The 243,793-nt window shown below is 33.5% G+C and overlaps 3 protein-coding genes, 1 long non-coding RNA gene and 1 other non-coding gene across 14 annotated transcripts; 2 read left to right on the top strand and 3 right to left on the bottom strand.

Moving 5' to 3' along the window:
- Positions 1 to 5,824: 5,824 nt before the first annotated feature.
- ARID4A (AT-rich interaction domain 4A) lies at positions 5,825 to 87,917 on the bottom strand. Of its 3 annotated transcripts, XM_031952642.1 has the most exons (24): positions 87,753 to 87,916; positions 86,593 to 86,649; positions 84,512 to 84,622; positions 82,125 to 82,190; positions 80,715 to 80,805; positions 61,939 to 62,018; positions 61,763 to 61,857; positions 60,280 to 60,412; positions 54,997 to 55,076; positions 54,068 to 54,144; positions 53,614 to 53,780; positions 36,088 to 36,160; positions 34,301 to 34,395; positions 34,050 to 34,147; positions 31,978 to 32,209; positions 27,472 to 27,722; positions 24,480 to 24,677; positions 21,473 to 21,557; positions 16,720 to 16,921; positions 14,581 to 15,720; positions 14,255 to 14,359; positions 12,786 to 12,995; positions 11,817 to 11,963; positions 5,825 to 6,904 (listed from the first exon to the last, which is right to left on the bottom strand). In XM_031952642.1, exons 2-24 carry the CDS (start codon positions 86,596 to 86,598, stop codon positions 6,801 to 6,803), a joined length of 3,846 nt encoding a protein of 1,281 aa, XP_031808502.1. In that variant the 5' UTR covers positions 86,599 to 86,649; positions 87,753 to 87,916; the 3' UTR covers positions 5,825 to 6,800. The 3 variants fall into 3 exon arrangements, with proteins under 3 accessions (XP_031808502.1, XP_031808504.1, XP_031808503.1); XM_031952644.1 differs by lacking the exon at positions 12,786 to 12,995 and having other exon boundaries at positions 87,753 to 87,917; XM_031952643.1 differs by lacking the exon at positions 24,480 to 24,677.
- Positions 87,918 to 88,307: 390 nt separating this feature from the next.
- Positions 88,308 to 135,683, top strand: LOC105750391. 7 transcript variants are annotated; one of them, XR_004232026.1, is made up of 7 exons: positions 88,308 to 88,464; positions 89,526 to 89,584; positions 92,127 to 92,362; positions 95,288 to 95,519; positions 98,556 to 98,647; positions 116,871 to 116,965; positions 135,534 to 135,683. It is a non-coding gene; the product is annotated as an uncharacterized LOC105750391 (long non-coding RNA). The 7 variants fall into 7 exon arrangements; XR_004232024.1 differs by lacking the exon at positions 135,534 to 135,683 and having other exon boundaries at positions 88,311 to 88,464; positions 116,871 to 116,984; XR_004232022.1 differs by lacking the exons at positions 116,871 to 116,965; positions 135,534 to 135,683 and adding an exon at positions 106,950 to 107,835 and having other exon boundaries at positions 88,313 to 88,475.
- Positions 118,717 to 146,384, bottom strand: PSMA3 (proteasome 20S subunit alpha 3). Of its 2 annotated transcripts, none has more exons than XM_031952646.1 (11): positions 146,238 to 146,384; positions 140,057 to 140,139; positions 133,386 to 133,509; positions 130,745 to 130,846; positions 130,589 to 130,662; positions 128,534 to 128,606; positions 127,363 to 127,428; positions 121,065 to 121,111; positions 119,864 to 119,931; positions 119,242 to 119,306; positions 118,717 to 118,890 (listed from the first exon to the last, which is right to left on the bottom strand). In XM_031952646.1, the coding sequence occupies exons 2-11, from the start codon at positions 140,077 to 140,079 to the stop codon at positions 118,846 to 118,848; spliced, it is 687 nt and encodes a 228-aa protein (XP_031808506.1). In that variant the 5' UTR covers positions 140,080 to 140,139; positions 146,238 to 146,384; the 3' UTR covers positions 118,717 to 118,845. The 2 variants fall into 2 exon arrangements, with proteins under 2 accessions (XP_031808506.1, XP_003756356.1); XM_003756308.4 differs by lacking the exon at positions 146,238 to 146,384 and adding an exon at positions 145,744 to 145,954.
- Positions 146,385 to 159,774: 13,390 nt separating this feature from the next.
- TRNAK-CUU lies at positions 159,775 to 159,847 on the top strand. Its single transcript has one exon. It is a non-coding gene; the product is annotated as a tRNA-Lys (tRNA).
- An 8,057-nt stretch (positions 159,848 to 167,904) lies between these two features.
- Positions 167,905 to 204,364, bottom strand: ACTR10 (actin related protein 10). The gene is made up of 13 exons (XM_003756307.3): positions 204,130 to 204,364; positions 199,180 to 199,252; positions 198,500 to 198,582; positions 195,209 to 195,317; positions 189,331 to 189,438; positions 188,302 to 188,369; positions 187,922 to 188,001; positions 187,266 to 187,301; positions 185,403 to 185,482; positions 185,249 to 185,322; positions 175,514 to 175,595; positions 174,264 to 174,465; positions 167,905 to 168,842 (listed from the first exon to the last, which is right to left on the bottom strand). Exons 1-13 carry the CDS (start codon positions 204,204 to 204,206, stop codon positions 168,661 to 168,663), a joined length of 1,254 nt encoding a protein of 417 aa, XP_003756355.1. The 5' UTR covers positions 204,207 to 204,364; the 3' UTR covers positions 167,905 to 168,660.
- Positions 204,365 to 243,793: the final 39,429 nt, after the last annotated feature.

Genomic DNA, 243,793 nt, shown 5'->3' with positions numbered 1-243,793 from the left:
CCTTTCTTTTATGGGTAACTAGATGGCACAATGGATAGTGTTGAACTTAAGAGTCAGGAGATTCTTTGTGACCTTTTTTAACCTCTCAGCCTCTGTAAAATGGGGATAATCATAGCATTTACCTCAGTAGGTTATTGTAAGGATCAAATGAGATAATGTGTGTAAAAAGCTTTGCAAAGCACTAACACTTGGGGAAAATAGAAAATGTTCCTTTTTGGGGGTGGCACTTCAGCTGCCCTTTAAATACCTCTAGGAATTCTAAGAGGTAGGGAGAAAGAGGGAGAACATTGTTCAAAAGTTGGAGATGTAACATGGTGTAAACATGTTGTCAAAGACAACAGTTGGCAATGTAGCAATGTGAAAACAGTGTACAAAAGTTAAAAATGTAAATAAGAACAGTAAAGTGAAGTTGAAGACTAATAGTGTCCAGGATTATGACTAATCGAGACTGAGAAAAAAAAGATAAGACAAAGTAGACTTACCTCCTTTTGTTGGAGGGACGAATGGATGGAAAATATTGTCAGACAAGGCCAATGTATTGTTTTTTGATGTGGCATTTGGGGTTAAGTGACTTGTCCAGGGTCACATAGCTAGTTAAGTGTTAAGTATTTGAAGCTGGATTTGAACTAAGATCCTCCTTCTTTAGGGGCAGTTGCCTCTATCCACTGGGCTATCTAGTTGATCCCTTAACAGTTTTTTCTTTGTTAAAAGGGAAGATTCGTTGGAGATGAGAGTGTGATGTGAGGGATATATCTGAAAATGACTATGATATAAAAATAAAAATATCAATGAAAACTTTTAAGAAATTAAAGTTTTCATGTCCAGAGGGCTACAAAACTGTACATACACTTTGTTACAGCAGTGTGTCTCTACTGAGTCTGTGTCCCACAGAAATCATAAAAGAACCCACATGTGCAAAGGTGTTTATAGCTGCCCTTTTTGTAATGGCAAAGAACTAGAAACTGAGTGGATGCCCATCAGTTGGAGAATGGCTGAGTAGGTTATGGTGGGTGAAGGTAATTATTATTCTGTAAGAAATGATGAGCAGATTGATTTCAAAAGTCTGGAAAGATTTACATGAACTGATGCTCAGTGAAATAAGCAGAGAACATGCTACACAGCAACAAGATCATGTGATGATCAACTTTGATGAATTTGGCTCTTTTCAACAATGAAATAATAAAAGACAATTCTAATAGACTTGTCATGGCAAGTGCCATCTGCATCTAGAGAGAGAACTAGGAAGACTAAATGTGGATCAAAGCATAGTATTTTTACCTTTTTCTGTTTGCTGTTTGTTTTTTCTTTATTTTTTTCCAACTTTTGGATCAGATTCTTTTTGTACATCATGACATATATGGAAATATGTTTAGAAGAATTGCACATGTTTAACCTATATTGGATTGCTTGCTTGTCTAGGGGACAGAGAGGGGAGAGGGGGAAAAATTTGGAACAGAAAGTTTTCCAAAGGTATATGATGAAAAGTAAATTTACACGTATTTGGAAAAATAAAACACTATTAGAAAAAAAAAATATTTTTTAAAGAAAAAGGTTGGAATCAGATTGTGAAAGGCTTTTAAAGTCCAAGGAGTTTGTATTTTATCCCAGAGGTAACAGGACACCATTCAAGCTCTTTGAATAGGTAACATGAGTATACTTATTCAAAGTCTACATAAAAATATATTCCCTTACTGAAGATGCAGGTGATATTGAAGCTCCTGATAAATGTACGAACAGAATCTATAGTTGAGACTAAAACATTAACATTTAGAACTTCTAGATTCTATTTTGTAACAAAATTTATGCATCCTCACCAGTGGGGCTCATTCTCTTTGATGCCCTTTTTTGGTCATCATTCTTAATCTTTCTGCATTTCATAAGCCAAGAAAAGAGCAATGGATGTGACGTTAGAGAAAACAGCTCTATTTATTATTGCCTGTGTATCTTAGGCTTGGGATAGCCTCTGAGATCTCTTCTAGCTCTAAATTTATGAACCTATGATTACTCCTCTCCTGTATTCTCCCTCCACAATCTGTTGCATCTGACCTTTCTCCCCACTTGTGGGGCCACAACCTTCATTCATTGAGGCTCTCCTAACTACTTACCCAGATGCTGGCAGAGACTCTCTATTGGGTTTTCTTTTTCCAGTCTCTCTTCCTTCCAATCCATCCTTTATACTTGCCAAACTAATATTCCTAAAGCTCAAGCTTGACCACACTACTCTCCTGCTCAAGAATCTTTGTGGCTCCCTGGTAGCCTTGGAATCAAATATAAACTCCTCTGTTTGGCATGTAATCTTTGCACCACCTGGCTGGTCTTACCTTTCTATTTTGAGTACATCCTTTCAGGCACTCTATTCTAGCCAAAGGGTCTGTCTTGTTCTCCAAACACCTACTGGCTCCTTGTTGTTCTCCACACTTGGAGAGAATGTACTCCCCTCCTCACTTCTCCCTCTTCAATTCCTTTCTTAAAAAGATTCAGCTCAGATGCCCTTCCTGATCCCTCCATTAGAAGTTAACTCCTCCTCCTGAAATTATTTGTATCTTCTTATCCATGAACATTGTGTATTTGTCTTACCCACCAAGAATTACATTCCATAAGAATAAGGACCATTTATTTATTTTTTGTCTTTGAATCTCCACTGCCTAGCATAGTGCCAATGCCTCGGCTCTTAACATGGAAGAAGTGTCACCTGTTAATGAGGGAGAAATGAGACTCCCCTTATTTACTGTTCAAACAGCATTGTCTAAAGCAGTGTTACCAAATTCAAAATAGAATCTGGGAGCCATTTAACTGGAGGTAAGGATCCCTGCAGGTTTCATATTGTCTTAGAAAATCATATATTAACATTGTCAATATTTTTATTTTGTTATTTTTCGATTACATTTTGATCTGGTTCTGGCCACATTTGTTAGTGTTGTGATTGCATTGGACACTTCAGGTTTAAAGGCATGAAAAGTTGGGACTCTTGACCAAATTACACGGGCCTGAAAACAGACAGTGGAAGGGGAGGGAAGTAAATGAATGAGCAATGGTAGAAAGAACAAGGGTCTAAAAGTCAAAAGATCTGTAGGATCTGGTCTCAGAATAACCACATCATTTTTTTTTTGCAGCTGGTTTTCTGCATTTTTATGATGATGATATTTGCAATGTCTTCCACACAATGGAGTTTGTCATGCAGAAAACACTAAGCAAACAATTTGCCATATAAATTATTTTAATTTGAGGAAATTGGAATAGGTGAACTCTTAAAACCTTTTTAATTCAACAATTTTGACTTTTTTTTTTTGATTATGATTTCACAAAGGCTTTCAAAATTGGTTCAACTTTTGGTCTAATACAGGTGCAAGAATGGACAGAAATGAGCCAAAGAACAGGAAAATTCAGGACCAAAAAATGCCAACACTTTGTAGGTTTCCTTAATAGCCTTTCCCATGAAAGATGTGACATCAAAATAGTAGTGCTATGGCACAGCAAGAAGGGAGATGGCCTTGAAGTCACAAAGATCTGGCTTTAGTATTCTCCTTAGACACATCCTAGGAAGGATGACATTGGAAAGGTCAATCCTCAGTGCCCCAGCCAGTATTTTATGACTCTAAGTTAAAAAACAGTTGCTAATCTTCATTAGTAGAAGAGCTTCTACCACTAATGATATCATAAGTCCAAGAAAACATTCCCCAAACCTAGAGTTCCTTAATAGCCATCCCTATTAAATATGTGGCAAAAGAAAAAATTTTAATTATTCAAGCAGTTACATAAGCATTGTGTGTATGTAAATATGCATATGTGTAGCAAGAGATATATAGACATGTCCTATTATGTTGGTATTCATTATTCCCAGAACTACGAGGTTATACTCTGTTTGGCTTTGGTTTGATTATGATTTCACTTCTGGTGAAGGTTTACCAATGCAGATCAACAATAATCCTGCAACTTATATTAAGGAGCTACCTGGGAGTTAGGCTCCTCGTTATAAGTGGCATCAAACTCACAGCCAAAACTCTTTAGGGGGAACCATATTAAAAAGTAATTAATTGGTAAATATTTGGCAAGTCAAAAATGAGAAGTGTGTTGTTAATTTATGGTTTTCTAAGTCAATATGTAGCCTGTATTTCTATTTGAATTTAACATTTTTGATGCAAAAAAATAAAAGCTACTATTCACTAATAACATTCACTAAGGAGAAGACCCACTCATAAAATTAGATTCCCCGGGATCCCTGTGCATGATGAATGTTAATATCTGTCCCCATTTATCTCTTCACTATTAAAAGCTCCAAAAGAAAGTACTAAAAGACCTTTCAGTAAACTGTTTAAATTTTTGCAATTTTTAATGATCTCTTCACCCTAAAAAATATCACGTATACCATTATGCCCCAAAATTTAATTCCTGATTAATTCTTTGCTTCATTTTTCAAGATAAGTCCCAATTAAATTCCAAAACCCCACCCTATTCATTTTTCCTATGAAATACATTTTGTTTCCCATTTTAAATTTATTCACTTTAATCTTTTACTGGTACCAATCATTATTAAATAACAGCTTTCTATATTAAAAAAATTCAAACTGACTCATTTTTGTTGAGTGCTATGAAATTGATGGGTGGGGTATTTAATAGACCCATTCCTGGAATAGTTGAACAAAAATAAGAGTGATTTTCAGTAAAGAACAATGATTATGTAACTGCTTAAATACTTTTAAATATTTCTATTTTTTCAGAAATTTAGAATTTATGTTTATATATTTATACATATATATATATATATACACACTATCAATCTTATTAGTGAATAAGACTGACAAAGTATTTTGCAAACTATATATTAGCTTCTAATTCCCAACTGATATGATCTATACTTCCTTTTTACACATAAAATATAAATGTTTTTATTTATTTTAAGGATGACTATAAAGTAATATTGAAAACTTTGACTTTCTAAATTTTGATTTCTCAAATGTAAATTACTGGCACTTAAAAGAGTAATTAATCATTTAATGAAAACTGAGAATGTAAAGCCTATGTTTAAAACATAGCCTTTATTAATACTGCCCACTGAGCTTCATTTTTATTTTACATTGAAATACTTCTGCTTTGCTAAATAAAGACAGAAAAGTGCATTTTACAAGAGTATTTTTTTGTTTTTAATTCTCTGCGAAAATGGAATCTGAATCACAAGTTCACAATGTGGTAAGATGAAAGAAATTTCAAGAAACAACGATTTTAGTAATGCTACCCCATCACTAGTGTTTAGCTCTGACTTTTTGTTGTTGTGAATCATAATATCCTGATATACAGTCTAGAGCATCTATGTTATTACTCTACAGCATATTAAACACAGAAAAGGGGGTTAAAAAACCCCCTTTCAATGTACAAACATGAATAAAAAATTGATAAAAAAATCACTTTTATACATAATGTATAAGCAAACTTTTAAATACATGGTTTTGGAAGTATTATTTACAAAATGTATCAGTTTGTGGGACAATCCACAAACAGAGCATACATAGTTGCTTTACTTTATTGTTGCATCTCAACTTTGGGAGATATAAATTCATTCGGCAGTATAGCAAACATAAAAACTGTGACATAGAATCTTAAGGGCAACCAAAAAAAATTGATCCTCAAAACAGTTTAAGTACTAGGACTGCCAAAGTTTCAAAACAAGGACATATTTTAATAATCCAGATGCCTGATTACAGTTCTATACTGATGAAGATTTAAGAGACAGACCCACTTCATATACAGGCAAGGCTATTGGATACAACCTCCTGTAAGAGTTACAGCTGAGAGTTATGTTTAATCGAAAGAGCGAACTAACCTAGAATTTTATTTTTTTCAATTTTATTAATATTTTAAAAAATACATAAAAATACAACATCCAATGTCTGAATAAATATATTTAACAAGTTGCAAGATAATACCTTATTTTACACAAAAATTTCAGCTTTAGAAATCTTGTTAAATAACTTCATTGTTGTTATATATTTCATTTTTGTCTTTTTGTAACAAAATAAAAACTCTGAAATTACATAGAAAAAAGACAAAATATTTTTGTCAAGGAATAAGATAGTCCACTGAAAACTTATTCACAATTCCACTGTAAACATTAATAAACATTAAAATATTTGCATAATTGTGTGCTCAAAAATCCTATAAAAAGTGGAAGACTTATTACAACGGTAGTTTTCAGTCAACTACACTTCCTTTCACAATTTATTTTGTCCCATTTACACCTTTAAAACTGGGCACACTGCTGAACACATACTTTGGCAGTTCTGTATAGCAAGTGCTTCCACACAAAAGAACCAAAAAACAAAAACAAAAACAAAACAAAAAACTACTCACCAAGAATTAAATATATCTTGGTGAAAGTGCAGCAGTAACTATTCAGCTGGATAGTATTTTGATGTTTGTGTGCACTTGCTTGTCTATGATTTCTATAAAACACCTGAAAACTTTGTTAGACAATTTAAATTTGCTAAGTGCCCTTTCTCTGTATCAACAAAAACATAAACAAATATTAAGGGGAAAAATGACGACAAATATGGCAGATTGCCTAACCTTCAATTATCAATCAGCTTATTTTTCTTTTTTTGCAACAGAAAGGAAAAAAAACAAAAACAAAAAAAAAAAAGGTTGGAGGGAGAGGAAGGGGAAAACGATACAATCCAGCAGTGGAAAAGTGTACAGGATATACTTGGCAATGTTAAACCAGTTGAGTGCTTTCTGTGGTTGTATTTCAGGGTTTAAGGATTTATGTCCATGGCAGCAAACTGCTGGGAAGGCAGAGAAAGTATTTATCACCTGCATTCTACAGCAAGCACGTTTTGTGGGGGAGATGATGATGATGGACTCATTCCAGTGTCTGATGAAGCAGATGACATTGAGGCCCCTGCATGAGACACTGTGGAATAAAAACGAGAAACTTAAAACAACAAAGAAAATTTTTAATGTTAAATTAAAATAAAATTTCTAAACATGTAAAATACTTCAACCAATAAGAACTTTTTAAAAATGTTGCATATGAAATGATTTTGCTTAAATTTTCAGAGAATTTTGCAAGGGGGTGGTGGTACTTGGATTTTGGTTGAGAAAAATCTTATATAAAAAAATCACAAGATGTTACAGGAAAATAGTAAAAGTGCTGAGAAAATAGTTTATTTGGTGCTATTCAATGACACTTGTTGCATTTAGGAATGGTGCAAGTTAGTTAAAAATTATACATAGATCCAAAAAGGTACTAAGAAATGCTACATAATGTTATTCTTCCTTTTTACCACACTATTCCTTTTACATTCCTTTTTTTCCTTCCTTTTTGCTGTTATGCTATTTCTTCAGCCTGTTGAATTTCTATAACTCCTTTGCAGCCCACTTCAAAAGTTTCACCTTCCTAAGAAGAAAGTCAGAACTAACTTTCCCTCATCTTAACTCTTGCTTTCTATCACTCATGGTACTAATCACTATTCATATGATAGCTGTGTAATTAACTGTACACCAAGCAAGCCTGTGGTCTCATAAATGTGAATATATATATATTAGTATGCATGAATACATCATCTATCAATTCTCTCTCATACCTATTATGTTATCATTCCATTTTCTTTCCCTTCTGCATATATGTCCTGTGATGATATTCTTACATTATCTCTATGGCATAATTCATTATGTGGAACATTTTAGCATCACTATGATGACTATTCCCTCTTCATTGCCCTTTGGGTAAAATTTCATATCTTTGAAGACTGTGGCATTTCATGGTTTGTAGCCATACAAAATGACTAGCATAATTAAAAAAAAAAATTTTTTTTAAATAGAACTTTCTTATTATGAGAAATAGGGAGTAATTAAAGGAACTGTTCAATTTTCCAAAAAGTAGTATTGGTCATTCTCATTCAAATGTTGAATTCTGAACTTAGATCGCTATTCATTTGTAATGTTTGTCCACAATGCAAAACAAAAGAAGAGCTCTTTAGCTCTATGGATAGTCCACCCAAATGTATACTGTGGTCTAGAAAATGTTTTACATACACTTAGAATTCTTGGATGTCAACGAGAAGGTTCAACAGTGTTCTCGGACTTGATGCAAGTATCACAATACTATTAAAAAACATGAGTAGAGGGGGACCTCAACCTTCTATGAGGAATCCAGTTTTCATTTAAATGCTGTGCTGGATAGCCTCTATAATAGTGACAATAATCACATATCTCCCTGTTTTATGGCTCATTTCATATTAGTGATCTAAAGGTAAATTATTTCTGTTCTTTGATCTTCAGAATCCTGAGCGATTCTAATATATGCACAGAAGACAATTGGAGAAAAGTCCATAAAGAAGGACACCGCTCTACTCAATCAAACAAAAAGTGCTATCTTGTATGTTCTACACCTTTCACTCTAGCTCTAAATGTAGAGCTAGAAGAGATCTCAGAGGCTATCCCAAGCCTAAGGTACACAGGCAATAATAAATAGAGCTATTTTCTCTAATGTCACATCCATTGCTCTTTTCTTGGCTTATGAAATGCAGAAAGATTAAGAATGATGACCAAAAAAGGGCATCAAAGAGAATGAGCCACTGGTGAGGATGCATAAATTTTGTTACAAAATAGAATCTAGAAGTTCTAATGAGCTACCAATGAGCATGGCTTTTATGCGAGGGATAGGAAAATAGGCATATGGGTTGACAGTTATATTATTAGTTGCTTCTTTTCTGATTTTTCTTCTGCCTGATAATTCCTTTTCATTCTACATGGTTGACTCTTCAGCCAAGAAATGCCTGTTAACCAGGGGTGTCACCCAAGGTTCTGCATTTGGTCTCTATACTATCTCATTTAATCATTATCGTTAATGCTCATGAATTCAATTATTATCTCTTTGAAGATGATTCTCAGATCTATTTGTCCAGTCCTAATCTGTCTCCAGACTTCTAGTCTCACTTCTCCAACAGAAAACTGATGTTCCATAAATATTTCAAAATCAGCATATCCAAAAGCGGAACCTCACCCCCACCCATAACTTAACTTCTTTATTACTGCTGAGGTATTACTCCTAGTTAACTAGGCTCACAATCTAGGTGTCACCCTTAACTTTTCACTTTTTCTAATCTCTCATATGTAATTACTTTCCAAGTTCTAACAATTCTATCTTTGTAATATATATGTATGTGTGTGTGTGTGTGTGTGTGTGTGTATGTATGTATGTATGTATTTTCTCTATTTTGATATTGCCACCAACCTGGTATCAGCCTTTATACTTGGACTATTAAAATAGCCTTCCTAGTTACTCACTACTTTAATTTTTTCTTCTGATACAGTTCACCCTTCCACTTAACATCAAACTGACCTTAATGTGCAATTCGAAGCATGTCACTGCCTTACTCCATAAACTCCACTGGCTCCCTATTACCTCCAACTTTATATTTCCTTTTTTCCTTTCCATCCCTCAAAAGTCCTCAAAATTATATCACTTCTAGGATGATCTCCCTTTGAATATTTAAAAAAAATTTCATTTCCATTTTCTTCTAATTTGGAAACCTTGGAACTCTGATATTGAAATTAAATGCTGTCCTTGAAGGTAATAGAAAAGCAGATCATAAAATCTTCATAGATCTTTTCCTTTACCATCATTCTCCTTCTAGATAAACTCTGAAATATTTTCAGGATGACTCTGCTTAATTGGGTCTGTTATTAATCTATTTTTAAACTTCTTTTGGTTTCCAATGCAGCTTAATGTTTTATGAAATGATAATCCTCATGATTTTCCACTATTCCAATTCAGTAAAATTTAACAAACTAAGTTCATATTCTAAAGTGGTATTGCCTTCGTTGGCATCTGTCTCAGCAGATAAGATTTTGCTGGCAATTGAATTATAGTGTTTAAACTTCTTTAAAAAATTTTTAATCATGCAGTGTCCATAACTATTCCTTCATCCAACTCAGATTATTTACTATTAAAAGTTTTTAAAATAAGTCAAATTAGGAATATTTTAATAGTGTGCTATATCTCTTTCTTGTTTTAATTCTTCTAGTTTTTCAAATTAATTTTGATCTGCGCTCTAAGAAGTTGGTTGTATTATAAATAGATAACTGATTTAGGAATGACTCCTACATCGGTAATGACTAATTTCCTGTCAGTTAAAATAAAATTTTACTTTTTGTGATACTATTTGGTGTTCACTGTTGTCTTGACTTTCTTTTTGAAAAAAGTATTCTTAATATATGGGTAGGAAGACTACTTAGTAGTCTACAAATCTTTGGTCTCACCTGTTTCTCATTGATGAACTTCATCTTTCAATCACCTATCTCCCTGTTTTATGGCTAATTTTATATTAGTGAGCTGAAGGTAAAAGTTATTTCTGTTCTTTGACCTTCAGAATCCTGAACAATTCAAACATATGCACAAAAGACAATTAATTGAAGAAAAATTTTTAAAGGAGGACACTGCTCTATTGAATCAAACAAAAAGTGTTATTTTGTATGTTCTACACCTTTCAGTCAACTGTGAACCAACTAGGATGGCAAAAAGAGCTTGAGTCCAAGCTATATAAACATTGGTTGAATCTCTCAATGTAATTTTGCTTCCCTAACTGCATTAGGGACATCAAAGTCACTGAGCAGGCAAAATATATGTTTTTTGAATCTAAAGAATTTTATTTAATTCTGCATAGAATTTCTCTAACTCATTCCTGCAAAAGATGTTGATATAGAAGTTACATTAAATTCATAATGATTTTTTTTGCAATTAGTTATCACAAACAAGCCTTACAATATGATAAGACCAAATGTCCGATGAAATGATATTTCTTCTTGTCTTTGAATGCATAATAAGGTCAATTCCTTTATCTCCTTTTCCAAGGGAAGCCTGTTGCCATCCTTCAATTTATATTAAACTTCCTTTTGCTTTCTAGCTTTGTTGATAAATAAAGTAATCCATTTTTTCCAAATGTGCCTAAAGCCTTGGTCATCATATGCATACACATAGGATAGCAACAGATCTATCAAATTTTATAGTTTAAAATTTCCATTCTTTGGTTTGCCCCTTTTCTGACACTGCTAATCACCAAAAAAATGGATATGAACATCAAAGGACCAGGGTCACTTTGTATTCTTGCTTCTTGGGCTGATTGATAATCAAAGAAATCTGCCACTTTAACGGCCAAGTAACTAGTCAGTGATTTTTATGTTCTAAGACTGGTCCTTGGAAAGCAGACATGTTGCTAGAATTTATAATTATGCTATGATTAATATCTGTAAAAGTGTACATGCTTATCTGTGTACATACTGTATCCATGTCAGACCACAGGTTTCTTGAGCGCAAAGGCTTTTCCTTATTTTGTTATTATAACCCTAGGGGCTTAGTGGTGTCTAACACGGAATAGATGCTTATTAGTAAATGCTTGCTGCATTAGATTATGTTATTACTTGCAGGGATTTGTTCTTTTATTCTGTAGTGGGCTTCCACAAGGCAAAAGACTATTTTATTTGTGTTTTTACCCACCATAAATAAATCTTGACAAAATATTTGATCAATGAATTTTGAAGCAAGTTCTTTTCATAATGAGTTAACTTGCCTTCATGAAAACATTTAAATATTTAAAATTCAGTGTTTACCCAATGTGTTGCTTTTAAGTGACTTATTCCGCTGAATCCAAAATTATGACCCATTTCCATCAACAATCACAACACAATGGCTAAAACTAAAATGACCAAAAGGCAAGCTATTTCAAGCTTACTAATTTCCTAAAACCACCATCCAAAATTATTTTACAAATACAAAATGAATTAGAAGGGCAATAAAAGGAGGAACTCTGGATAACAATTACCTTCTCTATCTTTCTTTTTTAATCTTTTTCTCCTTCTGTCTATAGTTGCCACTTCTGACTTCAATGACATATAATATTTTCTTATTTCCTGCAATTTTTCTTGTAGAAAAGAGATCCTTTCTGTACTGTTCATATTGTCTAGTTCATCTAGAAAAAAAAAAAAGAAAGAAAAATTTCTTGAGATGAAAAACAGTTTACAAAAGAAGACACTTCTATTAGTAATTCAATTCAGCAGTTGAAATAAATACTATGTTAGTTACTACAAATTATTATACCAAACTTAAGCCAATCATCATGAACACAGAATAATTAACAAATGCATGAATTTTCTTTTCTCAGATTATCACTGTTATGTATTTTTTAGTATAAATACTATGTTAGTTACTACAAATTATTATACCAAACTTAAGCCAATCATCATGAACACAGAATAATTAACAAATGTATGAATTTTCTTTTCTCAGATTATCACTGTTATGTATTTTTTAGTATAGAAATGTGATTTCATCAATATACAGGTCTTACAAGGAAGGAAATCTTCTGCCAAAATAGATAAGCAATTTAAAGTCTTAGTATTGCCTAAGATATGAAGAATAACTCCCCAGGCTTTAGATACTCAGTATTTATCAGTAGCAGGAATTGAACCTAGCTCTCCTTGTTTGTTGTTAACTGACCATTCACCACATTACACTGCCTCTTTTGGTCTATTATAATTGCCCAGTCCACAAAAATGGCATGCTTGGACTTTTCAGCTATATATGCAATGAATGTCTCATTCTCTAGCTAGGGTTCACCTTTAAGTCACCATTAAAAAAAAAAAAAAAACAAATATATATATATATATATATATAATAAAGCACATACAGGAAGCACAAGCTTTTAGATTCAAAAATAATGATTATTCACAAGAAAACTATAATACTGAATTTGCTAAGATTCTTGGATGAATGTTTTTTAAATGTTTCTTACTAAGTTGAAAACTCCACTTATATGCTCTAGGGGATGAATTTTGATGCTTGTCTCGGTGTTTGTCCTTGTCTCCATCTTTAATGTGAGGCGACATCATTCTTGCTGGAGATCGAGCAAGCTTTGGGGGCTTTGCCACATGTATGTGTTTTACTGGTGTACATTTACTTGTACTGTCTGGGACGGGAAGATCTTCACTATCACTGCTTTGTCCTATAACAAGAGAAAGAATCCCATGAGAGGCTGTTGACAATATCTCATGTGTTCAAAGCAGAGATAGGAAAAATGGACAGTGAATTAACAAGATCACTGAATAAAGGCCAAAGGTAGCTCTTTCCTCAAGTAACAAAAATAAAGTAAGAGTCTGAATTATGATATTTATTTTTAAAATGACATAGCATTAAATTGGCAAGGAGATAGTGCTTTGCATCATACAGTTTTGAATGCTAATAAAAGCACTCAATGTGGTTTTCATTATATTTATTAATCTATGTTATCAATAGTAACAATAGTATTCATTTAGCCCCTTTTGTAAAGTCTTTCTGAAGGACCAAATTAAACTTTCCCAATAACATTAAAAACCACTTATATTTAACTATGTATATGTGAATAAATAAAATATTTATGTTCTCTGAAAAAAATATGTTCTTTTCTCAAGTGTACTTCCTGGAAGTAAAATTAGCTACCAAAGAGGTACCCTAAATCATCACAAACGTTAAAATAGCCTACTCTCCCCAGCTCCTACCACATAATGAAATACAATAATATTGCAAAGATTTCTTAATGGCTAGAAATAAATGAAAGATGTCATAATAGGTAAATATCTTTGCCTTTAAGGTACTATAGATCGAATGCAATTAAAACCTCTGTATATCAGATTTAAAGCTATAGTCAGTAACACTCATTTTAATCATTAATATAAAAATCCCCCAAAGTGCTAAGCTCTAAAGCAAAAAAGGAAAAAAATTAAAACTCTAAAGTTATGACTCTTCATATAAAAAATATTTTCAAGAATTTTAAGTTTTTATATTTCTATAAAATATTTCAACATATTTAAAAAATGTTATCTACTTGCCACTATAATCAAATATCTACATTTCAACATATTTTTTAATGTTATCGAATTACCTCTATAACCAAATGTAAAATACATCTAAATTATCCTTTCTCCAAACTACAACTCCAGAGAGAGTATAAATATATTCTGCTCACATAAAAAGTTTAATATCAGAAAAAAGTGGAAAGAGGAAGCTGACAATATAATTTCAGAGACTTTAATATTTTCCAAATGTGAACTACAGAGCTAAATTAAAAATAAAAGGAAAAACTAAACATAAGCACACAACAATGACAAATTAATCATCCTGAAAATGTGACATCTACATAAAGGAAGAAACTACAAGTAGGAAGAATAAATGAAAAGGTCAGTGTATTGTATTTTACACTAAGACAAACAGTAAGAGAGTTCCTACCTGCTCCATTCTTTTCATTTTTGATGGTAGCACTTGTTCGCTTTGGTGGACGTTTTTGTTTTTTTGCTAATGATCCACCATTTCCATCACTTTGCCTTTTCTGGCCTAAAGTAAGGAGATTAAAAAAAAAAAAATACACCTATTAAGCATCAATCTTTATTCTATTATACAGTTGTTAATCACCACATGTCTTTGAAATTGTGTTTAGAAAACCAAATGCCAATGAAAGGAACAGATTTTATTTTAAAATATTCTCACACGTCACAGATGAAAAAGTCAAGAGAATTGTCTAGCACATAGATCACACATCCCCAGAAAACACCCACCTTTGTCTCTGATCTCTCTTTCTTGGACAGTCACGCTACAAGTGCTTGATGTAGTGCTGGCTTCAAATCCATTGGCTGACTCGCTCTCACAGAGGCCTTCTTGAGACTCTTCAGCCACACTGTCAACTTCGATTGTTATATCACTTTCACTCTTGATACTTCGAGACTCCTCCTGACTGAGAGCAAGTGGGGAAGCAGCAGAAAAGCCAGATGGTGCAGCAGGGGGCAAGGCAGGAGGATTGGGAACAGGGCTGACGGGGTCAGGTATATCTGTGCCTGCCTCATCAGCGCTATTCTTATCCTTCTCATCCAAGTCATCGAGGTCTACTTCATGACAAACCAAAGTTTCTGGTCCAATTAGGGGCATAATATCTTCTTCCTCTTCTTTCACTGCAACATTCTCGCTTTCTTTAGCATTTGGAAAGTCAAAATTTTCAGTGGCCAGGTCCTGAACTGGTGGCTCTGACTCTGCTATCAATGATGGCATTTCCTCATGTTCTATTTCAGGCTGTTCTTCAGAATTTAATTCCTTAAATTCCTCAGATATGATAGAGTCACTGGTTCGTTCTTCAGACACAAGGGCTGGCACGTCCATTTCAGTCTCAATTCGAATTTTTTTCTCTGGTGATGACTGTCCTGGTATTTTCCTCTTTAATTTTTTTTCTTTTGAGCATGAGTCCATTTCATCTTCGGTAGTAGAGGAAAAATCTTTACTTTCTAAAGAAGAAACTTCTAGACTAAGAGGTTCTATGTAAGATTCACTTCTTGCTTCATCCTGGCTCAGTGGAGAAATCTTTATAGTCTCCAAAGAAAGATCTTTTATCTTGTTTTTTCTCCCTTTAGCTTTAGGAGATTTTTCTGTTTCTTTCTTAATTTCTTCTACTTGCTCCGTTTTGTTTCCAAAAATTTGCACTATTTGTTCACTTTCTTCAACTTCCAACTTCAGGGTTTCTAAAGACTGTACTTGAGTCCTATCATTTTCTTTTAACACACATGGAAATTTTGGATTTTCTTCTTCTATCTTATCATCAATAAATTTTTCACTCTTTTCGAGTTCTTCTAAAATCTCTGGAGAAAATTCTTCATTCACCAAATTTTTATCTGAAGTATCTTCAATTTCACTATCAGAAGAAGCAGAGTCTATGGAAGAAAGATAATGTTATAAAAAAGGCTGGAAATTTCTGTAAAGGAGAATTTTCAACACAAACTTCATATTAACATACAAACTTCTAACATATTAACAATATAAACTTCAATTAAATGTAGTAGTATAAAATCAATGCATATGCAGTAGTTACTTAGTTGTGGAGGGCTTTTGTCTTGTTTTGTGTTGTTTTTAAAAAAACCTGATTTAGGATGTAATATTACTCATCATATCCAAAGACATAATTAACATTGGGCTGTTTACTCCTCAGCATATTAGCAAGATGTTCTGAATCTAATCCAATAGATACTGAACAACATTTATTAGTTATGGTTTTTCAGTGTTTTAATATCTGATTGATAATAGCTCTTTATTTTGAATCAAAGGAATCATTTTTTTATATTAAGCAAAGCTAATCAAAGTTAGTTATCAAATTTAAAATGTAGCTTTTTAGTCAGCAGGTTAAAAAAACTGGCCATCTTTTCTCTTGCTGATTAAGTGGTTCTTTTTAGAACAGAGTCAAAATAAACTGGTAGAGTCAGTGATGATAAATCTTCAGTGACAAAGTAATATACTAGTTAATTTACAATGTAAAACATTTTTAAAAGAACCATGACATCAAGGAGCATAAACTCTGCTGAAATTTAAATAAACAGATTAAAAATACACAAAAACTACTACATCCTTTTCTTAGAAATCTGTTTTAAAGGAAAAAGTTTAAAGAGTTAGTTTCCCCCCTCCTCTTGCTTATGTATCTAAACTAATATTATCCATTTGGATGAAGTAAAGAAGAAAATATATGAGCAGTTTATTAGAAAGAAGCAAAAGAATCACTCAGTTTTTATAAGCTTAAAAGTTACAATAAAACAAGCATCTTTTTTTAGATTTTGCTCTTTAAAATTGAGATTTACAGTTTTAAAAAAATCTGGATTCACTGAGATTTTACTATTTATATAATTGACTGGAAAAAGAATTGCATAATTAAAATACTGTACCTTCCATTCCATTTGCCAGAGGTGAGCTGTCTGGTAAACTGCTTCGTGCAGTTCGGGCACTCGCTTTCCCTTCAATATTTGGAGACTTAGACACACTGTAAGACATATTTGATGGAAGGGTGGACTTTAGAGGAGGACGTCCACGTTTTGACTTTTGTCTCTCTTCATCTTTTTTATCATCCTTTTCACTGTCTTCTTTATTCTATGTAACAATAAAAAAGTTCTATTAGGATAACATTTTGAAATTGGCACTTTTCATGCAAATTTTATCCTATTAGTCCCTATGGAAAATAGACACAGAAAAAGACTATAAAAGAAAATATTTTACAAGGAATACTGTTTTGGCTTAACAGTTTGTAAAGATTCCAACAGAATACTATATAAAAGTCTATTTCCAACTATCTAAAGCAACCTAAGGCAATACTAGTGTGGGGGGAAAAAAATCACTTAAAGACTATTTTAAACTTGAAAATATCTTTTTCAGACTAATGTTAAATATTATCCTAAAGTATATCAAGTTTATCTCATTGATCATGATTTGGCAATCATGAAGTAACATATATTTTAGTTATAACATTCTTTTTAAGCTCCTCTTCAATTCCAGTCAAAAGATATTTATGTCAGAAGAGTTATGTGGGCAATCAATATGTACTAACTTGACTATGAGCCAGGTTCTGTACTAGGAACTGAACAAAAATGAACTATTCCCGATCTCAATAACTTATAAATACAGAGTGAGTCAGGGGAAGTCATTATAGCTAGGGAAGGGAAGGCAAAGAAGGGAGAAGGAATGAGAAAACTCTTATAACCTTGAAACAAATTAGGAATTTTGAAAATTGATGAGAACTCACTGTAAGCATGGAGATAATCATGTACAAAAGTCAAGAGACAGAAAATAAGATTATCATTTAAGTAGTTATCAGTTTTATTGGTTTGCAATGGTTTACTACAAAACTAGAAGGACAGGTTGGGGCCAACTTGTGAGAAACTTTAAGTGCAACAAACAGATTTACAGTTTACTCCAGAGATAAAAAAATAAGGACCAATTAGAGTTTACTAGGTAACTGGAATGATGTTATCAGACTTGTGCTTAGGAAAATCACTTTAACAGTAATATGAATTAGAAAGGGGAGAGATTTGAGTTAACTGACCAATTAGAAGAACTGTTAACAATCTAGGGAAAAGGTGATAAGATCTTGAATAAGTTTGGTGACCATCTGAATTAAGAGAAGGGGACCAATTCAAGAGAGGTCATTGAAGTAAATTACAAGAAAATTTCCTAACTTGATATATAGAGTAAGACTGAAAAGATAATAATCTCATTAAAATAATCAGCCTGCATGACTGAAAGGATAGTGGTACTCTCTAGAGCAAAATTCTTAAACGGTGGATGGAAATTTTAAAGGAGGTTGTGTTAGTGAATGTGGGGGAATGGGAAATTATAATTTATTATCAGTAAATATCTGCTCTGAAAACCTATTTTATATGCCTATACACCAAGGATCACATAAAAATTTCTTAGGAAAAAAGAGATTGTAAGTGGAAAAAGTTTAAGAAGCTGTGGTCTAGAGAAATGACAAAGTTCGGAGCAAGAGTGGATTTAGGGGAAAAGATGATGAGTTTTGTTTGGGACATACAGAGATTGAGATAGATATAAGCTCTCTAACTCAATTTCCCAGGAGGCAATTGGTGACAAGGAATTGTGCCTTGCAAAAATGACTTGAATATATAGATCTGGGAGCTATTGGCATAGAGATAAGGATCAAACATATGTTTGATAAAGTAGATGAGCTCATCAAAAGAGAATATTTAGAGAGAAGATGGTACAGAATGGAACCTTGGGGAATACCTTCAGTCAGGAAGTTTGTTATGGATGATGATTGTAAAGAAAAATGACAAAAAGTAGATCAAAACTGAGGGAAACAGACAAAAATAGGAGTTAATAATATTAAATGCTGAAAAGAGGTTAAGAAGAATAATAACTAAGAAAATGTCATGAGATTTTGCAATTAAGTAGTTTTGCTAAACGGTGACTTTGGAAAGGACAATTTTAGTTCAGTGATGAAGTTGGAGAGTAGACTGTAATGTATTTAGAAAAATAAGGAGGAACTAAAAGCAATGAGTATAAACAGATTTCTCCAAGGAATTTGTCTGAGAAGGGAGGAAGAGTTATATAGGACAATGGCTTGTTGGGTTAGTGGGTACAATAAAGGATTTTTTTTAAGATTAGGGAAGACTTGTCCATTTATAGACAATGAGAGCAAAAATGAAGGAACCAAAAGGAAGGGGCTGAAGATTAGATAGTGGCGATAATAGTGGGATGAACCTACTGTAAGACTGAAGAGTAAATATAGAAACTGGCCTTATCAAGGAAAGGGCTATCTCTTCACCAGACTCTTTTGAGTAAAGAAAAAAAAAAAAAAAAAAAAAGGATTTTATAATAGGGTTGTCAGATGAAGATAGGAGGAAGAAGCTCACAGCAAATGGGCATTATTTTCTCAGAAAGTATGAGGCAAAATCTCAGGTAAAATGGCATGAGGACTGAGTAGCCACAAGAAGTTACTAGAAAGAAGTTTGAAATAGCTGTTGTGTGAAAAGGGACAAAGAATCTATATGGAAGGAATAATAGGACTGCCTTGAGTCTGTATGAGTCTAGTTGAGATCAGAAAACACAGAAATGTAATAGCCCTGGTTCACTGTTTAACTACCTGCACCTTAGTTTATTAGCATATAAAAGCAGAGAAGGGACATAGTAAGAATAATCCAGGGTGAATGTCTGGAAAGGCATGAATAGCAATAGGACAAAAAAGAAAGACTCAATAGTAGAGGATGCAATACAGAGTTAAATTAGTCAAGTGGAAGGTAAAAAATGGGAAGGAAAAGAGTAAAGTATATCCAGAACAGGGGTGATGGCCTAGGGAAGAATTGAGGTGTGAAGGAAACCTGATGAGGACCAAAAAAAAAAAGATAAGGAAAGCATAAAGAAAGGTAAACTAATAAAAGGTGATGAAAAGAAAAAATGTTTTAGAATTTTCAATCATAAAATCAAAAATTTTCAATCATAGAAACGATTAAAGAGAGAAGTATTTCTGTGTTTGAGACAGAGAGTAGGAGTGAGAACTGAAGTAACTGAAAAAATGGGAAATAAGAGTGTCTGAAGGATGTAATGGGCTAGAATTCTGGAAAAACATACTTGAAACAAAGTGTTAACTCAGAGGAATTGGTAAGACAATGGTTATCTAGTTTAGCATGGTGATTAATAGTTCTCTAGTTCAGTGTATGTACTTAGTACTTAATAGAGTTCTACAAGATTGACACCTACAATGATGTAATTATTATAGAGTATATAAGAGCCAACAAGGACTGGCTGAGAGACATTCCATCTTTGAGTTGACTCCTGTTGGCTCTCCTTCTGCTTCCCCCACTCAGACCAAAGCCTGTCTGAACGGCCTCCAGAAAGGTAGCCTGGGTTCCAGGCAAGGAAACAGACTGTGAAGGAGACAATAAAGAATTTAGACTTTATCCCTGGCTATTCTCATGGTGATTACTCAGATGAAACGAAGGCTGGTCAAAAGACCTCCAGAAAGCTAACCAGAACATTACAGAAGGAAGGCTGGATTTCCTTATATAAGGTAGGACTTTGGAACAGGAACAGTATTAACCAGGTCTTTCAGATTGTGTGATAAATGTGTATACAGTGAACTTCAGAAAAGAGATGATGGCAACAGAATCTAGAAATGATCGTCTCTCTTGTGTTTTTTACATGATTTATGTGTTACATATTTTATATAACTATGTTTTTATATATTTACACACACATTTGGATGGAGGCACTAGCAGTTGGAGGTGTCATAGAGAAAATAATGTTTGAATTTAGTTTTCAAGGAAACTAGAGATTCTAAGAAGCAGGTGTATATTTCAGTTATAAGGGAAAGAATGTACAAAGCCATACAATGTTTTATGCAAAGAACAGCAAGAAACCTTGTTTAGTGAGTGAAAGAGAGAGATAGAAGAGAAGTCTGGAAATCATGAAGGCATTTTCAAGTCAGAGAAGTTTTAATTTGATCATCAAGATACAAAGGTGCTTACTGAGCATGTGAATAACAATGTTTAGAGTTCTGCTTTAGAAAAAATCAGTTTGGTAATCTGGATGGGAAATAGACTAGAAGAGGATATATTTGAGGCTGGGGGACCAATTAGAAGGTTACTGCAATAGAATAGATGAAGGTTGTGATCTAATAGAATAGATGAAGAATGTGATCTAAGATAGCTGTATTAGAGAAAAAAGAATGAATGAGAAGGCCTTGGTGGTAAATTCAACAAAATTTGTCAACTGACTTGATATATAGGGTGAGATAGAGAGTCGGGAAAAAGCCACAACTGTCAATTTAAATGACTGGAAAGATGGTGGTATTCTCAAAAGAGAAAATACAGAAAAAAGAGGGGGTTAACATGAGGGGATGACTCTAATACTAGTGACTCTAATCACTAGTGACAGTGATTTCATTTTTGGACCTACTGAACTTGAGATACCTATGGGAGATCCAGATTGATATGTCCATTAGGCAGATGAGAATTGAGTCAGGAGAATGTTAGAGCTGGATATATAATTTCTATACTGAAAATGTTTGCATAGTTGACAACTCTCAGTAAATATCTGAAAATAACATGTACTAAAGGATGAGCTACAAGTTTGTTAATACACCTTAATAAAAAGTTGATGTTATTACAGATACTAATCTATAGACATTACTTTAGTTTTTTTCTTCTGTTTTCTCTTTGGTCCACCTTTGTCCAAAGGCCAGATTATCCTGTCAGCCTTCACCCATTCATCATACCTTAAAATAAACAACACAGAGGTTTAATAATGACAAACCATCATAAATTGCAACTCTTCTCCAGATATAAAAGTATAGCTAACATCCAATAAAAGTTTTGTTATCCAGCATGCTGAGAATAAAACAAGATCTAGTTAACTAAGAGTTGGAATATTATCATAATATCTAGAGATTACCATGTGACAACTGGAAAGAATTTTTTTTTTTTAAGTTAAAATAAATAGTAATTTCAATTTTTAAGTTGTCCCTGTATCACTTAGTTTAGAGGAAGGGAAGACAGGACGAGCCTGGAATAAGAAGGGTGAGAGGGTGGAATTATTAATGGAGAAAAGAGGTCAAAGGTAAGGACAGCAAATATTAAGCCTTTAAAAGAATTTCTGAAGCTTCTTTCTACCTGTACTTTCAACATATGGAAATTGTAATTCTAACTCTGAGGGGTAGAGAAATATTTGTACCAAGTTTATTAAGTTAGTTAATAAATCTATAATTTCAGATTTAAAAAAAAATTCAATGCCCCTCAGCTTGATTCTTTTAATAAATTCCACTTCCACTAACTGCTTTAATGTTTTTCCAAATTACCTCTACCTAGCTTCTTATTTTATTAATAAAATTTTATACAGAGTATTGCAAAAGTCTCAATGGGATTTTAAAGATTAAAACTGCATACCCTGTATTTGGCATGTCTGTCATTTTAGAAAATATATGAAATTTGGGGGAAAGAATTTACTTTATTTATTTTTCAGTTAATTTTCCTTAGATGTCAAATTATGAGATGACAATAACTATTTCCTCCAGGCTTTTTCAAGATGTTTAAATAACATTGGTGTTGGTTATTAGATTGGAGCATATCAGAAATACCAGTTTCTAGAGTTTTCTGGTGCCAGATAACACAGCTTTTAGGATATATAATACACAAGCATATAAAACTTTAAATAATAATACCTTATATTTATATAGCACTTTTCACATATAGTATCTCATCTGATCCTCACAACAACCCTGTAAGGTAGTTTCTGAGAGGCAACGTGGTAGGTATAGTGGAAAGAGCACTGGATTTGGAGTTAGAAGGCCTGGGTTCGAATCCTGGCTCTGCTACTTACTACCTGTATGACTTTCCTGGGTCTGTTTCTTCATCTGTAAAATGAGCAAGTTGGATTAAATGACTTCTAAGGTCTCTTCTAGTTTTAAATTCTATGATCCATAAAAACTGAGGCTTAGAGATGTGACTTGCCTGAGGTCACACAGAATAGTTAAGTGGCAGAGCCTGTCACTCAAATACAGTTCTTCTGACTCCAAGTTCAGTGCTCTCTCCATCATAAAATACTGTTTAAAGCTGAAGTCAAAAGCATTCTCCATAATCTGAGACTATGTAATGTAGGAAATATGACTATTCTGACAGAAACAGAGATAAATCAAGAGTCTTTCTGCCTCCTCTATTTTTGGTTGGAACTGGTCTTGATTTCATTCCTAAATTCCTAGGGATCTCCACATGTTATCAGCAAGTAATGAAGCTGGAGCCCTGTCTAGTTTTTCTGCAAATTCTTGGGTTATAAATGGCATTATGATGTACTGAAAGAACAATCTTGGAATTAGAAGACTCCAAGTCTTGATTTAAGGCCCTGACTCTAACACTGTGACCATAGGCAAGGCACTTACCCTCTATGAGCCTCAGTTTCCTCACCTGTAAAATGGGAGTAATAATATTTTCACCAGATAGCTCACATAAAAAAGCTATATAAATGTGAGGTTTTTATTACTGTATTTCTGAGTAGTAACAGTGTCCCTCCCCTCCCCTCATACAGAGCATCTTAGTAACTTTCTAATGCCTTTAGCAATTTACATGTAATAATGTGCATTACAGTTATCTGTATAGACATCAAAACTTTGTATCTATTCCAGCATTTAGCACAGGGCCCACCCTTAAGTGGTAACTACTTAGTACAATGTTTGCTGCATTTTAAGTATAAAGTGAAAAGTTCCTAAGGGTTTACAACAACTGCAACGTCATAGATAGGTCCTACCTGGCCTCAGAGCCAAGGGACACCCAGAAAGTTGGGGACAATTCCAGGACTGACCTGGGGCTGACCATGGCTGTTTCCAGGGATTCAGAACCCTGGAAGCATCTCAGCCTTGTTAACCATTCTCTGAATCAGGGACAATCTTGAATCTGGGTAGATCCTATTGTAGCTGTATTGGTGGGACAGAATAAAATTAGCCTTTGTGGATTGAAGGCAAAACAAAGTTTACTACAGGATTTCATTAATAATCTGGTTATCACTTTATCACTTGGTTTATCATTTTAGAAGCTGGGCAGTGGCTGAGATAAATGACAAGGAAAGTTGGAAAACTTAAAAAAAAAAAAGAATGCAAGCAAGGATATATGATGAATGGTATAAATGTTTCAGAAAACCAAACAGACATACTGGTGATAAGCATAAAGAATATACAACAAGGCAAGATTTCAAAGGAATTAAAAAGCAGGAAATAATGAGACCCAGGGATAAGTTATAACTAAAATCAATATTCATAAAATCTGACTTTTCCTGAAGTCATCAATACAGTTTAATATTTAAAATGTATTAGACTACATATATGTAAAAATATTAGATGTTTAATTTCTTTTTATGCAGCAAGCACACAGCTTCTAATATTTGCTATGAAAGAACAGAAATCCTATACCTCTTGTTTGAGGAAGAAGTACACTGATATTTAAAATGTTATTTAAAACTAGTTCCAGGTGATTTATTTTAATACTGGGACAGTTTTTATCTTAGTTATATAACTAAATTGATCTAACTTTATATGCTATAAACCATTTCCTTTTTATGAAATCCAAATGATCATTTATTCCTAGTGGAAACAGTATGCTACCTATAATTGAGAATTAAGATCCATTTATAAGGAAATTTCTTTCCTTCTTACCTGACATTCCATCCATAGTAATGCACCAAGTATAAAACCTCTCCATCATCAATTTCAGTACTTTTAATACTGGCTTCATAAATTTTCTGAGTTTTTCCACGTCCATATTTTACTTTTACTTTGGTTCCTGTTAGGCAGGGCTCTATGTCCTCCTCATCTTCCTCCCCTTCAGATTCCTCTTTGTTTTCAATTTCCTCCCTGTAGCAAGTTATAATATTGATAATGCTACTAATTATGTAATGGTAAATAACAACAACAAACACAACTACATGGGCAAAGAAAAAAAAATGGTGCTGAATATTCACTACCTATTTAAACATTACCTTCATAACATGATGGAGGAGAAGGAGAAGAAGGAGGAGAAGGAGAAGATTATCATGGACTAGTAAGGGTTTAATTAAGTAAAGGTGCACTGTACCAAATGTCAACTCAGACACTTCTTAAAGGGAAAAAAACCAAAGATGAGAGAGGGACAAGAACAATTTTGGCAAATAAAATAAAACAAAACAAAACAAAACAAAATAAAATGCACTGAAGCATCACAACAAAGATGTTTTCAGGGTCTGTGCTATGGATGTCCTACATGAGAAATTGATCCACAGAGACTTTTTAAAAGACTTTTTAAACTAAACAACATAGGATGAAGCAATAATACCATCTTGTAATCAAACCTTCTTTGTGAAGAAAGTTAGATTGGGTTTATTTATTTTACACTGACAAGAATAAGGGCCTGTCTTTTTCTTGCATTAAGAAAATTTTTTTAAGCTTCATGATCCATCCTTAGAAGGAGCTCTGTACGTTAAATCATCCAATGATATTGAAAAGTGGCTTTGAGAAGTCAAAATATTATATATATTTATCTTAGTTTATTTTCAACCTAACATCTACCAGGAGCTTTTCTAGTATTAGAGAGTATGAGATTCTCATAAAGGTTATACCAAAATTAGTTAAGTTACAATATACTGGTTGGTTGGATTTTTTTTTTTAAATTGTTTTTGTTTGCAGGGGGTAGAAAGGGTCTAATTATGATTTCATTGATACAGGGAATTCTTTGCATAGAAATACCTTCCACTGATAAAGTTGTTGACTTTTTTATGTCCTGTGACCTCCTCTAATTTATAATCCTAGTGGATTACTTGGGGAGTACTGAGGAATTAACTGACTTATCCATGCCATATAGCTAGTATGTATTAGAGGCAGGATATAAACCCAATTTTCCTGCTCCCAAGGCCAGCCTGCTATCCACTTAGCCACATTGCCTCTTGAGATTCTGAATTAATCCTAAAAAAGTACACAAGTGCTAAATAATCATTGTAAATGCCATTTTGAAACTCCGGTGGCACTAATGTTTAACAATAAAAGTTAACTGAGACAAAGCTGATGAATTAGTACAATCAAATACTTTATTATACTGCACAGGTATAAAACATCAACATAGTGACCACTGGGTCATCCAATACAGAAGCTGTGATGGTCTAGTGACTATTACAGGATAAATTTTCCATTTTCTCCAATGACCATCTGCCATTACAAGACAACTTGAAGCTTGATATTTCTCTAAGACTTCTTCCTCACTATGATAAGACATCATCAGCCTGTCATTGATATTTCTAAATATTGTGGTTATCCTTGTCCATCATTCTAAAACTAGCTATGCTGTCCGCATGATACCATTTTGCATTTAAAACAGGGAAATCTGGACTCACAAAACAAAAGTCTTTCCCCTTTTTCTTTGTAAATTAAAAGTTTTTTAAGATTCAGAATTTTCACACAAATATTTACCTGAATGCATATTTTTAGAATTCTACACATAACTTAAAACTCTCAATTCTTACTATTAAGTGTCTATTTCTAAACCTAATTTTTTTTTTTTTTTTGCTTTTTTTCACTTTTCCTAATTCTCTCTCTAGGACTTCTCTCTAAATCTTGGTCACAACTGAAATGGAATTCTAGTTCACTGTTGCTACATTCCTTTCTTTATAAATTTTGCCATCAAATTAACTACACCTGAAAACGTCTCCCTCTCATATTCATAGTTCTTTTTTTCTTCCACATCCATGGCACATTTTCAGTAGAATGGTCACTAATTTCAGGAAAAATCTGTATATAAATGTCAAGTTTTCCCAAATATTGACTGAATACAAATTTCCACAAAGTTATCTTCAAGAATATAATAACCATAAAACCACTAACCTAATGGAGATGGCAAATTAAGAAATACTATTGTGTCTTACATTATTATATTTTATAAGCCTTGTATGACAATGCTTCTAGCGCTTGAAAATTATTCATCTATTTTGTGATCTTCATTTATAGCAGCAATGGTCATATAGTTTAGTAATACAATCAGAAGCTTTGTTCTAATTACCATTTTCAAATGGTAAGTGAACAACATAAAAAAATATGGCTTCTCTTAAGCCAAGATTAGGAAGGATATTAAAAAAGGAAACTTTATTGATAAGGCATGGGTTATATAAATTTAGCTTTGAGTTTCACTTTACAAAAAAAGGTCACTAGTGCATGCCACTTATTCTAATAAAGTAACTTGGCAAAGAAAAATGTCTGAGACAAAGCTAACACACACAAACACCTACTAGTACTGTGCACCCATGTGTTTGTTAGCTTCCCCACATTGTACCTTTTTTTAAATGGAATTTTTGCTGGCGCTGTTTCCTCTTGTCCACTTCCTCCATTTTTCTCCAGCTCCCTTCCCTGCTGTCAACTGCAGGACCTTTCTTTTGACTGGGTGGCGCAGCCTTCTTTGAGGCCACTGTCTAGGGCACAAGTGCTATTAAAATGGTGCGACCAGTTTATTCTCCAGTTCCGTAAGGCAATACACATCATCTTCACAATGTGTCTCGCCTTCACTAGACAAGAGGAATGAAGTCCCAATAAGAATATGTTCCCTCAAACCTGAGTCACTAACACAGGAACAAAGTGCTACGATAATAAGAGGCAAACATTTTCAAGGAGTAAACATTACTTATTGTACCTCTCTCGTCTTTTCTCTTCCTCTTCATCTGAGTCTTTGTCGGATTCCTCCTGCTTTCTAATTTTCTTCTCTTTTGGCTTTGGTGTGTTTTTTTTCCCCAGTAGTGCTTCATTTTCCTTTTTCTCTATAATGTCAGATTCTTCTTCTATATCTTTATTTTCTTTATTATTATCCCTTAATTTGTCTTCTGTTTTTTCTTCTTCATTTTCTTTTTTAGCAGGGGTTAGATCTCGAGCAATTCTCCTTCGACCCTAAAAAAGAGAAAAATACCTTGTAAAACAGCTATACCTGAAAAGGAAAAAAATAAGGAGAAATCATAATGCTAACTTATGACACCATTATCTGATATGGATATTAAATTTGTTTCCTTTTAAAATAATTATGCATACTCCTGAGTAGAAGACTGACTAAAATAGTTGTGATAAAGGTATTGCATTTGTTGGCTAGAAATTACACAAGAAACGAAAAGCTTTCTCCCCCCTCATAGAACATAGTATATGTTCTACTATATTATGAAGTGAATAAAAACAATACATTTTCCTTAAATGGATGACAAGGAAGCTTGCTGGATTGATAACAATTTACTTTATTTCTAGAAGATCCTTTTAACTTACTCTAACGTTCCAAACTGAATCTAAAAACACAACTTATTCCAATCGTAAGACTGGAGATGTAGGAATAAAAGATCTCAGAGGTCTTCTAGTCCAACCCCCTCAAGTTAAAGATAAACACATTGAGGCTCAGAGGATAAGTGACCTGTGGAGATCAGCAAAAAGGAAGAGATCATCCATTGAACTTTCAATCCACAGTGTCTTATAGTCAGTCAGTAAACATTTGTTAAGAGCCAATTAACTATATGGGAGGTACTGTGCTTACATTGAGGATATAAAAAAAGACAAAAGACAGTCCCTGCTGTCAAGGAGCTCATTGTCTAATGGAAGACACAATAGACAAATGACAATGAACAAAATAAATGAAAGATATAAATCAGAAATAATCACCAGAGGGAAGGTACTAGAATTAAGAATTTGGGAAAGACTTCCTTTAAAATGTGGGATTTAGAGGCTTGAAGGAAGAAGCCAAGAAAGCTAGGTAGTGAAAATAAGAAGGAATAGACATCAACCTGAAAAAAACGTCCAGAGCTGAGAGAAGCAGCATTTTGTTTGAGGAACAGCCAGGAAACCAGTGTCATTGGACTGAAGAATTGGTAGCTATTGGAAAGCAGGGAGGCATGTAAGAGTTAAAACCACTGGAAAGATGGGATGAGAACCAAGACATGAAGGGCTCTGAATATTAAAGAATTATATATTTGATTCTCAAGATGATAGAAAGAGTTTATTGAGTAGTGTGGGGTGACATGGTAAGATCTGAATGTTAGGATGATCACTTTCAACATCTAAATGAAGGATAGGCTCGGAACAAAAACCTAAGGTAGGGAAACCAACTAGAAGGCTATTTCAGTAGTCCAGATGAGTTGATAAAGGCCTGTACCAACATGGTAGTAGGTTCAGAGGACAAAAAGGGGAGTGTACAAGAGATGTTGCTATGGTGAAATCTATAGGATTTGGCAACAAATTGGATATGAAAATGAGAAAGATTAATGAAGAAAGACTCCTAGGTGATGAAGATAGATAACTAAAAAGATTATGGTACCCTCAATGATAATGGGGAAATGTGGAAAGGTCTAAGAGGAAAGATAATAAATCCAATTTTAGATATGCTAAATTTGATATGTCTAACAAGCAGCTGGAGATGCAAGCCTGGAGGTCCAAATTATAATCGACTGAAAATTTTTGCTAATTCAAAAGTCATAAGCAACCAAGCCCTAATTTGTTCAATGGCACAAAATATTATATATAATTTAATGAAAACAAAGGGAAAGCTACCTTGTATTTTTAAGTATTGTACTGAATTTTCCACTAAAAATAAAGTGATATAATAATCATTCCAATTTTGGATGTTATTTCCCCCAAATTCAAGGGGATGAGTATATTTATTATTTTGTACATTCAACAAACAGTAATTTCATTTCAGTTCTGCATGACTTAATTCTTCCTAAATTCAAACCATCATGAATTGAAAATTCATTTCTTAAAATGATCACAAAACAAAAACAAACAAAAAACCTTAATTATACAAAAATACGACTTATAAAGGATAGAGGAAGGCCAGAGCCTGCCCTCCCTACTTTCCCATGCCCCTATCTTTACACACATACACCCCTACCTTTCATTCTGATTATAAAGTTTCACATTTATTTTTGCATGCTAATTTGCTAGAGCCATTAATTTTATCTATTTCTTCTCCAAATTCTACTGTCTTGGAATGATTTTGAATACTATACTTATCTGGCATAAAAATACAACTATGCATAAAGATTTCTGGATATTTTTGGAATTCATTACAGCTCACAGCCTTTGACAAATGATTAGAAATCTTTTTTTGCAAATCTTTTATCCATTTTTTTCTCTTTTAAACTTATTCTAAATTTCCTCCTCAATGTCTTTCCTTCCATTTTTACAACTGTGAATTCTCTTCAAATCTATTTTTTCCAGTATTAATTTCATAATCCTGAAACTAAGTACTCCTCAATATTCATCTCCTCTTTTCACTCCTGACCAAATTTTTTCAGTTCAAATATTGTGTCCAAGTAATTTATGAATTAAGAAAACTTCTACAATATAACACCATTCACCACCTACAAAAAGTGAGTCAGAACATTCCATTTCAATGATTACTCTCAGGAATATTATTACATACTCACATAATACTTAGTCATAGAATTTAAGATCTCTTATATTATTGATATTTTATAATTCCTAGGATAAGTATATTAAAACAAACACAAGAGAACACTATTTTTTTTTTACCTTTCACAAAAATACCATACATTCTCCTAGCCATATCAGACCTAAAACTCTATTATGAAATGGCAGTCATCAAAATCATTTGGTACAGGCTAAGAAATAGACTAGTAGATCACTGGAATATGTTAGATTTACAAGACACAATAGTCAATAACTGTAGTAATCTAATATTTGATAAACCCAAAGACCTCAGCTTCTGGGATAAAAACCCACTATCTGATAAAATTTCTGGGAAAATTGGGAAACAGTATGGTATTGACCAACATCTAACACCCTATTTCAAGATAAAGTTGAAATGTAATCATGAGTTAGACATAAGGGATGATACTACACATGAATCAGGAGAGCAAGGGATAGTCTACTTCTAAGATTTTGGAGAAGGGAGGAATTTATGGCCAAAGAACAACTAGACAACATTATGAAATGCAAAATGGGGACTGTAGATTACATTAAATTAACAAGGTTTTGCACAAACAAAGCCAATGCAGCCAAGATTAGAAGAGAAGTAGAAAGCTGGGAAACAATTTTTATCGTCTTATAAAAACCTGATAAAGGCCTTATTTCTAAAGTACATAGAGAACTGACTCAAATTTATAAGAATAGAAGTCATTCCCCAATTAATAAATGGTCAAAGAATATGAACAATCAAATTTCAGAAGAAATTTAGTCAAAATTCAGAAGAATTTAATTTCTATTAAAGTCATTTCTAGTCATATAAAAAAATGCTCTAAATCACTATTGATTAGAGAAATGCAAATTAAGACAATTCTCAGGTACCATCTCACCTCTCAGTTTAGTTAACATGATAGGACAAGATAATGATAAATGTTGTAGGGAATGTGGGAAAACTAGAACACTAATACATTGCTGGTGAACCTGTGAAATGATCCAACAATTCTGGAGAGCAATTTGGTCCTCTGCCCAAAGGGCTACTAAACTGTGCATACCTTTTGATCCAGCAATTTCACTACTGGGTCTGTATCAAAGAGATCATAAAAAAGGGAAAAGGCTCCAACATGCCAAAATGTTTTTGAAATGATAAGGAACTAGAAATTGAATAAATGTCCATCAGTTGTAGAATGACTGAATATGTTATAGTATATGGATATAATGAAATATTATTGTTTTATAAGAAATTGATGCTGAGTGAAGTTAGCAGAATCAAGAGAATATTGTACACAACAACCACAAAATTATGAATTTCTGATCGAAGATGATCAACTGTAAAGAATTTGGCTCTTCTCAACAATGTGGTGATTCAAGGTAATTGCTACACTTGGGATGGAAAATGTTATCCACATCCAGAGAGAGAACTGAAGTTGCATGTAGATTGAAGCATATTGTTTTCACCTTTTTGCTTGTTTTTCTTTTGATTTTTCCCCCCTCTTTTTGGTCTTATTTGTCTTGCAAAACATGACAAATATGGAACTATATTTAGAATGATTATATATATATTATATCAGATTGCTTGCTGTCTTGGGGAGAGAAAAATTTAGTACACAAAAGTTTTACAAAAATGAATGTTGAAACTTATCTATACATGTATTTGGAAAAATTAGATACTATTTTAAAAAAATACTACATACATTCTTAATAATACTTAAAATAAAGCAAATAAAAATTAGTATTATTCACTTACTCTTGGAGATTTTAATTCTATTTCTTCTTTTTCACTTTCACTATTTGAATCAATGTTTTCTTCAGGTTCACTTTTTACTTCCACTAAAGGCATTTCTTGCTCCACTTTCACAGTTTCTTCCATTGATTCCTCTAGTTTTTTAATTTCTTCTATTACTTTTGGTTCATTGTGATGGATGGTCCTAAACTGAATATTTGCAGAACGGCAATATTCTTCAAAACCATAGAGATATCTAAACAAACAAAATTTCAAAGACTATAAATATTGCTGTTTAAAATTCTGAAGAAATAAGCAATGTTTGGGTAATACAACTTTAAAAAACTCTCAAACACATAATTTTTAACCTGAAGTCAGTGAATTTGTTTTCTTTTTACGTTAATATTTTTTAATTTGATAAACTGAAATTTATTATTTCAACATAACTGGTTTCTTTTATATTTTAAGAAACATTACATTATCACCACACTACCAAAAGAGTCTGTGACAGAAAAGGTAAAGAATTCCCATGTGATAGAAAAAAAAATTTTTTTAAACTAATAAATGGAAATACTAAATATAAATTTTTTTCCTTAAAAATGTCTTATTTCCAGTTATTCATAACTCATCCAGTTATTTATTAAAATATAAAAGGTTTATTTTAAGAAAAAACCATCAATATTTGACTCCCCTCAAACTCTATTAGTTATAGTCTCTCACTTGAATGAAGAGGATGTAGGGCTAGAAGGAACCAATTTTCCCAATATTTTAGGGAATATGGGACCTACCTTTAAAAATAAAACAATTTCCAAGATCTTAGGATAATCATTAGAAAACACATAATGACAAAAAGCTATTATCAATTCAGTTAACACTTATAAATAATTTTAGTATCAAGAATCTAAATATATTTTTTAAATTCTCAATAATTAAATGGATCTGTGATCTCACTGATTCTGTAGTTCCCGCCCATAAAGCAGATCACAGATACGCATCCATGCTTTTTCATCCTACATGATTTTTGTCATGTCTTCCCCAAAGTTCATCACAGGAGTCTATTGAATGTTCTTCCTCTATCTCTCCTGAAATCATGAGAGTACTGGTATATCACTCTGTCCATCTCCATCATTCTTTGCTTTTGTCTTGCTTTGACCAGCTCAACTTCTCTTTCTGGCATACAATTCTTGTATGACAGCCTTTACTCCTGTTCTTCTTCAAAGTTCCTTATTGATTATGTTGGACCTTGCTCACAACTAACATGTGATTTTCTATTGCCCTCTGGGTATTGCTCACATTTAGTTCTTAATAGGCAGTGATGTCTCACATCTTGCTGCTATCCAGGCAACAACAGTAAAATGTATTGAAAAGATCTGTTATGAGAAACTTGGGGTGAGTATAAGTTCCCTGAAATTTCCTTAAAGCAATTCAGCATGCTCTCTTCCTTCTTCCAACTTTGGGTCTAATTTTTTGTCCATCTGTATTGTCAGCCCCAAATATACATAGTATTGGACAATCTTTATAAGGTACAAGCCTTATTATTTATTTGGTCTACAGAGAAATATTTACTTTAAATAGTAAATAATAAAAATGACAATGCTGAGGATACAAATGGATTCAGAGGCCTTTCAACCACAGCTTGGAAACCACTAATACAATCTAATCTTTGCATTTTACAAATGAAGAAACCAAAACCAGAGATGGGGAGACACCTGGCCAAAGTTATAAAGAGAGTAAAAGAGCAGAGATGGAATTCATACTCAGATTTACAGACTGAAAATCCATGGCTCTTTCCATTGGATCATTTACTTCCTTCTCATTTAAAGAGATGAGGCTACATATCTTATCTTAAAACTTCAGATTAAAAATATTGGCCAGATCCTTAGAACTTGAAAAGAAAGTAAATTAAAACAACATAGTTCAAACCGAAGGGAAAAGAGTAACATTCTATAAGCTTCAGTTTTAATTATTTAAAAAAGTCATCTAAAAAGACCCTAATTGTAAGCAATGCCTTCTTGTAATATAAAACAAATTTAACAGTTCTTTATAGAAATAATTCCTTTAAGTATTTATTCTGCATACATAACCATACTACTTACTTTCTATAGGCAGTTTTTACATTGTACGAAGCTGCAGAATTCAAAATAGGAATGCCAAGGTCCATATAAATTTGCTTCCATACAGCACCACTATCAATCTGTTAAAAGTAAATTTCATTTGTTAATAATTGGGCAGGAAAACAATCACTATACCACTCTTTATGTAAGCCAAGCAAACACACAATGATAATGTTAAGTTTCCTCTTTCAACCAGATGAATACACATTCAAAGTAAACATTATTACACTTACATTGTCACAGCCACCTTGATGATAAACCAGTCGGAAGAGTTTGAAGAGATTTAGATCTTTATAGCCCAAAACAGGTGGTTTATTGATGGGAGTACCTTTTCAATATAAAAAAAAATTTTTTTGAATAAAAATTTTATTAAAATATAAAAGGTTTATTTCAAAAAAAAACTATCAATATTTAACTCCCCCCAAACTCTATTAGTTATAGTCTCTCACTTGAAACAATCAGTCAGCATCTTTGCTCTAATATCCAGCAAATACTGGAAAGGATCTTCAACTGGTATGAACAATCTAGAATTCAATTTGAGTCAATTCAGCAAACATTTATTAAGCGCTTCCTATGACAGGCACTGGGAATACAAAGACAAAAAAGAAATCCCTGCTCATGAGGAGCTTACATTCTCCTGGGGGAAACAACATGTAAACAGACAAGTAAACACAAGATAACTTAAGAAAGAATTACAGTACTATCAACTAAGTAGGGGAATTAGGGAAAACTTTTAGTAGACTGTACATTTAACAAAAATTAAAGCTCTTAAGAGATAGTTGAGTAGAAAAGGCATTCTAGGCACTTTAGTGTGTTGTGAAACATCTTTGCAAAGAGGGAGATAGGGTAGTGAGTTCTAAAAACAGCAAGTGGAACAATTTGGCTACAATGGAAAATATTCTAATTATATCCCAGGTACTTTGGAAGTTGGTGGGAAAATTGTTATTATTTATCTACTTCTGGCTAAATTTAACTAAAAAAACCAAAAAGTACTCTAATAACTAACTGTAATCAAGTTTCATTAGCAAAAATACTGTCCTAGTGCTAATGAAATAGGTCTGGTTAATTGTAGTCACTATTATTTCTGTTCCAAAACTATGAAGCAGAGTACTGACAGTAACACAAAAGAGGGTTTGGCTACTAATCCAGTTTTTTACATTACAACTGCTAGGAACAATTCAACACATCTGGTATAACTACTGAGAGTACAATTATATATGGCTACTTCTGAAGATCAGAAATGATTATATGACCAGATGAACATCTCCCAAGATACTTTTTAACACAAGTCAGGTGAAGTATTGAGTAGTTCAAAGAATGTATACTTCTACTTCAAGGTCCACTCTTATTGGACTTGACTATTAAAAAAAAAAAAAAAAGCTAGCAATAACAAAGGGAATTAATTAAGAGGGTGGATGAGGAGAAATTTATGTAAACATTTATGACATACTAGAAAAATAACTAACTAATTCAAACTGGAAACTAGGGGGTCTTATGAGCTACAACTGAGTAGATCACGTCTTGCTTAAAGAAAAAATATTTTAACATTAACTGATACTTATTTTATAAAATTCTGAAATAAAAGCTCACATAATTTTAAAAATATATATTTCCATAAAAAATATATTTTACATTTCCCTTTAAAAGTGTTAGCTATCATTGTTAGCTTTAATTTGGGGGAAAGGAGGAAAAGAACTAAATTTGTGATTTCTTTGGTATTACAGAACTGCTAGTATGTTAACTTTCTCCACAAATGTGGATTTGCCCAAGGTCACAGAGCCAGTATTTATCAGAAATAGACCTTAAACATAGGTCTTCTTGATTCTGACTGGCTATTTACTATAATATATTATCTCTATATTTAAATCCTAATGACAACAAAGATTTTTATCCTTTATAATGGATAATTGGACATCACTGGGAAATTATTCAAATGATATGTAATTAAAACATTCAAATTAAAACCAAGTAATTTTCAATAAATCATTTTCTTGTTTTAAAGATTATAGTGGTAGATTACCTCTGTCTTCCATAAACTTGTAAAGCTGTTGGAGGAAGTTGTCCCTCTCTTCAGGATCAAGCTCTTCTTCAGGCTGCAAAGATAAATGTTGAGTGAATTGCTGGGAAAGGGGCACAATATTCTCTTATGAAACTTTATTTTTTAAGACTGGGAATAAGAAGAAAATCTTCAAGATAAAAAAGACATCAAAAAAGACATTAAACTTAATATGTAAAATCTGCATACATACAAGGTCAACATGACTAACAATAACTATGAAAGCCAAAAGACTGAAAAATTCAAAGAACACTTAAGGAATCAGCTAATAAAAAACCCTAACAGGGAGCCTAGAAAACAGGTCAAAAAGATATAATTTAAGGATCCTTAGACTCCCTGAAAAATCCTGACTAAATAAAGAAAACCTCGATAAAATAATTCAAGAAATCATCAAAGAAAATTGACTATTAGAACCAAAGGGGAAACATGAAAGTAGAATAAAAGTACATTTACTCTCTGTGACATGTCACAGAAAGTAAAGAAAGATAATGGAGGATTATGAACATGTTTTAATTAGTTTTTTGAAGAAAAAAAGAGTAACACTAGGGAAGAATTGAGGAATAAAAGAGAAAAGCTTTCTATTTTTCATAATTGGAGTATACCAGAATAGTATACAAATATGTAGATGAGGGAGGCGTTATCTTGTGAACCTTCCTTTGATAAGAACCAAAATTACACACACACTCTCTCTTTCTCACATACACACACACACACAAACACACACACACTTCTCATCCAGCTATATCTTTGGACTTCTCCATCATGCCATTAGGAACCTCAAATTGGCTTTGAAACTCAGCTCTCATCAGTGTTCTCTACACCTAAGGCCTCTCTTATTTGTAGGTGGAAAAAACAACTCCTCTCAAAAACTGCAGTTGAGGAGAGATCCCACGTAAATGAAATCTTTTCATTTCCCATTTGGATTTTTCCATCATTCCCTCCCCACCCCCTGAGGGTATCATCTCTTCTTCAACCCTCACTCTTTTTCAGCTTCCTTTTGGGTTTTGTCTCCCTATTAAGATTGTAAGTTCTTTGAGGGCAGATGTCTTCATGTTTGTATCCCCAGCACTTAATACAGAACCTGGCACAGAAAAAGTACTTTAATTGCAAATTAAAACAATATGTTTAATGACAAACACCAACCCAAATATCCTAGCATTTATACTTTGGGAAAAATTTTACTAATCTAGTAGAAAATATCCCTGAGATTTTGTCCTAAGTCTACCTGTAAATCCAACCTGTTACCTAAGAAGTTCTTGTTTTGATTAAACTTCTCCTTAGTTGGTAATCTAAAAACTCAATTCAACAAATACTTGTTTTGTGTTGTTGCTATTCAGTTATGTCCAATTCTCTATAACTTCAGAGCACAGCAGGATCTTCTATCTTCCCAAAGTCTGCTCAGGCTTTTACTTGTCTCTCCCATGACAATATCTACCCATCCCATCCTCTGCTGTTCCTTTTTCCTTTTTCCTTCAATCTTTTCCAACATCAGGGTCTTTTCTAATCAATTCTATTTTTTCATTGTAACCACATAATTTAGGCTTCATCTTCAGTATTTGACCTTCCAATAAATAGCCTAGATTAATTTAAGTATTGACTGATTTGACTTCTTTGCTGACCAATGATCTCTCAAGTCTTCTCTAACACCACAAATCAAAAGTGCCTATTCTACATCCTAGCTTTACTTATAGTCCAATTTTCTCAGCCACATATTGCTACCGAAAAAAACAAAACAAAACAATTTTGACAATAGCGTAGCGACCTTTGTCAGCAAGATGATGTCTTTTTTTTTTTTTTTAAGCATACTGTCCAAGCTTTGCTATAGCTTTCCTTCCAAGGAGCAGGTGTCTTTTAATTTCATGACTGCAGTCACTGTCTGCAGTGATCTTTGAAGTACAAGAATATAAAATCTAACATTGCTTTCATTTCTTCTCCCTTTACTTGCCAGGAAGTAATGGGAACAGTTGCCATGATTTTAGGTTTAATTGTTTTTTTGTAAAGTTTCAAGTCAGCTTTTACACTTTCCTCTTTCATTCTCATTAGGAGGCTTAATTCCTCTTCCTTTTTTGTCATCAGTGGTACTGCTGCATATCTAAGATTGTGAATATTTCTCTTTGCGACCTTAATTCCAGCTTTTGATTCATTCAGTCTGATATTTTCACATATTTCTGCATAAATTAAATAAATAAAGTGGACAATACACAGCCCTGTTGTACTCCCTTTCCAATCTGAAACCAATACAGTCTTTCCGTGTTTGGTTCTAAGTATTGTTGCTTCTTTACCTATACATGTTGCTTCTTGGCATATAAGTTCCTGAAGAGACAACTAAGATGACCTGATAAGGGTCTATTATGTCCAAAGTATTGTACTTGGTGATAGGCACACAAAGACAGGAATTAAAAATCCTACCAAAAGAGATTATAGCCTATTGCTGGGAGGAAAAAAACCTTAAGAATTTGAGGAGGAGGAGGAGGAGGAGAATACTTTCAATAGGGATTTCAAAAAATTTTCTGTTAAGAAGTGACACCTTGGTAGGGTCATGACAGAAATTAAAGATCCAATTCCATTTGATGAACATTTATTAATCACCTACTATGTGCTAGGCACAATGCTAGAAGTAAAATTAAAACCCTGAAAGTTTCTCCTGTTTTACTTAAGTTTTAGGTGTGTTATATGTAAGGGGGGTGGGGAGGCAATACACAGGAGAAGAGAAACAAATTATGCACTGATAAGCCAATATAAAATACATGCAAAGTATTAAGTCACTATAGTGGCAGAGAACTGGAAACTGAGGGATCACTTCTCAGCTGGAGAATGCTGAATAAATTATGATATATGAATGTGAGTAGTAATTTGCTCCAAGAAATGAAGGGGACAGTTTTCAGATAAATTTAGAAAGACTTGCAGGAACTGATAGAGAATAAAGTGAGAACCAGAACAACAATAACAACTTTGAAAACTATAGAATTCTGATCATTGCAATAATCAACTATAATTCCAAAGGATTTACAACAAAACATGTGATCCAAATCTCAAGGGGTAATAAACTCAAGTGTGCAGACTGAGATGTTTTGGGAAAGGTCAGTGGGGGAATTTGTTTTGTTTAACTATACATATCTATTATCAAAAAAGGTAATAAACCACTGAAACTTAATAAAATCTATAAAGGAAATGTTTCTAGAAGATAATATTTTGTTAAAATTAAAGAGGATAGGTCAAATATAGGCTCAGTCAGTTTATTAAAGATATACTCTCGTGTGTGAAGAAATTCTGAAATGACAGAGAAGAAATAATGGGTTAAGTATTTGGGTTAAAATTAGTGGAAAAGAGAAAAAGAAGAGATTTTATTATGTAATTTCATATCACATGGATAAAAAAGAAAAAGATATCATAGTTCTGGCCCATGAGAATAAGACAGAAGTAATAGGAGCTTTCAATTATGGGGATATCTCTGAGACTTCTGCCAGAAACATCAACTAAAAATTCCCGAGGTAACTTACTGATAATCCTTCAATGGGTAAAGGACTAACAAAAGAAATTTCATTATGGATCTGACTCTCACCAATAGGGAGGAACTAATTGGTGGGATAAAGAACATCATCATTCCACTTTAGAATTTGTGACAGCAAAGAGAAAAACCAAGTGTAATTACAGGTGTCCTGAATGTAGGAAAAGCATATTCCAAATGGTTCAAACAAAGCAAAAAATTCATGGATTAAAATTCAATATGGTAAGTCAGTTCAAGATAAAGTTCAAGAGTAAAATCCTAATGACAAGAAAAACAATTTCATTGGCTAGGAAAAGGGGGGAGTTGGTTGGAGTGACTGATAAAAATGCACAGGAAACTCAGAAACTAACTTAGCTAAGAAAATATGTACACAACATAAAAGAAAAGGCAGGTAAGAAGTCTAGGAAAACACTGTGAGAAATACAAAATCTTAGAATGAGTTTAGATGAATAATAAAAATTTAAAACAACAAAAAGGCCTTGCAAAATATATTTGGGAAAGAGGAAGAACAACTCTAAGGTATTACCTCACATCAATCAAATTTGCAAAAGTGATAGAATAAAAGACAGAAAGTACAGGAGTTGTGAAAAGAAAAGCATGATAATATTTAATACTTAATGAACATCAAAGCAAGCATTGAGAACCTAGGGATGTATATTAAATATGGAAATTATGATAAAAATAAAACACATGTAAAGTGCTTTGCAAATCTTAAAATGTTATATAGATGTTAGATGGTATTATTAAATTTTTTTTGAAGTCCCTATATGGAAGATTCTAATAACAACAACAACAAAAAAGTCACTAACCTTTATGTGATAAACATTGTCTCATTTGATTCTCACAATTATTACCATAGTGCCTTGCATAAAGTAAGCACTTAATAAATATTTTATCTATCTTTTTTTATTACCATTCTAAAGATGACAAAACTTATAAGAATTCATAAAAGTAATCTGCTTCTGGGCACATAACTAAAAACTGTCATAAGTAGAATACAAAGTGAGGTTTTCCTGACTATCCCACTAAATTCTGGGTTGTTTGTTTTTTTTAAAAACATCATTTCATATACAATTGATTAATAGATTTATACATACCTTAACTTATTTTACTTAAAGCTATTATAGTCAAAAAGATAAGGCCCAAATTTATTATTTTGTAATAACAAACATAGTTAAATACATATGAATTTAAATGGTATAGAAACTGTTAGTATGCTATACTTTTTTAGGTCAATAAGATCATTCCTCTTTCTAGCCTCACTTCCTCCTTCTCCTTCCTCTACATTCCCCATTCAGAAAATAAATGAATAAAAATGACTGTGTCCTGCAGAACAGTATCATTAGGTGTGAGCTTTAGTTCCCGTCAGCTCCCAAAGACACTGTAGCAGAGGTTTCTAGTCTCAGCATGCAAAGTCTTTTTTTTTTTTTTTTTGGCTACTATCAAGCAACCTACTGCCTTTTGGGGGAGGAGTAAAGGGGTGAGAGAAGTTTGGAGAAAGGAAATACATTCTAAGGATAGGCAACAACTTTTACAAAGACAAGAATTAGAATGTTAATCTGGTTGGCATATATACCATATGAAGGAAAATAATGTAAACAGAAAGACAGATAGAAGCTATGAGATAGGCTTTGAATAATAGATTGAGAATTTGTCCTCTTGCTCTCAAACATACTCTCCTTGTAAACAAAAAATCTTTCTAAAACATCTAAATCTGTTTCTCTCCATTGCTTGAGTAAGCTCCCTATCTTCTTCATGCACTTTATGTTCAAGTGAAACTATCATACTGCCTTCATGTCTGTGTTTCCTTATCTCTACTTCTTAGATTCCCTGACCTTCATTAGAAGTCTTGCTCAATTATCAATTCTTATAGGAAATCTTCCCTGGTCCCTTCAATCAATCAATTCACAAATACTTATTAATCACCTCCTAATATGTTAGATACTTGGTTCAGAAAAATGAAAGTGAGTTAATATATGTCCTCAAGGAACATATATAATATTTATTGTACTAAACAGCAAAATGTCATATTATATTTTCTTCCTCATATAATCATGTACAAACATCCATATATATATATTACAAAATATATGTTGAATATCTAAAGAAGAATATTAACTCCTTGGATCTGTTTTTCTTTTTTTATATTTGTGTTCCTAATGTCATAGAAAGTTTTTTGAAATTAGAAAATTTTTAATAAATTAAAATGACCATTAGATTGAATTGGAATTACTGAATACGTTTTAAGCAAAGACCTGTACTTTAGGAAGATTACATTGACAACCATGTGGAGAATAGACTGGAAAAAGGAAAGATTGGAAGAAGAAAATTAATTAGGAAGCTACTGAAATAATTCAGATCAATGTGATAAGGGATTTAATTAGAGTGGTAGTTGAAAAAATTAAGAAAAAAGTAAAGCATCAAGAGAAATTCATCTCAGACAGAAACAGGAAAATATTGTAATCTTTTGGATGTGGTAGTTGGATAGAGTAGAATGAGGGTTCTCATATTAGATAAGGAACCAGCTGAGGTGACTTATGATTGTGAATCTAAATATTAAGATAATGGTGGTCTTAACTTAAGTCTAGAAAATATAGTATAGGGAAGAAGATAAAAAAACTATTTTTTTGGATATTATCAAGGTCGAGATGCTGAAGTGATGATACTGAATGTCTAAAAGCAAAAGCCTGGAGATTAAAATGAAGAGATACAGGTTCATCATATAGTTCTGAGAGTCATCTGCAAATCAGGAGAACATTCTACACAGTAAGAACAACATTATGGAATGATCAACTTTTTACTTGGCTCTTTTCAACAATGCAATGATTCAAAGCAATTCCAATTAACTTGGAACAGAAAGAGCCATTCACATCTAGAGAGAACTATGAAGACTAAATGTGGAACAAAGCATAGTGTTTTCCCCTTTTTGTTTGTTTGCTTGCTTTTTTTCCCTTTGTAGTTTTTTTTTTTCCTTTTTTGGACTGACTTTTTGTTATACAATATGACAAATATGGAAATCTTTAAAAGGATAACCTACTTAACCTATATCAGATTGCTTACTATCTTGAAGAAGGAGGAGGTAAAAGAGGGAAGGAGAAAAATTTGGAACATAATTTTACAAAAATGAATGTTGATGTGATGGAGATGACTCTTTTCAACAATGTGGTGATTCAAGGCAATTCCAATAAACTTGGGATGGAAAATGTCATCTTTATCCAGAGAGAAACTGTTTTTTTTTTTCTTTCTTTGGTTTTTCCCTTTTGTTCTGATTTTTCTAGCACAATGTGGAAAATATGGGAATATGTTTAAAAGAATTGCACATATTTAATTTATATCAGACTGCTGTCTTGAGGAGAGAGGAGATATGAGAGAGTCTCAGAAAAATTTAAAACACAGTTTTACAAAAATGAATGTGGAGACAGCTAGGGGGCCAGCCTTTAAGTGAGGAGGACCCGAGTTCAAATCTGATGTGAGACATTTAACATTTCTTAACTGTGTGACCCTGGGCAAGTCACTTAATCCAAATTCCCTCAGGGGGAATAATATACTATTGAAAAAAAAAGTCATCTGCATAGAAATGTACTATTGATGGAGTTATGGGCTAATCTGGAAAAGAATTTGGAACTATGCCCAAAGGTTTATAAAACTGTATTCCTTTTGACCCAATAATATCATTATTAGGTCTGTATTTTTTTCTGAGATTTTTTTTAAAGGGAAAAAGAAAAAAGGCCTATATCTACAAAAGTATAGTGGCTCCTTTTGTGATGGTAAAAACTGGAAACTGAGAGGATACTTACCAAATGGGGAACAGTTAAACAAGTTGTGGTATATGATTGTGATAGAATACTATTGTGCTATAAGAAATGATAAGCAGGATGCTTTCAGAAAAACCTGGAAAGATTTACATGCAATGATGCAAAGTGAAATAAGCAAAACTAGGAGAACACTGTACATAGTAATGGCAATATACTAATAACCATTCATTGTGACTGCCTTAGCTATTCTCAGTAATAGAAAGCTCCAAGACAATTGTCAGACTTATGATGAAAAAAAAAAAAAAATGGTATCCACTTCCAGAGAAAATAACTGATGTAGTCTGAATATAGATAGAAGGATACTGTTTTTTACTTTATTTTTTTCTCTGTATTTTTTGGGGGGATTAGGGGAGGTCTATGTTTTCTTTCACTATATGACAAATATGGAAATGTTTTGCTTTAGTACACATGTATAATGTATATAAAATTGCTTGCCTTTTTAATGAGGGAGGAGAGTAAGGAAGGATGTTAAATACTGGAGGAATATTAAAAATTGTTCGATTAAAAATGAATGTAGACTGAGGGCCTAGGGCAAAGCCTTGGGGTCCACCTTCCTTGGAAAACTAGCCATAAATAATGATTCCACAAAGGAGACTGAAAAACATTAGGCAGGTAGGTGAGAATTCAGAAGAATACTGTCAAAAAATTCTAAGGAAAAAATAAGCATCCACACAAGTAGTATAAAACAGTAGTTTCAAAAGCTGCCAAAAAAAACTTGTGCAACGAGGACTCTGAAGAGGCCATTAAATTTAACTGTTAAATAAATTGATGGAAATCTTAGAAAAATGGTTCCAGGCAACTGGTGGAGTCAAAAGCCAGATTATAAGGGATTCACAATTTATCAGAAGGTTAAAGAAATGTACACAATAATTATGGGCTGATTTTTCTGAGTTTGTCTAATGAAAGGATAAAGATGTAGACTGAGGGGATGGCAGAATAAACTTAGGCAAAATTTTCTCCTTCCCTCCTGAAGATAGTAAATGCACATTTGTAGATACCTGGAAAAGAGAGCACTGATAAAGGTCAAAGATAAGAGTGAAAGGAATTACCTAAAGACCCAAAGGATAAAGATAATTTGTAAAGAATTCAAAGTAACTTAATATTTACAAACTATTACCTAATATAATTATTTGATAAAATTTATGTGTAAAAATGTTCAGCTGTCCATGTAGAATGAAATTTTTTTGTAGGTTCTCTTTATATCTTTGATGTGATGGATATAAAATAATTATTTAATTTTAAATAACTCAAAACCTCTAAATCATTGGAATAGAATCTCTATGAATCCCAAATTACAATTTCTTATCATATGGTCAGAACTGAGGCATCTAGGTTGAATCAGTTTAAATTTTAACCTGATATTTCTTTAAAATAAATTTTAAAATGAGAATGTAAATATATTATTGATTTTAAAATACATACTAGTAAATCTTCAAATAATGTATCATACTGCTTTATTGAGATATACACATTATTTAGTGCTATACCAATCAAACTCTCAAGAAATTATTTTACTGACTTAGAAAAAAATAACAATAAAATTCACCTGGAAAAACAAATGGTCAAGATTTTCAAGGGAACTAATGAAAAAAAAAATCAAATAAAAGTAGCCTAGCTGTACCAGATCTAAAATTATATTATAAAGTAGTGGTCATCAAAACCATTTGGTATTGGCTAAGAAATAGACTAGTTGATCAGTGGAATAGGTTAGGCTCACAGAACAAAACAATTAATAACTATAGCAATCTAGTGTTTGACAAACTCAAAGACCCCAACTTCTGGCATAAGAATTCACTATTTGACAAAAACTGCTGGGAAAATTGGAAACTAGTATGCAGAAACTAGACATTGACCCAAACTTAACACTGTATACCAAAATAAGGTCAAAATGGGTTCATGATCTAGGCATAAAGAACATTATTATAAATAAGTTAGAAGACCATGGGATAGTTAACCTTTCAGACCTGTGGAGGAGGAAGGAATTTGTGAACAAAAAAGAACTAGAGATCATTATTGATCACAAAATAGATAATTCTGATTATATTAAGTTAAAAAGTTTTTGTACAAACAAAATGAATATAGATAAGATTAGAAGGGAAGCAATAAACTGGAAAAATATTTTTACATTCAATAATTCTGATAAAGGTCTCATTTCCAAAATATGTAGAGTATTGACTCAAATTTATAAGAAATCAAGCCATTCTCCAATTGATAAATAGTCAAGGAATCAGAGAAATGAAAATTTAGACAACTCAGAGATACTACTACATATCTCTCAGATTGACTAAGATGACAGGAAAAGATGATGAATGTTGGAGGGGATGTGGGAAAACTGGGACACTGATACATTGTTGATGCAACTGTAAACAAATACAACCATTCTGGAGAGCAATTTGGAACTATGCTTAAAAAGTTATCAAACTGTGCATACTCTTTGATCCACCAGTGTTACTCCTGGGCTTATATCCCAGAGAGATCTTAAAGAAGGGAAAGGGACCTACAAGTGCAAAAATAAAACTGAACGAATGCTCATCAATTGGAGAATGGCTGAATAAATTATAGTATAAGAATAAATAATGGTATATGAGATATAAATACATGGTAACATTAAGCCAAATAATACTACATACTCACTAAATACTTCTTGTAAATGGGTTAAGTAAATTTTATTTAAATGACAACAACCCTAGCTAAACACTCAGTAAGTTACACAAGCAACTCTGTCCGCATATTTTTGTGATACTATTGGCAACTGACAATCTTAAATTAGGACAAACAAAAATAACTATTTTTAAATGTCTACTTTCAGAAATAATTCCTCATAAAAAAACAATAACCCAGAAAACAATTTGAGACCTTCTGTTTAGTATGTCAAAAATTGTTTTAAGTATATGGGGAGATACTACCAAAAGTTACTGATTTGTAAATTTTGAATGGAGGAAAATACTACATAATCCTTCAGAACAGTTAGAAAAATATATTCATGTTGTTGCACAAAAGTCCTATACTCAATATGACCCAGTAATAACTGATTTCTTGAAGACTATACCAGCACATCATAAATTCTGGCACATTTCAGCAAACTGGAAATCTTTGTGCCTGGGTTCCAACACTAGATGACTGGCCACCAAATAATGAAGCAAATATAATTTATAATTCTTAATAACAATCAGTCTCATATCAAAAAACAAATACCGTAAGATCAAAATTGGATAGATCTATGATTTCATAAGTGTGTTCTTCTACACAGATGCTTATTTTTAACTATTCCATGCTTTTTCATTTTGTAATTCTTGCTTGAGTCTTTCAGTAAGTATTAGGGGGAAAAAAATCTATCTAATGTACTAAATAAAGACTTTCTTATTCTATGAACATTTCAAGGACACCAATATGTCACTTTGAGTTGTCAATCCTATCATCTTCCATTCTCATTACATGTTTTTTATGATGCCTTTTACATTGGTTCTTGCACTGTTAACATGCTAAAATCTACTTCTTTTTTTTTTAATTACTTGAAGTTACTTGTAATTTTATTTCTCTGGAGACTATGGTATTCCATGATTCTCTGTCATACTGAATCACAAGGAGTTATTAAAGAGATGAGCAGCAGGGAGCAATTTGGGATAATTGAAAAAGTATAATACAGATTGCAAAATGGGAATCCACTTGATCCTCTCAAGTTTTAACTTAGTTGTTTTTTTATTTAAATCAGCAGACTGTAAAACCATTCTGAACAATAGCAGACAATTAGAGTATCCATTAGGCTATCTCAAATAATTTCTAAAATAGGCACGCACATCTCAATATTAATCATACTTGTCAAAATGTATAGCCAAGTTAAATATACTTAAATATAAATATATTTAATACAAATTTATATATTTATATTAAATAAATAAAATTAATAAATATAAAATTAAGTACAAATATAAATTATATAACTATAAAATGGTATAAATAAAAGCTTTATACATTTATGTATATAAACATATCCAAGACAACCACTCAATCACTATCAATTATTTAGCTTTAAAAAAAAAAAAGCCAGTTTCCTGGCTTTAAAAAGCAAAATAATTGATATAAAATTAATTTGTTTCATAAGAGAACTTCATATCTATCATTAACACTGGTTCCAAAAACTCACGGTTGCCAAATACAGATCAGTTTGGCTCCAGATATACTACTACAGCTAGCTGAGAAAAAATGCTGTTTTTCTTTATGACTATTTTTAAAGTGTACAGATGTACACAAAGAGCCTAGTAATTCATGTTCGGGCCAAAAAATTTGTGAAATGAAATTGAGTTTCAGTTACTTCAGGAAAACATTGTTGTATAGCTAATACAGGTACACAATCATAGTATAAAATTTCCATTTTCCCCCTATTTAAAAATTATGTAAATTCTCTCTTCCATCCAAATATGTATATTTGCTACTCACAGAAAGAAGAATTTCTCCTGATTATTATACTCAGTTAATTTAAGATTCAAGATTTTAAAATAGCTTATGAGAGATTTAGTACAGGAAGGGAACTTAGAGATCATCTTAAGCAACAACTCACAGCAGAAAAGAAATAAGAGATCTAAAGAAGTTAAACAATTTGCCCATGATTATACTGGCAGCCACCCAGAACTTGACTCCAAATACCACTTTCTTTCTATTAAAACTAAACTATGTTGTCACTAGCTTTTTCCTTTCAGAAAAGTTTAACTTAACTAGATTAAAAAACAATAACAAAACATACACACTAAAATATTTAGAGGCAACATGGTGTAACACAGGGGTCCTCAAACTATGGCCCGCGGGCCAAATGCAGCAGCTGAGGACATTTATCCCCCTCACCCAGGGCTATGAAGTTTCTTTATTTAAAGGCCCACAAAACAAAGTTTTTGTTTTTACTATTGTCCGGCCCTTCAACAACAGTCTGAGGGACAGTGAACTGGTCCCCTATTTAAAAAGTTTGAAGACCCCTGGACTGTAACAGAATCTGCCCCAGACTCTGTTAGGAAGTTAGGAAGGCCTACCTACAAGTTCTGAAGAGGTGTTTGTAGGACACTTTCAAATGATTTATCCTCTCAAAAGCTCTAATACTGAGCTACAGAACAGTTGGTAGAAGATATTTCCTTGCTGAAGAACTACTTTCACCAATGCAAAGATCTAGATGCATTAAAATGTATTCTGTATAGATCTTGTATAGATGAATTCAGACTGTGTCTTCCCCTGTCCCCACCTCTTGCATGAACATCCATTAATATACTGGCTCTATTAGCAAATGTCTTGTGGTTATAATCTTAACTAATTAGTTCTTAAAGTTGGTTTAGTTACTCTTATGTCAATACTACAATGATAAAAATTCTTCACTCTAAAAAGCAAATGGACATATTAATAAGTGTACGCATGGGACATTTTTGTAAAGCTCTCCCATTATTGTTAATGCTAAATATGGACAGAAAGTATAAACACATGGATGTATACATGTGTGAAAGTGCTTGCATATGCAAAAACTCAAATCTTTTCATTTGTACTGTGATCTGACTTAAAGCTGAATGTAATCTTTATAGCATGAATAAAAGGCTTGCTATTTTATAGGACATTTGTCTAACATATTTATAAAAACAAATTTTAAAGAATTCTGACCCTTCTAAGTTTGGTGTCTAAATTAATGCTAATTATTAGTCATATTATTGTAATTAACTGGCCATATTTATTTATTAGAGGGTAGAATTTAAAAAGTTTTTAGCAGTAGGTCTACATCATTAGGTGATATGAAAATTTCACTTAGTTGCAATTAGCTTTGCTTAAGATTAGTGTTTCCAATAAATTGTTATAATAATAAAATTTAGTTATATAAGCAAACATGTAAATAAGCCAATTTTACCCAAAGTGTACATGAACTAGTCATCCACAAATGTTTCTTCACTTCTGATAAGATAATTACTTATTAAAATTTCCAAAAAAAAAAAAAAAATCATGCACATTAAAAAAAAAAACAGTTTAGGATATTTGGATTAAAATCTATATACAGAATAAGTAGAAAAAAAATATCAAAGTAGCTAAATACAAATAATTATTTGTTCCCTTCTTCCTACTCAAAAATAAAGCAAAATTAAAGCATTTTAGGAACTAGATATCCTTAACAACTATCTTTGTCTCCAATATGCTCTATTCTCCTCAAACAAAAATAAGTCAAAAGTAAATGAAAAGTTGATAACACTGATTGCTTGAAGCTATACTTCTAGAAATCCTTATATTACATTCTAGAGTACAATAAACCTGTCAAATAGAAATATTCTAAATTGATCTTAGTCTGCTTACTTTAATAATAAAATAAATGTTTTTAAATTCAAAATTAGTTTGCTTTCAAGTCACCTCCATCAATAGAACAAAATCTTAAACTTATTCAGTTAGAAATACTCCAACCAATACATTTCTGGTGCAATTCTCTGAAGTCTAAACTACTTTAGGTGCTCAAAATAACAATTACCCTAAATCCCCCCTCCCCCCCAAAGTGGGGAGAGTTTAAAACTAAAGTTCCTCTAGGATATAGCTATGATCATACATTTAAATAAAAGATGTTATCAAAATACTTACATACCAGTCTATTAAGACTTTGTCAATATGAACCTGACCCTGAAATCTAAAATTTTCAATCCAATAAAAAAACTTAAGCATCAAATGTCTATATGATTTCATTGTATAAAATTTGGTTGTCCCATAAATACCAAGGCCAACTATTATACAGCATTTGTTAGATTATTTGTTTGACCAGTAAGCACATTATACTTCATCAGAAGAAAAGCCTTTGAATTATCTTATTAAATCTCACGGTAGTTTTGGCTATTCATAAAATTATCTGACCTTGTTTATTTATTAAGGGCCTATAATGATAAAGTCATATAGGCCTATGCTATATTATCATCAGATTTAAATTCATATTTTAAGTGCCTTTCCCTATCTTTGAATTGATAAAGACAGATGGAAGTACCTTATACTTTATCAAAGCAAAGCAAACTAGGAAATGAAAAATGAAAAAGTAGGTAGGTGTCATATATCAGTTGGAATGATTCAGCAATTGAATCCTTAGAACTAGCTGCCCAAAATGCAGTTTATTTTTTTAAGCAAGCAAATAATTCAGTCAAAAAAATCTACTTGTTTAGCCTGAAAACAAACAATAAATAAAACCAGTTCTAATCAAATAGTTCAACAAAGTATGTATTCAAGGCTTATAATCTTGTGAAATATAATTAAATCCAATAAATCATACAAATCAATATTTCTATTTGGGACAGAGAAAGAGTGTGTATGTATTTCCCTCCCTATTTTCTTTACTATTTTATTAACCAATATCTATGAACATCTATCTAAGAGATAGATGCCTGTCTCAGGGTTCTCACCTTATTTAATGCCCTTAAGTGTCATCTGCAAACAATAGATACCTATAGTTCTTTTTTATACCTTTATACAGCACTTTTAATTTTCTCAGAGAACAGATGATAATGTTTATCAGTTGTAGGAAAAAAAGGCTAATTGCTTATTCATATTTGTATATACATTTAAAAACAGAGCTCTCTTTTCCTTTGTTTAAAAATTCACAGGGTTTCTAGACAGAATGTAGATTAAGAAAGAAGGAAAATTGTAACAAGAACAGAATACACTTATAAAATTTAGTATTTAGCATTTACAATACAGAATTCTAACAGATCTTAATAAAAGGTTATAAAACAGACTGCATCAGCTCACACCCTGCAAAATGTGGCCTGTTCACTCTGAAAACACATTACCCCCCCCCAAAACAAATAAATAAATAAATAATTCGAAACTACAAAGACAAAATTAACATTCTCTGTATATATTGCAAATGGTTTTGCTAAAGTATCATGTTAACATATTGGTTTTCAAATCTACTTTATATTTCGGGAAAATAATTATTCGTTCTGATTTTCTAAAAATAGATTCCAACTGTCTTCTTACCAGAAAACATTTATTTATCCCAAGAAACTACCACATCCTCCACAGCATTTCAGTCTACAATTTTCATTTAAGTTCATATTTTTAGTAAATAAAATGGTATCCAATATATTAAACATACGAAAAAATTCTTACCTATATGATGCATTTTCTTTCAAATGTAAACTGGTAAGATTCCTCTTCTACTCAGACAAGACAGTGTTTAGGCATTTTTTTTTTAGTCTAACTTGCAAATATCTGGTTTCTTACTTATGGCAAAACATCCACACAGTTATACTGCATTACTTACATTCTCTTCCACATAAAAATCAGACATTACATGAAAGGAAAAGAAAGACAGTCCATTTCAAAGCATCTGGCAAACCTCCACTGGCAACCTGCCAAGCCTCTGCTAAACCTTCCTGTCTCTCTGAGCATGCTCACATAAAACTAACAGCATGTTACTATAGCAACACCGTAGGTATCCTATAAGTATGAACAGCCATTCTGATTTCAGTAACAAAACCAAATATTGCCAGAGAAGTATAAGGAAAGAAATACCTGACCTTCTTTATCTCCTCCCCACCCTCCAAAGTAAACATTTTATTTTCAAAGAAGCTGATATCTGTTCACACAATAAAGAAAGATATTATACTTTTCTAAACAAATACCCAGAATATACAAATATCCCTACTTTTTAATATCTTTATTCTCTATTAACTCCATCCAAAAGCAAGGTAAAGATCCGATATATAATATGAAGCAATTTCATTTCATTTTACACATAAAATCAATTATTTAAGATGAAATATGAATAGCATACGGTATTTAAGGGAGTATTTAATATGATTTTGTAGTACCATGTTTGCTTAAAAATAGAGATATGCATATGTGGAATATTTAGCAGTGAAATATGGTTAATTTGCAGAATTTAAATGTCTCTTTGTATTGCAAACCAACAAATGAGAACCTGGAGAATGACAAATGATAACATACAAATATGTTATATATTCCCTTATACCTTTTAATATTTGGGGGTTTTTTTCTGGAAAAATCTTTAATGAAAATAAAGAAGTTGCATGTTATTATTTTAATTTGGAATTATCTTTTTCTAATTTCCTTCTCCTTTCCCAATACCCAACATCTAAGAGGACCATTTCTATTTTGAAGTTTTAAGGTGTTACAGACCCATGATTTCATTAAAGGGAAATCTTGGCTTTGGGAAAGGCAAAACTAGGGTTTTAAATAAGAATTGTAGCCTGATAATGTGAAGAATTCACAACAAAGGAAAACTTTTTTTTTTTTTACAAAGATATACTGGATATCACTTTTTAGAAAAATCAGAAGTTGGAGATCATATTTTCTGAAATGAAAACAGATTTATCAGCTCACTTTGAAATAAATGAAAGCACTATTAACTCCATCATCTTTTATGGAGAGCTGCTAGAAGGACCAAAGTTTTAGTGACTAGAACATCTGGTCTATGTCAGAGGCAGAACTTGAATCCAGGTGTACTCCAAGTCTGGTATCTACTACTATACGAGGCTACCTCTCCTGATAAGCTTAACAGTCTATGAACATAAATGACCTGACGTTTACTTTATCTTTTCCATACCCCAAAGATCTATGATTTTATTGGTGTGGGTACTTCCTCCATCTAGGCAGATAGGCAGATAAAAAAACTTACTAAGCAGAGTGTCCTCAAGGACTTTCTACAGCTCAAAAATGCTTGCCTTTTCAAGCAACTTAGTGATTAATTTCCCTAAAGTCCTTGGATAACAATCCATTTTAGGGCTCACTTGAAGCCTTTGTAAGTTTGAAGGATATAGCAGAAGTTACATTTAATTTGAAAGCCAGAGTCTCATTCATACCATGAGGTAGCATAAAAAAAAGACGAGTGTGGCAGCCTTCATTTAGCAAATAAAATAAAACCTCCAATTTTAACTAGGAGAGGGAAGTGAGCTATCAAAGGAAAGCCAAAACTTAATTTTGCTTTTTGATAATGTGGAAGAAACCACAACAAAGAGTAATTGTTATAAAAATAACTTTTTTTTTTTTTTTTGGAAAAATTAAGAGGTGGAAGGTCATATTTTTCTGAAATCAAAGCATATTTGATAACTCATTTAGAAAAAAAAAAAAAAGAAAGCATTCCTTTACCAAAAAGAGTCTTAAATGCTATTACACATTTAAATTATAAGTTTAGCACCATTAAATTTTACTTACTGTCTCTTCTTCTTCTTTTGCATTCTCTTTATCTTTTTCTTCATCACTTTCCTCATTTGCTCCATCTTCATCATCACTACTGGATGACTCAAGGATCTCACTTATGTCCATTTTCCAATTATCAGGAACAACTTTGGTTTTTAAGAAGGTGCTTGCTTTTTGGAGGCCTAGAAAAGGATAGTATCTACTTACTATAAGCCAAGTCATATTTTTAATAAAAGCATATAAAAGTGAAATTAAAAAAAAATACCAACTTAGAATCTCAATGAAGTATCCAATCAGCTTATCAAGTTTTACTGAAAATAGCAACAATGAATGAATACCCAATTTTGTTTCATTCACTGACCTCCAAAGTAGGCACAACTTTAACAGAGAGTATTTCATATAAACAATGAAGCAACAAAGTAATCATTTAAAGCTGAAATATGAAATAATGGATTTTCTTATATTTTACCTGGTTTAGTAGAGAGCTCAGATTCAGGTAGACTAAGAATATCTACTTCCTTGATGTCCTTTCTTGCTATTGAATAACTGATTTGGAGGGGAAAAGGCAAGGGCAAAAGGGAAAAAAGAACCAATTTATTATAAGTAATCTACCTAAGATCAACTAGTACCAAGTAGTACATTAAAAAAAAAATTTGAACTATCACTTTTAAAATTATTTTGCTTATAATATGTGGAACACAAAAAAAAGGTATATATCATCTGAAAATTTACTCATCAACAGAAAGAAAAGTATAAACATAAAATTGTTTTATTTTATGGAAAAGATGTACTTGTTAAAAACAATTTAGTACAATAAGAAATGTTTTTAATAGAAACTAGGCATTTTAACATTTATTGGGAGGGGGGGTTCTCCCAGTTTTATGTTAATGAAAAACTTAGATACAGTATAGAAGTATTTAAATGATTCTGAAGGATTAGGGTCAAATTCTAAAATCCAAAAGTATATATTTAGAAGAAAAAGATTATTTTTTGTAGGAAGCAAAATAAAAGAGTTTAGATGAGAGGAAAAGCTTCTGGAAAAAAAGTGGTTCTCAAAGAGAGTATATCAAAGTAACTATCAGCAACAAAAAATTTTTTGAGGATAATTAAAGTTATCTAATTATATGAAATACTTATATTTTCAATTAAATATAAAATTTCCAGGTTAGAAGTAAATATACAACCTTAAATGTAATCATTGCAAAAGAAAATGTTTGTAGAAAAATTTACAAATTTATAGAGAAGTTTTTTGGGAAAAAAAAAAGCATCCTAAATGTTTCTTCCACATACTTCAAAAGATAATTAATATGCATTGAAAAGCAAAACTTTTCATACTAAGTTACATTTTCCCTCTTTCCCCATGCATTTGACTTTATTAGCAAATATTACATTACTCACAATTTGGAATCTGTAAAAGATCTAACTAAACATTGGTCTTTTTTCACCATGATGTCGTCATTACAGCTGGGAGAGATAACCTAAAGTTTCAAATAAAAGCAAATTAATTCAAACTTTTCTTGTTCCAGAAAGATATTTTAATTTCAACTTAAAACAGAATGCATGGTAAAGAGAATAGCTTAAATATTAATGAATAGGTTATTTATTCTCCAAATAAAGCAATTTACAAAGTAGTTTACTACTTACATCACAGAACTGTTGAGAAATTGCTTTATAAAAATATTCATGTTTATACAAATAGTCAACTGTTAAAAAAGTATTTAAAGCATCTGCATCCCAGATTAAAATATACTTAGTGTATCTATATTCACTAAATAAACCACAAATTATAACAGCATTTATGTTCTCATGATCCAATTTATTATTCAGACTTTGTCTTAAATCTAAAGATTTAAATATTTTGCACATAAACTAAAGCAATGGTATCAAACCCAAATAGAAATGGATCCCTGAAAGTCACAAATTGAACTAGAAACCACAATTTAACATTATCTGTGTTGCACTGTACTGTTATTTATTTTGTTAAATATTTTCCAATTACATCTGAATATGCCCAGTGGCAAGTTTTGCTAGCTATACTCAGGCTGCAGCCTCAACTTGCAGCTAAAGTATATATATAGCAAGAAATGATATTAATTTAACAGAGATCCAATTTGCTTCCCAAGTACTTAACAGCTTCAGTTTCAGAGGTAGTTGATAGAACACTGAATAGTGTTAGGCCTAGAGTCAAGAGCTGAATTCAAATTTAGCTTCAACTATTTACTAGCTGTGTGTCCCTAGGCAAATCATTTACCCTTTTTGGTCTCAGTTTCCTCAACTGTAAAATGAGGATTATAATAGCACCAATCTTGCCAGGTTATTATAAGGATCAAATGGGATATTTGTAAAGGCATTTAGTACAGTTTTGGAACATAATAGATAGTATAGAAGTGGTTATTCTCTTCTTCAGCTGAATGTTTATATAGCTTTTTAAAAAACTAATTTAAATATTAAAATTATAAAAATCTGGGGAAAAGATTTTATCAACTTAACTTTTGAAAATATATAAAAATCCCTTTTCCTGTTATTAACACATTGAAAAATTAAATTGTGACTTTTTTTGCATGAATTATGAGGGCTCCAAATTTTAAAAATATCAACACAGAGAGAAAGCCAATAATTCGCTGATAAATTTTCTTGTTTTCTCCTAGGAAAGGCCAAGTATATATTTCTAAAATTATTAGCAATAACAATCATCTAAAAGATCTGATTTTTACCCTTACCATAGAAAAGATTAAATATTTTTGACTAGAAAAGAATGTAAACATTTCTAATTTGTATAATGGTCAAAAAAACTTTCAGCAAAATGCAACCTAATAATCCTGGACTTAAAATCCAGTTGTCTTTCTACAAAAGTGCAAGGGTCCACAATTATCTTGGATCCACTGCACCAGAAAAATAAATCCAAAAACTAGAGAAATGTAAAATAATGTTTAGCTATCAACAATTATGAGGTATCAACCATCTATCTAGGACTAAGTTGAAGAAAACACACACAAAAAAACAGGTTCTATAATCTAGATCCAATTTTGATCTTACTGAGGAAAAAGAGATGAAATAAATCAAATAATAGGCCAGTTTAAAAGTGGTAAGAGTTCAATGAGGAAATGAATATAATTCAACTAAGTAACAAAGGCTCTTGAAGGTATAACTCAATTAGGCCCCTAAAAATCAGGTAAAATGTCAAAAGGTAACAGTGAAGGAGAAAGACATATCCAATCAGTAAATTTTATTGATTCTTCCTGTGTAAATGTTTCCAGTCTCCCATTCTTCTTTGTGGTCACATTTCTAACCCAAGTCCTATTTACCTGAATTTTAGTTTACTTTAACAACCTTCTAAGGACTTGTCCCTGCTTATGGATTCTCTACACCCCACCCCCATTGAAACCCTTCACCTTTCCTGATATCCCTTCCCATTCCAATTTGGGAAAGTCATCTAATTATTTTACTATGTAGCTTGTTTGTTCTTTACCTATTTTCTTTTAGTTACTTGGTCCCTGATGCCCAATCCCTTTCTTTCCTCTGGCCTGATCTTTAAAAGCCACTTTTCCCACCAACTGATTGACTACTCTAAACTTCATTAATCTTCCCCTCCAATTAAGGAATACTGCACAAATTATTTGTCCAACACTATTTACTATTTACATATATGTATGTGTATATATCTTGCCTGACAATCTAAACTATAAACTTAAAATACTATATTTCATGATTCAAGTCAACATTTATAAAATGCCTAATCTGTATAGATTGTGCTGCATACTGGGAAAGATATAAGATTTAGCTCAACTATGGTTTTTACAAGGAACTTCCAAAGCCCAACATAGAGATAAAACACATGCAAATATTTAAAAAATAATACATGCATCAGACATCCAGCTTATCATCTCTTCTTCCTAGCTTTTTTTCCCCTAAAAAGATCAAAATCTATAACTTAATTTTTAAAACTCATGAAAATTAGGCACTCTAATAAACCATTGGTGAAGCTGTGATCTATTTGGAAAGATGCTTTTTTGGTTATTTTTTGGAGAGTAATTTGAAATTGTTTCTTTAAAAAACTAATCCTGATAAGCCTCTGTAAAGTATATATCCCAATGAGGTCAAAGAAAGACAAGTCCAACATATACCGAAGTACAAATAAATCAATCTTTGTGTGAGCAAAATGTGTAATACTTTTTTTGTGTATGTGGTAAAAAGCACTAGATGGAAAGTATATCTGCTCATCAAGGAAATGTAGCTCATGTATGTCAAAAGTATCACTCCAACTGCGTGACAAAAAAAGTCCAAGCCACATCTCTCTTTATATAACTTGTATGTAGCACAGTGTTAAATATTTTTGCTGACTTTTAAAAACTGAATTAAGAAAGTTTAAACAAGTGTGATATAACATCTGTAGGAAGAAAAGATTTTTCTTTATAAAAAAACTGAATGTAAGAGATAGAATTTCAGTTAGGTTTTAAAGAATGAGAATTCTAAAACAAAAGAGACATTCCAGATAATATGGTAAAGCACAGTCAAAGGTACAAGGTTAAAAAAAAAAAAAAAAAAAAAAGCTGAAAAAATATGTGAGTGACAAATAATTAATTAAGTTGAGGCATGGAACATATAGAATAGTATTCCCGGATAAGACTATAAAGAGAATTGTCACCAAATTTTGGAGAGCCTGGAATTCCATTCCAAAGAATTTAAACTTTAGTCAGGTAATAAAATTACTGAAGATTGAATGGAAGTAACATGGTAACCTGATGGAAGAAAGGATGGATTGGAAAGAAAAAAAAGTAGAGGCTGGAAAACCTATTACGATGATAAAATGATGGCTCAAGTAGATAGGAATGAAAGAAAAGAATAGATAAAATAAAGACTGAAGGTACAGTCATTAAGATTTGTTTAGCTACTGGATTTGAAAATGAAGAAGAGAGAAGAGTCCAAGATAATATATCAAAATTTTGAAATATAGGAGATTGGTATTGCTAATGATAGAAATACTGAAAATACAACAAGAAAGATTTAGGGGGAAAAGATATGTTCAAATTTAGACATATCTATTTCTAAAGGTATCAGCAGGACATTCAAGTAAAGGTATGCTATAAGCAGTTATAGATGGAAGTCTGGACCTGACAGAAGTGACAGTTGAAGCAGTGGAAGTAAATGAGATTAAGGCAGAAAGAGGAGAAAAGACCAAACCTTAGGGAACACTCAACTTAATTAGTTCAGAAGACAAAGAGAAGCCAGTTAAGCAGAACAGAGAAAAGTAGGAAGAAATTCAATTTAAAAACTAACTTAAAAAAGTAGTAAGAACAGTGTCTCTAAAACTAAGTAAAGAAGGAAAAGGTAGCCGGAGTGTATTCAACATCAAATGCTACTAATGAGAGATTAGACAAGATGACAACTGAAAAAAAGGCCACGTGATTTGTTGCTTAGGAAATCACTAATGCTTAGACAACTAGATTTAAAGGACTTAATTAGGAAAGAGAGTTATCACATATAAATAAAAATAAGATTAAAAATGGATGGTCAGAAAAGTCAGGAGAGGCTTTTTCACAAATTAAACAGGTGGCAAAAAGATGGGGAAGAGGGAAAAGAAATAGAGACAAAAGATGCATGAAACAGAGAAAATTGCTTGAACAAGGCTCTGGAAGAAGGTAAGGTGGGGGGTAGGGGACAAATAGATCAAGGATGTAGGTAAAGGAATAATTAGTTTGGTGAAAATACTTTATCTAGAGAGAAAGAGAATGGAAAAAGATGAGGAAGATAGAGTTGAGGTAATTCCTATCTGATGATTTTTTATTCAAAGAGTCTTTTCAATGAATTAGGAGATTAGGTACTTTGTCAGAAGTGTAAGGGTCTGTGGTCATTTTTTGTGATGTCATAAGACAGTAGTACTGGACATATGACAGCTATCCAAATTTTTGGTGGGTGATATTACGAGAAGCAGCATGGTGTAAATTTCTAAGTGCTAGGCTGAGTGTCAAGGAAACTTGGGTATGAATCCTATAGGAATTTGGAGAAAGTCCTTATCGCACTGAGAAAATAGAGATAAGATCTGTAGTACTTACTTCATAGGGATATTGTGAGGCTCAAATAAGAATGTATGAGATGTGCTTAGCAAACTTTAAAGTACTATATAAACTATATAAAAACTATTATATGATCAACTAATCACAAAAATATAATAGAAAGAATAGGGATGGGACATGCATTATTTAGAGAACCACCTAGCATAACCAGAGGGCTCATGTTGCTGCCCAAATTATAAGGAGCCTTAAAAGACAAGCTGAGGAATTTAAACCTTATCCTGGAAGCAAAGGAAGTCATCTGAAGTTTTTGAGAAGAGCATCACAATGAAATCAGCATTTTACAAAGACAACCTATATGGTTGAAAGCAGAAAGACAATAGAAGCAAGGGGAAACCAAATAAAATACTGTTGGAGTACTGTGAAGTGGGAATACAAGAAATATTGGGAAAGAATAACTTAATAACTTATTAGATAAAGGGCAAAGAAAAGTCAAAAAATAGTAAAAAAAAAAAAAATCATTTGAATATGCTATTCTGAAAGTGTAATTCTTCATAGATAAGAAAAAACTGTCAAAATATTAATGGTTCTATGTTTTCTCCTCCAGGAACATAAATGTAGAACAAATATCTTAATTGTTTTACCAAGTGGACAAAGTACACTAACTTACCAAGGCAGGGTACCACTCAGTTTTCTCAGAAGAAGAACTCACACTCACAACTTTTCCTAATAATTCATCATTAAGACGTCTCTTATCTTCATCTTCTTCTTCACTACTTTCCTCTTCTTTTTCATCTTCTGTCCTACAGTATAAAGGCAGCAACACAATTTAAATAACTAAAACAAAACTGCAATGTAAACAACAACAACATAACTAGGGTGGTGGGATTATAGCAAATATAGTTCAGAATGAAGAGAACATTCTCCCACATAAGCAAATTTTCCAGGTAAAAGAAACTTATCCAAATACCAATTGGTTTTCTTTTTTAAAATATGTTAATGGAAATATTTCAAGAATTTAATGTCTATTTCACTATCTTTTAAACAAAACACAATGAACATCATCTAATGTTTTCTTGAGGCTCAAGGGCATCATTATGAACTATTTATTTTGTAACATGTAATAACAATGTCCTCAGGGCAATAATCACTACAAAGATGCAAAGTTGTTTTTTTTTTTTTTTTAATTAAAGGTATACCTCAGAATATTTATGTTTTTTCAATTCTTAAGACTGCACTGTAATTTTTCTGTCACTTCCTTGACTGTCAGAATTTCATTTCTTTTTTTTGGGGGGGGAGGGAAGGTGGTGATATTACTTCTTCAGATCTACTCTTTGAAACACCTGATGACTAACTTTATCAAAATGGCATTTGAAATAAAAGTAAACAGGCTTCAAAATGGATCTATAATTGCAATTAGATGATATTTAATATAAAAACGTTTTAACATCGAGGTTTTTGTTGTTGTTGCTCTTCAGTTGGATTCCCAGGAGTTAAAACTGGTGAAAGCTGGGCTTAATAGACAATTAACCTCCAAATAAATGAGTTATTGCTATACTGTATGCTACTTTATTTTACAGACTTTTGTTTGTTCATCACTCATAAATATTCCCAACAGTAATACTAAAAAACAATTTTACCTTTAATTAGAATGGGAATTTACATAACAAAATAAGGCAGTTACAAGGGATCTTTTTTTTTTCTTTTTATATTCTAATACCGTAAATATTTAACAGTAAGAAAATAGTCTACAGCAGAGGTATCAAATAGGTGGCCTACAGTGCGCAAGGAGTTCACAAATACTCTCCAGTGTGGCCTGAATCAGATTAAAATGTAATTAGGAAATATTTAACATAAATTAACTAAATTAATTAAATAAATACAATTTGAAATTTAATTCTGGAGCCTGAATATCAGCCAAAAAAATGGGGGAAGAGTAGGGATGGTTCAAAATAAGGCTCATGGTGAAATATCTAGCAAAAACATTCACTCTGCATTGAATGAGAGTTAATTAGTCAAATTTTGATTCAATCTGAAATAGTAAAAAAAAAAAAATTTAGACTGAATTGGACTAATAAAATTGATTTAGTCACTCAATCATTTTTCTTTTTAATAGTGACAAAACTCAGGAAAAATAACATGGAAAAACTCACACAGGAAGAGAAGATCTCCTTCCTCTGTTGGATTTCTTTCCAATTACTGGAGTGCCAAAGTGCTCTGGATTTGTTAGTGGAAGTTGGTCAAGTGTCTAGAGAAGAATATATAAATTATCTTAATGGTTTTCCACTACAGGAACTTGTAACTTTTAAGATTAAAATTGGATCCTTACTTCACTCTCTGCAAAATGTCTCTCTCCTTTGAGGCACAGGGAGGTTCGTCTTAATGTCCTCTCATCACCATCATCAAACACTGCAATGAACCAAAAAGTAGCAGGGATTTTATTCAATATTCCATTACAAAATAGAAAATAAATTTCATAACAAATATTCAACAAAAAACTTTTTTAACCAAACCTATGATTTAACTGTTGAAGGGAAACTCACTTTACCAATGCATATTACACTTATGTGCAATTTAAAGAAGGGACGTGAATTTAGTGAGGTGTTCCTGATTGGCTGTTTACTATCCATACAGCCTTTCAACATGATATCATTATAATTATCTAGTATTAAGTATTTACAAACTGATTAAGACTGTATGACTTGTATGGGAAAATCATTATTTGTTTCCTTTTACAATGCAAAATGACACAAATTAAAGGTTTAATCTGATTAAATCATCTCTCTTTTCCCATTCAAACTATAGCTCCAGCCAAGAAGTCTTGTGGAGCAAAGATACTATTATAGCAAAGCTATACATTTATTTAAAGCAAAAATAATAGAAAATTATGTCTTGATTCATTCCCTCCTTTCCCTAAAAGTAGTTTTTAACAACTTAAAGCTGGTTCTTAGAAGCATGACTTTTCCCCACCACTTCTAAAAATGCCACCAATACATGGAATGGTCGAATATCCATCTGCAAAATGTTATTTTAACCTAAAAACCCATCTTTTGGAAGAGAGGGACATTAATACACTAGAAATCAAAAAGAATTTTTTTTTTAAATGAAAGTAATGTCAGAAAAAAAATCAAATGAGTAAGAACAAAAAATAATAATTTAATTAGAACAGGAATTTTCATAACAAATAAGTCAGTTACAATGGATCCTTTTTTTTTCTTTTCATGTTCTAATACTGTAAATATTTAACGTTAAGAAAATATTCTACAGCAGATAAAATAGTTGGCCTACAGTAAGCATGGAGTTCACAAATACTCTACAGTGTGGCCTGAACCAGACTAAAATGTAAGTAGCAAATACTTAACATAGATAGATAATATGTGGCTTTCTAAGTTAATATGTGGCCCGCAAGGATACTTCTATAAGGTATAGAAGTCCTGTTTCTATTGAAGTTTGACACCACTAGTCTACACTTTAGTCATTAAAAACAGCTAAGGCCTATTAATAAAATCAGTGTACCAGTAATTGAATGACTAGTATTAGAAGCATGTGGCTGATTTTGGAGCACATGGCGCTATGAAATTATAGTTCCAACTAAAGACATGTGGAGGCGATATTATAAATCAAAATTACTACTATATTAATATCAAAATCAATATTCATTTAATTTAGGAAAATTTAAAAACAACTCAAACTTAGTTATCAATTTTTAAAATTAATTACTATAAGGATCATGAAGAAATATGAAAAATGCACCAAAATAACCATGGTATCATTCCGAAGCAATGCTTTATAACAAACTAAAAATTGATTATCAAGATTATTCATAAGAAATTATAAATTTTCTTCTAAAGAAATATGTAGTCAACACCTTTAAAAATTAAGCAATTCTAAAATTTTATCTTTTGAAGATTAACTTTTATTGAAATAATTCACTTATTTTTCAATTAAAAAGACTCTTGCTCATCTCCTTTGAAGCTAGTCTTTTCCATCTAGCAGAATCTAGAGAGACTAATCTATCAAAATACCATTTCTATTGCATACTTTACTTGCTCGAAAGCATTCAAAGACTGGTTTCCTAATGGGGTCATCCCTTCTGCTAAGGTTTCAGATCCTCTATATAGTAGTCCCACTATACATAAACAATCTATTTTCCACTTCTTCCCAAGATTTACCTACCTCTTTAATCAGACTAGTTGTACTAATCCAAGAAAACGCCAAACACCATGCATAATTTCAATTGTTTCCTCTCATATGGAAATGTGCTTTTCCCTTTTCTTATAAATGTGACTCATCTTTCAAGAGCTCATTTCAAGTCCTACCTCCTACATGAAGCCTTTTCTGACTATTCCAGCTCCTTTTGATTTTCTTTACTTACTGAGGTCATCACCAAGAAAAGGATGATAACAAAAAAGGATCTTAAAAACTCCTGGTTTGTTCATTTCTGTATGTAATGATCTTTTCAGATGAAAAACACCTTAAAAGGAAAAGCTTTCAATGACACAAAAATGTTAAATGTTTTTTTTTTGACAAAACAGATGTTAACATAAAATAAATAGTAACATAAATTATATATACCTAAGAACAATTCTACTCTTTTGAAGGCTATCATTAAAAAAAAACCCAAATCTTTCATTTCTAAAAATAAGAATAATTAATATAAAATTTGGGGAAAATTCCTACCTTCTAAAATTTATATAACAAATTAGCTCCATAACCCACATTTTAAAAAGTATTTTAAAGTATTCAAAGAATTTTATATTATTTCACCTGATAGAAATTCTATATACAAAGTCTATCACCTTCAGACGTTTACTGTCAAAATGTTCAGATTGTCAAAGACTTCCACCTCAAAGTCTATGATATAATAATTATTCACTGTTGATTCTTAAACTCAAGATTTTAATAGTAGATGAGTTTCAGATTTATACTGACAATGTTCAATCTTGCCTTCCCCTTTCTACCTTTCTTTATGATATTTTTACGATATATAAATGATATATACATCTATATATGTATATAAAATCATTTGAGGAATATTTATCTACAAAGAACTAGATTTGTGCCTATGCTGATACTAGTGCTGAGCTTAAAAACAGATTAACAGAGAGCTACTGTTTTCATTAGTGATGATCACATCAGGACAATAGTTAGTTTAGTAAAGTAGCCAAGTGCCCGAGTTTCATTGAGTTCACTGCTTTGTTCCCAAAACAATTTGTTGCTTCTCTTTTAATATACCAAAGGCCCTTGAAATTTACCAGCACTAATTATCTAAATTTTTAAAATGGTAAAATTCTTAAAATTTAGTAATCATTGCTAGGAGGGAAAAATTCAACTGATGAACTTTAGCATACATACATATATATGCACATATAACCTTCAAAATGTTAATAACTAAAAACTCAATTTCAGATTGAATCACAGATGTGAATTAGGCTATGGAAAATAAACAGAATGCTGGTGGTTTTCAAGTGAAAAATAATTAGCATCAACCAAAATAATTTAAAAATACATTTGTAGTAAACTGATATGAAATGGTTGGAACAGAGGAAGATTTTCAGTTGGTGAGGTTTTCTCTCAGAAATCTGAGCATAACAGATTTACACAATTTAATATACACAGTTTAATTTTAAAAGCTGAGTAAAAATTATTTTTTATCAACTCTATCTTGCTCTAAGCAAATAAAGTATGTTAAAATAATTTTTATAAAATTTTATTAAAAGCCTGTTACATGAAAGGAACTATAGTAGAGTGTGGAGATAGGCTCTAATATATTCTCTTAGGGGTATACAACATGTACATAGATAGAATAAAGGTAACAGAAGAGGAAGAGAATACTATCAACTGTGGTGGGAAAGATCATGAAAGCTTTATGGAAAAAAGGACATTTGAGGAGAAGACAAGGATTTGGGGAAGAGATATGAATACAGAGTGTGTAGAGTTTGGGGATTAACTACCAGGAAAGAACACACAGAGAATCTCTTCTTTTACTGTGTCATACTTGACTGTCAAGTGTAAATTTTAAAACATGGTGACATCATTTCTTATTCTCTTCATTATTTGTATTTGTATCCTACTTCAGTATATATCATGGTATCTAACACATGGAAGACATCTAACAAATACTTGTTGATTAAATAAATGATTCCTTTCTGTCTCTTTTGACAGTTCCCCCAATAAGACTCTCTTCTATTGCCTCAATTCTTGACTAGTATAAACATGCCTGTCTTTCTAACCCCCTATTTTATTAAGTTTTATAAAACACCTAACAGACATTGTCATCATCTCAAACTATAGCATGCACTATGTGCATACTTGTATGTGTGTTTTCATGTGCAAGCAATCTTGTCCTCCCCCTCGCCCCCTCCATTCTTCTCTTCTTCCATCATTACCCTGCTTTCTTTGACAACCAAACTCCAGGAAAAGCTTGTGTAATTTCCATGCCTCCCTACTAAATTCTCAACTTTTTCCAATATGGCTTCTATTTTCATCAATAACTGAAACTGCAATGTCCAATGTTAACTAATTCTTCATAATCACTTTGCAGCATTTGACAATGTTTCAACAATACTTTCTCCTTCCTGGATTTCTCTAACATTGTCTCTTGGCTCTCATTATCTGACCAATCTCTCTCAATTTCCTTTGACAGATTATCCATACCATGCTCCCTAATAACGGGTACAACCCAAGGCTGTTCTAAGCCTCCTCTTCTCTCACTAACTCCCACATTATCATTTATGCAGATGACTTTCTAACCTAACTCTAGTCTCTTTCCTGACCATTAGTCTCAAATCATCAAATGCCTATTGTAAATTTTCAACTGGACATAGCACAGACATTTCAAACACAAACTTACTATCTTTTTTTTTTTTTTTTAAATAAACTCTTCCCTTTTCTGAATTTCCTTGTTTTTGTTGAAGGTACTACCTTCCTTCTAATCACTCAGATTTACAGCCCAAATCATGCTTGACTCTTCAGTCTAACTTACCTTACACACCCAATCAATTGCCAGTTTTTGCCAATTCTATGTCCATGTCATATTTCACATATTTCTCCATTTAATTCACACAGCCAACATTCTACAACAGGCTTTCATCATCTTTTCCCTGAATTACCTGAGGAAAATTTTTGGTTAATCTCTTGGCATCTCCCCTCTTTAATTCATTCTCCACATTGCTGCCAGGGATTTTCATAAAATATAGATATGACCATGTCATTCTCAAAGTTAACTCCCAATAAACTTCCAGTTAACTCTACAATGTAACAAACTCTCCTGGCTCCAACACACCTTTTCAAGTTTATTATACAAAAGTCTATAGCAGAAAAGAATGTATTTTATATTAAATTACAATTTAGGAAATGCCAAGCAATTTCAATCTGAGAAATCATAAGGTACTAGTGGCCCATAACTAGTTTTCATCAACTTGGTAGATATTTAAATTAGTTAGAATTATTATCATTTGAAAATAAGGCAAAATAAGAAAAGAAAGAAGAGAGGAAACATACTAATTTTGTGATTATAACAGCTATATTTTCAATAACAAATAAATATAATGATATATAATTTCATTGTTTATTTAAATACTTAAATGACCCATAAGTTCATCACTGTGATAGTTCAAGACACATTAGTAGATAATCTTTATGAATTATTGTACTCCCTATCCCACTTTAAAATCCTCACCTGATACCCAATCCTCCTATATTCTTTGTACCTAGTCAAGCCGATTCTCAGATGACAGACTAAAGTAACACAGGCCTGTCCCTAAACCCATGCTCAAAGCCTTTTCAACTTCTTAGGGTCTGAAAACTATGCCATGAAAAGGCAAGTTCTGGTAAGATCATGACATGGGAAGGCAAGTAGGACTAGAGAAGCTATAATATTATCATATTTCATAAAGAGATAAACCATGTAAATTAATGTTTAAAATTTTTAATGCTGAAAAATGACTATCATAAGTTTATAATTATGAATTATTATGAAGGCCTTTACATGTTTTTTTTAAGTTAGAAAAATATTTATAGCCATTATCTTAAGCCTCAGCACTGTATTATCAATATTATAGGTTTTTCAGATGAGAAAGCTAAGAATTAGAAAATTTAAGGGGCATTCTCACAGTCATAACTAGTGAACACAGTGGCATTTGAATCCAGTTTTTCCCTGGCTCCAAGACAAGCACAATATAGACAATTCCTACTTTACATACAGACCCATGCTGCAAAAGATCTTTGTAAAGGTCCATTTCCATTAAATAAAAACTGGCTATATCCATGATGACCAGAATGTAATGTTACATTATTTTTATGAGAAAATTTTAAAGATTTTACTACTCAAAATAATCCCTCAATTTACGGCGTTTAAATTTTAACATTCTTTTTCTCACAGAAATTACTATCTCTCATTGTAGCTGAGATCAAAGGGTACCATATTTAATTAATTCAGGTGTCCTATTTTGAATCACAATGGGACAAAAACAGTTCATTTAAAAAGATGCAAGGTTCTCAGAAGATACCTAATTATCCAGTATTAGAACATTATAAAAGGGAAGGGGGGATGTTTTTCTTTACTACAGATAATAAATATGCATAATTATTCAAGCATTGGTCAACTGCTGAACTACATAATAAAACAGGTAAATGAAAGCTTCTGATTATCTTAACATCTAAAACTATTTATGGGATCACTGATTTAAAGCTGGAAAAGACATTCAGAGGTCTTTTAGTCTAATCTCAGTTTATAAATAATGAAACTAAGGCCCAGAGTGGTCTAGTGTTATCTGGTGGGTAGTGGCAGACCCAGAATTAAAACTTAAAATTTACCTCTGACAAAGTCCAATGCTCTTTCCATTATACCACAGTGCCTCTCTGTAACTGCTTTTCCATGATAGAATATATCATCTTTTCTCTTCAAGATGCACAATATACTGAACTTTGATTAGTTTATAGCCTACACCATTGGAAATTATTTATGTATATAGATGCCAAGTTAAAAAAAAAATTTCCTGCCAGCAAACCTTAAGATTCCTATAATTTTCATTACAGGAAAGTACCCAAGAGAACTGTTTCTTTAATATTTATCTTAATCATGTTTCCTTTTATTTTTTTAAACTAAACACATCTAAAACTTTTTTTTGGGGGGGGGAGAGCTACACTTCAAATGAAATAAACACTATGTTTAAATAAAACACAAGATTATCAGAGATCTTGTAAGGGACTGCAGAGGTCATCTGAAAAATGAGGGAGTGGGGCTAGACCATCTCTAGATCTTAATGAGGTAAAGTGATGATTTATCTAATATCACACAAGTAGTAAATGGTAGAACTGTATTTGAACCCAGGTGCACCTACTGCATTAAATACATCTTAACAGATTCAAAGGAAAATGTTTCTAGATGCATTGTCAATGAATTCAAAATTAAGTGTTCTCTAAATACTGACACAAGAAAAAGTATAAAACTTTTAAACTTAAGATTTCTCTAGTTTTTATTCTAGAAAAGTACCAAAGAAAATCCAATTTCTTTAATATTTATTTCGAACATGTTTCCTTATATTACTTATAAGGAAGTATATATAAGGAACTTATATTATTACGTTACTTATATTTTTAGGTCACTGATCCATGGATAATTAATAGCACTCTTATACAATTGTACTTTCAATGCAATAAATATCATAAGGAAATTTATGTTCTAAGAATGTGTGTGTGTGTTTAAGTAGTGACTGTGACTACATAAATCTTGAAAACTACATGTGAACCTATCAATTTATGTACTTCTCTGTACATACTAAAGAATAAATCATATATGTCTAGAGGAGTATATAAACTAATAGGTTCACATTCTCCATGACTGACACTCTTAGTAGGAGATCAGAGGGGATAGGAATACGGACAAGTCTAAATATCATTCTTTTTTTCCTCTATTAATTTCATTATTAATTCAATAAAGTCTCAAAAATCAAGATAACTGAAATTTCTTACCAAAACATCTATATACAAATATTATTTCAGTAACTCCTTAAACATCTATAACAAATATTTTAATGACAAACTGTCAGAAACATTGTTATTAGAGAGAGATGCAAAGGGATGCATTTCCAAGAATCTGAAATGGTGTTATAGTATAAAAAGGCTATTAAATGCTACTTAAAATTAACATAAAATGTACACCTGGCAGTATTATGCCAGAAGAAGAAGCCAATGGTTTGGGTTATAAGGGAACAGAATTTATGGTAAAACAGGGAGAGGGTTAAAAAAAAAAAAAGCATATAGAGGGAAGAAACAAAGAAAGGTTATCTGTATAATTTGTGTTCTGGCTCCCTGAAAAAGCCACTAGATCATTTATTATTTTTTTTATTTTACTCTTCCCCAACAGCATCAGAAAAAAGCAAAGCCCTAAAAGGTTTCTATTTCTCTTCCCAGTGCTAAATAACAGCATTGGACTCTATGTTTAGAAGGGGAAAAAGGAAGAAGGAAAGGAAGAGGAATGTCCATTTCTTCTGATCCCCCATTCCTTACTCTTTATTCATCTATCTTTAAAACATGAGTTTACTTTGCCTTCAAAGTTCCCTGTACATCCAAAAAACAAAATCTCTGACTCATTTACATTAAAATACAATGAATCAACTAGTAACAAAGGAGAAAATACCAGATTTATTCCTGTTTTCACCAAACTTAAGATCTGGGGGAAGCCCACATCATCATTTATTCCACCCTCTATTTTTGAAAGAATGTTTTGATAGGAAGATAAGAATAGAATCAGCAGAAGATCAGAAAGGCAGAAGGAAGTGATGGTGTTGGTGATACAAAGAAGGTTATTATCACTGATGAAAACAAACTTCATAGATTTCACAACTTGCCTGTCTATCCAACTGCAATCACACAAATGGTAGTTGTACAACAAAGTATTTTTGTCTTCTGAAGCTGTGCACACATGCAGCTTGGCAATAACACCGATGCTGAGTTATATGATTTATAAAGTTTATTCACACTGCTGACTTAACAGAATAACTTGTTTCCCAGAGAATTGGTACAAATCAGAATGATGCATTGGGAAGAAGCATGGAAAGTGGAGTTCAAATCAATGGCTTTTAGTTAACAGTTGGGTAGTGCCTACACATGTGACCCTGAGTAAATCACTTCACTGTGGCCCCAATTTTTTCATCGTAAGAGGATTGAGCTAGATTACCTCTAAGGTCTCTCTTCCCCCTCTAAATTCTAGGATCCTAAGCATTGAAAGCATGAGACTCAATGGCCAAGGATGAAAAATATCTTATTACTGAAGTTTATGTTACCTTTAATAAATACAAAATTTGTTAATATTAAGTAGGTCTCTAAATTTTGAAAAAACAAAGCTGAAATTTCCAGTCTTTGGAAATGTCTTACTAGAATCATAATCTTAACTAAATACATCTCTTCTCAAGAAAAAAAAGCTTTCAATAAATACTTGTTGAATAATAGATTTGAATAATGCTTTGCAACATTTTACATTTGCTAGAACTTTACTGAGTATGGCACTGAAGTGACCCTGGATTTCCAAAGACTGTCAGCCGACTATAGGCTATAAAAGGTCTTACTGTATTACAGGAAAAGCTCTGGTGTATGCTCCCAGCTTTTAACATATAACTTTTCTAAGGATCAAAACTAAATTCAGACTTACATGAACTGATGCTGAGTGAAATGAGCAGAACCAGGAGATCATTATATACCTCAACAACGATACCATATGAGGATGTATTCTGATGGAAGTGGATTTCTTCGACAAAGAGAAGATCTAACTCAGTTTCAATTGATTAAAGTTGGACAGAAGCAGCTACACCCAAAGAAAGAACACTGGGAAATGAATGTAAACTGCTTGCATTTTTGTTTTTCTTCCGGGGTTATTTATACCTTTTGAATCCAATTCTCCCTGAGCAACAAGAGAACTCTTTGGTTCTGCACACATATATTGTATCTAAGATATACTGTAACCTATTTAGCATGTATAGGACTGCTTGCCATCTGGGGGAGGGGGTGGGGGGAAGGAGGGGAAAAATCGGAACAGAAGTGAGTGCAAGGGATTGTTGTAAAAAATTACCCTGGCATGAGTTCTGTCAATACAAAGTTATTAAAAAAAATAATAATAAAATCTGTATCTATCTATCTACCTACTTACCTACCTACCTACAGCATATGCTTAAATAGTTACATTTTCTCTAGAATGGAAATTCTGTGATGGCAGGGTAAGCTTTACTTTTATTGTTGTATTCCTAGAACTTAGAAAATGCCTGGTACATGCTTAATAAATGCTTGCTGACTGCTAAAATAATCCATGACGTAGCTAGGTGGCTCAATAATAGAATGCTGGGCCTAGTTTCAAGAAGACCCGAGTTCAAATCGGACACTAGCTGTGTGACTCTGGGCAAGTCACTAAACACAGTCTACCTCAGTTCCTCATTCATAAAATAAGCTGGAAAAGAATATAGCAAACCTCTCCAGTATCTTTGCAAAGAAAACTCTAAATGGTGTCACAAAGAGTCAGGTACAACTGAAATGACTGACAACATGTCATGAAATGACAACAAAAATAATCTAAGTCAAAATTCTACAGGATTTATCAGTAGCCCCAATAAAAGAGTGCAGGTCCTAGAATTATATTTATCAACAACCAAAGGAACTAGGCCTGCAGCCAAAAATATTATATTCAGCAAAATTATCTATAAAAATGAATGAGAAAAAATGGGACATTCAACAAACTTGCAGATTTTCAGGACCAAACTCGAACTTAATAGAAAATCTGACCTATAAGAGCCAATTTCAAAGATCAATTTCAAAGAACTCAACATGGACAAATTGTGATTTTTTTTTAACATGGGAAATGTATACCTATGTTTAAGATTGACATCAACAATAGGATAAAACAAGAAAGATTGGGGCAGAGTTAAGGTAAAAATAGTAATTATATTATATAAATGAGGTGCAGAGGAAGAAAAGACACAGAGGCATTAGAGGGAGGAGGAGGGCTCATAGTTCTGAAAAACTCACATAGAGAATGGATTAAATAGGCAACACTACATATAAATCACCCTCTAAAATCTATTTAAAAATAAGGGGAGAGGGATGGGTGGAGGGGAAAATAAAGGTTGGAGGAAGAACAGAAAGGAGAGATCCTGGGGAAAGGAGGAGATTAAGTAATAACAAGGTAAGTTAAGGAGCAAAATTAAAGCAGATTCAACAGGGATAGGAAAGATGGGGGGAGGGGATGGCAGAGAGAGAGAGAGAGAGAGAGAGAGAGAGAGAGAGAGAGAGAGAGAGAGATTGAGTATCTACCTACAAATGCATATATAAATATATCTTTTCTTAACTATAGCTTACTTGGGGATGAAAAGGCAAAAAGAATAAAGTCAAAACGATGTGCAGCAGAGAACAAAGAAACAATTTACAAGGAAGAAAAGATGGACATTCACAAATATAAATTCTTCTAATAATATATATACTTTCTTGAATTGGTAATCTGTTGTTATAGATTTTGAATCCTCGATGATGTTCTGCTGGGCACATGGCAATGTTCTCTTTTATTTTGTTTTACCTTGTTTAGTATTCCTTTTCTGTTTTTCTTTTTTCTTATTCTATTTTTTAAAAATAAAATAAATTTAAAAAATAATAATCTACCTCAATGTAGGAACATCAAAGAAATTCTGAAGAATTTCAAAGAGTGAAGTACTAAAGTAGAAACAGTATAACAGAAAGCACCTTATATGGGTTTGTAAGGCATTAGCCTTAATAACAATAATAAATATTAATAAATAATAATAAATGGCAGTTATTTAAAAATCCATCTCTATTAAATCATAATTTTATAAATAAGTATAATAATAACAGAATTATTGTAATAATAGTTTATGGGAAATTTAACAGAGAATTTTTATGTGAATATTCATTCACCTATGAATAGAATTCATATGCTCAGAGACACAAGATAAAGAAACCAAGTTAATGCTATTACTTCTAATTCTGACAAAAGTTTAAAAAAAGGCTAAAAAATCTACTTTTAACTATAAAGTAATAGTTATAGTTAGTCAGTTATAGTAACTCAGATGACTAAATAGATTACTCAAATTCATCATCCCTTACCCCACCCCCAAACAAGAAGCAATTTGTACCAGCTGAGAAAATATTCATATCATTGAGATTGCAGACCCATAGAAATGATGAATTAAAGGGGGGGATCAGAAATAACAGAAAAGTTAGAACAAAAAATGTATAACTCAGAAGAACAGCTAAATAATGAATAAGGCAAATCAAAATATAAATTGGTATATAAATTTAAATACAATCTATAGACATTTCATGCAGTATAATTTCTTTAACTCAGAAAGGATGTGACTATAAAGTAGCAAGAAAGACAACAAATCACATTAAAAATTGGTTTTTTTCTTTTAATTATTATAAAAACTCAGCAATTTTGTATTATTATGTGTTATAGTAGAGGAAAAATAGCTCAAGAGTCTGGAAACAAGGTTTCTAGTCCTTGTTCTACTATCTTCTCAGGTGACCTTCGACAAAACACAACTTCCTGAAAGGGACAGCTAGGTGGCGCAGAGGAGCAGGTTGGTTGCACAGTGGACAGAGCATCCAGATCTCAAATCGGGAAAACTTGTTTAGTATGACCCTAGTCTAGTCATTTAACCCTTTTTATCAATCTCCTCATTTGTAAAATGACAAACTACTTCAGTATTTTTGACAAGAAAATCCCAAATGAAGTCACGAAGAGTCGGATATGATTGGGGAAAAAAAAGCAACCCAACAATAAAAAAAAATGAGACTAATTCTAGGCCTTTCTGTAGCGTAGTTACAAAATGTCCCATTAGATATTCTCAATAATTAAATAATATTTAAAATAAAAGAATATGTATTAATTGACCTTGTTGATTTCTAAATTAATAGACAGATACCCTCACAGCATACTAAAAAGAGCTATGTCAGGTATACTAGAATTTCATTTGCTAACAAATAATGTCCCAATAAGTTAGGAGTGGGGAATCTTTTTTCTGCCAAGGGCCATTTGGATATTTATAACATCATTTGCAAAATTATCAGCTTAAAGAACTCAAGCAGTGGGGGATTACTATTGCCTGCAGTTGCTTTGGCAAGGTGAGACCAAATAATTCTGTGGGCCTTAAACATACAGTCCATGGGCCGGACATTCCCTATTCTTGCAACAAGACCATGACTGAAAAGTTAAAATTTTTTCTTGACATAGAATTGCATTGTAATATGTGTCATATTTTACTTTTAGGAGGAAGACTACAGAATAGTTCTTAGTATTTCTATAAATTAAGACTCATACACTAGCACTGGGTTTGGAAGAGGTTCTCTTTATCTAGTGATTGTTCTGTTATCCATTCATTGCTTCATTGATTTAAAACTGGGTCTATCTCACCCAGACTGAATGCAATGGTCACTAATGGAGCTCATCTCCAATACAAATCAACAGGAATGCTTTTAACCTGCTCAATTTTTTCAGTCTGGATTGGTTCACCCCTCATTAGGCAGCCTGGTGACTTCTTGCTCCCAGGAATTCACTGTTTTGGCTGGACTTAAAGAAAACCCAATATGTTTTAGCCCTAGGACAGCTCAGAATTCCCAAATTCCAGCACTCCATCAGCATCAGGTTCCTCAGCAGCAGAGATTATAAGCATGCCCCAATATGCCTAGCAATATATTAGTCTGAAGACATACTACAACTATATTCTGAGGTAATATTTCTTACTTAGTATTCTACTTGCAAGAACTTCTATTAATCTACAACACAATGATAACTGATATTCAAAATAATGAAATGATGACCACGAGGCACTCTATTAGACCAATACCTGACTAAATTATGCTTAGATCAATTTTTACATTAAATATATCTCATTCTAATCTTTTGTTACTATTTCTTAATCAGACTGGTTCCTCATTAAATCAAGTAACAGATATTAGCACACAGAGGCTAAATATACATAATTCTAACATCAGAGAACAAAGATAACTAACACATGTTAAATGTTAATGTAACTGTGATTTATCAATATTTTACTATTTTCTAATACTATATATTAGTGTATATAATAAGATGTATACTATTATACTATTTACTATACTATGTACAGTATTAGTATACTATATGAAATATGTTATTTTCTATATTATTTACCCACAGCATACTCATATACATGTGATAATAAGGCATATTATCAAGTTCTGTATTTTACTATGTTGAAATGGTTTGTTTCTTCATCAAAACTTCCTAAAAACAATAATACATTATCTAGTTATTTTTATTCTTTTAATGTTTTGTATAACTTATTACCACTTCATTTAAAGAAATGAAGAAATTAAAAAATCAGACAAATTTATATGTAGATACTGCTTTTGATTGACACTATTTTTTTCTTTCACTTAGTGCTGGAGACTGAAAAGGAGTATGAGCAAAAAGATGTTGCTGGATGAAGCTTCAAGCCATTCAAATATCAATATGCTGCTATTCCTAGAATCAATCAAGTCATTCATTTACTAGAGAATCCATTTGCTTGCATCTTCCTAATCCTATTCTCGGAAATGATCTTCCCCTTTCCTCTTTTCTATCCCCTATTTCCTTTTTTACTTTTATTTAAGGCCAGAAAACCATCTCTCTCTCCCCTCAAAATTTGTCACAGCATTCTTTATGCCTCTTCCTTTACATTTATCTTGCTTAACTCTGTATCAGTCATTTTTTAGTCATCTTTCCTCCTTTTACACTCTAAGATCCTTGAAAGAAGAGACTGTTCCACCACGATACCTTGCACAAAACAGGTATCTAATACATGTTTACTGAAATGAAATGAATGACTGGAACTAAGGAGATCTCCATTATGGGGATCTCCATTATGAGTTCCAACCACAGTGCACTGTGCATCTTTGAACACAGAAATGATTTTCTACATGCCAGATTTCTCATCTGTATTAATATGATAGTTAATTGCTAAGTGATAATTTGGTATCTGTTCAAATTGTTTGAAGTACTCCACAAGTCAATGTTAGCTAGGAAAGAGGAGATAAGAAGAAGGGAAGGAAGGTAGGAAGGGAAGAGGAGAGGGGGAGAGAGAGAGAAAGAGAATATAGTTAAGTACATAGACTTTCTAACAAGGGTTGACAAAGTGCACAGACTTTCTAATAAGGGTTGATTGAAAATCTTTAACAGTATTGACAATAACATCAGTACTTCCTAAAAAGATACTGCACAGTGTTTTATATGCAACTTTGAGTCATTAATAATTAGGAACACTAAAAAACTATACCAGTAATATGAAACTGTTTTTCAAAGAGTTTAATAGCCTTATAAAGGGGATTTTAGATACGTAACATTTTTTTTTTCTGATTCCTCTATAATATTACGTTAAGAATCAGATTCAAATGAAAATGTCAAGAATAGAACTCAGTATTTCAACATGTACCATTAGGCACATATTCACACAGATTGAGGAACTCATCCATTTAAAAATTCCCTCCAATCACAACATGGTCAAGCCTGTCACATGTGACTATAGTCTTCATATAAGTTCACAAAAAGGGTCGAATTCCTTCCTGGCTTTATTCTGCACTATGAAGTACTAGACCACTGTGGTTCTCTATTTGCCATCTCTTGCCTATCTTTTCTTATTATATATTTCTTTGATGACAAATCTTTTACTCATGCTTTTCACGAATTTCCACATTGATTCTATACTGTAGCATATTTATAAATGTAATAGTCTTCTTTATTGTCCTATGTAAAGTATTTTAATTCACTGGAGGTTTTTATTCCATGTTTTGAGGCCATAAGCAACACTGACAATGGCATTTAAAAGGTAGGCCCTTTATTTCCAGGGGAACTCTGGGGTTATTAGTGGAGACATGCTATTTTCTGAAACAATCCAGCCTGTTCTCTTCCTCCTATTCAACTCTGAGCTGAACTTGCCATTCATCTGCACTGCCTGTCCCAGAAAGACAGACCAATAAATAAGTTCTTTATAGGTTGTCCAAATGCATGTCACTTCCACACAAGATGGAAAATGATAGCTTCTAGGAGACTCTGAAATGAACCAGAACTTGATATAGCAAGCATCATCATTAAAAAAAACAATTTATTTTTGAGTGCCTACTATGTATAAGGTACTGTATTAAAGACAAAACTCACATTGACAAATTGAAGCTTTTAAAATATTCTTAAGTAATTTTTTTCTAAGAGATCATGTGACATAGTGGATAGATTTCTGAACTATAAGTTCAGAAATCTTCCAAACACCTAAATTTGAATACTACCTTAAATACTTAACAGCTGTGTGACCCTTGGTACTCACTCTTTCTGATTCTCAACTTCATCTACAAAATGTGATTTAGAACACCTATTTCACAGGGTTGCTGTAAGAATCAAATAAGAAAATGTATGTAGAGCACTGCAAATTTTAAAGTAATTTATGAGAGCTACTATTACGATTAGTCACATGTAAATGGTATATTCCCAGCTACAGTCACTCATCTCATTGCTTAGCAGACTGCTTAACATCCAACTGGCAAAGAACAAATGTTGAATGATTTGTATTCAATACTGTTTATATAAATGTTAAAACATTGCTATTATACTGAAAAGGAAATAAAGACTAATAATTTTCTGAAAGAGATACTAATTAGTAAACCTTGCCATGATTTACTCAACTTAATGCTCCTAGATAATACACATCTATGTTTCACTTTTCTGTAATTCTTGGTTTTGTAATCTGCAAATATGCAGCATTAATGAAAATATATCATGTGCTCTACCAATAATAATAGTGATACTTATGTACCAAATGGATCGAATTTCAGAAACATTCAAGGAACAAAAGAGTACTCTTCCAGAAGTATGAGGAATATTCCATTAGCAAAATTCACATAAGTAGGCAAACATGCTATTAAGTATCATATTAAAACCCATCAAAATAAAATTTCACAAACTTGTTGGAAGTTTCTACTACACTCCAAAAGTAGTGTTTCTGAAAGTCATGTTGCTCAAAGTGTTCATGCCAAAACAGACAATAATAATTTCCAAAGCAGAAGAAAAAAAGTTGGAGAAAAAAAAAGTCATAACAAATAAAAGTGATTCTACAGGGGACACAAGAACAACAAAGAATGCATAATCATGAAGTGAAATCATAAAGAGTTATCTCCAACAACAGGGAAGCAAATATTTTAAAGAAACTTAAAAGGTCAATAATTTTATAACCCTACTTTAAAAAAAATTAATTATTTTTCATAATTTGAAAAGATCCTGTGTCCAACCACCCATCCTCAAGAAAACTGCAACATTTTAATTAACTCACCTGTGCTAAAAATGCCAAAAGTAGAAATCAAAAAATTTAGACATTCAACGTAAAACAAAACACTGGCTCTGAGGCACAAGACTTACTGATTATTTTTTAAGTGTTGTGCATAAGTTTTACACAACACACAAATTCCCATCCCACCTAAATGTCCCTATTTTTATCAAGGTAACCACCATCCTTCATATCACCCAGATTGAAAGTTTAGGAATAATGTCTACCACCCCATTCTCGCTGCCCCACATATTCAATTGGTTGTCTAAGTCTTATTCCTTGTTCCTTTCACATCTCTGGCATCTCTCTCTCTCCATTCATACAACTACCCCAATCCAGGCACTCGTTACCTTTAGATTATTTCCAATTGTTCTCAGTACCTCAAGTATGTCTCTGTCCTCGAATATCTACCAAAATGATTCCAAAAACATAGCTCTATCCATGTCACTCTTCTACTCAAGAATATTTAGTGATTCACTACTGTTTATAAAATAAAATATGAGCTTCTCTGTTTCAAATCTGAAGCCCTTTATAATCTGGCGTCAGCCTACACCAACATTCAATATGGATTATTACCCTATCAAACTGCCCTATTCTTAGGCACATCTTCATACATAATGTACATTCTTGACTTCTGAACCTTTGTACAGGTTGTTATACCTCCTGGGAATGAATTTCCTCCTCATCTCTGCCTTTCAGAATCCTGAGCTTTCTTCAAAGGAGATCAATTCAAATAGCACCTCATCAAGAGGCCAAATGCTAGTGCCCTCAATATTATTTTGTGTATGTATGTATGTGTATATATATATATATATTTATTTGCATTTACTTATAGATTTTAGTTTTGTGTTCTGCCTCCCTGCAGAGTGTAAGACAGAAACTTTTTGATTGTGCAGTGAAGTTCCTGGCAAATAATAATGCTAAAATAAATACTTGTAAATTGATTTCCCCACAAAAATATTAATTAAAATGGTACCTGGCACATAATATACTGCTAAATAAATGCTTACAGATTGATTTACCCATCAAAAATGGCATTATTTTCAATATTTGAAGGCAAATATTATTTAAATTCAACTTTGGGAGCTCATTGTGAACCCAACAATATTTTATTTATCACAATAAATACTACAGTAATGAAACACAACAAATATTTACTATCTACTTTAAGTACAGAACTAGAGAATAAGATAAAATCAAAAGAATAAAAATGCTAACCATCATGGTGTAATAAAATGAGAAATCTGTAAACCATACTTTTCTCTTAAAAAATAACTTCAATATCTCTTAATTATGCCTTTGCTTACACTGATAAATCTCCTGACTACACTGATCCAAGATATCCACATTAGCCAATTAAACAAAGTAAGGCCCAGCTTCTATTAGTCTTGTGGAAAACTGGTACGACCATAAATAAAGAAAATTAAGGTCATTTTTAATTACATGAAAAATAAATGGGAAATATATTAATAATGTGAATTTTCACCATATACTTAATACAACTTCCTTGGAAGGAAAAATTAAAATAATTAAAAGAAAAAAACCTACATTCCTGCTTTTATCTTACTCTTGGATGGAATAACTTTCATATTGTCAAGGATATATGTTCCTCAAAGGCCACCTCCATTTCATCAATAAACTTTTATTCAAATATGTTCTTAGTATTCCTAGCAGACATCAATATACAACTTTAATGACAAATTAGTTAACTAGACTTATGAAATATAAATATACCCCAAAATCCAAATCCACATGAATTAACATAATTACTTACCTACAGTATACCAACTGGCATCTGTCAATTTACTAATAATAGCTTCCTGAAAGGATCCATCAGACGTTTTAGTTTCCACAATTGCTCCAACCTAAACCCAAAAGCCAAACATTACAAATCATCAAATTTAAACACTACCCTTACCTTTTCGACATCTCCCAAATATGAAAGTCTTCATGAAAGGAAATCATACTTTTAAATAACGATTTCACTAATACTTACGTACTATTCAAATTATCTCACTTGATCTTCACAACACTATTAAAGCAAATGAGAAAACTTATGGTTCTTGTATTTTATAGGCTAGAGTCAGGACTAGAATCTAATCTACTGGCTTCTAGTCCATGCCTTTTCTCCTACACTACATTGCTCAATAAATTTCTAAGTAAAACATCTGTGAAACAACAAAACTAGTAGCCAAAAACAGTTTTTAAACTTCTTGAAGTTCAAAGTGAGGATAAATAAGGCAATAAAAGATCATTTTTACATTCTACTCCACCAAGTAGCAGAAGGATAATAAACTGACTTAAGCAGACAGCATCCAGTCTTTTACATATCAAACCATTGAAAAAAGATTATTATACCTTAATTATTTTTTGACTAATAAGGATGTTTCCTTATTAACATAAGTCAAAGGTCATAAGAAACATTAAATGAAAATAAATCACTAAAATAAACAGGATTTCCTTCAAACATCTTAGTCAAGAGAATATATTATCACCCCACAAGATTCAATATTAGTATGTAAATTTTTATGTATGTGTAGGCTTTTCAAAGACGACTTGCAATTCTTTATTTCCATTACTGCAACAACAAAAATCTTTAAAGAGATAAAAATCCAGCAGAACAACACATCTAAAATTATTCTTTCCTTAAAATGTCATTTAGTATCCTTAAGGATATAGTCATTTGAAAATACAATTTATATTTTTTAAAAATGCTAATATTCCATTTGATCTTTATTATATTTGTTTGGGTCAATGGATTATTTTAATAATAATAATAATAATAAAGATTTATATAGTACTTTAAGAATGCAAAGTGCTTTTGCATATATTGTCTCATTCATTCTTCATGTAGCTCTTGGGATGAGTGCTATTATTAATTCAGTAAATTGATGGAGAAATTGAAGCTGAGAGAATTAAGTCATTTGCCCAGGGTCACACAGCTAGCAGGTGATAAAGGCTAATCATGTACTTGGGTCTTCCTGGCTCCATCTCCAGCACTCAATTTCTGACACCAAGATGCCCCTTTATTGAACAGACAGGACAGAATTATTTCTCATGGCTTAACACTCATATAAAAAAAATCTGATAATTTTCCAACCCTTTTTCAAAAATGAAACCCCGTATGCCACAAATTTTAAACTTTGCAATTTCAAGTATTATCTAAATTATACTGCATACATACTCTTAAAGGTCCTTTTACTTGATCATCTTGCACTAATTGTGTAGAGTTATCCTGTTTCAGGATTACCTGAAAGAATTTTGCAAAATAATTTTTTTATTTTTACAATAATGATAATTATGATGACAATATTCATTTGAAACATACATTAATCATTTCTATGTTTTAAAATGCTTTTTCATTTATCAACCAAGCAAAGGTTTTTTGACCTTCACCATAAAGAAAATAAAACCTAAAGAGTAAAACTCAAAATCAAAATTTAAAAAATTTTCATCTTTTTTCACCTTGTGAAATAAACTAGAGTAATAGAAATTGTGATATACCATATATATTGCTCTAAAATCTGTACATAACATAACATACATAACAAGAAGTGTTATGTACTTTAGCACTGTTCAATTCTAATCCTCTAATACACACAACAAACTGAATAAAGAATAAAAAATTACAAAGTCCCTGCTCTTAAGAAGCTTACAGTCTAGTAGAGGGACATAATACAGAAGTACCTATAATGTATTAGAACTAGAAGTGCATAGGAAAAGTTAAACAGAGAGATAGGGGATTAAGGAAAAGAGGATCATTTATAGCTAGAGGAAAAGGAAACACTTAATAAAGGAACCCATACAGAGAGAGTTGAAGGAAGAAAAGAATCTCAATAGGGATGTAGAAGAAGTCTAGCTGCAGGAAGTAGCTGAGAGCCTAAACAAATATACAGATAGAAAAGGGCAGGGTAAGATATAATGAAATGTCTATCATAGAAGAAAGATAAGAACACTGAAAGAAATTTGTATTTTAATTTTTAAATTCTGGAAACTCTTGAAGTTTTTTTTAAGCAGAAATAACCTGACGATTCAAACATTATTAGTAAGATTACTCAGACAATGGTCAAAAGGATAAATCAGAGTGAAAAGAAACTGAAGACAAGAAGATCACTTAAGTGTTGAAAATTAATAGTAATGGCCTGAATAAGGTTATTGGCATTATCACTGAAGAAGAGAAAAGATATATGAAAAAAAACTACAAGCGGTTGACCAGTTATTTCGTGTGAGGATTTAGGGAGAGGGAAAAGTAAAAAATGAAATCCAAGATGACTGAAAAGTATCTAGGAGAGCAGTGTTGTCATTAATAGAGTTAGGGAAGTGAGGACGAGAAAATAATGAGATCAGTTTTGAATATGGTGAATTGAAGGTACTTGGTAGATATTAAGGGCAAGAGGCAACAAATAATTAGAAATGGAGAACTGGAGCCCAGGTGTAAAGATCCAAAATTAAAAATCATCTGCACAAAGATGATAATTGAGATCATAGGAGTAGAGATCACCACAGGCAAAAGTATAGTGAGAAATGAAGAAAGCCAAGAATAGTCTCAGGAGATTCCCATACTTTAAGAAGCAGGAAAAAGAAGAAAAACTAGGGGAAAAGGCTGAAAAGGAATGCTCACAGATGCAAGAAAACTAGGAGAGGAACATTTCAAGACAAATACCACTACTGAAAAAAAAAAGCTCTCACCAAAATGAATATACAGAGCAAAAAAATTTAAATAGAGTGCTGAGAAGAATCGTCAAAATAGAAAAAAATATAAAATGCTTTTTTTTTAGAATATAAGTATCAAAACAATTACAGTCTTCATTTGCAAAAAAAAAAAACATTCAATACTTCTAAGAAACAAGAATAAAAAATTAAAAGCCTCTCAAAAACAGCTAGGTGGCAATACTTCAACATAGTTAAATATTTAAAAATAGAAATGTAACTTACAAAAAAAATTTAAGTTAACTCCTCAGTTCTACATATTTCCATATGTTATCTAGGGATTCCATCTATGGTTTGTGCAAAAATTTCAAAGGTAGATCACATAACTCAAATTTATATCCTATCGTATAACAGTCATTAAATAGTAAAAGGGCAATTGCCTCTTTCGGGAATGATGCACCGTCCTTCCTCTCTTTTTTCTTCTTTCATCAAAATATGCTATCTTTTTTTTCTTGTTCATTGTTAAAATCACAAATCTGTACTTGTGGCACCAAAATGGATTGGTAAAGTGATTATGTTGTCACAAACTAGATTATAATTTTAAATGACAGTAAAAAAAGAAAACACAAGGATTTCTAAGTGAACTATTCTAAAACTCAATGTTTAATAAAGAGAATGAAAATTAAAACATTATATCAAACATAAAGCAACTGTAATTTCTCATTTTGCATTTTAAAACTTTAACAATGCACTCTTGTGGTTTTAAAGACATTACTATTTTACAGAATTAGCACAGCACCGAATCTTACACAAAATGGGCAGTCAATAAAAAATTAATGATATTAAACAACTACTCTCTCTTCTATTCTTCTTGAATGCAAAAACTAAGTGTTAACAATTTTGACATGTCAGAAACACTACCTTAACTTTCACCAGCCTTTTCACAGTCTTAATCTTTGCCTCACAGAAGGCACCTCGGTACTTGGCACTGACATCAGTCCCCACTGTCAGGTAGGCAGGCTCGTCTGCTGCCTGGTAAAGAGAATACATAAAGTTAATATATGACTGCAATTCCTCCCCCTCACCCCAGACCAAATATGTAAAATCTACACGAGAATAACAAAAATATTTTAAAACATGCTTATTCTTTCCTACACTGAATATTGTAGACTTATGTTTTTTAAGTACCTCTAAATTCAACCATTTAAAAAAAATAGTTCTTCTGTTATAACAAAAATACTTCAAACAACTTCTATGATGCCCCATTATCACATGCGCTTTAATTTATAAGTAGAAAATATTAAAAGAGAGTGCACTGTCATTTTTTTCTCCAGATGTAAAGAGTTAAAGAAACTTTACCACATACCAAAAGTTTGAGAATTTGGGAGAACATAGTATATTAATCTTAGGAGCTCTATAGTTCAAGCCTGAGATGGTCTATATAACTTTTTACTGTTTTGAAGATTCAAAATATTTAAATCATCTTTGACATTTTACTACTAACTTAAAATGATTAAATTAACAATACAAACAAATCAGTTTAATAACTTTAAACAAATAGTTATCATGTAACAACAAACACAATGTTACAACTGTGAATAAATGAGTAGCCATTCAACCTATTTTAAAATTGAGAATGTTATCTAGTCAACACCGTGCCTGAAAGCTGAAGTTGAAATGGAAAAGTCACAATAACTGATAACAGAGACATGAACTTGTGCTTTTACTTTGTAGCACTGTTTTTTCCATCAATATTGCTGGTGTTAAAAAAAAAAAAAAATAAGCTTCCTCAGGAAGTATCTAATTTCAACATGCTGAAGTGTCAAAATATAATGAAATAGATATTTTGTTTTACTATATAAACTGTAATCCTGATGTGAACCTGGCGTCTCCTTATTATACACACATCTTTTATGAAAGCTTTGCACTTCCTCACAAAGCTATCTATATGTACATATTGTTTTAAATGCAATATACTATAAGTAGGAAAATAATTTACCCGATTTATTGCTCCAAACATTCTAATTTAATACATGCTACCTTATTCACTTATTAAATTTTATTTACCTTCTTAAAGTTTTAAAGTCCCAAAATATTTGAAAAATTTTTAAAAATTTGCTGTCACTTATTTTTCTTTCTGATCAAAATCATAGCAAGCATTAAGAATTTAGGAAGGTAAGGCTTACTAAGTGGATAAGTCAATAAATCAATCATGAATTTGATAAAACTGACCAATTTTAAAAGCACATACATTAATAAGACTTTAGAACTACTTCTGGCAAAGAAGACTATCACAAAATGCCATTTCTTTCCTATCGTCCTTCAAAATATTCTTGCAATTATTTTGTAAGAATCTTCTTCAGTAAGAAGAGTTTAATAACATTTATCATATGGACTGAGCATTAAGCATTGTTTTAATTCAGCCTCATATATGTGTGTAATCCATATTATTTCTAAAGTTCTAGAAAAACTGAAACCTCTCTCCACTCCTATATACCATTCCATGTTCACATACACTCTTTGCTCTATGGGGAAATGGACAAACAAAACAAAAATCCCCCGAAACTCAAAAATAGGACAAAAGCTTTACTTCTGCTAAGGCTACTGTCATTGGTGTTGAAAGAAAAATACTCGCCCAAAGAACACCAGCTCCGAGTTAGATTCTCTCTGTACGGAGTTAGAATGCTAGGGCCTTGGAAAGGGTCCACAAGGACTGCACTTCATACACACTAATCTCTTCCAGTCCCATTCAATAGATGCTATTTTTCCCCCCTCCTCTCAATGACTGACAAAGTAATAAAGTTTTTATATCATGTATACAAATGAAAACATATACATATGTATACAAATTATATATATATATATATAATATATATTTAATACTCCAAAAAAAAGTCCCACCACCTTCAGCTCAAGAGCAGGAAAGGTGTAAAGATGACCAAAAAGAGGCAGCCCGACCCCTCGCCACCGAGAGTATGGGGGGGCACGATTATCCCGTTTACCTTCATTTTGGGGGGCGATCTAAGGGGTTCCAGCTCAAAGAGAAGTCTTCAGCAGCGCTGGATGCGTGAGGGAGGAAGAGAGAAGTGCAGTTAACCAACAACAGCCCGACGAGCCGTCCGAGTAAACAAGCCCCAGCGGGGAGGGGCACAGCCCTCGCTGTCCCAGGTCGGGAGGAAAAGCAGAGGCCCAAGGAAGAGGGGGGGCGGAAGAAGCCCCCAAACCCCCTTTCATGCCGCCCCTCCGCGGACTTCCCCGCCTCCGCCCTTCTTTTCACTTCCACTGGGCAAAGTGAAGTCGGGGCTTCCTCCGAGTGCCGCCGGTGCTGGAGGGGGGTAGGCAGGCAAGCAGTTTCTGTTTCTCGGACTCCCCCGGAGGGGCAGTCTCCGGGGCGGTCCGTGTCTCCCTCCGCTCGCTCTCTCCCGCCTCTCCCCCCCCCCCCCCGCCCGCTCCTCGGCCGCTCCCCCCTCCCTCCCCTCCCGTCCCCTCCCCCCCGGTGCCCGCGGTGGCGGCGGCGGCGGTGTGTCACGGCGCCATTGCTCTGCCTCCCCCAGCTCTGCACCATGTCAGGGAGGAGAAGCGGCTTGGGGTCCCATAAGGGCAACAGCCGCCCGCGGACCAAGAAAAGGAGAAAGAGGGAGAGGAGGAGGAGGAGGAGGTGGGGGGCAATGAGGAGGTGGAGAAGAGGAAGGGAGGCAGCCGGGACAGGGTGTGGGAGGGGAAGGGAACCGCACAGTGGCAGCGACTGCCTCCTCCCTTCACCCGCCTCAACTTTTTTTGTGCCGCTCCTAGAGGCGCCGGTCGTCCAGGCCCGCACCCTGATCCCTCTGGTCCAGCCCCCGAACCCATTCGAGGAAGAAGCACCACACAGTTGGGACCCCTCTCCCGGGAGCAGCCCCGCTCCTCACTCCGCCAGAGCAAACTTAGCGGGGCGGCCACCCCCACAGCCATTTTACCCCGGGAACTGGAGATGGGGTGGGAGGAGAGAAAAAGAAAAGAAAACAGACAGCAGCGGTTCCCGCTGCTGAAGCTTCTCCTTCGCCGCCCCCGTCCCCACCCCCACCCCCAAACCTCTAAGTGCACCGGGACTCCGGGCAGCAGCACCAGCTGCTATTACCGCTTTGCCCATTCAATAGCCCCCGCTCTTCTTCTCCCCACCTACCAACTGCGGCTCAAGTACGCGCTGTCAGCTCTCGATCCCCCCCAGCCACACTGACCCCAGCGGGCCCCCGTCCGGGCAGCACCACTCCTGGCCGCCGCGGCAGTTCCTGCGCCCAGTCCCCCGCTCGCCCCGATTTACTGCCACAATCCACCAAATAACAAGCTGTTGAGCAGACTCGCTCCTACACGAACTCCTATTGGTCCCTCATGACGATGGAGCACCCGTCCGCGCTCCTCATTGGAGCTCGCTACCCGCCGTCCCGATTGGATGTAACGCCTTGAGTGCACCGATTGGTAAGAAAAGCAGCAGGTAGGAAATGTCCCACTTATGATTGGCTACGCGAAGACACAAACATTATTGGAGGAGTTGGGAATTGAGTCAGTAGATCCTGAGAAATGATTGGTGAGGATGACTCCGGATGTGCTTGACTGAACACTGATTGGTGAACTCGGGGGTCAGGAAGAGCGGCCCAGAGCGGCGATTGGCGGCAGGTGTCCCATGGAAACGGAACTCATAGCTGCGGAGAGGGGCTTGCACCGGGGGCGGGGCAGGGGCTATACAAGGCGCCTGCGCTAGATCCTGTTCTCGGCGCCATTTTGTCTCGGCAGCGGTGGCGGTAGCTCTTTCCCATTTTAAGCTTCGCGAGGAGAGGAGTGGAGTCTTTACCCGGTTGATTCGTTCTTGTGGACTAGGCGTTCACCTTCCGTCCCGGGTGAGAGCATAGTGAGTGACTGAACAAATCTGGGTTCCACCCACAAAGGTCAATTGAAGGCTGCGGTTGCCTGACTGGGGAGGGGGGGGGGTTAGGGGATGGCGCAGCAATAGCGGCACCACACCGGAAGTGAGGGGGCCTCGCGGCAGCCGCGACGAAGTAAGTTCCTCGCTGTGAGAACGAAAAGGGAGGGGGTGGGGAGGGAGGGAGGGAAGGAACTAGGCCTTCTCTCCCGCCGGAGAAGGGGGGTGGGGTTTTGCTACCTCTCCTCTAGCTGGGTTGTCCCTTCTCTTGGGTAAAGGAGGGGTGTGCTCGACTCTGGCGCTCCCTGTCCCACACGCCCCTCACTCATCTCGTGTTGCTTTGCGACCATGATTGCAGAGGCCGTGATTTTGACTTTTTAAACATGAAAAAAGTTATTTTTGCCAGGCCCCCCTGCCTAGATAGAGGGCGTTTCCACTTTATGTGGAAGCTGGAGAATCCGAAGAAGGCCCTGGGTCTCAGGATTCAGCAATTCTCCTTTCCGCTTTGCCATAATAGTTGCTAGCCCAAGGTCACGCTGTGATTCCTTTTCGATTTTAACCGTGATTCGCTTTTAAAATGAAGATAATTTTTGACAGCCCTCCGATAACTTGTCTGAGGAGTACGTTGCTCGTTTATTAAGCAGTTCTGTAATGTCTGTTAAATGAAAAAACTTTGGTTTAAACTTAATAGAATATTAACTGGACCACAGTAGTTGTTAAAGTCTTAAACCTGAGATTCAGTTGGGGATGAGATTTTTAACTCGAACTGGATTTTCAATTTTAATTAGGGGGGAAAATACTCATTTCAACTATTCATCTAATAGATAAAGTGTATATTTCCCCCCATAATTGAGTAACTTTTTAATGTAAAGAGACGTACTAAAATTGTATTGGCTAAAATTTTAAAAAGTTGACTTCTAGGACGTTCACACCCACTCTTCTCCCAATATCCCTAGTTGATTTTAAACTCTTTTAGAAGCATAAAATTTTGTGAGATACAAGTGTTTAAGTTTACTTCTCTAAATTATTATTTTGCAGTTTTATTGTAAAAAGTGTAGATTGGGTGAACTTCAGAACCTTTGAAGATTGTTGCAGAGGTGAGTATATAATCCTGGATATGTTTAGAATGGGGAAGGAGTAGAGAGAAGACTTAGTGATGGATTTTCATGTTTAGTCAGAAATCCTTTGAGGTAGATTGTGATGTATTGTTGAAAGAATAGTGAGGATAGATGTTGTACTTTTGTTTAATAGGCAAAGATGAGGTTGCTTTATGGGATGGAGAATTGGATGTGGAAACTATAGCAAAAGTTAGCGTAGAAATGAATTTGGAGGATCTTAAGTAGAATGATTTGACTAAGGATTTGTGTAGAGGAGGTAGTGGAAAGTGAAGCTGGAAAGGTAGGATAGAAGCCAGATAATAGAGAATCTTTGAGTTTCAGATCAGAACTTTAAACAGAGGGTTAAATAAAATACCATCCTCAAAGTGATACTTCAGGCAGATGGTCCATTGGCATCCAGAGAGGTTAGAGTCTGAAAACTAAGTGACAAGTTAGAAAACCAGACATAAGACTGGATCAAGAAATGATCAGGAAATCTGGGAAAGAGACATTTGCAAGAACAATTAAACTGCAACAAAACAAGATTTTGAGCTTGGATGCTTTGAGAAAATAATAATTCTCTTTACAGTTTTAGCTTCTATTTGGACTTTATTTGTGTTTTATCTTTTAGTATGAATAGAATCTCTTAATTTGTTTTCTATGGGTTTTGTTTGTTGTTGTTTTTCAGTGAAACCAAAACTAATCACAGGAACAGAAAATTTTTTTTAACTGTAGCTCTGCTTTCTTTGCATAGCTTATATGCATTGTGACTTATTAATGCACATATTTAATATCATTAATCTTCTCAAGTATATTTTCTTTTTTGTTCCTCCACTCTAAAAAACTTCTGTAGCCCAGTCAAAGAATGTTAATTCAATGTTAATAGCAAAGTATTAATATTAATTAGAAGAAACTACAAATGCCACTTTCTATTTCCCCTTCATTCATGTTCATTCAGCAGCTGTTAACTGTGCTGAGTACTGAGTTGATTATAAAATTTGATCGCATAAATGTCTTTTAACTTTTCTCTTTAAGTAGGAGTTCATGTCTTAACACGTTGAAACTCCCATTTTTGCCTCTGGTACAAAAAACATATTAATATCGTATCTTTGCTTTTCTTATGTACCCATCAGGAATCCCTTCTTCAGCAGAAGCTATATTTTTACTAAGTTGTAGTCTTGCCTACCAAAATCAGTTATGATGTCATAAGTAGTAATGAAATTTTTAGCATTAGAACTTAGCAAAGAAGTCCTAAATTAATTTTTTTAATAATGCTGTAAAATATTGACATTTCCATGATATAGTGGTTTTTAGAGATGACTAAATTTTTAGTGTTATCTTAGATACTTTCTAGTAGCTATGTGATCCTGCTTAAACATTTAAATGCTTACCAAGTTGTCAGACTGTGCTAGATGTTGGGAATATAAGAAGTTTCATCTCTGAAGCTCTGTTTCTTGATTAGTAAAATGGGGATGATACTTGCATTATGCCATGGTGTTTTTGTGAGTAAAGTGCTTTACAATTCTTAAAAGTGTTCCATGTATAGGAATTAGGTTCTGCATAGATAGCTAGTATGTCATGGGACATAGCAAATTAGGTATTGTACATGGTCTTCAGATCCCAGACTTGAGCCTTTTAAAAATCTTTTTAGTAAAAGGAGAATTTTCTTCTACTTCTATTAGGGAATTTATTGATGCTTAACATATTTCTTGGGATTCATTGGAGGTGCATGGTTTACTTCTTCTTTATCAATCTAAGGTTGATTTCTTCTCTCTTCAGAGTACACATTAGAAAATTTGGGCACTTGTGAAGTACCATTGTGAAATGACATTTGAGGGACTTTCTAGGAAAAACAAAAATAGCATGAATCAATTAAGTTAATTTTTTTCTCTTTATTTGCATAAATAAATTTTAAAGGACCTTTTAGAAATCTTTTTTTAAAAAATATGAATAATCTCTTTTCCTCGTGTTATACATCATTTTCATTTCTAAGTATCACAACTTAAAAATGTAAAGACATTGAGCATTAGTTTATATCCAGATATCATATTTAGTTCTCATCTGTATGAAATAAAAAATCTTGCATTTTTTACAAAACTATGCAACTGAGAACAACATCCTGTTATTATATCTCAAACTTGTGTTTAGAGCCAGACTGATCTGCTAAGAGCTGTGTGGAAACCAAAGTAGGATAAAGGGTAAAGGTTATAGCTAAGAGCAAAGTGATTAATTACTTTATGAATATTAACTTCTTCACCTTTGGGTGGGGTTGGGCATCCATCTGAACATGTGATATATTGGGGGGGGGGAGACATGTTAAGGAATGTATATTGTAAGTGGGACTGGAAAGTCTTTTTAATTTCACTATTCCCCAGCCAATAGGATAATAGAGAGACTCTCTGTGTCTCAAATATGATAAAAAAAAAATTTGATCTCATTTCTGTAAGATGTGTCTATTTGTGGACAGCATACCCTCCTGCAGGAATGTATTAAAACTTTGTTAACTTCACTCACCCTGGAGCCAGTTCTGTTTTCATCCTAGATAATGGCATTTTTTACAACCTGGTGGCTTGTCCAGGATTCAAAGCATCAGATCAGAGACCAACCACCTGAAAGCAAAATGGGTGCCCCTGCTGATTTTCAGCGACTTCGTAGTCTGGTTGTGATCCTTCTTCCCCTTAACCTTGAATCCTGAGAATTTGGCTTTCTGAAAAGGGTGACTAAACTAGTGAAAAAGGAAGGGGCAGCCAACCTATGGAAGTCTGTGCACAGAGCAAGGTAAGAAAATTGGGGATTTAAGTAGTGACATGCTACCTAAAATCCTGAATTGTAATTAGAAGATAGAATGGAGAAAAAGGGAAAAATAATCCTTCCCAATAGCCCATTAAGGAGGATATTAATGTACTGAGAGGACACAGAATCCTCTGACACCCATCACCTAATCACAACTAGATATAGAATTAAACTACAAACAAGTAGTTGTAAAGATCTCATAACTAACGACAGAAGAGGAAAACCAAATTGATTCTATTGTATGGGTGATGGATAGGAGTAAGCAAGGATTGTGCTATCTCCCCCATTAAGGTCCAGCTGAAAAAGGAAGGGGAAGTAATATGTATAAGGCAATTCCTAGTACCTGCCAAAGGCAGGCAAGGATTGTAGCTAGTGATTAATGAACTGCTTGAAACCTAAAAGTCTTCGTTCAGTTACCCCCATCTTAACAGTTTGGAAAGCAAATAGAACACACAGGTTGACCCAGTACCTAAGAGTCATAAATAAAATAGTTTAGAGTAGGTATCCAGTGGTACCCAACCCATTATACTCTTAGTAGGATCCCCACTTCTCACACATGGTTCACTGTAGTGGACCTTAAAGATGCCCCTTAGAAAAAGAAAGTAGAGATGATTTTTGCATTTATTTGGGAACATCCTGACACTTGGAGGAGACAACAGTATAGCTGGAAAGTACTTTCCCAAGGGTTTACGAGTCCCTAACCTAATTTGGCCAGATCTTGGAAAAGCTGCTAGAAAAACTCACTCCTAAGGGAATGGTACTTCTCCAGTATGTGAATAACATTCTTCTCTAGGGAGAAAAGGGAGGAAGTGACAGAAGCAATTATAACTATTAAATTTTCTGGGAAAACAAGGTTTGAGAATATCCAAGAAAAAATTACAAGTAGAAAAGGAGGTGAAGTGTTTAGGACATTTGATTAGTGAAGGAACAATTAAAGGAATAAAAGGAATTATTGAGCTCCTACTTCCTCAAACCAAAAGAAAAAAATTCTGGGACTAATTGGATGTTGTAGATTGTGGATTGACTCTTAAAACTTAATTGACCAAGCAGCTGTACCAGATATGGACAGAGGAAGAAAAGACCTTGATAAAGGAAGTAAATCAAGCCCCTGACTGAAGTTTCAGTGCTAGCATTACCTAATGTAGACAGATCTTTCCATTTGTTCATCATAGTTGATCAAGTTGCAGTCATTGGGTTGTAGACTCAGTTGTGGACAGGGAAGAGACAACTAGTAGCCTTTCTATCTGAACTTCTGGACCTAGTCTCTGGGGACTGATCAGAATGTGTACAAGGAGGTAATGGGGGAAAGGGAAGGAGAAGTGGAAAATTAACTTTTTGGAGGCGCTTTAGTGGTTAGTAACCCTCCACCTCCATCAGGGGAGGAAGATCTTGACTCAAAGGGCAGGAAGATGCTTAATAGATTCCTGAATCTTGAACCATGAAGCAGTTTTAATGGGAAAAGATAGTTTGGTTCTCAGAACTGATTCTAGTGTAAATCCTGCCTTATTTCTATGAAAGGGGGATACGGAGCATTCTGACTAAGAACATGACTATTTAGATGAGGTAGTTCTTCAAGCTAGAGTTTGACCTAATCACTTTTTCCAAAGGGTGTGTATATATATATATATATATATATATGCTCTTTATTATGGGTCATCCACTTATAAATGGGAAATGTTGCAGTGGATATACTATTGTGGAGGGGGACATGGGGATTCTCTAAGAAACCAAGTATTTGCCTGACAATTGGTTAGCCTAAATCTGTGAATAGTATGAGTTGATTTGGGCCCTAAAATTATTAAAAGGAAAGGAAGGTAACTCTAAATATGCATATGGACTAGTGCATACTTTGGGGAAAATTTGGTATGAAAGAGGATTAAATGCATGAGGCTCTAGTGAAGCAAGTACTTGAGAATTTGCTTGTCCCTGCAGAAATTGTAGTAGCCTATGTGAAAGGATAGAAAGAAAATTCCTTAGAAACCAGAAAGAACAGGCTGGCAGACGAGGCAACTAAAGAAGTAGCTGTCTCTTACAAGAAAAAGAAATTGTGCTCTTCTCTTCCATTGTCAAGGTGGAGATTGTACCAATATTTGCAAAAGAGGAAAAGAAGCTCCAGGATTTAGGAACACTGGAAGCATTGAAGGAGAGAAATAGCTTTTCCCCAATGGGAAAGAGAAATGCTAATTAGATCATTGGCTAGAGAAGTACTGTGGATTTTGCTTCAAGCAACCCTTGGGGAGCTCAAGCTATGTGTGATTTATTTTTAAGGAATTATTGATGTAGGGGAATATATACAATAGTTAAATAGATTTGTGAGAGTTGTTTGATATGTCAAAAGGTCAACAAGGTTTTGAGAGAGAATTCCAGGAAGGGAGAGTCTCTGGCCCTTCCAAAGTATTCGGGTAGATCTTGTTGAAATGGCTCCAATTGGAAGATTAAATTCATAAGAGTAGATCATTTCACTAGATGAGTAGAAGCTTATCCTCTAAACACTGCAACAGCTTCAGGATTGAGCAAAGTTGTTAAATAAATCATTCCTCCTAATGGGATGGTGGAAATATTGAATCAGATAATGGAACTCACTTCACTTCAAAAATACTACGAGGAATTATTCAAGGGCTAGGGATTAATTGGCATTTCTACCTGCTGGCATCCTCCTTTAGGAAGAGTAGAAAAGAGGAATAAAATCCTAAAGAGACAGATGACTAAGCTTATAATTGAGACTAAGTATTTACCTATAGCATTACTTAGAATTAGGATGGTTCCTAGAAGGAATATTGGATTATCTCCCTATGAATTGTTTGAATTACTCTACATGGGGAACAAAAAAGACCTTCCCAAATTTAAATCAAAGGATAAATTTTTGAGGATTTAAGTACTAGTAGTTTCTTCTTCCCTTTCTGCCTTTAGGGAAAAAGGTTTGCCTTAAGCAAACTACTCATCTTCAATTTACTGTCCACCATTATCAGGCTATGATGAAGTCCTAATTTAAGTCCTGGAAAGACTCTAAAACTACAACCAGAATATAAAGGAATATTCCAAGTACTACTGATAACCGAAACAGCTGTCCAAACTGCTGAAAAGGAATGGACTCATTAAACCAGAGTGAAAGGACTAATAAAACCAACAGGAGAATGGACAGGTAAAGACACTCCTTAGTTTTTAAAGGTGATAATAAAGAGGAATACTTAAGAATGAATGAGGAAATTGGACTCAGCATCTTTAGACTAAGTACAATTATAGTATTGCTGATGATTGTATTCTCTGAATGTTTGATATAAGAAGGTGGTCAATCTGAGAAATATGTGAGGTTAAAAGAATAAAAAACAGGACACCGGAGTAGTGGATGAAGGACTGAATACAATTTTGTTATTGGTCTTTATTATTTGAGTTAACAGCAAAAACAATGGTGGGGTCTTTTTAATCTTTTAAGTGCCATTCTACTTGGGTTCATTCACCTGGCACCAGTTTTGATACCTCCCTCTCCCAATTAATTCATATGGCTAATAGAGACAGTGGCTGCAGCCTTTCACATGTTTAGCTGCTGGATCTATGAATGTCCTGAAGCCACAGAAAGTTGGCCTTTTGTTCCTGTATCCCTGAGTTTGGCCTGGATACTCAGTAACTGACCCGAGGTTAGGAACATAACAGGCTTTGGGGGCTCAACAGGAAAAACAGTTGGCTACTAGCACCTCAGTTGCTGGCAAACATTGCCTGAACCAGACTGTGTATTGAGTCAGTTTTTGGGAGAAAATAGCTATGAGTGGACATATTCAGGAAGGCCAAGAAATGATATGGTGAAGTGTATAACCTCTTTGAGCTTATGGAATAATACATATGTGAAATTCCAAAACTATAGCCTGTCGAGGTGTTAGCCCCAAACTCTTGAATGTTGTGAATATATTCTGATAGGAGGAAATTCTAAATATTCTTATTATAAAGGAGATAGGAAGATAGCTGAGTGTCAGTGTGCTAATCAAGCTATAGTGTTTTCTTTTCTTCCATTCCTTAAATAGTGTGGGGGTAAATGAAACTTACCAAGCAATATATTTCAACTCATTTTGGAGCTTAATAGACCAAAGCAATAACTTGTATAAAAAAATGTGAATAGAAGAGAAAACAACAATTACAGAGATGGATCTATATTCCAAATAATTCTATTAGAGACCATTGGGAAATAAGGATTCCCACTACTATCCTCTCAGTAGCAATGAGTTCAGTATTCATTATCAAGAGCAGCCTGCACTGAAAAGACATTTGAATCTGGTCTAATGGAAGATATACATCTTCCTATTAACTGGACTGGAATTTGTTATATAGTAATAAAAAGACCCACTTTTTTTTGGTAGAAAAATGAGAATTCCAATTAGGAGTTCCCCTTTTGAAAATTTAGGGAGAAAGAAAAGATCAGCGGATACCAGCCTTACCAATACTACAAATGCTAAGAGTTGGGGAAATAAGTGGTCCCCAGAAAGAATTATTCAAATTTATAGATGACCCACTTGGGCCAAGATGGAAGCTAGGGATATAGAACCCCTATTTATCTTTTGAATAGTTTGATTCAGGTAGAATCAGTGGTGGGAATTATCACAAGCCAAATGACTTAAGACCTTAGTTGGCAGATCAGACAAGAGAAGCAGACTTGCAGCATAGACTGGTGTAGGTCTACTTACTAGCACAAGACGGGGGAATGTAGAAAATGAAACATTTCAAATTGTTGTTTAAAAATTGATGATAGTGGTAAAGTTGTAAAAGAAATTGCTAAAATTAAAAAAAAAAAAACCAAACATGTTTTTTTCAAACCTGGGAAGGGATATTTGGTTCTAATTGACTTAGATCATAATACTCCTTGCCTTAGGTAGATTATTGTTTATATTATGCTTGATCTCTTGCATTATGAGGTTAATTACTAGTACTATGGAACATATGAGTTTGATTAAGGTAACTAATCAACAGAATCATGTCCAAATGACGGTTTTGAGGAGAGTAAATTTCCTGAACCAGTGATGGTGAATATGACCAGTTACTAAAGAAATATGAAAAACAAATTAGGAAAATGAAAATGTGGAAGCACAATAAGTATTAAGTAGAAGGGGGGAGGAAATGTAAAATATAAAATCTTGTTTCCACAAAACTATCCAAGTGAGAGCAACTTCCTGTTATTACTGTATCTTGAACTTGCTGTTAGGACCATACCAAATCAACTAAGAACTGTGTGGAAACCAAAATAGGGTAAATGTTATAGCTAAATTCGTTTGTCAATATTAATTTCTCTGTCTCTGGCTGAATTTGGGTAGCCATTTTCTGAACGTGTGGCATATGTGGCAGGAGGAGGAACATATTAAGGAATGTATGTTGTAGAAGGACCAGGAAGGTCTTAATTCCGTCATCCCTAGCCAATAGGGTAATGAAGGAGAGACCCTGCTTAACTGAAATAGGACAAAAAGTTTAATCTTGCTTAAAGTGTGTGTCGGTTTTTGGACAACATACCCACTTCCAGTAGAAACATAATACAATTTTTCTTCACTTATCCGGGAGCCAGTTTTGTTTTCATCCTAGACATGGTGAAACATTTGTATTCTAATTTCTAGCAGAATGTAGGGTTAGAAAATCTTTTGAAGAATTTTTCAGTGATTTACCAATTCACCTGAAAGTGCCTTATTTTCATATATATTTTAAAGATTTTTCAAGTATCCTGATAAAGTAGACTTAGAGTTTTTATGAGGATACAAATACTGTGCTGAGGATAAAGTGCATGATGTTATTATATGCTCATAGAGTTAGAACTGCACAGTATTTCAGCAGTGTCATGCTCTAAACCATCCCCCCTCATTTTAAAGAGAAAGACTGAGGAAGGTTTTGATTTGTGTAAGATGAGGCAATAGTAAACATCAGCTGAGATCTACTGACTCCACGCCTTTCATACCCTATAAACAGTTAGATTTCAGTGTTATGAATAAGCTGAATCTTATAAAATGATTTTTATGTTTCACTATGAGAAAGACTAGGCAGCAGCATTCTTTTAATAAATTTCCAGTGAGGGCTAGAAAGTTCTTTATTTGTGAAATGAGTTATTAAAAATTATATTTTGTTAAAATGTTTTAAAAACCTATTTAGACTCTTAAGTTCTATTAACTTAATTAAACATTTTAGAAATAAGAAATTCTTTATCTTTCAGATGTATCCTGAACATTTGTGGGGGAAAGTTATCAAAGGCTATTAGCCCTTAAATCTGGATCTATCTTCATACTGTTTCTTGGAATGTTTCTGGTAGGTGGTGATAAAAAAAAAAAAAAAAAAAAAAAACAGTATAAGAAATTTTAGTTTTTAATATTGTGGTGACAGGAAAATGATGTTAAGAAGTGAATTTAAGAGCAGTAGTGGATTTCAAATATTTCCCAATGAATCGTTTTATCTCTAAAGAAAACTAAATTATAAGTTAATTTCTAACCAGATGAAAATTACTTATTGCTGCAATTTTTTCTCTTTTGAATTGCATAATCACTTGAATTTATAAACCTCAATTTTCTTTTATGGCCACGCCTAAAAAACAAATACATATCAAATTGTGAGGCAAGTAAATATTTTGTAGCAAATTAATAACATTAGGGCATTTAAAATGTTGTTGTATACAAAGCAATAATAGCCCAGGTATTCTGGAGCATACAAAGAAATGGGAAAGCCTGTGATATAATTGGGAAGATGAGATATAAAAATGCTTTAAAATTCCTGTTATATAAATAATTATATAAGATTTCAATGGAAGCAGTATTGCAAGGTAATAATTATCAGATTTTACAGTCGCATAAACAATATTAGAAGAGTCAGAAGGATTTGGCAGTAAATGCTTTGTAAAGAGAGTGAGATCAGAAGTTGATCTCGAAAGGCATGACATTTGAATAGGCACGGGAGAATGGAATAAAATGAGCAAAAACTTGAGAGAAGATTAATCCAGAGAGTAAGTAAATCAGTTTCAGTAGAGTGGAGATTTTGGGAAGCAAATAGACATTGGGCCTAGAAATATAATTTGGGGGCAGGTTTTGTTTTGTTTTGTTTTGTTTTTAAGTAGTGGAAAGCCTTTGAAAGATAGTGTTGTACAGCAAGGGTGACAGGAATAAAATAGGTTGTTGGAAGAGTTGTTGAGTATCTAGGGTGGAAGGTCTGGATAGAAGAGTTGATGGAAGGCAGACTAGTGCATAAACTGTTGTAGTATAGTTATAAATTGATACGTTTCTGGCTTAGGATGGTGACAGAGGAAAAGAAATAAACAGAAACTAGAAGGGAAATATCAGTTAGGAGTGGGTTGATGTCTTGCTCTTCAGGGATTGTGAAATGGAAGAGTAGAAGATTGATTTTAAGTTTGGACGCTGGGGCACTGGAATTTGGGATTAGCTTATTAATAAAGTTGACTTTTCTTTTTGATACATTTAACTTGAGGTGATGGTGAGCATCTTAGCTATAATATTCAAGCAATTGAAATTGTATGACCAGTGCTAAGGATAGAAGTCCGGGCTAGAAATTAAAATGTGGATTTCGTCTGTATTGTGGCATTTGTTGTGAAAGTGGTTTTCATATGAAATCATAGAAGTAAGACTTCAGATCTGAGAATGACCTTATAGATCATCTAGTCCAATCTTGGATTCACTCCTGCCCAAATCCATACCTTTTACAAATAAAGGTAAAGTTCCGGAGGTTAAAAAGTTAAGCTTGTAACGAAATGACTTGACACCAAAAGCATATCTGTTTTGTCAGTTGATGCCAACTGTTTTAGACATTTGAAACTCAGACTTAGATATTTTTACTTCATATTTCATGACTTCCATATATTTGTTTTTAGTCAGTAAACATTGTGTCTATTATTTGTCAGACATTGTGCTGAGGATACAAAGGAAAATAAATGATGGCCCCTGCCCTTGAGAATCTCAGGACCTAATGGGGGAGCCATTAAGGGAATATTACTACGTACAAATAAGCTTTATGCAGGATAAACTGGAAATGATTAAGAAATTGAAGTCTCCTAAATTAACAGAGATTGAACAAGGTTCATGTAAAAAGTGAGATTTTAATTGGGGATTGAAACCCAGGAGGCAGAGGCAAAATTCTTTATCATCTTAAAGCTTTTTCAGATAACCCAAGAAATTAAATTTGTAGTCTGTAAGACCAGATGTGTCAAATGGTGAACAATAACTTGAACATCATATTTTTGATTATTTCATTTAGTATGAGAAAAAATATTCCTATATTTATTTCTGTTTGGGTCATTTTTTTATCCATATCAGTTGAATTTGTCAAATATTTATTAACCTTATGAATAATAATAATAGAGTAAAACAATTTTTTCTTTACATGTAGCTTCTACTCAGCACCAAAGAAATGTTTTAAATTCTGACTTTGTCATATTTTCAGAATGTACAGTTTGGTTGTCATAATACTATAATTTTGTTTGCATCTTTATTGATAAAATGCCTGACAAGCAGATTTTAGAACTGATAAGTAATACTCCATTTTTCTCATCTGATGGTAGTGAATTAGATAGTGCTAAAATTGAAGTGATTAAGGCAGATTTAGAGAGAGCATCAGTCTTGATTCCAGCAACGATGGATATAGAAGGAATTATAGCTGAGAGTCTAAATGGTAATGAGCAATGTAGTTCTCTGCAGAGCCACATTGATAAGTAAAAGAGATGAAGTACCACAATGTTTGAAATAGTGAAGATGAGTTTTTCTTGATATTGTCATGCTCAATCAATGGGGAGGATGCTTGCAGCTGTCTTAGATGTGACTATATGGTATATTCTACAATTCATATTATCAAGAAGAGTGCTGATTCCTTCTTTTTGAATTTTATGAATCACTGCTTAAAACATTCAGAAATGCACCACTGCTGAGGGCCAGCAAATAAAAATAAAAATGCTAAATGGCCTGTTAGGTGAATTAGGAAAGTACAGTGATCTTTGCATTGCTTGTGGCAGTATCGCTGGAAGAACTCTGCCTATATGTATGTAAACTAGCTTCTGAGGTGGACTTTGTTGAATAAAACAATCCTGTGTGATTGATTCCTGGATATGATAATGTATCTTTAACATGAAAACTAAGAAGACGACAAATTTGTTTCAGGACAAGTTTTAGCTAGTATCCTTACTATGGAATTATTTTTTTAAAAAATTGTTAAAAGGCATTTTTTCCTGATATATACATATTAGTTGATGAGCTGTTGCTGCCTTTTGAGGCATGGTGTAAATTTGCTCAAAGCAGGAAATTTTTGGTTAACAAACTAGACAAAATTTTCCTTTAAATTTTGGTTCACAGTATACTCTGGAAAGAAATAGTTATTTAGTGATTCCCATATTTGGGGGAAAGATGTTAGAAACAATGATACCGGTGTACCCACAGATAAGAATTTTGCAACTCATGAAACCACTGTTAACAAAAGCTATAATGTAATCTGTAGCAGTTGTCTTATTGTATCCCTTGATCTTTCCTTGAGACTCAGAAAGCCAAGGTGCTACATAGTTGGCACAGTTTGTTACAGCAGAGAACTTCCAGAAATAACATAAACATATAAACCATTAAACAAAACTGGTTTTAAAATCTGCCATGTAAAAAAGCCTGTTGCTGTTCTGGGGTTTTGTTGTTGTTGTTGTTTGTTTGTTTTTTAAAGCACTTGTTCTTGACCAAATGGCAAAGTCTTACTAAATGAAAGAAATAGATATGTTTTCTAGCATGTTTTCTGAATTATTGTAGATAAGGTCATTATCAACTCCTTACTATAAAAAAGTTTGTAATTCAAACAGTTGTCAAGAATATATTCAAAAAGTGAAGAGTTTGCTGCAAATGGCAAATTAGAAATTACAGTACTGTTACAGATAGTTGAAGACAGATGCTCCATATAATTGTGACACTTAAAAGTTCTCAAAAAAGGATCAAAGATGTATGTTTTAGTTACCAGAAAAGGTTTTTCAGCAAATTGATGACAAAAAAATATGTAGAATGTGCTAGATAGGATGATTGAAGACTTCACCCTTTAAAGAATGAAGCTCAACTTAATTCTATTTTTATATTTGTCAGAGGCAGTAGGATGTTAGGCGTCAAAGCAATGGATAGTTTACGATTGGATCCTTGTTTGTGGAGGAAATGGCTTTCCCCCAGACAGTTTGTAGAACCTTTTTTTTTTTTTTTGAGAGTAATTTGTGTGCTATTTCTCTGCAACAAATTCTTGATTTTCCTTTGCACATTGAAGGGAGAAGCAATAGTGCCATCTTCTAGAGTAGTTTTTATGGATTTGAAAGTCCATAAAGAGGATCTAGCAATTAATTTTAGATGATCTTTAAATTTGGATGCAAAAAAAATTACTTTTTTTGCTAGTTTATCTGAAATAAAGTATTTCAGTTATTCATAAACATTCTGAGGATTCATAGGTTTCACCATTCATCATATTGCCAGAAGGGTCCATTACACAAAAAAAGGTTTAAGAAACCTTGCCCTAGTGGGATACAGGTCTAGAACAAATATACTCTGCCACATTCTTCCATTTTTAATTAGATGAAATTAGGTTAACATGAAAATCTAGGATAGCCTTAAAATGAAAAGAAAAAGGTCACAAAAGGGCCATAAGTAGTTTGAGTGATTTTGTGTAAAAGCAAAAGGAAACAGAGAATCCTTTGCTTCTGTGATGAGATCTACAGATAAGACTCAAGTTTGTTTTTGTTTGTTTTTTTAATCTGTTAGCAGGTGGTTTTTTGATTGTCTTAAGAGCACCTAGGAATACCCTGCAACTTATATCAGTCCCCAAAATGGGCTACTAAAATTCAAGATACATCAGAGGATCTGTATCTCATCAAAGCCATAGCTAAGATTTTCTACCTGTGTTTATTTTTACTAAGTAGCCAGAAAACTTAGAGAAATGAAGGTATTTAATTATAACCCTTATTACTTAATGATGTTATTGAGGAAACATGAGGTCCTGGAAGTAACCATGACAGGCTAGTAGATTTTGCCCAGAGTTCATAGGATCTGAGATGATTAAACAAGTTTAATGTATTGGACAAGGGTTCTGGGGAAAAGGAGGACACAGGGGATCCATCCTAATCAATCATGAATAGGAGTTGGATTGCACAGAAGAGTGTTGCTCCCTGCCCCTGTTTCTAAGGACTTTTGCAAAGTGCTATTATTGATGATGCTATTCAGAGCTGACAAATTAAATCTGAGACTTGGAAATGGGAGTAAGTTGGGTGAGATTGAACAGCTGTAGTTCCTTTCTGACTATTAAAAGGAACATAATTCATAAGACTTCGTTTTCATTTTGGTCACCAAATGATTTATTTTTGTTTTCCACTTAACCAGAAGAGAGGGAAGCAATTTTTAACTTCTTAACTTAACAAAAATAGAGTTCAATCTTTCTGCTTTCTGTTATCTTTTTTTGCTAAAAACAAACAAAATAGTGAATTATCTACCATGACTGATGTTATTAATGACAGTGTCCAGGGAAAGATTGGGAGAAAAGAGTTTTTGATCTTAAAGAGAGAAGGGATTTTTTTTATCATTTAGAATCTAAGGTTAAAGATGGGGAAGTCCTGAATTCTCATGATAGAGAAAAAGCATTTAAATGAAACGAGCTCATCTGTTTTATTAAATCCAGTATTATTATATATGGTACTCCACTTTCACATGAGGACATGTTGCATATAGCCCAAGTCTTATATATTCAGGAGCTTTCTTTACATAAGAGCTCAGAACAAAAACCAGAAATAAACCATTTCCCATATAATCCTGAGGCATATCTTCTCATGAACAGTATGGATACTAACAGAAAAGTCTACACATTTGTGGGACATCTCTAAAGCCACTGATGTCAACTGTTCTATTCCCCTTTTGTTACCCATTTTTGGGGTTAAGTGACTTTCCCAGGGAGCACACAGCTAAGAAGAGTTAAGTGTTTTGAAGCCATATTTGAACTTAGTACATCATGTAGTTCCTGGAGTCAAGAGGATCTATCTACTTTGGTATCGAGCTGCCCCTCTTCTGATGTTTTCTTGGCAAAGTACTAAAGTGCTTTGCCTGTCCTTCTCCAGCCTTATTACTGAAGCAGGCAGGGTTAAGTGACTTGTTTAAGATCATATAGTCGTGTCTGAGACCAGGTTTGAAGTTTTTGTATCCCTTGATATGAACCAATTATTTTTTTTTTTTATTATAGCTTTTTATTTAAAAGATAAATGCATGGGTAATTAACATTTCTGGATATGCATTGACATTTGCAAAACCTTTTGTCCCAATTTTTCCCTGCTTCCTCCCACCCCCTCCCCCAGATGGCAGATAGACCAATATATGTTAAATACAGTATATGTATACATATCCATACAGTTATTTTGCTGCACAAAGAAATTCAGACTTTGAAATAATGGACAATTAACCTGTGAAGGAAATCAAAAATGCAGGCAGACAAAAATAGAGGAATGGGAATTCTATGTAGTGGTTCACACTCATTTTCCAAAGTTTTTTCGTTGGGTGTAGCTGGTTCTATTCATTATTGTACTATTGGAACTGATTTGTGAACCAATTATTTTTGCAAACTAATCAGAACATGAAATATTTTGGTACTTTTAATAAGTAGGTACAAAACAATAAAACTTATTTTGGAAGATTTTTAGAATTGGAAAATTATATCTCCAAGTTTTAAAAATATATAGATATGAGAATTTTTAGAGATTATATACACACATTCTCTTTTAAGCAACAGAATTATTTAATGATGCAAACATTTTTAGACATAAATTTTCAGAATGCTTTGTACATATCGTGAACTTTTAAAAAAGTAAATTCCCCTGCTTTTGTAGTTCTCTCTCTTTTTTTTTTTTTAATATCCTAGATATCTAGGGAACTAATACCAACACAATTATGTAATACCAAAAGCCATTGCCTCATGGTTATATAGTCAGAGGATATGAACAAAAGGTTCTCAAGAATTGTAACTAGTAGCAGCAATCATATTTTTAAAAAAAACACCTCTAAATGATACAAAAAAGTATTAGAACAACTTTAAGATAATGGTTTACCTTGCTTATTAATTAAAACGACAAAAGATAGGAATAGTTGGTGTTGGTGGAGTTATGTAAAAATGGCTACACTAACATATTAGCAGAGCTGTGAATTTGTTTAATCATTTTGGAAAGTAGTATAGGATTATGCAAAGACGGGGACCAAAATGTCCATAGCCTTTGATCTAGCTTCTAGTTCTTTATACATACCCCAAGGAAATCAGAGGAAAAAAAAAGAATATCCTAAAAACATAAGTGATAAGATTCTGTGGGCAGATAGGGTAGGAACAATGTCTTAAGAATGCTTGAGGACCTTGTCACTCAGGAGTCAGATATGATGGGAGCAATACCTCCCATTAAATTAGTTGGGACTCATAACTAATATGAGTTATGAAGGTCCTTGTATAGCTTCCTTCCTGGTTACCTATATTCAAAAAACAAGTGCACAAGGAACTAGAAACTCCTGGGTTGTATATGATTCTTATCAGACAGATCACCATAACAAATGTTAAGGGAGAGTTGGAGATAATTTTAACTGGATAAATGTTGTATCCTTACCAAATAAATTCGCTTAGATGTTTTGTGAGCATCTCATTTTATTCCAAGCCTGAAAGACTAGTTTGTCCTGATTCAGGCTTCAGAGAGGAGGAGAGGGAGGGAGAAGGGAGAAAAAAGCAGTTTACTCATATTCATGGTATTATTTTTTTCATTTTACATATTTCTGTTATACTATGCTACTGGAAAAGATTTTGCTCAACCTATTCTCACAACCCTCCCTGATCTTATTCTGTTAACAACCCTCCCTGGTGTTATTCTGTTAATTTGAGAAATTGGAAAGTATTTTGGATCACAATGTGTTGTCAAAATTTGCTTTTGCCTGATACTTAACTTCTAAAACAACCAGGGATGTTTTGGTACTGGCTTACAGCAGGTCTCCAAAGCCGATTGTTAAATTTTATATTCTTACAATATATTATTGTATTAGATTAGAACCAAAGGCATTAAACGCTAAACACTCACAACTTATAATTATTTTACTACATTTTGCTGTTTATTGTTTTGAGATTTGGTGTCTCGGTAATCATGGAAATACTATCTAATGATGTAGTAATGTGCTTTTTGTCTCCAACTATTCAGATAGTTTGAAATTGGCCATAATAAAAATATTTAGCCATTATATTATGAATGACACAGGAAATTGTGAAAATATTCAAATATTTGAAAACATACTATTCAACAAAGAAGCCCCTCCTTTGGAATCACACCTGGTTTCCAGTGGTGTTAGGGAATTCGTTACTGAATCAGATAGTAATCAAGTATTTATGTTCTGATTTTTATAACACTGTTGTTGGTAATAGAATTACAAAAATTTCCAAACAAATAGTAAATCATGCTGACATGTTAAAGATAAAAATTGGGGGGAAATGTTTTAACTTAAAATTTGTAATTTCCAAAATAATACAAAGACATCATTGACAAATTTTGTTAACCTCTCAAGGTGGTGTCATGAATTTTACTAACATCATAATTATTTTTCAGATTTCTTTCCCTAAAATGCCAGAACATCTGAGCTTTTACTTTTATATGAAGAACATGAAAACAAGAAATTATGCTGGACCATCAAAGTCAACAGAACCAGATTTTGAATATGTTCAGTCATTGAAGAAAACCATCATCTTTTTTAAAGAAAGAAATAATCTTATTCTTCCAAATAGTTGAAATGTAAAGAACACATTTATGTTTTCAGAAAAGTACAAAGGCTTGAAATGCAAGAAAGTAAATTCAAATGTAAGGCCTGTTTAAAATTCAGCATTTAGGAATGACAACAGAAAAGTCATGTCAAGTATTTAAAGAATGAATTGTATATTTAGTGATTTCAAAAGTCATACAACTACCAACCTCTGTGGGAGAGAAGTTAGCCCCCTTACTAAAAAAGAGTTTTCAGTACTATTTACAATGTATTAAAAGGTTATAGAACTTTAATATTGAGAGAGCAATAGAATTTCAAGAAAAAGTATTAGATATGCAGGGTATTGTTTACCTACATAATATAATACCTCAAGAGTAAACACAGATGCCACAGTGGATAGTGCAATCAGGAATATGCAATCAAATCCTACCTCCTATACTTAAACTAGCTGTGTGACCCCAGGCAAGTCATTTAGTTTTGTCTCATGTAAAATAGGATAACAATGACATCTAAAGAATTTATTTGCAGCCCAATTCAGTCACCTACTAAATGGGTAATATTTATTGCTGTAAAGAATTTGTATTTTCAATACATATTTTATTTTCTTGTCTACTAAATGATTGTGGCTTAATAATACATATTTGAAAATAAACTTCATTGCAATTTTGTCCTGTAATGCTGAAAAATAAATTCGTTCAAAATTTTCCTATAAAATAAAGTTCATTTAAAAATATTTCTGGATAACATTCATTCTGTTTATCACCAATCTAATAAAAGTAAAATTTATAGCTTAAAAAATTTTAAATTATAGAAATTGGAGCAGTGTTATGGGACCAAGATGAGTAGCATGTAGTTTACTAACTGCTACATGATGAACACATACTACCTTTATTCACATTTTTCTTTTATTCTAGTTTGGCAAATCAATTATGTAACATTAATTTCTTGTAAGATCTTGCTTTAATAATTGACATTTTTGAGCCCTTTTTTATTATTTTCAACCTCCATTGTATTTAATATTGAGAAAGTACAAAAATTAATATATACCAAAAGAACTTTGAAAAATATAAAAATTGATGCTGGAAAATTTGAATCTCAAAATGAAAATTTAAATGAGAGAAGTCATTTTAATTTCATAAACAAAAGAAATGTAGTGTTTTCTTAGGAATGTTACTTGAAAATAATTCAACAGATAAGCTTAATCTTTACTAAATAGAAATGTTAAAATATTTTACAGGCCATTACTGAATCCTGCTCTATACCACACTGTCCTGAGTCAGTGGTCCATTTTCTACAATTCTGTTTCCTCAGAGGAAGCTAGGTGTGACATCAGAGCAATGGGTCTCTAATCTGGAAGACAAGTACAAATGTGGTTTCAGACACTTTCAAATTGTGTTGTTGACTATGCAATTCATTTAATTACTGTCTCAGTTAACTGTAAAATGGAGATGATTTAAAAGCACCTATCTACTTCCCTGAGTTGTTAATAGAAATAAATGAGAGGACATTGTAAAGTGCTTAGCATGATTCTTGGCACTGTAGACTCTTAAAAAATGGTTGTTTTCCCTTAACCTCAGTAAGAACATCTGAATAATGACATAGTGGGTGAGATGTTAGGCCAACTTTTAGCTAGTGTGTTGGTAAATCAATAAAAGTTCTAGAATGTATTGTTAAATGGGTGGTTAGCATACATCTATAATAGGAGTAAAATAATAGGAAATTGATCACAAGAAGCCTGCATGACTGCATCAAGAAATAACAGCTCATGACTGACTAACAAGGGAATAATTTAATCTAAAAATTAACTGATTAAATCCCCAAAGCAGTGGTTTCAAATAATTTCAGCATTACTTTGTGGGTGGATATCACCCACAAAAGAACAATTCTTCTAGTACCTCTGTTAATTCTTTTTGAAATCAAAGTCTAGGTATTAATGAAATTTGTTGACCTATTCAATTTGCAGAATTTGAAGGTAAGAAATTTCTATTTTGTCTGAACTTTTTTTTTGATGGATGACAAAAAACTACTATGATCGAGTAGTTTCAGAATTTAATACTTATTAACAAGCAGTAGTATTGAGTTACAATCTTGGGAGGAGGTCTCTAGTGAAGTTCCACATTAATCTGTCCATAATTTTGTGGTGTTTAAAGTTTTTTCCGAATCTGCCCCAATATTCCCAACCTATCAAGATCTTTTATTTGCTATCTCTGTCATTATGTTACCTCTTTCAACTTTGTATTAAGTATGCCATCTAAACATTTATCCAGATCATTAACAAAAATATTAGTCTTTTTTTTTTTTTTTTTATTATAATTTTTTTTATTGACAGAGCCCATGCCTGGGTAATTTTTTTTACATTATCCCTTGCACTCACTTCTGATTTTTCCCCTCCCTTCCTCCACTCCCTCCCCCAGATGGCAAGCAGTCCTATATAAGTTAAATATGTCACAGTGTATCCTAGATACGATATATGTGTGCAGAACTGAACAGTTCTCTTGTTGCACAGGAAGAATTGGATTCAGAAGGTAAAAATGACCTGGGAAGAAAAACAAAAATGCAAGCAGTTTACATTCATTTCCCCGTGTTCTTTCTTTGGGTGTAGCTGCTTCTGTCCTCCTTGATCAGTTGAAACTGAGTTAGATCTTCTCTTTGTTGAGAAATCCACTTCCATCAGAATACATCCTCATACAGTATCATTGTTGAGGTATATAATGATCTCCTGGTTCTGCTCATTTCACTTAGCATCAATCAGTTCATGTAAGTCTTGCCAATCTTCTCTGTATTCATCCTGCTGGTCATTTCTTACAGAACAGTAATATTCCATAACATTCATATACCACAGTTTACTCGACCATTCTCCAATTGATGGGCATCCATTCATTTTCCAGCTTCTAGCCACTACAAACAGTGCTGCCACAAACATTTTGGCACATACAGGTCCCTTTCCCTCCTTTAGTATCTCTTTGAGGTATAAGCCCAGTAAAAACACTGCTGGATCAAAGGGTGTGCACAGTTTGATAACTTTTTGAGCATAGTTCCAAATTGCTCTCCAGAATGGCTGGATGTATTCACAATTTCACCAACAATGTATCAGTGTCCTCCTTTTTCCACATCCTCTCCAACATTCTGCATTATCTTTTCCTGCCATTCTATCCAATCTGGCAGGTGTGTAGTGGTATCAGAGTTGTCTTAATTTGCATTTCTCTGATTAATAATGACTTGGAGCATATTTTCATATGGATAGAAATAGTTTCGATTTCTTCGTCTGAGAATTGTCCATATCCTTTGACCATTTATCAATTGGAGAATGGCTTGATTTCTTATAAATTAGAGTCAATTCTCTATATATCTTAGAAATGAGGCCTTTATCAGAACCTTTGACTGTAAAAATGTTTTCCCAGGTTGTTTCCCTTCTAATCTTGTCTGCATTAGTTTTGTTTGTACAAAATCTTTTCAATTTGATATAATCAAAATTTTCTCTTTTGTAGTCAGTAGTGATCTCTAGTTCTTCTTTGGTCATAAATTCCTTCCTCTTTGACAGATCTAAGAGGTAAACTATCCTATGCTCTTCCAATTTATTTACAATCTCATTCTTTATGCCTAGGTCATGAACCCATTTTGACCTTATCTTGTTGTATGGTGTTAAGTGTGGGTCAATGCCTACTTTCTACCATACTAATTTGCAATTTTCCCAGCAATTTTTGTCAAATAATGCGTTATCCCAAAAACTGGGGTCTTTGGGTTTGTCAAACACTAGATTATTAAAATATTAATACTGTCACAATTCAAAAGTACAATTTAGGAGAATGCTGGTTTGATGGAAATTCATCTGAAAAAGCTCTAATGATTGCAGTAGATTTCAAGCTTCACATAAATTAGATTAAACCTCAAAAAGTTAGTGAGCTAGTTCACAGACATAATATATGAGAAAAGGCAGTGTCCAGACCAAAGGAAGACATACTCCATCCTGATCAGACCAGTGCTGGTATATTCTATTAAGTTCTGAAACTAGATTTAGGAAGGACATTTTTTAAAAAACTTTTTGGATGGTGGTGGTTTTTTTTTTTTTTTTTTTTTGAGGCAATTGAAGTTTAGTGATTTGCCCAGAGTAACATAGCTTATATGTACTAAGTGTCCAAGGCCAAATTTGAACTCAGTTCTTCCTGAGTCCAGGGTCAGTGCTCTATCCACTGTGCCATCTAGCTGTTCCTGGAAGATTATTTTTAAGCTGAGAAACATCTAGGAGAAAAGTGGCCAGCATTATTAAGGATTCTCAAGATCAGACTATTTGAAGACTTGGTTAAACAAATAAAGGATGTAACCTGAATATGAGAAAACTTAGTTGGAAAATGGGCCATGAGAGTTTTCTGCAGATATTTAAAGGGATGTCATGTAGAAATGGTTCAATAAACATTAAGTGCCTACCATGCTAGGCATTATAAGTTATTAGGGAGACAAAAAATAGAAAACTTAGTCACTATCCTCAAGCAGTTTACAATTTAATGGGGTAGACTTTATGGAAACGTACAGATAAGTTCTCTACAGAATAAATAGGAAATAAGAGGGAAGGCTTTAAAGAGATTGGGAAAGGATTTTTTATAAGTGATAAGTATGAAAAAGTTTTTTGTGGATGTACAAAGTGGACTGTAAAAGAATGTATCAGTGATACAGTTTTAAACATATGGAATGATTTTTTTCTTATGAAATAAATTGTATTCTCTTGATAAGTACAAAATTGTTTCTTGAATTTTTTTCTTCTCATACAATATTTCATGATCCTATCAGTATTTGTCTTTTAGGATTTTCCTCTGTTCTGTATAGTATAGTATGTTGGCCAAAAAAGGTATACAGAATGTAATCGGTTTTGGGATCTGTGAAAGATTTAGAGGATTAACACTTACAAATTATTTTACAATAGAGAAAATGGAGTCTGTTTGCAAGACAATGTCATTAGATCCAAGAATAAATGTTGGAAGAAGAAAGAAAAGGACGCAACTAGGTTGTGAAGGGCTTAGAATGTCAAATCAGTATTTCCTTTTTGATCATGGAGGCGATAGTGTCACTGGACTTTATTCAAGAGGTGGCAATATCAGACATGGACTTAAGGAAGATCACTTTAATGGCTGAGTGGAGAGAATGAATTAGAGTGGGGAGAAACTAGAGGCAGGCAGACCCACCAGCAAGCTACTGCATTAATTTAGGGGTAAGATGGGGCCCTGCCTGTGATTAATAGCTTTTCGGCCTAATACTAGATGTGGGTTTTTTGCTGAATTAGATAGATCAATCTATATATATTAAATATATTGCATATAGAACTTTTAAACGGGAACGTTTTGCTTAATTCTAAAAAAGTGAGGACTATGATTTATTTATTTTTTTTGGTAGAAGGGTTTGTGAATTTATTGAAGGTTTGTTCTTTTTCTTTTCTTTTTTTTTTCTTTAATAGCCTTTTATTTACAGGTATTATATGCATGGGTAACTTTACAGCATTAACAATTGCCAAACCTCTTGTTCCAATTTTTCACCTCTTACCCCCCATCCCCTCCCCAGATGGCAGGATGACCAGTAGATGTTTAATATTTTAAAATATAAACTAGATACACAATAAGTATACATGACCAAAACGTTATTTTGCTGTACAAAAAGAATCAGACTCTGAAATATTGTACAATTAGCTTGTGAAGGAAATCAAAAATGCAGGTGGGCATAAATATAGGGATTGGGAATTCAATGTAATGGTTTTTAGTCATCTCCCAGAGTTCTTTCTTTGGGCGTAGCTGGTTCAGTTCATTACTGCTCCATTGGAAATGATTTGGTTGATCTTGTTGCTGAGGATGGCCAGGTCCATCAGAACTGGTCATCATATAATATTGTTGTTGAAGTATATAATGATCTCCTGGAGGACTATGATTTATATAAACCACATGTATATACATACACATGTGGATTGTATGCATATGTGTACATAAACATAGATGTAGACACCACACACAATTGTTGAGCCATCAATTTCAAAACGTTTATTCTGAACATTCTAATAATTGATGCTCATTTAAAAGAAAACTAGCCCAGTTTGGAAAAGATTAAACTTCATGACCATGGATTTATTCCCCCAAAGAGCCAACTTTATTGTTCTGAAGCTTGCAGAAGAAATCATAAGTGATATCCTGAGATGTCCGATGAAGTTGGACATTATTTAAGTGACGTTAAGGTGGCCTGCTAGAATAGATTCAATAATCAAATAGTACAATTTATAACTGGATTGAAGACATCTAAGATACATTGATGCAGGAAGTTGAGTAATTCCAAAAATTAGTTTAACAGTTAAATGAATGAGCTGGGCCACAGCCTTTCTTTTGGCACCATTTATATGTTAGAAATTTAAAAGGAAATTGATTTTTAACCTTCAAAACAAAAGACAAGTTTTAGGAATTAAAATATTTTTTTCATGGGAACTAAAAAAAGCAATTTGTACTGATGGAATTTATGCCTTCTGTTGAGGACAGAAATTTTCCTGCTATAATTATCCTTCCTCATGATGCTTTGTCATTGAAGCCATTTCCACAAAAACGTTTACCTGTTTAGAACACAAAGTTTGTGAAAACAGTCTCTCTGAAAAATGTGAATGGGACAATAGAATAATTCTCCTGACAAAAATGCTTTTTGACCTTTTTACTCAACTATACCAGAATTTCAAATTTAAATATATAGGAAATTTGAATTTTTTTTCCCCATCATAAATCTGCTTTCAGGATTAATAGGCAAATCAGATTTTTTGTTTTAAGGACAGGGAATAGCATTTTTTCCTATGAATTCTGTATACTTCTGTAGAATTGTTTCTAAAACCTTGCTATGACAACTAATATTCTTACTTTTTCTTAACACAACTTAACTTTTGCTTTTTTGGCAAAATGACACCAGTTAAGCCATAGATAGCCCTTACTCTTCTGAGTTAATTATGCAATACTTGTTTGTTTTTATAAATTTCAGCTTTAAAGTTTTCTTGTTATAGTTTGGAATTTAATAAATAATAATGTTTGTGTAGCATTTACTGTGTGCCAGGTACTGTGCTAAGTGCAACATATTCTCATGTGATTCTCAGAATAACCCAAGCAAGTAGGTTTTGTCCTCATTTTAAAGATGAGGGAAAGAGGCAAAGTGACTTTGGTTTCTAAGATAGGATTTGAACTTGACTCTTCCTGGGTCTAGGCTTACAATGCTATATACTTCTCCAACTAAGTAGCCAAAACATAAAGCCATTTATCTAGTCCAGTTGACTTTCATGAAAGAAACATACCAAGTAGAAGGAATCTGCCTGTGCTATTCCAGGTTCCTCTTTAGTCCTTATTAGCAAGTACCTCAGTCACCTAAAGGGCCTATGTCACAATAACCAGCATTCACTTCACTCCTTAATCCTATCATTGATAAAAAGAATAGGCAGGCCCGAGTATCCTCTGCCCTCTTCCTAATTCTAAAATACTATCAATACTCTTAGAAAGGTTGCTTCATTCTATGTTTTTCCCTATAAACTTGCTTTTCCAAAACTCACCAAACCAAAATTTCTTTTCTTTCAAAGATTTGTTCAATAATTCAATTTCCTTGCTAACATTAGGTGGATATGTAAATGAATTGTTACCTCAACTGTCAGTTCTTCGTTTTGATCCATAAGACAATGGATCCATGATCTCCAGCCAATTTACTTTTTTGTGTATGATTGTTGACTATACCTAATAACAACAGGTATCGACCCAATGAATTTTGAATGTTCCTCTACATCTCATTTTATGACTCCCAAGTACTTCTATTTGTCCTTTTTCCTTCATGCCCTCTATGTAACTAGTCCACCTTTTTCTAATGTCTTAAAGAGTTTTAAATGCCACTTTCATATATTGATTTCATTGTTAAGTAACATTTTAGAAGCATATTTACCCTCATCATGTATCCTTACCTTTTTGGTGACCCATTAAGAATTACATTGATTCCTACAGCGATGCAGTATCACCAGATATTTCACAAGTAAAATTGGGGTTCCTGAACACTATTGAACACTTTCATAAATTTAACTCTTCTTGACCCACTATCTATATGTATTATTTATCCTAGTTAATTATGTAATGGTAAACCATTTCCCTTCTTAAATGGTCAAAAGAATCATACACTGCCAAATGTTACCCATAATTATCAAAAACAGATGTTCCCTCCCCCAAAGGATACTTAATTAAGATTGAACTGAAAGTCTATTCTGTATTACCTATTCTTTTACTGCTTTTCTGTAGGCAAGATATATTCTATTAATTACTATGGAACTTTTAGTCAAGGTACAATCTTGTTGGAATTAAATTTTAATTTTGTTGCATGGGGGAAGAGGTAATCTAGCTCTCACTTTTTTGTTATGGATCTTGGGTACCCTACTGAAAGCTACAGATCCCCTCTCAGAATAATTTCAAATGCATAAAATTCTTAAAATTATAAAGAAAACACATTATATTGTAATAAAAAAATATATATATTTTCCCTAATCTAAATTCACAAACACCCTGATGGGCACATGGATTCCAAGTTAGGAATCACTGACCGAGCCATATAACAGCTGAACAACAAATATTCATTTACTTACTTGATTGTCTTGCCTGTAAAATTAGGTCAAAATCATTTGAATGACTTTCATACAGGAACACCTAGATCTTTCTTCTATTTGGACCAAGTATTGGACATCTTTTGGCAAGTATGACCCTTGTATGGTGTACACGAATACCACTTGTGAATTATTAGCTGAAACTATATGGCTATTGTCTGAGTAGAAGGGGTAACAAATCATAGGCCTAATGAACTGCCAAGGAAAAGAATTTAGAAAGCAAAAATTAAAAGTCCAGGGACAGAACCTTGAGAAACACCAACATGAAGGGCTCAAAAAAATATGCCAAATCAATGTGTAGCATTTATATCTAACTATCCCCTAATTTTGCTTGTTAAAAAACTTGAACAGGACTTCACACTGGCAGCCAACTACCAGAGTTTTCTTTATGTACTTTACTACCCACTCAAATTCAGTTTTGTTTTCTGCAGTTTCATTAGGATAGCCTCAATTGCATAGGCACTACCTACTAATAAACTATCTAGTTTTCAATGCTTTAGTACATTTTCTACTGTATTAATTTTTTCTTTCAAAAAGATTAAGTTATTGTTTCAATTTCCTTAATATTAAGTAGAAACATGAATTGGCATCAAAAGTATATTGGTTTATTTTCTTTGTAAAAATTTATCTTGAAACTTTGCTATTATATCAATATTAATTTAGAATTTTCTATTTTAAAATTGTTAAAATTTTTCTACTGGGATTTTGTGGTAAGACCTAAATGTTTCAGCCCTTAGCAGTAAAAAATTATTTAAATGCCTGAATCTAATACTAAAGGAACATCCAATCTACCTTTTTGAATTTTCTGATTTTCTTTATATCTATCAGCATGCTGGTTAGTTATTTAATAGGTATACACATAGATCTTGTTTCTTCCAGACAATAAGACTGAATGAAATATCTCAATCTTCAATTCCATTAATTATTTAATTAAAGCATACTTTTTATATTTCAAAGAAATTTTTATTTTAATTTTCCTATGGAAATTCATTACTTTTATATTTCTTGTTAGGGCTAGGAGTTAAAGATAAAACCACAATTCAAGCACAACTATTCTCAAGTCTCAGACTAAAGAAAGGAATAGTGCCCTTCTATCCTTCCTTTGAGGACTAAACCATCTGTTTGGTTCTTTCAGGGCCAAGAAAGAGGACGGAAGCAAAAGACCTTCTTGACTGCTGATGCTTTCCCTCAAAGAAAGGACAAAAATCCAAGGAAACACCCTAATACAAGGTTCTGCTTTTTTTAGATAGCCAAGGCAAAAATCACTAAGCTCTTAACTATTACCTAATTTTTACTTTAGTACTTTATAAAATGTAGTTAACATTTTCTTTCTTCCTTTGAATTAAAGTTGCCTAATAATATATTATTTATAGATTTCATTATGTTAGAGCAGTTTTGTTGGGAAGACTGATTTTGGAATCAGAACCTCTACTACTTCAGATACATACATAAAAATCATTTAACTCCTCTGGGTCTCAGTTTCCTCATATAAAATTGGGAGGGACCAAATGGACTTGTAAGGTTTCCTCCTTGTTCTAATTCTAAAACCAGGTTTCACTTTCATGGTATTATTATTACTAATCAGATTATCTCAAAAGGAAACACAGCATCAGGAAGTGATTTGCTAAATCTTTAATCTTTAGATCTCTTTAGGAGTAAAGTAGAATAACATTTTAATAGTAGACAGTCTTAATATAATTATAATATATAAAGTGTTTGCGTTTCTGTGTGTGTGTGCTTGTGTGTATGCACAACTAAGGTGCTTCACAAATTTTTTAAAGTGCTAAAATAAAAGTTTGCTAATACTGATACTTCCGTTTTTAAACTTTTAAATTAACATTCAATTATTTTAAAAATTCTAAATTTTTAGAGGGATAGCAAGACTTTTAAAAGTTTTATGTACTTTATAATATCTTACAATAAATTTTTGTGGTCATTTAAGATAAATTTTAAGTGTCTTGTATTATAAATATGCATTTAATTTTAGGTACTTCAAATTTTCTTGTAACAGGTATACTTCTGAGATAACTAAATGTTTCCATGAATATTATGCAACAATAAAAATGTTTTTAAAAAATTTATGAGTTGACTAATGGAGAAATCTGGTTTTTAACTTAAAATTTTTACATTCATTTAACTTAAAATTTTTTCATTCATTTGAGGAATCAAGCTTTTAAATTTTTTCTTGACACTTTTTACAGAGAGTCTTGTTATCTAACCCAAATTCAGAAAATATAAGGGCCTCTTAGGAAATATGTTTTAAAACAAACAATAGCAGAAAATACTTTTACAAGAAAGTGGGAAAATGATCCCACTACTTTGAATGGCTCTAGATATCTATATGGCCCTATACTAGATATCTTGAGGTATGATTTAACTTTTGCATTTTTGCAAACAAGGCCAGTTTTAGGAGTTTTGTCTTCATATTTTATTTGAGAAAAACTAAACTACCAAGTTATTTGAATATAAAGAGTTTGCTGTACCTATATAAATATTCAAAGTCCAGATACAGCAAAGTCCATTCTAGCTAAAAAAGTTGTCTTAAACTAAGCGGAAATTTCCAAAATATAGACATGTGCCAATTTCACAAAGAGTTCAGAGTTTCACTAGCTACTACAAAATTCGTGTTAGTAATACTTTCTACTGTATCTAATAACTATCCATTAGACCAAGAAAAAGGCAGGGTAGCTGAGGAAAAACATCTACAATTCTATCTTCACTTCTTTAACATGAGAGGCAGAACAGAGTTAAGTATGATAGGGGTCTTAGACAATATATTATTATGACATGTCTTATTTGAAGTTGTTTTAATTATTAGAAGAATAAAGTAAAAAAAAAAAAGTTATTTCATTTTTAATTGAACCTTCATGAGTCAATCTGCCAGAGAATGAAATAGACTACTTAATATAGTGGGAGGAAAAATGGGCAAACTCCTTATAATCCCTGCAAAGCAGAGAGAATTTTAAGTAGAGAACAAATGAACTTGTAGATACAAGATAAATTTTTAATAAACTGGTAATTCGTCACTGAGCTAATAATCAACAGGATACTACTTCTACATAGTTTACATGTAAAACATTTCTTTAAAAAAAGTACTGTAGCACTCATTGTTACATATTATCATCATCTGATTCATCATCTTCTTTCAAAGATTCCTGTTTTAAAAGAAGAAATGGATAATTAGTCAGCAATTGAACACTAAAATACTTCTTTTTAAATAGTCTGTGGTTTGTTTGGAACATATCCATAAATAAAAAATCTTAACTTGAAACTATACACTTGATGTAAAGTCGTACTGAAAAGAGGGCTTAAATATAGTATTAATCTTTAAAAAGATCTGCCACAATACCATCCCCAATCTGTTTTCAAAGACCATTTCAAGTAATTGATTTCTTAGATATTTCGTATAACATCTGTGTTCATTTTCAAATAAATCCTCACTTTTTTACCTAATTTCATCCATAGTTAGAAAATTCAACCTAGCTACATTTCTAGAAAGTGCTTACCTTAGCATATTTCTCTGCTTCTTCTCTTATATCTTTTGGAACAATTTCATGCCTTCCTTTGGTTACTGTAAATTAAATCATACTTTTAAATTTAAGAATTTTAACTTAAAAGTATGGATATATTAATGTTATCATTGTTATAATTATTAATCTTTTTATATGTAATGTGTTTTTAAACTTCTCTTAAGACACATGTAAAAACTGAACATATATTGTGTCAAGGCTTAACACAGGAGGTGCTGCAAAGTTACAATGCTATCTCCACTTTGGAGCCTTGCTAAGAAATTATTTTAAGAATTTTTTTTAAAATTCAAAATTATTCTGTTGTTAGAAGTAAAAGACTGGAGAAACAGCATTATAAAAACCATACTAGACTTGGAAGGTCCCTTTCAGATATAATCCTTTCTGAAATGTGTATTTGTATTGAATTATGTTGAGAATTGCAAAATCTTGAAAATCAAATTTTCAAAAGTTTTCAATTTCACTGACCTCAACATAAGATAGCTTAAAATCCATTTTTAAAAATTAAAATAATAAGAAAACTCAAGTTATCCCAAAAAGTATAAAGTCTAAGTTCACCAAGCAAATATTTACAAAGGAATGTTTATAAAAGGATTTTTACCTTCTCCAACCCAACTGAGCTCCAGTTCAAAAGCTTTATCCTTAACTTCATCATGTACTATATAGATTCTGGAATTTTAAAAAGTTATATTATTACATGAATAAATTCATAATTACAGACCAGTATGCATTAATATCAAAAGAACCAATGAAAACTACAAATCTAGATCAAATGAAAAAAGGAGAGAAGGAAAGAGAGTGTGTGTTTTAGTTTTAAAGTTTAAGCTAGATGACATGAGTCACAATGGTAAAAAACCACAAATCTGTGCTTAAAGAAGTTTTAAGGACCAGTTTTAGGAGAGTGAAATGTTGAAGGAACCTTCACGTGAATAAATGCATATTATTATAACCATCAACTTTAATAAAGATAATATGAATTTAAGAATTGTTAAATATCTAGGTTCAAGTAATTCACTGACTCTCTAAGCCTCTTATTTCTTTATAAAATGAAAAGATTGAACTAGATGACCTTTGAGATACCTTTCAGCTCTATAAACTAAAGATCATTTTTTCTTGTTCTCCCTGATTCTGATTCTCTTACTAACAAGTCTACTAAACAATATAAATTGTAGGTCATTTTGCTGTTCCTCTTTGCCTTTTCTCAAGCAGAGGAATATAAGGTCTTCTTCTATCTGGCTCCAATCTATCTTTTTGTCTTTATTTCCTATTCTTTCTCCTAACTTTCTTCTAGCCCAACTATTCCACAAATAGAATATTTAATCTCTCTGCATTTTTTTTTAATCTCTCTGCATTCAAAAAAAAAAAAATCATCTTTAGCTTTCATGTTTGGCTTCCTTTGTATTTCCTAGGTTTTAAGGCTCTTTGCCATCTCAAATTATCCTCTCATAACCCTTTAATAAATTTTTTGTATTTTCAATTTTTTTCTTGAGTTTGAGATATTTAAAATAATTGTTTTGTCTCAGAGACACTTCTACTACTGTTTTTATGTGCATGTTTCCCAATTCTTGTGAAATCTTAAGTGTGACTGAAATTTTTTTTTCTTAAGCCTAACTATGTTTGGGGGGGAGGGGGGGGAAGACAGGTGTGATGATATAGTGATGAATAACCTGCAAAAGTGATCTTAATAGAGAAAAAAAGTTACATGAAAAATTATCCCCATTTACCAAACCCACATACTAAAAAGTAACTATAAAAATAATTCTGAAACCCAGTTAGTTGAGAAACAACCGAAAAATACTTACATTTTTGCAACTTCTTTAACAACATCACGACAAGTCATTTCTTTCATCTATAAGAAAACGTATATATAAGCTGTCTTTTTTTTTTTTTTTTAAATCTCTGGGCTTAAGTCAAATAAGGTTTTCATTTACTTGCCCCAAATGACACAATGTAACAGAAAGCTACATTTCTTGATTCCAACACCAATGTTTTCAAGATTGTACTACATTTGAATGATATTAATATCATTACATATAAAAAATGCTAGAATATACCCAAAGCTATCGAGCCCTTTCTTAATTACCAAAAACTACTTTATAAAGAATTCTAATACCAGGAAATATAGTTGAAACTAAGAGTACAGGCTGGAACTCAGCTGAACTCTGCCAATGATGCCTCAAATAAAATTTTGGAGCAATGGAACCAAGAAAGATGAGAGATAACTTAAAGAGTCCATAAAAAACGTCTTTGACACTAGGAGTGACACAGGGTTAGAATATGACCAAAGCATTAGCAATGGTCCCTTAGGGATAGCTGCAATAGCATTGGGACCTCTCAGCCTAGAGATGGTAAGAGGGAGTTAAAGAAGTGGTCAGAAAGAGATTAACAGCAGACCCTTTGCTAGCACTGGATGAAGATGGCACTAATTGGCAACTTTAATTGCCCATAAGCAGTTCTATGTCACAGTTTCAAAATAAAGAAGAGCTTTTGTGTTCAGCCATAAGAGAGCAGCAGCAGGAATGCAGGGGACCTGGTCACAGCTCCAGAACCAAAAGAAACAGTAGTCTTTACAGTTGTAGTGAAGCAGGGGCAGTTCCTGTGCAAAGACAAGAACTGAGACTAGGAAAACAGTGACCACAACTCATTCCAGTATGATACCATCTTTTAAATACTAAAAACTTGCAGATTCCCACAGCTAGTCCTGGGAACAGCAGCACAAAAAACCCCTAAAACTTTGCATAATGATTCCCCCTACAATCAGTGAGCAGAAGCCAACTTCAACAAAATATTCAAAAGAAAAAAGCTGGGAAAATGTGCAAACAACAAAAAAGAACGACTATAGCGGCAAAAAAGATAACAGTATAAAGTTAAAAAAAAAAAACTAATTAGATCCAAGGCCAGCAAGAGTCCCTGGAATCGCTGAATTAAATAAAAGAGTGGTAAAGAAATATTGGGAAAAGAATGAGAGTGATATAAGAAAATAATGAAAAAAAGAATACCTTGGTAAAAGAGGCACATTAGAAAGGATTAGAGTGCTGGAAAGACTGTCGGGCCTGAAGTCAGGAAGACAACTTCTAAAGTTCAAATCTGGCCTGGGACACTTACTACCTACTTGACAAATCACTTCATCCTATTTTGCTTTAGTTTCTCATCTATAAAATGAGCTGGAGAAGAAAATGGCAAACCACTCCAGTGTCTTTGCCAAGAAAATCTTAAATATGGTCACAAAGAGTTGTACATAACCTAATCGATTGAAAGGCACCAAAAAATACTGAAGAAACTAATCCCTTAAAAAATAAAATTGGCCTAATGACAAAAGAGACACAAAGATTCAGTGAAGAAAAGAACTTCTTAAAAAATAGGATATACTAAATAGAAAAGGATGTATAAAAATTCAGTGAAGAAAAGAATTCTTAAAAAGAATTGGCCAAATGGAAAAAGGAGGTACAAAAGTTCAATGAAGGAAATATTTCCTTGTCAAGTAGAAACTAATGACTCCACAAGATATAAGAAACAGTTAATTTTTTTTTTAAATAGAAAATTTGAAATATATCATCAGAAAAACAATTGACCTGGAAAAAAATTGAGAAGAGATAATTTAAGAATTATTGTTCTAAGAGGTTTGGCAATTGTTAATGCTGTAAAGTTACCCATGCATATATCTTGTAAATAAAAGGCTATTAAAAAAAAAAAAGAATTATTGTTCTACCTGAAAGACATGACCAAAAAAGGGGCTTAGACATCATATTTCAAGAAATTAGACAAGAAATCTGCCCTGATGTTTTAGATCCCAAGAAACTGAAAGAAAGTAGCAATGGAGGAAGGTTTAGAATGAGAAAGAACAAATTCTATTTTATACATATTGAAGTTAAGATATTTACATGACACCCATTTCAAGATGTCTGAAAGGCAGTTTGAGATGCAAGACTATAGGTGGGCAGAGATTAGGGCAAGACAGGTAGACCTGAGAATTATCAACACAGAGATGGTAATTAAATCCACGGGAACTGATAAAATTACTAAATGAATACAGGAGAAGAAAACAGGGCTACATAAAAGCTGATAGCAAAGTAGATCATTAGAAAACAGAATCCAACAATATGTACTAGAAATACACTTGAAACAAAAAAGAAACACAACGCTAAATAAAAGGGCTGGAGAAGAAATCTATTTGCTTCAGTTGAAGTAAAAAAAGGCAGGGAACAGCAATCGTGATCTGAACCAAAGCAAAAACAGACTTAATTAAAAAGAGATAAGCAAAGAATCTACATTTTGCTAAAAAGTACAATGAAATATCAGAAATCAGAATTTTACAGCAAGTTTCTCTAATATAGGCCTCATTTCTCAGATATGTAAAGAAGTGAATGAATTTATATTGAGCCATTCCTCAACTGACAAATGGTCAAATATACGAATGGCCAGTTTTCAGAAGAATTCAAAGCTTCCTATTGTTGTATGAAAATGTTCTTTAAATCATTATTGATTAGAGAAAGTTAAATTAAAATAACTGAGGTACCACCCCATATCTATCAGAAATGTCAAATGCTGGAGGAGATAAGGAAAAATAGGTTGGTGGACCAGCAAAGTGGTCCAATCATTCTGGAGAAAAATTTAGAATTCAAGTCCAAAGGGCTATAAAACTGCACACATCTTTGGACCCAACACCACTGTTAGATCTATATCTCCAAAAGATCAAGGAAAAAGGAAAAAGACATTAAAAATATTTACAGTAGGTCTTTTTGTGATAGCAAATATTTGGAAATTGAGGGAATGTACATTAATTGAGAGCAATGATTAAAGTTGTAGCATGATTCTGATGGAGTTAAGAAATGAGGAAGCTTATTTCAGAAAAACATGGCAAAGTATGAACAGATGCAAAGTGAAGTGAGATCAATGAGAAGATCATCATGTACAATAGCAGCGATGTTGTAATGATTTACTGTAAAACACTTGGCTATGCTGATCAATACCATCATCCAAGACAATTTGAAAGAACTGATTATGAAAAAATTAGCTAAAGAAAAATTGTTTCACTTTATTTTTTTTTCAATATGGCTAATACAGAAATATTGTTATTCAGGGCTTTCCTGGCAGAGATACTGGAGTAGTTTGACATTTCCTTCTCTAGTTCATTTACAGATAAGGAAAATGAAGGAAACAAAGTAAAGTAACTTAATCAAGGTCACAGCTAGTAAATATCTGAATGTATTTGAACTAAGAAAGACAGTCTGACTGTGCCACCCAGGTGCCCAAAATATGTTATGTGTGATTTAACATGTATCACTGTTGTTATATTGCTTGCCTTCTAAATGTGTTTAGGAAGGAGGGAGAGAATCTGGAAATCAAAATTTTAAAAATGCTAAAAACAATTTTTAAAAAAGATAATATAGTTAAAAACATTAATGATTTTTTACAAAAGAGATATTAAACAGAAGCTACCCTTGTGTCTAGGTTTTAGAAATAAACACATAAGTCTTTTTTTTGTAAGTAACTGCAAAAAAAAGAAATAGAAAAGAATCTTTGCAAACTAAATTTGTTGGATTAAGGTGAAGGTAGGAATTCCAAAGGCCACAAATACCAAACCAAATGGAACTTGGAAAGCATTATCTCTCATAGTAAATATGCTACCAGAATGACAAAAGAATCTATTCCGTAAAACTTCAAGTGGACAATTAATTGCTGTTATATAGTTTTCTATCCTTTATAGCTAAACTCCTCAAAAAGGCTATCTACAATAGGTTTCTCTCCATTTTCCTTTCATTCACTTAAAAGTTCTTAAAATTTGACTTTTGACTTTGTCATTTTCCAAAATTGCTTTCTCCAAAGTTACTAAGGATTTTTTAGTTGCCAAATCTAATCCAATGGCTATTTCTCAATCCTACTTCCTTTTGACCTCTTTGTGGACTTTTACATGTTAATCATTCTCTCCTACTCTCTTCTCTCTAGGTTTTCAGGATACCAATCTTTCCTGGCTCTTCCCCAGTCTCCTTTGCTGGATCTTCATCTAGATCCCTCCTTCTAATCATAGATGTGTCCCTCAAGTTTCTGTCCTAGGCCTTCTTCTCTTTTCCTACGTTATTTCATTTGGTTATTAAATCCACAGATTACCACCATTCTCAAATTTATTTATCTTGTCCTAATCTCTTTGCTTATCTCCAAACTTGATCTCCAGCTACCTTTCAGACACCTTGAAACGGATGTCCAGAAGACATTTTAAACTCAATACATACAAAATAGAACTTAGCTTTCATTTTAAATACTCTCCCACTTTTACTTTCCCTGCTCTCAGTTCTATAGGTTTACAATTTAGAAGTCATTCCAGATTCTTTACTCTTTATTTCACTCCCCTATCCAAACCTGTTGCCAAAACCTAACAATTTCAGTCTTTGAAACATCTCTCCAATAAGTCCTCTATTCCTCTCTAATACTGCAACCACTGTAATGCAGGTCTTTATCACCTCATATCTAGATTGCAACAGCCTGTTGCAATACCTCTCTTAAGCCTGTCTACTTGTCTTAAATTTCTCCCAACTCCTGCATATCTTCCATTTAGCCACTAAAGCACAATTATGATCTTGTAACCCTTAATAAACTCAATTGGTTTACTATTGCCTCCAGAAGCAAATATGAAATTCTCTGCTTGGCATTTATATTTATATTTATTTATTTATTTGGCCTTTTATAACGTAGTCCCTTACTACTTTTCCAGTCCAGAAATGGAAGTGACCTTCCAATTACCTTTTATAGCTGAGGAAGCTGAAGACCAGCATGATTAAGCAATTTGCTTGAGATCATACAACAGCAACTTTAATAAGCACAAGTGTCACACAAGATATGTTCTTTTCATGAACATTGTATTGTCATGTTTCCAAGGGTCTAGGATTCACAGCACCCTCTATTCTATCTCATGAACATGAAGATGGGACCTATAAGTGAAGAATGGCTAGTAGAATGCTAGTATTTGTGGCTATGTGATGTGTAAAGACAATCATGTCAAGTGATGATAACACAAAAACTATGGATAGGACCTCTCTGAACTGTTATGTGGTTATGGTTGCTCAGGAAGTTATTCAAAATCCAAATAGTAACTGCATATAGTTAATGCAATTATAATCAAGGCAGCTCATTTGCCCCAATTCTGGGATTAGATTGAAAGCTAGGAAAAAAAAACACCCAATTCAATGTTACCCTTCACTTTATAAATTAGAAAATACAGGTACAGAAAAGTGATGTGACTTCCTCACAGTTATACAAGTGTACAGGTAATTAAATGTCAGAGCCATCACTGGAGAACTTGGTGGTATGACCAAGTTGGATATAAAATACAGTGCTAATAAACCAGGCCCATTTCATAATGTTAAAAATAATATATAAATTAGTTTTTGATATCTCAAAGTAGTTTGACTTTCCTTGCACTGTGTACTCTTTTACCTTGTGACACTAAAGTATATTACAAAAAAAATACATCAAAGGTAAGGCATTTTAAAAAACCAACAAGTAAATACAATCATGGCCCTCAGCTTTAATAATTTGTTTTCAGTGTTTTTTTTACAAGGCAATTGGGGTTTAGTGTCTCCCTATTTCTGCCAGGCTGAATATACAGAGTTCCCTGAGGGCTCAGTCTAAGTATGACCATCAAAGGAGAAGATTTACCCCTCCTCAGACAAATTGGTAACCAGTTTTTAAAGACTGCTCATAATCATGCCAAACTTAGTGCTGACACTGAATGGCCTTAATTCACTGTGACTCAGAATCATCAAAATCAAGGAATTTACCAAGCCTTAACCTCATGGAGGCAGCACAGGGATTACACCACAAGACCAAGCTATACAGTGTTTTAAAATATTATTTTTCTGTGTGTTCAAGAATAAAAGTATGAGTCTGTTTTGGCTACACATTTATTAAATTTATATTTTAGTGTGGCTTTTTGGTGGATGCCACTATAGTATCTGATCAATTATAAAATATCATTTTTAAATATCTTAGGTATTCTTGGTAAGAGATAACCCAGGGCAAATTCCGCCACAACTCTCCCCTTATATTTTGCTACAACCACTGTTATACCTTTTGGTAAAGTAAATATTTTTATAAATTACTTACCTGGAGTTTCTCTATCTCTGTTTTTGCTGCTTGCCTGGCTTTACCAATGGCACACCCCCAATAACCCTGGTAAGGATACAGGCAAAATATTAATTAATAATAACTGAAATGCTTATTAAATTATTTCTAAGGCAAGAGAAGAAAAAAAGAAAAATATAAAAAATGCTTTTGAAATTCTCTTTTGTTTCACTTACATAACACACACAATTTGGAAATGTGATTTAAAAAAATTTCCTTTTTCAAACAAATGAAACTAGAATTCTTATTTTGCAGATGCTATATCCTTAAAAAGAAATTTTTCAAAGGGAAAACAAATACAAGTGTAACATTCTGAAGAAAAAGCCAATGTGGGAATTTGTTTTAATTTATATTTGTTTCAAAGCCTTCTATTCCCCAATGGGAAAAGGGGAGCTAAAAGTTTTTCAAAACCAATGATAAGTACAATGGCCAGAAATCGCCCCCATCGAAATAGCTACTCAAAATTAAATACAAGAATAAACAAATATACAGTTACACACACACCCAACATTCAGTTTTTATACATGCCAAATTTGAAGAAAAAAGCCAATTTCTATTTGGACCAATATGCAATATTTATTTTTTGAAAAATCATGTGTACATAGATGTAACATTTTATATCATATTTTAAGCTTTAATGAAATCAAGTGATCTCCAATATCCCAATAATCTATTTTTCCACTGTCAAGAGTCAGTTTTTATTTTATCCGTAACTTTGGTATGAATGATGCCTGTAAATATTTCAAATACTGCATATTAAGTGACAAAATTTAGTAACTATCTAATTCTTTGATTCTGAAATAATATGTAAACATAAGTTTTTAAAAATATCCCTTACAAGATAGTACAAAGATCTTATTACTAATTTTTTTGTTTGTTTGTTTTTTAATAAAATCATTCTGATAAAATGCCACACCATTAAAGGAAGGTCAAATGAAAAAAAAAAAAAAATGATCAAATCCCTTTGGAGTTACAATAGAACTTAAAATTTTCTGGAGAAGAATATAAAATAAGGAATAGATTTAGATTGAGTAGAAGTATTCACACATTTACAAGGCATTGTCATTTGGGGAAGAGAAATATATTTAGAAATTAAGATGATGTAAAGGATTTATGTCTAGTTTATCAATAAAAATTTAAAATAAATACTCACATATGAAACACCTGATGGGTCAATCATATAGAGTTGTGCTCCTTCATTCGCACCATAAGACCCTAACATGAAACTGTGTAAGAATAAGCAATTACCATAAACATGATACATTATTATTATTGTGAATATTATGAATTTTTGTTATGAATTATTATTAATATAAATACAACTATGATCTAGGTTTCAGTTCCTTGAATTTCTGGAAAAGATTCTAACAGCCCATCACTGATAAAAGGTTATACTAGAAACAAAGGGCCTTATGAAAGATTTCCTTTAACCTGGTTTTCATCTATCCTCATAACTGAAACCATCTCTAATGATATAAATGGCCTAATCACTTAACTCAGTAGACTTTCCCCCTACTTTCACTTCCTTAAACCTCTGTTCAGTTATGATTTTTCCTGCTTGTATGACTTCACACAACACTCAAGGTCCTTCACAAACTACCTCTCTAGCTTCATCTCAAATCTTTACTATTCCCACCTATTTTATCAAATCCCATAAAATCTGGATTTTATCCTCACCGTTCTATTGAAGAAACTCTTCTGTTACTTTCCAAAATAAGACTGCTATCACTTGTGCTACCTCCGTGCCTTAGCTGATGCTATTCCTTATATCTAGATAATCTTCCTTTCTCTCTCCCTGCTTCTATTTAAAGCCCAACTCAAATACTAAATCTTGTTCCCCTCAGGTCTCACAAAGCACTTTTTTTTATATGTCTGAGTTTCCTCCACCAGCCTGAAAATTCCTACTAATGAGCCTGCTAATGTGGTCTTCCAATGTTAGAGATATATTCCAACATTTTTTCTGCACATTTTTGTCTTCACTGCTAGCTCAAAAGTGGCTCATCTAATCACTGGAACATTAACATACTACAAATAGAGTTGTGAACTGATCCAGTAATTCTAGAGTAGAATTTGGAACTATGCCCAATGGTCTATAAAATCGAGCATATCCTTTGACCCAGCATCACTGTATCCCAAAGAGATTTTTTAAAAAAAGAAATGACTTAATACAAAAATCTTTATAGTGGCTTTTTGTGGTGGCAAAAAATTGGAAATTATTAAGAGGATAGGTATTCAGTTGGGGAATGGCTAAACACAAACATTAGAGAGGTTACAATCTGCACTGGTAGAGGAAGGACACATAAATTACAAATGTGTCACATCTTTGGCCTGAGAAGATAGTAAAACCTAGAAATGTCAAAAAACTTTGGAAAAGTAAGAAAATGTAAAAAGGTTCAGAAGTGAGACAGATAAAACTATGAAAAATTAGTATGTTATATGGTATAGTTTAAGGAGCATCCTGATTCTAAAAAGAACTCCCAAGTATCTTTACATAATTAAGAAATTCAATTTAAGTTTGGAACTGAAAAACATATTGATAAACTGAATGAGAATAAATCAATGCCATCCATATCTCAGTGACCAACACCAATTCCCTTTTCAACTCCACTCTGTAGCTCAAACCCCTTTCCATTCTAATTTTTTTTCCTTTGCTCCAATTTCTGAACAAATGGCTCTTTTTGCTCAGGTTAATTCCTCCATTTGGGCTCTAAATGTTATTTTCTATCTCATCTTCAATCTGCCTTTACTGATCCATATTGCTGTCTTTCATACTTTTACTACTCCATTCCATCCTCCACTTAGCTGTCAAAGTTATTCTAAAGTTCAAAACTGAACATGTCACATATTCTAATAACAGGATTTATCCTCAACTCTTCAATGTGGCTATTTTAAACTCACAACATCTTTTTCATCTAACCCCTTCTCTTTACTCCACCATCTTCAGGCCTTAGTCATCAGCTGTCTTAATGCCAAAAGGACAACTGATCTTCTTACCATCTCATTCCACCCAGCTGCCAAAGTGATTTTTCTTGAGCACAGATCTGACCATGTCAAACTCCAATGGTTTACTTATTACCTCTATTATCAAATATAAACTACTGTTTTCTCTTGACGTTTCAACAGTATCAATCATCAAATTACAAGACTCCAGCTTAGACCTACATAAGATTAGTCACTCATGGACATTTTACAGAATAAAATTTCATACCTGCAACCAAAAGGTCTGACAGCACTGTAGAGGGTGTAAGCATGTACATACATAGCTACTCTATCTGCAAGGTGCTAGAAAGCAAAAAGATGAAAAGAGGTTACTAAATAAGTTGATTTTACTTAAGTTCAACTAGTACTTCAAAATTTCATTTACCTTTAGTGGAATATTATAGCCATAGTTAGATCTGAAGTTGGAAGCTTCTTCTCTAGCTATGTCTGCTAAAGAGCGAGCATCTGCTAGCAGACCTGCTACTGCCTGAAATAAAAAAAAAGTGACAACTTTAAAAGAAAAGGGTATTTATCACAAATCAAAAAAGTATAATTTTAAAATTTCATTCAGTATTTAAATTCAAAAGGTACTAGAAAGGAACCTACATTTCCAATAAAGACAAAAAAGATAATAAAGATCATACTCTTTTATTCACATTTGATTCCAAAACGCAGAGATTATTGAACATATAATTTACAAGGAAAAAAAACCTTAAGCCACCTCTGTTTTAGTTCTTGCTAGAAAATGAATAGAAATGTAAACTTAAGAAATGACAAAGCAAGAACAGCTAGATGGTGCAGTATATAAGCGTACTGGTACTAAAGTCAGGAGGACCTGGATTCAAATTCATCCTCAGCCAATTAGCACTTCCTAGCTGTGTGACCTTGGACAAGATATGTAACCCAAATTGCCTCGGTAAGCAAAGAAAAAAATGAATAAATGACAAAACACAAAATCATTTAGTTTTGTGAGTTTTGGATTTTTTAAATAAGGAACAGACAGAGAAAGAAAGGGAGAAAGAGAACAAAAGATAGAGACAGAAAAACCTCTTATCTACAAAATCTGTAAAAACTTAAGTTTCTTCTCTGACTAATGCAATTCTTTTAGGCCCCCTTTTTACTTCCTAAATCATAAACCAATACATTCTCTAACATTAAAAAAAAAGTATATTCAAACTCTAGAGACCAGTACTACTTCAATTCCTCAAAACAGTGGTATTAGGACTAAGGAAAGATGTTATGTAAGAATTGGCAGTACTACTTGATTATTAGAATTCTTCATGGAACCACAAGATACTGTCATTATGTCATTGGCAACATTTAAAGATTATCTATACCATAAAAATACCATAAACACTTTATCAACACCACCCATTCATTTAATGTTTCTTCATGGGATTTAAAGAAGTGTTCATTATCATTTCAAATATTGTGCTAGGATTTTTCTGGAAACTTTACTCATAAATCTACAAAATCTTAAACTACCAGAAAATGACATTTCTGCAAACATGACATCAAGCTAAAATGTTCAATAAACTGTCATTTAACATTTGAAGAAAAATCTAGGTAACATTTAAAACTACATAGTTAATGCAAGCTGTCTTCTACAAAAACTACATGATCAATTGTTTTTCATAAATTTTTTAAATAACAACATTCTGAGTAACATCTTAGTACAAATATTCCTCTCAAGATGAGTTCTATATTTACTAACGTAGCAGCTTTCTTATTTTCAGCTAAGCCTAAGGTTCCAAAATGATCTTCAGAGAAGACACAAAAAAGTGGTAGAACCAATATGGAACATCACAAAGTGAATTCTACAATTACCTAATAAGAGTACTGTTTGACTATCCCTAAGCCTACATATTATAAAATTTTACCTTTGTGTCCTAATTTACTCATCTACAAAATGTTATATGAAGTAGGTTTTATAAAAACTTCAAAAGCCTATGTAAACAATTGTTATGATTATGTGACACTTTTGATAGTTTTAAGATGATTACTTTCCAATTATCAAAGTTGTTTTTTTTGTTTTTTTTAAATGGGAGCCCATGGCTTTAGGACATAACAATACTCAACTTGTCCTTAGTTTGTTTAAAATTAAGGTTGGCTATGCTAATTTGGCAACTGGAACACTTTGTCCAAATAGATAAGTTTCTATAAAATACTAAAGAAAATACATGTGCCTCAGAATTTACTTATTACCTTTTGTTGGCCTTTTCAACTAACAGAGAGCTTAAAGCAAGAAGCAAACTTCTGGATCTTTTCATTAGAGAAAGTCTAGAACACATGTTCTTATTTCTTCTAGTTTAGGACTGCTAAAAATTACTGTATATATTATAGTTCTTTAGCATGACTGTGCCTCCTACTGTAGCCCTTCCTTCACTTGTACTGCTGACATATACAACTAGGTATATCTACAGTGTTGAATCACTTGAATAATGTTCTAATGAAACTAGAATAAATAAGACTTGATTTGCCTCTCCATTAATTGCCCTCTTCATCTACCTTCTGACCTCAATTCACAGTCATGATAACACCTCCTCTTAAGAAATAATGAGCTCCGAAATAGTGTTATCTCCCAATGTCTGAATTATACTACCCTCTGCCTCTGTCCCTGAGTTTCATCTATCATCAAATTATCTCGCTCCATTGTCTGTTGAATTGCCCTTACTGATATATTACCATTCTTGCTGCTCAACACTCCAGTCTTCTCTTTAGCCTTTATACTCATTACAGGCCACTGACTGTGCACTTAATTTCTTACTGACAAACCAGCCAATCAGTATATCTGGGAGAAATCTTTAGCTCATTTCAGCTATTTTAACTGTTGCTCACTGTTCAGGGACTGCTTCATTACTAGAGATACTTTTTACTTTTTATTTTTAGGATTGGCCCCAATGTTTCACATTGTTTAAAATCTGATCAATGGACAACTATGATATTTTGTTTAGTTCTAAAAAGCACACCGCCAACAAATACAATTATTTTGAAGAAAGTTACCTAAAAGATAGGAATTATCTTACCATTCCAACGTGTCGATCAACATTAAAGAGGCGTTTGTTAGAACCTTCTTCATAAAGTTTAGAAAGGACTAATTTTTCTACACCAAAGACGACACCATCTTTACATCTGATTCCAATAGCTGTACTGAAACAAGTGGGAGGAAAATTAATTTTTTTAAACTGAAAAAGGAAGAGTTCAAATTCCTTACAGTTTAAAAAATTATCCAATGAATGACTTAACGAATTATTTTAAAACAGATTAGGATTACCCACAACTTCATTCCTCCAATTATTAGAGCAGAGAGTAGAAGATAACCTGCATGGTTTTTCTTTTTTATTCCCCCCTATCCCCAGCCTGCCAAACATTAGGCACTTAATAAATGCTAGTTGAAAAATGGCTATTTGTAACATTTGTTACCATAAAATACATTGTCATTGCAAAACCATCCTAAGCAAACTGAAGCAACTATTACAGGGTTATCTTGCATATATCTTGCAGGGACTAGAATTAAATAGATGCCACAGCAAATAGAACAGTGGACTTGGATTACCTGAATTAAAATGTTGCCTCAGACACAAATTCTGTGACCCTGGACAAGTCATTTAACTTCTCTCAGCCTCAAATTTCTCATCTGTAAAATGGGGATGATAATAGCAACTACCTCACAGGGTTTTTGTGAGCATCAAATACTATATGTAAAATGTATGACTAACAGCACTTTTGTATAGGTCAATCCATACTCCTATTTCATTAATGAGATAAAAAATAGTGAAATATCTATATATAATTACTTGGTCATATAATTCTGAAGGAAAAAGTATTTTCTTTGAGTAGACATAAATTATGACATTCAACTAATGTCAATCAGGTCAGAATGAATTTAAAAACTATTAAAAATTAATAATCCTTTAAATGTTGTGATAGGTTTATGAAAACTACTGAATAAACTTTTAATGAAGGGAATGATAAGTATATCCAAAATAAAGTCACTTCCCACCCAAATCAGTTTGCTCTCCAACTTCCCCAACTCAGCCAATTGTATCACACCATTTAGCCAGTCTTCAGGAGATTATTATATCTGACTCATCCCTTTCATGCCTCATAATCAATCACAATTTCTATCAATGATTCCCTTGAAAGTCCTCTTTTTTCATAGATACCAATGTCATCTAGGTCCCTATGATTTTTAACAGCTTCCTATCTGGTTTTCTTAAACCTACACTAGCTTTCCCTATCCTTGTTCCTGCCCAGTTTTCTAATACTTTCCTCCAAATACCATCTTCATCAACTAGTTCCTTTGTATAAAAAACTCCATGAAAATTTCTTACCACATAAAATATAAATTGAAAATCTCTCAAAGATTTCTAAACACTATCAATTTTTAATTCACTACTCAATATTAATAACTAATCTTATTTTGGTTGGTTCCCAGAAGGTATTTTTTTCAATCTTTTTTGACTTCTCTCAGATTCTTTGTATACTTTGTATCTATTTTGTATACAATGACTAAATTTAAGGAGTTACATCATAAAAAGTTTTTGCTCTGAGATTTCTTCTAAAAAGACAATAACAGAATTGAAAACAAATTGTTTCATCATGTCAAGGGAAAAAAGTTTTGATTTATCTAATTTATACACACTTTAAGCATACACTGCAACAAGCATATTATGTAGTATAGTTATTTTCTTATTAAATGTGAAGAAAATACTATCAGTCAAAAATGAAGCACTAAATAATACTATTTCAAGGTTAAAATTATAGCTTTTAAGAATAGTCTTGATTTGGACTCTCACACAAGATTTTCTTTCACACCATAATTCTTTTTATTCCAAATTGCCAATAGAAAATTCAACCAAAATATTAAAAAGTCTGCTTGGTTTGCCCGAAATACAGCAATGTATCATGTAGATGGGGAGATGGTAAGTAATAGTTAGGAAGAAATCTAAATGGAGTTAAATTCTTCAAATACAATGAATTCCAAAGCACTTTATGAAATGAATATAAGAACTTACCAAAAAAAAAAAAAAAATATATATATATATATATATATATATATAGTGAAATCACATCAATAAAAACAGGCTGCTTAATGTTACAAATTCTATTAATAATTTGTCTGAGATATTATGGGATAACAGAGTTTGATTTCGTTTTATCTCTCTTATCAGATTGTGGTTCTTCCACTCAAAGTCTACCTGATTTACCTTCCATGTCTGCAAAGCAGATGCTATCAAGATCATCTCCACAACACAAAAAACTTGGCTTTTAAGTGCTACCAGCCAGAAGATTATAAAATGTCATCATTTCTTACCTTCTAAAATTCAGAATCCAAGAAACAACCAACCAATGAATTTCAAACAGACTACATCTGTCTTTTGCAAAGGCAGTTTGAAATTCATAACCTTAAAGTCTTTAGTGCTAAAAAATGATGAGGGGGCCATAGTATATGCAAGTTGCTGGTCTCTATAGCAACTTGTATTTACCTAAGTATCCCAGTACAGGCAGCATATGGTGGTGTACACTAAACCTGAAATCAAAAGCTCCAACACCAAGACAGTTAAGTCAAATAGCAATTAAGCATCATGCTGAGTGAAGTGAAAAGAACACTCTACACAGTAACAAGATCATGGGATGATTAACTAGGATGGACTTTTCAACAATGAAGTGATTTAAGGGCATTTCCAATAGACTTGTGATGAAAAGTGCCACCCACATCCAGAGAAAGAACTATGGAGATTGAATATGGATCAAAGCATAATATTTTCACCTTTATTTTTTGTTTTCCTTTCTCATGTTTTTTTTTCTCTTTTGATTTGATTTTTTCTTGAGCAGCATGACAAGTAAGGAAATGTTTAAAAGAACATGCTTAACATATATTAAATTGCTTGCTGTCTTGTAGAAGCAGGAAGAGAAAGGAAGAAAAATCTGTAACACAAAGTTTTGCAAAGGTGAATGTTGGAAACTATCTTTGCACGTATTTGGAAAGATAAAATGATATTTAAAAAACTGTATAACAATCAAAGAACTTCAGATTTGGAAGGAGCTTAAAAAGTCATTTGTTTGACCTGTAGATTTTGATCACATCTATGATAAGTGGTCATCTATCTTCTGTTTGAAGACCTCCAGTGATGGAGAACTCATCTTAGAGGCCAGCTTATTCTGTCAGACAGTTTTTAACCAAGTCTTATTTGTACTACAAGAATTGTAAGCTTTTAGAATAAAATGGTTTCACATAAGCAAAAATGTTTGTGGTAGCCCTTGTTGTAGTGACAAGAAACTGGAAAGTGAGTGAATGGATGCTCCTCAGTTGGAGAATGGCTGAATAAATTATGGTATATGAATGTTATGAAATATTTTTCTTCTATAAAAACAATCAGCAGTGCCCAGAAAAAGAACTCTGGGAGATGACTAAAAACCATTACATTGAATTCCCAATCCCTATATTTATGCACACCTGCATTTTTGATTTCCTTCACAAGCTAATTGTACAATATTTCAGAGTCTGATTCTTTTTGTACAGCAAAATAACGTTTTGGTCATGTATACTTATTGTGTATCTAATTTATATTTTAATATATTTAACATCTACTGGTCATCCTGCCATCTAGGGGAGGGGGTGGGGGGGGTAAGAGGTGAAAAATTGGAACAAGAGGTTTGGCAATTGTTAATGCTGTAAAGTTACCCATGCATATATCCTGTAAATAAAAGGCTATTAAAAAAAAAAAAAAAAACAACAATCAGCAGAATGATTTCAGAAAGGCCTGGAGAGACTTATATGAACTGATACTGAGTGAAATGAGCAGAACCAGGAAATCATTATAACAAAGCAACAAGAAGATTATATGAAGATCAATTCTGATAGACATGGCTCTTTTCAACAATGAGATGATTGAGGCCAATTACAATGATCTTGTGATAAAGACAGTCATCTGCACCCAGAGAGAAGAATGAGGAAACTGAATGTGGCTCACAACATAGCATTTTCATTCTTTTTGTTGTTTGCTTGCATTTTGTTTTCTTTCTCATTTTTTTTCTTTTTGATCTGATTTATATTATGCAGCAAAATAATTGTATAAATATGTATATATATATTGGATTTAACATATTTTGGGTTATTTTGGGGAGGGAGTGGGGGAAAGGAAGAGAAATCTGGAATACAAGGTTTTGCAAGGGTCATTGCTAAAAAATTATCCATGCATATATTTTGAAAATAAAAAGCTTTAATTTAAAAAAAGTTTAAAAAAAAAGAATAAAATTGTTTAATAAATATCAATTAATAATTACATTCTCCTATGTAGAACCTAATCTTTTTTCCCTTTTATATCAATTTCTTAAACCCAAGTATTCTTGTCTACCAAGTACAATGTCCTAACCATTTCATTATGTCTCGAACTTAACTTTACAAGGTTAACAATGATTTTTTAAAAGCCAAATACAAAGATCTTTTCTCAATCTTCATCCTTCTCTACCTTTTTGACACAGATGACACTTCTCTTCAAGTTTTTATGCTACTGCTCTGCCTTGGTTTTCTCTTCTATTCCTTCTCAGTCTCTTTTGAGGAATCATCAATAGGTCATTCCTAACTATAATTGCCCCCAAGACTCTCGTTCTCTTCAGAGCCTTAAAGATGATTCATGGCAATAATCTCTCTTGAGCTCCCATCTCACAAAATGATTGCTTTTGAACATTTCAAGTTGGATATTCCACAGGAATCTCAAAGTCAAAATGCCCCAAAACAGAATTCATTCCCATCCCATCCCCTAACTTCACCATACTCTGAACATCCCTATTTCTGTCAAGGACACCACTATCTCCCCAGTCACCTGCATTTTCAACCTCAACTCTTCACACACCAAAGTCAATGAATTGCCAAATTTACAATAGCTTGTACTCTCAACTCACACAAACATTATCCTAGTATGGGTTCTCAAAAGCTCTCAACCAGACTGCTGCAGTAGTTTACTATTGCCTAGTCTCCTAGGCCTAGGTCTCCTTGCCTAGTCTACTTCACACTCCAAACTATTTTCCACACAGCTGTAAAAATAATTTTCCTAAAAAGCACAGATCTGACCATGTCACTCCCTTACACAAACCCCTATACTTCCCTTATTACCTTAACTAAGATCAAACAAACTTCTCTGGCATTTGAAGCTCCTCACAACCTAGCACCACCCCATCTTTATAGCCTTATTATATGTTGTTCCCATTCATGAATATCATGGTTCAGTCAAAATCCACCATCCTCATACTGTTCTTCACACAAGTACTTCCATTTCTGTGCCTTTGCATAAAATTATCTTTCATTTACTTTGTATATACATTTATATATGCATACATTGTCTCTGTCCTCTTTCTTAAAACCTTTTTGTAAGCTCTTCAGTTTTAATGATTTTGTGATGAAGAGAGCCATCTACACCCAGAGAGAGGATTGTAGGAACTGAGTATAGTTCACAACATAGTATTTCTACTCTTTTTGTTATTGTTTGCTTGCATTTTATTTTCTTTCTCATTTTCTTTCTGGTTTGATTTGATTTTTCTTGTGCAGCAATATAATTGTATAAATATGTATGCATATATTGGATTTAACATAAAAACCGTCTGATTCTTTTTTGTCTTTTTAATTCTTCAGAGTTTAGAATACCATAGTTATTCAGAGTATTCCCATAACAGATGCTAATGATTGTCAGGTATAGATCTGTAACTCATCTGAAATTTTTTTGCTAGCTGTATGGAAGATGATGAGAGGAAAGACTGGGAAGCTGGGAGATTGGTTAAAAGTCTAAAACAAAGGGGTATCCTATACTTTAAAAAACACATTAAAATGCTATTGGAAAATGTTTAACAAAATGAATAAAAATACAGTATGACAGATAATGTTCATTTGTATACAACATACAGCCTCAGGGATTTGAGTTTAACATCATTTAGAAGAAAATGAAGGGTTTATAACGTTTCAGTCTTAAAAGTGGAAAAGAATGGATAATAAGAAATGTTATAGAGGTAGAATCAAGAGGGTTTGCAATTAAATGGATATAAAAAGTGAGGGAATAAGAAAAGTCCAAGGTAACTTAGGTTATTAATCTGAGTGGCTTGGAAGATATGCTTATGTTTTAGAAAAAACAAAAACCTGATGGTCACACATCACTAATGATTTAGTCCATTTGCTATTTCTATTTGGAAAGGGATGAGTTAGGGAATAGTGATATTGAGACAAGGAAAAAAAAAATCAATATTTATAAAAATAAAAAAGTAAATTGAAGTATAGAAAAGGATCTAAATGTAATTTTTACTATTGTGTTACATTTAGTATACTTCACTGTTTCACATATCGTTTTATACACTGAAATGTTCATTTTTAAATATTTATTGAATGTATAATAAAAAGGAAAATTTATTTTTAAATATACATTTCCTCTCCAAAAATATTTGTTATCTATGATGAGCAAAAAGAAACAGTGAGTTGTCACTTATTCTGATCTTTGAAGGGAAACTATAAAAATGACGTGTTTTAGAGAAAGTAATAAACAGTAAAGAAACAATGTTTCCAGAATGACCTAGAAACAAAGTATCAAATTTTCTAAATTTTTTTGAAACCCAAGAAAATATGCATCTCAAAATCACAACACAGTATTTGTTTGACAGTGACAATCTGCATACAAGTTCATTATGTAAGTAAAAATATTTTCCTTACCTGCTATTTTCCACTGCTTTCATAGCATATTCAACTTGAAAAACTCTTCCATCAGGAGAGAAAGTTGAGGCTGACAGATCATACTAAAAGAAAAAAGGAAGCATCAACATGTGATGCTGAGAAATCTCTAACAGATTGCACTGGGAAAACTTACATTCTATTGAAGGATAAACAAACATATACACTGGTAAGTAAATACAAGGTAGAGAGTTAAAGGAGAAGGGAGAGAAGAAACAATAGTGGTCTAGGAGAAACTACACCCTGAGGAAATTATGGATTCTCAGCAGCAGATTATCAGGTAGAAATACATTTCTGAGATGAGGAAAAGCTTGTGCAAATACAGATAAAGGAGCCAAGCCGTTAAAGGAATAGCTAGTAATCCAGTTTGACTAAACCACAAAATGCTAAGGGGAATAGTATAAGACTGAGAAAAGGAGTCTGTAACCTTAATAAGGAGGACTTTACCAGTACAATTAAGAAGTATTTATATTTTAGATTAAGGTAAACAAGGTATCAAATTATTTTTCTAACTAGGTGAAAGACAAACAAGGAGGGGAGAATGGAAAGCAGGGACTGATTAGGAAGCTAATACAACAGTCTTTTTAAAATGATGAAGCTTAGATTAGAGGAAGAGCCTAGTAATAATTCAGATATGAAGCTGAGTAGCTTGGTGGATAGAGGTTTCTTCAAACAAAATCAGAAATTTTGGTGGAACAACTTGGGAGTATCATGACAGAAAGACTTTGTGAGGCACCAGCCAGGTAACAGAAAAAAATCCATCAGCCAACTAACTTACCAATATATTTTCTACCAGTATGTACTGGAGGAAGCAGAAAAAAATAAGTGGCTCCATCTGGTGTTGGAGGAGGGGCAATAGCCTACCAATCAAATCAGTAGCTGGCTTTGGGGACTCTACAAAGTCTTGTTTTTCTTTGTAGTTGGCTTTCACAAGAATTAGAGTAGAGAGAAACTTTAAATATAAGTGGAGTGAACTTGACTTGTCTATTTACACAGAAATGGGGGCTAATTAAAAAAAAAAAGGTAATCACTCAAGTTGAGAGAGGGAGAGTGGAGAGAAGAAAGAATTTAGGGGGGAAAGAAAGAGAAAGAAAAGGGGAGGGGAAGAGAGAAAGAACAAGAAAACAGATGCAGGGAGGGAGAAAATTAACATACACAATGCTTCTCTATTTGCCTCCAAAGAGATATTATGAGTTCAGTTTTGAACGAATTTAGTTTGAGTTTCAAGTGATGGCATTATCCAGGTGGAAATGTACAGAAGCCAGTCAAACATGCAGAACTGGATGAAATTAAGAAGAAAAGTGAAATTTGTATTTTTATGTATGTGGTCTGCATAGAGATAACTGAATTCAAGGGGGCGGATGATATTTTCAAGAAAAAGTGTAAAGAAAAAGAAAAGGAAGGAAGAGGGGCAGCTAGTGGATAGAGCACCAGCCCTGAAGTTGAGAAGACCTGAATTCAAATCTGGCCTCAGACACTTAACACTTCCTAGCTGTGTGACCCTGGGAAAGTCACTTAACCCCAATTGCCTCAGCAAAAAAATAAATAAATAAATAAAAAAGAAAAAGAAAAAGAAAAGAGGACTCAGGACAGAGACTTGAGAGGAAAATCACAAAACAGTAAAGTGAACAAATGAGAGTTATAGTAATGTTTCAGAAATCAAAGATAGAAGGAATACTTAGAAAAAGGGAGTGGTTAACTGTGTCAAAAGCTGCAAAAAGTCCTAGGAAAATGGGAACTGAGAAAACGGCATGGATGATTTCAATTGAGTGGCAAGGTCAAAACTAGACTTCAAAGGTTGTAGAAAAGGGAGTGGCTAATGAAGTAAAATGTAGTATAGTGTAGATCAGGTGTCAAATTCAAGGCCAGACAAAGATTAAAATGCAGTTGGGAAATGTTTAATAAAAAATAAAAAGACAACACAGATAATGTTAATACTGCAATTTTCCAAATCAATATGCAACTGCAGTGAGTTTTGTACCACGAGTTTAGGTAACTATTTTTTAGGCTCTTGGCAGTGAAAAGGAAAAGAGACAGTATGAATCTGAAGGATCAAAGAGATTTTTTTTTTTTTAAGGATGGAAAAGACTAACAGGCCTGAAAGCAACTGGGAAGGAGACCAGAACAGAATGAAACAAAGTATGTGTGAATAGGGAGACAAACTCCCAGATGAATTGGGAAGAAATGTGATCAAGGACACAAATGATCAGAAGGATTGCTGCAGAGAATATGAAGAGAAGTCAGTTAGGAAAGAATAAAAAGTATTACTATAGCATAGTAATGAGAGAATAGAACCTACCTACCCTAATTCCAAAACAACCTCCCAGTATCTTTGCCAAGGAAACCTCAAATGGGGTCACAAAGAGTCAGCCTGGATTGAAATGATATAATATCATGAATTTATAATGGATTTGGTGAATGGGCTTATGGAGTTTCTTCTAGTAATATCTGGCAGTTCAGGTGTAGAACAAAGGGCATACAGTAGAATTACCTGAAGTTGAGTACTGACAGAGCACAAACAAGAAAGTGAACAAAGAAGGGAATTATGGAAGACATTGCTTTGATGAACTAGTTAATTATAAGGTCAAGATAATGAAAATTAGGCCAGTGGGTAGAGATGGAGAGGGATGAAAGCACTGGAAACTGTGATGAGGACAAATTTATCAAGAGTGAAGCAGAGGATGATATGAACCCTCTGCTTCAACAGATGGTGATATAAAGGGAACTACAAATCAACAGTTTTTGATGATATGACCTAAGGTATGATACAAATACAGTAAACCTCAAAAGGAGAATGAGTTACAAATAATGGTGGCACAAAATGAGATCTGGAAGTGATGGTGGGGAATAAGGAATATGATAACTTTTCCTCCTGGCCTAGAGTACATGAATTGGCAGAAAACAAAGAAACAACCAGCATTAGAGAGTATAGCAAGGGACTAAAGAGGCAACTTCAGGAGAAAGATATGTTTCTGTGAGGGCCAGAAGGGAAAGATTTAAAATGAAGATAGGATTATAATTGAGGAGATTTTAAAGGATATAATGGAAGGATGAGCAGGAGGTAGAGATTAGTGCCTAAATTTATAATTAATATAAGAGATTTAAATGACTAAATAACAAAATTTTGAGGGCAAAAGATGGGAGATTCCTAGACATAGGGTAAGGAAAGCTGATATAATGTGAGAGAGGGTTGAATGAAAATGTAAGACTCCAATTATCACTCTCTCATTCTCACACATTTAATAAGTTATCAAATTCTGTCAATTTAAAGCCCATCTCTCTCAAAACCATGCCTATGTCTTCACTCTACAGTGGAAAGCACACTAGGATATGGAAGATCTGAGTTCAAATCCAACCTGATACCTACTAGCTATGTGATCCCAAACAAGTCCTGTAACCTATCTCAGTTTCTTATTCTGTAAAATAGATAATAGCATCTACCTCACAGCATTGTTTTGATCCAATGAAATAGCATTATGTAATTTTAAAATATTAAAACAATATATGAATGCTAGCTATGATCATTATCAATTTGACTCTTGTCGGATCTCATCTGTAAAATAAAGGAGTTGGACCAGCTACCTTCTAAACACCGTTTAAATTCTAATTCTAAGATTGTGACCATGGCCCTTGTTCAGCTTTTATTACCTCTTACCTAAACAACTGAATATTCTCCTATTTGGTCTCCCCTGCTTTCCATTTCCCACACCCATCCTCTACACAGCTGAAAGCTGCTATCCCTAAAGCACAGATATCCAGTGTCTTGTATTTTCTAAGATCAAATACAAATTCTTCTTTGGCATTTAAAGTCCTCTAACAAACAAGCTCCATAACCTGTCATGCTAGACTGATTTCATAACACTTCCCCTCATACATAAATTTATATTCCAAACAAAGCAGCTTCTTGTTATTTCCTATATGCAACATTCTATCATCATTTCTTTGCACAAGTAGTACTCCCACTCTAAAAGGCAGCTACCCTTATCTCCATCTTTTGGAATCCCTGGGAGTTTTTAACTATCTTGTATATAAAATATTTTACTTCATAAATGTTTATACCCCACAGAATGTAAATTACTAGAAATCAGGAATTGCTTCATTTCTATCTTTGTATCTCTAACAATATTGTATTTTATTGACTTACACATAGAATTCAATTAATAAATGTTCTTGCCCCAACCAGCTGGAGGCCAAGAATTCTGGCCATCATAGGGAGCAAGTAGAACAGTAATTTTTTATAAGATGAATCCATCAGCAATACCAGGAACTGGAAGAAATAAGATGCTTTTGTAACATTCTGAGGAAGAGAAAAGAAAAGCCTAAGCCTAAAGTGGGGTGGTGACAATGAAATGAAAAGACAAAGGATAACAGAGACAGTGGGGAAAAGTAGGAAAAAATGTTGGCCTGTGAAATCAAGAAAGATCTGGGTTGGAATGAATTTGGTTAGTACTAGCAAATCTACAAGTTGGAATGATACTTGCAAGCAATATTAACCATACAGGGATGATGTGAGGGAATGCTTTGTAAAACTTAAAAAATATAATTTGTTTCATTAGCTAATTTCATATGCATGAATTAAAAAAAAAATTCAACAGGACTTAACTTCACACCTATTCCAGAATATCTTGCAAATTGTCTAACTAAAGGGAGGAGGGGCAATTTCAGTGTCCAGGGCATCTGTAAAGGAACTAAAAATAAACATTAGAGATGTGGATATCGCTTTAACAATTACATACATCAAAAAGAGTTAGTAAGAGCATAGAGTTTAGCTGAATAAGGGTGGTCAAGTTAAATAAGTTCCCAGGAAAAAAGGCTTACCTATCTAGAGTAGTAATTTAAATTTAGAAGCAGGCTTTTAAAACTACAAAATACCCTATTACTGTGCAGCATCCTATCTTGTGACGAGGAGTCCAGGGGATGGTGGTTAGGGAGAAACACGTTTAGTAAAGAAGTTTAAGAGGAAGAAAAAAAATCACAGTTCCAACTTAAATTTCTCTTCTCCTAATTATCATCTTTCAGAGTTCAGATACAAGAACAGTTTTTTGGCGTCTTCTTCAGAGTTTGAGGTTCTGTTTCCGTAGTCTTGGGAAGGATTTGGACGCAAAGGCAAAGCTTCCCACGCAAGGAGCCCCGTGACTCAGCAGCACGCCGAGTTCTTGGGACCCTTCACCCCAAGTTTCTTGGATTACACAAATCTCAGGGGCCTGGGATGCCACACCCTCTATCCTAGGGAAGGAAAGGTGTCTCCCCGCATCCTCAGCCCTTCGTTCTCCCCTCCCCGCCAATCCGCCACCCGCCCTGGGCCCGCGGTTCAATACTTTCGGTTTCTTCAGTGGGCAAAAGAAAATGACTCGGCAAAGCCGAGCAGGCCCGGCCCTCGGCGTTCGCTGGGCTGCTGGAGCCTGGGAAATCAAGCTGCCCATGGGCGGCTTTCTAAGGCCTCGGTCTCTCGGGTAGCGCTCTCGGGGGCTACCCGGGGCGCGGGGCCCAAGATCCGAAGGTTGGGGGGAGGGGGGCGCGTCTTTCCCAAAGGAGAAGCCGGCAGAGGGCCGAAGGTGGTGGGAGCATATGGGGAAAGGCCCGAGCGTGAGGGGCGCAGGGTAAGCTCCGAGCTCCTGCGGCTTCCCCCTTCATTCTGTTCCCCTGATTTGCGCGGAGAAAAGACTCACCCCAGTCCCGATGGAGCTCATGGCGCCTCAGCCACCACAGAGACGTGGAGGGATCTTTGAAGGCCTAAAGCGCCGCTCCTCTCGCCACAGACCGGCGCAATCGAACAAGACCGACTGTCATTGGTCCGAATTTCAACCAATAGCCTGCAGCGGCTAGACCTTTTCTCTAGTCAGGCTTAGAAGCCCAGAGGCCGCGGAGGTAGAGAGCGCGGAGAGAGTGGCAGGGAACACGCCTGCGCAGAACTGAGGCTGAGGTGTAGGAGGGGGATGAGACCTCAACCTCTCAGCTCTCCCTCCCCCCCCCGTCCCTCCCCCTCCCTAGTCAGGCAGAGCGCATGCACCTTCTTTTGTCTTCTCTCTCACTGTATGGTGCGAAATCCTAGGGCGCTAGTACCCCTCCCCCACTTAACTCCCGCCCTCCTTTTCCCAGCTTTTCTGAGTCGAGCTTGCTCTTTGGAAAAACGAAGATAGTCCGGGCTTTAAAAAAATCTTACAGGAAATGAGCCGAACCAGGAGATTATTACATACAGCAACAACAGGATGATGCCGTGATTAATTCTGTTCCAGCTCCAGTTGTTCAGTCGTGAAGAGAGCCGTCTACCCCCAGAGAGAGAGAGAGAGAGAGGACTGTGGGAACTGAGTGTGGTTCACAACGTAACATTTTCACTTGGTGCTGTTGTTTGCTTGCGTTTTATTTTGCTTCTCCTTTAAAAAACAAAACAAAACTGGTTCGATCGGATTTTTCTTGTGCAGCATGATAATTGTATAAATATGTATGAATATATTGGATTTAACATATTTCTACCATGTTGAACATATATTGGACTACTTGCCATCTAGGAGGAAGAGGGGAAAATTGGAACTCAGGGTTTTGCAAGGGCTAATATTGAAGAATTATCCGCACATATATTTTGAAAAATAAAAAGCTTTAATAATAAAAAAAAAAAACTGATAGACTAGCCAGAAAGTGTTCATAAATAAATTAAAAATAACACTCTTTGTAAGCGTGAGTTGCGATCCGTGTGCAAAAATGTTTATAACAGCCTTTTTTGTAGTGGCAAGGAACTGGAAACTGAGTGGATGACGCCCATCACTAGGGAGGACAGTAGGGAGGACTACGGAGGAGCCGTAATGGCTGAATAAGTTATGATTTAGGAATTTTGTTCTGTAAGAAAGGACCAGCAGGATGACTTCAAAAAGGCCTAGAGAGACTTGCCTAACTGATGCTAAGTGAAGTGAGTAGAACCAGGAGAACATTGTACACAGCAACACAAGATTTAAAAAATGATCACTTCTGACTGATATGGCTGTTTTCAACAATGAAATAATTTGCAGCAATTCCAATAGATTTGGGATGGAAAGAGCCATCCACATCCAGAGAGAGAACTCTGAAGACTGAATGTGAATCAAATCATGGTCTTTTCACCTTTCTGTTGTTGATTGGTTTTTTCTCTCCAGTCTTTTTCCCCTTGATCTGATTTTTCTTGCACAACATGATAAATATGCAAATGTTTAAAAGTGTGTGGAACAATGACCCTTACCCAAATTAAAGTCAGAGACTCTCAAGGTTAAAAAGCAAAAAAAGGATTTATTACCATGTACTGAGAAAGGGCAACTCCCAACAGGCAAGGTGTCAGTACAGGAATGCAAAGCACAAGCTTGCAAAACCCAGGATCATATAGACCTTTATGCAGAGGTCCCCACCCTCCTCTGACCTTTTCTCCCATTGGCTGGGAAATTCTTATTTACCCTGAGACTAAATATCCACCCAGAAACAAAAAATACTAATCAATAATACACTCTTTACTATATTAAGCACTTAAATGCTAATAAAAAGTGGGGGGTTGGGAACAGGAGGGGAATGTAAGTTTAGCCAAGACAATCAAACAGCTGCAGCATGTTTAACCTATATCAGCTTGCTTGTTATCTTGGAGAGGGGTGAGAGAAAAGAGGGAGGAAGAAAAATTTGGGATACGAAGTTTTACAAAGATGAATGTTGAAAACTGCATATATATTTGAAAAAATAAAATACTATTAAAGTGGGGGCGAAGGGAAGAGAGAGGAGAGTGAGTTGTGGTCTATCCAGCCTAAGTATTTGGATAGAGACATTGTTCCACATTTTGTGTAGTGGTTGATATGTGTAAGTATATATTGTTTTTGCTTGCCATCTAGGGGAGGGGGTGGAGGGTGGGAGGGAAAAATCGGAACAGAAGTGAGTGCAAGGGATAATGCTGTAAAAAATTACCCTGGCATGGATTCTGTCAATAAAAAGTTACTATAATAAAAAAAAAGAAAAGAGAAAAAAAAGTATATATTGTTTTATATATATATATATATATATATATATATATATATGTATATGTATATATATGTATACATATAAATTCCCTGACAATTCATAATATGTACCCAGTAGCATACTGATAAAAGTTTAACAACCAGCTCTCCAAAGCAGGATGAGTAAGGAGGATATAGAGGGGAGAGACTTATAAAAGTTCAATCTGTATCATTGACATTTTCTCCATTACTTTCTTAAGTCTAGACAATCAGCAAAACAATTACTAAAGTCATAATTTGTAGTCTTTGTCGATTTCAGGAATGTAGATACCCACTCAGAAAATGTAAAAATTAGCTCTCCTGAGCAGGTAAGAGCTGACTCCCATACATTTCTTTAGATAACCCACCACTTTTTCAGAAGTCTGTTCAAATGTCTTTTAAAACTTCTCAAAAGGTGGGAGAAGAACTAGAGAGAGGGAGAGAATTTGGAACTCAAGATGTTAAAAAATTAATGTTAAAGATAAATTGTTTTTAAATAATAATTTTAAAATTTTTATTTGAATTTCTTTACAGCAAGGCATTTGGATATTTTACATTATTTGAATCAAAAAAATAACAAGGCCTGAATCTGAGGCCCCGCCTCAGATATAAGCTGTGACAGGAAACAAGGCATTTAAATTCTGACTGCTTCAGTTTCCTCATCTATAAAATGGGTATAATAATATCACTCCCTATTTCCAAAGGTATTGAGGTAAGGAGGATTTGAGATAATATGTAAGCCCTTTGAAAACCTCCAAGTAATCTATAAATGCTATTATCAGTAAATTCTTATGTGGTAGAAATAATTGTCAATTATTGATTGCAAATTTGAGATTTACAATAAGTTTTATCTAATTTGATCCTCATAAGCAGCCTTTGAGTTTAAGTGCTAGAGTTATTCAAGAAAAACATACTAAAAGCAGTTGAGTGATTACCTAATATTTAATAGTAAGTAAATGAAAAAGAATTCAAATCCTACCTCCCAGACCAGTATTCTATCCACTATTGCCAACCTCTTCTGTCAAGGAACTTTTGTAGTCCAAGTGATAAGTCGCTTGTGATACCTGCTTTTACAAAGGTATTGTGCTGTAAAGATTTAAGGGAGATGGAAATCACATTTAAGTGGTGGGATGAGGAAAAGCTTTATGCAGTTCAGTTCCATGTACATAAGCCTGCTATGATCAGGATGCTAAAGTAAACACAAAGTTTAAACAAGATGAGGCTTGCAGTCTACTGTGGAAATGAGACCTATACATAGAAAAGAATAACACATACTATTCTTTGATAAATACACGTGAAAAATGAAACACAAAATGCTCTCTAATGTCCAAGGTAGAAGATCATTGAGATAGAAAAATTAGTGTAAAGTTTCATGGAAATGGAGGTATTGAATTTCAACTTCAAAAGATGGTTCTGCAATTTGGAACTATGCCCAAAAGACTACAAAACTGTACATACCCTTTGATCTAACAGTGTCTCTGTTAGGTCTGTATTCCAAAGAAATCATAAAAGAAGATAAAGGATCTACATGTGCAAAAATGTTTGTAGCAGCCCTTTTTGTAGTGACAAGAAACTAGAAATTGAGTGGATGCCTCTCAGTTGGGGAAATGACTGAATAAGTTATGGTATATTAACATAATGAAATATTATTGTTATGGTATATTAACATAATGAAATATTATTGTTCTATAAGAAATGATGAGCAGACTGATTTCAGAAAAGCCTGGAAAGATTTATAGGAAGGAAGAATTGGATTCACAGGAAGAATTGGATTCAGAAGGTAAAAATAACCTGGGAAGAAAAACAAAAATGCAAACAGTTTACATTCATTTCCCAGTGTTCAAAGCATACTATTTTCATCTTTTTGTTGTTGTTGTTGTTATTGTTGCTTGTTTGCTAATTTTTTCTTTTTCGTATTTGCCTCCCTTTTGATCTGATTTTTCTTTGTGCAGCACGACAAATATAGAAAGATGTTTAGAAGAATTGCATGTGTTTAATCTATATCAGATTACTTGCTATCTTGGGAAAGGGAGGAAGAGGAAGGAATGGAGAAAAATTTGGAACACAAAGTTTTGCAAAGGTGAATGTTGAAAACTATCTTTGCATATATTTGGAAAAATAAAATATTATTAAAATAAAAAGAGAGAAAGGAAGGAAGGAAAAAGAAGGAAAGAAAGAAGGGAGGGGAGGAGGGAAGAAGGAAGGAAGGAAGGAAGGAAGGAAGGAAGGAAGGAAGGAAGGAAGGAAGGAAGGAAGGAAGGAAGGAAGGAAGGAAGGAAGGAAGGAAGGAAGGAAGGAAGGAAGGAAAGGAGGGAGGGAGGGAGGGAAGGAGAAAAAAAGGGAGGAAGGAAAGAAAGGAAGAAGGGAGAGAGGAAGGCATTGATTTCAGCAGAAGAGGAAGTGAGACCTGAAAGTAAAAAAATACTAGGCTTCTTCCATAGAAATACAGTTTAGTTCAAGAGTAGAGCTTAAGAAAGAATATTGAAAGGGTTGGTAGCATCAGATTATACAAGACTTTGAATAGAGGACCTGGGCAAATGAGTCAGGAGGGAGCTACTGAAAATGTTTTAGAAGATTACATGACCTAAAGCATAACTATACTTAAGGAATATTAATCTGTTAGACATATAAAGAATAGATTAGAAAGGAGGATGTAACGGAAGACATCTTAAGAAGATATTGTTATACTTAGAGAACCCTAGAGATTCAATTAAAAAAAAAAATCAACTAAAAAAAAAAAACAGTTAACAACTTTAGTAAAGTTGCAGGATATAAAAACCCACATGAATTATCAGCATTTCCATATACCACCAACAAAGTCCAGAAGCAAGAAATAGAGAAATTCTGCTTTAAATAACTGCAGACAATATAAAATAAATAGGAGTCTAACTGCCAAGACAGATTCAAGTATTATATGACCATAATTACAAAATATTTCACACAAATAACCTAGAATCTAAGCATTTGGAGAAATAGTAATTGCTCAATATAATAAAAATGGCAATTCTACCTAAATTAATTTATTTATTCAATAACATAACATGCTACCAAATAATTATTTTATAGAGGAAGAAAAATTACAAAATTGAGTAACATAACAGAAAAGAAAAATGATAAAAGCTAGAGGGAATGTGGAAAATTTTGGGACATTGATGCACTGTTGGTAGAGTTGTGAACTTGTCCAAACATTCTGGAAAACAATTTGGAATTAGGTAAAAATCTACAAAATTGTGGCAAAGAATTAGAAATTGAGGGGATGATCATTAATTGAGAAATGGCTAACAAGTTATTATATATGGTTGTGATAGAAAACTTTTGTGTTGTAAGACCTGACAAGCAGGATGGTTTCAGAAAAAGCCTAGGAAGATTTATGTGAACTCATGCAAAGTGAAGTGAGCAGAATGAGGAAAAGATTATACACTGTAATAGAAATATTGTAAGTATGATCAACTGTGAAAGACTTAGCTATTCTGATCAAGACAATGATCCAACACTATAATGAAAAATGCTTCCCAACTCCAGAGAAAAAAATTTGTTAATTTTGAATACTGACTGAAGTTTGCTCTTCTCAGTAGTATTTTATTTTATCAAATACAAGTAAAGATAGTTTTCAATTCTGTAAGACTTTGTGGTCCAATTTCTTTTTCCCTCCCTTATTTCCCCCTTCCCAAAACATCAAGCAATCTGATATAGATTAAATATGTGCAATTCTTTTAACTATATTTTCATATTTGTCATGTTGTGCAAGAAAAATCAATCAAAAGGGAAAAAAAAAAACATGAGAAAGAGAAAAAAACCCAAGCAAACAAAACTGCAACGTAATAAAAGTGAAAATACAATGCTTTAAACCACAATCTCTATAATTCTCTCTGTTCAGATGGTATTTTCTATCTCAAGTCTATTGGAATTTTTGAGGCATACTTTTAAAATACCTTCTTATTTTCTTGTTTTATTTTTTTTTGCCTATGTTTTCTCTTGCAACACAGCTAATATGGAAATATGTATAATCAGTCATGATTATACAAATCAAATTGCTTTCTCAAGGAGAAGGACAGGGATAGAAGTAAGGGAGAGAATTTGGAACTCAAATTTAAAAAAATAGTTATTAAAAATTTTGTTTATACATAATTGGGAAATGTTTAATGAAATAAATAGAACATTTTAAAGGATATTACAATAATTCAGGTGAGTGCATGAAAAATCCTGGATAAAAGTTTAATGTACAAAATGTAAAAAAAAAGAAAACCTTGATACATATATAAAACCAAGAGTCATATCCCAATAAATAAGTGATTAAAGGATATGAAGAATTTTCAAAAGATTTGCAATCTATAAATGATCATTTGAAAACATGTTCCAAATCAGTCAATTAATTAATATTTAAGTGTCTACTATGTGACAGGCAACATTCTAAGAAAAGTAAAAGACAATCTCTTTTACAAGGAGATCAGTTTAATGGGGGAGACAATACACAAACAGCCATATATGAACAAGCTATATACAGGATTAAATTTGCAATAATTAACAGAGGGAAGGCACTAGATGAGGAATTAGTAAGGCAAATTTTAAATTGTGACTTAAAAGAAAGCAAGGAAGCTAGAAGGCAGAAATTAGGAGGCATTCTAAGCATAGCAGGCATCCAGTGAAAATGCCCAGAATCAGACAATGATGTATTCTGTCCCAGGAGGCCAATGTTGCTCTGAGCACAATTGTTTGTGGGGTTAGAGTGGGTCAGAGGGGGAGCAGGAGAAAGGAAAGGTGACTTTTTTTTTCAAGAAGGAAAGGGAGAATTTAGATTATGGAGGGCTTTGAATGCTAGAATATCTTAGTCTAAGACTTATGTGTGATTGAAACATGTTCCTACCTACTTAAGTGATTAGAGACTAAAAACTCAAATCAAGTCAGTAAACTTTTATTAAACTTTCATTATATGTCAGGTACTAGGATAAGGGCTGGAGATGCAAACAAAAGCAAAATCAACACTGACCTCAAGGAGAGGTCATTTAAAATTTTAATTTTAAATTGATGTTATCATTTTAATGGGGGAAATTGTAAAAACAAATGTACAAATAAGATATATAGAAGGTTAACTGGAGGTAATTTCGGAAGGAAGGCACTAGCACTGTGGGGTGCTGCAAATGGCCTCTTTCAGAAGGAAGCATTTTATTTGACTTGAAGGAAGATAAGGAAATCAGGATGCAGAGACAAAGAGGAAGACCATTCTGACGAGTGTGACAGTCAGTGAAAAGGCATTGAGCTAGGAGAGTCTTATGGTAAAAAGGAGCAAGAAGGCCAGTGTTGCTGGATTGTTGAGAATACAAGAAAGCTGGCAAGTTAGGGAGAGCTTTAAAAGTCAAAAAGAATATTTCAGCTTTGATACTGGAAGTAATAATCAGTGGAGTTTATTGAGTAGGAGAATGACATGCGCGGACCTGCATTACAGGAAGATCACTTTGGTAGTTATGGAGTAGAGTTACAGAATAGGTTTGCCTGTGACAGGCAATATATAGTGTGAGTAAAAGTGAGGGAGATTAGGGATAACATCAAGCTTGCAAGCATAAATAGAGTGTTGAGACTAGAATTAATAAAAAGTGAGTTTAAAAGTTCAAGACATAGTATCTGAATAATGAATCATTATGCTAATTGATAATTTAAAAGGAGGCCAGTGGCTCTTTTGAATGTCAAAGAACCCTCATGGAACACACTCAGTACTTATAGATCCTTGGAAAAGTATGTGTTTACTTGTCAAATATGAAAATAAATGACCAAATGTCATAGAGGTTATATAACCTCCATTAACTCTGAAAATACCAAAAAGCTCACACAAGTTATCACAATCACAGTTAACAATAAGAAAAAAAATTACTTTATTCCAGTGAAAGAGAGAAACTAGCAGGAACATGAGTCCTGCAGGTTCTTCTCTGAGCTCAGAGACCACCTGGGGCTGGTGTGAAACAATTCTGGGATTTTGTTGTGACTTGGTTCATTCACAGGGTGAGTGCAAAGGATTGTTGTTATGCCAAACTCAGGGCATTGATCCTTAGCTTTGGAAAACAGGGGGGGGTCTCCTAATAGCAAAAATAGAGAAATAAAAAGAGGAGTGATTTTGCCATGGGAATCATAACAAGTGGAGATCTACTCTGATTAACAAGTAATAAGAAAATAAATGGTTTAATAAGAGATGGAGTTATTCTAATAAGCAAATGAGGTACATAACTGGTCACTCAGACTTGGATAAAGAGACTTATTCATACCCACAAGACCTCATGTAGGCTAATCCTGACAAAACAGAGATCTATTTCTTACCTAAGCCAATTTTTGATCAAATATAAATTTTCCCCATTTTGTCCAAGATTTCATCTCATTATCATCCCTGAACTTTAAAGGCTGCCTGAATAACCTGTAAGAATTGATTTCTGTATGAGGAAATAGAAAGGAAAAAATCCTGCATCTCCCCAATAACAAATGGGTATTAATATCAGAGAGAAATAACAATTTCTCATTTCAGATCTGTTACTTGCTGGCTATATGACTCTGAATAAGTCATTTGACTGCTCTCTGCCTCAGTTTCTTGAACTGTAAAAATGGATCATAATATCAAACCTACTTTTTAGGGAAATTATTGTGAGGATAAAATGAGATACTATTTGTAAAGCATTTAGCATAGTGCCTGGAATTTGTTTCCTTCCTTTCTTTTTGGGAGAATGGTGATATTCTTGAACAAAGAAGAAAATTGGGAAGAAGGAATGGTTTGGGGTGGGGGCAAATAATAAGTTCAGTTTTGAACATATTGATTTGAAGATATCTATGAGACATCCAATTCAAGATAAGAAATCAACAGTTGGAGACATTAGACTGGAAGAAAGGAGAGAAGTTAAAGATCGACATCTTAGAATCATATACATAGAGATGAAAAATAAATCCATGGAAACTAATGAGATCACTAAATGAAATAATAGAGAAGGAGAAGAGAAGGGACCCCCAGACAGAGCCTTGGGAGTTACTCACAGTTAGTGAATATAATCTGGATGAAGATTTAGAAAAGGAGACTGAGAAAGAATGGTGAGACAAGTAGGAAGACTTACATGACAGAGCAGTATCATAAAAACCTAAGGACAAGTGCCAAGGAGAAGAAGATGGTTAACAATGTTAAAATTTATGGAGGGGTCAAGAGGGATAATGAATGAAAAAAGGAGTGAGATCATTGGAAATTAGAAAGAGTAGTTTCAGTTAAATGATAAAGTCTGAAGTCAAACCGCTGAGTCTAGAAAAGAGTGAGGAGAGGAAGTGAACCAAATTACTAAAATAAAAAATGAAAAAATGAGAACTCATAACAAATGAAGAGGAAATAAAAGAGAAACAAGTTTACTCAATTATATTCCAATAAAACTGACAGCTTAAAAGAAATAGACCATATTTACAAAAATATAAAATACCCAGATTAACAAGAAATATAACAATAACTCAGTCTTGGAAAAAAAAAAAAAACATTTAACCAAACATAAATGGACTGCCAAAGGGGAAAAAGGCATGACAGCTCATGCTCAGATAGATGAAAAAATGAACTCTATCCAAAGGACAACTCTAATACCATATAAATTGTTTGCAAAAATAGAGAAAGAAGGCATCACAATTTGTTTTGCAAAGTGTTTTGCAAATATTACTTCTTCTCTCCCTCCCCCCTCACAATTCTGAGAGATCTATAATCTACAAATGAAGCTGACAGAGGTTAACAGGCTTCTGCAGGATCACACAACTAGTAAGTAGCTTTGAGCTCAAGTGGTCCTAACACTAGGTCCAACAGTCTGCCCATGTTCTATCTACCTTCAGTTCATGCAGCTAGTGTCCAAGAATAGATTTGAACTTATAAGGATGTTATAGCTATTTAAAAAATTATTAACCGAATAAGGGATAAAGGTGATTATAAAGGATAAAATGTGTGATTTGATTACTATAATAAGGGAAAGCCAATTCAAACAACTCAAGTTCTACTTCAAATGTTTAGGTTGGCAAAGATGAAAAATGTGGATAATAGCCATTTTAAAAGGTGTCATGGTAGGACAGGCACTGTAATACAATGTTAGTGGACCAGTAATTGGTTTAAACTTTCCAGAAAATAATTCAGAAATATACTTCCAAAGTCACTAAGTTTTATATATATATATATATATACACACACATTTTTAATTCAACTCTATTTCTACTAGGCCTATAATCCAAAGAGATCAAAGACACTCATATCTTTTAAAATATTTATAGTAGCAAAGAAATGGAAAGAAAATCAGTGTCTCTCAGATGGTAAATAGCTAAACAAATTGCAATACATAAATACAATGGAATATTTATAATGATCCCAGAAATAAATATGGACTAAGAAATATGGAAAGAGTTATATGACCTACTGCAGAATGAAATGAACAAAACTCAGACAATGTAGTTAGTTATCACAGCAATAATATAAAGAGAAACAACTCGTTAAGATATCAGCTCTGAATCAAAGCATCTTTTTTCTGAACTAGAAACATCTTTTAGCAGAGGGTTTTTTTTTTCTTCAAAACACCAAATCTACATTACTTGACTAAACTGAAATAGATCGTAAATTAAATGAGTAATGTCTACTATTTGACAAACAAAGTTTTAACAATTTAATCAAACTGGAATGAAATAAATATAAACAAAAATTCAACAAACTGTTCCTTTATATAAATTCACCAAAATCTCAAAACAAAACAAAACAGTAATACCACAATAGTTAATTCAGATGGGAAAAAAGTTCTTTGAAATGCAGGACTGTGGAATCATTGACATTTGTTAAATGTAGTTTAAAAAAATCTGAAAACTTCTGAAAATTGTAACCTGAGTTGATTATTTTCAAATAGATTTCAAATAGATTTTCAAATAGATTCTTTTCCCCCCCCCCAAGTTTAAATTCCAGTTCTCTGTCACATAATCCCTTAATATTTGAATATCCTTATGTCATTTATTCTGTACGACTCAGTAAATCAAGCATATAGTCTCAGACAGAGGAACTAGAAATACAGAGTAAACATCAATAGTTTTTTAAATCCGTTTGGCTTAATTATACATATTTGTTATGTGCAGAAGTTGGGGGTGGAAGGGTGATAGTATGGTGGATAGAGACAGATTTGAAAAAAAGAACATCAATATAACATTACAAAACATTAAATGAGATAAGTGTTTAGCACAGTGACTGGCCCTATAAATGATAGCTATTATTATTATTTTATTAAATGCATAGGAAAAAACAAAAGTAAATGAATGAAGGGACACAAACAAATAGAGCAATTTTGTTACTACCATTCACACAATTACATATAATTCTTTTTTAAAAAATTGTACCAATAGTTCATTTCTTTCTAGTTCTTTGTATATTGAGATATTTGTGGATTTTTTAGTTCATAATAAGATAATATTTTAAATTTTAAAGTAGAAGAAAAAATATTATTCAAACCTATTGCCTCTCTTTCTAGGTTCTCCTTCTCTGTTTTTTCTGTTCTGCTGTCTGAGTCCCAATTTTATGCCCCACCTCTACACCCTCCCTCAATCAATAACTGTCAAATTCAGTGACCTTTTTATATTTTTCATTTTCTTCACCTTCTTTAAGGCATTTGACTCTACTGATATCTTTGCCTATTGAGTACCCCTCTTCCTCAGATACAGAGTCACCCCTTTCTTGATTTTCCCCTCCATTAGTTCTTACTATTCTCCTGAAATGGATGCTCTTTTCCCTCTTTAGTCTTCTCATCAATCTTCTTCATTTGACCAACTTGTTATCATTTCCATATGATTTCCTAGACAATAGCTCCAAGCCTGATTTCTCTTATGGTTCCAGCTTCACATTCTCATGATTCCCCTTAGGATTGTAAATTGGAATTTTCAATATTAGGTTTATTTACCTAAATTCTTCCTAACTACCATTTCTGCCAACTTCCTTTATTTTCTTCACCTCACCCAACAAGTTATCACTAGAATCCTTCTGTCTGTATTCCTATTGCAGCAATTCTACGAGGTGTCCTAAATGTCCCCACTCTGGGCCATTAGCTTCCAGTTAACTCCAAATCTATCCCTCTCACTGATGCCCCATAAATATTTCTTATGCAAACATCCAGCAACATCATTTCTCTCTCAAGCATCTGTAGTAGCTCCCTTACTTGTTAAATACATTTCCAGTCCTTTCCCTTGGCATTCATGACATCCCTGTCTATCACTCCTAATCTGGCCAGTCTATCTTTCCAACTTTAACTCATGCTCACCATGCTCCAGTTAGACTGGGCTAGTGTTTATCCCTGGGTAGAACAGGCCCATTCTTTCCCTGGTTCTCTCTAGACTTGGAAGGTCTCTTCACCCTTACTTTACCCAATTATCATCTATTCTTTCTTCAAACCCCAATTCAAACCCCACTTTCTATTTCCCCAAACTACTACCATTTCTTTTTCCCACTTTACAAAAAACGTTTTATTTTGCAGCTCTCTGAAGCACTTACTTAATCTGATCAACCTTTTTTCAGGGACCTATCTTGTTACTATTAGCTAAGGTTACAAAGAAAAATTTAAAAAGCAACTAAAAGGCTCTACCTATAGGTCATTCTCCTCTTAAACAATATACTCTATGAGAGCAGGAATCACATTTAATTTAAATTTCTTAGCTCACCTAGTTTCTAACAAAGTCTTCTTTAGGTGGTAGCTGCTTAATAATTGGTTATTGATTTAATAAGCATAGCTAGCATTTATATAACTTTATGAAGATTTACTTATTTTAGCATTTTAATCATATTATTTCATTTTATCCTTACAACAATCCTGGGAAATAGGTGCTATTATTATCCCCTTTTACAGATGAGGAAACTGAGGAGACAAAAATCAAGGACTTCCCCACAGGCACAAAGCTAGAAAATGGAGTGGATTTGACCTGTTTCCGGACTTCAGGCCTACCACTGTGTCCTACTTGCACCCCCTGGCTGATTTGAGGTGCATATCATTTTCCTATTAAAGGGTGTGTCTTTGAGCACACACCCTTTTACTTTATTTTATTTTATTTTTTATCAGTGGCTAGGTTTTGCATATCATGGGGTGCTTATGGATTTTGATTTAATTTTAGTGAATTAATTTTGAGTTTTCAGTTGTTCATTTGAATTGATGATTTATTCAGTTTTCTGAAAAATCAAGATAATTTAAAAATTACTTTAGTAAAACTTCTGAAGCACTCCTGAAATATCGGAGCTCGAACAAAATATTTCAAAAGAAAAAATAATCCTCCTGAATTCTTATCTCAACTTTTCCTTCCTTTTTTTTTTTGATTTTGGTATTGTTTTCCCCCATCTTAATCAGTTTGAGTTACTTTCGATTTTGATGCTTTACCACGGTTTACTCTGTGCAAGTTTTTTGACTTTCCTAACGTCCTATCTTTACTTCTCTTCCTTTTACTCGTCCCTTAGTAAGCCAACCGACCGTTTTCCCCCCTTCAGAATGTTTAAGATTACGTCAAAGCTTTGACTTTGTATCTCTGCTAAAACTTAGCTTTCGGCGGTCTTCCAGCTGTAGGCGCACCAATTTTTAATTCCTCTGATTCAATGTAGGCTGTGTAACGGAGCTTCGTGGTTCACCCATTTTAATTTAAAAACAAAAATAAAATTTTTAAGTTGACGACTCATACACACCTATCAAGAGGGTAAAAAAGTACGCACCCTTTAGGGTTGCCCGGCTAGCTCAGTCGGTAGAGCATGGGACTCTTAATCCCAGGGTCGTGGGTTCGAGCCCCACGTTGGGCGTTCGGCTTTTTTTACTCTCTCTCACACCAGGAATGCCCATAACTAGCGTAACACAAGTCACTCCTGCGCGCATTTTTGATTTAATTTAAACAATTTGGAAGAAAGTAAAGCGTCCCGACAGAATAGTTTCATTTTGGAAACAGGAAGGACGGAAGTTTTTTTGCGCATGCGTATCGAAAGGCAAGGTACTCCACCCTGGCTTTTTTCCGCCCTAGCACAACTTGAAGCCGATTATTTAAAACACGGCACAACAGAACAAAAAATAAAATCTAAGCTTTTAAGAATGCAAAGTTCACTCCAGGAAAAATTGCATAATTATGCATGCTCGATGATAGGGGTACACTCCCTCTTTGTTTGCAAATAGAACGCTGAATTCCCGATTGTTCCGGAACTCCAGGATTCTGCGTTAGCTGTTGGTGGACTAAGAAAAGTGAGATCGGAGACTAGTCGCGTTCATTCATTCATTTGTTCATGCGTTCATCCACTTATTTATCTATTCATCCGTTTCTCCTTCCCGCTCTTCCTCTCTGCCTTCCTTCCTCCTTTTCTCCTTCCTTCCCGCTTTCCCTCCTTCCCTCCTTCCTTCCCTCTTTCCCTCCTTCCCTTCTTTCCCTCTTTTCCTCCTTCCCTCCTTCTTTCCTTCTTTCCCTCTTTCCCTCCTTCTTTCCCTCTTTCCCTCCTTCTTTCCCTCTTTCCCTCCCTCTTTCCCTCCTTCTTTCCCTCTTTTCCTCCTTCTTTCCTTCTTTCCCTCTTTCCCTCTTTCCCTCTTTCCCTCCTTCTTTCCCTCTTTTCCTCCTTCCCTCCTTCTTCCTCTCTCTCTCTCTCTCTCTCTCTCTCTTCCTTCCTTCCTTCCTGCTGAACTGACAGGTAACACTGCCATCCTAAGGTGGGTTTTTACCATTTCCTTATTCCCTCATTTTCACTTTTTAAAAGCGAATACGAAGCAGAGATTGGGAGACTGGATGCGTGTCAGCAGAATTTCAGTAGGGAGTGTCAGCAAAATGGGATAAGTCCAGTCAATCAATTAGTTAATCATAAAACTCTCCCACATGTATTTTTTGGTTTTTCTTCCTATCTCCAAAGTTTAGCCAAGTGCCTGGTACATACTAAGCTTTTCATAAATGCTTTAAGCAAGTATTTAATAACTGATTATAACATAGCAGGAACTGTGCTGGGGATTCAAGAAAAAGGCCAAAATAATCCCTGCACTCCAGGAGCTTACATTCTAATGGGAGAAGCAATATGCCAGCAGCTGTGTATAAACATGATATATATAGATATAGATATCTATCTATATCTATATATATCATGTTTATACACATATATAGATATCTATATCTATCTATCTATATATCTATATCTATATCTGTCTATCTATATCTATCTATCTATCTATATCTATATCTATCTATATCTATATCTATATCTGTCTATCTATATCTATATCTATCTATCTATATCTATATCTATATCTATATCTATATCTGTCTATCTATATCTATATCTATATCTATCTATCTATCTATATCTATATCTATATCTATCTATCTATATCTATATCTATATCTATATCTATATACTGGATAGTTTGGAGGCGATCTCAGAAGGAAGGCACTCTCGGGAAAGAAAGACTTCTTGCAGAAGAGAAAGCTCTCTTGCTGAGAGCTAAAGGCAGGAAGAGAGGAGCGAAAGAATTCCTGATGTGTTGCAAGATAAAGTAAGCAGAATAACTTCTCAACAATGAGATGACTCAGGGCAGTTCCAATGATCTTATGATGATGAGAGCCATCTACCCCCAGAGAAAGGTCTTTAGGAACTGAGTGTGGATCACAACATAACCTTTTCACTTCTTTTGTTGTTTGCTTGGATTTTATTTTCTTTCTCATTTTTTTCCTTTTTGATCTGATTTTTCTTGTGCAGTAAGATAATTGTATAAATATGTATGCCTATATTGGATTTATGTATTTTTTTTTTGTCATGTGTAATATATATCGGATTACTTGCCATCTAGGGGAGGGTGTAGGAGGAAGGGTGGAAGAAATTGAAATATAAGGTTTTGCAAGGCTCAATGGTGAAAAATTATCCTTGCCTATGTTTTGAAAATAAGTAAATTTAAAAAAATAAACAGAATAAGCTAAAAGATATTGTGTGTGTGTGTGTGTGTGTGTGTGTGTGTGTGTGTGTGTGTGTGTAGTAGGGGGAACAGAAGAAGGGCCTAGGAAGAAGCTTTTTGAGTCATTCATTCATTCATTCAACAAGCATTTATTTATATAAAGTTCTAATAGCTTTTTATTTTTTTAATGAAAAATGAGAAATGAAAAAGGAAAAACCAACCAAACAACAACAACAGCAGCAACAAAATGTGAAAATACCGTCCATACTCAGTCTCCATTATTGTCTCTCTGAATACGATGGCACTTTCCATCCTAAATCTATTGAAATTGTCTTGAATCACTTCATTGTTGAAAAGAGCCTCAACAAGCATTTATTACTATACAAGGTTAGGGATTCAAAGACAACAAAACCGTCCTTGCTCCAGGGAGTTTATATTCTCTGAGGGAAAATAACACAAACAATGGTAACTCAATATAAAATATAGGAACCTCTTGCATGAGAAAACTCCCTCTACCAAAGCCAATGCTCACTTTCTCTTGCAGTTTCCCGTTTTAGAGATGCCCAGGGTGCTGAGAGATTGTGACTTGCTCAGGGTCTCATAACCAGAATTGTGTGAGCTTGGACTTGCATGGAGGGGCCCTTAGCTCTCTGCTGCTGGACACAGTGAGTGGAAAAAGCAGGTCTAGAGCCTGGTTTCGAGTGAGGAAGATGGGGCCGAGGTCCCTCTCTGACACATCCTGGCTCTGTGAGTGGATAAGTGTGATGGGGCCAGGAAACAAACAAAACTACAAAGGAGAGATGGAGGTCATCAGCAAGTTCTCTGGTTTTGGGGGATTGGGGTGCTTTCTGGGGAGCTCAGTCCGCTCTGGCCCCTTTCTATGAACTTTAAGATTAAGCCACTTTGAGAGACACACGTGCTCTGTCCCCTTGCAACCTTGCAACTTCTGGATTCTGAGCCCTTTGTCCCTGCCGGGGAGAGATTTTTCCAAGGAGTTTGGGCCAGAATCTCAAAATAACTGCCTACTCAGTAGGTTTCAAAGTCACCGACCTTTTTCTTTTGAAGGAGCAGCTTAAGATTCTTACAGCCTTCCCTCAGATTGCCATTAAATTTGAGGGAAAGGATCTGTCTCTCCTTTCCTCTCCCTAGAAGCAATTGTGTCTGCCTAAGTCCATTCTAGGAAGATATGTTGGTCTAGATGAGCTCATACTGAATCTAAAATCCTTCTCTGCCTCATATAGTTTCTATTTCTTTCTCTGAGTGGGCACAAATGAATAGTGATCCTGAAAAATGGCAACATTGGTGCTATCAGATGAGCTTGAGAGGTCTGGAGGCCTTAAGAAATTCTGGTTTTGAATAGTCCAGTAGGAGGTACTTCCTGAAGCTATATTGCCCTTCTAAGAGAAGAAAATGAGCAGCACCTGCAACTCTGCCAAAAGCTATAGACTTGAGTGAATTGCTGATACAAGGGCAGTGCAGATGTTAAAAGGAAATCCTTCCCTTGGGAGTCTTCTCTGCCTCGCATGAAAGTATAATAATAATTATGGATTATTTTTTAATGTATTTTTCAATGTGAATGCTCTGTGTACTCTTGATCTCTTTGAATTCGGGAAGCTGCCTCTAAAACAAAACATATCTATATCAGGAACACTATTTGTGTCCAGAGAAGGAAACATAAGCTGGAAAAGATAGCCAGGAACACAAGGTCCAAGCTCAGTTTACTTCATCTTATCTATTCTTGCTTTCTTTATATGTCACAATTTTGCATGTCACTTTGGGCAGGGACCCTGCAAAACTTTATTAATTCCTTCAATTTTTTTTATTTCAGAAAATATTCCCCCAATTCCCCCCCCCCAAAAAAAAATTTTTTTTTGTTTCAAATTCTGTCCTCTACTTCTTATGCCTTAGGTAGCCAAGAAATATGATGTCAATTAAACATGTTATCTACATTGCCAAAGAACACATGTGCACACATGCACACACATATTAAACAAGAAACATGAAAAATAAAGTGAAAAAAATAGCTTCTCGTTAACCAGTTTTCTTTCTGGAGGTGGATAGCATTTTTTATCATAGATCCTTTGGAATAGTACTGGATTATTATGTTGATCAGAGAGTAACAGCCTTCCACAGTTATTACAATGCTGCTGTTACTATGTACACTATTCTAGTTCTGCTTATTTCACTTAGCACCAATTTGTATAAGATTTCTCAGGTTTTCTGAAACCATTCTGTACATTATATCTTACAGCACTATAATATTCTATTACATGCTTATACCACAATTTGTTCAGCTATTTCCCAGTTGATGGGTTTCCAATTTCCAGCAAAAAAGAGTTCCTATAAATGTTTTTGTACAAATAAGTGCTCTTCCCTTTCCTTTGATCTTTTTAGGATAGTAATGGTATTGTTGGGTTCAACAGAATGGAGAGTTTTATAACTTTTATATATAGTTCTAAATTGTTCTCCAGAATGTTTAGACCAGTTCACAACTCCACCAATCAGCAGGAGTCAGGAATTCAGGTTAGGGGAAAATCGTCAGTCTTTATTCTCAGTGAAGAAGGATCGGAAGTGGAAGAGAATTGGCGATAGCAATGTGTGTAGCTGAGTCAAGAAGCTAGCTAGACCAGCAGCCACCTGACCAGGAGCTAGGAGAAAGGAACCAAGGTCAATCTCTCCCAGCTTCCCTTCCTGTCTCTCTCTCTGTCTCCACCCACCAAAATCGTCATTTCCTATACAACACATCAGGACTTGCACAGAGAGTGGGCAGGGACCATTCTTTATCCAATCATGTATATTAATAGAGTATAGTCCAATTACTATTTAGCCTCATGTACTTGGGACCTCAGTGCATCAACTCAAACCTCAGCCCATTATATACAGTTTAATAAGACTTCTTGAAATTAAAGCTGATTTTTTGTTGAATTCTATAACATGCTGGGATAAAATTAGAAGAACTCAACAAAATGATTATAGGCAAAATTGAATATTCTATTTTAATCATTCAGCAAAGATGCAAGACACTCTCCTAAATCCTGGGAATATGAAGATAGTCAATAATCCACAAGCTTTTATTAAAACTTACTATGTGTGGGGTAGCTAGGTGGTGTAGTGGATAGAGCACCAGCCCTTAAGTCAGGAAGACTTCAAATTTGGCCTCAGAAACTTAATACTTTCTAGCTGTATGACTCTGGGCAAGTCACTTAACCCTAATCGCCTCAGCAAAAAAACCCAAAAAACTTACTATGTGTTTCATGCTTTTTTTATTTGTTTGTTTTTTGTTCATATTTTATTTTTTATAATTTTTTCCTTTTTAATGTGGTTTTTCATGTGCATCAAAATAATTATAAATATGTATGCATATATTGGATTTAATATATTTTTGCCATGTTTAACATATATTGGATTACTTGCCATCTAGGGGAGGGAATGAAGGCAAGTGGGGGGAAACTGGAACACAAGGTTTTGCAAGGGTCAACGTAGAAAAATTATCCATGCATATTTTTGAAAATGAAAAATGTTTAAGTAAAAAAAAAAAAGATTACGTTGTGCCAAGCACTCACTGTGTATACAATGAAAGGTAACAAATAGGGGAGATAACAAATAAATAGATACAGGATATGTAGAGTACATGGAAAGTAATCTTAGCAGGAAAGGCATTAGAAATGGGGGAAACTAGAAAAGTATTTTTGTAGGTCAGATTTGAGCTAGGTCTTGGAAGAAGCTAGGAAATAGCTAAAGGTAAGAGGGCCAATCATTCCAGACGTGGGAGACAGCAAGTGCAAAGTAAAAGATACTAGAGTATGAGGTTGGAGGAGATGAATTGGAAATTAAATGGAAGGAGAACAAACTGTAAAAATATGGGAAAGATAAGTCAGGTTATAAATAGCTTTAATCCAAAAAGAGGTTTTAATATCTGATTCTTGAAGTAAAAGAATGCCATTAGAGTTCATTCAACAGAGTGGCACCTGCTTTTAGAAAGACCGCTGTGGCAGCTGAAGATGGATTGTTGTGGGAGATACTTGGGGCAGGGAGAGCAGGGAGGTGGCTATTGAAGTTGTCCATGCAAGATGTGATGAGGATCTGAACTATGTTTGTGGATATATAAGTGAGGAGAAGGGATCATTTATTTGTGAGATGTTGTGAACATAGAAATGATGAGATTTGGGAATGGACTGGACATGTGGGATGAGCGTGAGAGGAAGATGCTGACATTGCAGATCTTAGTGTTATTGATAGTAAAAGGAAAGTTGGATGAGTTGTATTTTGGATATGTGCAGCTCGAAACGACCCTGGAGGGGCCTGGCTAAGGGCCTCCCCTTTCTTCCTTCTTCCTTCCCTCCCTGTCCTAACAAGACCACCGTGTTGGAGGAGGCCTTCAGCACTAGCACTGCCAAATGGCCAGCTTCCTGCTCTTCCCCTCTGCCCAGTCCTGGATTAGGACTTTCCTGAGTGGTCCAAGTTGCTGCCCAGAGGGAACAGGAGCAGCTGTATCAGATCATCAGCCATCCTGTGGCACTGGCAGACCCCAATCACTTATACAGGGCACATGTGGCCTGGCCTTCATGGAGTCATGCTCTAGAACTCTTTCCTGATCAGTGTCTGCAAAGATGGTGAACTTATGCAGTGCCAAGGAGACCTGGGGGACTGGCCTGGGACATTTTTGGGTAATACGGTGAGGTATAGGTTCCAGCATTGAAGACAGATGCTCCAAAAGTCACTATGGCAACTTCAGATTTTACAGGTAAAGTATGAGATGCTATGACCTTGGCTCGTGAAAACATTATTGAGTGTGGGTTTCACTTAGGGTAACACCCAACCATTGACAAGTGGACAGCATAAACTCTTATGCACATGATTGGAACAAACATGAAGCAGAACCTAATCAGTCACACCCCTGGTATTAAAAAGGTTTTAACTCCAGCCAGTGCCAAAAACTACCTTGGGACAGTGGACAAAAGTGAAGTCACCTAATTCCAGTATGTCAGTTAGCAGCATGGAACATGTCCTTCACCTAATTTCAGTATGTCAGTTAGCAGCATGGAACATGTCCTGAAGGTTAGATTCTGGTAATTACTATGGGAAACCATGGCTTTTAATAAGCAGTCTGGAGCCAGTAAAATCCCTTAAAGCTCTTGCTCCAATCCATTCTGGTTTTTCACCTAAACAATTTGTTGTTGCAAGCAATGAAGATTTTGAGCTTTATAAATATGACTGAAATGTGGAGAAGAGCTAGAATCTGACAAAGGACAATTGGTCCTTTAGCTATGTGAGGTTTAGGGCTGTTGGAGAACTGTGTGCTTTGAGGATAGCTCATGGAGACTATGGCAGACTCTGGTAGTCTTTGGAGATTTCATTTCTAGAGATAACATAACTGTTGGAAGGTTTTGGCTCAGAAAATTCAGACTGCATCTAACCTTTCAGTTCCTAAAGGTCAGCTCGAGTGTCTTTTGTATACTATAGATGTTATACAACATATGAACTAAAACAAATAAGCAATAACTGGCATACGCCTTATTGAGTTATCCTTTATGTAAGGCAAGCGTGCTCATCATTTGATGGGGAATATGAGAGTTAACTCCACTGTTGGGACTAGCTTTCTTTAAGTGAAAACTGGGAACACATATTTTCATCCACTATCCTGCTGCCTTCTTCAACAGCACCAAATGCTACAGAGATGTCCACGGGATGAAGACTAAGATTTTTAGATTAGTTTTTAGATTTAGTATTAAGATCTAGCTAACAGGTAACTTTGGGAAAATTAGTTTCCATTGAACAAGGAAGTTTGAAAACAGATAAATTAGACACAGTAATAGGTTTTCAGTAGCTGCTGATTTTTGTAGAGAATTTAAGAGACACAAAATAATTATGACAAATTAAAATAAGAAATAAAGTGTATTACTTATCTTTACAGAAAACAAAATAAAGAAAAAAAAAGCAAAAATTTCAACAAGATCATTTATACTTAAATTTTATGGCTAAGTATACATTTAAGAAGTATGTAAAGGAACATTTGATACACAGAATATAGGATCAATGAAATGGTCAGTAAAAGTGCTTTTAAGAGTTGGAGTCTAGTAGAAATATAAATAATGCGCTCCATTAAAATCTGCCTCTGTTTTTTCATCATGCTATGTAAGTAACTGGGTGCATGAAGACTGTGTAAAATCTGGCAAGCTGGTAGGGCCCTTGTGATAGATAATCTATATCTTTTTTTTGAAGACCATGCCCACTGAAATAAATTATTGACTGCAATTGAACATTTTTGTACATATACTTTAATACTGGAAATAACTAATAATGTTTAACATTGTTCAATATTTAATGAATAATTATTAACTATTACGACATTTTCAATACTCTCCAAAAGCAAGAATGGGTCTTATACATTTCAGGGAGAAACAATTGTTACCCTTTTCTTGTAACAAACCTTCTAACAAACTTTCAAAATTAAACTGCTTGTATATACTGTTAATATAAATACAGAAAATCTCACAAGGGTCACATACTGAAGCTCTTTAAGAAAAACAAAAAAGTCAGAAAAGGAAACATAGATTTGCTTTCACTAATACTAAAGTTAACTATAACACAACATCCTATATACGTTGTGTGACACATTTGGAATTGGGTTGTGATGATATATGCTAAGTATAATAGGGTCTTTTCTTGGGTCAAGTGCTGCTCCATCTTCTTTAGGATTTTATTTTTCAGTGGAAAATGCTCTCTTCATCAGTGGGGGTGGAGCTTTGCCCATATCAAACATCATTTCTATAGGGGGGTTATTGAGTGAACACCAGTCAGGAATTCGGCCAGTTTGATTGTAATACTCCTTTGAAATGGAACGGCTCCCAAGAATATCCTGGAGGGCTCCAAAAATAGCACCTGAATGTAAAACAAAAAAAAAATACGGTGAATGAAAATTGTGAGACATTTTAAAAAGTTTTTATGCTCAGAATATTGGGAATTCTTGGTTTAGACTTTTCTTTTTGCAGATTTTATTTTACTTCATCTCAAGAAAACAAAACTCTGAATGATCTAAGTCTTCATCACCAGGCACAGAAACTAAATGAATTAAGAGCAAGTTTACAAACTCTATCTACTTTAGAATGTAAATTAAAAACAATAAAAAAATCCTTTTTTAGATACTATAGACATTATACTTTAAAATTTTGCAAAAAAAAAAAAAACTTTTAAACTACATTGTCTTTCGGTGATATGTTGTTCTTAACTTTTATGTACACTTAGAAGTAATTTGTTATTAATTTACTAAAATAAATTATGAGATTCTACTCAATCACATGTATTTCACTTTTGAACTAAGCTTCTGTTATAAGTAGCTGCAACTAGATACAATCAATAATACAAAAGGTTTTTGTGGCCCTATGCTTCATTAATGAAACTGCACATCACTTCAAATTCCTTAAGCCTCATTATAGTTTTGTAGGTAAGTCTACAATTATAATATTTTTACTTTATTTTTTTAACTTTGGCAGTTAAATCTGCTTTAGCTTGATACTCAAAATACTTAATGACTTATTTCATAGCACTGTGAATATAGTCTGCTCTAAGATTCTACAATTTTATTTTCACAACATTCCAAGTTTATGTCCATGTTTACATGTTAAAATACTTTCCCTGAAGTTAATTTGTATTTTTTTCATCTAAAAGTTAAGAAAACTCAATTATTTTCTCATTTCAGAATCTTAAAATTCGTTTCCTTCCCATGTATAATTAAATTTTATCATTATCATTTGGCAACAATACAATCAAATAATGTCATCTCTGAACTAGAAAAATAGCAATAAAAATACAAGAGATTTTAATATTCACTTGTACTTTTGTTCATTTACATTTTGGGAAAAAAAATCAAGAAAAAGTTTCTTTTTTTAAGCAGTTATAAAACTTCAATTGTTATATTATGAAATTACTTTGTAAATGAAATTTAAAAAAAACCCAGAATTTATAACAACATTCATAATGATTCTCCCTCAAAAATCTTTTTTCTTTTCTGAGGCAATTGGGGTTAAGTGACTTGTCCAGGGTCACATAGCTAAGAAGTGTTAGGTATTTGAGGCCAGATGTGAACTCAGGCCCTCCTAATGTCAAGGTTGGCATTGGTCAATGGCAAGGTTTATCTACTGCATCAACTAGTTGTCCTATCTCAAACATTTTAACCTCCATCAGTGTTCTCAAATCTACCTACTTCTTCATACATTTTACCTGTCAGTGGTCACAATGTAGATCTCATTCCATTTCTAAGATAAAACCTCTGATAATCCTTCATTTGATTAGTTTCCTATCATTCAATTTCTCCCTATGTCTTATTTCTTTTAAACCTATTTAAAAACTGCGATTTGCCCTCACCATGATTTCTAATCATTTTGTCCCCAAAATTTTAAGGAAAAAAAAAATCTTAATTATGAACTTGAAAAACATACAGAAAATTTCTTATACAACTTGCTGCTTTTTTAAAGGCACGTATTAAATTTAAGTCAGTAGGTCCAATAATAACTTGCTTGCCTCTGTCCCTTTTTGAACTCCTCTCTGTATTTTAAAAAATGTTTTAGTGATGCTTCTGTCCTTCCTTTTTCGGGTGTTTTGAAATCATTCCTCCCATACTTCTACCTCTCCTCACAAAACAGAAGCTCTTTTCTTAGTCTCTTTAGTCTCTGCCAAGAGGTGGGAAGCATGATTCATTACTATTCTTCTGGAACTGTGACTGGTCATTGTGCTGGTCCCTATTTTTAAGTCTTCAGTTTTTTCTTTTATATTGTTTCCATTTTTGTTCCACTTTACATTATAATCAATGCAAAAAATATGCTATGGATTCTGTTCACTTTACTCTAGATCAGTTCATAAGTTTTCCCAGGGTTCTCCGGATCCCTAGTCTTTCATAATTTCTTCTGGTACATTATTAAGTTACATTCAAAAATCACAATTTGTTCAGTCACTCTTCAGCTAATGAGTATTCACTTTGTTTCTACTTTGTTATCATCACAAAAAAATGCTGTTATAGAAATATTTTTGTGCATATGAGTCCTGTTCTTTATCTTTTTTGGGGAACATATGCCTACTAGTAAAATTACTTTTGATACACAATTTTGTGATGTTTTGTTTATAAGACTAAATTGCTCTTTAGAATGAGTTAATCAACTTTTACTCCACCAGCATTTAAGTACACCTGTCCTCTTATGGCTACTCCAAAAATAATTTTCCATTTTTGTGTTTTTGTCAACTTAGTGGATGAAAGGCATATCCTCTGAATTGTTTTAATCTGAATTTCTCTTATTATTATTATTAGTAGTAGTAATCTGATTTTGAATAGTTTACATTTCTTCTTTGGAGAACTGCTTATTCATTTCCTTTGACCATTTGTTGATTGAGGAATTATTCTTATTCTTTATATTTGTATCAATTAATTTTGGATATTAGACTTTTAATGGGAAAAATTTGATGCAAAGATTTTTCTCCCAGCTAATTTTTACTTTTACTTCTAACTTAATTAATTTTGATTTTGCAACAACACTTTCAATTTTATATAATTAAAATTGTTCATTGTATACTTGTGATTCTTATCTTTTGTTGATCCTTCCCTTACCACATTTGTGAAGAGTCTTTCTTTTGCTTTGTTCGTAAAACAACATTTGAAGCTTTTTGTGGAACATAATTTAAAATGTTGGTCAAAAACTCATTGTCTGCCATCTTCCTCTTCAGTATTCCCAGCATAGAAAGTTCTTATCCCACTATTAGAGTTAAGTTTTATCAAACACTACACTAAAATATTTGATTGTTTCCAGATCTCATGTACTTAATCTATTTCCACTGATCCACTTTTCTACTTTTTAAGTCAGACCAAATTTATTTATTTATTTATTTTTGCTGAGGCAATTGGGGTTAAATGACTTGCCCAGGGTCACACAGCTAGGAAGTGTTAATCCGAGTCAATTTTCTGAGGCCAAATTTGAACTCATGTCCTCCTGACTTCAGAGCTAGTGCTCTATCCATTGTACCACCTAGCTGCTGTCACAGTTAAAGTTTTGATGATTACTCTAGTATGGTTATATCTAGTATTGAATACATATCTCTTTCCTCCATTATTTTTATATGAATTTTATTATTATTTTGTCTAGTTGCATAAAGTCACTCAGTTTGGTATGGCACCGAATATGTCTATCAATTTAGGTAGCATTTCCCTTTTTATTATATAAGCAGGAAACAATTATTTAATTCTGCCTTTATTAATAAAGAATGTTTTGTAGTTTTATTCATATTGTTCCTACATGTGTTTTGGTAGGTGGACTGAGTTATTTTATACATTCCATAGTCATTCTGAAAGCAATTACCTTTTCCTAACCTTTTTGTTAAAATATAGAAACGCTCATGACTTGTATGTTTATTTTACATCTTGGTATTTTGCTTATTTTATTATTTCAATTGATGTCTCAGTTGAATCTCTAGGATGCTTTCAGTTAACTGTTACATCATTTGTTTTTTTCTTTGTCTATTCTTATTCTTTTAATTTCATTTTTAGTAGCAATATCAGGTAATAGTGATGTTAATGGACATCCTATCTTTATTTTGATCTTAGGGCAAAGATCCTTTCTAGCATTACTCCATTATACTGGTTTTTTGTTTTAGAAAGATACTGTTTATCAGTTTTTCACCTGTATCTAACTCTTCTTGACTCCACTGGAGGTTTTCTTGGTAAGGACAGGAGAATGCTTTTGTTATTTCCTTTTCCAGATCATCTTGTAGATGAGGAATTGTGACAAACAGAGTTAAGTGACTTATCCAGGATCACACAGCTAGTAAGTGTGTGAACCCAGATTTGAGCTTAGGAAGAGGAATCTTTCTGACTCTAAATCCAGCACGGTTCACGGTGCTCCCTAGCTGTTCCATATTAACAAAGAATTCATTTATTTCTACGTAAAAATACTTTTAATATTAATGTAAATTCTCAGCATACATTATCAAAATAATTTTGCTCAGCTATTGATATAATCACATTTTTGTTGTTTTGGTTATTAATGATTTTTTGGATTATGAATGATATGATCCTTGTTATTACATGTTTATACACATGGTTCAGTACCAAATATATTTCTGGTATAATTCCAACCTTGCCATAATATATAATCTTTTAAATATATTCATATTTCACATTGCTTACACCTGATAATAAAAACTCTAAAGGATTCTCTTTTGTCTCAGAGATACACTATAAACTGCTTTGGTTTTTAAAAGTCTATTACAATTTGGCTGCAATCTATCTTTCCAACTTTAATAATTCCTCTTGTATTCTATGACAGGGCTTCTTAAAACTTTTTCCACTTGCGACCCTTTTTCACCCAAAATTCTTTTACATGACTCTGGGAATACAGGTATGTAAAATAAGTATACACTCGATCCCACTTCTCAATATTCATTAGGGAAATTGGCCTCTAATTTTCTTTCTCTGTTTTGGCTCTTATTTTAGATATTAGCATCATATTTGTGTCAGGACTCCTTCTTTGCCTATTTCCAAATGGTTTCCATAGTACTGGAATTAATTGTTCTTTAAATAATAGAACTTGTAAGTCCATCTGGCGCTGGAGATTTTTTATTAGAGAGTTCAATGATGGCTTGTTCATTTTCTTTTTCTAAAATGGGGTTATTTAAGTAATTTATCTCCTTTTCTGTTAATCTGGGCAATTTACATTTTAATAAACATTCATTTCAATTAAGTTGTCAGATTTATTGGCAAAATAGCTCCTAATCATTGCTTTAATTTCTTCTTCATTGATGGTAAATTTACCCTTTTCATTTTTGATGCTGGTAATTTTTTTCCCCTGTTTTTCTAATTAAATTAACCAAAGGTTTACCAGCTCCCCTTCTATTGTTGCTTCTTAGAAGCCATAAATCTTCATTCAACTTTCAGCTCAGGTAATATCATTTTTTCCTTCTATCTACTTTCCTCCAATTGTTAGTTTTGACTTTTAAATGAGTCTGGTTTTTTTAGATAAACAATGTTACTATATATTTCATTTCTCCACTTGAATGACATGAGAAATAAATTTATTAGACAATTGTTACAATTTAAGCAAAGTAAAAAAAAATGTAAATTCTTTATGGCAAACTTAATGGACAATTCTGAATAACGAATTATTGCTGTACTTTACCACATAGCAATATCATTAAAAATACAGTAGTTGTTATTGAATTAACAAGTATCATCAATATAAGAAAAAATTAAGTCCTGAATACAATACTTTGTAAATTTATTTTTAACATTCTAAACATAATACTTTTAAATTAAAGTCTTACCTCCCAACCAGGCTACACAGTTAGGCTTTGCGGGTGGAATATGAATTCGAAATGTCTTAGTGCCAAGTGCTTTTTGGTATTTTGGTTTTTCTACCAAATACCTGATTTCTGCCATTAATCGATGTAAGAATCCTGGCAACATAGCAGTGCCACCTATAACTACTAAGTTCTCTGCCAGCTGCTTCCTTGTATCTATTGGGCACTAGTATTAAAGAGAAAGGAAAACAAATTATTACATATACTGGTAACAAATGATTTTTAAAAAATAAACATAGAATATGTGATGTTATTAAGAAATAATTATGTTGCTTACAAAAAAGGAAATTTCTCACAAGTGATGATAGTTAAATTATGATACTATAAATTTATACATAAACATTTTTCTTCTTAGAAGAGAAAATAAATTCAATTTCCTTGAAACATTTCAGTCTAAAAATGAGCATGCGCATCTTTATTTTGAAGTTCATAGGTGTTAATGCTTTCTACAATAGTTACAAAGTGTTCTTCAGAAAAGGGATTTAAATGTAAACACTATCCTGTAAGGCAGTGATACTTTAAATGTTGTGACCCTGAAGCTACACATGCAATCACTGTTATTTGATAATATAATGTTGATAATATTCTAATACAGATATGAAAAGTCTTATAGAGACAAGTACATCTTGAGAAACAAAAATTGTATAGGATGCTAAAAGTCAGTCAGGTTTGTAACTTTACCATCTTGACTTTTTCATGTGCCACTCAAATTTAAACAGCTGCTGAATACTATTGATTCTACCTCCACATCTTGCATCTCTCTCTTCTCCATTCACAGTGTCACTATTCTAGTTTAGGCCCTTATTACCACCCCATTGCCGTTTCTCAACAGCCATGTCTTCATTCAATGCTCAGCTCAGGTGATATCATCTTTTCCTTCTACCTGCCTTCCTTCATTCCTCTAATTATCAGTACCTTCTACTCTCAAATTACCTTTTATTTAGGTAGCTGTAAACTTATTTATTCTCTAGCAGAGTGTGAGCAAAAGCTCCTCAAGGGTAAGGCCTCTCACTTTTGCCTCTGATTGCCAGCACCTAGTACAATATCTTGTAGATAGTAGATAATTAATATTTCTTGAATGGTACTGAATGAACAAAATGAAACCAAAATATGGGGGAATTTGTAATTCTGCACATAATACATTCTTTGTAAACATTTGCTGAATTATATTTGTTATGCTGAATTATATCAATTCATTAAGATAATAGGAATACCTGCATAAGTGAATCCAAAATTAAAGTGGCTATTGATTTCTCTTCATTATCTTGCTCAAACAGAACTTCCACAACAGAATCTCTAATGAGATAAAAAAGAAAACTCTAATAATATCATAGCAACCACTGTACTGAATATAATATAGAAATAATTCTAAAATGATACAGTATAATTCAATGACAAAATAGGATGTTATTAAACAGATTTAGAAATGTTTAGAGTGGATCTATGATCTTACCAATTTAAGAAATCTCTCCCATGATACAGAATGTAACATCCATGATTGCCCATTTTGTGTTTTCCCAAAAGTTTGCCAGTGGGAGCCATACATTTTAAGGCTACCAGTGGAACACTTGGGTTGCTTACCTATAATCTCTTATTCTTGCTATGTATTCATCTTTTTTCCCTGTCATGCAACATATTCTTGTCCTTTGGAGTTCTTCATTTGTAGGACACTAGCAAAATATTAATTTTGAAAAGACAGTCCTTTCTTTCATGGAAGCTATGGGGCAGTAAAAGAGGTTTTTGGTTTTCTAAAAGTAATTTAGCCCATTCTTATTCTCTTTAATTTTGGACCCAGAAATTCTGTTCACCACGATTGTCTGTTCTAAATATAACAATAGCTAAAATTTGTACAGCTCTTTAAGGTTTGCAAAGTGCATTAATATCTCATTTGATCCTTGTACCACAAATGTGGATGTAATATGTGGATGAAATATCAATCTCATTTTACAGATGAGAAAAATGAGTGTAAAAGAGGCAGAGAAGTTAAGTGATTTGTTCAGTGTCACTGACAATAAGATTAAGCAGGTCCTACTAACCAAGTTTCACAACAAAATCTAGCTGCCTCAAATCAATCAATCTATATTAAATATATGTAAACATATAACTGAATATGTACCAACTTACATACATGCCCCCTCCCCCACACAATTAGACACATTCCAAAATCTGAGCTATGGACATTGGATTTAAAAGTGTCGTGTCAAATAATGTTTCCTAGAACACAGTAAGTACAGATTGTAAGAAGTCTATATTCGCAAAGTAGATATTTTTTATTAAAAGCAAGGAATTCTCTCAGTAGGTGTTAGTTGTAGTAATTATAGAAATTTCTTTTACTTCCTCCAGATGCTGTTAGGGGTTTCCTTCAATTCAGTTTAACAAACATTTGTCAAAGAGTGGGTAGAGTTACAAAAGTAAAAGCAAAATAGTCCAACTCTGTAAGGAACTTATATAGTTGACTCCTGAGCAGTCTGACAAATTCTTAACTTACTATTGTGTTTTTTCATATTCTGGAACCTGCCCACCTGGGCCAAGCTTCTCTTCACTTCCCCTGCCATACTCTCCAACCCTGGAAAGGGATCTAATCTGACATGATTCCCACTCAACTCTACATTACAAAACAATATCCCTTTAATCTGATCTCATTGCCTAGCAAAAAGGACCAAAATATAGTCCAGTGAAATGGATTCAGAACTGGTTAAATGGCCAGGTTCAAAGATAAATTTTCAACTTGGAAGGAGACTTCTAGTACAGTGCTTCCAGAAGCTGTGCCTCAGGGTGAACACGGACTGGTGAAAAATAAATAAGACTTGGGGTAGAACAGGGACCCTCCTAGGACAATTTTCAGAAGACTCAAAGACCCAGAAAGATCCCAGGGCAAAGGATTAACCAGTGTGAAGAGAAAACATCTCTACTTTAGTTCCATTGAAATATGTAGCTAGAAGCCCTGGGGCTAGCTGCTTTGGGAGATCAACTCAGCCAGAACTACAGGAATTTTCATCTCCCAGACAACATGGAGAGTCAGGAGTCTGAGTCTGGGAAGACTGATAAAACCTCTGTGGATAAGGAATTGCAGGCCTAGTTATGCTGCAGAAATGCCGCTGCCCTGGGTGAGAAGGAACCATCATATCAGCTGAGTGCAAAAGCAGTGGGGCAGGGACCCCTGCTGGCTGCAAGCATTTACTTATAGCATCATGGAGTTGTAGGTTTTGGATTCCGGAGCAGAGGAGAACGGAGGTTTCCCCCTCCCCCTCCACTAGAGGTGATTATACTAATAAGTTTGTATTAAAAAAAAATCAGGAACAAGAGAAAGAACACAACCACAGAAAGTTACTATGGGGAATAGGGAAGACTGGGATAGGGATTCATCTTCAGAGGAGGACAGTGAAGTAAAATCTTCTTATCCCAAAGGATAATATTAAATGATTACCTGTCAAGAAAGAATTTATAGAACTCAAAAAAAAATTTAAACATAAAATAAGAATTGAGAAAAACTAAAAACAAAGAAGTACAAGATTATGAAAAGTCAACCAACTTGAAAAGGAGATCCAGAGTTTTATAGAAGAAAATGACTCCTGAAAAATCAAGAAGACTTGGGGTAGAACAGGAATCCCCTAGAAGATCTGAAGAAAGACCCCAGGCAGGATTAACTCGTGTGAAGTACAAACACCTCCAGACTAGTTCCATAGAAATACCAAGCAGGGACTCTTCAGGCTGGCTGGGTGTGGTTGGAGCCTCAGAAGGAGTCATGGAAACTTTCACCTCCCCAACAGTTTGTGGGAGTCCAGGATCTGAGTCTGGGAAGACTCAGGGAATAGGAAGGTCAGGCCTTGCTGTGCTGTGAGACATGGCCTTGAGGGAGAAGGAATCAGCAGCACCCACTGAGTGCAGAGGCAGCGGGGCAGAAAGCTGCTGCTGGTGGACACTTGCTGGAAGGGAGAGCTTTGGTTTGGGGTCCCTGGTAAGAATTCAATTCATAGAGGCTGAAGTGAAGTGAAATCCCCCTACCCCAGGATTAGACGTGCTTATATAGTAATAACTTATTTAAAAAAAGAGAATGAACCAGCAAAGAAGAAAAGAACCCTATCACAAGAACATATTATGGGAACAGGGAAGATCAGGGTTCACCTTCAGAGGATGCTGAAGTAAAAAAAAGCTATCTCAAAGAGTAACATGAAATGGATCCCTGCCCAGGGAGAATTTATAGAACTCAAAGCTAAAAACAAAACAAAACAAAAAAAAAGAAAAAAATCCAAGAAAAACAGGAAGATTATGAAAAAAAATGTTAACCAACTAGAAAAAGAAATACAGTCTCAAAGATGAAAATAACTCTTTGAAAATTAGAATTAGGCAAGGGAAGCCAGCGAAGCTGTGAGAGACCAAGAAATAATAAAATAGATGACAAAGAATGAAAAATAGAACAGAATGTGAAACAAGAAAACCGACAAATTTGGAGAACAAATCAAGAGGAGAAAATATAAGAATAATTGGACTGTCTGAAAATTAAAAAAAAGAACCTCGACACCATAATGCAAGAAATAGTCCAAAATTATTGTCTTGGAATGATAGAACAAGAGGAGAAAACAGAAGTAGAAAAAAATCCACTGAATGCCAAATTTGTGAGATCCTTTGTGGAAAACTCATAGGAACATTATTGCCAAATTTTTAAATCACCAGATCAAAGAGAAAATTTTGCAAGAAACAAAAAAATGCTGGAGATACAATGAGAATTTATACAGAACTTATCAGCTGCCACAATAAGACTACAGGTCCTGGAATTATATCTACTGACAATCAAAAGAATTAGGCCTCCAGCCCAAAATATCATATGCAGCAAAATTATCTATAATGCTGAATGAGAAAAAATGGACATTCAATCAACTTGCACTATTTATCAACCAAACACAAACTTAAAAGAAAATTTAATATATAACAGCCAACATCAAAGATCAATTTCAAGGAACTCAACATGGACAAATTGTGTGGTTTGTGTGTGTGTGTGTGTGTGTTTTTTTTTTACATGGATATGTATACTATTTGTTTAAGATTGACACCAGCAATTGGGTAGCTCAAAAGAAAGATTGGGGCAGAGTTAAGGTAAAAATAGTAATTATGTCATACAAATGAAGTGCAGAGGAAGAAAAGACACAGAGGCATTAGAGGGAGGAGGAGGGCTTGTAGTTCTGAAAACCTACTCACTTGAGAATGTATTAAATAAGCAACACTATATATATACTATGAAAGGTATAGCACCCTCTCAAATCTATAAAGAAATAAGGGGAGAGAGATAGGTGGACAGGGAAGTAAAGAATGAGGGGAAAAACACAAGGGAGGAATTCATGGGTGGGGGGAGGTTAAGTAATAGCAAGACAAGTTAGGAGCAGAATTAAAGCAAAGGGTCAGCAAGGATAAGAAAGATATGTGAGTATCTATGTGTGGGGATGTGTGTATGTATATATGTGCATATATATATCAACATATGAATATATAAATATAGCCTTTCTTAACTATAGCCTGTTTGGGGTTGTAGGGAGGATGAAAGGGAGAAAAAAGAATAAAGTAAAAAAAGGTGCACAGCAGAAAATCAAAGAAAAAAATGGACACTCATGAATATAATTTCTTCTACTAATATATACATACTGTTTTGATCTGGTGATTTATCGTTACATATTTTGAATCCCTCCTGATGTTCTGCTGGGTCCATGATAATGTTGTCTTTTGTATTACTTTTCTGTTTTTCTTTTTTTTTTTAAATAAGATAAATTTTAAAAATAAAAACAGTAAAATAATTGAAACTTAGGGTTAAGCAAAGGGAAGCCTGTTAAACTATAAAAAACCAAGAAATAACTAAACAATATGAAGAATGAAAAAATAGAAGAGAAGGTAAAACATCTTTTAAGAAAAACAACAGATCTGGAAAACAGATCAATAAGAGAAAACATAAGAATAACTGGGCTACCTAAAAGCTATGACCAAAAAACCAACTCTGGCACAATAATACAAAAATAATTAAAGAAAATTGCTCTGAAGAAATAGAATAAGAGGGAAAAGTAGAAATATAAGAAATCCACTGACTACAATCTCAAACAGATGCTACAAGAAAAACAAAAAGGAACATTATTTTAAAATTTCAAAATCCCCAGATCAAAGAGAAAATTTTGCAAACAATAAAAACAATTCAAACACGTTGGAACTATAATTAGAATTGTACAGGATTTATTAGTACATATTCATATATACATGACATATATACATATATATTCATATATACATATATTCATATTCATATTATATTCATATTATGTATGTTATTACGTATTTACTAATGACTGAATAGCATTATGCTATGAGAAATGAAGATATGATTTTAAAAAGATAAAGACTTTAATAAAGTGGTTCAGAATGAAGTAAGCAAATGAGAACAATCTATCCTATAACAGCAACATTATAAAAACGAATAATTTTGAATACTATTATAAACTGATGAATAAAATGAGCAGAACTAGGAGAAAAATTTATACAATAATGTAAACAACTCTGAAAGCCTTAAGAATTATGATCAATATAATGATCATTCATAAATCTAGAAGACTGATGGTGAAACATGCTATCCATGACAGAAAGGTGATAGATATAGAATATAAACTGAGTCATACTTTTCATATAATAACTGAGGGAATTTGTTTTGCTAGACTGTACTTATATGGAATTTATTTTTTTCTTCTCCCCCTCCCCCAATAGTGGTCTGGCAAGGAAAGAAAATAGATTTCTGTTAATATTTTAAAAGTGGAACAGGGGGTCAGAGAGGAAGACAGACAGGGGATACTGCATGCTCTTTCAAATGAGGTCACTATTATAAGTTTCACTTTTTTTTTTTTTTTTTTTTACAATAATTTGAGGGTAAATTTTGTCTTTTAATATTAGAGTTTTAAAAGTTCTAATGTCTGGAAATATATCAAATGTAATTTTGCTCCACTGGAGGAGATTTTAGCAATCAATTGGAAATTAACTGAGCAGAAACTGATAACATTCAAACACATAAAAATGTGTATGTGAAACTACAAACTTCTATTATTCAGTTGTTTTTAAAAATGCATATGTAACTTTAAAAAGATAATTACTTTAAAAGACTTTAAAACTATCCTTTTGTTCTTTTCCAAATTCCTGTTTTTCTCTTTATTTCTAGATTTTGTTGCTACTCTTATCATTTCTATAGTTACAGTTGCTTTGGTTCAGTTTTCTTCATTCTGTATCATTCAAAATAATTATTCTCATATTTCTTAGGACATATTTCTTGTGTCTCCAGGCAGCAGAAAAGTATGGCTTAGATGGAAATGGTCAATTAATTTTAAAGCATATTTTCTTAAATTATTCTGTATCTCGATACTAAATCAATAGAGAATTATACTTTCTCTCAATAGAAAATATATAATTGTGCATATAAAGTACTTATGAGGTTAATGAAATGAAATGGACTGAAGAGAGAGGAATAAAGTTGACTATTAACAAGACTTGTGTTTTGAAATAAATATACTTTTAAAATTAAAATTAGTTGGTTCCATCCTCAGTTGGTAGAGAACTTGTGTCCAAGCTCACACCCTTTTTAGGAAATGAATTTCAAAGTTTCTTCACCACAAATCTTATATAGTCTAGGCAGAGGAATTATCTACTCTATGGTATCACCAAACAATCTCAAAAAACAACAAAATCTAAGTCTTTTGTTACCACTAAGGCATTAGGTCTCTAGCAGATGGGATTTGATCCAGGAGCAGGACCTCAAGATAATAGACTTGGAAGCCAAGTACAACCTCTATGTGAGGAATATCTTGGTGTTGGTAGTTCACCTTTTAATCAACTTTATTGTACATTATTCTTAATTTTTATTAATCTATCACTAAAAGATTTTTAGTATAGTATCATACCCACCCACACACGTTTCTTTGAAGAAGCATTTAATAGTAGAAAGGACCCTTCTGAATGTTGGAAAAAATGTGACATTGGAAGTCTCTGAAATATCTTTGAAAGTCTAATTTAGGCTGTGGGCATACACTGATACATTTTAAAGAACTATACAAATTCATAGTTAACATTCTAGTGGTTTTTTGACTGATTGCAAGTTTTTAGTTTAGTAGCCACTGTGGATTGTTAGTAAAGGCTATTTAACTGAATGTCTTATATTTAAAATGTTGGTAGAGCCCTCATGTTAAACAAGTAGTAGCCAGAGAATATACATTCTTTTCATTCAAAAATTCTGTCAGATATTCATCTAAAATTTTTCTTCTTAGAAACTTTCTGAATGCGAGATAGCATTTGGGGGTTTAATTTTTTTTTTTCTGAGACAACTGGAATCAAGTGACTTGCCCAGGGTCACACAGCTAGGAAGTGTTAAATGTCTGAGGCTAGATTTGAACTCAAGTCCTCCTGACTTCAGGGCTGATGCTCTACTCACTGCACCATCTAGCTGCCCCAGGGTTTTAAATTTTTGTTGTGCTTTTCTTGGTGCAGGGAATTCCTGGTGAGAAAATTCCTTCTACCAATGCACATCAGTAACTCTTTTGCATTTTAAAATGCTTCCTGAAACACTAAGATTAAGAATCTCACCCAGTCATACAGCCATTAAGTATCAAAGGTAGGACTTTTACTTAGGTATTTTCAATTCTGAGTACAACTCCATATTGTCTCTTAGGGAAACAAATATATGCTTGTACGCTGTAACCAAAGAACTTTTTTTGTGAAATAACACTATCACTATCATAGTGTTATTTCTCTCTGGTTTTGAGGTTGTGTGGTTTCTAGGGGAGAGTGTGTGTGTGTGTGTGTGTGTGTGGGCACATGCGCACATGCAGGAATCTCCTTATATGTGTATGTGTGTATTTTCTATCTTTTTGCTAGTATTCTTCTTGACAATAAAGTTTTCTTTCTAATTACAAAAAAAAAAAAAAAAAGAAAGATTCCATCTCATATATTAAATCTCTATTAATCGGCTCTACAAAGATAATTATTTCCCCACACCTTCTAAAGAAACCAAAAAACTTTGCCATCTCCTCAAACTATCATCCAGTTACCCAAGTGTGCAAGATATCTTTTCAAGAGCAAAGATCCTAAAAACATTTATACTTCTGTTGCCTCCATTTCCTCACTCCCACCTATTCCTCAACGCTGTGCCACATATCATGGCCTCTGCTGATTCTCTCTTTCTGATTCAAAAGCCTCCTCTTAATCCTCATCTACTTGACTTCTATTCAGCTTTTCATGTTACTGATCATGTTCCCCACAGCCACTTGCAAAATTATTGATTATATATAATTTCAATCAGGTCCTCGCTGTGTATGGAATCGTTTTGTTTTTTTTTAATCCTCCCAACCAATTGTTTTTCTCATTCTCTGACAGCTGTTCTGAACCTTCTCTTTTTAACCTCAGCTCCCACAGTAATACCATTCCCTCACTCTTTTAGGTTCTTGTTTCAATTTTATCACAAAAATTGAAGCTATTCACATTGTTCCTTCTTTCTCTTTCCTCAAATCACAATTCCTGATGACATCCCTCAATATTTTCTCATTTATCCCAGGCTGTAATAAAAAAATAGAACACTTGGCTGTATCACAGAATGAATGAAGGATAGTAATGATTAAGAAGGTCAGAAAAGTACAAAGTCCAGTTTGTTTTAAAAAAAAAAAAATTAAATGACCAAGAGAAGAGTTTATATTAATTTATCCCAGAAGTAATAAAGAGCCACTGGAGTTTATTTCCTTCCTCCTGCCAAAGTCAATCTTACTTATCCTCTATGTCATTCCCTAATGTCTTGAGAATACCGTCTGCAATATCATCCTCATCCTCTTTGTTGTCTTCAATTTCTCCCTATCAAGCTTACTTGTTGTCTACAAACACCTGTCCGTTTCCATTATATTTAAAGAACAAACAAACAAAAACAACTAAGTTCCATTATCCCTAAAATTATCTTATATCTCTCCTCCTCATTCAAGTTCTTTGAACAAGTTATATATATTTATTATTTCCATTTCCTTTCCTCTCATTCTTTTTTAAAAATATCCTACAACCCGGCTTCTGACCTCATCACTCAAATTCTTTTCTCTCAAATTACTAATGATCTCTTGATTGAAAAATTAAATGACCTTTTCTCAATCCTTCTTATTTGGTTGACTAACCTTTCTTTCTTGATATTCTTTCCTCTCCGGGTTTTAATGATATTGGTTCCTCCTAGTTCTTTCTACTTGTTTAAGCACTCCTTCTCAGTCTACTCTGTTAGCTCATCACCCACATCATGCTCACTAGCTGTAGGTAGAGCCTAAAGTTATGTCCTTGGTTACTTTTCCCCCCCTTCTCTTGGTGACTCCTATTTGGGATCCTCATCTCACATCTCTCCACATTTCACTCCATCCCTTCATGGTCACTAAAGTGACTTTGTACTTAAATTACAAGTCCAACTAAGTTACCTCCTTACTCAATAAACTCCAGTTTTACTCAATAAACTCCTTACTCAATAAACTCAATATGTATATATAGTATGTTTGGCACACTGTAAACCCTTAATAAATAAGAGAGTAAATGTTTGATGCACATAAAAGTAATATGACTTTTACTTAACTATAAAATCTAGTTATAGATTCATTGATTAAATTAATGATAAATGACAAGTCTCTCTTGCTGTGAAGTGCCTAGGCAGTAAACCAGAAGACATAAGTTCTAGTCCTGGTTCTGTGATTGACTAGTTTAGTTCTTTAATTTCCTCCTCTGTAAAATATGGGAGTTTGATTAGTTGCAACTAATCTTGCTATAAGACTCTGATTTTTAAAATAGTGTTGTTAAGACTGATATTAAGCTAAATTATTATAAAAATGATGAAATTTTTATAAATCAAATTCTTTTGAAAAAGTATACAAATAAATATTTCAGCTTGATTCATTAGCCTGCTTAGAAAAAGAATGTCTAACCTGATTGATCCAATTACGTGCAAAATCTTCTCTCCATCTAATGGGTAGTCTACTTCCGGAGGTGGGGAAGGTCGCTAAAAATATAAACAGCTACATTAGGAAAGATATCATAATTTCTAATCTTTGAGCAAACAAATGTGTACTTCAAGCTCACCTCAGCATTGCCATCAATGTTGAACTTTGCTGCTTGTATTTTAAGTCCCCGATGTAGATCGCTCACAAAACAAGTACGAACTTAACAGAAAAAAACAGTTTAATGGTAAAAGTGGTGAATTGGCTAATTAAATACAGACAAAACAAGTAAACTTGAAGTCTCTACAAGTATGACTGACATTTATCCAACTCGCTTATATTTTCAGTACTTTTGTATTTATTATTTTATTCTCCCAAGAATAATCTGAAGATAGTTTCAGATAATATTCTATTGGTGAAACACCCACATTTTTTAAAGGAAGGCTTTCCTTATAGTTGGAGATGAATTCTAAGTTTTGGAAATTTAAACTATGTTTACGAAAGATACTGGATTTGGATTCCAAGATATTGGAATTGGGTTCCAATTCTGTTACTAGCTATATGAATCTGAGCAAGTCATTTAGATTCAATGGGCCTCAATCTCCTCCTTCATTAAAAAGAAGTTGGACTAATGATCCCTACCATCTTTGCAATGAGGTATGACTGAAAGTCAAGAAATAAGAGTTAAAGCTCTACCATAAACTAGTTAGTAGATTTTTAAAAAAGTCACTTAATGTCTAGTCTTATTATTTTGGTATAGTGGGAAGAATATTGGCTCTAGAGTCAGAGACCCTGTGTTCAAATCCCATCTTTGTCACTTACTATCTGTGTGACTTTGGATAAGTCACTTAACTTTATTGGGCCTCAGTTTCTTTATCTGTAAAATGAGGGGGTTGAACTAGATGGGCTTTGAGATCCCTTTCCAGCTCTAAATTTATGACCTTCTCTGTTCCTCACCTGTAAAATGAAAATTTTGGATTAGATTATCTCTCAAGATCTCATCTTTCCCTAAAATTCCATCATTCTATGATTATCCATATATTTAGCATTTGTCTTATTGTATCCTAGATCGTTTATGTTAGGATTGTATAAAACTTTCACATCTATTGTTGCATCAACTTGAGTATTTCCTCAACTGACAGAGACCAAGAGTCCTCCAAACCAAAGTAGACCAGAATCTGCCCCTTTGTGATCAACTGAGGCCAACAGGCCTCTTAAGGTACATTGGCTTTTGAATGGCAATCTTTTGCTAGATTTTACTTGAAGTCTTGCCATCCTAAAGGATGAAGATCTGCTGGCACAGTCTTAAAGAATCTAGGGCTCTTCCATAATATGATGAGGCAAGGTTTTACACAACAGATAAATCTGGAAAAAAATATTTTACAAGCTTTCATTTTTCAGTGAATTAATGGCAAACACACTAAAATGAGAAAATTCTGATAAAAATGCACTATTAATAAATAAAAATAATAAAAAATAAAACTAAAATAACTTTCAGTATGTTGGCAATAGCAAAGTAGGAATCTATATAGTTGGGTAGAATCTCTTAATTCTTGAAGAGAAAGCCAATCAAGTAACAGTATACAATTCATGTAATATAGTATTATATGCTAAATTAATAAATGTAAAACAAAGGAAAAAAAAACTAAAATGCTAAACAACATTAATACAATGCTTTAGAAAATAAATTGTCATTTCAAGGCTACTTTATCCCTATAAGAATATGTTCTCTAAAGAAAGCATAACAGAATTTTCTCAATAAAATATTATGAATTACTGACGCAGGTCCCTACAAAACTAACATAAAGGAAGGAGAGAATATTTAAAAATGTAGCATGAATTATATTACATTAACCTTTTCCCTAGAAAACTACACATACATAAATTTATTTTTATGTGTGCATTTGGGCATATATATCTATTTTTATTATGAAACTTATAAGAAAATTAACATTTTATGAGGGAATGAAAAAAAATCAAGGTTTAAACAAATATAAAATATTACCTTTAATGTCTTCTAAAATAACTTCTGGAATTGAGCCTAAGAGAGAAATTAAATTTAGATAAAGAATTATACTAGTTAAAAATAAAATATGCTTATATTTTTATACAAATATTATAATGGCAAATGCTATTTAAAGAAAAACCAAATGGAAAAAGTAACTGTTTCAGTAAGAAAAACATGCATAATGATAAACTGTACTTGTCACCTTTTAAAATTCATCAGTCTTTGGCCCTGGCACCCTTGCAGACATTTGATAACATTGTCTTGTGATCTTACACTTGGTAAATTATTATCAGATTCTCTTCATATTTATAGTATCAATTTGTACTACAATGCAGAGGAGCCACTTTATATTTCAACCTGGAGCTAAGGAAATTGCACATCAGTTCATATCAAGGATTCTTAACCTTTTATTTGCATCATGGACTTTTTTGGTAGTATGATAAAGCTAATGGACTCCTCAGAATGTTTCAAAAATGCATAAAATATAAACCTAGTTACAAAGAAACTACACTGAAAAACAGTTATCAAGATATTTTTTAAAAGTGCATGGTCTCAAATGGGTAATCTCAGGTTTATTGAATTAACTTTACTGGTAATAACAATAAGATACACACGAGAAACAATATGCTTAGTTTAATTTAAACATTTCTTACTCATTACTGATGGGAGACTCTGTCCTTTAGTTGCACCTATGTCAACAGTGCATTGCTCCAATAGCTGAGTTTCCAGCTCCCTGAAGTTTTTAAAAATAAAGTTAGTGACACAAGTACACTGTAACTAATATCCTAAACTGAATTTGATATCCCTTCTGAAGATGAGGCAAAAGATCTAAAAATATATTTCATATCCTTAAGTATTATTCATTTTATTAGAATATCCTCTTATTCATAAAGGTAACAGCACTGGAGAGGGGGGGGATTGCATAATTAAAATAATTTCCATATCAGGGCATTTTCTATGGATTAAAGTTGAACAGCTGCATATGTATTTTTATGTCACGAGAGAACACATATATGTTTCCCAGAAAACTTACTTGTGAATGGCCTTTCCCCCTAAGGGGAGAGCTCCCCAACAATTCAGAATTGGTATTCCTTCATATATCTATAAAGAAGTCAAGGAAATCTTACAACACTGATAAAAATTAAATGTGCTTTGCCTACATATATCATCAGATTTTCAATATGTGGCTGAAAATTTTCATTATTCTTATGAGAGGTAGTAAAAGCACCATGGTCAGAGGGTCAGTCATGAAGACTTGATTTCAAGTACTTTCTAAGACACACACTGTCTATATGATCATAGTCAAGACATTTAAGTTCCCCAAATTATAGTACACTCCTTGATTCCAAGTCACAGAGCAATTATTAAGTTATATTGGTGGAGGGACCTGGCACAACTGGATTTCCCTATGATGATGAAATTATAGGTCTACCTTCCCTCCCCACAAAAAGAGCATATCTTTTCCCAGCTGGAAGTAACAACTCTCTCTTTTGTAGCCTAATAGTGCTTCAAATCTTTATTATTGCGTTTTCACACTATATTGAGACTAAATGTTTGTTTTCCCTGAAATAAGCAACATGATCACAAATATCACTCTTTCTTCTTTGCATCCCAAATTTCATATTGTCCTTTATATCAGGTGTTCAATGGGCTTCTCAGGAAGCCCAAAGACTGGCAAATTTCTTTATAATAGTAGCCTAAGGAAAATGTATGCTTCACCTTCTTTAAGCATTCTTTTGGGTTTGTAAAGCTTAAAATTTACCGATTATAGATCCCTCAAACTACAAGAATTACAAAACAATCTCTAGTGTCTCTTCCAGCTTAAAATTTATGATCCTTTGAACAATGATATCTTTTCTCTTTTTCGAATAGAGTTTCCTCTCTGATAAACTAAATGTCCCATGAATTCAGTAGTCAATATTATTATATTTCCCCATATTATTACATATCCACAAATAACCACACAGTGAGAAGCATCTGCAGTAAACAATTACAATTAGTTAAAAACATATAATTTTTGCCCAGTAGATCTGCCTTCAAATTTGTTGACAACAAAAGATACAGGTAGCACCATGCTTTCCCTATATCCGCAGTCTAATACCATGGCAGAATTAATCCCGAGTGTAAGAAGAGACATCAGATGACTGGGAGCAAGCAAAACAGATGGAACCTAAAGAAAAACAACCCCCCAAAAAAACCCAGATTGAGTTTCAGTATAAGGAGGTTTCTTTACATATTAATTGATGTATTTGATAATGAATTATTCTTTTACAGTAATTCATACCAACTGGCAAAGAACTAGGAACTAGAAGGATACTTATTAACTGAGGAATGGCTGAACAAATTACGATATATGAATGTGATGGAATGCTACTCATTATCAGAAATGATGTTTTCAGAAGAATCTGGGAAGACTTGTATAAACTTATACAAAGTGAAATAAGAAGAATCAGGAGAACAATTTATATAATTACAACAATATTGTATAAATAATGAATGCTGAAAGACAGTAACTGATCAACATCATAACTAATCATAACTTCAAAGGACTTAAGATGAAACATGCTAGTGACCTCCAGATAGTGAGCTAATGGAATCAGGATATGGATTAAAGTATTTTTTTTTCTTGACACAACTAATGAATGAAATTGTTTTGCATGAGTACACAGCTTTGTAATGAACTATTTTTCTTTTTTTTTTTATTAAAGCTTTTTATTTTTATTTATTTTATTTTATTAAAGCTTTTTTATTTTATAAACATATGAATGGGTAATTTTTCAACACAGACCCTTGCAAAACCTTGTGTTCCAAATTTTCCTCTCCTTCCCCCCCCCCCCGCTCCCCTACGTGGCAAGTAATCCAATATATGTTAAATACGTTAAATACAATATATGCATATATATTTATACAATTATCTTACTGCATTAAAAAAATCTGACCAAGAAGGAAAAAAAAAAACGAAAGAAAACAAAATGCAAGCGAACAACAGAAAGTGTGAAAGTGCTGTTATGGTCCATACTCAGTTCCCATGGTTCTCCCTCTGGGTGTAGATGGCTCTCTTTGTCACTGAACAGCTGGAACTGGTTTGAATCATCTCATTGTTGGAAAGAGTCATGTCCATCAGAATTTGTCATCATATAATCTTGTTGCCGTGTATGATGATTTCTTGGTTCTGCTCATTTCACTTAGCATCAGTTCCTGTAAGTCTCCCCAGGCCTCTCTAAAATCATGCTGTTGGTCATTTCTTACAGAATAATATTCCTTTAAATTAATATACCATAATTTATTCAGCCATTCTCCAATTGAAGGGCATTTACTCAGTTTCCAGTTTCTTGCCACTACAAAGAGGCCTGCCACAAACATTTTTGCACATGTGGTCCCTTTCCCTTCTTTAAGATCTCTTTGGGATATAAGCCCAGTAGTAGCACTACTGGATCAAAGGGTATGCACAGTTTTATAACTCTTTGGGCATAGCTCTAAATTGACCTCCAGAATGGCTGGATCTGTTCACAATTCCACCAACAATGTATTAGTTTCCCAGTTTTCCCACATCCCCTTCAACTTTTATTTATGAACTGTTTTTCTTGCCTTCTTAATGGATAGAGATAGGGGAAAAAAACATAGAACTGATGATAAAAATTTAATTATGACTTTTACCAATTATAATAATAAAGTTTTATGCTTATTTGACTAATTTATTTATATTTACTGAATGTCCAAAAGAGGGCTATTATAAAGAAGGAAAATAACTTTAGCTGACTTTACTTAAAAAGTAATAATTAAAAAAAATTCTATTTTCTCTTTTTTTTTTTTTGGGGGGGGGGAATGCAGTAGCAGGAAGATGTATGTGAGAAGGGGTTTTTAAAACTTTCCATAATATATAGTTCCTACCTTCTTTTCCAGAATTTTTTAATATTAAAAAATTTTTTCTTTTTGTTGTGAATTTAAAAAAGTAAACAAAATACATTTCAAAATATAAAGAAAAGGAAGAGAATTACATAAAAAACCATGAACTTCTATTACACACTACTTAAAAATATATCTATGTATGTATGTCCATATTATACTGGCATTTATCAATTCTTTCTTCATAAATCTTTTGTGGTTGATTTGAGTACTTATATTAAAAATAACTTGATTGTTCACAAATTTATTTGAATGACTGTGATATTACTGTATATGATATTCTTTTGGTTCTGTTCAATTCTCTTCATTATTCATGCATATCTTTCCACGTTTTTCTAAAACCATTTTAACTTTTCTTACAGCACAATAATATTCCATCACAATCATATACTACAACTTGTTTAGTCACTCCCAAACTTTTGGTTATCTTTTCAATTTACAGTTCTTTACTACCACAAAAAAGGCCTATTATAAATACGTTAGAACATATAGGTTCTTTTTCCATTCCCTAATTAACTTAGGAAATATTATTGTTACTGGATCAAAGAGTATCCATAGTTTTATACCTCTTTGGGCAAAATTCCAAATTGCTCTCCAAAATGGATGGATCAGTTCACTTTCATCAACAGCATATTAATGTCCTAATTTTTCTACATCCCCTTCCAACATTTGTCATTTTCCTCTTCTTTCATTTTAGTCAATCTGATAGGTAAAGCATATCTCAAAGTTGTTTTAATTTGCATTTCTCTAGTTAATAATGACTTAGAGCATTTTTTTCTTATGATTATATGTAGTTTTTGTTTCTTCACCAAAAAACTGCCTGTTCATATTCTTTGATCATTTATCAATTGGAGAAATAACCAATTTTTAAAATAAGAAATCCACATTAAGTAATTTAATATTATTTTCCTTCACCCTCTAGACTTCACTATCCTAGACCAGGGCTTCTTTAACTTTTTTGACTTGTGACACCATTTTGCCCAAGAAATTTTAACATGACACTAGGAAAATAAGTATATAAAATGGGTATGCAAATCAAGCATTTACTGATAATAAATCATAATTTCGTGACCTCCACATTCAGCTACAAAACCCCACATGGGGTCATAAACCTCAGTTTAAGAAGCATGTTCTAGGTAGTCCATCTTCTCCTTTCTCTGGGTTTCTATACAGGTTGTCCTCACATCTGGAAGACATTTTCTATTCATATCCATCTCTTAGAATGCCCAAGGTATTACTTGAGTTGCAACCTCTTATATAAACCCTCTCCTGACCCCTTTAGTTTTGAATGCCTTACAGATTACTTACATTACTTAAATCTGCTTTGTTTTATTTATCTAACTGTGTACATATTCTATCCCTCCAGTAGAATGTAAGGTCTTTGAAGGTAGGGACTGCTTTGTTTTGGTTTTGTCTAATACAATGTCTTCTTGAATTGAATAAAATAATGGAAGTAGTCTATGGGGAAGTAAAAAAAGGCTAACTCATTTTATGTTATATGACTGAACTAGATGATTGCTGAGGTCCCTTTCAATTCTAAAATTTAGTAATTCTATGAAAAGGATCCCAAATTTAAGGGGGGAAAAGCCACATGCATGTCTCAAATATTCTTTTTTACATTCTCAAAATTATGAAGGAGAAACTAAGCATCAGTCACAATTTGTAACAGAAACTGTATTTTAAAAGATTATAGTACAGTTAAAATTGACACATCAAATTACTTAAATCTTTGATTTTTGTGAGACTAAACTGTTTGTACTCTTTATACATCAAAATGGGAGGATAATAGCACTTTTCCCCGAGCACATTTTAATTATACTAACTAAAAATACAAAAACAGCTAAAAATTTGTTGGGGGAAAAAAAAAGGATAGTACTTTCTTTCTTTTCTTTTTGCTGAGGCAATTGGGGTTAAGTGACTTGCCCAGGGTCACACAGCTGGGAAGCATTAATTGTCTGAGGCCAAATTTGAACTCAGGTCTTCCTGACTTTAGGGCCAGTTCTCTATTCACTGCGCCATCTAGCTGCCTCAGGATGGTACTTTCTAAATAAGGAATATGTGGCAGATATAACAATTAATTAGGAATGTTGATATGTGATAAAACTCTTTAAAACTATAAAAGATGAAGAGCTAAGAAACTATAATTGCAGCATACAGGTTTCTAACAGTTCACAGAGAATAGGTTGTCTTCAAATATCGAACGATATACGTGGAATAATTGTTTTTTTTTCTTTTGAATAAATCCTGAAGGTGTGGCTTTAAAAATTTAAACAACGAAAAGATTCTAATCAATTGTAAGAATGTTTAAAAAATTTCAATTATGCAAATGAAATAGTGATAGCATAATTTCCTTACAAAAGGGTAAATCTGAGATTGATATCTTCTCTTATTTTTAACTGAGAAACAATATGCTGCAGTATTATAAAAAAATTGTACCCAGAGTTAATCTATCAAGAGAGGCTATGAAAATAGGCCCATGAAATTATAACTATTATTTCAAGTAGTACTAGCCTTGTACTTGCTAATCTACTTAATTAGCAAGATTTAGAGCTTATTATATCTTAATTAAAAATGTCTGTTAATAAAAAAAGGAGCCAGTTGGTGTCAAAGTGATTTTATAAGTGCTCCAAACAATAAAATACTTGTTATTTCTACTTGTTGATGAAAGAAAATGTTCTCTCAACTATCTAGAAACTTTTATTTTGAGGGAATTAATTTAATAATAAATGTTAAATGGTTTCACTGATGGTTCTAATTCTATTTTATTGGGTTTTCAAAAATTGTTTAATGGGAAAGGAAGAGAACAAGTATTTATTTAATGCCGACTTTGTATCAGGCACTATGCTAAGTATATGTCATTTGATTCTCATAACAATTCTGTGAGAAAGGTGATACTATTATTCTTATTTTACAGATGAGGAAACTGAAGTCATAATTAAGTTAGGTTAAGTCACTTGCCAAGGGTCACATAGCTAATAAATATTCAAAGCTCAATTTGATCTCAAGTCTTTCTGAAGTTGAATTTGAACTCAGGTCTTCCTGATTTCAGGTCCAGTTCTCTATTACTAAGCCACCTAGTTTCCTAAGTTTGTTTAAAGCTTTACATATAAATATTGGAAGAATAAATTTGTCCTAAAATCATTAATATATTATACCAAATCCCCACTATAAAGTCATGAATCCCATCCCACTGCAATGTTATTTAACATTCATAATTTAACTAGTCTTAAAATGTTGTTTCATTATATTTTCACAAAATCAATGAACATTTTAAGCAGATTATCCATGTATATTTATAAAATTTTAAAACTCATGTTAAAGCTTAAAAAATGTTTCTAGAATATCAAACTAAAAGAATTTTACTTAATAACTAAGAAATTTAAAAGTAATCTGCAGATGAAGATCTTAAAGGTAAATATGGTTCAAATGCTCAACTTTCCTTGAGAGAGGACTTAAAAAACACCAAAACATACATGCTCATCACTAGAAGAGGAGCCACAATTGTAGTAATTAGTTTTTTCAGCCACAGTGATTCTTAAAGACTATGGAGCAGATTGCTCTAGTAGAAGGAGTAATGATACCCACTGAAAACTTGAAGTAAGAAATAATTAGGAGAGTCATAATACAAAGCATCAATAAGTGATAAAAAGGCTTAAAATAAACTCACTTTATAAAAGCTCCAAATGTTTTTTTTTTAAATTTGAAAGAATTTTTGAGATAGGGAAATAAAAACTAGCTAAATCAAGAAATCTGTTAGTATTCCAAATTTTCTAATGTTGAAAAGAAACAGGAAACTGAAGGAATCCTACAGTAATCTTTTTTTTTTTTAAAGAAGAGTCCTTCAGTTCTTCTCTGTCACCTATCTTGACATAATATCCTGTCACCTATCTGAATAAGTTGTTCAGTGTACACATTTAATAAAAAAATCAGTGCAATACTGTAAGCAGTAGAACAAACTCAACAAAATCCTCTACTGTTGTTCTTTTAGAATTCTACTTCAAAATAATCTAGGCATTCAATTAAAAAGTAGATACCTCAAAATACTTGAAAAGAACACGGGTGAGTGTTTCTCTGAAGTGGGAAGGACACAAAACAGATTCAATAATCACAACTCGGCGGTCTCTGGGATTCACCAAGAGATGTCTGAAAAACAATGAATTTTTAAAAGATTACCAAAATACATTTTAAAAATGATATTTTGAGATTTTCTTCTGTATTAGGAAATGGTTAGTTGGTTGTTATCCTCTGCTTTTGAAGAGAACCAAAATCCCAACATGAAAGAGTCAAGTTATAGTATTTCTGACTGTGGCTAATCAGACCAATACGAGTGTGGAGTACTCTGCTACAGGCTGGACACAAATAGTCTATATTTAGTAAACAGTCTATAGACTATTTGTCTAAATAGTCTATATTCTTTGGCCACAAATTCCTTCCTTCTTCATAGATCTAAGAGATAGACTATCCTTTGTTCTTCTAATTTGCTTACAGTATCACTGTTTATGTCTAAATCAGGAACCCATTTCAACCTTATCTTGATATAGAATGTAAAGTGTTGGTCAATACTTAGTTTCTGCCATTGTATTATTTTTTCTGACCTGTTGTGAGCACTTGCCCTATGTGAATTTCCATAAAATTTAGTAATGACACTTCACTAATTTATAAGACGGTGTATAACTAAAATAGTCACTCAGGGTAGTCACACAGAAACTCAGTACATCTGAAAAAAACTTTTTAATTATATTTGTGCTTTAATGCAGTAGTAAATAAGCAATATGTAAGTGCTATGGGAAGGAATACAAGCCTCCACAAGGTACTTTTATGCATTTAAGGACTTCAATTTGGTACAACCATAATCCCCTAAATTTATCATGAAGGGAGAAGGGCCTACTTTCTTAAGTCTTCTCTAGGGTAAAATTTGATCTTTATAATTAGTGTTCAATTCTGTTTTCTTTTTCCTTATCTTTTTGAAGTCATTAAGACTATTTTGACTGATTCTGCTCATTTCATCACTATATAACTCTTCTCAACCATTCCTGAATCCTCTCTGAGTTTTTTATATCTTTAATTTCTTACAATACTATACCATTCCACAATCTAAACTAATATAAGACATTTTGTTTTGCTATTTCCCAAATAATGGGCACCTTTGTTTTCAATATTTTGCTATCAAAGTGCTACTATGAATATTTTGGGTTTTTGTGTGTGTATATGTAGACACAAAAACACATATACATTTATAGATAGAAACAAAGAGAGTTCTGTGTACATTTTTAAATTGTTTGCCTCTATAGACACACACACACACACACGCACACGCACACACAAAGAGACAGAAAGAACATTTTTGCATCCTACATCCTCATTATAATTTGAAGTATTTTATTAATAGAGGTATTCCCATATATATTTATATTTCTATCTGCATGTGTGTATATAAAAAATAAAAATCTTTTTTTCTGTGATGAATTTTCTTGTGGTAAATGTCTAGAGAGGACATCTCTGGATTAAAGGAAAAAGTTAATTTTAGTCATTTTTAAAAAGAATGATTCCAAAATGCTTTTAAGAACTGTCGGTCCCAACGATAGTTTTGTTGATCGTGTATTAGTGGTACCTGTCTGCCTGCAACTCCTTCAACACCAACTGTTAGCATTAAAAAAATGCTAATTCATCTCTGCCAATTTGTTGGGTATAACGTGAAATCTCAGAATTGTTTTGATATTTGCAATTTGGTGCAATATTTCATATGGTTAATAGCTTGCAGTTACTCTTTTAAGAACTGTTTGCTCCTAACTTTTAATTATTTATTCATTGGATAATGTTTTTCATCTTGTTACTTTCCTGATTAATAGCTTTTTTCAACTTCATTGATTTTGTTTATCTGGCTACTTTTTGGGGGATATGCTCTGTCCCTTGTTTAGGTAAGAATTCTACCCCTTGCCATAGCTGTGAAAGTTTTTTTTTAAATCACATTGAGGGCTTTCTTATATCTACTTTAAGCTAATGGTGATTAAATATGCTGGTATAAACCTAATTTCTTCTAAATGGCTTCTCTGTTTTCCCAGAAGTTTTTGTCAAATAGGGCATTCTTCTCTGAGGAATTTATGTCCTCTGGTTTATTAAACTTGGGGTTACTGAATTCAATTGATTGTTCTGATTTCTGATTTTTTTTTTTTGCTGAGGCAATTGGGGTTAAGTGACTTGCCCCAGGTCACACAACTAGGACGTGTTAAGTGTCTGAGACCATATTTAAAGTCAGGTCCTCCTGACTTTAGGGCTGGTGCTCTATCCACTGTACCACCTAGCTGTTCCCTTTGATTTCTGATTCTTGAACAAATCTATTTTCTCCCATTGATCAACTTCTCTATTCTTAAAACCAGAACCAGAAAATTTTGATAATCATTTTGTGACATAATTTTAAAATTATATCTTTAATCCTGTGGGTTTATGTATGTATTTACATGCATATACACACGTACACACATCTACATGCATACATGTGTCTATATGTGTATTCAACTTAGTCATTTAATATACTGCAGTAATCTTTTTTGCTAGGATTATTTTTTTACATTTTTGCATCATTATTCCTTGGTGATACTGATCTATAGTTCTCATTCTTTCCCTTATCTCTCTCTGGTTGAGGTGTAAAGGCCACATTTGCCAAATAAAACAAGTCTAGTGTTTTCTTTTCCAATTTTTTGAGGCTAATTTATGTAATATTAATTACATACATACATACATTAATTACACACATACATACATAAAGAACAAGTAATGTTCTTTAAGCATCTGACAGAATTTCAAAGTTACTTCCCTCTCCCCTTTAATAAGTGCTTTACAGTTTGTACAATTTCATTTCTTGAGTGGTTTAAGATATTTATTTCATGTTCTTTTAACTTATGTATTTTATATTTTTGTAAATATCTATCCATTTCTTTAAAATTTTTTATTTCCTAGCATGTAATTTATGTAAAAAGTTCAGATAATTTTAAAAATTTCTTTTCTGTTATGATTTTGCCTTGTTTAATTTTTTTTTAGCAATTTGACTTGTATCTCATTTGATTAGCTTAGCTTAAGATTTATTGATTCTGTCTTTTCAAAGAAAGAATTTTCCAATTTTGTTTATTAATTCTATATTATTTTGTTTTCTACTTTACCAATTCTTTCATTTTCAAAATTTTTTCTAATTTTCCTAATATTAGGGGGGTAAACTTTACTTTAAAACCAATGTGACACAAAGCAATCAAATATTACTGACAGATATTATGTTCAAGGCTTTAAAAAAAAAGTTTATCTGCTAACAAAAGAAAAAAGATACCTCTTACCTGAAATACAATGTGTGGATGAATTCCTTTAGGTAGGCATACAGTTCTTCAGTGTTAATATTATACTGAACAACTTTAATAGACTGAAAAATATTAAAATGTTATCAGTTATTTATAGTTGAAAATCATTTTATAGATTTGAAAGATACTTTCACTTAATTATGAAAATTTTAATTAAAGCTTAATGTATTCTTTTTTAACAAATACAATTAATTGGTGCTGAAAGACAATGTAGAAATTTTATTAGATATTTCATTCTTTTGCAAGTCAAAAGTATTTAGAAAAGTACAAGAAAGAAATCCAGGTTAAAATGGCCATCCAGTTACTTGTCAGCATTTGTACTATAACATTACAAAGAAAGTAGGTTTCCCATAATTTGAAAAACAATTCTATAGGAATTTACTTATTCTATTCTATTTATTACAATACTACAAATACCAATTACATGTTTAGTTTATATTGAGAATTTCTAGAAAATTAAGAAGTTACTATATGATTTTAAAAAATTTTCAAGATCACATATTTTTTCACTTGGGAACAGGAAATATCATGGAAATTTATTTAAAAATGGTACTAATCTTTTCCAGATTAAAAAAAAAAAAAAAAGAAAAACCTATGCCAAATAATTATTGATTACCTGCTTTGTATTCTATTGTACTATTAAGTAATTAAATAAGTACCTTGGACACTCCAGCTTTCTTGATTACACTAGGGATTATACATCTTGGACCAGTTTCTCCTGCAAATCCACACCTGAAAATCATAAATTCAAAATATTTTCAAACATTTTGCATGATTTTCAATACAATTCAATATAATGCACATAATAATATATAAAAAGAGATGAATGACAAATCCATAATATTCCCTAAAGTCTATAGAAAGGATCTCTCTAAAAATTTCAAATAAACAAGAATCAAAGCTTTTGGATATCTTTACTCTTTCTCTCTCTCTTTTTTTTTTTACTCATTTTTACTCACTTTTCAAGAGTCAGAAAGACCAGTGTTTGAAGCTACAATGTTATTACCAAGGGGTATGATCTTGGGCAAATCACTTAATTTTTCTGAGATTAACTTTAATCTAAGTCTCTTAACCCAAGGGTCTTTTTTTCATTGTAAAAGTGATCAAAATATCTATTCTTTGTCTCATTGGTTTGTCAAACTAATATCAACATGATTAAATGAGATAATTGAAATATTCTGAAAATCTTAAAGTACTATATAAATTAACTATTACTAATTAACAATATTAATAATTATTAATCTCAAATTATTTTAATTATTTACAACTTATTATTAATTATAATTAATAACAGAAATTAAACTAGGTTGAGTTCACTTTTTAAAGTTGTTTATTGTACAATATTACTCTATTGGTCAACTTCCAAAGAAAACAAAAGCATTTTATTTTACTTTTAATGGAAGATAACAGCCTATTAGAATCTGGAGGGACTTTTGAGAATATCTAATGCAATTGTTTCATTTCAGGAATATAGAAATAGATTTAGAAAGTGAAAGTAAGTATATTTCTCTTGATCCTGATCTTCACTTGTTATTTCAGTGAGAAAATTTTATCACTTGTTTTTTTTTTCCTATAGAATTTCCTTCTAATTCTCATCCAATGTGCTTCAACTATAATTGTATTTCTCTTCTCCATTGATTTCAAATCTTTTGAAATGTATTGTTTTCTGTATTCCTCTTTAGTCTATTTCATCTTGGAGTCATGAGAACTGGTTTCAAATTCTGAATCTCACACTAAATCTACCATCCCAGACTACTCTTTTAATATTTCTGGGCCAGTTTTCTCTTCTATAATATTTACCTCACAGAATTTATAAGAAAAGCTCTTTGTAACACATAAATTACTATGAAAGGCAAGCAATTATTTTTCCTTTGTTCTTGCTGTATTTTATGATAACTACCTTTTTCTTGATCTCTCCCTCTGTTTATTTTTGACTTGGTTGTCCTCATCCCTCACATCATATTATTAGAGATGGTCAGTATTTGTTTTGCTTGATTATGCATAATTGTTATATATTTTTTTCTTTCCTTCCCTTTTTTTTTAATAGAGGGGTGATCACAGAAGAGAAAAATAAAAAGTAGGGCCTCCGGAGATATCAGTCTTTGTTGTTCTATACAGAGACAATCATTGAGGAATGCATTAAATTACCTGGTTTCTAATATAATTTGTATAACATATTAATATATTCCTTATTATAACTTCAGAACTAACACTTTTATATAGATGACAGTGATCTAAGAAAAAATTTTTTCTCACATTTATGGGCACTTTGCAGTTTTCAAAGCACTTATGGTAATTGGAATGGGCATTAGCAGGACCTTTGTTAGGTCCTTCTTGTTAACTAAGAGCAGAAAAACAAGATGCTGTTGCCCACTTTGTCATAAATTGAATACAATTATCCACCTAGCCAGGTGCAGGGAGCTTGGGTCTGGTAACAGGATGTGGGAAACTTACATGCTTTCGAAATTTTGTTTTGACAAATTCTGACCAATGGTTAAAGTGTAAACATCTCCTTTTTGGGAGGCGGTACCCCTTATTCGATAAATACTCATCACAAACTACCTCTTCTAACCAACCAGTTCCTTGATGCTACTTGATTTCATTCTGCTTTTGTGACAACAGAGCCCCTTAATTTGAGAAACCAATCTGATGTCCTGGTAATTTTTACCTATCAAATCTTCTCTACCCCTGCAGTAATGACATTGTCATTTGAGCTTTATGGTCCCTTGAGGCAGGCTAACCTCTATTTTATAGATGAGGAAATTTTTTTTTTAATAACTTTTTGTTGCCAGAACCCATGCCAGGGTAATTTTTTTACAACAGTATCCCTTGCACTCACTTCTGTTCCGATTTTTCCCCTCCCTCCCTCCACCTCCTCCCCCAGATGGCAAGCAGTCTATAGATGAGGAATTTGAAGCTCAGAGATACTGACTTAAGTGAATGAGGGATTTCACTTTAACTAGCACTTAAACATTTTATGCATGATACCGTGTTAGGTGCAGGGGATACCGAGATAAAATAAGACTAAGTATTTGCCTTCATAGAACTTACAAATGTAGAAACAAAGAAAATACATGAATGCAAATAACATGAGTATCAAGGATCTTATAACAGGCACAGCACAGAAAGGTCAATTTAAAACCTTCTAAATATCCTCTTTCTTCTATCAAATCATGCTGCTTGCAGACATCATTCTAATTTTTTGTTTGAATTTTAAATTCAATTTTCTTCCTGACTAGTATTTTCACTTACAGTTCCTGCTTGGATTTATCACTGCCACCTAAAACTAAATCCCTTTACCCTTTCCTCTGGAATTCCCATCTTCCTTATATTCCCATCACCCAAAGGGGCATTAGAATGCTCCAAACCTTCAAGACATGCAATTCAGATTTTAAATTACCATTCTGATCTTTATTTAATATGCTATGACAATTATAAAGCCCTGCAGATTTTAAAATTTTATCACAAATTTATTATTTATTTTTGCCATTTTCTCCCCTAAATTTTGAATTTCAAATTCTCTCCCTTCCACTCCTAGCCTCTGCACATGTCCATAGAGAAAGACAAAAAATAAGGTATCAGTTATACATGTGAAATCAAGCAAAACATAATTCCATGTTAACCATATTTTTTTTAAAAAGCAAAAAAAGTGAGAAAACTATTCAACTGGTATTCAGAATTTTCTCTTGGGCAATGGATTGTGAAGACCGTGTATTTTTAAATCAGCAGGAGTCAGGAATTCAGGTTAGGGGAAAATCATCAGTCTTTATTCTCAGTGAAGAAAGATCAGAGGTGGGAAGATAATCGGCGATAGCAATGTGTGCAGCTGAGTCAAGAAGCTAGCTAGATCAGCAGCCACATGACCAGCAGCTAGGAGTATGGAACCAAGGCCCAATCTCCCGCAGCTTCTCTTCCTGTCTCTCTCTCTCTCTGCCTCCACCCACCAAAATCGTCATTTTCTATACAACACGTCAGGACTTGCACGGAGAGTAGGCAGGGACCATTCTTTATCCAATCATGTATATTAATAGAGTATAGCCCAATTACTATTTAGCCTCACATACTTGGGACCTCAGTGCATCAACTCAAACCTCAGCCCATTACAATGGATAGCTTTTTTTCATCATGAGTCCTTTGGAACTGTCTTGAATCCAAATCTTTCATAGTTGATCATCATTATAACAATGCCCTATGCACAACAATCTCCTGCTGATTCTTTTTTCTTAATATTTCTTGAATATATCTTTTCTACCGGATTACTGTATTTAAGGATAGAGGAACCTCCATTGCTTTTGGTTAGTTCCCCTTCTCCATTTTCCATAAAAATAAAGATCATTATTCTCAAACTCATTTCAACTGTTCATTCGAGGTTTATTTGATGAGCTTACACCACTATATTAGAAGCTGAGGAGAATTCATAAACGCATAAGAAAATACTCCCTATTACTAAGCAAATCACCCATTTCTGGGTCTGTCACCTACTCTGTAAAATGAAGGATTTGAACTAGATTATTTCTAAGGTCTCTTTGAGCATTTTAGGAACCAATATCATTCTCACTCCCAATTCCTTTAAACAATCTTTAGATTTAGAGCTGGAAGCTTCTTCATGTCATGATCACGGGCTTCAAGCTCTCTTAACAATTTTAATATACATACATCCCCCAATTTTAATATACACACACACATACAATTTTCCACAAAAATCCTTTATTAAATGACAGAGCTGGGTTACATAGAGAGATAATGACAAGATGTTTCCTTTCATGAATGTTGGCAGTATTTTATGCCCTGTCTCCCTATGTTCCTTGACAAGAAGGAGCTGAACCTTAGACCTCTTTTTATCTTCAGCATCTAGTGCAAGTAGGACATAAATATTTGATGAGGTTTTCTTTTTCTCTCCAATCAGTGGGAGCAAGAGGATGGGAGACGGTAGAGATAATTGCTCAGCATACAAATAATATCGATATCATCAAGGCATCCCTTTTAAATCAATGCTGAGATGAGAAGAGAAATGTCAGAAGCTTCAAATACCAAAAAAAAAAAAAAATTAATCTTGTCCTACTATGTATCTAGAAATAATCATTTTGCGCTGTTCGAAATAAAAATTAACTAAAAAGTATGTATTTGATATATCATCTTCTAGCATTAGAGCTGTTTCTTACGAAAACAGCCCGTGGAAAGGGTGGTTTTGGCCCTTCTCCATTTCAGCGCCTTCCCCTCTTTCCTATTTATGACGCACATCGCTTGCTTTGTTTATGTTTGTCGGGATGCTGTCGCCCATCTTGGATCGCAAGCTCCTTTGCCTCTTTGTACTCCCAGAGTTTAGCACCGTGCCCCGCATAAAGCAGGGGCTTCATAAATTATTAATGAATTAAATCATTAGTTTTGTTTACCCCTCCCCCCCTTCCAAATACTCCGAAGGAGCCAATAAGGCCTAAGCCGGGGTAGCTGCGAATTCGTTTTCTCGCCACCCTGGGGGACAAGGCCTGGGTCCTACAGCCCGGGCCTTCTCTAAGGCCGCCCATCCCCGGAGGGGCGCCAGCATCGGGGAGAGAAACGGGGTCACCCGCCGCCTCCGGAATCAAAGCGGCGGTGCCCGCCCGACTCACTTGGTGAAGGCTTCGCCCAAGTCGATCACTACCGCCGTCTTCTCCCCTCCGCTCCCCAAGCCTTCGTAGAGTGGCATGGCTGCGGGCAGGCCCAGGAGCGAGGGATGAAGTTAGAGATGCTCTCGGCGAGGGACAATGGCTGCCACTGAGAGTCTCGGAAGGCGGAGAGAGGAGGGCCTTCTGCTGTCTCTGGCGCAGAGAAGGTGTGTCATCCCCGGGCCTTCCCGTGCACGGACGCAGAATGAACTCGTAAACTCAGGGCCTTGCGCTCTCCTAGACCGAGGCCCGCCACGGCGGCAAGGAGGTCTGTGCAAGTGCCTGAAGGCGGCGTTCGCCAGTTTCCTGGCGCACAGGGTCAGAATTAATCAGGCAGTGCCTCGGGGAGCTATCTGGCTCCGGAAGCTGAGTCTCGGACAGAAGCGTCCATTACTCTAATTCGCGTCCCGGGGAACCTCCCTGGGAACCCGGGATTTGGGGCTGGTGGCGTGAGAAAATTCCCACAGTTATTACGTAACTAAGGGAAAAGAAAGAAATCCGCTCCAGCGTGCTCGCTGACGGAAGTCATCTATGAATTATTGTTTTATATTATATAGGTAGACGTATGTTTACGCGTGTGTATACGCACATTGCGTACACACTGTTTACGTGTATGCACATATGCGCAGACTACGCAAGTGATTTATATTCGTTTAAAACGAAATACAAAGTAAGAAAGAACAAAACATGGTCACCTACCCCAGCAGGACATCAGGGAGGACTCAGAATATGTCACAATAAATTACCGTTTTAAGGAGGCGTATATAATAGAAAATGTTAAAAATAACAATCTTGACACTGAAAATCAGATGTAGAGGAAAATTTATTTTTATTAAAGAAGAGTCTTAAGAAATCGTTGTTTCTGGCCAGAAGCGGGGACTCGCTCTTCTTGGGGAAGAGGGAGCACTAAATATAGAAATAAGAGAGTATAGAAATGCTTCGTCAGTGCTAAAAGTGAGTCATTGTTTCAATCGCCCAGCTTTGGATTCCTTCTCCACCTCAAAGTTACTATTAGGAACTTGAAAGAGTCAGGAATTGTAGCCTGATGAGCACTCCTCCGCTGGGGAAATCCTCAGACCAACCAGCATGAGGATAGGTTGGGGTGAATGAGCCGGCCCAGGCTTTATGCAACGAGTTAGTTTCAAAGCTATCCTGTTGGAATCTTTACAAACTGTTAAGCCATTAGAGCTGATAGAGACAACAATTATCTAATTTAGCATGGTTCAGTATGATTGTTCTTATCTTGGAAGGAGATATTTTGGGCCAGAACTTGAAACAAGGTACCAAGTACAACTGATAGAAACGATGCTTGTGTTCACACCTTTAGAGAGCTCATAAGTATCTAAGTACTCAATGGAGTGCACACATTTGGGAGATTTCAGGGATTAGTATGAGATATCCGAATTCACACCTCCCTTAGGGCCAGAGAGCATGCTGGGAAATAACCCAGAATTCCCCTCTCTCCAGAAGGAGGAGTTAACCTTTGGGAGATTATATATATACAGGGAGCTCTTAGAGCTGGAGGGAGTTTTCTTGGGAACATTCCCAGGGGTCAGAGAGGAGCACTCTGGGAGGAAGCCCACAAGCCCTATCTTCAAGGCAAGAGATTCATTGTATCTTCTACCTTGGTGCTGGCTGGAGTCTGAAGGACAAAACAAAGGATTTGGAGACATTCGGGCGGAGCTCTTAGAACCAAGCAGAGAGATAGGCCTCTGAGCTAACTGGGCTATATTGAAGGACACAATAAAAGATCTGAACTTTTATCACCTAGCTGTGTTATGGAAAAAGAACACCACACTATCCTGTTTGTGTCTGCCTTTAAACTTGCACCTCTCTGCTGTATATTTAAAAAACAACTTCAATGACACTTTTTTTTGTCTTGGCATAATTATCATTAGCCTTCTTTTAATACTGCTCCCCCTCAATAAAAATTTGGGAATTTGGGGTCTAACAAGAGATTAGAGATAGTGGACCAAACATTTTTAGATAAACCAGACATCATTGAAGCATAGTTTGATGTAAAGATATTGGATTAGATTCCCTGGTGATCACCTGCATCTTTCAAGGATAACAAATTTCCTTGAGACAAGAATAGAATAGTTATTGGGTGGAGAACTGAACTTCTAACCTTAGCTCATGGCTACATGGCTTGAGCAATCATTTAAAATGGGATAATAATATGAATAGAATTAATTACATTATAGAATCAATTAAAAAAGGAATTGATTTAATTTCTTCACTCTGAACATAGAAGGGCAGTAATAACAAGAGCATTGCATTCCTTATAGAAATTGTATAAGCATATTCAGTTGTTGCTTGGGAGAGATGAATAAATAATAGGGATTCTATCATGTGCACATTTCAAATTTATCAATCAATTTTTGTGATTCTATTTTCATAATTTATTATCCCGAGGTTGAACTACAGCATCAGTTTACCTCTTCTCTTTTGAAATGAAATCTCTAAATATTGCTTTTCCACATGGGCTTGGTTTATAATCAAAGAAAGAAGCAAATGGCTTCAAGGAAATTATTCTTAAGAATTCCTAATGAGTTGTAAGTCAAATTTTTATTCTCCACCAAAATATATGCTGTTTTTTATGAAAACTACCTTCCTTCTTCCATCTTGATCATCCATGGACCCTGCTCCATGATGTTAGGAGAGGGATTGTTTTCTTCTGGGCACATTTAGTTATATTTTGGCAAAATGTATTTGACACAAAAAAGATTTCATAGCCTAGCACCATGGCTATCTGCTTTCCTCATTGAAATATTCATTATACATATGGGTTTGGATCTGTGGAAAAAGCACATTCAACCTTTTTCATAGATAACTCACAGACTTCTATGACTTCTAATCAATTCTCTTTCATTAGTTCCACAGAGAACCTACTTAAGTTAGGCTTATTCCATACAGAATAAGAATATCGGGAAGTGGTGTAATTTTGCGATATGTGGGTAAAGGAAAAAAAGCCATGTAACAGCGGCTCATTTCCCCAGTAGACTACTTGGGGATTCCTGGCAATTTGGGTTATTTCTTCTGTTTTTGAAAAGAAAGGCTATCAATGTCAGCTTCTAAGAAACTTTTGTAAAACATGAACTCCTTTAGCTGTACTTCAACAATATTTTCTGATTGACAATCCTGGCCTCCTTTTATAAATCTGTTAAGCAAGTTTGGCCTATAGAGATCAATCTGTGGGTTCTCCACATTTATCTTCATATATGACCGTGATGAATAGGCTGCTCTCCATGATGAGAACCACTCATAGCTTGGACAGATATCCATTTTACTTGACATTTTACCATATGATATATTTATTCTCAATTTGCTGCCATCTGCTGGAGAGCTCCAGACCAGAATAAATGATATTACATATATTGAGTTTTATTTTAAAAGCACAGCCTTTTAAATAAAGGGGGAAACTAGTTGGTATAGTGGATAGAGCACCATCCCTGAAGTCAGAAGGAACTGAGTTCAAATCTAGCCTCAGACACTTAATACTTCCTAGCTGTGTGACCCTGGGCAAGTCACTTAACCCCAATTGCCTAAAAAAAAAGAAAGAAAGAAAAGAAAAGAAAAAGAAAAAAAGGATGACCTCTTCTAATTCTAGAAATTCCAGATATTGGAATTTAGTCGTAGAAGACTTAGTCCATACTCCAGTCATCTAAAATCCCATTGTCATATCATTATTTGCTCTTGGATTTGGTTCCCAGATACTTCAAGAGGATTAATTTTCTTCTAGAACAGAGGTTTTTAACCTTTAAAAAATTTAATTTGGTGTGTTATGAACCACTCTGGCTGTTTGGTGAAATCTATGATCCCCTTCCTAGAATAATATATATATTTTTTCATGTATATATTTTTATATTTATTATTTTATTTTAGCATCTTTTTTTATTATAGCCTTTTATTTACAAGATATATGCATGGATATTTTTTCAACATTGACAATTGCAAAACCTTTTGTTCCAACTTTTCCCCTTCTTTCCCTCACCCTTTACCCCAGATGGCAAGTTGACCAATACATGTTAAATATGTTGAAGTATAAGTTAAATACAATATATGTATACATGTCCAAACAGTTATTTTGCTGCACAAAAAGAATCAGACTTTGAAATAGTGTACAATTAGCCTGTGAAGGAAATCAAAAATGCAGGCAGACAAAAATAGAGGGACTGGAAATTCTATGTAGTGGTTCATAGTCATTTCCCATAGTTCTTTCGCTGGGTGTAGCTAGTTCAATTCATTACTGCTCTATTGGAACTGACTTGATTTACCTCATTGTTGAAGAGGGCCATGTACATCAGAATTGATCATTATATAGTATTGTTGTTGAAGTAGATAATCTTCTGGTCCTGCTCATTTCACTCAGCATCAGTTCATGGAAGTCTCTCCAGGCCTTTCTGAAATCATCCTGCTGGTCATTTCTTATAGAAAAATAATATTCCATAATATTCATATACCACAATTTATTCAGCCATTCTCCAATTGATGGGCATCCACTCAGTTTCCAGTTTCTGGTCACTACAAAGAGGCCTGCCACAAACATTCTTGCACATGTAGGTCCCTTTCCCTTCTTTAAGATCTCTTTGGGATATAAGCCCAGTAGTTTAACACTGCTGGGTCAAAGGGTATGAACAGTTTGATGACTTTTTGAGCATAGTTCCAAATTGCTCTCCAGAAGGGCTGAATGTATTCACAATTCCACCAACAATGTATCAGTGTCCCAGTTTTCCCACATCCCCTCCAACATTATACATTATCTTTCCCTGTCATTCTAGCCAGTCTGACAGGTGTGTAGTGGTATTTCAGAGTTGTCTTAATTTGCATTTCTCTGATTAATAATGACTTGGAGTATCTTTTCATATGGCTAGAAATATTTTCAATTTCTTCATCTGAGAATTTTCTGTTCATATCCTTTGACCATTTATCAACTGAAGAATGGCTTGATTTTTTATAAATTAGAGTCAACTCTCTATATATTTTGGAAATGAGGCCTTAAATAACATATTTTTTAAAAATCCATAATTGAAGGAAACATTACATTTCAGTCAGAGGTTAGTTTTCCCATCTAAGTTCATAGTCTACTGGAAAGCTGTTCATGGACCCCAAAATAAGAACCTCTGCTTTAGAAGGTAGAGGCATTATAATGCTGTTTATATTGATATTATATATCAATAATATTGATATTATATCAGCTGGAGGATAGGACTCCACCAACTGGATACCAAAAGCAATTTGAATGACACCAATAATTGTTCATTCAGCTTATATGACAGACTTTTAAGTACATAGCTGCTGATATTGAAATCTATTTTGAAAAAACTACATTACTCTCTATTTCGACATTTCTTAGACATGATTTGGCCCCACATCTTTTATCTTCTTAATAATGGTGTTTCTCATGGCTAAGCTAGATCCTCTTGTGTTGTCAGTTTTAATTTGGGTCTCAGTTGCTTGTTAGCAAACAGAGACTCATAAACATTCTCCTCAATGGACTCCAAGTGGGAGAGGGGTAAAAACTGATCAAGGCAGTGAAGAGCTCTGAAATAAATATTTCAAGTGAAGAAGACTCTCTATTCTAGTCTAAGAACTACTTCATACAGAGAACCCTGAACCCTGGGGTAGCACCTTTTGTGCCTAGTTGTAGTTTTAAGATTTTTTTTTAAATCACCAATGATGCATTTTCCTTTTGTGTGCATGTTGCCTGCATAGAATGGCCATTTTCTTTTTTTTTTTTAAATTAAAACTTTTTATTTTCAAAATATATACATAGGTAATTTTCAATATTAATCCTTACAAAAGCTTGTATTCTAAATTTTTTCCCTCCTGTTCTTCTACACACTCTCTTAGACAGCAAGTAATCCAATTTATATTAAACTGTACAATTCTTCTATACATATTTCCACAAATATGCTGCACAAGAAAAATCAGATTAAAAAGGAAATTAAATCAAACAACAAAAGAGTGAAAATGCTATGTTGTGCTCCACACTCAGTTCCCACAGTCCTCTTTCTCTTCATCACAAGACCAATGAACCTGGTCTGAATCATTTCATTGTTGCAGAGAGCCACATTGTATGGCCATTTTCTCTACTGTTGTAACAGAAGGTAGTTCTGCCCTTCCCTTTTCTTATGATGTTGACATTTGTCTGTCAGTGTCATGGTGTCATTCTTATCTTGTTTCCTTTCTGGGTTCTCATGGGCCGATTCTCATCAGATTTCCTGTGAATTTTATAAGTTGACTCTTTTCATTGTAGGACCTTTGCTTGGTTTTCTTGGACCATATGTGAATTGCCTTAATTAAACATGATGTAAAAGGCAGTGTAGTAGATAGTGTTGAAACGAGTCAGGAAGACCTGAATTTCGATCACAAATTGGATGCTGGCTTACTATGTGATCCTGAGAATTCTATTTAATCTCTCTATGCCTCAGTTTCCTTATCTGTAAATGAAGGAGTAGGAGATGATAGTCTTGAAATTCTTTTCAATTCCAAATCTGTGATTTGAGATGCTGTTGTTGGGGTTTAATCTTTGCAATATTAGTGATATTGTGGATTCCTTTCCTGGCACTCAAATCAATACAATTCAGGGAATGTTTCAATGCTATGACATTCTTTAGGAGATGCTCTTTATTCTTAAGATGCCCTTAATTCATTGGCTATTTGGTTCATTCTGGCCATATTTGTATCTGCATAGGCTATTACCCATTCACAACTAGTCTAGATGAATTTTGCTGGCCTTCCATGATAGCTATCACCGTAATGACAGTTTGTCTAGGATTATAGAACATAATTGAATTTGTGAATGCATCTTAGATATGTGGGCAGGTTTCTTTATTGGGTTTTTTTTTTTTTTTTGGTTCATAGAATCCTGCAGATGTTTAAACTCTAGGTCTTTAAAGATTTTCATTAAATAATTTATTTTGTCCCTATCAGAAGTCTATAGGAGTTCTGTTGTGTTCCTGGTCTAGATACTTAATGGAGTCTTCCTTGGGAGTGCAAAGATACTTTTCCTGAGAAAATTTTCTTTCTTTTGCTTATTTAATCTTTCTGTTCATAATTAGCTATTTTGTTCAGGACTGCCTTTATATAAAACTTCTCGATACAGCTCAGGGGATCTAATTCTCACCCGACATACAGGTATCTCTTTGCACTATCAGAGATCTAGCTTTTTTGTTTTTTGTTTCTCTCAGAAGTATTAGGGCTCTATTTGACGTAAGAGAAACAATCCTTAGTCTAAGCACAGACAGAGCTTTCAGTCTGGTCCTGAAAATTCCTCATTTACAAATGAAGGGTCTGAGTATGAGAGTAAGGATCTTGCCTTAGTTCCTATATGGGGAAAATATGTGTGATCCTCAACTGTGGTCCTTTGTAATGATATGTAGTCACTAATTTTATAACATTTCTATATTTTTCCCTACTTCTGAGAAGATAGTAAGCCAATTTCCTAATACTGTCATCTATCTGAATTTTGTCAGGTATTTTTGAATGATCAAGTTTTTATAGAACATATCTTTAATGGATTGTTTTATCTTTTCTCCCAAATAAACTATTCTAAAGTTCCACAAATATTTCACTTTGACTTTTGAGACTTCTTTAATATTCTCAGTTATACTTAAAGACTCTACTTTAATTATCAGTAACCCCATGTGAATATCAGTAATGCTTTTAAAATATTGTACCCATGAAGGGAAAGGGACCTGTATGTGCACGAATGTTTGTGGCAGCCCTTTTTGTAGTGGCTAAAAACTGGAAACTGAATGGATGTCCATCAGTTGGAGAATGGTTGAATAAATTGTGGTATATGAAAATTATGGAATATTACTGTTCTGTAAGAAATGACCAACAGGATAATTTCAGAAAGGCCTGGAGAGACTTACACGAACTGATGGATGCTGAGTGAAATGAGCAGGACCAGGAGATCATTATATACTTCAACAGCAATACTATATGATGACCAGTTCTGATGGACCTGGCCATCCTCAGCAATGAGATCAACCAAATCATTTCCAATGGAGCAGTAATGAACTGAACTAGCTATGCCCAGAAAAAGAACTCTGGGAGATGACTAAAAACCATTACATTGAATTCCCAATCCCAATATTTATGCCCACCTGCATTTTTGATTTCCTTCACAAGCTAATTGTACAATATTTCAGAGTCTGATTCTTTTTCTACAGCAAAATAACGTTTTGGTCGGGTATACTTATTGTGTATCTAATTTATATTTTAATATATTTAACATCTACTGGTCATCCTGCCATCTAGGGGAGGAAGTGGGGGGGGGTAAGAGGTGAAAAATTGGAACAAGAGGTTTGGCAATTGTTAATGCTGTAAAATTACCCATGTATATATCATGTAAATAAAAGGCTATTAAATAAAAAAAAAAAAAAAAAAGAAGTGAAAAATTGGAACAAGAGGTTTGGCAATTGTTAATGCAGTAAAGTTACCCATACATATAACCTGTAAATGAAAGACTATTAAATTAAAAAAAATATATTGTACCCATATCGTCACAATATCTATCCATAATGCTAATATTTGATGGGTCTCCAAGGAAAATTCTCTAGTCAAACAAATAAGCAGAACTTCAAAAAATGTGGTAGTAACAACTTATCAGATAATAACAAATTACCAACATTTAAAGGCATCAGCATTCCATTTACACAATAAATATTCAATACCATTTATCATCTTGTTAGTACAATTAACAGATAATAATACTGATATAGGCATATGCAATACATCAATAGAAACAATGAAACTTAGTATATTGAGAAAAAAGTAGAATAATCCAAAATAAAAAAATCCCAAGTTAAAACAACATTCAAAAGAAAATCCAACTTATAACTTAAGTGAAAGAATAAAATAGTATAATAAGAAAAGTATACTTCAAAATAAAATCATATGTCAAAATTCCAAGAGAAAATAAATATCAGCAAAATTTTTAAAAAGCAATAATTTTATCCAAAAGAAACAAAATGTGGAACTATGTTCGGCTTTAAAGTCAAAGCTGCAATAAGAAAATTTAATGACAGTATAAAAATGACAATTCAAAAAGAAAAAAAAAATCATTAAAATTTTTGTAGTCCAAGTGTCTTCAATGTATGGAACAACACAGGAAATTCTCCACTGAAAAATGTAGGAAGAAAGAATTAAAATGTTACCTAAACACCCAAGGTAAAAGCAATTAAAAAAAAAATTAAAAAAATTTTTTTTTTCCAAAAAAAGGCTCCCATTTATAACCACTTGGTGGTGCTGCTTGGCAGTATAAGAGAGTAAGCAAGAGGGAGCAGCCTGGATCTTGCCCACCCACACCTTTGACTTTTTGGTGTGGCTACTTTTCTCTGCTCTTTCTCCTACTGGCTACTGACAAGTGATTTCTGACATCAGAAAAGATAGTGGTTTTGGACTCATGAGCAAGCTAACCCTGACAAATGAAAGTCACTTTGAAGAGAAGAGTTCATATAAGCAATCTGCTGAGCAGAGATGATGTGCCCACAGGAAAACTTCAGAAGGATTCTTATTAGGAGAGGAAGAACACTGAAGAGATAAAGTTTCCTTCCTTAGTCATATATATTTCTTATTTAAGTGCCTCCATGTTCCTTTATATTCCACATGCTTTATATTTGTGCCCACTTTTCTTGTGGATGTTGTGTGTATTAGTAGGAGTGTATATCCCACATTTATGGGGGAGAAGCATGGTGGAGGCATCGTTTTAAAATTATAGTTACTATACTATTTTAATAAACATCATTGTCATAGAAATAATTGTGACTACACAACTGCTTTTTTTAATTGAAGCTTTTTATTTTCAAAACATATGCAAGGATAAATTTTCAACATTGACCCTTGCAAAACCTTGTGTCTCAATTTTTCCTCCCCTTCCTTCACTCCCTCCCCTAGATGCAAGTAATCCAACATATGTTAAACATGGTAAAAACATATGTAAATTGAATATAGGCATAAATATTTCTTTAATTATCATGCTGCACAAGAAAAATCTGATCAAAAAGAAAGAAAAAATGAGAAAAAATAAAATTCAAGCAAACAACAAAAGAAGTGAAAAGGTTATGTAGTGATCCACACTCAGTTCATCACAAGATCGTTGGAGCTGGCCTGAATCATTTCATTATTGAGAAGAGCCACGCCCATCAGAATTGATCATCATGCTGTTGCCATGTACAATGATCTCTTGGTTCTGCTTATTTCACTTAAAATCAGTTACTCCAAGTCTCTTCAGATCCTTTTGAAATCATCCTGCTGGTCATTTCTTCTAGGACAAAAATATTCCATAACATTCATATACCATAACTTATTTAGCCATTCTCCAACTGATGGGCATCCACTCAGTTTTCAGTTTCTTGCCACTATGAAAAGGGCTGTCACAAACATTTTTGCACATATACACAATTGTTAATGATAAAAGCAAACACACTACCGGGGTCTTGTAAGCAATAATTTTAGTAGTATAGTTCTACCAGTATGGACCTAGGGATAGCAGCTGCTCTTTCAGGATTTTACCTGAATATAGATATACAAGGAGAAAAGGTTGGATACCTTCTCAAGATGGGTGTTTATGTGCAAAGTAATATAAATATTAAAACTGCCTACCTGAATTTTAACCACACAGAATATGACTACTCTGAGAACTACAATTCAAGGGTGAAAAATTTATCTTTGAAACCAAGTGTGATGATAAGATAAATGTAAATTCCAAGAAACATCTAAATATTATTAACTGTATTTTCACTTTTTTGGTTTTTAACCATTTGATAAAGCATTCTTAGTTTGGTAAGTGTTGTGAAAAGTATACTCCCCATTCCAAGGCCCATTGGTATGTGATTCTCTCCTTCTTGGTGGAGATGGATGTCTTGTTTTGTATGAGAGTTGGTGAGAGATTTTCAGTTCTCAGCCAGTCCCTTTGGAGAAAATGCAAGCATTAAGTCTTCGAATTTTAAGTTGCTTCGTGTACTTCTGGCTTCCAGGTAAAAGAGAAGATGCAAAAGGCCAACCTTTAGAGGTTACCAAAATGAAAGACATAAGAGGAGCTGGTAGTCTTTATCCTGTTCCTACTTCCAGCTTGCACGGGATCACACCTTGGGTGAAAATTAGTACTCTCTCTTATTTCAACTGAATTGCTTGGTTCCTAAGGCAGAACTCCTTTACTTTGTATTGTCTGGTTTAAAATTTCCTATGTATACCATTTTCGGATTTCTGTTTCCTTTCTTTGACCTCAACAGAGATTTCCTCTTTACTACCTTGCTGGGTAGAAGAAGTATATAGTTGAAGTGCTTGGAGTGACCCTAAGCATGAAGTCATATCAGTTACTATGTCCTAAAACTCTTGGTTCTCTTTTCTTTCTGATTGTTCTTTCTCAATCTCCTTTGCTGGATCATCATTCATATACCACTTCCAAATAGTGGGTATACCATAAGAATCTGCTTTGGATTTTTTGCTATTTTCTCTTTTGCTATTCTCTCAGCTCCCATGGGTTCAGTTAAAATCACTATGTAGATGACTACAAGCTCTCCTGAACACTAGACTGTCTGAGGAGGATATCCCATAGTAACCTTAAACTCCATGCCCCAAAATAGAACTCAATATTTTTCTCCTCAAACTATCTCTGTTCACAACTTCTTTATAACTGTGTCTAAGCACATTACCATCCTTATATTAACCAAAGTTTTATTCTTCATAGTCATCCTTACCTTCTCACTTTCCCTTACTTCAAATTCATTTTCAAAACACATGCAAGGATAATTTTTCAACATTGACCCTTGCAAAACCTTGTGTTCCAATTTCTCCTGCTCCTCCTTCTCCCCTCCCCTTGATGACAAGCAATCAATTCATTTGTTTAGTATTGCCAATAATTTCTCCCTAACATTTCTTCTGTATTTTTTCTTTATACCTATTAGGTTCTTATTCCCTGGACTGTTGTAATAAAACTTCTTTTGCTTCCTTCAGTTTCTTTCCTCTCTAATCTATTCTATTGTCCATCTGTCAAAGTGCTATTTCTAAAGCATGTCTATCTGAATTTGTAACTTTTATGTTCAATCAATTCCTTCCATTACCTTTACAATCAAATACATACTTCTTACTGTGGAATTTAAGGCCTTTAGAGGCTAGATCCAACCTACCTTTACAATTTTATTCCTCTGTAATCTCCTCATATATCACAGGGTTTAGCCGAACTGACCTTGTTCTTCATGCATGACATCCCATCTCTTGTCCTTTTGCTTTTGCATTCCAGAGATGCACTTCCTCCTCACTTCTACCTCTTGAAATCCCTCTTTTCCTCCACAGCTCAGCTCAAACACCGCTTTTTAAAATGTTTTTTTCCAATTACATATAAAAACAATTTCTTACTTGCTTTTGAGTTCCAAATTCTCTCGCTCATTTCTTCCCCTCTTTCCTTAATGACAAGGCAAATAATTTGATAGATATTATACCTATGTAGTCTTGCAGAACATATTTCTATGTTAATTATGTTGTAAAACCAAAGACCAAAAAAATAAACCTAGGAAAAATAAAGAAAATCAACTAAAAATATGCATCAATCTGCATTCAGACTCCATCAGTTCTGTCTTTGGAGGTGGATAGCATTTTTTTTTATTATAAATTCACCTAAATTATCTTAGATCCTTATATTGCTGAGAGTAAGAGAAATCATTCACAGTTGATTATCACATGATATTGCTCTTACTGTGTACAATGTTCTCCTGGTTCTGTTTACTTAATTTTATAACAGGTGATGTAAGTATTTCCAGGTTTTTCTGAAATCATTTTGCTCATTAATTTCTTATACAAAATAATATTCCATTACAATCATATACCACAACTTGTTGAGTCATTCCCCAATTGATAGATATCCCTTTAATTTCCAATTCTTTGCCACTACTAAAAGAGCTTCTATAAATATTTTTGTACAAGCAGGTCCCTTACTCTTTTTTTTTGCGGGGGGGGGGATACAGACCTAAGAGTGGTATTGCTGGATCAAAGGGTATGTGCAGTTTTATAGTTCTTTTGGCATAGTTTCACATTGTCAAGTACTACTTTCTAGATGAGATTTTTCCAGTTATCTTCAGCTGATAGGGGTTCCTTCCCCAAAAGTGTGTTCTCTCTGTGTGTATGTATGTATATAAATACATAGACGCACATACACATGTTCATTGAGGGCAGTGACTGTTAAATTTTTGTTTGTCGATCTCCAGAATCTAACGTATTTCCACCTAGTACCAGGGATACAATAGGTACATAATGAATGCTAATGATTATTTGATTGAAACTCTGTCAGGATCAGAAACTGTCTGAGAGCAATGATTCAGAAGTGATGTAGATGCATTCCGAGATCAAAGACACAAGCACTTATGGTGACTAGATGGGACAAAGGAAGGATACTGTGGTTAATGATAGACTGGTGAGAATATGGGGAGATTGATTTGCCTCTGTGTTGTGTCCTGCTTTCTAGAGCCCCCACGCTAAGGTGATTAAAATATCCTGCTTTCTAGAGCCCCCACACAGGGGTGATTAAAATATACCTTCCTAGTGGAGAAGTGATGAGGTGGGACTTCTGAGGATGGTGGAAAAATGGAGTCTGTTTATTCCAAGGACTTTCCCCTTTTTATAATGTAACAAAAACAACACTATGCACGTGGGATTCCATAAACAACTTGCTATGTAGTTTGCTACCTGGTATCTCTCTGCTTCAATCTCTACCCAGGTTGTCACTGGCCCCTGACTTCTCAGGAAAACCGAGTGCCCTTAGGGGAGATGAGGAGCCAAACCAGACATTGTTAGCAGGTTCCCTCTGGGCTGAAAGGTCTTATACCTTATCCAGAGTTTCCCCACTGACTGTGACCCTCTACACCTCTGTACACACTCCATGTTTCCCCTTACTTATAGTCCTAACTTTGAGGCAGAATCCTAGATACCTAGAAACCCAGACACCAATTCTCTTCCTTGATTTTATTTATGACCTGGAAAGAAGAGGTAAGTGGACATGAGGACAGGAATTTAGGGGAGTTCCTGAAGGTGTTGTGCTTCAACTAGCTGTGCCTTTTCCCCTTGAATATTTGCTATGCTAAATAAATTTCCTGATCAGTCTACTGAATATCTGTATTCTGTCAATGTTAAGGGTTGTTTGGACTGAGCAAGTCAAGTCCAATTTGGGGCAAGCTTCTAGAGTAGTGTCTAGATATCATTTCCTATTTTTAATCTGTTTTTAGCAACAGAAGATCAGAGTCTGGCATATGCCCAGGGTTCCTCAGATGGTGTCTCTGCTTGTTGTATGCTTGGTTTCTTTGATGTCTGACTCAGCTCTAAGTACTCCCCAGCACCTGTTTCAACTTCATGGCCTTTGGAACAAATTGTTCTCAAATAGCCATTCCACCAGGGAAAGTCTTCACATGCTTGGGGTAGATATCCTTCTAATTCACTGGCAGGTTTGAAGCCTGTTGGTTACCTTAGCCACTGTGTCTGCTCTGATGTCTTAGGGGCACAGGTGAGAGCTGGGTGAGAGGTGAACAAAAGGTAGAAAGGCCCTCACGCCAGAGGTGCTAGTCCTCCCTGAATACCTATACACTTAATCATATGTAGACATTTTATAACTGGTTGGCTAGCTACATGTTGAAGAATAGGGAAAGAAGGAACAGAATGAACATTAAAGTGCCTACTGTGTGCCAGTTACTGTGCTAAGCACTTTACAAGAATCATCTTATTGAACTTTATCACAATCCTGAGAGTTGTGGGTCATTATTCTCATTTTACAGTTGAGTGAAGTGAAGAAGTCAAGGGACTGTCCAGGGTGATAAGGCTAGTAAGTGTCTGAGACTCTTAGTTTGGTTGTAGAGGCATTCAAAAAGTCTCTCAGCTTCAGCTACTTTGCCTTTATCCCATTTGTTTCTAGGTAATTTCAGTGACTCCTTTGCATCTAGTGAAAGGAAGAATGTCTCTGATTTTCAAAAGTTAGATGAGTAACTCACAGTAAATCTGGAAGTCGGAGTCCAGGTATGGTTCCTTAATCATCCTGACATTGATGTCCTGAGGAAAAGGAGAAATCTTTTGCAATGACCTCTGGGATTCCAACCCTGCAGAGAGATTCATTCAAGAGAATGAATCTGTACATGAACATAGCAGAACCAAAGCTACCCAGAAACTGATAAAAGTTTCAAGTTTAGTCCCCAGAGACTGAGAGGTATAGAAAAGAATATGTCCTCAACTCGTTGGAGAAAGTATTTTTATATTTTTTTCTTGTTTATATCTTTGAAATAAATATCTGTTTGTAAAAGCTAATTGATGTTAACCAATAGTTACTGGCTCCCTAACAGTAGAGAGGAAGGGGAATAGAGGCTCAAGGTGATGGCTGTGGAGAAAAGAAACTCTATCCTGGAACACTGAGAGGGAAATGTGTTTTATCCTGTCTTGAGACAATGGGGCAGAGAACACTTACTACAAATATTTCATCTATCCTTTTTCTCTATTCAGCCTCTCAGTTGATCTGAGCCAAATGTTTGTTGAGGAATATGGGAAGTTAGTGCATGCACTTTAGAGATTTGACAAGGTCACTTATCTAAATCCTAAGCTAGAGTGCCACATGGTGAACAATCTAGATATTACGGTACTTCACAAAACAAGCAATATAGTGATGAATGCATTCTCTTTCTGTCAAAAGAAAAGGCAGTGTATAATTTGATTTGTCTCCAGCACTACCGTGGTGTCTGTGTCACATAATACAGGGTTATATTGACCAAGTGCACAAGTAGCAAGTGTAATAATCTACAAACAAATTAGATCCAAAATTTGAATCTTGGATCATTAGTTTCTCCTCTTGTACAAAACAAGGGCGTACACTTAAATCCTAAGCTGTTTGTCTTAAAGTGACCCTGGGTTTTCAAATGCCATGACTGCAGAACATAAACTCTAACAGATCCTGCTCTTTTAGAAAGGTCTGAATTGAAAGCCTAGGAGGCAGATTATTTGAAAATTTACAGCAAAAACATAAAGATTGACTCTTTAAAGGAAAATATTTGACAAACTTAATTAAGTTTGTTATTGTCTTTTATCTTATTTTATCAAAATAGAAATCTATCCTGAATAATCATTAATGGTTCAAATGAACAAGGCTATACTAAGGTGAATTTTGAGAGGCTGATAGTAAAATTTTAACTCCAGCAATCTTTGAAAACAAAGTTGTAATGTGATTTTGAACTCCATCAATCAAGGAAATATCTATCCACTTTAGAGAAATTTTAAGTATGAAATAAGACTACTAGAATTGAGATTGAGTGACAATTTTACCCTTTTTTAAAAATAAATTTTAATTTTTTTTGTTTTTTATTAATTACATTTCCCAGCGTAGGTAGATAACTCTTCCTTCTCCTAGAGAGCAGTTCCTATAATAAAGAATGAAAAAGAAGGGGAAGAGTTCAGTAAAACTAACACATTGAAAAAATCTTATATTACACGAACTGTCCCATGTCCATAGTTCTCTACTTCTGCAAAAAAGTTGGGGGAAAAGTGCCTTTTTATAGCTCTTCTTTGGAACCAAGGTTGGTCATAATTTCGCTGTATTCAGTTTGATTTTTTGGTGTTTTTCCATTTACATTATTGTAGTCATTGTGTACATGGTTTTCCTGTTTCTTTATTTCAAGGGTAAAAGTTTCATATTGGCTAAGATTCTTTCTGGCTTCATTTTTCAATTAGAATATCTATGTAATGATTTATATGTGTACCCTTAGGCTTATCTGTAACATTCTGTTAAAACACTTTCTAATTTTAACAGTTAATTAAGTTTCAGGATAGATTTCTATTTTGATAAATAGGACAGAAGGAAATATGAAGCTAGATGGCTCTGGCAGATGTTTTACTTTTACTTATGACCATTATATATTATTCCTAAGTGTATAATTATTTCTGGAAAGATTCAAGTATATTTTGGCATTTGTACAGTATATAGGCATTTTTAGTACAGAAGAAGTAAAAATTACACATATATATGTACATATATATTTTTTCATTAACCTCTGCTTATAATTAGAGGAATGTAGGAGTAGTAAATTCAGAGTGCTTGATATTATGATCTAATCATATCAAGCACTCTAAATTTACTATAATCTAATCATAGGAAAATAAAATAAATCAAACAATAGTGAGTTCTTTCATGGTATCATTTCAAAAGACCTGTATCAACATTTTTCTGAACCTCTTTTCGATCATTTGTATATAAAGGCAATGGTCTAGTGCTGATTAAAAAGCTTAAAGTATTAAAGGTAAAGGCTGCTAATGTAAATTGGAATTTGGAGAAAACAATTTGCTTAACTCCTTGAGGCAATTAGGTTGGATTTATAGTCATAAAAGTATAGATTTGGATTTGGAAAAGACTTTAGAGAGCATTTAGTTCAAGTCCCTCTTTTTTAAAAATGAGGAAGATAAGGATGTGAGCTTTAGATCACACAGATACAATGAGTCAGGCTAAAAATTGGTTGAAAGTTTGGATCTGTGTGGGTAGCTAATTTATCATAGGATCATGATATAGAAAGCTAGAAGGAACATTTTGGGGGCCCAGAAGTTATTGTTTGACTTTCTACATGAATTGTCTATCCTACAACTAAGCTGGTACAGTGGATGGGGTGCCCTTGGTGTGGTATTAGAAAGCTCTTAGTTCATATTCAGTTTCAAGTATCCATTAACTGCAAGGGGAGCAAATCACTTAACTCTTATTTATCTCAGTTCCTGATCTGTAAAATGGAGACACATAGGAGAAGGAAATGACAAACCATTCCATTATCTTTACTTTAAAAAAATGATGACTGATCATGAATAATATAATATATAATGCAGAGAGAGAAGTGGTGGAGGCTTAAACCAGCTTCTGAAGAACTAAAAATTATCAGACAGAGGGCAATGAAAGCTACATGGTAGGTGGGAGCAGACTAGAACATAGAGACTTTTGAGGTCTCTTTTTTGTCCCAAAAGTCTAAGTGCAGTCTTAAGCTATTAAATGTAAACTACACTGAGACTTGTGTATATACACATACATACATATACATATCTCTATTTCCATCTCTTTACACACACACACACACACACACACACACACCTACACACCTACATATATATGTCAATTAAGAACTCAAAGATGATTAGGAAGAGAAGACAACCTGGTCATATGGAAAGAAGGAGAAATGAGAGAAGAGAGGTAGACAGAGTATTCCATTGGTACTCTCTCATTCAGTCAACTTCCCAGTTAATGAGCATTTATTAAGCTCCTAGCATATGGCAGGCATTGTGCTAAATATTGAATATTCAAAGAAAGGCAAAAGTAATGTCTATTCTCAATGTCTATTCTATGTCACAAAGAGTTGGACATAACTGAATGACTGATTAACAACAATAATACTAACAAAGCAACTTGTTTATTAGGGTGAAAATAACTCATATTGTGAGATTCTTCAGGGCAAGGACTATTACTGACTTTTTTTTTGTATGCTTAGTATTTAAATAGAGTACTTGGCACAAAGTAGGTACTTAATGAACCCTTATTAACCTGACTACTCACTATATGCTGGGTACCTGCCCAATCTCTGACTTTTTGAGCATGAGGCTTGATGCTGTGATTAAGGCAGGCTAAGGGTGGTTTAACCAAAGGGTGAACAGAATACCTTGCAGGAGTAAAGGCAGAATTCACTGGACTGAAAAATCCAGAAGTACTAAAAAGAAGCTATATTAGTGATTCAGAGAGAGAGAAGGGAGGATTAAGTACAGGATAATCCAGGAAATACAACTAAGAGGGTTATATTTGTCAGTGTAGTGGCAAATTTCATTGAGCTGGTAGAGAATTTCTTCCCAAGAGAGCATTCCTTTTTTCCTGAGAAATTTTTATGTAACCCTAATTAGGTCACACATACATACATATATAAGTATATAAATCAAACATTTTACTGATAATAAATCATAATTTTGTGACCCTCACATTTAATTATGAGATCCAATATGGGATTGTGAACCACAGTTTAAGAAGCTGGTGTGTAGTTGATAAAGAATTGGACCTGAACTTGCTTGGTAAGTCCCTTAATCTCTGTCTACTTCTAATTTTTTTTCTATAAAATGCATCGTAAGGTTGTTTGAGACGAAAAAATAAGTTGAATATTTGTAAAGCACTTTGTAAACCTTAAAGTGTTATATAAATGATAGTTATTAATGTTTTTAAATGCATAAAATATATAGTTTTAAATGTACAAAATATATAGAATTACAAAGAAAATCAATTACATTGAAATATAGTTATCAGAATATTAAAAAACAAAGTTCACGATCCCCAGCTATAATGAGACCTTCAGTTCCGAAAAGTTAAAAAAGCAAATTCTTTTGGAAACTGGAGATACTTCAGGGACAGATTGTGATCTATCCCTGTGATCCACTACTGACTCAGTTCTGAAGACCCTAGCAAAATAGGTAACATTTGAATGAATTTGTTATAATAAAATTAGTAATGGAAGGGGAACAAGTAATAAGCCTACAGAGAATGTTTATATCCCCCCAAAACTGAGAACTGATAAGAAAAGAGATTTTTGCTAGCAGAAAATAAGGGCAAAGCTCAAGAAACAAATAGTAAACTAAGAGAAAAAATTTTAAAATGCACAAATTTCCATTTGTAGCACTTTAAAAAAATGATGACTGATCATGAATGATATAATATATAATGCAGAGAGAATTGGCGGAGCCTTAAACCAGCTTCTGAAGAACTAAAAATTATCAGACAGAGGGCAATGAAAGCTACATGGTAGGTGGGAGCAGACTAGAACATAGAGACTTTTGAGGTCTCTTTTTTGTCCCAAAAGTCTAAGTGCAGTCTTAAGCTATTAAATGTAAACTACACTGAGACTTGTGTATATACACATACATACATATACACATCTCTATTTCCATCTCTTTACACACACACACACACACACACACACACACCTACACACTTACATATATATGTCAATTAAGAACTCAAAGATGATTAGGAAGAGAAGACAACCTGGTCACATGGAAAGAAGGAGAAATGAGAGAAGAGAGGTAGATAGAGTATTCCATTGGTACTCTCTCAGTCAGTCAACTTCCCAGTTAATGAGCATTTGTTAAGCTCCTAGCATATGGCAGGCATTGTGCTAAATATTGAATATTCAAAGAAAGGCAAAAGTAATGTCTATTCTCAAGGAACTCATATTCTAATGGGAGAGACAGCAGGAAAACAACTACATTTAAACAAGATATAAAGCAAAGTGGAGATAATATAATAATAAGAGCTAATATTTATATAATGTTTATTGGGTGGCAGTTACTATGCTAACTCCTTTACCATTATTATCTCATTTTATGTTCACAACAACCCTGAGAGATAGATAGTATAGTTATCCCTATTTTACAGATGAGGAAACTGAGAAAACTAGAAATCCAATGGTTTGTCCAAGATCACATGAATAGTAGGTATCTGACTTGGATTGGAATTCAGATCTTCCCAATTTTAAGTTCAGAGTTCTATCTATTGTGTCACCTATCTATTGATAATTAGGATTAAGTGCGGTTGGGAGAGTTCCTGCAGAAGGTGAGATTTTAGCTAAAACTTGAAGAACACCAGGAAGCAGAGAAGAGGACATTAGGCATGGAAAACAAAAGATGAAAAGGTATCCAATTGGGAGATGGAGTTTGGGCAAGAGTAAGAGAGGAGATCAGAGTTACTGGATGGCAATACAGTAAAAAAGGAAGACTGGAAAGTTACAAAGAGTCCACTTCAGAGATTACTTTGGTAGTTAAGTGAAGATTGGATCTGAGTGGGGAAAGATTTGAGCCTAATAAGCTATTTCAGTAGTCTAGATCCCAGCTTCTTAAACTGTGGTTCATGACTCTATATGGGGTCACATAACTGAATGGAGGGGGTCACAAAACTGTAATTTGTTATCAGTAAATGTTTGATTTGTATATCTATTTTATATATTTATATACCTTTGATCATGTAAAAAGTTTTTGGGCTAAAGGCGTTTGCGAGAGGAAAAAATTTAAGAAGTCCTGGTTTAAATGTGAAGTGATTACTTAGGGTCTACACTAGGGTGGTAGCACAGCATCAGAAGAGTAAAGGGAGAATATACAAGAAATGTTGTGAAGGTAGAATCAATACTTGGTAACAGATTGGGTATAGGAGGTGAGAAAAAATGAAGAGGTAAGTATGATATCCAGGTTGGAAGCCTAGGAACCTGGCAGGAAAATAGTTCAGGTAATAAGAAAGAAAGAGGGGAGAATTTTTGGAGGAAAGATAAAGAATTCAGTTTTGGACATGTTGAATTTAAGATATTTATGGAATATTCAGATAGAAATGTCCAAAAGGCAGTTTGAGATATGAAACTGGAGGTCAAGAGAGGAGTTAATGCCCTCATGGAACTTATTATTGAATGGAGAAAGACAATATACCAAAACTGAAAAGGAGGGGTAAGGGTAGCCAAAGGGTACTTGGCACAGGGGGCATGATATTCATGCAGTTGAAATCAAGCACAGCTGCTGATAGAAAATGAAGAGTTACTTGGAAAGTTTTGAGCCCTCCATAAAGGGAAGGTTTGGAAGGAGCTTATTGCTTTGCCTTCAACCATAAGGGGAAAGCAATTGAGCATGCTGAGGAGGTAGGGAGTATCAAAAACTGAATTAATGTGCATGATGATGAAATTTCAGGTGACCAAGCAGAACAGCTGATGGAAAATTAAGTCAGATGTTTGCTGACTAAAGCCTTTTCTAGGTCTCCTTTTGGGGGTGAGCAATTTACATTGGTTAAACTTCTGGATGAAATTATCATACTCCATGTCATTGTCATTTTTATGGTCCATTTCCCATTTTCGATTTTCAGTTGCTGGTTAAATCAGGGATAAGTCATTTCAATTGTATGCCATATCCCACTAAAATCATTATTTCTTCTTGTTTATTTTTAATACTAATTTTAGCCTCAACTTTGATAAGCTAATGATCTGATTACTCACAGATAGTTGATTTCCCTCTAGCTGTTAAAATTGAATCTGATTTATTCCTTGTGTATTTTGATGCTTTCCACAAGCAACATATATTAAACTTTTTCTTGAAAAAGATTTTCGTGATATAGATATGAGGCTTCTATGCATACTTTTTTCCTACTGCCTGGAACTTGTTAAATGTAAAGAGGATCTCTTCAAAATAAGTTGACAATAGGCAAAGCACAATGTACATGTTTTGATGATGGAGCATCCTTGGTCAGATCCCTCTTATAAAAAAATCAGGTTTGTTGATTTAATGTTAGGAGGTTGTATTAAGATCTTAGTACAATTTCTCTACAATGTCATCCTCAGCAACTGATGTCAGTGCATAAACTAAAATTATTTTCATGTGGATTTAAAAATTATTATTAGTGCCATATCATCATGACCCAAACTCCATTGAAATAATGGTTCTTGTTGCTCTTAGGAATATGATAAAACCCACTTTGTCAACTCTTTCTTGGGCTCTTTAGGGAATACCTGTGACCTATTCCATTTAGTTTTAATTTATTTCATTCTTTTAGTTTCATTTATTTAATCCCAGAATCCCAGAATTTGAGATTTGAAAGATCTTAACATTTAGAGCAACCCATACTCAAAAGGAATTTCTACTACAATATAGCATATAAGAGATCCTCTATTCACATACTAACTTTCAAAGCATCCTCCTACTGCACTTTTGGATAATCGTCATTTTTCCTAACAACAAGTCTAAATTGACTTCTTTTGTGCTTCCACACAGTGCTGCTCTTAGATTTGCCCTTTGGGACCAAATGGAATAACTTTTATAACTCCATATGACAGCCTTTCAAATTATTGAAGACAACTCTCATGTCCTCCATGACTCAGACTAAGTATTGTCAGGTTCTTCAACTGGTCCTTTATCCTGATTGTTTTCCTTCGGACATTATCCATTTCACTTCATAAAAACATACTTTTTAAACCAAAGTGTCCAGAATTTTAAAAAAAATACTACAGATAAAGCTCTGATGAGGGCTGATCTCAGTAGAACTACTTGTCTTTTTCTAAAAGATCTAACCCTCTTAGTGCATCCCAAGATGGTTTTAATCCAAGCATAATTGATAACACAGCAAGTCTGAAATCATGAAGAACTGAGTTCAAATTCAGTATCATGTGACTGGGCAAGTCATTCTGTCTGGATCAGTTTCCTCAGTTGTAAAATGCAAATAATAATGCATCTATTATACAAGCTTGTTGTGAGGGGCAAATGAGATATTTGTAAAATGCTCATCATAGTGCCTGATACATAGTAGTTGCCTGATAAATAATCCCCTTCTGCTCCATGTTGGATTTTTTTTTGGGGGGAGAGGGTGATGTATCACACTATACTGCTGACTCATTTGAAGCTTGCAGGTTAACAAAATCTATGAATTTTTTTTTTTTTTGGAATAAATGCTGTCTAGCCAGATCTCTCCAATTTTATATCTGTTAAACTGATTTTTTGTACATAAATTCGACACTTTACATTTATTTCTATTGAATTACATTTTATTGACTCAGTCCAATGCTTTAGCATATCAAGATTGTTTTGCATTCTGACACTATCGTTAGTTAGCCATCACTCTCAGCTTTGCATCATGGGATCAGAGATTTAGAATTAGAAGGGACTTTATTTTTTTTTTTTAATAGCCTTTTATTTACAGGATATATGCATGGGTAACTTTACAGCATTAACAATTGCCAAACCTCTTGTTCCAATTTTTCACCTCTTACCCCCCCACCCCCTCCCCTAGATGGCAGGATGACCAGTAGATGTTAAATATATTAAAATATAAATTAGATACACAATAAGTATACATGACCAAAACGTTATTTTGCTGTACAAAAAGAATCAGACTCTGAAATAGAAGGGACTTTAATGATGAACATATCATCTATGGCTTTATGCAAGGCCCTCGTAAAAATGGCAAACAGCACAGGGACAAGCACAGATTCCTGTAATTTCCAGCATAAAGGTTGTTCTCCTTTGTGGAAAAAACAAGCAATCTAGGAGTTGAGAAGTTTTGCCTTCATCAACCTAATCAACTTGAAGACATTTAAATTCAATCCCCTTTTTATACTTCTTTTCCTCTTTATATACACACATCTCCTTTTGTTGTCTTTAGTTTTCCTTGCTAGCTTTATTTCATTCTGAACCTTAGCATTTCTGACGCTATTTTTACTTCATGCTCTTAAATTATTTGTTTTCATTTCTTGTACTTTTTTGTAAATAGTATTTTATTTTTCCAATTACATGTAATGATAGTTCTCAACATTCATTTTTATAAGATTTTAATTTCCAAATTTCTTGATTTTGAGTTTTAAATTTTTCTCCCTTCCTCTCTTCCCTTCTCTCTCCCCAAGACAGCAAGTAATCTGATACAGATTATACATGTCTTGAATATTTCTTTTTGAAATCCAGATTAGTTGATGTGTCCTATGCATCTGCATCAAATCTCTTCAGACAAATCACATTTTTCTTCCTTATTGAATTGTTTCCTTTTGGATCTATTTTTTAGTAGAAAATAAATACCAATTTAAGAATCTTAATTCTCTCTCCACAAGAGAAAGAAAAGAATTTGTAATGATTATAATTTCACAGGCATATTTTGCCACAAAATCTCCCACTATTATTATTTTGTCATATTTTTCCACCCTGATAAAAGTGATGTATTAAGGGAGACTTTGAATGAAGTTTCTTCCAAAATCATGTTACTTATTATGGTAGTGTTAATGGATTAAGTTTTGTAGAAAACTAAAATAAACTAAAATTTTAGAAAGAGTCAACAAGGATTTATATAACATGCTTATTATGTGTCAGGAACTGTGCTAAATGTTGTGGATTCAAAGAAAGGCAAATAGAAATAAGTAATACAGAAATTACACTCTGTAGTGAAGACCATATCCTTGTTCCCTTTACTTAAGGAAAGATGCCAAGAGCCCATTTATTATTTTTTAAAAAATACTTTTTTCCTAATTACAAGTAAAGACAATTAAACATTTGTTTAAAACTTTTTTTTGAGTGCCAAATTCTCTCCTTTTCCCTCTCTTTTCCCTATAATAGCAAGCATTTTATGTAGATTATACATATGCAATCATCGCAGCCATGCAAAATTTATATATTAGTCATGTTATTAGAGAAAACACAGACAAAATCATGAAAAAATAAAGTTCTTTTTCTGGAGGTGGATAGCATTTTTTATAATGAGTCCTTCAGAATTATCTTGAATCATTGCTTTGGTGAGAATACTTATCATTCATAGTTGATCATCATATAATAGTACTATGTAATATGTACAATGTTCTCCTGGTTCTGCTTACTTTGCATCAGTTTATTTAAGTTTTTCAGAAAGCATCCTGTTCATCATTTCTTATGGCACAATAGTATTCCATTAAAATTATGTGCCATAACTTGTTTAGTCATTCCCCAATTGATGGGCATCCCCTCAATTTTCAATTCTATTCCACTAGAAAAAGAGCTGTTATAAATATTTTTTGTACAAATAAATCCTTTTCCTTTCCTTTCCTTTTTCATTTATATATATGTATATCAATAATTTCAAGGCTAATATAATTCATCTCTTCTAGCAATTTGTTCACTTGGTTGTTGGATAAGTTTCTCACATGTTGAGTACACATATAGACAAATAAGAGTTTATCAGTATTCTAAAAAGTGTCTGATTTTTGTGTCCCATTTTATTCTATTCTGTCACTGTCATTCCAGAAGTGGAAGAGGGTTACAAAGGACCAAGTACAATTTTACATTTTTATTTGTTTCTTGGACTGAGTTGGTCAAAAATCATTTTGACATCATGTGACTACTGATGATATGCCTATCCTTTGTTAGCTAAGTCAGTGCTCAGAAAACATATCTGGTCTGTTCCTAATGTCATACTTGAAATCTTTTTAGCATATTCAATTAAAATTATATTAATTATTATATTTCTAGAACATCAGAGCTTATGCTCTCCTGGCATAGCATTTGAGATCCCAGGTTCTCCTCTGTGATGAGATGAAACATTTTAAGAAGTGAAAGATGGACAATAATGACTAAAATAATTTTATCCAGAAGTTTAACCTATTGCCACCACAACACTGAAAAAATCTAGAAAATGCCTTAATAAGAAAATATTGGACTTATTTCCCAAGTGGAGAAGATAGACAAAGACCACACTGGTTTAACATATAAACATGCTTATAAAATTTTTAAAATTTAGATTATGGAAAAAATCTCAGTATTGTCTTATAAAACATAGAGAAACAGTGGAGGGTAAAACTAACAAATAAAGCTTGGCAAGAAATCCAACAAAGAAAAAGCATTTAAGAATGGGAAGAGAAGGAGGACAATAGATAGAAAAGAAATGGAAATGATCTATAAAGCTATATATATATGTGTGTGTGTGTATTTATGAAATACATGTGTATGTATATATATTCAGTGTATATGTATATATACACATATAATATATATATTCTGATGCTGAAAACTGTCATACACACACACACACACATATATACACATATAAAATTATTTGGCCTAAACTATTACATTCTCAGATGTATCCATGGGGGAACTAGAAACTAAGGAGAAAAAAGATGAGAAAAGTTTTACAGGCTAATTTGGATTGGAACAAGTATATATGGAAGTGATCTGTGACCCCAAAGGATCAAGATGCAAAATATTTGAAGGAGAGGAGGGTATCAAAAGAGTGAAAAAAAAACTCCAACAACTTTGGGCTTTTTTTTTTTAATACTAAAAAAAAAGCAAATATGAAAACATCAACAGTGATTGAATTTGTCTACTTTCCTACATATAAAATATTTATGAAAAAATGTATACAAAAATTGAGGGCATCCTCTGTAAGGTATTCCTAGGAAACAAGCAGGTTTTTGCAAGCAACATTTAATAATAGACCACATTTTATAATTTTGTAATTAACTCTAAGGTATGGAGAATATAAAATTTCATTGTGCTTATTTTTTATTGATTATGAAAAAAAGCCTTTGATTTGGTAGAGCAAAGGCTCATATTAAACAAAATGGCTTTCATATGTACTTTGAAACAAATTAATATTTTACCCCTCCTAATAATGTTATTTAATGATCCCCTGTTCACAAACCAGTATGCCTATATAACCTATAGCCTATATGCCTAGAAGGCATATAATGGGGAGTTATGTGCTCCCCAGATGTTTGAGACTGTGATGGAAGAGGTCCAGACGATAATTTAAGTTCAAAATGGATTATTTGTGAGTAGGGAGACCCTCGAAGGATTTCTTTTTGTGAATGACATTTACTTAATGCATCAAGTCTCAAAAAATTTCAGGGATTCTTTAAAAAAGCTTTGTAATCACTCAAAAGAGTTTGATCTACCATCCACAAAAAAGAGTGATTAAAGTGATTAAAATGTTCATACTCTTTTACCAAGATGATACATTAATTGATATACATATCTCAAAAGGACAAAAAAGAGAAACAATATATATTTCACATTTATAGCAGCTCTTTATAGTTGTAAAGCACTAGAAACAAAGTACATATTTTGTCTATTGGGGAATGGTTGCAGTATATTAAGTATGTTGCAGTATGTTAAATTAAGAATATTACCACATTATACGAAACAATGAACTGATGAACATAGAAGAATATGAAAAGGCATGTGAATGGATAAAAGTGAAGGAAGCAGAAGCAGGAAAACAATAAACAATGACTACAACATTATAAATGAAAAGAACAAAAACAAAATTATCTAAACTATTACACTGTGTACTTTAGTTGTGAGAAGGTCCCTCCTCCCTTCTCTTCAGACTTGTTAATCTATGTTTAAAACATAATTTTTCAAGGTAGTACTTAGCTTTGCTGAAATGTTTTACCTTTTGTTTTAGGGATAACTTTCTGGGCTGGGTGAATGGAGGGAACAAGTTGGGAAATGGAAATGAAATAGAAACTAAATCAATAAAATTTTATTTAAAAAAAATAGGACTTTGCTTTAATGGGAAGCTTGGAGTTATCAGAAGAACTTTGCAGTTTCCCAAAGGCAATCAAACCTGTTCTCTTGTACAATTTTAGGCTCAATTCATTATTGCTTGTCCTAGATAAAGATACTGATGGACAAGCTATATAGGTCACCAATCTGATGGGTATAAGATGGAGTTTCAGACTTGTTCTAATTTGCATTTCTCTTGTTAGCATTTTGGACAGTGTTTCATTTAGTTTATAATAATATAAATTCTTTTGTGAATTATTTGCATACATCCCTTGACTTAATTATCTATTTATGAATGGTTTTTGGTATTATATATATCTTTCAATTAGCTGTATGACTTGGATATCAGATACTTACTGGGGATATTTGATATAGCTTTCCCCACAATTGAGTGCTTGTATTCCTAGCCTGATTGTGTTAATTGTTCTTTGTGCAAAGCTTTTTGACTTCATATTTAATAGTAGTCATTCCATGAAGTGATGACCCTGCATTTTGTGTATTATTCCATTTGATCATCATTACCATGTAAGGTGGGTACAATTATTATCTTAGTTTTACAGAAAAGGAAACTGAGGCACACAGAGGTTGGCTGACTTGTCCAGGGTTATTTATTAAGTATCTGAAGTCTGAATTGAACCCCAGTTTTTTTTTACTCCAAGTTCAGCACTCTTTTTTATTTTTTTCATTCCTTTTATTTATTTATTCATCTATTTATTATAGCTTTTTATTCACAAGATATATGCAAGGATAATTTTTTAGCATTGACCCTTGCAAAACCTTGTGTTCCAACTTTTCCCCTCCTTCCCCCCACCCCCTCCCCTAGATGGCAGGTAGACTAATATATGTTAAATATATTAAAGTATATGTTAAATACAATATATGTATACATATCCATACAGTTATTTTGCTGCACAAAAAAAAATTGGACTTAGAAATAAGGTAAAATTAAGCTAAGAAGGAAATGAAAAATGCAAGCAGACAAAAACAGAGGGAGTGGAAATGCTATGTTGTAGTTCACACTCATTTTCCAGAGTTCTTTTGCTGGGTGTGGCTGGTTCTCTTCATTATTGAACAAATGGAACTGATTTGGTTCATCTCATTGTTGAAGAGAGCCCCATTCATCAGAATTGATCGCATATAGTATTGCTGTTGAAGTATATAATGATCTCCTGGTCCTGCTCATTTCACTCAGCATCAGTTCATGTAAGTCTCTCCAGGCATTTCTGAAACCAGCATTCTTTCTACTTAGCTATTATAGCCTCTTTGCTGGAATTTTATTCTATATTTGAAAATTGGAATTTATTTATTTATTTATTTTTCTTTCATCCTTTACATTGGTTTTTTTTTTTAAATAGCTTTTTATTTACAAGATATATGCACAGGTAATTTTTCAGTATTGACAGTTGCAAATCCTTTTGTTCCAACTTTTTCCCTCTTTCCCCCCACCTCTTCCCCAGATGGCAGGTTGACCAATACATGTTAATTATGTTAAAATATAAGTTAAATACAAAATATATATAAATGTCCAAACAGTTATTTTGCTGTACAAAAAGAGTCGGACTTTGAAATAGTGTACAATTAGCCTGTGAAGGAAATCAAAAATGCAGAGAGATAAAAATAGAGGGAATTCTATGTAGTGGTTCTTAGTCATCTCCCAGAGTTCTCTCCCTGAGTGTAGCTGATTCAGTTCATCACTGTTCTATTGGAACTGATTTGGTTCATCTCATTGTTGAAGAGGGCTACGTCCATCAGAATTGATCATTTTTTAGTATTATTGTTGAAGTATATAATGATCTCATTTCACTCAGCAGAAAATTGATATTTATTACAGATTTTTTTCCACAATTTTATTTCTCTACTTTGTCTATCTCTGTTTTAAGTTTTAAGACCTTATTTTTTTTAGATGGTTTTGGATCTGACCCCTTCTTTTTTCCTCTTTTCAAACAACTATGTTATAATAGAATTAATTGTTCATTAAGTATTGTATAAAATTCACTTGTAAATATGCCTAGTCCTAGGAATTTCTTCCTTTAGTAATTCATTCTGGGATTGAGTTATTAAATATTCCTATCTCTTTTTCTGATACTTTGGTATTTTATATTTTTGTAAATACTCATTCATTTTATTTGTCAGTTTTGTTGGCATATAATTGGGCAAAATATTTTCTAATAATTTATTGTTCTAAAATTTTCTTATTTGCTGTGAATTTTTTTTAAACATTTGATATTGAAATTTTCATTTGGGAGGATTCTGGGAAGATGGAAGAGTAAGTGGATAAAACTCTCCCAATTTCACCCACAAATAGGACAAATTTATACCTCAGGGCAAACATAATCTTTTGAAAAATCAAAAAGATTTAGGGCAGAATAGGGGTCCTCTTGAAACAACCAGAGAAGAATTTTAGACAGGTACCAGATTGGGGATTAATCTGTCTGAAGTGCAAACATCTCTGGACTAGCTCCTCAGAAACATCAAATGGGGACCCCTCAGTCTATCTGAATGTGGCTAGAGTCTCAGAAGGAACTACAGAGACTTTCACCTTTCGGATTATTTGTCCAATCTGGGTTTGAACCTGGGAAGACAAATGAAGATAGACTGAATGGGAACTCCAGACCTACCAGCTGAGACAAAGCTCTGAGCAAGAAGGAACCAGTACCCACTCAGTGCAGAAGCAGTGGGGCAGTGACGATGCTAGCTTTGGCAAATCACAGGAGGGTAAGGCTCTTGGATTGGGATTTCTGGTCAAGGTGGAGAGTTGAAGGGAAGCTTGCGGCATTATCCCCCAACCAACAATTAGAGGTGTTTACATTAATACCTCTTATTTAAAAAAAATGAACCCCACCATTGAAATGTATTAGGGGGAATAGGGAAGTTCTCAGAGGAAGACACGTTAGAGAAAAAAAAAACTTCTACCCCAAAGAATAATGTGAAATGTCTCCCTACCTAGAGAGAATTTATAGAAGAACTCAAAAAAGAATTTAAAAATCAAGTGAGAGACATTGAGGAAAAACTAAAAAAAAAATCCAAGAAAAAACAAGAAAAAAGTTAACCAACTAGAAAAGAAGATACAGAGTCTCAAAGATGAAAACAATTCTTTGAAAATCAGAATTGAGCAAGGGGCATCCAGTGAAGTTATGAGAGACTAAGAAATAACAAAACAAATTACAAAGAATGAGAAAATAGAACAGAATGTGTAACATCTTATAAGAAAAATGATAGTTCTGGAGAACAGAACAAGAAGAAAAAACAAGAATAATTGGACTGCCAGAAAGTTTTTGGTTTTTTTAATTAAAGCTTTTTAATTTTCAAAAGATATATGCATGGATAATTTTTCAAAATTATTATTTTTTATATTATTTTAAGGGACAAAATAATTATCCCTTGCAAAACCTTGTGTTTCAATTATCCCCCCTTCTCTCCATCCTCTCCCCTAGAAAGCAAGTAATCCAATATGTTATAAACATGACAAAAATATGTTAAATCCAATATATGCATACATACATTTATACAATTATATTGTTGCACAAGAAAAATCAAATCAAAAAGGGAAAAAATGAGAAAGAAAACAAAATGCAAGCAAACAATAAAAAGAATGAGAATGCTATGCTGTGATCCACACTCAGTTCTCACAATCCTCTCTCTGGGTGTAGATGGCTCTCTTTAGCACAAGATCATTGGACTAGTTTGAATGGTCTCATTGTTGAGAAGTGGCATGTCCATCAGAATTGATAATCACATAATCTGTGTACAATGATCTCCTAGTTCTGCTCATTAGTTAGCATTAGCTCATGTAAGTCTTGCCAGGCCTCTCTGAAATCATCCTGCTGATCGTTTCTTATGAAACAATAATATTCCATAACATTCATATACCACAACTTATTCAGTCATTCTCCAACTGATAGGCATTCACTCAAGTTTCCATTTTCTTGCCACTACAAAAAGGGCTGCCATAAACATTTTTGCACATGTGGGTCCCTTTCCTTCCTTTAAGATTTCTTTGGGAAAAAAGCCCAGTAAAAACACTGTGGAGTCAAAGGGTATGCACAGTTTGATAACTTTTTGAGCATAGTTCCAAATTGCTCTCCAGAATGGTTGGATTCGTTCACAATTCCACCAACAATGTGTCAGTGTCCCAGTTTTCCCACACCCCCTCCCAACATTCGCCATTATCTTTTCCTGTCATCTTGGTCAATCTGAGAAGTGTATAGTGATAACTCAGAGTTGTTTTGATTTGCATTTCTCTGATCAATAATGATTTAGAGAACCTTTTCATATGACTAGAGATAGTTTTAATTTCTTCATCTGAAAATTGTCTATTCATATCCTTTGACAATTTATCAATTGGAGAATAGCTTGAATTATTATAAATTTGAGTCAGTTGTTTATATGAGGCCTTTATCAGAACCTTTGAATGTAAAAATGTTTTCCCAATTTATTGCTTATTTTCTAATCTTGACTGCATTAATTTTGTTTATATAAAAACTTTTTAACTTAATATAGTCAAAATTATCTATTTTTTATTAAATAATGATTTCTAGTTCTTCTTTAGCCACAAATTTATTCTTTCTACAGATCTGAGAGGTAAACTATATATTTTTTCTTCTAATTTGCTTATAAGATGACTCTTTATGTCTAAATCATGAATCCATTTTGACCTTATCTTGGTATACAATGTTAGATGTGGGTCAATACCTAGTTTCTGCCATATTGAGTTTCCAATTTTCCCAGCAGTTTTTGTCAAATAGTGAGTTTTTATCCCAAAAGCTGGTGTTTGGTGATTTGTCTAACACTAGATTACTATAATCACTGACTATTTTGTCCTGTAAACTTAACATATTCTACTGATTGACTACTCTATTTCTTAGCTAGTACCAAATGGTTTTGATGACTGGTGCTTTGTAATACCATTTTGGTAGAAAGTTGTGACCAAAAAAAGAACCTTGACACAATAATGCAGGAAAGAATCCAAGAAAATTGTCCTGGAGTGATAGAATATGAGAGGAAAGTAGAAATAGAAAAAAAAATCCACTGATCACCACTTCAAAGAGATCCTTTGTGGAAAACACACAGGAATATTTATTATTGCCAAATTTTGAAATCCCCAGATCAAAGAGAAAATTTTGCAAGAAACAAGAAAAATAATTAAAATATGCTGTAGCTACAATTAGAATTGTACAAGACTTATCAGCAGCTACAACAAAAGATCACAAGTCCTGAAATCACATCTACAATAATCAAAAGAACTAGGCCTGTGGCCCAAAATATCATATTCAGCAAAATTATCTATAATTTTGAATAAGAAAAAATGGACCTTCAACTTGCAGATTTTCAGGACTTTCTATCAACCTAATCTGATAGAAAATTTAATGCATAAAAATTTAACATAATAGAAAATTTCCAATATGAAAGATCAATTTTAAGGAACTCAACATGGACAAACTGTTTAAACATGGACAAATTGTGTTTTTTTTAAACATGAGAAATGTATATCATTTATTTTAAGACTGACATCATCAATAGGATAGCTCAAAAGAAAGACTAACAGAATTTAGATAAAAATAGTAACCAAGTTATACAAATGATGTGCGGAGGAAGAATAGACAGAGAAGCATTAGAGGGAGGAGAACTCATAGTTCTGAAAACCTATTTACATTGGGAATGGGTTCAATAGACAACACTACTATATACCATGAAGGGTATAGCACCCGAAATAAGGAAGGGGGAGAGATGTGTGATGGGGAAACAAAGGGTGAAGGAACAAGACAGGGGAGGGATCATTGGGTGGAGGGAGGTTTAGTAATAGAAAGGCAAGTAATAGAGCAGAATTTAATTAAAGAGTCAGCAGTGTTAGGAAAGACGTGTGTATGTGTGGGGTGCATATATGTATATATGTATATATGTATCTATCTATCTATCTATCTATCTATATATACATAAATATATCTTAAGTGTAGCTTGCGGGAATAGCAGGGGTGAGGGTGATGAAAGGGGGAAAAAGAATAAAGTAAATAAGGTATGCAGCAGAGAACCAAGGAATAATTTACAAGGAAGAAAAGAAAAAAATGGACATCATGAATATAATTTCTTCTCTCTCTCTCTCTCTTTCTCTTTCTCTCTCTATATATACTGTAGAGGGCCAGAACTCTGCTGTAAGTATTATTTATTCAAGTAGATGCCCATCAATTGGAGAATGGCCAAATAAATTATGATATATGAATGTTATGGAATATTATTGTGTTATAAGATGACCAGCAGGATGGTTTCAGAGAGACCTGGAGAGCCTCCAGGAGGATGATCAAAGATGGGAATGTGTCTATTTCCAGTCCTCTCAGCCCTTAAATACTTCAGAATGGTTATGTCATCACAGCACACTAAGTATGTGTGAACTAGAGAATAATCATCTCATTAATCACATTGAGTTAACACCTTGCTGTAAATATCCTTATATCAAGTATACTTCTACAGAGTTCCTGCCCTCTACATCATACTTTTTTGATATGGTAATTTGTTGTTATATATTTTGAATCCTCCCTGGGGACACATGTTCTGCTGGGCACATGACAATATTCTCTTTTGTTTTGCTTTATTTTATTTTGTATTCCTTTTTTTGTTTTTCTTTTTTTCTTATTGTTTTTTCAAATAAAATACATTTTAAAAAATGAAAATTTCTTTTGTCTTTTTTGTTTGGATTAAATTAACTAATGGTTTGACTAATTTACTAGTCCTTTTCTTATACCTTTCCCCAACACTCCCCACCTCCCCATTTTTAGTTTTTTTTTTTTGTCAATTCAGTTATTTTTTCTCTTAAACCTGCTTACTTTTTTTTGATTTTTAGAATTTCTATTTTTGTATTTGGTTGGGTTTTTTGATTGCTTGATTTTCTAGTTCTTTTTATTTTTAAAAATTCATTTATTGAAAATACAAACATTAAGAGACACAAAATTCCTCCTGTTACTTGCTTTGAGTATATTTCAACAGTTTTGTCATATTGATTCATTGTTGCCATTTTGTTTGGAGAAATCAGTTATTCTCTCTGTGTTTTATTCCTTGACCCACTAATATTTCAGAATTTATTTTTTTAGTCTCCATTTAACTTGGAATCAAAATTTCAATTTATTGATTATAATATGTATTATATTGTGGCCAGCAAAGGATGCTTTGAATAATTTTGCTTTTCCATTTTTGTACATGAGGTTTTTATGGCCTATCACATGATCTTTTTTGGGGTGGGGTAAATATGTCATATATTTTTGAGAATTATGTATAGTCTAAGTTCTAATTGCTCCATTCAGTAATTGTCAGAGAAATGTTAAATATAATTTTTCTTAAATTCTATTCAGCACATTAACTTCTTAATTATTTATATTTTTGTTAGACTTGCTATCTGAAGGGAGTCTAATGAGATGTTTCTTCCTATTTTTATTAAATTTCCCTTGAGGTATTTAAGTACTATGCCATTTGGTATATATGTATATACACATACATACATATACATATAGTTATATACACACATATATACACATACACATGGATATATATATAAGCAAGTGTGTGTATACACATATATCTATATACATATGAATGAATTTATAAGATGTAAGGAATTAAAAACATGGTTCTTGCCCCTATGGAGCTTATGAAATACTCAAGGAAGCTATGATATATTCTCAGCCTATCTCAATTTCTGCATCTGTATAGTGAGGAGATTGAAAAAGATTATCTTTCAAATCTTTTCCTTTTCTAAATCTATGATTATCTACCTATGTAAATGTAATAGTGGGTCCTATCTGTAGGAGGTCCATTGGTTGGAAAGGAGTTTATCTTTGTGTAACTTGAAGGGAAGAAAAATAGACAGGATAAGGGCTAGGACTGGTACAATAATAAATATTGAAATGGAAGAGGTTAAGGACCATAAGGTTTTTTTTTTTTTTTGATGACTAGTTTAACTCTAACCTCTTACCCCATAGCCTTCTTCAAGGGATATTTTTTTTTCCTTCCAGGAGGGAAAGCAGGAAATTGGGGCCAGAGACTACTCCGATCTCTTCAGAAAGAGGGGATATTGGATATGAAGCGTATCTGTCTGCTTTCTTAAATTCTATTAATCTAGGGAATATGATTAGGCTCTATCTAATTTCTGATAGCTTTGTCATGTTAGAGAGAAGAAAAACCCCAAGCTCTAAATCCAAGACTTGGCCCCTTTTTCACTAAAAGTCACTTCCACAATGAATACATATAGCAAATAGCACAAAAGCCCATTTATCCAAATTGTAACAAAACAGAAATCAGAGGTTTGTAAAAGACTATACACACATACACCACACACATGTATATATATACTACATACATACAGATATATGACAACATGGATTCTGTGTGTGATCATACGTGTGTGCATGATAATATAGACTGAAGGAACTTTCCCACTGGGAGTAAGATAACAGCTCAATTAAGAGAGATTGTTCTAGATCTCACCCAATTTCTGCAAACTCTCAAGGGAAGATGTCCTGTGGTCTCTAGAGTAGCAATATAGAACTAGGAACATAATGGAGATTACTAACTCTTCTCATGTCTTCCCAGGTCTTTTCTTTCAGCAATCTGAAGTAGGGTTGATTTTTTTCATCTTTTCTCTTGAAGTTGAAAACCAAGAGTACTTTGAAGTGACCCATTTGAAGTCTTTTGTTCTCCTGATCAAAAAATCCCCCAAAGGGATTGTAAGGGGACTGATGAAAGTTTCAGCTCCAATCAGCTCTTTCTGCCCCTCATATAGGATAGGGTATTCATCTCCACCAATTAAGAGATTTTTGGTTTGGGGATACATACATATGAAAAAATTAACTACCAATACAAGGTATGTTCTTTCCATGGATGTTTAGTTGAGCATCTTCAAACAACACTGATTTTTGACAATCAGCTATTTCTTCTATGTGGTATCATTGTGAGATCTATTACCAAGATAACAAAAGGCTTTCACAACTCTTGGAGAAAAATTACTTAGTAAAATGAATGGTACTGTATCTTCTGGTGACTTGAGAACAAAGTAAAATATAGCAATGATAAAGCAATCTAGCATTTATTGTGATTATAATGGCAATAGTTAAAATTTCAGATGCATTTTCTCATTTGGGCTTTATAGATGCTCTGCAAAGTAGCTACCACAAATATAATTTTTTAAAACATATATGGAACTTGAGACTTGGAGACATGAGTGACTTGTCTAAGATCATACTATCAGAAAAGCTGGTAGAGCTGAAGTTCAAACCTAGATTCTTCTTGCCCTAAATTCAGTCATCTTTCCCATATATATATGGTATGTAAAACATCTTCAGCAATTGACTTTGATATGTAGCTTTGCTATCAAAGTAGTGCAGAATAAATATATTCTTGTCTGGCCTAGATTTAGTGTTAACACTTACATCACAATATTTGAGGACATTTATTGAGAAGCAGATAACAAATACAAATTGTGCTAAAATATAGTCTGGCCTGGTGCAAATAATTATAGCAAAAACATTTGATATCTTCATTTCAGCTATGACTATATCATTACCTTGAATGATTAAATGCTATTCCAGATGGAAATACACATTCTAGCCAAATTAAAACACTCTGGCTTTTTAATTAATGATATTTTGTTTTTCAAAATATATGCAAAGGTTGTTTTCAACACTCACCTTCACAAAACCTTGTGTTCCAAATCTTTCTACCTCTCTTCCTCCTTTTCCCTCCCCAAGACAGCAAGTAATCTGATATAGGTTAAATGTGGGCAGTTTTTCTAAAGATATTTCCACATTCGTCATTCGGAACAAGAAAAAATCAAATCAAAAGAAAAAAAACCAAGCAAACAAACAACAACAGCAACAACAACAAAAGGTGAAAATATGCTTTGATTCACATTCAATCTCCACAGTTCTCTCTCTGGATGTGGATGGCACTTTCTATCACAAGTCTATTAAAACTGCCTTGAATGGCCTCATTGTTGAAAAGAGCCAAGTTTATCACAGTTGATCATCATATAATCTTATTGTTCCTGTGTACAATGTTTTCTGTTTTCTTCACTTAGCATCAGTTCATACATTCTGTTTTAAAAGATATAGGCAAGTATATAGCCTCTTTGTAGCTATTATCATTTTAAACAACCTTCTCAGTAAGAAAGGGATTTCTTTTTTGTGTGCCAACCTATATCTTATGTTGCATCATAAGGTCATTTCTTTTCATTATTTCCTTAAAGGAGAAAGGTAATATTAGAACCTTGTCTTATGTAAGGCAATATATAATAGGCACATGTTAGCAAAAAATAGTACAAGAAACCATTGATATATTTATATAAGTATTAAGATAGTTAAATATGTGAGCAGACAAACTAACATTGGTGTTAATTTTTTTTAAATTGGACCTGGGATTTCATTGCAACAGAGAACTCCCAATGAGGATATTCCCTTTACCAGTGCAAATCCCCATCTGCTTTATAACCCATATTTTTAGAGCTTTTTAGATCAATGAAAGGTTAAATAATTTGTTCAGAATTATACAGCTTATTTGTCAGGTCTTCCTGACTCCAAAGTGGTTTGCTATCCATTAGACTAGTGCACCAAAGTAGTGTTGATAATCTCTTACAAATTATATATACACCCCCCCCTATACACACACAAATTGAGAAACAGCATGGTTTGATGAATAGAATAATAAGCCTGAAGCCAGGAAGAATTCCATTTCTGAATTGCTTTCTTGTTGTGTGATGTTTTACAGTGTTCTTAATCTTCTTCCCTCCCTTCCTCCCCTTCTCCCGTTTTCTCCTCTATCTCCCTCTCCTTCTCTCTCTCCCTTTCCCTTTAGCTTTCCTTATCCCTCTTCCTTTTCTCCTCCCTCCCTCCCTCCCTTACTATCTCCTTCTCTCTCTTTCTCCCTCTCTCCCTTTTTCTCTCTCCCTCCCTTCCTCTCTCTCTCTCTCTGCCTCTGTCTTTGTCTGTCTGTCTCGCTCCTTACTAAATAGTATTTTATTTTTCCAATTGCATGCAAAGATAGTTTTAAAAAAATTAATAGTATTTTATTTTTCCAGATACATGCAAAGATAGTTTTCAGCATTCACCTTTGCAAAACTTTGTGTTCCAAAATTTTCTCCCTTTTCTCCTACTCTCCCTTCTCTCCTAGACAGTAAACAATCCAGTATATGTTAAACATGTACAATTCTAAAATAGTTTTTAACATTCATTTTTGTACGATTTTCAATTCTAAATTTTTTTCTCCTTCCCTTACCTCCCCACCCCAAGACAGCAAACAATCTGATATAGGTTATACATGTAAAATCATTTAAAACATATTTCCATATTAGTCATGTTGTAAAAGAAAAAAATCAGAACAAAAAGAAAAAACCATGAGAAAGAACAAACAAATAACAACAACAAAAAAGGTGAAAACATATGCTTCAATACATATTCTGTCTCTATATCCCTTTCTCCGGATGTGGATGGCATTTTCTACCACAAGTGGATTGGAATTGTCTTAGATCAATGTAATGATCATCATATAATCTTGCTGTTACTGTGTACTATGTTCTCCTGGTTCTGCTCACTACACTCAGCATTAGTTCATGTAAATCTTTCCA

This window comes from Sarcophilus harrisii, chromosome 2 (genome assembly GCF_902635505.1).
Source record: "Sarcophilus harrisii chromosome 2, mSarHar1.11, whole genome shotgun sequence".
Classification (NCBI taxonomy): Eukaryota; Metazoa; Chordata; class Mammalia; order Dasyuromorphia; family Dasyuridae; genus Sarcophilus; species Sarcophilus harrisii.
The sequence above is the reverse complement of the archived record's forward strand: the minus strand, read 5'-3'. Positions and strand labels throughout refer to the sequence as shown.

What these genes read in the sequence shown, in the direction of transcription:
- ARID4A (XM_031952642.1), bottom strand. An exon ending in GTAAAAACTGCCTATAGAAA is followed by an intron (nt 32,210 to 34,049) that starts GTAAGTAGTATG and finishes TTGTTTGTTTAG; the next exon opens with ATATCTCTATGGTTTTGAAG. An exon ending in TAAGTGGAGTTTTCAACTTA is followed by an intron (nt 11,964 to 12,785) that starts GTAAGAAACATT and finishes TTTTTTTTCTAG; the next exon opens with ATGAACTAGACAATATGAAC.
- PSMA3 (XM_003756308.4), bottom strand. Translation starts at nt 145,764, where the DNA reads ATGAGCTCCATCGGGACTGGG. An exon ending in TGAGCTCCATCGGGACTGGG is followed by an intron (nt 140,140 to 145,743) that starts GTGAGTCTTTTC and finishes TTTTTCTTTTAG; the next exon opens with TATGATCTGTCAGCCTCAAC. An exon ending in GTCAGACCTTTTGGTTGCAG is followed by an intron (nt 128,607 to 130,588) that starts GTATGAAATTTT and finishes ATTCTTACACAG; the next exon opens with TTTCATGTTAGGGTCTTATG.
- ACTR10 (XM_003756307.3), bottom strand. Translation starts at nt 204,206, where the DNA reads ATGCCACTCTACGAAGGCTTGGGGAGCGGAGGGGAGAAGACGGCGGTA. An exon ending in ATCCACACATTGTATTTCAG is followed by an intron (nt 195,318 to 198,499) that starts GTAAGAGGTATC and finishes ATTGTTTTTCAG; the next exon opens with ACATCTCTTGGTGAATCCCA. An exon ending in GGGAAAGCATGGTGCTACCT is followed by an intron (nt 188,370 to 189,330) that starts GTATCTTTTGTT and finishes ACTTCTTTATAG; the next exon opens with ATATATGAAGGAATACCAAT.